General features: G+C 37.8%; 19 protein-coding genes, 5 long non-coding RNA genes and 5 pseudogenes across 35 annotated transcripts in view; 7 read left to right on the top strand and 22 right to left on the bottom strand.

Annotated features, from left to right (window-relative positions):
* Positions 1–36770: 36770 nt before the first annotated feature.
* On the bottom strand, positions 36771–37698 carry LOC103412468 (uncharacterized). The gene is made up of 2 exons (XM_008351022.4): positions 37235–37698; positions 36771–36963 (listed from the first exon to the last, which is right to left on the bottom strand). Exons 1-2 carry the CDS (start codon positions 37551–37553, stop codon positions 36935–36937), a joined length of 348 nt encoding a protein of 115 aa, XP_008349244.2. The 5' UTR covers positions 37554–37698; the 3' UTR covers positions 36771–36934.
* A 4081-nt stretch (positions 37699–41779) lies between these two features.
* Positions 41780–49869, top strand: LOC103412460 (crossover junction endonuclease MUS81). Of its 3 annotated transcripts, none has more exons than XM_029096300.2 (15): positions 41780–42125; positions 42571–42659; positions 42749–42827; positions 42932–43018; positions 43116–43241; positions 43875–44106; positions 44672–44876; positions 44973–45100; positions 45277–45425; positions 45964–46021; positions 46738–46896; positions 47452–47531; positions 48304–48541; positions 48962–49048; positions 49658–49869. In XM_029096300.2, the coding sequence occupies exons 1-15, from the start codon at positions 41926–41928 to the stop codon at positions 49760–49762; spliced, it is 2022 nt and encodes a 673-aa protein (XP_028952133.1). In that variant the 5' UTR covers positions 41780–41925; the 3' UTR covers positions 49763–49869. The 3 variants fall into 3 exon arrangements, with proteins under 3 accessions (XP_028952133.1, XP_028952137.1, XP_028952141.1); XM_029096304.2 differs by having other exon boundaries at positions 41792–42125; positions 44747–44876; XM_029096308.2 differs by having other exon boundaries at positions 41806–42125; positions 42566–42659.
* A 185-nt stretch (positions 49870–50054) lies between these two features.
* LOC139192081 (secreted RxLR effector protein 161-like) lies at positions 50055–52182 on the bottom strand. Its single transcript, XM_070813335.1, has 4 exons — positions 51619–52182; positions 50460–50544; positions 50199–50250; positions 50055–50124 (listed from the first exon to the last, which is right to left on the bottom strand). Exons 1-4 carry the CDS (start codon positions 52180–52182, stop codon positions 50055–50057), a joined length of 771 nt encoding a protein of 256 aa, XP_070669436.1.
* A 12719-nt stretch (positions 52183–64901) lies between these two features.
* Positions 64902–65503, bottom strand: LOC139193962 (uncharacterized). Its single transcript, XR_011578550.1, has 2 exons — positions 65414–65503; positions 64902–65238 (listed from the first exon to the last, which is right to left on the bottom strand). It is a non-coding gene; the product is annotated as an uncharacterized lncRNA (long non-coding RNA).
* Positions 65504–65601: 98 nt separating this feature from the next.
* On the bottom strand, positions 65602–66189 carry LOC139193961 (uncharacterized). The gene is made up of 3 exons (XR_011578549.1): positions 65957–66189; positions 65776–65849; positions 65602–65692 (listed from the first exon to the last, which is right to left on the bottom strand). It is a non-coding gene; the product is annotated as an uncharacterized lncRNA (long non-coding RNA).
* Positions 66190–71708: 5519 nt separating this feature from the next.
* LOC103451675 (cytochrome P450 86B1-like) lies at positions 71709–74409 on the bottom strand. Its single transcript, XM_008391089.4, has 2 exons — positions 72505–74409; positions 71709–72362 (listed from the first exon to the last, which is right to left on the bottom strand). The coding sequence occupies exons 1-2, from the start codon at positions 73753–73755 to the stop codon at positions 71979–71981; spliced, it is 1635 nt and encodes a 544-aa protein (XP_008389311.2). The 5' UTR covers positions 73756–74409; the 3' UTR covers positions 71709–71978.
* An 8590-nt stretch (positions 74410–82999) lies between these two features.
* Positions 83000–91176, bottom strand: LOC103413692 (cytochrome P450 86B1-like; annotated as a pseudogene).
* Positions 91177–116954: 25778 nt separating this feature from the next.
* LOC114819156 (GRAS family protein TF80-like) lies at positions 116955–119663 on the top strand. 2 transcript variants are annotated; one of them, XM_029096294.2, is made up of 2 exons: positions 116955–117353; positions 118062–119663. In XM_029096294.2, exon 2 carries the CDS (start codon positions 118117–118119, stop codon positions 119491–119493), a length of 1377 nt encoding a protein of 458 aa, XP_028952127.1. In that variant the 5' UTR covers positions 116955–117353; positions 118062–118116; the 3' UTR covers positions 119494–119663. The 2 variants fall into 2 exon arrangements, with proteins under 2 accessions (XP_028952127.1, XP_070673999.1); XM_070817898.1 differs by lacking the exon at positions 116955–117353 and adding an exon at positions 117429–117905.
* A 379-nt stretch (positions 119664–120042) lies between these two features.
* Positions 120043–120726, bottom strand: LOC114822143 (dirigent protein 22-like). The gene has a single exon (XM_029096298.2). It carries the CDS (start codon positions 120685–120687, stop codon positions 120130–120132), a length of 558 nt encoding a protein of 185 aa, XP_028952131.1. The 5' UTR covers positions 120688–120726; the 3' UTR covers positions 120043–120129.
* A 10573-nt stretch (positions 120727–131299) lies between these two features.
* On the bottom strand, positions 131300–131848 carry LOC103430651 (dirigent protein 22-like). Its single transcript, XM_008368801.4, has one exon. The coding sequence runs from the start codon at positions 131846–131848 to the stop codon at positions 131300–131302; it is 549 nt and encodes a 182-aa protein (XP_008367023.2).
* Positions 131849–139054: 7206 nt separating this feature from the next.
* LOC103430714 (cation/H(+) antiporter 3-like) lies at positions 139055–141840 on the bottom strand. The gene is made up of 3 exons (XM_029099168.1): positions 141619–141840; positions 140319–141329; positions 139055–140188 (listed from the first exon to the last, which is right to left on the bottom strand). Exons 1-3 carry the CDS (start codon positions 141838–141840, stop codon positions 139055–139057), a joined length of 2367 nt encoding a protein of 788 aa, XP_028955001.1.
* Positions 141841–144704: 2864 nt separating this feature from the next.
* On the bottom strand, positions 144705–156555 carry LOC103414414 (transcription termination factor MTERF4, chloroplastic-like; annotated as a pseudogene).
* A 323-nt stretch (positions 156556–156878) lies between these two features.
* Positions 156879–160274, bottom strand: LOC103414415 (uncharacterized). Its single transcript, XM_029096286.2, has 8 exons — positions 160058–160274; positions 159617–159842; positions 159414–159506; positions 159102–159246; positions 158864–158974; positions 158705–158787; positions 158553–158610; positions 156879–157206 (listed from the first exon to the last, which is right to left on the bottom strand). Exons 1-8 carry the CDS (start codon positions 160102–160104, stop codon positions 157127–157129), a joined length of 843 nt encoding a protein of 280 aa, XP_028952119.1. The 5' UTR covers positions 160105–160274; the 3' UTR covers positions 156879–157126.
* A 4079-nt stretch (positions 160275–164353) lies between these two features.
* LOC103414257 (uncharacterized) lies at positions 164354–167333 on the bottom strand. The gene is made up of 7 exons (XM_008352655.4): positions 166986–167333; positions 166768–166857; positions 166092–166236; positions 165863–165973; positions 165705–165787; positions 165540–165594; positions 164354–164611 (listed from the first exon to the last, which is right to left on the bottom strand). The coding sequence occupies exons 1-7, from the start codon at positions 167211–167213 to the stop codon at positions 164532–164534; spliced, it is 792 nt and encodes a 263-aa protein (XP_008350877.2). The 5' UTR covers positions 167214–167333; the 3' UTR covers positions 164354–164531.
* Positions 167334–169599: 2266 nt separating this feature from the next.
* LOC139192074 (uncharacterized) lies at positions 169600–170001 on the bottom strand. Its single transcript, XM_070813308.1, has one exon. It carries the CDS (start codon positions 169999–170001, stop codon positions 169600–169602), a length of 402 nt encoding a protein of 133 aa, XP_070669409.1.
* Positions 170002–172225: 2224 nt separating this feature from the next.
* Positions 172226–180745, top strand: LOC103431488 (pentatricopeptide repeat-containing protein At2g13600-like; annotated as a pseudogene).
* Positions 180746–182155: 1410 nt separating this feature from the next.
* Positions 182156–184656, top strand: LOC103431487 (uncharacterized). Its single transcript, XM_029096252.2, has 5 exons — positions 182156–182420; positions 183409–183514; positions 183683–183801; positions 183911–184032; positions 184168–184656. Exons 2-5 carry the CDS (start codon positions 183409–183411, stop codon positions 184469–184471), a joined length of 651 nt encoding a protein of 216 aa, XP_028952085.1. The 5' UTR covers positions 182156–182420; the 3' UTR covers positions 184472–184656.
* Positions 184657–184930: 274 nt separating this feature from the next.
* On the bottom strand, positions 184931–187961 carry LOC103412440 (calmodulin binding protein PICBP). The gene is given in 3 exon segments (XM_070810120.1): positions 184931–185245; positions 185361–186181; positions 186184–187961. Coding segments are annotated over 2 exon segments (2151 nt in total). The 5' UTR covers positions 187528–187961; the 3' UTR covers positions 184931–185245; positions 185361–185374.
* A 3090-nt stretch (positions 187962–191051) lies between these two features.
* Positions 191052–193799, bottom strand: LOC103412428 (pentatricopeptide repeat-containing protein At2g20710, mitochondrial-like). The gene is made up of 2 exons (XM_008350994.4): positions 193433–193799; positions 191052–192454 (listed from the first exon to the last, which is right to left on the bottom strand). The coding sequence occupies exons 1-2, from the start codon at positions 193721–193723 to the stop codon at positions 191216–191218; spliced, it is 1530 nt and encodes a 509-aa protein (XP_008349216.1). The 5' UTR covers positions 193724–193799; the 3' UTR covers positions 191052–191215.
* A 3668-nt stretch (positions 193800–197467) lies between these two features.
* On the top strand, positions 197468–199274 carry LOC103451691 (uncharacterized). Its single transcript, XR_003770277.2, has 3 exons — positions 197468–198110; positions 198676–198898; positions 199000–199274. It is a non-coding gene; the product is annotated as an uncharacterized lncRNA (long non-coding RNA).
* An 11949-nt stretch (positions 199275–211223) lies between these two features.
* LOC139193960 (uncharacterized) lies at positions 211224–211957 on the bottom strand. The gene is made up of 2 exons (XR_011578548.1): positions 211663–211957; positions 211224–211499 (listed from the first exon to the last, which is right to left on the bottom strand). It is a non-coding gene; the product is annotated as an uncharacterized lncRNA (long non-coding RNA).
* Positions 211958–213875: 1918 nt separating this feature from the next.
* Positions 213876–219328, bottom strand: LOC103415751 (uncharacterized). Of its 5 annotated transcripts, none has more exons than XM_029096236.2 (8): positions 218753–219328; positions 218261–218583; positions 217371–217523; positions 216568–216660; positions 216118–216176; positions 215296–215389; positions 214825–214948; positions 213876–214255 (listed from the first exon to the last, which is right to left on the bottom strand). In XM_029096236.2, exons 1-8 carry the CDS (start codon positions 219225–219227, stop codon positions 214185–214187), a joined length of 1392 nt encoding a protein of 463 aa, XP_028952069.1. In that variant the 5' UTR covers positions 219228–219328; the 3' UTR covers positions 213876–214184. The 5 variants fall into 5 exon arrangements, 4 of the variants coding, with proteins under 4 accessions (XP_028952069.1, XP_070666191.1, XP_008352267.2 ...); XM_070810090.1 differs by having other exon boundaries at positions 214829–214948; XR_003770234.2 differs by lacking the exon at positions 215296–215389.
* A 965-nt stretch (positions 219329–220293) lies between these two features.
* Positions 220294–221426, bottom strand: LOC114822132 (uncharacterized). The gene is made up of 3 exons (XR_003770266.2): positions 221275–221426; positions 220513–220634; positions 220294–220421 (listed from the first exon to the last, which is right to left on the bottom strand). It is a non-coding gene; the product is annotated as an uncharacterized lncRNA (long non-coding RNA).
* Positions 221427–221908: 482 nt separating this feature from the next.
* Positions 221909–225532, bottom strand: LOC103438353 (uncharacterized). 4 transcript variants are annotated; one of them, XR_003770239.2, is made up of 7 exons: positions 225271–225532; positions 225097–225159; positions 223966–224034; positions 223534–223589; positions 223366–223405; positions 223172–223219; positions 222164–222221 (listed from the first exon to the last, which is right to left on the bottom strand). XR_003770239.2 is itself a non-coding variant. In XM_029096246.2 (7 exons), the coding sequence occupies exons 1-6, from the start codon at positions 225395–225397 to the stop codon at positions 223201–223203; spliced, it is 396 nt and encodes a 131-aa protein (XP_028952079.2). In that variant the 5' UTR covers positions 225398–225532; the 3' UTR covers positions 222164–222221; positions 223172–223200. The 4 variants fall into 4 exon arrangements, 3 of the variants coding, with proteins under 3 accessions (XP_028952077.2, XP_028952079.2, XP_028952081.2); XM_029096246.2 differs by having other exon boundaries at positions 223366–223427; XM_029096244.2 differs by lacking the exon at positions 223366–223405 and having other exon boundaries at positions 221909–222221.
* A 5566-nt stretch (positions 225533–231098) lies between these two features.
* Positions 231099–233376, bottom strand: LOC103431475 ((+)-borneol dehydrogenase 2-like). The gene is made up of 2 exons (XM_008369629.4): positions 233246–233376; positions 231099–232265 (listed from the first exon to the last, which is right to left on the bottom strand). Exons 1-2 carry the CDS (start codon positions 233293–233295, stop codon positions 231467–231469), a joined length of 849 nt encoding a protein of 282 aa, XP_008367851.2. The 5' UTR covers positions 233296–233376; the 3' UTR covers positions 231099–231466.
* A 1623-nt stretch (positions 233377–234999) lies between these two features.
* On the top strand, positions 235000–245710 carry LOC103431486 (uncharacterized; annotated as a pseudogene).
* Positions 245711–256753: 11043 nt separating this feature from the next.
* Positions 256754–259221, bottom strand: LOC103418571 (putative disease resistance RPP13-like protein 1; annotated as a pseudogene).
* Positions 259222–260413: 1192 nt separating this feature from the next.
* On the bottom strand, positions 260414–264367 carry LOC103407430 (U-box domain-containing protein 44-like). 2 transcript variants are annotated; one of them, XM_008346369.4, is made up of 4 exons: positions 263970–264350; positions 263117–263875; positions 262719–263019; positions 260414–262210 (listed from the first exon to the last, which is right to left on the bottom strand). In XM_008346369.4, the coding sequence occupies exons 2-4, from the start codon at positions 263855–263857 to the stop codon at positions 260757–260759; spliced, it is 2496 nt and encodes an 831-aa protein (XP_008344591.2). In that variant the 5' UTR covers positions 263858–263875; positions 263970–264350; the 3' UTR covers positions 260414–260756. The 2 variants fall into 2 exon arrangements, with proteins under 2 accessions (XP_008344591.2, XP_070673998.1); XM_070817897.1 differs by having other exon boundaries at positions 263117–264367.
* Positions 264368–282691: 18324 nt separating this feature from the next.
* LOC114822115 (CSC1-like protein At3g54510) overlaps positions 282692–288358 on the top strand; it is an 11841-nt gene continuing 6174 nt past the window's right edge. The window contains exons 1-9 of the mRNA XM_029096214.2: positions 282692–283179; positions 284435–284575; positions 284654–284717; positions 284851–285063; positions 285511–285705; positions 286206–286504; positions 286790–287069; positions 287322–287600; positions 288276–288358. The exon at positions 288276–288358 is cut by the window's right edge and continues 151 nt beyond it. Coding sequence (XP_028952047.1) covers positions 282863–283179; positions 284435–284575; positions 284654–284717; positions 284851–285063; positions 285511–285705; positions 286206–286504; positions 286790–287069; positions 287322–287600; positions 288276–288358 — 1871 coding nt within the window. The 5' untranslated portion in view covers positions 282692–282862. The remainder of the gene's footprint in view (positions 283180–284434; positions 284576–284653; positions 284718–284850; positions 285064–285510; positions 285706–286205; positions 286505–286789; positions 287070–287321; positions 287601–288275) is intronic.

Genomic DNA, 288358 nt, shown 5'->3' with positions numbered 1-288358 from the left:
TGATATCACTCTGCAACATGCATTCCCCAGGAATGGCGGGCAAAGTCATATCTTAGCGACAAATACTCGAAACTTTTGAAATACGTATTGAGGAAGTGAGAAAGTGCTAGTTGTTACGACGTTTAGTAAGTGGTAGTTGGTGGGATCGAATCAAAGTTCTTGGACTCGTTCCCACTGAGGTTATTTGTGTGGATCCTTCGAACAATTCTCGACGATTATTCTATCGATAACCTTCTTGCTTATTTCAACGACGAAGTTAATTTCACTGACTTTTGACCGTCAACTTCACACCAAATCCTTCAAGCATTGACTTCGTCTAAAGATTATACTTTTCTTGGGAAACTCCTTGGTAGCAGACAATATTCTCATCAATTTCCCAAAATGGAGTTGCGATTACAATATTGACAATAGATCAACAATATTTATATTAATTATAAATAGGTCAATCTTGTATTATGATTCTTAATTGCATTTAAAATAAACAATAATTATAAAATTTGCCATTACAACTGTCACCCACTTGAACTGACACACAATTTCTCATATTTTTATATTTTGGAATAGGTCAATATGAATTCAGACATTGCAATGCAGTGTCTATTTCCTGATTCTGTTTTTCACATTTGGATTTAGACACTGTGTTGCAATGTCCATTTCCTAGTTTTTCTTTTTCCATCACTCATCGTGCGATTCTTGATTTTTACATTTGGATTCAGACACTGCAATGCAATGTTCGTTTCCTGGTTCATTTTTTACATTATTTTTACATTTGGATTCAGACACACTGCAATGCAGTGGCTATTTCTTGGGTTTTTATTTTATTTTATTTATTTTAATTTGGATTCAGTCATTGCAATGCAGTGTCAGTTTCCAGGTTCTATTTTTATTTTATTTTTTTGACATTTTGATTCAAACACTATAATGCAATGTTCTTTTCCTGACTTTTTTTTTTTACAGTTTGATTTAGACACAGCAATGCAGTGTTTGTTTTCTAGTTCTATTTTTTTTTATGCATTATCTGATTTGGGCTTCAATTAAAACATGTCGAAAACCAATATGTCTTTCATTCTTCATCCCAAACCGCTAACCCAACAAAAAAACCCAAAAAATCAACTTGCACGTTCCAAAAACAAGACCCAAATTGAAAATAAACAAATTTCAATTTTTTTTCATTCTTTCTCCTTCCTCCATCACTTATCTGTGTGTGAATTCTATCAACAACACTCTCCCTTCTTGATCTCTCGTTGTTATTATGAACTCGATTGACAACCGCTTGTCTAGCCAATAATCAATGAGATTAGCCATGGATTAATGAAATCAATGGCAAATCGATGGGATATAACAATTGAACGATAAATTTAGTGGCGGCAATGAGATTTTCGTGCCCATTGCAACAACCGAAGATATTTTAATTGATGGCCTTTAAAGTATAGATTCATGGCTTGTATTGATTCATATATCAATGAGAGAGAGAGAGAGAGAGAGAGAGAGATTTTTATTGTTGGGTTTTAGTTATGGATTCATGGCTTGTATTGAATCATCAACGAGATAGAGAGAGAGAGAAAGACATTTGGGTTATCTTCACGTACAGAAAAGAGAGGATTTTTGGGAGAGGTGATCATAAACCTTTATATGATTTAATTTGGGGCAAAAAAGTAATTTTATAACTATTTATATGGGCTTGAAACCCATGTAACATTCCTCATTGACCTATGTCTAATTAACAAAAATAGTTCATTGATTAAGTCCAAAATAAAAATTGACCATTATTGATATATGGTTCATTAGTAAAATTGACCATTTACTAAATATGTCACAACATTTTGGGTATTTGATAATTATTTTTTCTGTATTTTCAGTAAAATGCGTTTATGAGCAGAAGTATTTAATACTTTCTAAGTATTTGTAAACGGGCCCTTAAACGTAAGCATGAAGCAACAAGGCAATCTGGATGGCTGTAATTAGACCTGGCAGTTTTTGACACGACACGAAAACGACACGAAAATAACGGGTTTCGGATCAACACGATAACTTATCGGGTCACTATCGGGTGACCTGTTAAGAACCCGTTAATAACAGGTTCTTAACAGGTATACACGCAGGTAACACGTGGGTAACCCGTTTCGACCCGTTAAGAAAAAAATTATTTTAATAATTTTAAAGTTTAATTACTAAAAGATTTATTATAAAATACAATAGTCATATTAATATATACAATATATTCTATATTAAATATATAGTTTTGTATTATTGTTCTATATAAATTATAAAAAAATAAAAAAAAAGTTTTAGTCATTATTTATTTTTATTATGAGAGTTCCTTATTATCATTACTAGGATAAATTTTACATAACATATTCTTGTCCAAAATTAAAATATACTAGTATAGTATTTGTATATGCAAGAACTAAGAAGACATACATACAAGTATGAAAAATGTGAAACTCGTGATTTATCATTATTCCTTCACGAATAGATAATTGTTACACTTATATTATCGTTTAGTTTTTAAAATCCTTCAAACCCTCATGAATAATGTTTTTTATTTGAGGGCAAAATTAATAAAATTAATAATAATTATTGTAGAAGTGTAAAAAATGTAAAAAAAATATATATATACAATCACTAATATATAAAAAATGTATATACTTTAAATTAAAGATCAAATTTATTCATTACATTCTTATAGGGTCGAGGAGTGTATATGTACAAAATCATCAAAATCGGAGCTAAAATAACCGTTAAATTGTGATTTTTCGTTTATAACCGTCGAAAACTTTTGTTCCGTTACATAATCTCTGAATGTTTGTTTTTTACAATTTTTTACGTTTGCAATCTCGGAATGTGTACAAATAAGTTTGACGGTTGGATCGTTGAAAAAGGTTTCGTAGAATGCATATTGCATCAAAACGGTAGATTAAACAAACACTTAGAGTTAATATTATATTTCTATTAAGTATAAAATAAGTTTTGTGGTATCCACTAGTGTAAATACTTTAAATTAAAGATCAAATTTATTTATTACATTCTTATAGGGTCGACGAGTGTATTTGTAAAGAATCATCAAAATCGGAGCTAAAATAACCGTTAAATTGTGATTTTTCGTTTATAACCGTTGATAACTTTTGTTCCGTTACGTAATCTCTAAATGTTTGTTTTTTACGATTTTTTACGTATGCAATCTTGGAATGCGTGCAAATAAGTTTGACGGTTAGATCGTTAAAAAACGTTTCGTAGAATGCATATTGCGTCAAAATAGTAGATTAAACAAACACTTAAAGTTAATATTATACTTCTATTAAGTATAAAAAAAGATTTTGTGGTATCCACTAGTGTAAATACTTTAAATTAAAGATCAAATTTATTCATTACATTCTTATAGGGTCGAGGAGTGTATTTGTAAAAAATCATCAAAATCGGAGCTAAAATAACCGTTAAATTGTGATTTTTCGTTTATAACTGTCGAAAACTTTTGTTCCGTTACGTAATCTCTGAATGTTTGTTTTTTACAATTTTTTACGTATGCGATCTCGGAATGTGTATTAATAAGTTTGACAGTTGGATCGTTGAAAAAAGTTTCGTAGAATGCATATTGCGTCAAAACAGTAGATTAAACAAACACTTAGAGTTAATATTATACTTCTATCAAGTATAAAATAAGCTAGTGTAAATACTTTAAATTAAAGATCAAATTTATTCATTACATTCTTATAGGGTCGAGGAGTGTATTTGTAAAAAATCATCAAAATCGGAGCTAAAATAACCGTTAAATTGTGATTTTTCATTTATAACCGTCGAAAACTTTTGTTCCGTTACGTAATCTCTGAATCTTTATTTTTTATGATTTTTTACATATGCAATCTCGGAATGTGTACAAATAATTTTGACGGTTGGATTGTTGAAAAAAGTTTTGTAGAAGGCATTTTGCGTCAAAACGGTAGATTAAACAAACACTTAAGAGTTAATATTATACTTCTATTAAGTATCAAATAAGTTTTTGTGGTATCCACTAGTGTAAATACTTTAAATTAAAGATCAAATTTATTCATTACATTCATATAGGGTCGAGGAGTGTATCTGTAAAAAATCATCAAAATCGAAGCTAAAATAACCGTTAAATTGTGATTTTTTGTTTATAACCGTTGATAACTTTTGTTCCGTTACGTAATCTCTGAATGTTTGTTTTTTACGATTTTTTACGTATGAAATCTTGAAATGTGTACAAATAAGTTTGACGGTTGGATCGTTAAAAAACGTTTCGTAGAATGCATATTGCGTCAAAATAGTAGATTAAACAAATACTAAAAGTTAATATTATACTTCTATTAAGTATAAAAAAACGATTTTGTGGTATCCATTAGTGTAAATACTTTAAATTAAAGATCAAATTTATTCATTACATTCTTATAGGGTCAAGGAGTGTATCTGTAAAACATCATCAAAATTGGAGCTAAAATAACCGTTAAATTGTGATTTTTTGATTATAACCGTTGATAACTTTTGTTCCGTTACGTAATCTCTGAATGTTTGTTTTTTACGATTTTTTACGTATGAAATCTTGGAATGTGTACAAATAAGTTTGACGGTTGGATCGTTAAAAAACGTTTCGTAGAATGCATATTGCGTCAAAATAGTAGATTAAACAAACACTTAAAGTTAATATTATACTTCTATTAAGTATAAAAAAAACGATTTTGTGGTATCCATTAGTGTAAATATTTTAAATTAAAGATCAGATTTATTCATTACATTCTTATAGGGTCGAGGAGTGTATCTGTAAAAAATCATCAAAATCGGAGCTAAAATAACCGTTAAATTGTGATTTTTCGTTTATAACCGTCGAAAACTTTTGTTCCGTTACGTAATCTCTGAATGTTTGTTTTTTACGATTTTTTATGTATGCGATCTCAGAATGTGTACAAATACGTTTGACGGTTGGATCGTTGAAAAAAGTTTCGTAGAATGCATATTGCGTCAAAACAGTAGATTAAACAAACACTTAGAGTTAATATTATACTTCTTTTAAGTATAAAATAAGTTTTTGTGGTATCTACTAGTGTAAATACTTTAAATTAAAGATCAAATTTATTCATTACATTCTTATAGGGTCGAGGAGTGTATCTGTAAAAAATCATCAAAATCGGAGCTAAAATAACCGTTAAATTGTGATTTTTCGTTTATAACCGTCGAAAGTTTTTTGTTCCGTTACGTAATCTCTAAATGTTTGTTTTTTACGATTTTTTATGTATGCGATCTCGGAATGTGTACAAATAAGTTTGACGGTTGAATCGTTGAAAAAAGTTTCGTAGAATGCATATTGCGTCAAAACAGTAGATTAAACAAATACTTAGAGTTAATATTATACTTCTATTAAGTATAAAATAAGTTTTTGTGGTATCTACTAGTGTAAATACTTTAAATTAAAGATCAGATTTATTCATTACATTCTTATAGGGTCGAGGAGTGTATCTGTAAAAAATCATCAAAATCGGAGCTAAAATAACCGTTAAATTGTGATTTTTCGTTTATAACCGTCGAAAACTTTTGTTCCGTTACGTAATCTCTGAATGTTTGTTTTTTACGATTTTTTATGTATGCGATCTCGGAATGTTGACAAATAAGTTTGATGGTTGGATCGTTGAAAAAAGTTTCATAGAATGCATATTGCGTCAAAACAATAGATTAAACAAACACTTAAAGTTAATATTATACTTCTATTAAGTATAAAATAAGTTTTTGTGGTATCTACTAGTGTAAATACTTTAAATTAAAGATCAAATTTATTCATTACATTCTTATAGGGTCGAGGAGTGTATCTGTAAAAATATCATCAAAATCGGAGCTAAAATAACCGTTAAATTGTGATTTTTCGTTTATAACCGTCGATAACTTTTGTTCCGTTAAGTAATATTTGAATGTTTGTTTTTTTACAATTTTTTACGTATGCAATCTTGGAATGTGTACAAATAAGTTTGACGGTTGGATCGTTGAAAAAAGCTTGTCATTACGAGTGTTTATATATTTTTTCTATATTTTTTTACACTTCTACATTAATTAAAAAACTATTAAAGACTTTAGGTAAGCGAAAATATACTTAAAACAAAATTGCGTTTTTATGTTTTGGATGTGATAATATGGAATGTATATATTTATTTAGTATTATGTTTTTCATTTGATTATTTATTGGTTTAAAATATATTTTCCTTAACGGGTAACGGGTCGGGTCATATTACCTGTTAATATTATCGGGTCGGGTCATTTTACCCATTTATTTTAACGGGTGTTACACGACACGACCCGTTAAGATATCGGGTATGACACGAAAATGACACGAACACGGAAAACACGACACGAATGCCAGATCTAGCTGTAATCCCTTATTAGGAAAGCAGTCAAATATGGATGGCTGTAATCCCTTATTAGGAAAGCAGTCGAATATTTGTGCGATGCATTTTAAAACAAGCAAATCGAAATTCGAAAGCCAAATAAAATATTCAAATTCCAAATGCAGAATTCATCTGAAAGGTGCTTCTGCCAAATGTGCCCAACCCAGCCAGCCAGTTGCTTTGTTTCAACTTGAGCAGTGGTTCCTTTGCTCTAAAAGGTGCTTCTGCAGCTATCAGTAAAAGGTGCTTCGGCTGCTTTGATTAATTGATTTTTCCACTAATAGTTGTAGGATGGTCCAAATTAGAGAGCAGTTTATAATTAATTAATCTAAAAGACAAAATTGAAGTGATCAAAACATCACCTTAATTGTTTGGGTGAACATAATAAAGCTCTACTTCAAAAAAGATGTTTGTCGCTTTAGCTGGTAGTTTCCTTCCGCATAATTATCTTACTCACTTGAGGATTTTTCAATGTACTCAGAATAAAAGAATATCACATGTTACAACATAAGTGGAAGAACATTAGGAAATTAATATTACCCTAAAGTGGGATATATCAACTTTATTGTCTACTTATATTTATAACACACGATGTACCACCTTTTGTTCTGAGTACACATAATTTTTTTTATCCAAATGGTCGCTGTACTATTTTAGCGACGAACGAAGGCAACATATAATGTTGTAGTACTGTAGCAACGAAGGCAGGATATAATATGACGTGGTGTTCATGTTATGTACGTTTTGAGAGGCCCCCTCTAACTGGTGGTTTAACCAAGAAATTTGGTGGTTCTGGTTCGACAAGCGGAGTAGCTGCTATTCAGGGAAGCACTAAGCTGCATAAGCCTGTGCATTTTCCACTTGAATTGGGGTTGGGCCGTGAATTGCTTGTTTCTCCAAATACTGAGGTGATGCTCTATTATATCTAATCAAAATTTTTTTTTTTGTAAACTTTTATCTGTGACCCTTATTTCTTGGTGATGAACGACCTGTGCGTAGCTGTCATAGTGTGTGTATTCTTTACTTCACCTTCTGGCATTTTATGATCAGAGTTGGGGCGTCAGAAATCAGTCACATCTATAAGCAACTAAACATTATGGTAACTCTAAACCTCACCCGAGGAAAAGAAGATAAGAAATACTGAATTTTCCCTGTGGCCTAGTTGTAGCAAGTGTTGGTGCTTTCAATTGCGGATTGCAATGTCGTAGCCCGATTTCAAATATTACTTTTGGTGCTTATTTTTTGTCTTGTGCTTTGTTTATGTAGGGTCGAAAATACAAACTCGTTGCTACAATAACTCATCACGGGAGAGAGCCGTCAAGGGGGCATTATACAACTGATGCTCTCTATGCCAATGGTCAGTGGCTACGCTTTGATGAGACTGGTAAAGTATTGCATAACCAGGCATATGTCCTCATCTACAAACAAGTGTAAAACGACAGCTGGAACAAGTAAAATACTGCATGACCAGGCTTATGTCTTCGCTTACAAGCAATTGTGGAAGAAGGTAACCCTGGAGTACTTAGTTTATGAGGTGTCACCACTTCTCTTGCCGAGGGGTCGATGTTTTAAACTTCGGTCAAGTTCCCATCCGATTACCAACGCAAGTGAAAATGGCTGTAACAATTCTTCGTCTGATTGCAGCAGTTTTCAGTTTTGTTGTGATGTAATATATATATATATATAGAGAGAGAGAAAGAGATAGAGAGGCCGCTGCCCCTAATTATATCAAGTGAATGTTTTGATATTAATTATCAATTGTATCAAGCGAATGCTGCTTAACAGCATTTCTGAGCATAAGTACTTCTGTACTAAGCATTCCTAAACAGGCCCTTAAACGTAAGCATAAAGCAAAAAGGCAATCTGGATTTCTGAAATTACTTGTTCGGAAAGCAATCAAACATTTATGCAATGTTTTGGCACGTATTCTCACTTCTAACATTCTCCTTGTTAGGAAAGCAGTAAAACATTTTGTGCAATGTCGTTGAATACTGGCACGTGACTAACATGTGATTCACTCTTGAGAGTAAAGTTGTGTCAATGTTTGGCAGCAAAGTTGATGAAATGTATCGAATCTAACCGTGAAGGGTTAATTGGTTAAATTTCAAATAGTTCACGGGTTAATTTTTCAAAAATGTTAATTCTTGAGGTCAATTTAAAATGTGGTAATAGTTCATAGAGTTAAACAGTATTTTACCCTAATTGAAGACGAATAAATTCTCTTTAACATAACGTCAAGAGCGTGCTGATAACGTGTTGTGGCCTATATTTAACTGAGAGGTGCGGCAAACGGAGGGAGAGATGGATAATAGGCTTGAACATTGGCCTAACAAAATCACAGAGATAAAACACCTAACAACATTTGATAAAAAAAGCAAGAACACTGGCCTAAACCAGAATAACAGAGATGGCAAGGGACCTTCAACCCTAATAGAATCGCAAAGACAAAATTAAAAGGAAAAAAAATAAAAAAATAAAAAAATCATCCAACCACTGGACAATTAGATCCCAAACTAACTACACAAACATGACAAAAATTGAAACATGGAGACATGCTACACAAAACCTGTAAGTAGATCCCAATCAGAAAATGTGAAACCAAAATTCCTAATCTAATTATCCCTATACTAACAGCCCATCCAAGCAAACACAATTCTAATAGGGTTTAGAAAATAAACCAATCATCCAATTTGAAGGGCGCTTGGAACAAATACACCGACTACTCAGTTTTCTCAAGCTTTACATAAATGGACAGTTTCAGATACGTGCACAAAATAGAAAGAAGCCCAGTTCCATTCTTAAGCTCAAACCACCAAATACATGCTTAGTTACTCGACCTTGACATAAATGGACAGATAATAGATACGCACATAAAATAAAAAGAAACTCAGTTCCAATGTAAGCTAAAACGAACAAAAATGAATCATATATATAAAAATCCAAGCATGAAAACGTCAAGGAATCAACTTCTTCCTCCAACGATCCAAATTTCTGAAATTTGCAAAAAGTAAATCCATTAGCAACCCTAACACTTTCAAATTTAAAGACGAAATCTAATGAAATTTCAGCTAAATGATCAAAGACACACCAAAAAATAAAACAAAAAAAAATTAGGAATATTTTGAATCCAACACAACTAATTTGGTTCAGCGAAGAATACGAAAGCTCAAGGCCTAGGTGAAATGTTAAGTAAATTGCAAGGGCCCTCGACCAAAGCTATAATTGAACAGTAATGTCATGCAACCTACATCCACTACCCATAAAGTCGTCAAATGAGCAGGACAATAGTACCACATGGATATGAGTTAACATGGCAAGCATGTGAGCAACTTTCATTCATGTTAGTATAAATCTGGATTGACAGACCACACTGAAACAGTTTTAAAAACTTAAAGAGGCAATGTCTGAAAAAAAAAATACAGGGACTAATATGGAACATTCGACAAAGAAAAAGAAGTGAAGGGAGTACAATTAGGGCTGGTTTGGTATTGCTGTGCTTTGAAAAAAAGCTGATGTGAGAATAAGCGGCTATGCTGTGAGAATAAGCGGCTGTGAAAAAAATCAGCAGAGTGTTTGGTAAACTTTTTTGTAAAAGTGCTTTTGAAAAAAAAAAAAGCAATCTGATAGTCGGTCTTTTCATTAAAGGAGCATTGTAGCTCCATGTGCTTTGAAAAAAAACCAGTTTTCCAAAGCTACAAATAGCAGCTTCAGCTTTTTCCTTTGATTTCAGCTTATTCTCACAGCAGCTTCCAAAATAGGCCATTTTTTTTTTCAGTTTACCAAACACCTAAAACCCTCACAGCTTTTTTTCATAGGTGCTTTTTTTTTAAGCACCTCACTCCCAAACCACCCCTTAGACTACCCTTTAATTTATAATAACTATAAATTAATCACCCATTTGCAGTCAGACTGTATACTTCTATCTCTAGACAAATAGCAAGTACTCTAAACCCTAAACCCTTTAATCCTACAATTCAATGGCGAAAAACTAAATTAGCCAGAAACCAAAAGATCTTAGCGAGAACTTGTGTGGACGTTAGGACACAATACACATCAAAACTTTTAGAAACTCAAAGTTATCACTATTTGGTTATGAAGCCATATATATATATCACCCGGAAACAAAACAAAATTGGCAACATGAACCATAAACACAAAATTAATTCCCTAACCAAAAACCTCTCAAAAACCAAACTTGCAAGCATAAACAGAGTCTTCAATCTTTCTGGGCTAAATTAATATCATAATCAATTCGACCCCATTTCCACAAATAAAAATTTAAAACCATCGTACCAAAGATCACAGAAATTAGAGAAGCCTGAAAGAAATTGAGATCTAATTCACTTTTTCGCAGAGAAGAAAATGCTAAATTCAGACAGAAAGTAAATAATTCATAGCAAAAAGGAACCCCCAAAACCTGACCTAACAGCACAACAAAATCCGGAAATAATTCACAACAAAAGGGAAGAAATGATGACAATCTATGCTAACAGTGGAGAACCGAATTAAAAATTGAACTTAGCTCAAAAACACTTACCCTTCAACGTTTGGAGCCTCAGAAAAATTTATGAAGTTCACGCAAATATTTTTAGGTCTCAATGCACCTATCTTGCAAACCAACGACAATAGAAATGCATTAATACAAATGCCAGACAAAACCGATTTCTAAGGTTATTTTCATAATCTTTTCAATGAAGGACATGAAAGGAGTGCTTCTTTAGGGGAGTTGAGTAACTCAGAAGAGTGTAGAAACTACTCTTTTTATCGTAGAATCCGGAAGGAAGAAGTGGTTGTAACTTTGAAGAAGATGAAGCATAGAAAAGCAGTAAGCCCAGACGATATACCAATCGAAGTGTGGAAAGTTTTGGGAGAGACAGGTATAACATGGCTCACTGACCTTTTCAATAGGATTTTGAAAACGAAGAAGATGCCAAATGAGTGGCGAATGAGCACTTTGGTGCCTATCTACAAGAATAAGGGCGATGTACAAAATTGCATGAACTATAGGGGTATTAAGCTAATGAGTCATACAATGAAGCTCTGGGAGAGAGTTATTGAGCATAGATTGAGGCAAGAGACACGGGTTTCGGACAACCAATTCGGGTTCATGCCAGGGCGCTCAACCATGGAGGCAATCTATCTCTTACGAAGATTGATGGAAAGATATAGAGATGGGAAAAAGGATTTACACATGGTCTTTATAGATTTGGAAAAAGCGTATGATAGGATCCCAAGAGACATTCTTTGGAGGATTTTAGAGAAGAAAGGAGTACGAGTAGCATATATCCAAGCTATACAGGATATGTATGAAGGAGCAAAGACTGCCGTAAGAACTCATGAAGGACAAACCGAAAGCTTTCCCATAACTGTAGGATTACATCAAGGCTCATCCTTAAGTCCTTACCTTTTTGCGTTGGTAATGGATGAGTTAACATGACATATTCAAGATGATATTCCTTGGTGTATGCTTTTCGCAGACGATATAGTGTTGATAGATGAAACTCAGGAAGGGGTAAATGCAAAGCTTAACCTTTGGAGAGAAGTGTTGGAATCTAAAGGTCTTCGCCTAAGCCGATCAAAGACAGAATATATGGAGTGCAAGTTCAGTGCAAATGGAGGCCAAAACGAGTTAGGGGTGAGGATCGGAGATCAAGAAATACCAAAAAGCGACCGTTTTCGTTATCTAGGATCTATCTTGCAAAAGAACGGAGAATTAGATGGAGATCTCAACCATAGAATACAAGCTGGATGGATGAAGTGGAAGAGTGCATCCGGCGTGTTGTGTGACCGCCGTATGCCACTGAAGCTCAAGGGCAAATTTTATAGGACGGCAATAAGGCCAGCGATGCTGTATGGCACAGAATGTTGGGCGGTGAAGCATCAACACGTACACAAAATGGGTGTAGCGGAGATGAGGATGCTTCGTTAGATGTGTGGGCACACGAGAAAGGATAAGATTAGGAATGAGGATATCCGGGGTAAAGTAGGAGTAGCCGAAATTGAAGGAAAGATGAGAGAAAATCGGTTACGGTGGTTTGGACATGTGCAAAGAAGGCCTACTGACGTTCCGATTAGAAGATGCGACTATGGGACAGAGGTTCAGGGCCGAAGGGGTAGAGGAAGACCTAGGAAAACTTTGGAAGAGACCCTAAGAAAAGACTTAGAGTACTTGGATCTAACGGAGGACATGACACAGGACAGAACACAATGGCGTTCTAAGATTCATATAGCCGATCCACTCAGTGACTTGGATTTTCCAAGTCTCCAACCGAGAAGTTTTCCTCACTCGGGAAATTAAGGGAACATTACCTCAACCTACATGCTCCACTCACAAAGCTTCAACATACAAGCTTCAACAAAAGAAAATTCAAAGAACTTAGCGAAGAAGGCTTTGGTGTATTTAACACAATACGTTGAAATGAAGGAAAGCTTATTTATTGATATCCCCGATAAGTTACAAATATGTACATATACTTGAGTCAAAATAAACAAACAAGAGGGAGCCTTCACAAAGGTTGCTTAGGAGAAGTCTCAGCAGTCGGTAGAGCCCCAGAAAGAGAAGGCACCGGAGGGGGATCATTCGGAGCCTCAGTACTGGACAAAACCCTAGAAGGATGAGGCATCAGAGGTTGATCATTTGGAGCTTCATTATGCGGTACAGCCCCAGAAGACGAAGGCAATAAATGCCTTTGGAACAAACCCACAAATCTCTGATGATCAAGTAAAACCTGACCATCAGATTCCTTCATCTGGTCAAGCTTCCTCTTCATGTTTGTAGCATAGTCATGTGCGAGCCAGTGCAACTGTTTATTCTCATGCTTGAGCCCTCTAATCTCCTGTTTGAGACTCATCACTTCAGCCGCCAATGATTCAACTTGGCGGGTTCGAGCAAATAGGCGTTGGGCCATATTAGACACAGAACCTGCACACTGAACACTGAGAGCCAGAGAATCCTTAACAGCCAACTCATCAGACCGTTTGGAAAGTAGTCTGTTATCTTTGGGAGTGAGAAGGTTCCTGGCCACTACCGCAGCGGTCATATCATTCTTCATCACGGAATCCCTAACGGTAAGAGGACCAGTAGGGGAGACGAAGGATGGGCGCCATATGTTGTCTGGATAAGGCGGGGCTGCCTCTTCAACAAGGTTCAAGTCAAAACAACGGTCGGAGGGGCCAGACATTTTCAAAGGTGTTGAAGAGAGAAGAGGTCGGACAAATCAAGATCTTAGAAGTGCAAGAATGGAGCTTCTACTGGTGGATATTCAAGTGTGCTTTGGAACTTAATGTCAGCCCCTATAAAAATCTACACTCGACGAAGCTTCGGAAATCGAAGAGGCGCCTGCTCAGAAATCGAAGAGGCGTTTGCTTTCTCAAAAGCTGGGCTGCTCAGAGACCACGAGGGTCGATCTCAGAAATCGAAGAGGCGTTTGCTTTCTCAAAAGCTGGGCTGCTCAAAGATCACGAAGGCCGATCTCAGAAATCGAAGAGGCTTGCTTTCTCAAAAGCTGGGCTGCTCAGAGACCACGAGGGCCGATCTCAGATATCGAAGAGGCACCTACTTTTCCAGCCTTGTCAGCACCTGTCACACGCACACTCAGCTTTGCGGAAATTATGGGCATTCTGTCGAAGATTTCTGGCGAAGTAGAAAGCACATGAATCGTACTGTTCAATCACCCACTTCCCACACGCAACAGTAACTCATGGGTACCACAGATAACTTTGCCAAAGTTCTCTGACAAAGTTGAGACACGTGAAGCTTGCAGCTCCCGCTACATCGCTCTGACCAAGAAGGGTAAAAGAATTGCAAAGAAACAACACTAACAAAGTTTAGACACATAAATTTTGAAGGTTTAGCTACCATATTATTACCCACAAGGGTAAAGGAACAGTACCACTGCTGGATAATTGGAAAGTACCGGTGTGTCAACCTATGTGCTTCGTGGCAAGGTAGACTAGCAAACATGCCCAACCTTTACTCACATTCGAGAAAACACTCCCAACAGGATTGCTTGCTCCAAAATCGAAGAGGCACCGCCCTCCGAATCTCGAGAGCCAGACTCCTAACATGATTACTTTCTCAAAAATCGAAGAGAGGGTAAAGGAACAGTACCACTGCTGGATAATTGGAAAGTCCCTGTGTGTCAACTTTTGTGCTTCGTGGCAAGGTAGACTAGCAAACATGCCCAACCTTTACTCACATTCGAGAAAACACTCCCAACAAGATTGCTTGCTCCAAAATCGAAGAGGCACCGCCCTCCTAATCTCGAGAGCCAGACTCCCAACATGATTACTTTCTCAAAAATCGAAGAGAGGGTAAAGGAACAGTACCACTGCTGGATAATTGGAAAGTCCCTGTGTGTCAACCTCTGTGCTTCGTGGCAAGGTAGACTAGCAAACATGCCCAACCTTTACTTAAATTCGAGAAAACACTCCCAACAAGATTGCTTGCTCCAAAATCGAAGAGGCACCGCCCTCCGAATCTCGAGAGCCAGACTCCCAACATGATTACTTTCTCAAAAATTGAAGAGACACCGCTATCTGAATCTCGAGAGCCAGACCCCCAGCAGGATTGCTTTCTCAAAAATCGAAAAGGCATCGTTCTCCGAATCTCGAGAGCCAGATCCCCGACAGGATTGCTTGTTCGAAAACCGAAGAGGCACCACTTTCCCAACTTCAAGAGTTAGATCTCCTTGGATAAAGCTTGTCTGTAATCTTCACATGCAACATCAGCTTTCCAGATACCACAGACCATTTTTTCAAAGTGCTCTGACAGAGTTAAAACATGTGAAGCTGGCAGCTCCCACTACCGTGATATGACCATGTAGGGTAAAGGAATAGCATTATTACTTGATGTTAGGGAGACTCCTATATATGTCGACCTCCATCCCTAACGGACAGACAGACCTGCAAAAATGCTCAACCCTTTCTCTTATCTGAGAGGGCACTCCCAACGAAGCCTTTCGAAATATTCAGCTTTCTTTCCCCCTGATAATACCTCTGTAAACAAGCTATACTAGAGCAAGAATATCTCATATCATCAGGGTTAAAAGCAAGAGTATCCCATATCATGCTTTTTCCCTGTCTTTTCCTTTGGCCTTGTTCTTACCTGCAAGACAAGGAGAAAGAGAGCAATCAGTTAGGACTTGGAATCAAGCTTCCAGCCAGGAACTGACTGCCTGGAACCCCTTACCTGATTACTTACCTGGCATTGCTCTCGAGTACTCATCTTCAACATCTTATGCTTCCAGGGAAGATACCGCATCTGCCTGAGGAACAGATAGGGCAAGTGAGAAGGATACACGGAAGCATGTGGAGACAAGCGTAACAGCACACGTGCCGATACATCCAGTACTCTGTCAAAAGCAAAAGTATCCTATATCAGCAGAGTCGAACGTACTCTAGATTTGATGGACTTGTTTTGATCCTCAAATTCTTCAGTCGGCCTTATACTCCGGAGGAAACCAGAAAACCCTCCAGCCCGGTTCAAGAATAAGCCTGTGGAAAGTTACTTCTTCAAAAGCAAAAGTATCCCATATCATCTCTTCTCATTTTTCTTCTCTTTATCCTTCATGCTGCCTGCAAGATAGGGAGAATGTGAACAATCAGCCGGAGCTCTGATTGCTTACCTTGTCTGTCACCTCTTTCAGCAGATCCCCTAGCCCGGCGACTTGGGGGACTCCTACTACATGGTTTGTATCGCGCTTGACCAAGCCTGAAACTACAAGTAAGCTTCAAGTGAAATTGATACATTACCTTGTGCATCTCCACCAGTTACAGATACCACCCCTGGATGGAGGAAGAGTACTTCCAGAGAAGATGCCACATCTACCTATGAGACAGATAAAGCAAGTCAAGACGATACCATACTCCGGTACTTAGAAGTTTCGTGGTTACGAGATCATTCTCCCACAATATTTCCTAATGTCATTTGTACTAAATCATTCACTTGTACTCACTAAAGGAGAGCTTGAACCTATGTACTTGTGTAAACCCTTCACAATTAATGAGAACTCCCCTATTCCGTGGACGTGGCCAATCTGGGTGAACCACGTACATCTTGTGTTTGCTTTCCTATCTCTATCCATTTATATACTTATCCACACTAATGACCGGAGCAATCTAGCAAAGATCATAAAAAGTGACCGTTTTCGCTACCTAGGATCTATCTTGCAAGAGAACGAAGAATTAGATGGAGATCTCAACCATAGAATACAAGCTGGATGGATGAAGTGTAAGAGTGCATCCGGCGTGTTGTGTGACCGTCGTAGGCCACTGAAGCTCAAGGGAAAATTTTATAGGACGGCAATAAGGCCAGCGATGTTGTATGGCACAGAATGTTGGGCGGTGAAGCATCAACACGTACACAAAATGGGTGTAGCGGAGATGAGGATGCTTCGTGGGATGTATGGGCACACGAGAAAGGATAAGATTGGGAATGAGGATATCCGAGGTAAAGTAGGAGTAGCCAAAATTGAAGGAAATATGAGAGAAAATCGGTTCCGGTGGTTTGGACATGTGCAAAGAAGGCCTACTGACGCTCCGGTTCGAAAATGTGACTACGGGACAGAGGTTCAGGGCCGAAGGGGTAGAGGAAGACCTAGGAAAACTTTGGAAGAGACCCTAAGAAAAGACTTGAGTACTTGGATCTAACGGAGGACATGACACAAAACCGAGCGCAATGGCGTTCTAGGATTCATATAGCCGACCCCACTTAGTGGGAAAAGGCTTTGTTGTTGTTGTTGTTGGCAATGCAAGACGCACTTGGTTCAAGGGCAGCAGACAGACTTACATATGATGAGAGATGTTGTAAGCTAATTAATAGTGGAGGGAAAATGTGTTCTTTTCTTGGATAAGACTCTTAGACTAGAAAAGCTCAGCCTAAGTGGTTTCATTCTTCCCACTTGCAAACACTCTGCTCAAATTTCACAGAAATCAGGTATCCCTAATTTTATTCTTTCACGTTTTGGTCTTCTATTTAATCGCTTGTTTTCACATGAAGATTTCATTTGATTCTTTGATAATAAACTAAAACTCTACTGAATGAGTTCTAGTTTTACTCGAATGGCTAGAATTACATGTTCACTCATACACAAAAATGAAACAAAAATATAAAGGTCATAAGATAGAGACCTGAACTATGTACAGTATAACCAAATTTGAAAGTTCTTGCAGCAATTTACCAAAAGGAAAAAGAAAATCCAAATTATCATATTACATACGCATTACACGAAACGTGTCCAACAATTACAACATGAGCTCCTGCCCTTCTTGCTGCATTGACCTAAAATTAAAGGGGGAAACAATATGAAATAAAGGTCAATGGGAATCAATATAAAGGTTTTGCATTAGCTAAATCATATTAGAAACAGTAGCAAAGCATGAAGAAACACATAAATGAGCACAGTGCAACCTCAATTTGACTTGTTGAGAAGAAAACAGCAGCAAAGCAAGAATAAACACAGAAATTAGTACATCAACTATATCTCTTTTCAAACCTAAAGGAAAACAATTCAATAAGTCCAAAGCTATGAGCATTCCTCTCACTCCGGTTTGTGGTGAGCTTAACACGTACTGATGAATCAGTAACATCTTCCCTCAGCATCTATAACTGCCTTGACTGCCAAACCTATTAAATTTGATCTATTGTATGACGAACATCCTCTATAAATTGCATGATTGGATCATAAGAGCATAAGCTATTACTCATTCACATTTACATGTTAACCCGTCTTAACCACTAAGATTACTTCTTGAGTCAAAAGAGAATTACTCATTCAAACATAGGCAACTTATGAGTTCTTACTCAGATAAAATAATAAAAATAGAGAAACGGACAACTATATTACTGGGCAAAGAAATATTGCTTAGTAGAAATAAATAGAGTAGATAATTTATTTGTGCTGAATCCCCAAGTGCTATTAAATTATCAATGATCAGAAGATAGCAAATGGTGACAAAGAAAACCGAAGAACGAAAAACAATGATGCATTTGAACACACAGAGAAGAAACTTGTTTCAAAATTATACTACCCATAGGAGCAAAACAATAAATAAAACAGTCTTCTAACACCCTTATCACACAAATAGAGAAGCAACAAAACATGGAGAAACAACCTAGCAACAGAGGGATATTCAAAGGATGAAAAGTAGAAAAGGTGCCTGAATTCGACTTGTCGAGAAGGAAACAGTAGCAAAGCACGATGAAAACAGAAATGAGCACAGTGCAACACCCTAAGTTTAAAAGACACAAACCTGACTCTAACAGTGTACAAAACAGTGCACTAAACAGACCTATCCTCCTAACACCCAACTAAACAGGCTATAAACATCCATTACAATTCTACTGAAACAAAAAAAAATGTCAATCACAGTTTTATCAAAGCAAATGGGAAACAAACAATAAAAAATAATTTCTGAACAGTGTTTTACCTATTGAATCAGAGGACAAAAGCGAAAACCCTCTCCTCTCCCATACCTCCCTCAGACATCCTCTGCTCACCAACCCCGTGGGGTAACCTGTTAACCCCAAAAAACATACAGCATGCTCTCTGCCCTCCCTCTCTCTCTCTCTCCCTGTCCATCCGTCCCTCAAAAAGTGGGAAAAAAAATCTCCAAACATCTCTCTCACTCATGAAATCGAGGATCTGCAGCAATGGCGCTGAGATCCCCACTCCTCTCTCTCCCTCTCTCTGTCGCTCTATCTGTCTCTCTCTCTCTCTTTCTCTCTCTCTCACTCTCTCTATCGGAGGCAAGGCCTTCCATCCCGAAACCCTCACTGAATGACAGCAAACCCAAACTCACCTCAATCTGTCTCAAACGCACAGGAAAAAATTGCCCTTCCAACCCAGCCCCAATACCTGCCCAAACCTCACGGTTTTGTTGTAAATAGCGTGAAATCGAGTGGCTCCCTGATAAGCCATATGGACAAAATTACCCTCTGAAATTTTGAGAATTACTCTCCCAACCCATGCAATTCGGCCGGTATTGTTGTACATAGGGTGAAATTGAGTGGCAAAGAATGAGGCAGCTACAGTGTCGTCCCCCCTTCAATTTTAGAATAGATAATGTACCTCGACTGCCTAATTAGTTGGACCATGGTCAAATATAAGACAATGTTGGACCTATATCCTCCAATTGTTTGCATGTGATTCAACATTCTAGTGAATAGGGTATTAGGATTCTATCCATGCATCTCGGATTCGAAGATTATCATCTTCTAAATTATTGTAATAGTTGCGAACTTTTCTTCCTCTCCTCTCTCTCTTCTCCATAATAGTAATCGTTTAAAAAAAAAAATACATATGACTCATTGCACGTTAAATTTAGAAAATTGATAGCTTTGTTTCCACCATATGTAAAGTGCTTTGGTTAAGCTCTAAGCACCCAATTCACGTGAATCACGTTAATTCATACGCCAATTAACAACTTAATTTTGACTACTTAATTGTTTCTTCTCCGACTAAGTGGAAAATACACAAAAGAGAAAGACAAAGAAAGATTAGAGGCTAGATAGAAGCATGCATTTCAACCTAAAGCTTTTGGTCCAAGTATATTTAGTTAAGTATTGCAAAGCTTTACTAGCCTTTAGCTTTAATATATTCGACCACCAGCTCTGATTATTGACCCCAATATTCCCAAAATATTACTACTTTTTCTTCGCCACATATTAAACGCATTTCAGCAAAATTGTCGGTTCGAGCTCTTACCTTTTGAGTTATAATAACATGAACATGTCAATGTCATCTCCTCTCTCTGTGAGAGCTTAATTAACGTCGAAATTTTCCGCATGGAACAACGTGCTTTCCAAGAAATTGGGGGAGAAGTCACCAGGAAAACATGGGACTAAAAAGCATCAAAGATAGGAGACAGAGGCCTAAATTGTATATAATAATATGAACAAACAGAAGTAGTCTCATGATTATGTCGGGAAGGTTGTTTTGTTAAAGGTCATTTACATAATGAAATCTGATCTACACCAACGTGAACTAGTTTTAATTTGGGATGAATTACAATATGTCTTGTATAGTTTTATATTTATGTGATCTTATAGTCAGATCTAAGTTGAAATATGATCGATCCGATTTTATGTATTAACAAGGTTCAATCAGTATTCATAAACTATTCAAAAAGTTAGGCACTCTTAACATACACAATATTAAGCAAATAGAAGAAGGATAGTTGAACCTAACATGTAACATGTATTAAGGTGCAAACAAAGCAAAGAATAATAATAACTAAACATCTAACATGTACAGTAGTTTCTGAATTTTGAGGTCTACATTTACACTAGACATACTAACTAATGTGACATAAATAAATAAAATGACATAGTAACATTGTTAAATGAATATATATATATATATATATATATATATAACATGACATTCCTTGAACATAGATATATTCCTTATAAGCAAATGTAAGTGACCAACAGATTGCTGGAGAGAGTATTTGTTGTTTGCTTCTCTGTCCTTCTAAAGTAAATGTCAGTCAGTCACTTAGTGAGTGAGAGGTCTTAGGTTTGATTGTAGCCAAATGAGAATTTGAACCACATTATTGCTAGCCCATTGTGGGGTTTAACTTACTCCCCCACCCTTTTAGTGTAGATAAGATCATTTGTTAAAAAAAAAATGAATGTCAGTGTACTTCGAGTTAAAAATGTTGATCCGAAAGTCACACATTATACGAGCTATAACTTAGTATTGACTCACCATTTAAAAGAATCAGACCACAAACTTCCTATTAAAAGGAGAAAGAAAGTGGTTTGCTAATTGTTGATTTAGTTTCCAACAAGACATGCAAATTGAAGCTCATTGAAGTCCTAGTTTATACTAAGTTAAGTTTGGGACATCTAAGATAAGGTCAAACATGCAGGACTAAGAAACTTGTAACTGGCATCTTCGAACCCATTGTTTTCAGGTAAAATATTGCTAAATACACATCTTTTTTCTCCACTTACACACTCGTATTTAATTTTGTCTATAATTTTTATTTGATTTATTCAATTCATGTATTGGGAGGCATCTTATGATTAGGTACTCTCAACAAACCAATGTTTATTTATTTATCTTTGGATTGATCACCGAAACAAATGAAATAATTATGTTAATTTCTGAAAATGAAATATTCCAACAAGCAAGATGACACGAAAAAGTTTTGGTGTGCTGGACCCGAAGTTTGCTCCAATATATGGGCCTGCCCAAGACAAGGCCAGCAAGACAAGTCTTGGGCCTCCTCCTTTTCATCCTATTTGGTGAAGGATCATAGGATATAAAGCTTAAAATTTTAAATTTTTCATCCTATTACCGATCTCCTTTGAATTGGCAGAACTACATTACCAGTGAAACATTACTGTTTTGAATTTGCTCCGCTATATTTGCACCATAAGATTACTCTCTGTTTAGGTTGAAGGCTTTGGCAGTAGTACGTTAACACTAATTTTCATTGGCGACGCCACATTTTCACTAAACTATTACTCTTTTTTTAAAGACGGCACTGTATTTACACTAAAACACTAGTCTTCTTTAAATTTGTAGAGTTGGCGGCCTTTTACCACAATGGTGGAAATGTGTTTAGTCATTGCATAACGACGTAGGTTCAAACCCTATCATTGGCTAATCTAACATCAAATCTATAAAATTTATCGTATGACAATAAAAAAAAAAATCTACTAAAAAACCAACCGGGAATGGATAAATAGCTTGCTTACATACCTTATTGATTTTTATTTCCTAAGTTAAATAGTTTGCGTGGCTTAGAAATTATTGATTATTTCTTAAAGCATTTCATCCCTCACCATTTAAATTAACAACAACGAATTTCCCTGCATTATTGGAAAATCAAATTACCATAATTCCCAAGGTAGAATTGGAAAATTCAACAGTTTTTGTGAAAAATCGTTATGCATAAAAGTTAAAATATCTATACTAATTAGTAAGGCAATTTATTTTTGTATCTGGCTAATACGTGCAATTTATTATTATTAAAAGTGGCTAGTACTAAAAATCACCTAAATCTAAAATCATACTATTGGATTAAACAATAGTCATTTTAGTGTTTCTTTGTGTTGTCGTCCATTTTCTTCATCATAAATAAATGTCTTAGTGATTTTTTTTTGTCTAATTTTTTTCAAGGATAATCTATGAACAAGGAATTGAAATATCGTCGACTTAGATCTTTATAAAACGTTTTAGAGTGTACCTTAAGAAAGCATGTCAAAGAATGTGTGTCCACAATCTTGACCCACTTTATGTATGTTTAATCTAGTCACGTCAATACAACAGTCTCTCTAAGTTTTTTTTTTTAACAAATGATATGATCTACAGTAGGAGGGGGAGAGGTGAGCTGAACCTCACAATGAATTAACAATAATGTAGTTCAAATTCGTATTTGCCGAGAATTGAACCTAAGACCTCTCACTTACATGTAAAGAAGAATATCACTAAACCGTAGTACCAACCTAAAATGCATTTCAACGATCACAATTGTCTACCCTCTAGGACCTCATTTAAGGGTCATCTAGCAAGAATTCAACGAAATCTAGAGGTATTTGGTCATCTAAAACGTGTAAAATACTAAAATTTATTAGATAAAGTTGAATTGAAAATGCGGATAATTGAAGTGCTAAAGAACTGTCAACATAGCCAATTTTAATTTGGAATAGAATATTTTTATTAATTCATTCATCGAGATGACAATTGGGTTGCAACTATAAAGCAAGGTCGCTTCAACAACTTACTGGTAGAATTGTAAAACCTGCAGTAAATAGATAGTTAAACTTGTTAGAGAATAATTAGGCAGAAAAAAATATTTCTAGATCTTCTATCTTAGTAATATTGTACATTAAAATTTATTTCTTTTGCAAATATTCATTTTTTTTCATCAATAAAAGATGAGAATTGAATTTGAAACATATTTTAATTTTAAAAGAAAACGCATACCGTATACCACTACTAGGCCAAGAGAATCTAACTAAAAGTAACAAAATAAACATATACAACTCTTTTGCTAAAACAATAAAATCATGATATCTTGCACAAAAGTTTAAGTTTTCAATGAAAGCAATGGTAGGATGAATTTAAGCCAATTCATATCCGAATTATAAAGTTACAGCAAAAAAACTTAAACGACTTTGAATATAGGCGCAAAAGTATATATATTGGAAGGATTATATTTCTTGGAAAAATGTGTTAGGGTTCAATTAAATTCTCGTCATTGGAAAAATTTCTTTTAAAAAATGAGAAACCAGTAGCTCTTAGTTAAGTAGTAATTAATTTTTCTAGGTTCGGGTTTTTACTTCCACATTTGGTTCCCTTAGGAAGAGTTATACCGCAGTAGGAAACGACATGAAGCACCTTGTTCATGTCAACCACCTCCTCCACCTCTTTGGTGACGTGGTTGCAAGCACAGTGAATGTCCACCTTCTTTATCACATCGCAGCATCCTTTAGATGGATCTGTCGTGGGCGAACCCTTTTGCACATAAGCTGCGCATTGCGTTATAATGTCCACAAGGTCACCTTCACATGATTCCTGCCCAACAACCAACTTCATTTCGCCAGAGAGTACAACCCCGATCAACGCAACGACGGCCAAGACCACGAAATTACGAAGTTTAAGCATTTCTATCTCTAGGTCTACTCTCTCTCTCTCTCTCTCTCTCTCTCTCTCTGTGGTTGGGTGTGGGGGTGAGTATTGTTGATGCACAAAATCAGTGAGGACTTTGGTACAACAGAAAGTGTTAAGTTTGTAACATTCGCTAGATTGCTCCGATCACTAGTATGGATAATTATGTAAATGGATAGAGATAGGGAAGCAAATACAAGATATACATGGTTCACCCATATTGGCTACGTCCACGGAGTAGAGGAGTTCTCATTAATTGTGAAGAGTTTACACAAGTACATAGGTTCAAGCTCTCCTTTAGTGAGTACAAGTGAATGATTTAGTACAAATGACATTAGGAAATATTGTGAGAGAATGATCTCTATTTATAGAAGAGAGTTCCTAGTTTCATTCTGATATTGACACATGTCGTGTTGTGATTGACTTCTGATGTTAACACGCGTCGCGCTATGATTGGCTTCTGATGTCGATACATGTCGCATTGTGATTGGCCTCCTGGTTGGAGGGAAACTCTTCTGGGCCCTTGACGGTATAACGTTGACCAGTGCTCAGTAGTTTCGGAATTGGTCAAGTATGGTACAAACAGTGTTCCCCTAAGTTCCCGAGTGAGAAAAGCTCATTGGTTGGGGACTTGCAAGATCTAAGCCATTGAGTAATCACGAAACTTCTAAGTACCGAAGTGTGGTATCATTTTTACTTGCCTTATCTGTCTCATATGTAAATGTGGCATCTTCTCTGAAGTACTTTTCCTCCATCCAGGGGTGGTATCTTTAACCAATGAAGATGCACAAGGTAATGTATCAATTTCACTTGAAGCTTATTTGTAGTTTCGGGCTTGGTCAAGTGCGATACAAACCTTATAGTATGAGTCCCCCAAGTCGCCGAGTTAGGAGATTTGCTGAATGAGGTAACAGACAAGGTAAGCAATTAGACTTCTAAGCAAGCAACCTGGATCGAAGGGTCGACTTCGGCTTCCGGTTGATTGTTCTCCTTCTCCTTGTGTCGTAAATAGCACCAAGGATAAGGAGAAGCAAATGGAGAAGAGATGATATGAGATACTTTTGCTTTTGACGAAATAACTTTCCATAGGCTTATTCTTGAATTGGGCTGGAGGGTTTTCTGGTTTCCTTCAAAGTATAAGGCCGACTTAAGAATTTGAGGGTCAAAACAAGTCCATCAAATCTAGAGTACGTTCGACCTTGATGATATGGGATACTTTTGCTGTTGACAAAGTAGTGGATGTATCGGCACGTGTTCTGTTACGCTTGTCTCCACATGCTTCCTTGTATCCTTCTCACTTGCCCTATTTGTTCCTCAAGCAGATGTGGTATCTTCTTTCGAAGCATAAGATGTTGAAGATGAGTACTCGAGAGCAATGTCAGGTAAGTAATCAGGCAGGGGGTTCCAAGCAGTCAGTTCCTGACTGGAAGCTTGATTCCAAGTGCTGACTGATTGCTCTCTTTCTCCTTGTCTTGCAGGTAAGAACAAGGCCAAAGGAAAAGAAAGGAAAAAAGCATGATATGGGATACTCTTGCTTTTAACCCTGATAATATGAGATACTCTTGCTCTGGTGTGACTTGTTTGCAGAGGTATTATCGGGAGGAAAATAAGCTGAGTATTTCGAGAGACTTTGCTGAGAGTGCCCTCTTGGATGTGAAGAAAAGTTGAGCATTTTTTTATTTGCAGGTTTGCCTGGCTGTGGAGGATGGAGGTCGACATATATAGGAGTCTTCTTAACAACAAGTAGTAGTGCTATTTCTTTACCCTTCTTGTTCATAGCAATGTAGTGGGAACTGCAAGCTTCACGTGTTTTAACTTTGTCAGAGTACTTTGAAAAAAGTGGTCTGTGGTATTTGGAAAGCTGATGTTGCGTGTGAAGATTGCAGATAAGCTTTATCCAAGGAAATCTGGCTCTCGAAGTTCGAAGAGCGGTACCTCTTCGGTTTTCGAACAAGCAATCCTGTCGGAGATCTGGCTCTCGAGATTCAGAGAACTATGCCTCTTCGATTTTTGAGAAAGCAATCTTGTTGGGAGTCTAGCTCTCGAGGTTCGAGATTCGGAGAGCAGTGTCTCTTCGATTTTTGAGAAAGTAATCCTTTTGGGAGTTTGTCTCTCGAGAATCAGAGGGCGGTGCCTCTTCGATTTTTGAGCATGTAATCTTGTTGGGAGTCTGGCTCTCGAGAATCGGAGGGCGGTGCCTCTTCGATTTTTGAGCATGTAATCCTGTTGGGAGTCTGGCTTTCGAGATTTGGAGAGCGATGCCTCTTCGATTTTTGAGAAAGCAATCCTGTTGGGAGTCTGACTCTTGAGATTCAGAAAGCAATGTCTCTTCGATTTTTGAGAAAGTAATCCTGTTGGGAGTCTGGCTCTCGAGATTCGGAGGGCGGTGCCTCTTCAATTTTTGAGCAAGCAATCTTGTTGGGAGTGTTTTCTCGAATGTGAGTAAAAGTTGGGCATTTTTGCTAGTCTGCCTTGCCACGGAGCACAGAGGTTGACACATATTGGGACTTTCTAGTTATCAAGCAGTGGTGTTGTTCCTTTACCCTTGTGGGTAATAGTAGGGTAGCTAGACCTTCAAAATTTATGTGTCTAAACTTTATCAGAGATCTTTGGCAAAGTTATCTATGGTACCCGATGAGCTGATGTTGTGTATGGAAAGTAGTGCCTCTTCGGAATCCGGAGAGTGGTGCCTCTTCGATTTTTGAACCAACGGCCATGTTGCCCTTTCTTTTATAAGGGCACCAATTATATGCAAGAAGTACATTCAGAGAGTTATTGCTTATAGGAATTTTCCCCTTACTTCAGAGATTTATTGCACCTCATTTCTCCTTCATCATTTCTGAGAATGTCTGGCCCATCTGACCGTCGTTTTGACTTGAATTTTGGTGAAGAGACAGCCATGCCTTCTCAAGACAACATAAGGCGCACATCTTTCTTATCCCTTACTGGTCCTCTTACCGTTGGGGACTCTGTGATAAAGAATGATGTGATTGCTGCGGTGGTGGCCAGGAACCTTCTCACTCCTAAAGATAACAGACTATTTTCCAAACGGTCTAATGAGTTGGCTTTAAGGATTTTCTGGCTCTCAGTGTTCAGTGTGCAGGTTCTGTGTCTAATATGGCCCAACACCTATTTGCTTGAATCCGCCAAGTTGAATCATTGGCGGCTGAAGTGATAAGTCTCAAACAGGAGATCAGAGGGCTCAAGCATGAGAACAAACAGTTGCACAGGCTCGCACATGACTATGCTACAAACATGAAGAGGAAGCTTGACCAGATGTAGGAATCTGATGGTTAGATTTTGCTTGATCATCAGAGGTTTGTAGGTTTGTTCCAAATGCATTTATTGCCTTCGTCTTCTAGGGCTATACCGCGTAATGAAGCTCTGAATGATCAACCTTCGGTACCTCCTCCTTCTGGGGTTCTGCCCAGTACTGAGGCTCCGAATGATCACCCTCTGATGCTTACTCTTTCTGGGGCTCTGCCGACTGCTGAGACTTCTCATGAGCAACCTTTGTGAAGGCTCTCTCTTGTTTGTTTATTTTGATTCATGTATATGTACATATTTGTAACTTATCGGAGATATCAATAAACAAGCTCTGCTTCATTTCAACATATTGTGTTAAATACACCAATGCCTTCTTCACTAAGTTCTTTGAATTTTTTCTTTTGTTGAAGCTTGTATGTTGAAACTTTGAGAGTGAAGCATGTATGTTGAGGCAGTGCTACCTTAATTTCCCGAGTGAGGAAAACTTCTCGGTTAGAGACTTAAAAAATCCAAGTCACTGAGTGGTCGTGAGACTTATGAGTATCAAGGTGCAGTAGCATATGGTAAGTGCCTAGGCCTTTTTTTTTTCGAATTTTCGAATTTTTGAATTTTTGAATTTTCCAATTTTCGAAAAAAAAAAAAATATATATATATATATATATATATATATATTTTTAAGCTTTATAGGTGAATCTTTGTAGGTGAAGCTTTGAGGTTGAAGCTTTGTTGGGCACCATGAATTGATTTTGCTTCACACTATCTTGATCAAGATAGTGTGAAGCTTTTGTAGGTGAAGGTTTTGTGTTGAAGCTTTTGTGGGTGAAGCTTTTGTGGGTCAAGTTTTTGTAGGTCAAGCTTTTGTGGGTCAAGCTTTTGTAGGTCAAGCTTTTGTGGGTGAAGCTTTTGTGGGTCAAGCTTTTGTGGGTCAAGCTTTTGTGGGTCAAGCTTTTGTGCGTGATGCTTTTATATTGAAGCTTTTGTGGGTGATGCTTTTGTATTGAAGCTTTTGTGGGTGAAGCTTTTGTGTTGAAGCTTTGGAGTTGAAGCTTTAGAGTTTTGTGGGTGAAGCTTTTGTGGGTGAAGCTTTTGTGTGTCAAGCTTTTGTAGGTGAAGCTTTTGTGGGTGAAGCTTTTGTGTTGAAGCTTTTGTGGGTGAAGCTTTTGTGTTGAAGCTTTGGAGTTGAAGCTTTTGTTGGGTACCATGAATTGATTTTGCTTCACACTATCTTGATCAAGATAGTGTGAAGCTTTTGAGAATTTGTAGTTGTCCTCCATTGATGAAGCTTTTGTTGGTGAAACTTTGGAGTTGAAGCTTTTATGGGTGAAGCTTTTATGGGTGAAGCTTTTGTTAGGTATCATGAATTGATTTTGCTTCACACAATCTTGATCAACATAGTGTGAAGCTTTTAAGATTTTGTAGTTGTCCTCCATTGATGAAGCTTTGTTGAATTTCCCTTTTTTTTTTTTGGGAAACTAGAAATTTGAAAATGTGGGAGAGACAACATATACAAATTTTGCTTCCATACTGTTGAGCAAGAGATTGTGATACAAGCCACACTTTGTAGTAGTCGAAGGTTTGGATGAACCATATAAATTGAATTTGCTCCGAACAGTCTTGAATTTGCTTCGAATGTTTAAGAATTATAGTTGCCCTCCATTGATGAAGCTTTTGTTGGCACCATAAATTGGTTTTGCTTCACACTGTCTTGATTAAGAGTGTGTGAAGCTTTTGAGAATTGTGGTTGCCCTCAATTGATAAAGCTCTTGTTGGCACCATAAATTGGTTTTGCTTCACACTGTCTTGATCAAGAGTGTGTGAAGCTTTTTAGAATTGTGGTTGAACTCCTTTGATGAAGCTCTTGTTGGCACCATAAATTGGTTTTGCTTTACACTGTCTTGATTAAGAGTGTGTGAAGCTTTCTACGAGTTGTAGTGTTTGCATTGTTACAGAGGGGAAATGTTTGAAGCAGATGCAAGAGGGCTGAATAGCTTGATCTTCGTATGCCATGCACTGAAGTTGTTGTTGGCTTGCAATAAGACTTTGTTGATGACTATAACTCTTGTTAAGCATAAGTGATCCCCTAGTTGAGTTGTCAAGCTTGAGGGTTTTTTATTATTTGTGAATGCTAGGAGTTCATATGTACAAGTTGTACCACTCGTCTTCTGGTAGGTGGAATGAATGGTGAGTTGCTTTCATCACTTGGTTGGTGGTACGAAGGTGAGTTCCTTCATCACCTTTCATCACATTTCATCACCTGGTTGGTGGCACGAGGATGAGTTTCTTCTTCCCCTGGTTGGTGGCATGAATGGCAAGTTGCCAAATGATATTCGAGTACGGGTTATACATTTCATCACCTGGTTGGTGGCATGAAGGAGAGTACAGGTTGTACATTTCATCACCTGGTTGGTGACATGAAGATGAGTTCCTTCTTCACCTGGTTGGTGGCATGAGTGGCAAGTTGCCAAATGATATTAGAGTACGAGTTGTACATTTCATCACCTAGTTGGTGGCATGAAAGAGAGTACGGGTTGTACATTTTATCACCTGGTTGGTGGCATGAAGATGAGTTCCTTCTTCACCTGGTTGGTGGCATGAGTGGCAAATTGCCAAATGATATTAGAGTACGGGTTGTACATTTCATCACCTGGTTGGTGGCATGAAGGAGAGTACGAGTTGTACATTTCATCACCTGGTTAGTGGCATAAAGATGAGTTCCTTCTTCACATTTCATCACCTGGTTGGTGAGAATAAGGGCAAGGTGTCTAGGCACATTGTAGCAAGTGTCGAATGACACAAAGTATGTTGAACCCTTTCAAAGCACAGTTGGCTTATATATGAATGTGTTGGAATGTATGATTGAACGAATATACTGTGAAGCTGTTCGTTGATTTGTATAGTCTTGTTAACATATACTTAGACTTTGTTTCATGTTGGAAGCATTCATGTTGAAGCTTTGAACCCGAGTGTTTCATTCCTAGGAATGTAAGAGAATTAGGACCGAGTTGTCTAAATCACCTCTCTTTATTGAATTCATGCCAAATAGTCTTTGTTACATAGGATGCCAAACGACTGAAGTTTAACACTTGTACAATATGAGTTTACTTGTAATAGTACTTCAAGTGATCAACGTTCCATAGATGACCAAGGGTCTTGCCATCGGAGCTTCTAAGCTTGTAGGAGCCAGGGCAACTGATACTAATAACTTCAAACGGTCCCTTTCAGTTTGGACTAAGTGTTCATTCACTCGGGAATCTGTCGCAGAGTAATCTTTTCTTCAATACCCAGTCCCCCACTTTGAAAGAACGAGGTTTGACCCTTGAGTCATAGTAGTTGGAGATGCGCTGCTTGTAGGCGACATTCCTCAAGTGAGCCTGGTTTCTGTATTCCTTGACTAGATCTAAGTTGAGGGTAAGTTGTTTGTCATTTTCACTTTGCACGTAGTTCTAGACTCGAAACGTTGCTTGCTCAAGCTCAATTGGGACAACTGCCTCTGTACCAAAGGCAAGTAAGAATGAGGTTTCTCCTGTTGATGTCCGATATGAAGTGCGGTATGACCAAAGAACTTGGGGTACAAATTCTGGCCATAAACCTTTAGCCTTGTCCAAGCTAAGAATGAGGTTTCACCTGGCGTTGGTTACGGTTACCTCTTGGAGGGTGAATGAGGAATTGATCAATTTTTCCTTCATGTGCCAAAGCTTCAATATGATCACGAAAGGTGATACACTTCTCGCCGTCATGGCCGTTATACTCGTGGTAGCAACAAAACATGATCGTGTTCTTCATGGACTTGTAATCCGGGTGTCTCGGCTTTGGCTTCGGTATCAGGTGTGCTATGCTGGGGTAAATGGCCACACATGTGGCGTTTAAAGGTGTGTATGTCTCATACCTCGGGGTAGGGGCTGTCCTGACACGTGCTTGACTCACTGTGTTGACTGTCTGGGGTCGGGGATTATCGTGGTGATACCATTGGTTATTGCGGTAGTGTCCCTTACTCCTTTTACTAAAATGAGACTGGTGATGATGGAAATCTTTCCTTTTGCCCTGAGATTGATATGTCTGTTGACTTGGCAAAGTATTAAGTAAGGCAGGGGGAGGCACCGTTGCCATTTGGAAGGTCGAGATCTTCTCATTTGGTTGGATCTGGCTTTCACTCCCTACTTGCTGATAAGGGGTGGTTGTGGGGGGTTTCCCTTGATATGTTCTTGCTTCGGTGGAGGCATGGTTGTAAGCCTGTGCCATCACCTGAGAGTAAGTCTTCCAAGTGTTGGCTTTGATCATATACTTGAAGAAACAATCATGTAGGCCTGCCATGAAGGCCTTGAGGGCGGTCTTGTCATCTGCCTCAGCGCAGCGAGAATACTCATGGCTGAAGCGACCAGCATACTCTCGTAGTAACTCGTTCGGCTTCTGGAAAATAGTGTACAAGTCATCTGCAGAATGCAAGCGATCGGTCTGAAAAATGTGTTAAAAAACAAATAGTTTCCTCAATTCCTCAAATGAGTCTACCGTCTCAGGTGGAAGACGACAATACCAGTTTAGAGCTCCGCCAGAGAGGGTGGAGGGGAAGAGAAGACATCGCTCTTCGTTGGTATGCATCCGGTATGCCATGGTGAACTCAAAGAGGTTAAGGTGTTCAATCGGGTTCTCATTTCCAGTATAGAGTTGCAAGCCAAGCTTCTGCTTTGTCTTTGCTTGGAGAGGGTGTCGATGATCCTCTTTGTAAGAGAGTCAGGCCTAGGTTGGTTCCAATCAGGTATCTCAGCTTGTCGTTCGGCCTTCAACTTGTTTACTTCCTTAAGAAGCTGTAAGACAAGAAGGTCCTGAGTGGAGTCATGTACCACTGGAGCTTTCTTTCATAAATATCCATCTCCTCTTGGAAGTAGGAAGGTTTGATCAAGAGCATATGATTTTTCCCTGGACTCGCCGTACTAACTTTCAAGGTATGTCTGTCGAAACATTTCTGAGTCCCCTATACCTTCGTGTTTCTCTAGGACTTGTTGCCCCTTCCCCAAATTCGTAGCCGGCCTGGGACGTGGGAAGGGACCGAGTCTTTCAGAAACCCTTGGGTCATTGATCTTCGAGCTTATGTGGAGGGGATTCTCTCGATGTTGCTTTAGGAAGTCTCGGCAGTCACGATAAACGACTTTCATTCCTTCCAACCTTTCTGCATGGAGGTGTCTTCCTCCACTTCTCCTGCTTCGGGTCGAAGCAGCTGGGTTGAGAGAAGTCTCATGTTGATCAATGTTTTGATGATTAGCTCGCTCCTCATCAGGGATACTCATGTCGAAAGAAGGTGACCCTTCTTCTTGGAAGGCATCCAGATGATGGTTAATGTCCACAAGGGTAACGAGTTCGCGTGTTTGAGTACGCCTAGTTTCGTGGAGTATCTCAAAGAGCTTCTCATACTGCTCCTGGATGACCTCATTCTTCATTGTTATCTTGTTGTTTTGAGATTCTAGCTCATCGACTTTAGCTTGAAGAGCAACCATCTTTCCTTCCTTCTTTTGTTGTTTCGCACTAGGTGCAAGAAGGGTGTCATTTTGTGTGTTGTGGCTTCCTTCACTCCCCATGTTGGAGAGGGATGTCTGGTTAAAAGAGAGTGTACAAATGGTGGAAACAAGCTTAACAAAGCTAAAAAGAGTGAGAATAAGTGTTGTTCCCACAGACGGCGTCAAATGTTGATGCACAAAATCAGTGAGGACTTTGGTATAACAAAAAGTGTTTTGTGACCTTCGCTAGATTGCTCCGGTCACTAGTATGGATAAGTATGTAAATGGATAGAGATAGGGAAGCAAACACAAGATGAACGTGGTTCACCCATATTGGCTACGTCCACGGAGTAGAGAAGTTCTCATTAATTGTGAAGGGTTTACACAAGTACATAGGTTCAAGCTCTCCTTTAGTGAGTACAAGTGAATGATTTAGTACAAATGACATTAGGAAATATTGTGAGAGAATGGTCTTTATTTATAGAAGAGAGTTTATAGTTTCATTCTGACATTGACACGTGTCGTGTTGTGATTGGCTTATGATGTTAACACGTGTCGCGCTATGATTGGCTTCTGATATTGACACGTGTCGCACTGTGATTGGCCTCCTGGTTGGAAGGAAACTCTTCTGGGTCCTTGACGGTATAACGTTGACCGGTGCTCAGTAGTTTCAGGATTGGTCAAGTATGGTACAAACAAGTATGGTTGATAGGATTTTGGGACCTCGATTTTGATAGGGAAAAAATCCACTTTAAGAGATCCTCATTCACTACACAATTAATAACCCAATCTTACAAAATCAACTATTGGATTTTGTACTTAAAATGATTCAAATCAACTATTCGATTCTATATATTAAATGAGTTTAAATTACTGATATTTGAGAAAGAACAAACAAGTAAAAGAAAAAAAAATTGAGATGCTATCATAAAATCAATTCGCAATATGATGGGTAGTTCAATTTACAATGCAAAGTCCTTCTCTCATCAATGTGACTTTAGCTGAGGAAGGAGCATTCTCGGCCTTGGGTTCCAAAACTTGAAACAAGGTTATGCCTTATGCTACGAAATTCAATCTTCTTCACCGCGTTCGCTCGCTCAACTATATTTGTGAAAATATATGTGTGTTGAACAGGATATAGGATGTAAGGACAAAGATACTCAAAGGAAATGAGCGTGTTTACAGTGAAAGTGGTTTGGCCGTCTGAATGTTGAGCCCTAAAATGTACCTATGAGCAAGGTATAAAATATCGATGATATCGGAAATATCGGTAGTCCAAAAACACGGAAATATCGATGGAAATATCGGGTATTATCGATATCGATAAAAATAATATGGAAACCACGGAAATTGTAAGAAAAACTTGGAAATTTTTATTGAAACTTTGCATGATGTTTATTTAGTCAATTATCTATTAGTTTATCACAAAAAATTGGAAGGAAATGCATTGCATGATGGATTTAACTGATTTAAGTTGATTATATAGCGAGTTGGCAAACATTGTGAGTATAGAAAATATGTAGTAATTAATTAAAGAAGTTTAAACACACCATAATCATTTATATATAATGAATTAGTAAAAAAAGAATTCAAAACAAAACCATATATATAAATATTTTAGCATATTTTCACAAAAACATAAGTGATATTTTAGCATATTTTTCATAATAAAAGAATGATAAAATGCAAAAAAAGTATCCAACAAACAAGTCCAAAATTTAAAAACACATAATTTTGAGATAATTGATTTTACATCCTACTTTAATAAAAACAAACGCCTAAGACAAAGAAACTAAAAGAAAGGAAAAACATAAAAGAAACAAATAAATTAAAATAAACAAATAACAAAACAAAAAGAAAAAAAAAGAAAAAGGAAAGGGCTCACGTCGATTCGAAATCAAGACCTAGAGCCATGAGAAAAGCGCATCAAAAAGAAAGAAAAATTTGATTGGCGCAAGGGTTCGAACTGGAGAACTTGGGGATTGTGAGGACATGTTGACCAACACGTCAAAATCCACACTGGTGTTAATCTTTAGCAACAACTATAATATATGTGAATTTAGCAGCTTATGTTCATTTCAGAAAAAAAAACCCTAACACTTTATGTCTTGCCTCGAGCCCAGAGCCCCAAATGGCTCTTTGTCTTTCCGTGTTAGACTTTTCCCATTCAACAGACATAGCATGCACACATGTCATGCATCCATGTGGTGAACTTTTTAGGATTCCAAAATAAAGGCTAAGATGTGCCCCATTTTCCCATTTCTGATTACCTTTTAGAAATCCTAGGCCTCTCTTAGAGATATCTCTCAATAATTCAAGGACCTCCTTTCATTTCACTCGGCCTTCTCTTCCCATTTCTCTCAGACCTCTCTCTCTTTAAGATAAAAAAAAAAACAAATAGCTCTCATCGGCGCCGTCTCTCTCTTGAAACTCTCATCTCTCTCCTTTCTCTCTGCATCAAGACCCACATACACACACGCACACCATCGCACCTGCTTGAGGAAGACACCCATCGTCATCAGCAACCTCGTCTTTCTCCCTCTCCTTCTCGTCTTTGTAACTCGGCGACGCAGGAACCCTCCGGCGCAGAAAGAACAGACAGGGAGCGAGCGAGCGGAGGGGAGACACACCACACCCACCCCACTATGACCTCCACCACAGTGGCGCACACTCCGGCGAGCACCATCACCACCTGTGAGAGGCGCAGATCTTGGCAGATAGAGGCGCAGATCTTGGCAACTGCGACGACGGAGCTCGGCTGCCGTTCTGACGACAGAGAGAGAGCGATATTATCGATAATATTGATAATATCGCGATATTATTGATAATATTGCGATATTTTGACTAAAACTAATTGGATACCTATTAAAATATCGGTAACGCGAAAAACCGATAATATCGGCATTTAAGACCTTGCCTATGAGTAACCAATCATAGAACATCTTATTTCATTGGGGAAGCTGACGAAGAGACCTCTTTTGACGAAAGAATCGAAGACTCCTCGCCAATTGAGAGTTGGACAGATAACCAATCGAACTAGAAATATAATGGTGATGTTAATCCAAATTGAAATTACTCCTAGATCGACTAATTCTATAGCTCCAATGATGTTTATCCACACTAGCTCCAATGATATTTATCCACATTGAATATGTCACCGTTTGTCAACCCCGTGATGCTAATCCAAATTGAATGTGTTGACGATGAGGTTAGTGAAGCAGTTAGTAATTTCTTAGGGGTCTGAGAAGGTTTTCAGGTAGAGCATTGAGTTGAAACTCCTTTCTATGTTGCAATTCCTCATGTATTTATATGAACAAATTTCCTTGATGCCCAATCTGCTGAGTTGCAAAATTATGATAATATTCTAATTCCTTGGTATATTCCCTAAATGTGCTTAGAAATATTCTTGGCTGAAACTTTATCGCCGCAAAGTCTCGCCCTCTTCGACTAGAACTCTGAACTTAGACTTATTATGCGACCGATTCATTCTTTATCCAGTCAGCCTTAAGTTTCTTGGCCAAGCCACCAACATCTAGCTACTAAATCAAGAAATTCTCTATTAAGCCGAGGTTTGCAGCTACCTTTTTGGGCTGACTTCAATGGGGCGTAATGTGAAATTGCGAATTTAAGACCCAAACAATTTCTCCGTATAAATTAATGACACCCTGTGGTTTATGTTTGTTGTTTAGTCAAATTTCTTAATTCCTTGAATTGCACTTACAAAATGAGGAGTTACCAGTACAAACAAAGATTAATAAAACTAAATATGAAGTTGTTCCTAAGCAGTTCATAATTTTTTTTTAACAAATAATAGTATTTACACTAAGGAGAAAGGGGTATGTTAAGACTCATAATGAGTTAACAATAATGAGGTTCAAATTCACCTTTAGCGATAATCAAATATAAGACCTCTCACTTATAAATGAAAAGAAATATCACTACACCGTAATACTAAGTGGCTGAACAATCCCTAATCAACAATTCATAACAAAATAAAAAATAAATAAAGAAAAATTACCGTATATTGGACCCTTCGAATGAGTTCACATAAACGATAAAGTACATATTAATTGTTTCAAATATATCATTACATCATATGACTGAGTCTTTTTTTAGTTCTTCCATTGGATGGCACTTTGTCTACAACCACAAGCACATATCGATCGCTTCAACCACTAACAGGAGGAACTGTATAACCTGCAGTACATATTTAAACTTTGTTAGAACAATGATCTCCAATATACCAAATTCTGCAGAAAAACACACACACACACACACATATATATATATTATTGTTTAATTCCTCTGTTTTGTGTTAAGTCCAACCACTTATAAGTTCTCTTATACCAAATAATTTATATATTACATGTGTGGGTATATATTACTAAGATTATAAATTAATTGAATAAGAGAGAGAGAGAGAGAGAGAGAGAGAGAGAGAGAGAGAGAGCTATGTTAGGGTTCTTACTTCCACACTTCATTCCCTTGGGAACAGGTTTACCGCAGTAGGAAACGACATGAACAACCTTATTCATGTCAACCATCTGTTCCACCTCCTTGGTCACGTGCTTACATGCGCATGGAATGTCCACTTGCCTAATCAACTCGCAGCATGCCTCGGATGGATCCGTCATGGGCGTGCCCTTTTGCACATAGGCTGCACATTGTGTTACAAGTCCTCCAATGTCAGCTCCGCATAACTGCCCAACAACCCCGCCAATCTCACCGGAGAATACAACTCCGGTGATGAAAAGGACGGCCAAACCCGCGAAGTGAAAATTGAGCATTTCCGTTTGTCTTTCTTTTGTGTTTTGTTTGCTGTTCTGTGTGTGTTAGATGTGATGTTGTGGGGGGTGAGTTGCGTGGTTTATATCAGGATTTTAAGGAAGCCATTTGAGGACACTTTGCATTTAGGATCTGGGATTTTGTACATCTGTGCATAACTTACGTTACATTTTTGGTTTGCTTTTGAATGGAGGGTTGCATCTTACATGTGAACACTTTTTACTTTTTAGATTAATTGTACGAAACGGAAGCGGATATGTCTCTTTATTTTTTTTTTCCCCAAAATTCTTCTCTTCTATCTCACTTCTCAATTCTTTTATGCTCCACTAATTAGAATCCCATATTGAAAAAGAAAAAGCTACTTAGGAGATCCTCATCTCGTACGCAATAAATAAAACAATCGAAGAAAATAAACTATGAAATTCTTTTTTAATGATTTTAAATTGATAGATTATCAATTAGTACTATTATCTAGTGATATTCTCTTTACTTGTGAGGTGAGAGGTTTCAGGTGAATTCAATACCAATTTACTCCTCCACCTCTTATGGCTAGTTTGAGATTGTTGTTCTTCTTTAAAAAAAAAACTATCTGCTGTGTTTTAAGAATAATCAGTTGTAACATAAAGCGGTTGAGTGTTTAATAAATTGTATTTTTAAAAATGTTGTGAGTATGAAAAACTGTGTAAAAGCGTTTGGTAAATTTAATGTAAAGTAATATAATCATAAATAATGACAAAAGTAGACATAGTAGTGTGGGCGGTGACAACGACAGTGGTGGTGATTGCAGTGCTATTGGCGGTGACAATGATATAAGGCTGGTGTTGATGACGACAATGATATAAGGCTGGTGGTTGCAGTCGTAGGTGGTGGCAACAACTATGGTTGCAATGGCAATGACATTAGCAATGGCAGTGGTTGTGGGGTTGACGATGGTGATGATGATAACAAGAATAATTGTAAGGGTATAATGGTGATGCGAATAGTGGGGTGTGGTGGTTGAGGCACAAAGGTTATAATGGTGGCAGTGGCGGTGGTTGTTGTGGCGGTTGTGGTGAAGGTGGCGGCGATGATGATAATAAAAGTTGTGGTAATGGGAATTGTCGTGACGGTGGTGGTGACGGTGGTGGTGAAGTTAGTGCTAGTGACGATTGTGGTGAAAGTGGCAATGTAAAGTTAGTGGTTTTAGTGGTAGGTGGTGACATTTACTTTGTTCTTCAAGGGAAAAAAAATTATGTAGAACGATAAATAATGTCCTTATGTTATTTTTAAAAATTACTGAAGGCTCACCGCTAAATATTACCGAAGGCTCACCGCTAAATTATGTAGAACGATAAATAATGTCCTTATGTAGAACGATAAATAATGTTCTTATTACATGAATTAAAAATAGTTATTGAAGGCTCACCGCTTTTTATAAAAATAGTTTTTAAAAGTAATCCACAGATGTTGTTTAGATGTCATTGCTTTAAAAATAAAATATTTTAATTTTATCACACTTTTTATTGACTTTAAAATGAAGCAGCTTTTGGTAAAAAAAATAAAATTACCAAACGGGGCCTTAATGTAAATATATCTTTTGTTTTAGACCTTTTTTAACATATTTGAACGACTAATCTCACGCCATGCCTTTAATAAGCCTTTTTTTTTTTTTTTTCTGTATCTTTCCATTAGTCACAAAGTTTACTTGTAAGAACATATAAGGTCCATTCTTTCATCGATTTGAATTCATATTCCCATAAGCACATACATTGCTTAGTTAGGCTACTGGTCCTTCTCACATGTGAGATCAAAATGTTGTACAAATCTATAGGGGTGGTGGTTTGTATGGGGTCCCAAACCGAAATTTTTAGGGACAGGAATTTGAAGACCAATCTCGAATAGAAATTTTTGTATTCCCAATTTTTTAAATTCCCAAAATGTTTTCGGTATTTCGGGATGAATTAGGACTGGATTTTGAGTTTTGGGCTTTTGGCTTGAAATTTGAGATTTTTGGGCTGTGGGCTAAAATTTGGGCTTTTGATCTAAAATTTTGTTGCCCAATTTCATCTCAAGTCAAATTGACGTTTCAAAGTTCCAAATTTGTAACATAAAATAGTTTTTTTATGAACAAATTTTTGAATTAACAAACAAAATAATTATTATCATGTGATTTAAAACTTGTAGTAAATTGAGTATTTTACTAAATTACCCTTCTTCCTTATAATCTATTGATTTAATAAAGGGGTTAAAATGGGAAAATCGTTATAACTTTCTATTTTCTTGTGCTCGAAAATTTGGAAAATGGACATGCGACACGCCAACGCATGACGCAATTTTAATTTCACTTTGGAACTCCCTCCTTGAGTGAATTTTTTAATTGTGATCAGAATAAGACTGTTACACCATATATTTTTATATAAATGATGAAAATTTATATTTTAAAGGTTTTTTATATGGAAAACTAATGAAAAGGGCTTGAAAACTTTAAGTTTTAATGATCAGGACAAAATAAAGGGTAAAGTGAATAGTACCATGATTGACTTTTTAGTGCAAAAATGTGGTTTTTCGTTAAAGTGAACAGTACCGGGTGCTTTTCGTTAAAGTTCCCTTTTTTATATTAGCACCCTATAAAATATTGAATGCACCTCACATTAAAATTTAATATTAAATAATTTATTTACCCTACTATACAATGACAATTTTGACCTTATTAAGTTTAAAAAAAAAAATCGAAATACACCCCAAATCACTTTTAACGTATTATTTATCTTCTTCAACTATCAAAATCTCTCTGACCCTCCATTGTTAAACAAAACCATAACCAATGAAACTACAAACATGTTGATTGAGAAAAATTATTTTTGACAAATGAAACACGAAATTGATGTTTCGGAAGCTTTACATGAGGTAAGACTTATTCTTTATTGTTTTAGTGATTTTGACGACATCGATAATTATTTAATCTTGCTTTTGCTGCGTTATTCAAGCTTTTATGTTCGTATTCATCTTTTTGGGATCACAGAGATTACATGAAGAATTAAACACCTAAAATTACCACCAAATATTAAAAACAGATGACATGGGTTTTAATGGTGGAATTGAAAACAACCCACATATACTTTAAATCTCAGGTGGCATCTTTTGTCAAAATTCCAGTTGGCATTTTTTGTCCAAATTAAAAGCTTTAAAAGATTTGAGAAATGTGTGGTGTATAGAAAATGTGGAGTGCATGTTAAAATGTAAGGTGTATATTGAGAATGTGAGGTGTGATGGTATTATGGAGAAATAAGTGGGGTGTATTAAGATAATTTTTCATTGAAAAAACAAATATAAGGTGTATTAAGTAGAAAACTTCATTTTAATCCTTGGCAAAAATGATTTTTTGATTAAAACCATGAGTAAGATCAAAATCTAATTTTAGTCCCTTGATACATTAATAACCTCATTTATTAATTATATTTTGATTTTTTTAATTATTTATCTTTTTCTTTCTAATTTTTAATGTATTAATTTTATTTCATTATAATTTTTATTTTCATTTCATTCATCGTAATATATTTTGCTGTGAACATTTAGATAAACTAATTTTTGTCGTACAATATATTTTGATGTACTTTATCTTCTTCATTTAGGTATATTAAATTCATTATAATACATTTCGGTGCATACATTTAGGTACACACATTTTGGTACATACATTTCGATACAAACATTTCGGTACATACATTTCGATATAAACATTTAGGTACATTAATTCAATATAACACATTTTCGGTACTAACATTTCAGTGCATACATTTCGGTACATACATTTAGGTATATTAATTTAATATAAATACATTTTGGTGCATATATTTAGGTACATACATTTCGGTAATAACATTTAAATATATTAGTTCAATATAATATATTTCGGTACTAACATTTAGGTACATTAATTGAGTCTTTCAAGTTTGAAGAATGTTAAATAAGATTAATAAATTAAAAAAATCTTTTTTGGTCAAAAAAATAAATTAAAATTTGTGTATTAATAAATTTAAATATTTAATGGGAGACATTAAATAAAATGCACATTAATTATTTTGAATTAAGGGCACATTAGGGACTAAAATCAATATTTAATCTAACACCAGGTTTTTTTTTAATTTTAATCTTCTTGAGAGATTAAAGTTTAAAAATCCCGTGTATTAAGTATGTAAGGTTTACTCGACAATTTATGGGAAGCCCTTTTTTAAATTATTAACCTTTTAAGCTACGTATTCCACTATTTGCCGTGTTGCCATGAAATTGAAAAATCTCTCCCTCCCGATTCCCTTCTCCGTACTCGTTAATCTTCTTCGACGCCCACCCTTCTTCTCCTCACTGAAAATTGAAAATCCCTAGATCCCCAAATCCATGGAGCGGCAGAAGCGCACGGTGGTTTGCCCGGAGAACGAAGAGCTTGCGACGTACATGCTGAGCAAGTGGCAGGAAATGGCCGATCAAAGGCCCAAGGGCATTTCCGAGAACATCGAAATGACTCTTTCCAAGGCTTACGCCAACCTCTGCAAATCCAAGAACCCTATTAAAACCCTCAAAGATTTTTCCCAAATCAAGTGAGTTTTCGAGAAAGTATGCATTTTTTTCGGTAATTAGCGTTGAATTCTGATCATTCTTGGAGTGTAAGATTGTCACTTGTGAGGGTTTGAAAACTTAATTAATCGAAGCATTGTTTGTTATGTTTGTGGGCAATGTGGGACGTTAAAGTTTGAATTTTTCTTTGAGTTGTTTGAATAGTATAGTTTTTTCTAATTTTGTTCACTTTGCCATGTTATACTGGTTGCAGTCCAAGTTTAGTTTATTGTTTTCTTCTAGGAGTTTAGATGATTTTGTGGAATAAGAAGACACCTTCACACCGGAAGCTTAATGATGAATTCGGGCTATTACTGCTTCTCTTGACAGACAAAACAACGTCTTTATGATTTGAAAACCTGTTGAGGGGTTTGCCATTTCGTGTTTCGATTTATTGGCAAGATGTGAACTGTTCATATTTTAGTGCAGGGGCATAGGGAAGTGGATTTTGAAGCTTATGAAAGGATTTTTTGATACTGCTTCAGACAATTCTGAACCAGAAGACATAACTAAAAAGGGTACTTTTATAATTCATTCTTTACATTCTGGTTATATGATATACATGTTAAATTCATTGCTATTTTTCTCAAATGTGCGTGTATTTTAGGTAAGAGAACCAAAGGAAGCAGACGTTATGTTCCACAAAAGAATTCTGTATCGTATGCATTGTTGATCACACTTTACAGGTAAACTGGAATTGTGCTTAACTAAGTATGCACTTACAATATTTGTAATTGAATGTGTTTTATCAAATTTTGGAAGTAGGAGTTAATGATAAGTTTTTCGTCAGGGGAATTGAAAGTGGGAATGAATTTATGCGTAAACAGGAGCTTATTGATGCTGCTGAAGCAAGTGGACTTTCTCGTGTGCCAATTATGTATGATGTTGATTGATTATATTAGTTCTCTAAATTTTTTTGTCATTTTTGTTTAATACGGATGAATGTGATGTTCTTATACCTGGTTTGTTTTTAGGCCAGAGAAGGGAAAGGGAAAACCTGGACACTTTGCAACTTCTGCAAGGGAATGGTATAGTGGATGGTCCTGCATGACGACATTAATAAACAAGGGACTGGTTGTGAAATCAAGTAACCCAGCAAAGTATGGCTTTTGCTTCTTTTTTTTTATTTTTTTGGTTGATTTGCTGTGTTAGTTACTTTATGCTAAGAAGGATTTGTATAATTATCTTATACTTTTTTTCTGCCGCAGCGCTTATAAATTTGAATGGCAATTTAGCTAACCTTATTCCCTCTTATTTCTATATGAAAACATTTTACATAGCTTAGGAACAGGAATAAGTTATCACATTGTCTTTGTGAAAGTTGAATTACTGACAAAATCATTTCACCATTAAAAATAATATAGTAGGATATATCTACTTTGATGTGAAGGATGATTTACTATTAGACTATGATATGGGGTTATTAGAATAAATAATGAGTTGTGGTACTTAAGTCTTTTCTGTTTAACAGAAGCATGTATCTCAGCTGGAATATGGAAAAACATTTGGTTTTAGGTAAATTTCATCTGATAAGAGGCTTAAGAAAATGTACGATTCTTAGCCCTGGAACTTTTGTGTGATATGGCTTGTTTCAAAATGATTTAGTACTTGCCTGTACCAAAAATCATGTGTTATTGCGAGCAATTCTTGTAAAATTAGACCTATAAATTTCAAGTTGCACTTGTATTGCATCTGTACCTATTAGCAGATGTGTAATGCTGTAAAAACTGTAGGTACATGCTTACTCCAGAAGGTAAGGAAACTGCAAGTGAATGTCTCATGAGGTCTGGTATGGAAAAACCTGTAGGAAAGACTTCTCATGCCACAGGGCTTTCTGGAAATGGGGACAATATTTCACATCAGGAGCTTGCTCATTATGACTCAGCCACTTTGGCGACATTGGTCTCCACTAATTTGAGTACAAAGGAGAAATCCTTTGATATTCCACAGGAATACCTTGACAAGGTGTATATCCATGTAGCTTTTAATTTTTAAATTGAATTGTGGATTGGGAAAAATAGCCAGTTTACATCTTCATAATTTTGTTTTTATTTCAAAACATCATCCTTTCCAAGATTTATCTTTTAATTAAAGCGTGCATTGTTAGTGGCTCAAGTCAGATGAAACTTTTCCTATGATAGATTGTCTTTCTCCACACTATCCCCTCATGTCATGGATTGCGGTTTCCCTTGCTTATAAGCTGATATTGATATTATATTTGCAATACGAGATTTTGTTTTGGCTAACACCTATATCCTGAATGGAATTTAACTTTTATGTTCTTCACCTATCTTCCAAATTGTTAATGGAGATATTTTGGGGCAGAAAACCAAAGTTGATAAGGTCCAAGATCCATTGATGTTCTTGTACGCAAATAAATATGAGATTTCTTCAGTTGAACTATAAAAAAGCATATGAAATATTACATTCTTTTTGCATCCTCTGGTCATAGTACTTTGAAGTATAAGTTCTAATTACTTGCTTTGTCTAGGTCAAAATTCTATCTTCATTATTTGTCTTGTTTCTGTAGTATATGTGCATGGGGTATTCTAGAGAACAAATTGTTCAAGCTTTTACTGAAGTTTCGGAAACTTCCAATGACAAGGAAATGTCTTCACTATGGCCATCTGTTCTGTGTCGTCTTCGAGAAGATGAAGTTTATGGTTTGCATTTGAAGTCTCAAACTTTGAGGGAAGATCTTTGTCCAGCATCAGTCACTCATGTGGTTGCAAATGGTAAGCTTGCTTTATATGCTTCTAAGTGATAGAGAATGCTGAAATTCTCCTAAACTATCTAAACCCTGTCTTATAAAGCTTACTATAATTACTCAGGTCTTAGAGATTTTGTAGCGAGTGAGAATAGACTTGCCAAATTTTCTCTCGATGGTGGACATGTGCCAAAAATTAATTCGGATGAGTCATTACCAAAATCTTTTACGCTTAGAGCTTGTTCTTCCACGGTATGTGACATGTGAACTTAGTTAAATTAGGATGATAATGTTAATTCGTGGCTACATCTTGCATATCTGACTGATACATATGGAAAGTACTGAGTACTGTATAAAAGGGCAGAGTCATGGAATTTAAACCACCTGCCCTACCGTGTTTCCCCTCATTGACATGTTGACTTTATTAGAGTCATTCTGTGCCAAAGTCATGTTCGAATGGATTGGAAGCAAGTTCGAATGTTTTATCTATACCACCGCTAAGCTTTGGTGAGAGATTTGAGGAAGCATATGAAGTAATCTTGGTACTGGATGATCGGGAGCAATTTGCCACTCAGGGGTCAGTAACTTATGATTTTGACATCTGCCACATATGCAGTTTTCTTTTAAATGATGAAACTAGTTAAAGATACTTGTTATCCTGCCTTGAATCTTGATGAAAAGAGTTTTGAATAAATCACCATCTGGGATGTTCTATAGGAATCCTATTCTTCGTCCAATAGATACGGGAAGTTCTATAGTAATCCAATTATATAGGAATCCTATTGTTAGTCTGTCTTGAATCCTATCAAATTCTAGAATTAACTTTCAAAATATATTAGAATATATCCTTATCTGTTTGTATCCATGATTCCATGTCTGAATTTATATTTTATTTTACGTGTTTCCATGTCTCTGTCTTGATGTAACTTGTGTCTCTAGTACGTGCTCAATCCAATGGATTCTTGGTATATTTTTTTCCTCTATGTTCACTGGTAGTGTTCTTTTTTTTTTTTTGGTTGAACTGGTAGTGTTCAGTTGTTCACTTATATTCAGTGTCCATTGTCTTTGCTGGTGTTTGTAATTACTATGATTAATTTTATACATTGTGGCTTTAGATCGCGATCTAGGAGACTTATCGAGAACGTTCGTACTCAATTCAAAATAAAAATAGAGGTGAGTTCTTGTAGTCTTTATCTGTTAGTTCCTCTAATGGTATTTTTTGTACATTTTTTTGGAGTTTGCACTGTTCTGTATCATCTTTATTGGTTTCACATATCATTCTGTATCATTTATTTGTATAGTGCTTTACGTATTTTGCTGCTTCATGATTGCGGTCAGCTAGAACTTTAAATACAATCATGAATTCTTTGTTGTATAACTCTTATTTTACGAGCTGGTTTTCTAATTAACGGTCCATTGATTTTTGTCCTTTAGGAAAGTACTTACTTGTAGAGTTGTCAATAGACTCAATACTATTATCACCACTTAATTTTTACAGGAATTTATCTTCGTTTTGCTTAAAACCTTTCAGTTCACAGACTACCTGCATCAAGGCTATGCCACAACACAGTATCCCTGGAGTTAGAATTTACAGTATGTAGTTTTGGAAACTGTGCCAGTATTGCAGTTGGGGCATGGTTTGGTATTTTCCCCCAATCTGCTATTAAGAAAGCCACCGGTTTTGGATTTCCTTTCCCTATATATGTATCACTCAACTCAGTTTGTCTCTTCAGTAAGTCATCTAGAATAAAGCTGTGATTTATAATCGTTATTTGACAATTTAAATAATCTAGGCGTACTAACTTAAGAGGTACTTGTCTGTATTGTTTCTGCAGTATCTTCTCCTTCATTTGATGCAAACTGTAATTAAGTAAATGAGTCTTCTACAGGTTAGGAGGTTACCAGTTGGAGATGGAATCTGGATAGCTCGTCATAAACAACTCGAGAGTGAATATGTACTTGATTTTATTGTTGAGAGGAAGAATGTTGATGATTTGCGCTGTTCAATCAGAGATAACCGTTACAGGGATCAGAAATTGAGACTTTTGGTATTGATTCTTATTCAAAAGATTAGATGTTTTATCTTTATCGTTTTGTGTAATTTTGGTTTCTATTATACTGTGGATGCATTTTAGTTTGCAGTTGTTGCAAAATTATTCTTGTTATGTGATTATTTTATTGTGGAAACTTGGTGTTTTCTCCCAGTTTACCTTTAGCATTTATTATCAACTTAAGTGTTATAGGATGAATAGGAGACTTGAGTTGAAATACTGAATTAACTTTCCCGCAAAGAAAGATTGACAATTAAAAACATATTACTATTAGTTAATTCTTCTTATTGTTTTTCTCCCCTTACATATGGATATTATAAGTTCAACTTGACATGTTTGTCCCTTATTGGGGATTTTTCAACATTTATCCATGCTCAATGCAGTGATTTGGTGCCTCGCAATTTTAGTTCAGATGTTTTACATGCATTGGTTAAGTACATGAGAAATTTTCTGCTTCTTGTGTGACCTTTTACATGCAGTTTTGGATTTACTGTGAAACTATTTTTGTTTACGTTATTCTGACATGTTGGTCCTTTAATTGCATATTGTCAGAGGTGTGGACTCAAGAAACTGATATATCTTGTGGAAGGTGATCCAAATACTTCTGAAGCAGCAGAAAGCATTAAAACAGCGTAAGCATTCTTGTAAATGTTTTTAAAAGCTACATCTATCACCAGTACCACTTGACTATGAATAATTCTATTCAATTCAATCATTACCGTGATAAATAACTCTGGTAATGATTTGATATTAACCTTCTGTTTTACTATGACAGCATCACCAAGTATTTTCTTTGCTTTTAGGACAACAACCCATCCAGGTTTTTTCCTTGGGAATTGTTCAGCGGCACACAGCCTTTTAGCAGACCTAGAATTAAACATTTCCATCCCAAACGAGTACCTAAACCAAACCCCACGTGCTACACTTGTGAAACACTAATTTCCAACCTTAAGCCATCAACTAGGCTTCCAAAAGAATGTCGAACATCAAACTTCTGTTTTCTTATAAATCTGTAATCATATTGAAAATTTACTTGCATCATCCGTACAGTTTGAGTTGCCATCTTGTTGAAGTAGAATTATTATTGAAGGCTAAGTTAAATGCTAGCTGGTTGTTTAGAACATATGATTGCTTTTTACTGGTAAGGGTCATGTAAGGATTTAGTAATTCAATAGGTTTTACATGTCAAACTCTAAATAAGAATGCTGCATATCTTTGCTTCTTACTTGAAGATTGAACATCAACCCACATGTTCTAGGATCCTTTCTTTTCAGTTTCAATTTTGATTTCATGTTTTTTAAATTTAGTATCCATGATGTTCTATAGCTCAAATCCCTTTGTGATATAGTAATCCTAGTGATGTCAAAATGTATATATTATTCTCTGAATTCTCATCTTGTGCAGCTGTTTCACAACTGAGATTTTGGAGGGATTTGACGTCCAGAGAACCATTGGCTTGGCTGATACATTGAAGAAGTATGTTTATCTAACTCAAGCAATAGCTCAGTATTACAAATCAGAGTTCTCCGAGGAACAATGCAAACACGCTGGGGTTTGTCCTCCTTTTGATGAATTTATTAGAAGGTGCCAAGACTTGGATAAAATGACAGTCAGCGACGTTTTTGCCGTTCAGCTCATGCAGGTGTGCATGAATTTGAAAGATAGGATTACCATCCCTTGTTTGACAGTCACTGATGCCTTGTCTATCATCTCTCAGCGTAGCAAACTATGGTTCCTTTGATAAACATGGTTTGAGGAAATTAATTTCAACGCTTCACACTTTTTTTGTTTGTTTTAGATTAAACGTGTATATATAGGATTTATAGAAACTATTAAGTAAAAGATGTGTTTGTAGTTCTACAGAGGTATATGTAAAAAAATTCCAGTTCTAGTAGAGCATAAAAACGCCATGTCCATGGCTCATTCGATTAAAAATGGGAACATTGCTCTTAAGATGTTTCTGAGTCAGTATATGATACGGTTTGTTTATGCTTAGTTTTGAGGACTAAGATAGTGAGATTATGGTGAAAAACTCTACATAAATCATACCTCATACGTGCAGGTCCCACAGGTAACTGAGGAAGTCGCCATAGCTGTTCTGGATATGTACCCGACACTTTTATCTCTTGCTCGTGCCTACTCTTTACTTGTAAGTCCTCCATCCTTGGGTTGGAATTCAATGCATTAGTTTACCCTTGGAGAATTTGAAAATATCAAGCCTACTGTGTTATAAGAAGAGATGTCTACGTGTTATAATCCTCCATTCTAGCTCCACTAGTTTTAATTTTTCTGAGATCTCCTTTTTACTTAAATATTTTTTGGTTGGAAAAATAAAAAATATTCTTAGTGACGAATGTGCTTAAGAGTATAAATCAACTCTAATTTGCTCTTAACCATTTTAAATCCTTTGTGATGTAGTTGATGTTTGGCTGACTTCAATTTCAACTGCGTATCTCGATTGTTTTCTATGATATACCATTAGTACAGAAGAGTCGAGTGCATTCGTGTGAGAAATTTGCACCCTATTTTCTTTCTATGACATGAGTTCGTTCTTAGTACAGCTGTTCGACCAGTGCTATTGTGGTGGAAGTTCTATTTGATTAGCTTATCTAATTGCGTTGATCTATTTACCTACATAATCTTTTAAATTTTTAACTTATTTAATTAATTTCTGCTCTGTCATTGCATTGATCAAGCGAAGCTGTTTTTTGAACTTTGGTTGTACTCACTACAGTTTAACCAACATTTTGTTAACTAGGAGGGTGATTTACGTGCACAAGAGGGGATGCTTAGAACACAGAGTAACAATGCCGTCAATGCGAGCGCTAGTAAGAATATATTTCAATTGGTTTGGGGCGAATGATCGTTGTGTATCTTCAATTGTGAGAGGAAACAAAAATGATTGATTAGTGATATTGTATTCTACTACTCTTGCAGCGTAAATAAGACGGACAGTTTATCGTTATAAAATAGTTAGCTTGCTTGTATTATTTCCGAGTTGAATGTTGGTTTATTTCTGTTGCACTGATAGGAAAGGCAGTGTTCTGCTTGTTCTGCACAGTCCCTGCAACTGAGTCGTGGTAGTGTTTCGGGCTGTGTTTTTAAACTGCAACCGTGTAAGGCGAAGAAGTTTATGTCCCATAAAGCGTAACGTTTTAAGAACCGTTGTAATGCATATTATCGGGCAACAAAGCCACCTGCTCGACAAGATTAACAAATTCAAATCTGCACAGCAAACACCAAAAAATAACATAACAAAACAAATCGTACTTTGAGCAAGAGTTAGCGCTATATCGTACCCATCAACGCTAGTGTACGCTGTGTTCAAATACCTTACGGTATCTGGGAGTGCTGCGAAATGAATGCGGTATGAAATGAAAGAAAAAAAGGTTGGCTAATATCTGCACAAACTCTTACGGAAAAATATAAAGAGACAATCCTTAAACTCCTGTTTTTCTACGTTCGATCATCTGTACTGGCATATTCCGGTGATGCCTCTGGGGAGAAGCATTTGCATTCAAAACTTCCAATCACTTGAGTGTTGATGCAAATGCTCTAACTTGAATCGAGATCGAGAAACAAATGCCTGAACACTGATGCTTTTGCAGGCACCAGAGCAAAATAATCCATGAGCACAAGTAATTCCTGATCAGGGAACACCACAGTAAGAACAAGCTTGCAGCATTTATAAAGATACGTTTTGCAACGAAACAGAATACTTGGAAACAAAGATTTTTCGACGATGAATGCTGCGTATGGGAGACTTCCTCTAAGAAGTAGCGAGCAGAGAGGCACAAGGTAGACAACAAATATTTTGTTGTTCCGATGATAGATAACTGTACTAAGCATGTTCATGTTATAGTCATACAGTTTCAAGCAAGGGAACTAACAATTTTCAGATAACTTGTATTACACTCACAAAATATTCATAGATTTCAAATAACATATTGTGGAAGAAATACCTGAGAGGGATGTTGAAGAAAAATTAGAGTACACAACTCTAAGGAGAGACAAAATAAGTAAACAAATTACTTGTATTACACTCACGAAATATTACAACACACTCTCAAGGACGCACTTTAGAAACTATAACACTCTCTCACTTCTAAAGACAAACTCTAAACCACTCACACTCCTACAAGACTACTCTTGCTTCTCACTCTCACTTGGTTGCCTACTTTCTTGATTACCTTTTCGTTACAAACTTACAACACCACACATAGCACTACCTTATATTTATACATGGCATAATCGACCCTGCAAGTCGGCGGACTTGGCTTGTGCATTTCCAGCCACTAACTTATATTACTTTCCAGAATTTTCGCTAATATTCCATTACAACAATCTTAAGATATTTGTTTAGCTAATTCTAGATAGGTAACCGACTTTGGGGCTAGAATTGTCTAGCATTTTCAGTGCATGCATCGTCCACCTCCCATGTATATTTGAATCTTTAGAACCTTCTAGCTAGTACCACTGACATAGTATTTTGCTAGAGTTGTCTAGAATCCAAACACCAATTGGGTTGGTGTTGATTTTCAACACTTCCCCTCAACACCAGCTAATTCTTTGCTCCATGTTGAGTTGATGACGAAGCTTTTCGATCTTGTCGGTGCTCAAACCTTTTGTGAACAAGTCTACAATTTGATCATATGTATTGATCTGTCTCATCTCAATCTCTTCTTGCAAGACCTTCTCTCTAATGAAATGATAGTGTACCTCCACATGCTTAGTTCTCGCCTGAAAGGCTGGATTTTCTGTCAAGCAAATTCCCGATTGGTTATCACAGTACAATGGTATTGCATAATCTACTGGTTGATGTAAATCACTCATCAACTGTAGCAACCATGCATTCTCTTGAGCTGCCATTATTGTTGCTTTATACTCTGCTTCTGTGGTTGACAAAGACATTGTTGGTTGTCTCTTGCTGCACCACGAAACTACTCCAGAACGAATTCTAAAGACATACCCAATGGTCAACCTCTTGGTGTCATGATCTCCTGCAAAATTTGGGTCACAATAGCCAACCAACTTACCATCTTCACCTTTCTTGTACAAGAGACCATAGTCAATTGTACTCTTTACATATCTCAATATTCGTCGAACCACTTCTAGATAAGGCTTCTTTGGATTTTGCATGTACCGACTCATCACACCAACTGCATAAGAAATGTTAGGTTGAGTAAGAGTCAAGTAGATTAGACTACCTACCAATTGTCGATACATTATTGCATCTCCCAAGTCTCTGCCTTCATGTTCATACATCTTGACATTAGGTTCCATTGGTGTTGATATTGGCTTCCATTCAAGCATCCCAAACTTCTGCAACAAGTCTTTTGCATACTTTGTTGACACAAAAATATTCCTTCTTGTGTGCAGTCAACCTCTAATCCAAGAAAGTGCCTGAGTTTTCCAAGTTCTTTCATCTTAAATCAAATTACAAATTCTCCCTTGTTCGACGAATTTCTGCCTCATCATTGTTAGTGATGATTAGGTCATCCACGTACACTAGCATGATAGCTAGCTTTCCTCCATTAGCTTTAACTAATAAGCTGGAATTTGCATGCGCCACTGAGTAACCACTTTGTGTTAAAAATTCTGCAATCTTATTGTACCATGCCCTTGGTGCTTGTTTCAGACCGTAGAGTGCTTTCCTCAACTTGCACAAGTACTCGGGATGAGCTTTCCTTTCAAAGCCCATTGGTTGCATCATGTAGATCTCCCTATCTAACTCTTCATGCAAGAAAGCATTCTTCACATCCATCTGGTACAAGTTCCAATCTTTGTTAGCTGCAAGTGCAAGTAAGACTCGTACGATTGTAAGCTTTGCCACTGGACTAAATGTTTCATCATAGTCTAGTCCATACTGCTAACCAATCAAGCCTTGTACCTTTCAACTCAATCATCATGACGATGCTTTATCTTGTACACCCATTTGCAAGATATGAGTTTCACATTCCTTGGCTTTGGCACCAAATCCCAAGTCTGATTTTGCTTTAGTACATTGATTTCTTCTTCCATAACTCTTACCCATTCAGAACTCTATGATGCCTCTTCAAATGTCTTAGGTTCTTTTGCTACTTTATCAGTTATGACAACATTGGCATATTTAGGATTTGGCCTTCATATTCTTGTTGACTTCCTTAGTTGTGGTTGTTGATACACACCTATTTGCCAAAGATTCTTAGGTATTTCTTGCTTGAAATGATCACCATCAAGCAATTCCTCGAGCATATCTAGACTCGATTGGATTTGGGTAGCTTGGTCTCCCATTTTCTCTTACCACGTATCTTCAATCTCTTTCGAGTCGGGCAACGCCTCATTTTTTGAGCACCAACAAGATGATGTTTCTGCATCACATTCTTCCTCTATAGCTAGAAAAGCTAAGACATCCCAATCATCTTCACTTTTTTCCTTTGAGCTGGTGACATTACTCTCTTTGGGCTTTTTGAACCAACAATTCTTTGCCATGTGGCCATTCTTTCCATAATTGTAACATTTTTCCTCAAACCTTTTATTGTTTTGGGACTGACCACGATTGTTGTGATACTTCAGAGCTCTCCCTGGCCGAGAACTCCCTCCTCCTTGATGACCTTTTGCCTTGTCACCATTTCTTTTAGATCAACCACCAGCACGCTACTTAAAGCTACCTTTACTTTTGGTGTAGAGCGCTTCTTCCTCACCTTTTAATGAGACCCTTCCCACTTGCTTTGCCAAAGCTTCTTGATCGACAAGCAAATTCTCAAACTCAACAAGTGATGGTTGGGTTGGCCATCCTTTTACAGCGGCAATGAAGCCTCGATATTCAGGTTTCAAGCCATGGATAATTATTCTTTTTATCCTAGATTCTACAATGGCAGCACTAGGATCTAATTCAAAAATTTCACGACAAATAGACTTTACCATGTGGAAATATTCAACAATTGTCATGTTCCTTTGGGCTACTGATAATAGCTCATTCTCGAGAAGTTGTAGTCTTGTATTGTTCCTCTTTAAAAAGAGTGTGGCGAAGGTGTCCCACGCTTCTTTTGGTGTTTTGGCTTTCCTTATGTGCTCTAACATGTCCTCTTCAATTGTGGTTTTTAAGGGAAACATCATGCCTTGATCTTCCACTTCCGCAAAATGCTGTTAGTGTCTTCTTCCAGTTGCATAATTTCATTACCACCAACAACATCCCAAAGATCTTGGCCTTGTAGGTAAGACTCCATCACGTATCCCATTTGTTGTAATTTTTGTTGTTCAACTTCTTGATTGCTCTAACAACTTGAAGATTAGACATCGTGTCTGCATAACTTCAATAAGCCGAACAAGATTAACCAACAATCTTGCAAAGTACTAAACTTCTTACGATTCTCGAAAGCTTCACTAGAGACGGTCACTGATCGTATCGCTTTGATACCAATTGTTGAGGAAAAATTAGAGTACACAACTCTAACACAAGTGTTGGAGAGACAAAATAAGACATACCTAGTAGTCAATCTCTTGGTGTCATGATCTCCTGCAAAATTTGCGTCACATAGCCAACCAACTTACCATCTTCACCTTTCTTGTACAAGAGACCATAGGCAATTGTACTCTTTACATATCTCAATATTCGTTGAACCACTTCTAGATAAGGCTTCTTTGGATTTTGCATGTACCGACTCATCACACCAACTACATAAGAAATGTTAGGTTGAGTAAGAGTCAAGTAGATTAGACTACCTAACAATTGTCGATACATTATTGCATCTCCCAAGTCTCTGCCTTCATGTTCATACATCTTGACATTAGGTTCCATTGGTGTTGATATTGGCTTGCATTCAAGCATCCCAAACTTCTGCAACAAGTCTTTTGCATACTTTTATTGACACAGAAATATTCCTTCTTGTGTGCAATCAACCTCTAATCCAAGAGAGTGCCTGAGTTATCCAAGTTCTTTCATCTTAAATCGAGTTTACAAATTCTCCTTTGTTCGATGAATTTATGCCTCATCATCGTTAGTGATGATTAGGTCATCCACGTACACCAGCACAACAGCTAACTTTCCTCCATTAGCTTTAAAAAATAAGCTGGAATCTGCATGCGCCACTGAGTAACCACTTTGTGTTAGAAATTCTGCAATCTTATTGTACCATGACTGTCACGTCCCGATCCCAACATATGTCGAAAATCGACACTTGACAAGGAAAATAATGTTCGTTGAATATAGTATAAGTTACAGAATGAAATACTTTAACTAATAACCCAAAATAATGTGAAGGTGGCTAAGTTCTCCACAAAATATTTACATCTATGTACATCCCAAAAAGAAGCATAATCTTTGCTTTACTAAGAACAAGTATGAGGTGCTCAAAAGAAAGTCCCAAATGATGAAGTACAAGAGTGAAACAAGGGTAACCAAACGCTCCAAGTCTCTGATGACTGCACTGCTACCCCTACCTACAAACTTCTCAGAGTCTACTAAAACCTGTCACCTGATCAGTGCCTACACCATCGGAATGGTGCACCAGGCAAATAACAACCTGGATAAGTTGCGAAGCTTAGGAGAGTGACAATAATATCAAGTACATGAGAATAATGCTAATGCCAACCATCAAACACAGTTTACATAACTTGAATATAAATCATTCATAAGAAATCAAAACACTTTTGTAAACCCCGAAGGAGTCACCTAGACATCCAACGGTTCGTCTGAAACCAATCACAACATCTCACAACCATCTTCTCATACAACACAATGAAAAGTAGAGTTAGAGCGACATAGTTTGGCCGAAGCCTACACCTCATCACAATTCAAATTTAATAAATCCTAAGGTGAGTACGATCCCGGACCACCACTCAACGGAATCGCGAAATAGGAGGGATTCCGGACCATCTCTCAACAGAATCCAAGTGGATACGATTCTGGACCCTCACTCAACAGAATTGCTAAATACAATACGTAACAATAACTAAATGAAACTGGAACATCACTCAACGAAATCGCAGAATAGAAGGGATTCCAGACCATCACTCAATGGAATCCGAGTGGATATGATTCCGGATTATCACTCAACGGAATCCGAGTGGATATGATTCCGGATTATCACTCAACGGAATCCCAGAAGACCAATAATCAGAATGTACGGCGGCTCAAAGAAATGAGACAAGCATAGGCTACTTAATTTACAAAAACTCAACAAAGGGAGATTAAGCACAATTACTAAATCTAGAACCAATCACTGAAGTGGAAGGTGAAACAATATCAAAGCAACAAATCCCCATAATAATGGTTAACGGTCATTACTAGTCCTCAAATTAATCTCAAAATGCCAATCATACAAATCAAACCACATTTCCAATATACATGCCAGACCCCATTTCATAAACATAAATTGACGTCGAAGTATTGGAATAACAATTCAATAGAACATATTCATAAAACCAATTCATATCCACACAGGATCATAACTATGAAAACCTGGTAATTACCAATATCACATATATTAAAGTCACTCACCTGGAGTCCGTGCTAATGTACCCTAGCACGATAGTCAAGGCATCACGTTCTATCACCGCCTAAATAAGCACAAGTCTATATTTAGATTTCCTTCGATAATTCACATACTCGAAAATTCTCATATGTCTCCCACAACAACATTTAATGAGGAATTGAACCGTTGTTCTAATGTAGGGTTCATGATCTTACGTCATTTGCTTCATAAAATCCAATCACTAGATTTTCACTTATAAGTCCCTAAGGTCCTTAAACAATATCTACAATAGCATATTAAAATCTTGTCTCAATTCAATGATAGGATTGTCAATTGTTAGAATAATCAAGTGGCAGACCTTATCGATAAAATATACAATCAACAGCATTTTCATAAATCGAATGTCACATATCGGAAAATTCAACTTTTTCAAAAAATTCTCAAATTTTACAAGAATGAAAATTTCAACAAGTAGAGTAAACTTTATACCTGTGGCCGAGTCCAATTTGGCCAGGAAGGCCTTCAAATTGGCTCGCACCCAACGAAACCCTAAGGTGGGTGTTCTTCAATTCGGCTTCCTTGGTGTTCCAACGCCCCAACCACCAGTTGGGTCTTGTTCTTGGGTCCAAGAGAAGTTGATTAAGGTGATGGTGAATGGTAATACTCTCCGAAATGACAATTCGACGTCGAGAACCCCCGGGTTCTCCTATGGAGTTCTACATGAAATAGACCTTAAAACCCTTAATTTTTGGTAGAGAGGGAATGAGGAAGGTAGTTGAGCAAGTTGCAGGTGAAGGAGATAGGAAAAATCAGAAGAGAAATGGTAGGAATTGGCCTAAAATTGGCCGGTTTGAAAATAAAAAGGGTTGATGGTGTACACGGGTTGACCAAATGGGAAAAGAAAGTGTCAACCTCTCTTCCTTCCTATTGGTCCTTTATCATCCTTAAAAAAAAAAAAAAATCTGATGTGCCCCCTTTTTAGGCTGCTGACTAACCTTTTTCCACCACCTAAAATGCCCAATTCCACTTATAGTAGCCAGTCCATTATTCCAAAAAAGGGTTTGGGCCTTTTACCCATAAGTGGAAATTAAAATAATTCCCAAAATCTATATTTTCACCACTTCAAACGTCCGTAACTATACCGTTATAATTCGGACTCGCAAACGGCTTTTGCCTATGCATTCATGGGTTCAAGATTTATTTAAAAACACTAGTTGTAACTTTGAAATGTCAACGAAAGATAAAGATTGATTATAAAACTTCCAACTCGATAACTAATCGATTGCTAAACTTATAATTAGTGGAATTAAAATTAACTAATAAAGATAATGTAATCGCGAAATACGAATCTAAATTACGAAATACGTAATAAATGGTGAAATTTCGAGGATGGGATTTCATAATGACCTTGGTGCTTGTTTTAGACTGTAGAGTTCTTTCCTCAACTTGCACAAGTAATCGGGATGAGCTTTCCTTTCAAAGCCCATTGGTTGCATCATGTAGATCTCCCGAACTAACTCTCCATGCAAGAAAGCATTCTTCACATCCATCTGGTACAAGTTTCAATCTTTGTTAGCTGCAAGTGCAAGCAAGACTCATACGATTGTAAGCTTTGCCACTAGACTAAACGTTTCATCATAGTCTAGTCCATATTGCTGAAAGAAGCCTTAAGCCACCAACCGAGCCTTGTATCTTTCAACTGAATCATCATGACGATGCTTTATCTTGTACACCCATTTGCAAGATATGGGTTTCATATTCCTTAGCTTTGGCAACAAATCTCGAGTCTGATTCTGCTTTAATGCATTGATTTCTTCTTCCATAGCTCTTACCCATTCAGAACTCTATGATGCCTCTTCAAACGTCTTAGGTTCTTTTGCTGCTCCATCAACTATGGCAGCATTGGCATATTTAGGATTTGGCTTTCATATTCTTGTTGATTTCCTTAGTTGTGATTGTGGAGTTGATACTTCCACTTCATTAGTTCTAACTTCTCCTGGTTGTTGATACACACCAGTTTGCCAAAGACTCTTAGGTATTTCTTGCTTGACATCATCACCATCAAGCAATTCCTCGAGCTTATCTGGACTCGATTGGATTTGGGCAGCTTGGTCTCTCATTTTCTCCTACAACGTATCTTCAATCTCTTCCGAGTCAGGCAATGCCTCATTTTTTGAGCACCAACAAGATGATGTTTTTGCATCACATTCTTCCTCCATAGCTAGAAACGCTACGACGTCCTAATCATCTTCACTTTTTCCCTTTGAGCTAGTGACATTACTCTCTATGGGCTTTTTGAACCAACAATTCTTTGCCATGTGGCCTTTCTTTCCATAATTGTAACATTTTTCCTTAAACCTTTTATTGTTCTGGGACTGACCATGATTGTCGTGAAACTTCGAAGCTCCCCCTGGCCAAAAACTCCCTCCTCCTTGATGACCTTTTGCCTTGTCACCATTTCTTTTAGATCGACCACCAGCACGCTACTTAAAGCTACCTTTACTTTTGGTGTAGAGCATTTCCTCCTCACCTTTTAACGAGACCCTTCCCATTTGCTTTGCCAAAGCTTCTTGATCGGCAAGCAAATTCTCAAACTCAACAAGTGATGGTTGGGTTGCCATCCTTGTACAACGGTAATGAAGCCTCGATATTCAGGTCTCAACCCATGGGTAATTATTCTTTTTATCCTAGATTCTACAATAGTAGCACTAGGGTCTAATTCAGAAATTTCACGACAAATAGACTTTATCGTGTAGAGATATTCTGCAATCGTCATGTTTATTTGGGCTACTGATAATAGCTCATTCTCGAGAAGCTGCGGTCTTGTATTGTTCCTCTTTAAAAAGAGTGGCGAAGGTTTCCTATGCTTCTTTTGGTGTTTTGGCTTTCCTTATATGCTCTAACATGTCCTCTTCAACTATGGTTTTTAAGGCAAACATCCTGCCTTGATCTTCCACTTCCTCAAAGTGCAGCTAGTGTCTTCTTCCAGCTACATAATTTCATTACCACCGAAGACATCCCAAAGATCTTGGCCTTGTAGGTAAGACTCCATACACGTAGCCCATGTGTTGTAATTTTTGTTGTTCAACTTCTTGATTGCTCCAACAACTTAAAGATCAAACATCGTGTCGGCATAACTTCAATAAGTCGAACAAGATTAACCAACAATCTTGCGAAGTACTAAACTTCTTACGATTCTCGAAAGCTTCACTAGAGACGGTCCTTAATCGTATCGCTTTGATACCAATTGTTGAGGAAAAATTAGAGTACACATCTTTAACACAAGTGTTCGAGAGACAAAATAAGTAAACAAATTACTTGTATTACACTCACGAAATATTACAACACACTCTCAAGGACGCACTTTAGAAGCTATGACACTCTCTCACTTCTAGAGACAAACTCTAAACCACTCACACTCCTATAAGACTACTCTTGCCTCTCACTCTCACTTGGTTGCCTGCTTTCTTGATTACTTTTTCATTACAAACTTACAACACCACACATAGCACCACCTTATATTTCTACATGGCATAATCGACCTTGCCAAAGTCGGTGGACTTGGCTTGTGTATTTCCAGCCACTAACTTATATTACTTTCTAGAATTTTCACTAACATTCCATTACAACAATCTTAAGATATTTTTTTACATAATTCTAGATAGGTAACCGACTTTGGGGCTAGAATTGTCTAGTATTTTCACTGCATGCACTGTCCACCTCCCATGCATATTTGAATCTCCAAAACCTTCTATCTAGTACAACCAACATAGTATTTTGCTAGAGTTATCTAGCATCCAAACACTAATTGTGCTGGTGTTGATTTTAATTTTTAATTTGTACTCATGGACACTAGCCTTGTCAATTTCTTACACAATTCGTTAACATGACACTAAATGATACGAAAATAACGAGTTTCAGATCAACACGATAACTAATTGGGTCGTTATCAGGTCACACGATAAGAACCTATTAATAACGGGTCCTTAACAGGTTTACACGAAAGTGACACGCGGGTAACCCATTTCAACAAGTTAAGAAAAAAAGTTATTTTGATGATTTTAATTTTTTAAACTACTAAAAACAACTTACTATAAAATACAATAGCCATAGTCATATGTATATATTGTATATTAAAATATGTATTATTCTATATAAATTAATTTTTTTTAAAGTTTTATTTATTTTCATTGTATACTATAGGCAAACAGTGAGATTAAAAAAAAGTAAAACACATTAAAAATAAAAATATCAAATAATTTAAAAATATCAAACACATTAAAAATAGGAAAGTGTTATGGCATTCCAAAAATCTCATTTTACACTCCTCACAAGTGTATTTTTCTTTCAAAATATAGAAAGTTTGCAGTGTAGAATGAGGAATTTGGAGTGCCAATAACAATTCCCTAAAAATATAATAATTAATTTACAAGTGTGAAAAATGTGAAAAAATATGCAAACACTCATGATCTCATCCTCTACTCTTTGAGGATGGGTACATTGTCATTTGAATTATTAAAACCATACAAAGCCTCATGAATAGTATTTTTCTTGAATAGTATTTTTAAGGGAGTTCAAAATAAACCAATTGGAGAAAATCGAAGGTTTTTATTGTAAAAAATGTGCTAGGTTTTTATTAAAACCATACAAAGCCTCATGATTGAAGAAAATTAAAGGTTTTTATTGTTAAAAACGTGCAAGGTTTCCTCCTTGAAACGCAATTACTTTCATTTTGCATATCCCGAACATTTAGTATTTTGTAGTAATGTACTAATCTTTTTCATTAGACTCTTATTCTGGGGTTTGTAATACTTAAAAGACAAATGTTGTTTTTGTGTTTTGAAGTAATATTTATATGACAGTGTGATGTACATATACAAATTTAGTATTATGTTTTCAATTTTTTGGGGGTCAAATTATGTTTTTCATTTTCATTATTTATTGATTTAAAATATATTTTTCTTAATGAGTAACGAGTCGGGTCATATTACCTGATAATATTAACAGGTCGATTTAGATCTGGTCATATTACCCATTTGCTTTTACGGATGTTACACGATACGACCCGTTAAAATATTGTTTGTACCATACTTGACCAATCCCGAAACTACCGAGCACCGGCCAACGCTATACTGTCAAGGACCCAGAAGAGTTCCCCTCCGACCAGGAGGCCAATCACTACTCGACACGTGTCAAGATTAGAAGCCAATCAGAGCGCAGCACGTGTCGACATCAAGAACCAATCATAACATGACACATGTCAATGTGACAAAGCTACAAGTTTTTCTATAAATAGGGGTCATTCCCCCACAATATTGCCTAATGCCATTTTGTGTTAAATCATTCACAAGAACTCACTAAATTGAGAGCTTGATCCTTTGTACTTGTGTAAGCCCTTCACTACTAATAAGAACTCCTCTACTCCGTGGACGTAGCCAATCTGGGTGAACCACGTACATCCTGTGTTTGCTTCTCTGTCTCTATTCATTTACGTACTTATCCTCACTAGTGACCGAAGCAACCAGGCGAAGGTCACAAAACCTGACACTTTCTGTTGTACCAAAGTCTTCGCTGATTTTGTGCATCAACATTTGGCGCCGTCTGTGGGAAACGACACTTATTCCTACTCTCTTCAGCTGTGTCAAGCTGGTTTCTATCATTCGTACACTTTCTTTTGATCAGGCATCCCTCTCCAGCATGGGAAGCGAAGGAAGCCACAGCACACAGAATGACACCCCCCTTGCACATAGTGCGAAACAACGAAAGAAGGAAGGAAAACGAGTTATTCTTCAAGCTAAAGTCGATGAGTTGGAAGCTCAGAACAACAAGATAGCAATGAGGAATGAGGTCCTCCAGGAGCAATATGAGAAGCTCTTCGAGACACTTCACGAAGCTAGGCAAGCTCAGACACGCGAGCTTGTTGCCCCCGTGGAAGTTAACCATCAACTGGGTGCCCTCCAACATGGAGGGTCACATGCATTCGACATAGATATCCCTGATAGGGAACAAATTACCCCTCGATTTGATAATCAACATGAGGCTTCTCTTAACCCAGTTGCTTCGACCCGAACCATGAGAAGCGGAGGGAGACACCTCTTTGCTGAAGGGGCAGAAGGATCGAAAGCCGTCTTTCGCGATTGTCGGGATTTCCTGAAGCAACGTCGAGAGAATTCCATCCATATAAGCTCAAAGATCAATGACCCAAGGATTTCTGAGAGACTCGGTCCCCTGCCACGGCCCGAGCCGGCCACCAACTTGGGGAAGGTGCAACAAGTCCTAGAGAGACATGAGGGTACATGGGACTCAGAGGTGTTCCGACAGACATACCCTGGAAGCCAGTACAGCGAGTCCAGGGAAAAATCACATGCCCTTGATCAAACCTTCCTAATTCCAAGAGGAGATGGAGATTTACGAAAGAAAGCTCCAGTGGCACATAACTCCGCTCAGGACCCCCTTGTCCTACAACTTCTTGAGGAAGTAAACAAGTTGAAGGCTGAACGTCAGGCTGAAATACCTGACTGGAACCAACCCAGGCCTGGCCCTCTTACAAGGAGGATCCTCAACACCCCCCTTCAAGCAAAGACAAAGCAGAAGCTTGGCTTGCAACTTTATACTGGAAAAGAGGACCCGATTGAGCACCTTAACCTCTTTGAGTCCACCATGGCATACCGGATGCACACCGACGAAGAGCGATGTCTTCTCTTCCCCTCCACCCTCTCTGGCGGAGCTCTAAATTGGTATTGTCATCTTACACCTGAGACGGTAGACTCATTTGAGGAATTGAGGAAACTATTTGTTTCCCAACACATTTTCCAAACCGATCGCTTGCACTCTGCAGATGACCTGTACACTATCCGCCAGAGGCCAGACGAGTCATTACGTATGTATGCTGGCCGCTTCAGCCATGAATACTCCCTGTGTGCCGAGGCAGACGACAAGACTGCCCTCAAAGCCTTCACGGCAGGCCTATGTGATTGTTTCTTTAAATACATGATCAATGCCAATACTTGGAAGACTTACTCTGAGGTGATGGCGCAGGCTTATAACCATGCCTCCGCCGAGGCAAAGACATATCAGGAGAAACCCCCTCACCCAACGCCATGGAGGAAGAACTAGCAATAGCTAAAGTTTGACGGTTGGGAAGATCATCCAATGTTTCTCTAGTACAGGACTCTAACAAAGACCCTGAAGACTCCGACATTGCAGACTCAGACTTAGAGCTAAAGCTAGAAGAGCCCTCATCACTAGAACTTCCAGGCTCTGACATCTACAATAAGAAGAAACAAATTCTATCACTACATGCATGATCAAAACATAAGGAAGTTCCTATATTACCCACATGAAGATGGTGCAAAGCGATGCCGGAACCCTTCTCAATCAGAAAGCAATCCGTCTTCCACAGTCACTACAAAACAAGCAAATGAAGACCGTGTCAAGCGCCAAAAAAAAAAAAAAAAAAAAAAAAAAAAAACAGCTTCATCCAAAAAGCTTCACCCGAAAAGCTTCACCTCCAAAACTTCACCCAAAAAGCTTCATCCAAAAAGTTTCACCCAAAAAGCTTCACCTAAAAAAGCTTCACCCAAAAAAAAACTTCACCTCCAAAAAGCTTCACCCAAACAGCTTCACCTAAAAAAGCTTCACCCACAAAGCTTCACCTAAAAAGCTTCACCCACAAAGCTTCACCCAAAAAGCTTCACCTCCAAAACTTCACCCAAAAAGCTTCATCCAAAAAGTTTCACCCAAAAAGCTTCACCAAAAAAAAAAAAAAAAAAAAAAAAAAAAAAAAAAAAACTTCACCTCCAAAAAGCTTCACCCAAACAGCTTCACCTAAAAAAGCTTCACCCACAAAGCTTCACCTAAAAAGCTTCACCCACAAAGCTTCACCCAAAAAACTTCACCCGAAAAGCTTCACTTAAAAAAGCTTCACCTACACAACTTCACCTAAAAAAGCTTCACCTAGAAAGCTCCCTCTACATACTTTCACCTACAAAGCTTCACCATCAAAGCTTCACCTCGAAAGCTTCATCTACAAAGCTTCATCTACAAAGCTTCACCATCAAAGCTTCACCCAAAAAGCTTCACCTAAAAAAGCTTCACCCAAAAAAAACTTCACCTCCAAAAAGCTTCACCCAAACAGCTTCACCTAAAAAAGCTTCACCCACAAAGCTTCACCTAAAAAGCTTCACCCACAAAGCTTCACCCAAAAAACTTCACCCGAAAAGCTTCACTTAAAAAAGCTTCACCTACAAAGCTTCACCTAAAAAAGCTTCACCTAGAAAGCTTCACCTACATAGCTTCACCCAGAAAGTTTCACCATCAAAGCTTCACCTAGAAAGCTTCAACACCAAAGCTTCACCTACAAAGTTTCAACACAAAACCTTGCTCCAAATAAACAAATTTTGTTCACAAAACCCAAGATGCCCTTGAACTTGTACAAAAACACAGGTCAACACAAACATTTGTTTTGTTCTACACCCACAACATCCCTGTCATAACCAAACAAGCAATTATGTATATGTTTCCAAACATATTATAATAGATCCAACAACAAGCCAAAGTCCCAAGTTTCATAATGGACAAAAGTACAAGCAATTCATCAATAATGAAGGTGCTACAAAACTTGGAATCTGCCCCAAAATAGAAATCCAACCCAAGAGACTTTTTCTCTCTCTCCCTCTTCCGCCTCCTTTCATCTATCAAATTTCTGCAACCTCTGCTCTTCTCCAATGGAGCTGAATTTTGGACACCCTATAGTTTTTGAGCATATGAACAACTTTCAAGAAGGAACCATTTCTGTTTGAGCGACGGAAATTAAAGTGTTGAAGCTCCAAACATGACAGTCGGATTCTTGCAGATTTCGAAGCTGCTATGATGTTTCGAAGATCTGGAAATATTTAACCATTAGTTCATTCTAAATTTTTGATATGTTATGAAAGAGACGATGAGGCACAACTTCAATGAAGAAAGCATGCTGATCTGAACAATAGAAAATGGAGTTTCGAAGCTCACAACAAATCTGACGGGTTGACAGAAAAATAATAACCAGTCATTCATCATACCTGAATTTCTTGAGTTATATAGCTCCGAGGGATCTCACATTTGGATATGTTGTAGTTCACAAGCTGAGGAACAACTTCAATGAAGAAAGCATGCTGATCTGAGCAAGAGAAAATAGAGTTTCAAAGCTCACAACAAATCTGACGGGTTGACAGACAAATGATAAACAGTCACTCATCATACCTGAATGTCTGGAGTTATACTGCTCCGAGGGACCTCAAATTTGGATATGTTGTAGTTCACAAGTTAAGGAACAACTTCGATGAAGAAAGTATGTTGATCTGAACAAGAGAAAATGGAGTTTCGAAGCTCACAACAAGTCTGACAGGTTGACAGAAAAATGATGAACAGTCACTAATCATACCTGAATTTCTGGATTTGTACTGCTCCGATGGATCTCAAATTTGGATATGTTGTAGCTGACAAGGTGAGGAACAACTTCGATGAAGAAAGTATGTTGAGATGAACAAGAAAAAATGGAGTTTAGAAGCTCACAACAAGTCTGACGGGTTAACAGAAAATTGATGAACAGTTACTCATCATACCTGAATTTCTGGAGTTGTACTACTCCGATGGATCTCAAATTTGGAGATGTTGTAGTTCACAAGATAAGGAACAACTTTCATGAAGACGACTTTGCGATCTGAGTTATAGAGAATGGTGTTATCTTGCATCCACTCAGGCTGATTAGTGGAAACGAAAAGCAATTCCACCAAAGAAAAGATGAAAAAGAGAGAAAAGCTACTAATTGCACTTGATCTTGTCTAGTCAATAGCATGCAGCATCAAACACACAAAAGTTGGAAATATTTTTAGATAAGGCATATGCGAATGTGTGACATCGAAACAAGGATTCGTTACTTTGACAAATTAGTAACAAGCGAGACACCTCATTCGGCAACTCTCTTCGCCTGAAGACTTGGGGGACTCCCACCATATGCTACTGCACCTTAATACTCGGCAGTCTCACAACCACTCAGCGACTTGGATTTTTCAAGTCTCCAACCGAGAAGTTTTCCTCACTCGGGAAATTAAGGGAACACTACCTCAAACTACATGCTTCACTCACAAAGCTTCAACAATACAGGTTTCAACAAAAGCAAAAATTCAAAGAACTTTATGAAGAAGGCTTTGGTGTATTTAACACAATATATTGAAATGAAGCAAAGCTTATTTATTAATATTTTCGATAAGCCACAAATATGTACATATACATGAGTCAAAATAAACAAACAAAAGGGAGCCTTCACAAAGGTTGCTTAGGGGAAGTCTCAGCAGTCGGTAGAGCCCCAGAAAGAGAAAGCACCGGAGGGTGGTTATCCGGAGCCTCAGTACTTGAAAAAACCCCAGAAGGAGGAGGCATTGGAGGTTCATCATTTGAAGCTTCATTACCAGGTACAGCCCCAGAGGACGAAGGCAATAAATGTCTTTGGAACAAACCCACAAACCGCTGATGATCAAGTAAAACCTTACCATCAGATTCCTTCATCTGGTCAAGCTTCCTCTTCATGTTTGTAGCATAGTCATGGGCGAGCCGGTGCAACTGCTTATTCTCATGCTTGAGCCCTCTAATCTCCTGTTTGAGACTCATCACTTCAGCAGCCAATGATTCAACTTGGCGGGTTCTAGCAAATAGGCGTTGGGCCATATTAGACACAGAACCTGCACACTGAACACTAAGAGCCAGAGAGTCCTTAACAGCCAACTCATCAGACCGTTTGGAAAGTAGTCTGTTATCTTTGGGAGTGAGAAGGTTCCTGGCCACCACTGCAGCGGTCATATCATTCTTCATCACAGAATCCCCAACGGTAAAAGGACCAGTAGGGGATATGAAGGATGGGCGCCATATGTTGTCTGGAGAAGGCGTGGCTGTCTCTTCTCCAAGGTTCAGGTCAAAACGACGGTCGGAGGGTCCAGACATTTTCAAATGTGTTGAAGAAGGAAGAGGTCAGACAAATCAAGATCTTAGAAGTGCAAGAAATGAGCTTCTACTGGTAGAGATTCAGGTGTGCTGTGGAACTTAATGCCAGCCTCTATAAAAATCTGCATTCGACGGAGCTTCAGAAATCGAAGAGGCGTTTGCTTTCTCAAAAGCTGGGCTGCTCAGAGACCACGAGGGCCGATCTCAGAAATCGAAGAGGCGTTTGCTTTCTCAAAAGCTGGGCTGCTTAGAGACCACGAGGGCCGATCTCAGAAATCGAAGAAGCACCTGCTTTTTCAGCCTCGTCAGCACCTGTCACATGCACAATCAGCTTTGCGAAAATTACGGGCAATCTGTCGAAGATTTCTGGTGAAGTAAAAAGCACGTGAATCTTATTGTTCAATCACCGCTCTCCATATGCACCATCAACTCCTCGGGTACCACATATAACTTTGTCAAAGATCTCTGACAAAGTTTAGGCACGAGAATTTCGAAGTTCCAGCTACCCTACTATTACCCATAAGGGTAAAGGAACAGCACCACTGCTTGACAACTGGAAAGTCCCTATGTGTGTCGACCTCCGTGTTTTGCGGCAAGACAAGTTGGCAAGAACGTCCAACCTTTACTCACATTCGAGAAAAGACTCCTAACATAATTACTTTCTCAAAAACCGGAGTAGCACCGCTTTCCGAATCTCGAGAGTCAGATCCTCGACGGGATTGCTTGTTCGAAAACCGAAGAGGCACAACTCTCAGAACTTCGAGAGCCAGATTTCCTTAGATAAAGCTTGTCTGTAATCTTCACACGCAACATCAGCTTTCCAGATACCACATACCACTTTTTCAAAGTGCTCTGACAAAATTAAAACACGTGAAGCTGGCAGCTCCCACTACATTGCTGTGACCAAGAAGGGTAAAGGAATATCATTACTACTTGTTATTGGGAAATCCCTATATACATTGACCTCCCTCCTCAACGGACAGGCAAACCTGCAAAAATGCTCAACCCTTTCTCGCATTCGAAAAGGCACCCTCAACATAACCTCTCGAAATACTCAGCTTTATTTCCCCCCGATAATACCTCAGCAAATAAGCCACACCAAGAACAAGAGTATCTCATATCATCAGGGTCGAAAGCAAGAGTATCCCATATCATGCTTTCTCCCTATCTTTGTCTTTGTCCTTGTCCACACTTGCAGGACAAGGAGAAAGAGAGCAGTCAGTCGGAACCTGAAATCAAACCTCCAATTTGGAACTGACTGCCTGGAGCCTTTGCCTGGTTGCTTACTTAGCATTGCTCTCGAGTACTCATCCTCAACTGCTGTCAAGGTCACGAATTCCACCGGCAAATACCTCATGACAGTTGATCAGATATTGGCTCTTTACACTGAAGCTGCCAAGCATGGATGAGTCACTATGAAGGAATGTTCTGAAGGACCATTTAAATGCAAAGGTTGCACACCACTTCTGCCATGCAAAAGATTGAAGCAGAAGGTTCAACGGTGAGCTGAAACAGATCACTACAGCACGACACCTTTCCATACCACATTCATTATTCCGTCAACAGCAAAAGTATCCCATATCATCAAGGTCGAACGTACTCTAGATTTGATGGACTTGTTTTGACCCTCAAATTTTTGAGTCGGCCTTATACTCTGAAGGGCACCAGAAAACCCTCCAGCACAGTTCAAGAATAAGCCTGTGGAAAGTTACTTCTTCAAAAGCAAAAGTATCTCATATCATCTCTTATCCATTTGCTTCTCCTTATCCTGGCAGTTGAATGAGAGACAAGGAGAAGGAGAACAATCAACCGGAAGCCGAAGTCAAACCTCTGATCCTGGGTTGCTTACTTGGAAGTTTGACTGCTTACCTTGTCTGTCACCTCTTTCGGCAGATCTCCTAGCTCGGCGATTTGGGGGACTCCTACTATAGGGTTTGTATCACACTTGACTAAGCCCGAAACTACAACTAAGCTTCAAGTGAAATTGATACATTACCTTGTGCGTCAACATCAGCTAAATACACCATTCCCGGATGGATGAAAGGTACTTCCAGAGAAGGGCAGATGAAGATCAGACCACACTTCGGTACTTAGAAGTTTCGTGATTACTCAAGGGATTGGATCTTGCAAGTCCCCAACCGAGGAGTTTCCCTCACTCGGGAACTTAGGGGAGCACTGTTTGTACCATACTTGACCAATCCCGAAACTACCGAGCACCGGCCAACGCTATACTGTCAAGGACCCAGAAGAGTTCCCCTCCGACCAGGAGGCCAATCACTACTCGACACGTGTCAAGATTAGAAGCCAATCAGAGCGCAGCACGTGTCGACATCAAGAACCAATCATAACATGACACATGTCAATGTGACAAAGCTACAAGTTTTTCTATAAATAGGGGTCATTCCCCCACAATATTGCCTAATGCCATTTTGTGTTAAATCATTCACAAGAACTCACTAAATTGAGAGCTTGATCCTTTGTACTTGTGTAAGCCCTTCACTACTAATAAGAACTCCTCTACTCCGTGGACGTAGCCAATCTGGGTGAACCACGTACATCCTGTGTTTGCTTCTCTGTCTCTATTCATTTACGTACTTATCCTCACTAGTGACCGAAGCAACCAGGCGAAGGTCACAAAACCTGACACTTTCTGTTGTACCAAAGTCTTCGCTGATTTTGTGCATCAACAAATATCATGTATGTCATGAAAATGACACGAACACAAAAAATATGACACGAATATCAGGTCTAATGAACATAAAAAGAACTTCTTCGATTTTATTTTCTTTAATAATTGGTATTGCGCCACTCATCACACACACCCCGCCTCTCTCTCAAGTAACTTTGAGTTTGTAGTACCGAGATATCTTGATGGATCGAGGAAGCAAAAATATAGGTTATTTATTAACCAAGAACAACAATAGATGAGGGCGCGCAATTTGATAATAAGGATAGAGGATGAGTGGTGGGAAGGATCTGAAGAAATGCACATGGAATACACAATATGGAGAAATTTTTTAGTGTGATCATCATACGGAATGGTATACCACGTGTTGCTCTATAAATGATAGGATACGTGTGTTAAAAAGTTAATAACTTAAAAAATAAAATTTCCTATCACTTATATAAAAACACATGATGTACCACCGGTGTATCCGTCACAACTGAAAATTTCTCCATGAAAATAAAAACCAAAAAGTTAAAACAGTTTTGAGTAGGTTTTCTTTTCATTTTGTAAGTCATTGTATGTTTGTTTCTGCCTCTTCCCACACTCCCTCCGCATTCTTCAGTCATCCATCTACTTTCTCTCTAATTTAATAATAAAAACTATAAAATATTAAAAAAATAAAATAGTAATCGAACCGACACTAAAAAATCCAGAAAATCGAGCTGCATGCATGCAATAATGAAGGGACAAGATTTTGGAGATCACGAACTGCTCCACCAAAGATCTCTTTTGTAGCATCCGAGCTACGGAGCTAGTACTACGTTCAAATTGAATGGTAAAAGAGTGGATGCAGCTGATGCAGCTCGCGTGGAAGTCGTACAAAGTCTCGCACTTTTTATGCAGTCGTGGGGCAAACTATACAGAGCAAAGCATGTGCCTGGGTTCGTATCAATGATTGAAACAAATTCCGGCCAGCATATGGTTGAGGAAGAGGATGACATTAATGCTAACTCTTTCTTCGTTTGGAACTTAATAGTTATCTACGAATGATTAGATACCAGACTACTACTCATTTTCCAATATGCTTAGTTTAATGCTTAGCGGACTCTTTTTAATATCCACATAACCTCATATTGACACGTGGCATCCGATGATTGTTCATGTGGAAGCCATGTCACGGGTTAACGACCGTTTTAGTAGACAGCTTAACGGATATATAAAAGTGTTCTAAAATTTTGACTTTAATTACCATATTAACTTGATGCATGAAATGTTGAAAACCAATAAATTTCATGGTATTAAACTGAAATTAACCCAATAATTTTGTAGCGAAGAACAACCTATCCGACAAATATTTTGACAGCAATAATGCCGTTGCCGACAAGTTATTTGGCCGCAAAGTTATCTTGGTGACAGGCACAGTTTGACGCCCGAGATTTGTTGACTAAAAATTGAGCCAACGAAATAATAATATTCGTCCAAAAAACTCTTATCCAACATGCTTTGTGCGACGAAATGATCGACGAATTTTTTTTTGTCAGGAAAGATTCTTTGTTCACAAATTTTGACTTCTATCAAAACTAATATTGTTAGTAAAATCAAAATTTCTTAGTGGCTAGAAAGTGTTTGCTCAAGTGTCAAAATTAACAAAGGACACCAAGATATTTTAGAGTCTACGTGAAACAGACTGATAATTTAGACCGATGCCATAGCTCTTAATTAATCGCTGTTGAAATTTCTTACCAAACAATACACACCTTTGTCCAATATTTTGATCCATTCTGGACAAAACAAAAGATGAACGGTCTCACAATAATTCTGCTATATATAGAAATTCAGTTCCCTTACCACTCCTCCAGGCTACAAAACTCCAAGACACTATTTATCCATAAACAGCAACAACGTCGCAAACGACGAAAACGAAAGGGAAAACACATCTCCAATATTAATATAATATAATTTCTAGTAAAATTTGACGCTCAGCTAGCATGGTCACGTCTGTGGAGAGTGACCTGCAAGCCATGCTTCATGTACATGGTCAGTGCGAGCTTTGGCTCCACCCGATGATTTTCGACCACCTTCACATGGTATCGATAGATGATAAAGGCAGCAACAAACTTCATTTGATAATAAGCGAAATCTTTGCCCAAGCACAGGCGAGGACCGCCATTGAAAGCCGTAAATTTGTAGGCAGATTCACTCATGAAACGGCCATCTGAAGGTTGTAGCCATCTCTCAGGCCTGTACTCCCTACAGTCCTTTCCCCAAATCGCCTCCATTCTCCCCATGCTGTAAATTGAGTATATCACTCTTGTCCCCTTCTTCAGTATCGTTCCATCTGGAAATATGTCGTCTTCAACTGCCTACATACATATATAATTCATGAGTATATAATTAGTTGATGAATATGTGATAAAAAATATCCATTTAAGTACTCGTAAACTAATCTAATAAAAAAGAAAAAGAACTAAAGTGCAGATTGCGATGTAATTGCATTGAACTTACCTGCTTGTGATCGAGTGGAACCGAAGGGTACAACCTTAGAGCCTCTGATATAGCTGCATGAAGATACTCCATCTTCTTTATATCTTCCGGCTTGAATACTGTTATTTCATCATTATCGTGATCCGATGATGATCTCGTACCCACAATGTTGCGTACTTCTTGAAGAATCTTGTGTTCCACCTCCGGATTGTGATGAAGCAGCCAGAAGAACCAGCTCAATGCCACCGATGACGTGTCTCTCCCCGCCAGTATAAAGTTAACGCATATATCCCTCAAGAACTTTTCTGAAGACGCCTCTCCCTTCTCGTCTTTCAACCCCATAAACACCGTTAACAGATCTGGTTTGATTTGCTTCTTCTCTGAATAAATCTCATCATTACGATTAAGCAGTGAAGCTAGTTCTTTCTTTCTTGTCCGGATGACATCATCTGCGAATTCATCCACTTCTCTTATGGACATCTTAAGCTTCCTCTCTCCACCCAAGTTGAGGCACCTCATGGCCTTCCATACGCACGTAGGGATTACAAAGCGCATCAGCGTTCCTGTCGTTGCGTTCTCAAAAGCCTGAGCAAATGGTATGTTGGGTAAACCCCGCTGCAAGCAACCGGGATCGACCCCAAATGAGATCATGCAAATGTTGTCAAAAGTCAACCTCATAAGAATGTCTTGGAGGTCGATTTGGGTCGAATTTTTTATGGAGTCCTCCAAGACAGGTAACAACCGAGCGTAAACCAGCTCAAACAAGGAATCCACCGTCAGTTTCCGGAACTTGGCTGAGTGGAACTCAATGCTCGCCGTTTTCCTTTGGCACTGCCAATTCATACCATCCGCGCTGAATATTCCATCCCCAAGAAAATCTCCAACGGTGTCTAGGAAATAAGGGCCTTTGGGGTAATTGGAGAACTTGGTCTTGAGAAGGTGCTCCAAGTTACGAGGGTCACAAGTGATGACTCCAAAGAGGCAGCTAAACCAAGGGCCTTTGAATCGAAACGTTCCGTTTTTGCGGCAAAGAGCTTCGGAGAGCCACTCATATGTGTTGTTTTGGAGACCGAGTACCGCCAGAGACAGAGAGGGGAACATGCCAAGCACTGGCCAAACTGGTATGCCATGTTGCTTCTTTTGCCTCAAGGTTTTTATGACTACAAAAACACAAAGAGCCAGAAAGAGCCCCAATATTTGGACATGGTCGAGGAAAAAATGTTGCCGCGAAATTAAGTTTGCAGCAACAAAAGTCTCATCGTCGGAGGACATGAAAGAGCTGGGATTATTGGTAGGAGAGGAGGAGCAGTGATCGTATGGTTGGAATGATAGGATCAGGGGTGTGATTTTGTTGATTTCAGTAGTTCTGTTGGTGTTTTTGGAAATGGAAGGAAGAAGAAGATAAGTACAGCAATAGAGAGTACGTTACTGTCTTGTTTCACCTTGGATTCGATTGCATCAGCTCACACAAATGCACACAAAGCATGAGTGGTGAGAATAAAAACAAGTAACCGTCACAACCTCACACGCTCAACATGCTTGAGCTTACTCACGTGCAGTGTACTGGTACAACCTAAAAACACCAACATACCTTCTGCACTGCAATATCGATCTCAACTCTGCAATTCATCTTCTGCAACAATCCTTAAGTCTCAACAATGAAATGTTGTTGATGGTGAGTTGACAAACTAATAACAAACAAATATGGGTGATAAGCTTCTTACCTCTCTCATTTACACCCTCAAATTTGCAAGGGAAGGAGAAGGAGAAATTTTTATTTATTTTTTGATTGTTTTTCTAAAGGTAATGCTAGTTAGACCAAATTTTTAAGTCAAATTTTGTAAAGTAAATCATGTGGTTATTGATGATTGTATTATTACTTAACATCTTATTTTCTAAGAAAAACTAATGAAAAAGACTTGAAAACTTCGAGTTTTAACGATAACGACAAAATAAGAGGTAAAAATGTGGTTTTTAATTAAAGTGAACAATACTGAGAGTTTTTCATTAAAGTTCCTTATTTTCTATTGGTGATTCATTATTTAGCTTGTAAATTTGATTTATAGATTGGTCTACCTAGCATTATCTTTGGTTGAATGAGTGAGGGAGATAAGGTTGAGAGAGAAAGATAGATAGAGATACTGGAACTCTCATTTTTTTTCTTTTTTCAATGGAATAAATCCTAAAACGTTTTGTTTGTTGTGAATAATATGTGGATGGTCCACATGAATAGTTTGTTACTATTTATGCACAGTATTTTCACTATTCATTGTGGAAAATTTGTAAAGTGAATAGTGTTCTCTTTTGTTTATAAAATGAATAAGAGGTGAAGAAGGTTGAGAGACTCACGGAGAGATAGGAAGGAAGAAAGGATGAGAGAAAAAAGATAGGAAGAGAGAAAAGAGAGGAAGAAGAGAGGAGATAATAGAGAGAGTTATATTTGTGCTCCTATTATTCCAAATTATAATGAAAGCACCGCTGATGCCTCAAGGACGTACTCAAGTCACACTGACTGTAGAGGAACCTCGTAAATTTTGTGTTTTGTTTCATTTATTCCACTGCACCCACCGTCGATTTTACAACACGTTATCAGCACGAGAAGCTATCATGTCAGTAGAAAACACAACGCCATAAATCCGATGAAGCATTACCTACCTTTCACCTCTGCTAGCCAAAATATCACAGAATAAAAGGTATATCCATTTTCTGTCTCTCCTACTGCGCCTGAAACGCCCCACCAAATTCCAATGAGAATTGAAATTTACAACGACTTGAAGTCGTCATGAGATGAGAAAACTCGTACTTGACAACTGGTTTTCAGAGATCCAGAAGAATCTCATCAGATTTGGAAACCCAGATCGCGTCGTTTTTTATGGATCTCGAGAACTCCCATGAATACTCGGTTGTCTGAGATGGTGATGGCAGGGCTGACTCCACATAGGCCTTCCTCTCTTGTACCTCCATCAACCCTGTTGTCATCTATGTTCCTGCATGGAGGTTCTTGCTTCGCGATGCCATGTTCTCTGGGCCATGCAAGAAAATTGAAGAAAACATGGGGATGAGAAATGGTATTCCTTATCTGGCATCTCCCATGGAAAAAGTAACAATCTGTGGGTTTTTGTGGAAAGAAAAAGGGGCAAAACAATGGAATGATGCATCATCACATTTTGAAAAAGCATAAGATAAAATAATAAAATAAAAGGAAAAATGATGGTGCATCAAGCACCATGTGGAAACCAACGAAGAAAACAAATTAAATAAAATAAAATAAAAGCAAAAGTTTTTGGAATGATAGTATGTGAATGAATAAGAAGAAATAATAAAACAAAAATGGGACATAAAGGTTGTTGTGATGGCAACAAATTTCGAACACATTGGTAAGTGGAATTGTCAAACTCCACCAACCACAACATTACAAGCTCTTTACTGCAATTTATTTATGTGAATGGTGTTGGTTTAAAATCCTTTCACAAGTTCTATTTACTTTAAAGCAATTTATTTACCATGGACGGTTTTACTGCCTACTGCTTTAAGTTTTGATTTATGTGAATGGTGTTGGTTTAAAATCCTTTCACAAGTTCTATTTACTTTAAAGCAATTTATTTACCATGGACGGTTTTACCGCCTACTGTTTTAAGTTTTGATTTATGTGAATGGTGCTGAATTAAAGCCCTTGTCACAAGCTTTATTTACTTAAATGCAATTTATTTACTATGGTTGGAATTATCGTCTATTGCTTTAATTTATTTATTATACTTATTTTTGTTACGATAAGTACATACTGGACCTGAAGTTTCTTGATCAAATCAGAACATGTAGTTTCTTGATTCTCATCATATAAAATGATTGGACCCGAAGTTCCATCATACAAAAAGATCAGGCATGAAGTCCCTTGATCGTGAAGATCAGGACATGAAATTCCTTGATAAGTATCGTAAGTGTGAAGTGCTGCAGTGCCTCAACTTAATTGTAATAAAAGCTGTAAGAGTCTCAGTCCAGAAGTTCCTTATGTCCATACTCAAAATGGTTTAGCAGAAGCATTTATTAAGCGGATGAAATTGATTACCCGCGCTCTGCTCATGAAAACGAAATTGCCAGTTTTGACATGGGGACATGTCATTTTACATAATTCATTATTAAGTTTGGTTGAGGCCAGTTGCCAACCATCAATATTTCTCAGTACAACTCGTGTTTGGGCACCAGCCAAACATTAACATTTACGAGTTTTTGGTTGTGTTATCTATGTGCTTGTAAGATTGCCACAACGTACTAAAATAAGGCATCAATACAAATTGGGAATTTATGTTGAATTCGATCCACCATCTATCATTCAACATTTGGAACCCTTGACTGGGGATATATTTACCGCATGATTTGCGGACTATAATTTTGATAAGATAGTTTTCCCGCCATTAGAGGGAGAAAATAACATTGTTCCAAAAGAACGATGAGAAAATATCATTCCAGAAGAATGATAAGAAAAGACTGTTTCAGAAGAATGAAGAGAATTTGTCTTATTTTGATTCACGAAGCAATCAATATGAAAATGAAGTAAGAATAATTGAATGATGCAACGAAAGTGATGAAATCATATATACTTGCTGCAAATGTGCCTACAAGAATTGATGTCCCTGTTGGACAACATAATATGGTAGTAAATGATTTATTTGTTGCACGCCTGAAGCGTGGCAGACCCTTAGACTAAAAAAGTTCATTCATTCGAAAGAAGAAGAATATGGCACTACTAAACTATTGCATTCCCGAAGCATAACTGTTGCATGCCAGAAGCATGACAGTCGTCGCATGGATATACGTCCCAGAAAGGACAATCTGCGGACATGGGAATGTTGATGTCTCATGCATGGAGCATGATAGACATATAGGTTCCAATGACTCAACTCTCGGAAGTGAAGATTAAAATCCAAGTTCTATAACGCTCTAGAAGATGTTATGATCCGCATTCTCTAAATTACGACTATCCTGGAAGAGATAGTGTAATGCCCTTGAAGAGGCAATGGATATCCAAATAAATGAAAAGCTTTTATGCATGCACATGCACATGAGAATATGGGATCACAGATTGATGATAATCAATGGTAATTTTGGTTTTTATAAGTAGCTACTAAATTCATCAATGAGCTGTGTTGATATTGAGTCTCGTTCTTTTTCGTCAACAAAATTATTGGCAAAAAATGGAGAAAGGCAATTCCATTACAATTTTGTAAGAACGTAGAAAAATGGACCTATATATGTTTGAATAGCCAAAATATGTTGAACCAATGAGGTTACATATAGGCATTTGTAATACAATGAAATATACATACATGATATGACACAAGGTTACTAATTATACTCTTGTAAACGAGTTCATATGAATGGAGAATTATATATGAAGGGTTGTGAGTCATCCACATCATAGCTCCATAAGTAAATCCCTCAAGTATACATGGGAGCAAATTGCTTTGTATAAATTCCAAAGGAAAATGTGTCATAAAGTGTAGAAAATCCCTGAATGATTCAAATTGCTTGAAGTAAGTCCCCGAAGGGTAAAGCATAAATTATGTACTCAATACCAATGGATGGTATAAATTGCCTTAGTGAGTACTATCATTATGATATTGTTGCAACATACTAAAATATCTTGCAAGAGTCAATGACATTAAATTAGAACTCCTGAAGAGTTGATGATATTAAATTAGAACTCCTAAAGAGTCAAGAAAGATTATAAAGTGTTGAGAGAAATATTGTCTCGAGCTGCAGATCGAACAATCTACCAACACGAATCTTATCCATGATGTCTATGATATTCAAAGAACCATATGAATTGAAGATTATGAGTTGAATATTCAAATGATGTAGACATTAAGAAAGATCATTTATCTTCGAGAAGGTAAAGATAAATTAATGTTTGGTCAAGAAGTACCACATCTTAGTGAAGTATATGATTTATTGTATTTGGCACAATACACTGAATGAAATAAAGCTTATCTATTAATATCTTCGAGAAATTACAGATATGTGCATACACATGAGTTAAAACAAACAAATAGGATGGAGCTTTCACAAAGGTTGCTCATGTGAAACCTTAGTACTCGGAAGTACCCTATAATGAGGAGGCACTTGAGATTGATCATGTGGCACCCTAGTACTTAGCAAAACACCAGAAGGGGAAGGCATCAGTTGCTTTCGAAATCTAGCAACGAACATTTGGTGATCACTTTGAGTCCGACTTTTGGATTCCTGCAGCTGGTCGAGCTTTCTTTTCATGCTCGTAGAGTAATTATTTCCAAGCACGTGTAACACTCTATTCTCGTGCTTGAGCCCTCTAATATCTTGTTTAAGACTTGCCACCTCAACCATCAATGATTCAACTTGGTGAGTTTAAGCAAGTAGGCGTTGGCCCATATTGGAAATAGAGCCAGCACACTGAACACTGAGAGCCAAGGAGTCTTGAACGGCCAACTCGTCAGATCATTTTAAAAGGATTTTGTTATCCTTTGGAGTGAGAAGATTCCTAACTACCACAGTAGCGGTTATGTTATTCTTCATCGCAAAGTCCTCAACTGTAAGAGGACCATTAGAAGATAAGAATGACGGAAGCCATATCTTATCCTGACGCTGCTCGTCTGTATCACTCCTAAGACTCAAATCTAAGCAACTGTTAGATGGGCAAGTCATTTTCAGAAATGATGAAGGAAAAAAGAGGTCAAATAAAATCTCAGAAGTACCAGAAGGGGAAAATTTCTACAGGCAACAACTTTCTGAACATACTCTTGAACACAATTGATATCTCTATAAAAGAAGAGGCAACAGAGCTACTTGTTCAGAGATCGAAGATGCACCGTTCTCCGAATTTCAAAAACCAGATTTTCCAGAATAAAGTTCGTTGGCATTTTTCTGACGCAATCTCAGCTTTTTCTGATATCGAATGCAACTTTGTCAAAGATCTCTGACAAAGTTGAAAACGCGTAAATCTTACTGTTCTAATTACACCACAGTTGCTGACAAGAGTAAAGGCACAGCACTACCACTTGCTATTGAAAAATCTCTATATATGTCGACCTTCGTTCTCCATAACAAGGCAGACCTGCAAAACTCCTAACTCTTCCTCATCTCCGAAAATGCATCTTCAACAAAGCATCTTGAAATACTCAGTTTTCTTCCTCTCTGAGAATACATCTTCAAAAACATGTCATGCTAGAGCAAGAGTACCTCATATTATCAGGGACGAGAGTAAGAGTATCTTATATCATGCAATCTCCCTGTCTTTTCCTTTGTCCTTGTTCTTACCTGCAAAGACAAGGATAAAGAAAGAAATATGTCGGAACCTCCACTCCAACTCCCGGTAAGCAACCGACTGCCTGGAACCTTTCCTGATTGCTTACCTAGTATTGCTCTCGAGTAGCCATCTTCAACTGTTGTTGGAGCTGGGTCTCTATTCACCAAGAAGTGATGAACTATCCAAATGTAAGGGTTGCATTCCACTCCTACATCAGAAGGCAAATACTGCAGGAGAATATGCCACACATGCATGGGGGAAACTAGGGAAAATACTACTTAAGCAAGGGAAACAAGTAAGGCAAGTGAAAATGGTACATTGAAGTATGTGGAGACAAGCGCAACAAACACGTGTTGATTCATCCCCGACAAAGCCGAATATCACTTGCCACGTGAAGCTTCTCACGGTGCAACTTCATTCAAGATCAAGTTTCGAAGGTCCTTCAAGAAATCACAAGTTTGATTCAAGATCAAATGTCCACCACCCTTGAATTAAATTTAGCTCCAGATAAAAGAAGTAAATTCAGACCTTTGGAGGAAGTCTAGCAGAAGGCCCTCCATCCCAGTTCAAAAACAAGCCTGTGGAAAGTTAACAACAAGTAAAGCACCTCTTTCGGCAACTCTTCTTACTAAGAGACTGAAGCAGAATGATCAATGATCAGCCTAAATGATTTGAAATCAGGGGAAGATACTCATCAGGGGGAGCATTCAAAACAGATCAAGATTTTAAAGAGTTAATCGAAGACTTGTGGCTATCCAAGGGGGAGTGTTGTGAATAATATATGGATGGCCCACATGAATAGTTTGTTACTATTTATGCATGGTATTTTCACCATTCATTTGTGGAAAATTTGTAAAGTGAATAGTGTTCTCTTTTGTTTATAAAATGAATGAGAGGTGAAGAAGGTTGAGAGACTCACAGAGAGATAGGAAGGAAGAAAGGATGAGAGAAAAAAGATAGGAAGAGAGAAAAGAGAAGAAGATGAGAGGAGATAATAGAGAGAGTTATCTTTGTACTCCTATTATTCCAAATTATAATGAAATCACCACTACTGCCCCGAGGACGTACTCCAGTCACACTGACTATAGAGGAACCTCGTAAATTTTATGTCTTGTTTCATTTATTCCATTGCACCCATCGTCAATTTTACAACACTGTTACTATCTTTTAGTTCTTTTTGAACATTGATGGATGTATTATGTATGTCCTTGAAGCCAATAATGAGATCATATTCTTTAGTATTATACAGAAGGAAATTATATTTTCTCCTTCACACCCTTGTTTAATATTGTATTGTTTTATTTATTTATTCAATTTGATGAGCATAAATTAAAAAAGGTGTGTGAAGAGTTAAAAAATGTGTGAAGATCATGTATAATACATGCATCTTCCCATAGCGAAAATGTACGTATCTTCACCATATAAATTCTATAATCAGAACTGTTTAATTTCTTAATCTTCATTTGAATGTTATTTCTATACAAAAATATTCGAATCGAGGATCATTTATGCATCCACATTTATTGAAAAAAAAATCAACTGCATGAATACTATGATGAACACTCCATTTATTTGAAACATTTGGATGACTAAACATCTTAGACTTGAATTATATTTTTGTAAAGATGGTTTTCAAATCAAGAGTAAGAAATAATCGGATTTTATTACGAAATTTATACTGTGAAAATATATCCGTAAGGGGTTATATGTGCATTTCCCTGTAGAAATGCGAACATTATAAATCAGCTCCATCCTTAATTAATGGATAAAAGATAAGCCAACGACAGGTTGTCGCAATGATTAAGCTAGAATAATTAAACTAGCAGTAATAAAAGAAGCATAAAAATATAATTTTGAACTATTTATAGTTTAGTATCTCATTTATAAATCATCTTTGTAAAAAATTAGACAAATCAAAACCATTAAGACATTTATTTCTAATGAAGAAATTGGAGGAATACCGTTCTACAAAGAAACAATTTAATCCAACAGTCATATGATTTAGATTTGTATGATTTTGGTAGACAAGATATTTGATAGAAAACCTAAAAAATAGACGATTTAGGTTGTTAAAATACATTATATAATGAACCCCACAAGAACGTGTGTGAAAAATGTGTGTTCTCAATTCCTAACAACCCATATACATGTATATTTTCCCTTTCTTAATGCTAAGGTGAATTTAAATCACATGATTGCTAGTCCATTGTGAAGCTTAGCTTACTCTCTTTTTATTAATATAGATAATATCATTTGTTAAAAAAAAAGTTAAAAAAAAAAAACCTAAGAGACAAGATAACTAACAGCTTTTGACAAAAAAAAGGGATACCTAAAAGCTTCCAGTACCAGTCCCCTTCCAGTCAAACCCCGACAAAGACGCCCACCCCAACCTGCTAAATTATTAGCTTTGTTAGTTGTTAATTGGTTGGTTGATAATTTGAATGAGAGAAAAGAAAGTGGAACCACTTTCATTATTACTTGGACACAAATGACAAAATGTCTAGAGCTTATCCAGGCTAAATAAGCACTAATGCAATTTATACAATTTTTACTCATCACTCTACATCACCACTTGATGATAGTGAGTAAACATGCAATTTATACACTAGAATAAAGCTCTAAACTCTACACCCAAACTACCCTTCTAGATACTCATTGTTTGTACATAAAATACTATGACTTGTCAAGCACTCTATGTGTATTATCAACTGAATATGACCGTCCCAACCTGCTAAATTATTAGTTTTGTTAGTTGTTAATTAGTTGGTTGATAATTTGAATGAGAGAAAAGAAAGTGGAACCACTTTCATTATTGCTTGGACACAAATGACAAAATGTCTAGAGCTTATCCAGGCTAAATAAGCACTAATGCAATTTATACAACTTTTACTCATCACTCTACATCACCACTTGATGATAGTGAGTAAAAATGCAATTTATACACTAGAATAAAGCTCTAAACTCTATACCCAAACTACCCTTCTAGATACTCATTGTTTGTACATAAAATACTATGACTTGTCAAGCATGCCATGTGTATTATCAACTGAATATGACCGTCCTGCCCTTAACGGAACATGTAGACATTATCCATACCTTAATGAGCTCGCAAGCCCTTATTCCACAAAGCCCCCAATAAGTCTACAATCATCAAGCCCCGAGGCCCATCTACAATCCAAACATCTTTAATGCAACGACCTTGATATACTATCATCCCTCCTGTCAGCCCCTGCGCTTGGTGGGAATCATCGAAGTGTACTCGAGACGTCTGCGGGGGAGCATCCTATACAATGACCTTGCAGAATGCTTCCACAACGGTGTTGCAGATAAGGTACCACTGTATTTCAAAGTTCAACAAACTTGGAGGCTAGGGTTTACTCCTTTTTGCCTATAAATAGCCAAGCCTCCATCTTTTTCTTTTTTTTTTCTTTTTTTTTTTCCAGTTAGTTCCTCTCTAGCCACACTTATACAAGCTTAGAATTCTCTCTTGACTTAACCATTAGAGGCCTTTTGACAAACACCACACCGGTGTTAGTATGTCTCTTTAATTTTTTCTTGCAGGTTTCTGGATGATTCAACCACAATGGAAATTTGCACAAACAATTATCAACTTATATTTACTTGATACAACAAAACATCAACTTTAAGACAAACCTCCTTACCGCATTGGCAATCAAATCTCCTCGCCGCATGTCTCAAGATAATTAAGCTTCATAGAATTAGAGGTTCCTTGACGATTCCAATACCCCAAGCAAGGCATTATTTTCAGAAACAATCCAAGCGTACACAACTCGATCCAAATGCATATTTCCCTATTTCTGATCACTCTTCCAAATTTTCAATCATCTTCATGTATATGGCAATACCACCACTTACTAAAAAAAATTCAATCATCTTCATGTATATGGCAATACCACCACTTATTACAAAATTTTCAATCATCTTCAGGTATGAGGCAATACCACCACTCATTACCAAATTCACGTATATGGCAATACCACCACTTACATAGTAATTTTTGGTCAGCACCGTCACGACTGTGGAGAGTGACTTTCAACCTATGCTCCAGCTTCACATGGTATCCATAGATGGTAGAGACAGCAACGAACTTCATATGATAATAAGCAAAATCTTTGCCCAAGCACAGCGAGGACCACCATTGAAAGCCGTAGATTTGTAGGCAGACTCACCCTGCAGTCCTTTCCCCAAATCGCCTCCATTCGCCCCATGCTGTAAATTGAGCATATCACTCTTGTTCCCTTCTTCAGTATTGTTCCATCTCGAAATATGTCATCTTCAACTACCTACATATAACTTGTGATTATATAATTAGTTGATGAATATAAGTGATAAAATCAATATTTAAGTGCTAATAAACTCATTCAAGAAAAAAGAAAAGGAATCAAGGTGCAGATTGTGATGTAATTAAATTAAATTTAACTGCTTGTGATCAAGTGGAACCGAAGGGTACAATCTTAGAGCTTCTGATATAGCTGCATGAAGATACTTCATCTTCTTTATCTCTTCCAGCTTGAATACTATTCTTTCATCATCATCATCATCATGATCCGATGATGATCTTGCTCTCACAATGGTGCATACGTATTGAAGAATCTTGTGTTCCACCTCCGGATTGTAATGAAGTGGCCAGAAGAACCAACTCAATGCCACAGATGACGTGTCTCTCCCCGCCGGTATAAAATTGACGCATACTGATAGGATTTTTAACGTTTATGCAAATAGGGTCAAAATTACATGAAATACTTGCAAGAATACAAGGATCACTACTAAAAAAGGGGACATCACTGGCGCTTTAAAACTGACAAGAAACACCAGTTAATGTCGGATATTTGGCAAAAATCCGACATTAAATCGTGCAATGTCGGATATTTGGCAAAAATCCGACATTAAATCGTGCAATGTCGGATATAGTAACCAACATCAATACTACCATCACAAAGGGGTAATGATGTTTCTTAGACCCCCTTAATCCGCCACCAAGAAGACAGGTAATATAAAATAAAAATAAACAGCAGCGTCGCTTAAAAGTGACATAGAGTCTTACGTCGCTTTTAAGCGACATTAACATGGGACATTATGTTGGTTAAAACCGACATTATCTAATAAATAAATAATTAAAAATCACACTTAGTGTCGGTCTAAACCGACATCATGTAAGGTAAATAAATAAAATACTCTAGGTATTGTCGTCCATAAAGTGACACCACATATATTAAAAATAATAAAAATTAACGTTCTCCTCTAAGTACTGTCGTCCATAAAGCGACACCACATATATTAAAAATAATAAAAATTAACACTCTCCCTCAATTTTCAGTTATTAACAAATACACCAAACTATAGGAAAATAATTTCAACTATATTTCATTTATAAACCACAGAGGTACACATCTTCACTCGAATTGCGCATTGTGGTGATTTCCACGTCTCATGTAACTTCACCCTGCATGTGTATAATCTATGTGTCTCGTTTGTGTGCAAAGGTTCTCGAGCTGGAAGACTTGATTGATGTGTTGCAGGAATGACCCCAGATTAGCAAAGACATATTTGGCTGACCAGACTATCGGCCTACAAGGAAGAATGGCCGCGTAGCAAAATAGAGAGGTATAACATCTCATCCCTGCTTGTGTATTATAGATGGGGTTGATGTTGATGTAGACCTGCTACTGGATGCATGATTCCGTCTAAAATAATTTCTCTGTGCATTAATTCTTGTTTGCTGGCTGCATAAAAATCAAGAGTTGAAATCAGAGATAAAATGTAGAAGATACTTTCGGTAAACTAAAATAAAACTAGTAAACGCAATATAATTTTTTTTCTTTCTGTTTCTGTTTGTTTTGTTTTTGTTTTTTTGTTTTTAAATTAATTAACACTAAATGACAGCCTAGGAATTTAAATGCAGCTAGAAATTGAAAGTAATGAAACAAAGTAAAGAAAAAGTTAGAAAATTGGGTTGCCTCCCAATAAGCGCTTTATTTAAAGTCTGTAGCTAGACGTCGCAGAAGCCTGGTGGTCAGATGACCGATTCCTTGCGTGCACTAAACTTCCTTAGGAATGGCTTTAGTAGAGACTTCTTGACCTTGAGCACACAACCCCTGCCCTCTAGTTCAATGTCCACGTTACCGTTTTGAAAAACTTGCTTAACCATATAAGGTCCCTTCCACCGAGACTCTTGTGTCCCTGGAATTAACTTGAAACTGGAATTTAACAACCACAGCTTTCTACCAGGCTGTATTTTTTCACAACTTGGAATGCTTTGCAACTTTTATTCTTGCCCTTGACATTTGGATGTTTTTGGTCAATCTGGTGGCCTAGATAGTTGTCAAACAAAGTTGGTTTTGCTTTTGATTTTTGCACTTCAACCGGTTGAACTTTTTACTGCCGCACTTTACCATCACACTCACGAACCACATCTTGATTCTTTATGGGCAGATGGTCAGTTAATGATCTGGTCATAAATTTGGCCCTAGGCAAACCATCCAATGTATCAACACGCATGGATTCTTGCTTGTCACCTGGATGTGTGGTGACTTCAAACAAATTGAAAACAACTGTTTGATCTTTAACCCTTAGTGTTAACATTCCTGCTTCAACATCAATAAGAGTCTGGGCTGTTGCCATGAAGGGTCGTCCCAAAATGATGGATGTTGTCAAATCTTCATCCATGTCCAACACCATAAAATCAGTTGGTAAATATAAATTGTCAACCTTAACAATAACATCTTCGATGATTCTTCTAGGATAGGTAATTGAACGGTCAGCCAATTGAATAATGTTGGAGGTTGGCTTTAACTTGCCTTCACCTAAACGTTTAAAAACAAAATAAGGCATTAAGTTTACACTAGCACCTAAATCAATTAAAGCACTTCTAAAATCAGAATTGCCAATAGTACAAGAAATAATAAAAATCCCTAGATCTTTCTTCTTTGGAAGCAATTTGTGCAGTAAAAATGCACTGCATTGTTCTGTGAGCACAATTTTCTCTGTTTCCTCAAGCTTTTTCTTCTTACTGCAAACATCTTTAAAAAATTTGGCATAAGAAGGAATCTTTCTAATCGCTTCCAACAATGGTAAAATAATTTGAACTTTAGCCAATGTCTGTATGAAACCTGTTTTGGGACAGTTTCTACACTAGTCAGATTCTGTTTTGCTGCAAAATTGGCAGGTACTGCCGTTGTTTTTGCAGATTCTATTTAGCGCCATTTTCACGGTTGTAATAACTTTTACCACACCTTAAAGTCTGTATTGCACAACAATCCTTTGTACTTCTTGGATTAGGCACCGTTTGACTAGGAAACCTTCTCATTTCTCTGTTTGAAATCTATGCAGCTAGCTGCCCAAATTGTAACTCTAAACTTTTAATTGATGCCTCAATTCTGAAATCTTTTATTGCTGCCTTCCATGAATGTTTGTGTTGTTGCTGCCAGTTTAGCCATTTGATCCTCCAATGATGGTTTGGATGATACAAAAGGTTTTTGTGCATGTTGGTATGGTCTTGTATTATTTTGATTGTCACCCAATTTGAAATTATGATGATCCCTCCATCCTGGATTGTAATGAGTTGCATATGCATCATTCCTAGGCCTTTGATAGCCGTTCATCATATTAACATGTTGCTCAACTAGCTCTCGGTAAGATTTTTTATGCAGGCAGCCCAATATGTCAACTGTAGCCATGCTACAGATAGTGCAGATTGTTGATGTAGGTTGTTGCTGGTGATTAGAATTTGCTATCTGTTGTAAAATAATGTCAAACTTTGCATCAATTTTCTTCTCCATTTTTTCCATTTGTGCAGACATATTAGGAGAACCTGCTGATAATTCAAAAATACCCTTTTCTGTGAATGTTCTGTTGTCCACTGTTGAGATTTTGTAGCCATCGTATCAAATAATTCAAACGCTTCTCTTGCAGATTTATTTGACAATGAACCCCAGCTGATGCATTAACATGGCTTTTAGATATAGGATTAAGTCCATCAAAGAAAATATTCATTTGTGTATCTGGATCAACATTAGCATATGGACACTTTATATACATCTTTGTATATCTCTCCCACGCTTCATGAAATTCTTCGTTTGGCTTTTGAGTGAATGTCATAATCACCCACTTGTAATTCAATGTCTTGGATGCCGAATAATATTTGTTCAAGAATCTTGTATGCAATTGTTGCCAAGTAGTAATGCTATTAGCTGGTAGAGTGAATAACCAAGTTTCTGCCTTATCCTTCAAAGTAAAAGGAAAAAGACATAACTTAATAGCCTCGGCAGAAAAACCCCTGATCAAAATATTTTTGCAGCCCACGATGAATTTTGCAATATGTAAGTTCGCATCCTCGTTAGGCCGCCCACGAAAATTAGGTAGCATTTCAAGCATATGGTGCTTGATCTCAAATGAATCACCCTCTTGTTCAGGATACACAATACAATTAGGAACAACATTGGCTCGGGCAGCCAACGACTCTCTAAGTGGCTTGCCTTCTACAGGCAATTGCAACGCCATTGTAATTTTACTGTCCACAAAACCAGCAAACAATTCCTGCAAAAACGTGCCTAGCAGTGAACAGTCTGAAACCAAATTATCTTCTCGCCTCTGTTTGTGCAATGTGCGTACGGGTTCTGGATCAAACTGGGCAATCTGGGCAATTCCTGATCTAGTCTGGACCATGCAGTTTGCAGAATCTACAATAAAACGAAAACGTTAAAATAATTTGATTGTTTTTTGCCGAAAAATAATAAAAAATAAAATCAAAATAAAAAAAAAGTTTAAACGAAAATTATCTAAAATAGTCCCCGACAGTGGGGCCAATTTCTTGATAGGATTTTTAACGTCTATGCAAATAGGGTCAAAATCACATGAAATACTTGCAAGAATACAAGGATGTTGTAGTATAGATGCTCATGCAAAGTCGTTCTCCTCAATGACTATTTGGATCATTTATGTAGAAACAATTCCTAATTAAATACTTTGAATTAAAACTTGAGAAATGAGATTTTGAAATTGGGTAATATTAAAAACGAATTTTAATAAAAAAAAACTAATATGACAAAAAAAATGTTTTAAATGCCAATTTATAAAAGCACTAGGGTTCCACCATCACCTAGCAATTTTACGTATTTTTACCAATTACTTATGATCTACACATGTCACTTTGAAGGTTAGGTTTTCCTAATATATATTCTCCTCGTGATATTCAAGCAAGAACGTATATCTACTATGCAATCTGTCTGTGATATTCAGATCAAATATGAACATGCAAGACTCATTAAATTTTATGAAAACCTTTTGAAGAACCATGCAACCTCTAAGAACGTGATATTCACCTTAGATGAAATTACAATTATCAATCACAAGAAGCAATACTCAATCTTCTGGTGATATTACGACCGAATTGCATCCAATCACTTGTCTAAACATCCTAATGGTGGCTAGTCATCAAGACAATTAGATAGTTTAAAAAACAGTGATCAATAATTCAAAGTGTGCATGCAATCAATCATAAGCAATTAAATAAAAATTACATATTCATGCTAAGGCTCAAGGCTTCGCCCTAGCAAGAGGAATTAGTTACACATATTCATAGTTGAAATCATAGAAAATATTATTACAAATAAAAGGAATGAAAGCACCTTAAAGTAGAAAATCTCCAAGAACCCTAGCAAAGTTCTTTGTCTCTGAAGTTGAATAATAATAATCGTCTCCAAAAAACTGTAGACGGCCAAGCAATATATTTGCTAAGCCATCCACAAACCCTAAAACATAAGTCTCTTATTCCAATTAGGAAACTAAGAAAAATAATAAAATATCTTAGAAAATAAAACCCTAGTTAAACTAGGAGAATCTGCCAAGTACTTGTCCAGCCACGTTTTAGCCTCAGATCTCCTCTAAATCCGGCCCAAGATAGCTTGTTTTAAAGATCAGGACGTTCCGAACACATATCCAGAAGGCCACAAAACCATTCGAGATCATCTTGGGCTCAAAAAAAGCAATTTAAGCCCATAAATGTCATTTTCCAGCACCGCGCATTACTCATTTATTTTATCGCTAGAAAATAACCGCTTGGTCAAAAAATCCAAATTTTGAAAAATCCCAAATTTTGATATGATCAAGCTAAGTGACTCACGAATGTCTTTCAACTGGAATTACTCCAAAATTCGTCCATTTGACCACGTTTTGCTCTAGACGAAATCGAAAGTCCTATATTGAAAATACAATTCAAAGTATCAAAATTTTTCCAAAATATTAACCAAAATATAATAAGAATAGGGTAAATATATAATATAAAATCTACTCATCACATACATCCCTCAAGAACTTTTCTGAAGACGCCTCTCCCCTTCTCATCTTTCAATCCCATAAACACCGTTAACAAATCTGATTTAATTTGCTTCTTATCCAAATAAATCTCATCGTTACTATTAAGTAGTGAAGCTGGCTCTTTCTTTCTTGTCCGGATGACATCGTCTGCGAATTCATCCACTCCTTTTATGGACATATGAAGCTTCCTCTCTGCTCCCAAGTTACCTCATGGCCTTCCACACGCACATGGGGACAACAAAGCGTATCAACGTTCACGCACATGGGGACAACAAAGCACATCAACGTTCCTTCTGTCGCCTCCTCAATAGCCTGAGAAAATGGTATTTTGCGTAAACCTGGCTGCAAGCGATCGAGATCGACCCCAAATACGATCATGCAAACGTTGTCAAAAGTCAACCTCATAAGAACGTCTTGGAGGTTGATTGGGGCCGAGTGTTTGATCGAGTCCTCTAAAACAGGTAACAACCCACCGTGAACCAGCTCAAACAATGAATCCACGGTCAGTTTCCAGAACTTGGCCAACTGGAACTCAAAGCTCGCCATCTTTCTTTGGCACTGACACTTATCGCGGTCTGCGCTGAATATGCCATCACCGAGAAGATCCCGAACAGTGTCTTGGAAATAAGGGCCTTTGAGGAAATTGGAGAACTTAGCCTTGAGAAGGGACTCCAAGTTACGAGGGTCGCAAGTGATGACGCATACGAGGTTGCTAAACCAAGGGCCTTTGAATCTAATCGTTCCATTTTGGCAGCAAAGAACTTTGGAGAGCAACTCATATGGGTTGGGTTGGGTTGGAGTAGTGCCACAGAGAGAGAGGGGAACATGCCAAACACTGGTCAAACGGGAAAGCCATGGTGCTTTTTTTGCCTCAAGGAGTTTATGATTACAAAAACACACATAGCGAGAAAGAGCCCCAAAATTAGGACGCGGTGGAAGAAAAACCATTGCAGCAAAATTAAGTTTGCAGCAACAGAAGTCTCGCAGGAGGAGGAGGACATGAGAGATAATGAAACATTGAATTCCGGATGGTTAAGAACTCCCGGGGAACGAACGGCTTTGGCAAGATAATGAAACATTCAACCCAACGATTTATTTATGAGCCATCATAATTTTCTTGGATCATGGGGTCTAGGAAACCGGGACTCACAATTAAAATCCCCAATGAGTGAGACTGGTTTATCCCAAAGAACTTTACTAAGTAACAAGTTGCAAAATAATTATTTTCTTTATCTTCCTTTTTAGGAGCCAAATAGAGCAGCCAAACAAAACAAGAATTTCTAAAATTAGTAGTGCATCATAGAAGTTTAACAGAAAAGCACTTGTTCATGTACATATAAAGTACTTCAATATTACCAATGCTTGGTTGTTCAAGTGGTAAGGAGCTTGTTCCCATTAAGCAATGTCTCAAGTTCGAGCCTTGTGAATGAAGCAGCCATCATTGGGAGAGCTTGCCCCCTAAATGGGGCCCGACTTGGCTCAAGGGATTAGTCATCACCTACATGCGGGGATACCCTAGATTCATCCAAAAAGTACTACATTGCCATTTTCTGGGACAAGATAAGTCCACCAGCTAAACGCTTAAACCCTAAACCCGAAAACGATTAAAAGAAATGAGGCAAAATCCATACTTTGCTAGTTTACTCGAGTTCACATCCAGTCCCTTGGTTATCAATGTCGTCATGCAGAAGTTGCAAAGTGTCCAGGTTTCCCTTTTCCTTCTCTACCGTAAGAGCAAACTAGGTCTCAGAACATCACAAGCATACATATTAAACAGAAATGAGAAACAAATTTACGGAACTAATATAATGAATCAACATTATACATAATTGGCGCACGAGAAAGTCCACTTGCTTCAGCTGTGCATCAATAAGCTCCTGTTTACGCATAAATTCATTCCCATTTTCAGTTTCCTGACAAAAACTTCTTATTAACTCCGACTTCCAAAAGTTTGACAAAACACACTAAATTTCAAATATTCTGAGTCCATACTTTGATAAAGTTGATTTGTTTTGTGTTTTTGATTGATTGTTTGAACCGGTTTCTTTTTTGATTGGAATGACAAAGAATTGAGAGAACTTTGAGGTTGGATACTGGCTGTACAAAAATGCAGTAGCCCTGATTGATTAAGTAAGGTGAGATTTTACAAAAGTATGGTGCATTGCCATCACCCATACCTGTTAAAAAAATGATTGACAAGAAACTTTAACAACCATTTAAGCTTTACTACTCTGGATTACGTCATAACCCTTCATTTGAGGGTTAAGTGATTAATCTGGAGTGTACACTTGTCACTCACACACTTACACCCATATTTAAACAAAACTAGCCGTTGGAGACTAAAACCCTTCATTTTCTTTCTTCTTCTTCGATGTAGACAACACCCTTTGCTCGGGAGCCCCTTGCTACCTTCGACCCCTTGACTCCAGGAGCTGGTTAGCTTCCAACACTCCCTTCTAAACTGCTTCTGGGAGTCAATCCGAGCAAACCCCTTAGGTAATTGAACCTCTCATTCGGTAGTGCTTTTGTGAATATGTATGCGATCTGATCTTCTGTGCTGCAATAGATTAGCTTGATTGTGTTATCATGCAATGCTTCTCTGATGAAATGATATCTTTTCTTGATGTGTTTTGTTCTCTAATGAAATACTGGGTTTTTAGTCATGGCAATTGCAGAGGTGTTGTCACACAAAAGTGGTGTGGCTTCAACCTGCAATTCGCCAAAATCTTTAAGTATGAACCTTAGCCAAATAGCTTGAGCTGTAGCTTCTGATGCACTCACATACTTTGCCTCAACTATGGACAGTGCAACACTTTGTTGCTTCATAGAGGCCCATGAAAATACCCCTAATCTGAAAGTGAAAGCATAGCCAAATGTGCTTCTGCTATCATCTTCACTGCCACCCCAGTCACTGTCACAGAATCTAATTAGAATATATGACTTTCCCATCTCATATTTGATCCCATAATCAGGGGTTCCTTGTACATATCTTAGCACTCTCTTAGCTGTGCCCATATGTATCTTGCTAGGATTCTACATAAACCTAGAAAGTAGGCTTGCTGAGAACATTAGATCCGGCCTTGTTGCAGTTAGATACAATAGACTGCCAACAATGCTTTTATAAAGACTAGCATCTGCAGGTTTACTTCCATCCTCTTTCTTAAGCTACTCATTTGCAATTAGGGGTGTAGAGACTGGTTTGCAACCCTTCAAACCAAACTTCTCAAGCAAAGTTTCAACATACTTCTTTTGATGAAAAATGCTACTTGCTTCTTGAATTACCCCAATGCCAAGAAAATGATGTAAGAGGCTTAGGTCAGTCATTTCATACCTTTTCATCATCTCTTCCTTGAACTTTTCAATCATTGCAGCATCATTTCCAGTGTAGACAACATCATCCACATAAATTGAGACAATGAGCGTCTTGTTGTTGCTTTCTGTCTTGGTGTAAAGTGTAGCTTCACTAGGACTTTTCTGAAATCCTTTCTCAGTGAAATAGGAATCAATCTCACTGTACCAAGCTCTTGGAGCTTGTTTTAGGCCATAAAGAGCCTTCCTTAACTTGTACATTTTTTCTGGAAACTAACTCTTAACTTATGAACCCTTGAGGTTGTTCCACAAACACCTCATCCTCTAGCACTCCATTTAGAAATGCAGATTTAACATCCAATTGATGCAGCTTTTAACCCTTCTTGGCTACTAGGGCTATCAAGGTCCTTATGGTGTCTAACCTTGCTACTGGAGCAAAGGTTTCATTGAAGTCTACACCGATCTGGCCTTGTTCTTTTGCACATAACCATCTAGATTGAGCTTCACTTTGTACACCCATTTTACACCAATCACAAGCTTGTCACTTAGTCGATTTACAATTTCCCAAGTGTCATTCTTTTCAATCATCTCAAGCTCTTCCTTTATTGTTTTCTTCCAAGCTTTGTCCTTCTCAGCTTCTTCACATGTTTCTGGTTCCACTACACAGTAATTACATGTAGCACATATCTCATCCAAGTTTCTTAACCTCACTGGAGTTAAGCTTGGAGTTGTTATCTGTGATTGACTTTGTTATGGACTCATGTTTGCTTGCTGTGGCGTCTTTTGTATATCATCATTCTCTGTGACTTCTTCTTAAACTGAGGTCTCCAAAAACTCCCTTGTTTGTCTTTTATTGAGGTCAAGTTGTAGAGAGACACTGTCCTTCTCTTCTACCCTTATTTCCTAGTTCCATGTTGATTTTTCATAAAAAATAACATATCTTGATAAGATTATCTTTTGAGTGAACACATTATAAACTCTGTACCCTTTCTCACTGGTACCATAGCCTACAAAAACACCCTTGTTACTTGATTTCTCCAACTTGTGCCTTAGTTGGTGAGGGATGAGAGTGTAGCATACTGAGCCAAACACTCTCAGATGCTTCACAGAGGGCTTCCTTCCACTAAACACTTCAAATGGTGTCTTCTTGTCCAGTGCTTTAGTAGGACATTTATTCAATAGATACATTGAGGTGTTCACAGCTTCACCCCATAATTTTAAGGCATTTTCTTCTCATGCATCATAGACTTAGCCATTTCAACTATAGTCCTATTCTTCCTTTCTGCAATCCCATTCTTTTGTGTTGAATATGCCACAGTGAGTTACTTCTCCAACCCCACATCTTCACATAATACATTGAACTCATGTGAGGTGTACTCACCTCCCCCATCGCTTCTCAGTCTTCTGATTTGGTATCCACTTTGCAATTCCACCATTGCCTTGAACTTCTTGAATATTGTGAATACCTCAGACTTGAACCTCATGAAACACACCCAACACGTCGGTGAATAGTCATCAATGAAAGTTAGGAAATACCTGTTTCCACTGATTGTTGTTGTTTTCATTGGTCCACACACATCTGAGTGAATCAATTCGAGTGGCTTTGTTGCCTTCCAAGCCTTTCCAGCTTCAAATGAATCTATGTGATGCTTGCCAAACACACACCCTTCACAGATTTCATTGCATTGATCCATCTTTGGTATACCTTGCACCGTTTCATGCTTTTGCAGATTTTGTAAGCTTGTCATGTTTAAATGATCGAGTCTCTTGTGTCATATCTTCATAGAACTTGTCACACTTGCTTTCCTTGCCACTTCTTCTAAGTACTTCAGCACAAGTGGAAAGCTTCTATTTTTCACTTCCACTTTGGTCACCAAGTTTGATAGGGATTTGTCATCATAGATCTCAACCACAGTTCCCCCAAAGAGTAGGAAATAGCCATGCTCCATCATTTGACTTACACTAAGTAGATTCTTATCCAATCCAGGCACTAGCATCACCTTCCTTATGCATCTTCTTCCTTTCTTGGTGTTGATAACCAGAGCTCATCTTCCAGTGGCTTTGACAATGTTTTCATCTCCCATTTTCACTTTTCCAGTGAAGTTTGTGTCAATGTTAATGAGTAATGACTCATGTGCAGTTATGTGGTTGCTGCAGCCACTGTCAATGTACCACACTTCATTGTTTCCCTCCACTTTTGCATTGAAAGCATAGAACACATTTGCTTCTTCTTCCACTTGATTTGCACAGTTCACTTGTTGCACATTCTTTGATCTACAGTCCTTCATAATGTGCCTAAACCTGTTGCATTTGTGACATCTAGGCTTGTCCTTGAACCAACACTCCCCAAGATGGAATTTATCACAATGTTTGCATTGTTACTTGGTTCTTGGACCTGCATTGATGTTGCTGCCTTGGTTAGGTCTTAAGTTGTGATACCCTTTTCCTTCCTATTTCTTTTTCTTGCCCTTACATTGTGGTTTCTGATTGCTTGCACTGGCTTGATTACTAGATCCAACATTGAGTGATTGAAAGGCTTTCTCCGGTGCAGAGTCAGCATGCCTCTCGAGTCTTTGATCAAAAGCTCTTAAGGATGCCATCACATCTTGCACACTGAGAGTTTCAGTGTCTTTGGTTTCTTCTATAACACTCACTATTGAATCATAGGGTTTAGTCAAACTAATTAACAGTTTTTAGACAATTCTTTCATTAGGTAATTCCTCACCATATGTTTTCATCTTGTTTACAACATCAAACAACCTAGTGAAGTAGTCTTTTAATAGCTGATTTTCCCTCATTCTTGTATACTCAAAAGCTCTTCTAAGGGACTGAAGTTTTACCTTTCTAACTTTAGTGTCTCCTCTGTACTTTTGCTGTAAAACTTCCCAAGCTCCCTTTGCAGTCTCTTCATTTGCTATCCTCGGAAAAATGGTGTCTGACAGCACCTTGAATGATTCCAAGTGCTCTAGCATCCTCCATCCAATTCCGCTTCAGTGTTTTGAGTTGTGATTATGTGAGATCCTCCTCTAGAGCATCGATCTCCATCTCAAGCAATTCATACCCGTGTTGTACCATATCTCATAGATCATAGGATTTGAAAATGTTTGACATTCTTATTCTCCAAAAATCATAATTCTCCCCATCAAAGACTAGAGCTTTTAGCTCACTGCTACTGCTGGATCCCTTCATTTCAGGGTAGTTTGTTGATTGTTGTTGTAGAAGACACTACGTTGGTGCTCCCAAAAATCTCTATTTGCATAGATTACGCCCAGACTTTTTTTTTTTTTTTAAATCAGTAACAAAGCTCTGATGCCATGATAAAGTTTATTTGTTTTGTGTTTTTGATTGATTGTTTGAACCGGTTTCTTTTTTGATTGGAATGACAGAGAATGGAGAGAACTTGGAGGTTGGATACTGGCTGTACAAAAATGCAGTAGCCCTGATTGATTAAGTAAGGTGAGATTTTATAAAAGTATGGTGCATTGCCATCACCCATACCTGTTAAAAAAATGATTAACAAGAGACTTTAACAACCATTTAAGCCTTACTACTTCAGATTACATCCTAACCCTTTATTTGAGGGTTAAGTGATTAATCTGGAGTGTACATTTGTCACTCACACACTTACACCCACATTTAAACAAAACTAACCGTTGGAGACTAAAACCCTTCATCTTCTTTCTTCATCTTTGATGCAAACAACACCCTTTGCTCAGGAGCCCCCTTACTGCCTTAGACCCCTCGACTCCAGGAGCTGGTTAGCTTCCAACATACTTATAATTAAGCAAAATCCAGTTGACCTGTAAAGATTGACCAACAATGCTTGCCAGTCTTTTGTGGAACATTGCGTCTGCTTCCTTCAGTTCTCTTGCCTAAAAGACACCCATATTTGACTAAAACACCAAAGAATATAACATGTAGACCATATAAACAGAATGCAAAAAGCCAATGAATTATATCAAAATTGCCTGAAGCCGTTTAAAATAAACCCTTGCATAAGCCGCAAAATCCATTTCTCTACCCCCCCAACTGTTGGGGCTTAAAAAGACTTCACTACTTTGGAGATATTTATCTCACAAAGAAGAATGTAACGCAGCAGAATTGATAGGCAAGAGAAAGAAAGAATACTCAAAGTATTACACAAGATTTTTATTCACTCACAAACTTAGTACAAGAGGAAACACTCAAACACTTTTAGAAGCTTTGTTGCTTCTTCTCACTTCTCACTACTTGCTCTCTTGGTTGTTACAAATGGTGTGGATGCCTTCCCCTTTTATAGGCATGGATGGAACCTTGGAGAAACATGGAAGCATCATGCTAGAGATATCTAGATAATTCCACTACCTTCCTAAGCTAGAATTATCTACACTAATCTTGTATGTTGGTGGAATCCTCACCATTCTTCTAGACTCTTCCACCAACTTGAACTTTGCTAGAATTCTCTAGCATGTGCATGGATCTTTCTTTGTGCATGGGCTGGATCCATTATCTTTGGGCTAAAACAAGAATACAATTCAATATCCCCCCTTTAATCTTGTCTTGTGACGTCGATTGTGTTCCTCAATCTGACAAAGTCTTTTTGCTTGAGTGGTTTGGTGAATATGTCGGCGACTTGGTCTTATGACTTTACGTATTCCACTTGCACATCTTTTCTTGCAATACTCTCTTATGTAATGATAGCCGATATCTATGTATTTGCTCCTGTCATGGAATACTGGATTCTTTGCTAGGGCTATTGCAGACTTGTTGTCGACATAGATCTCTGTTGGCTTTTCTTGTGGCATGCTTAATTCTTTTAGCAAGTTTCTCAACCAGATTGCATGACAGACACATAAGGTAGCAGCTACGTATTCAGCTTTGCAAGTAGAAAGAGTGATAATCGGTTGCTTCTTCGACATCTATGTGAATGTAGTGTCTCCCATGAAGAACACAAATCCAGTAGTGTTTTTTCTATCGTCGAAATCTCCTGCCCAATCACTGTCACTATACCTAACAAGTTTGTAGTTATCAGAACTTGAATAGAACAAGCCAAAGTTAACAGTACCTTTAAGGTATCGAAGAATTCTTTTGGCGGTCTTCAAGTGTGTAGTTGTGGGATTCTCCATGTAGTGACTGACTAATCCGATGGCATAGAGAATGTCTGCTTTTGTGCATGTCAAGTACCGTAAGCTTCTAACTAAACTCTTGAAAAATGTTGGATCTACACTTTCTCCTTCATCATGCTTGGTTAGTGTGACTCCGCACTCCATTGGCATGCTTATGGGCTTTCATTCTTCCATTTTGAACTTTTTCAGTATCTCCTTTGTGTAGCTTTCTTGGAAAATGAAAATGCCTTATTTGTTCTGCTTGACTTCAATGCCTAAGTAGTATGCCATCAACCCAATGTCGGTCATCTCGAATTCTTTGGTCATCACTCTCTTGAACTCTTCAAACATGCTTGGATTACTTCCGGTGAAGATTAGATCATCCACATATAAGCACACAATTAGAATATCTCCATCTTTGACTTTGACGTAGAGAGCATGTTCATGAGGGCACTTGGTGAAGTTGTGTCAATGCAACTATTCCATGCTCGTGGCGCTTGTTTTAACCCATAGAGGGCGTTCTTCAACTTCAAAACTTTGTCTTCATGCCCTTTGATTTCATAGCCTGTCAGTTGCTGAATGTAAACTTCTTCTTCAAGGACTCAATTTAGGAAAGCGGACTTCACATCCATTTGTTGAATCTTCCATTTGTTTTGAGCTGCCAAAGAAATTAGTATTCGTATAGTTTCCAACCAAGCTACAAGTGCAAATACCTCATCATAGTCGATTCCGACTCTTTGACTATAGCCTTTCGCCACTAATCTCGCCTTGTATCTTTCGACCTCTTCGTTGGCATTTTTCTTTGTCTTGTACACCCACTTGACTCCGATGGCTTTGTGTCATTTCGAAAGAATAGCGAGTTCCCATGTATCATTCTTCTAGATTGCTTCAATTTCTTCATCTATTGCTTTCCTCCACTTAGTATCTTGCATTGCTTCTTTGAAGTCAATTAGTTCACAATCAGCAAAGAGACAGAAAAGTGTAGAATTATCAAGTCTTTCAACTACTTCATAGAGATCTCGTAGACCTTTTGTGCGTGGTACTTCTCTTTCATATACTCCCACTTGATGATGTTAATGCTGGTGAATTGCCATGATTGGTTGATGTTGGTGAAGCAGGTGGAGTAGTGGATTCTTATTGAACCTCTCTTGCTTGCTCCATCATCCTTTGTTCATTCTCTTTTTCAAACTGAGGAAAGAAGTGAAGATCACCTGCATGAGAGCCAAAATCCCATTCTCCTTCTTCATCGAATGTCACGTCTCAACTGATCACCGTCTTCCCATTGTTTGGATTATACAGCTTATAGCCTTTTGAATTTGAGTCATAGCCGATGAATATGAACTTTTCACTTTTATCGTCGAGTTTGGTTCTCCTCTCGTCTGGTACATGTACGTGGGCTATGCTTCCAAAAACTCTTAGATGATAGATACCTGGTTTTCTTCCACTTCATGCTTCTTACGGAGTCTTTCCCCACACACTTCTTGATGGAGATCGATTTGATAGATAGACAGCACATGTTACCGCTTCTGCCCACAACTCCTTAAGCAATCTCTTGCTTTTGAGCATGCTTCAAGCCATGTCGAGGATGGTTCGATTTTTTCTTTCTGCCACACCATTTTGTTGAGGGGATCTAGGAACTGTCAAAGGTCGACGAATTCCATTGGCTTCACGGAATTCTTGAAATTCCTTCGAAGTGATTTCTCCTCCTCGATCAGATCTCATGGCTTTGATCTTGCAACCACTTTCTTTTTCTACGACGACTTTGAACTTCTTGAATGCTCCAAATACCTCTTATTTCTGCTTCAAGAAATACACCCAGGTTTTCCTTGAAAAATCATCAATGAAGAGAATGAAATAATTATTTTTACCCAAAGAGCTTGGTTTTATTGGATCGCACACATCGATGTGAATGAGCTCGAGTGGCTTCTGGGCTCTTGTGGTCGACTTTTTTGGAAAGCTTTTCCTGAACTGTTTCCCGAGTAAAAATCCTTCGCAAACTTGATCAGGGTGGCTGATGCACGGTAAGCCTCTCACCATCTCCTTCTTGGATAATAACTCTAATCCCCCAAAGTTAAGATGCCCAAAATGAAGATGCCAAAGCCAGGATGTGTCTTTGTAACATGTTTTGAGGCACTTTGCAACATCATTTTGAATATTCATAGGAAACATCCTATTCTTTGAAATTTTTACCTTGGCAATTAATCTTCCTTTGTCATCTCTAAGAAAAAGCTCTAATTTTTCATGTGAATATCATAACCTTTTTCTAAGAGTTGACCCAAGCTTAAAATGTTGCTTTTCATATTGGGCACGTAGTAGACATTTGAAATTAATTGGTGACCGCCATTTTTTAGGGGAATAAGGATGTTACCTTTTCCTTATACGGGTATTTTGGATTCGTCTCCAAAAGAAACGTTGCCACTCACCGATTCATTGAGCTCTACGAACATGCTTCTTCTTCCGCACATGTGGTTGCTGGTGCCGATGTCAAGGTACCATGTATAGTCTTGGTCTCCATCATTGTTCTTGCATGCTAGTAGCACAATGCCATTATCTTTTTTCTTTTCTTTCACATAATTGACCTTCTCATCAGGCCTATTGCTTAGAGCTCTACATTCCCAAGCATAATGCCCAAACTTTTGACAATTGTAGCATTGAACTTAAGATTTTTCATACCTCAAGTTTGAGCGCTCTCTTTCATGACCTTTTGTTGAGCTTTGTCCTCTTTCGTATTTGCTATGGTTGTTGAAGTTCCAACCACGTCCATGTCCACATTCGCGTCCTTGATCACGACTTCTTTCGTACTGGCTTCTCTCATTGTCGAAGCTTTCTTCTTTCTTCTTTGGCTGGACATGCGTCTTGAGAAGCTGTTCATCACTCCCTTGCCTCTTCTTATGTTTCTCTTCATATGCTTGTAGTGAACCCATTAATTGCTCTATACTAACTTCTTCCAAGTTTTTAGTTTCTTCAATCGTCAAGACAATGTGCTTGTAGTATCTTCTCCATAATTCTAACATCTTCCAACTTTTCGCCGTTTCTTTTTAATTGATTAGAAACAACTAAGACTCTTGAGAAATAATCAGAGATTGATTCAAACCTTTTCATTTGTAGAGATTCAAACTCACCTCTTAATATTTGAAGATGAACATTTTTCACTTGTTCAGCTCCTTTGTAAGAGGTTTGAAGCTTTTCCCATGCTTGCCATAGCTCTGGTACCACTTTGTTAGGGCTTAAAAAGACTTCACTACTTTGGAGATATTTATCTCACAAAAATGAATGTAACGCAACGGAATTGATAGGCAAGAGAAAGAAAGAATACTCAAAGTATTACACAAGATTTTTATTCACTCACAAACTTAGTACAAGAAGAAACACTCAAACACCCTTAGAAGCTTTGTTGCTTCTTCTCACTTCTCACTACTTGCTCTCTTGGTTGTTACAAATGGTGTGGATGCCTTCCCCTTTTATAGGCATGGATGGAACCTTGGAGAAACATGGAAGCATCATGCTAGAGATATCTAGATAATTTCACTACCTTCCTAAGCTAGAATTATCTACACTAATCTTGTATGTTGGTGGAATCTTCACCATTCTTCTAGACTCTTCCACCAACTTGAACTTTGCTAGAATTCTCTAGCATGTGCATGGATTTTTCTTTGTGCATAGGCTGAATCCATTATCTTTGGACTAAGACAGGATTACAATTCAACACGCACCAAATATGAACAGTGCACTTCTTTCCATTAAAACAGACCATGAAATTACAAACCCCTCAGCAGCTTTTCAAATCATCAAGACGTTTCTTTATCCTTCAGGATAAGTAATAATAACTCGATTCATGTTTAAGCTTCCAGTGTGAAGAACATCTCCTTAAAAATGGCGTCTTCACATTGCCTTATAGTACAATTGTAAAAATATACAAAAACTTCCTTGGTTACAATGTTTCTGATATAATCAACATAAACTTTGAATAAAATATTAAAACAATAAAACGAAATTTTTTATTCCTTTTCAACTTCAAGCGTGGAGTTCATTCTCAGCTATCAAAACTTAACATTACGTTAGTACTTAGCGTTTCGTACTCCACACAATCATCTACAGTCCTAGAAAAATAAATTAAACTTCAACTGCAACCGCAACCAGCATAACATGGCAAAGTGAACACAATTAAACAAATTATACTACTAAAGAATGCAACAAAAATTCTAACTTCAACATCACACATTGCCCACAAACATAAAGAAAAATGCTTTGATTAATTAAGATTCTAACCCTCATAAGTGACATAGAATGATCAGAATCCAACGCTAATTAAAGAACAAATACAAGCTTTCTCGAAAACTCACTTGATTTGTGAAAACTCTGAGGGTTTTAATAGGGCTCTTGGTTTTGCAGAGGTTGGAGTAATCCTTGGAAAGAGCCAATTTGATGTTCTTGGAAATGCCTTTGGGCTTTTGATCGGCCATTTCCTGCCACTTGCTCAGCTGGAAATCTGAGCGAGTCATAATTGACGTGGAATGAACAGAACAACAGGTATCAATCAAAAGAATATGAATCAGTTAGTGCCTGTCGTACATTTGATCATGGCTTTTCTTGTAACCTGGCACCAAGTTGGCAATCATTACAAGAATTAAAAGAATATGAATCTCCTATCATTACATTAATTCATATTGCTTGTCACCAATAATCCCCACAAGAGCAAGTTCCATCCTTGAAATGATGAAAACCGTTAGAATCCCTCACAATGATCTCCCTCTCCGCAATTACCGATATGAACTTCGTTGCGTTGTGGCAATCCCCGCAAACCATCAAGTTCTTGAAGATCCGAATGCGACATTTCGGGGGCGTGCTGATGAGTCCGAATGCAATTGCTAATCTCTCGCTGTGACTGTTGAGGATGTGTTCTTTCTCGTCATCCTCAACATCCTGCAGCACAAAGCTAAAGTCGGGAACATAACCAAGGCTCTTCATTCTGGCGGCTAGATCCCTCAACTTCTCGTATATTTCCTCGCATTTTGGATGTGATTGGTTCGCAGTATAAAAGACATCAACGTTATTGTTATAAGAAATAACTCTGGTATTTTCATTTCTTAATGAATAAGGAATTTGTTCGTGGCGGGAATTTCCGTGGGGGATGCTTCCTGGCCGACGAGCACACAGCTCCCCAAGAGGTTGGCACCGGTTAATGCTTTCTGTCGGGCTTCTGCTTTACTGGCGGGCTTGTCGGGCAAGGTTTGTCAAGCAAGGCTGAAAGAGAAGGACATAGTTAACTTTGAAAGGTGCCTTTGTGAGGCCTTAGGCGTGCCACTGCCATCTTCGGCATGGCAGATGTAGAACGAATGTTTGAGTTTTATATATATTCGAGAGACTATGTTAGTTATTGACAGGTGCCTTTGTGGGGCCTTAGGTGTAGGCCTTGAGGCTTTCCATAAATAACTAACTTAGTACTCGAACACATAAGGTTCCTTTTCTTGGTTATATGAGTCTTATAACCATCATACTTCTGATTACCTGAGCCCAAAGAGCAAAATGAATCTAAATAGGTGCCTTTGTAGGGCCTTGAATAGGCCTTGAGGCTTCCTATCAGAACTCCTTCTATACTCAATGTTCTCGCCCGAGAAATAGGATGAATCCAAATAGGTGCCTTTGTGGGGCCTTGAATAGGCCTTGAGGCTTCCCATCAGAATTCATCCCGTACTCGAACGTTATATGGTAATCATAATATAACAGAAATAAAACTAAATGGCAGGTCGATTACTTGCGCCTCAAGTAACTTCGGACTTCTTATTTTCAAATCTTGTCGTGGATGGATTAAGTCCACATCAGGTTCTTTTTTATGCCTTGAGGCCAAGGACTTTTTAAAGTGATCAAATCTTATATGCCCGAGGGCTTAGAACTTAGATCTGGCTTGAACTGTGAAGACATATTCAAATCGGATTCAAGCGTTGAGAGAGTCTTTTAATAGCCATATTACTAGAAATAACTTGGATACAACTTGTAGTATACAACATATTGCTAGGCTAATGAATGAAAAGACAAAAACAAAGAGGGTCGGGCAAGGTTTAACCTTGTCGGGTAAGGCTGATCGTCTTGCAACTTCCTATCTTTGTGGTTTATCAGGAGATTTGAAAGCCTAGAAAAGGGGTTGGGAGGTGAGTTTACAGAAAGAAATCGATACTACAGCAAGAGTTGAACAGGGTAGCAGAGCTATTACAAAGGGTTTATCCCGAAATGGATGAAGGCTTGGGCTGACTACAGCTTCGTTTTAAAGGAAAATCTGGCTTTGAGCAGAGTTTGTGCTTATATTTGTTTGTTTGAGTGTCCTTGATTTTGATTTCTCTTTCTCCTTTTATAGACATTTTGGCTTGGCCTCCTGTAGCAATAATCTTGCCCGAATGCAGTTTTGAAGGATAATGACTCATCAGCTATTTACTTGTACTGCCACCATAAAGTACTTATGGGCTGATTAGCTGGCTGGTCTATACCACTTGGCCCTTGGGTAGGTGAGCAAGTGGTGCAAATGATCTGCACCTAGTCGGGAAAGGCCTTTTCTGCCTTATGGGCTTGGGCTGAGCTTCGGGCTTTTCTCCTCTTTTTAGGCCAACTCCCTTCTAAGCCCAAAGTTTAAGTTTTAACCCAAACAGAATTACAACTGGTTTATATACACTTGTGAGAAATAGCTTAGTAACTAATTACACTTGATTAACTGACTAATCTAGTAATTAGTTACATAGACAGTTGTAACAGACTTGTAACCAAAATACAACAAACTATATATGTGACTCTTTACACCCCCTCAAGCTGAACGGAGGAAAGCCGAGGGAAAGCTTGGATTGAAGGTATTGAAACCGAGCTTTAGAAAGAGATTTTGTGTGGATATCAGCAACTTGAAACTGAGTCTTAATATACTGCACTTGAAACAGCTTGGCAAGAACTAGTTCACAGATGTAATGATAATCAATTTCCACGTGCTTTGTACGAGCATGAAAAACTGGATTTGAGGCCAGATAAATAGCGGAAACATTATCACACTAAAGAGTGGGAATGGTAGTGAGTTGAAAAGCGACATCTCTGAAAATTTTACATATCCATGTAAGTTCAGCTGCCGTGTGCACAAGGGAACAATATTCAGCCTCGGTAGAGGAACGAGCAACTGTATGTTGCTTTTTAGCACTCCAACTAATCAAGTTTCTGCCCAAATATATACAATAGCCATTGGTGGACCTACGATCAAACACACAACCTGCCCAATCCGCATCAGAGTAGGCAGTAAGATGCAAGGGACTTTTCTTAAACCACATCCCCTGATCAAATGTACCTTTTAAGAACCTTAATATCCTTTTGACAGCTTGAAAATGTGAATCCCGTGGACAGTGAAGGAACTGGCATACTTGATTCACAACAAAGGAAATATCAGGTCTTGTCCAAGTGAAATACTGTAATGCCTCTACAATAGATCGATATTCTTTAGGATCGGCTAAAAAATCTTCAGTATGATCAAGCTTTTGAGTTCCCAGATAAGTAGTACAGGGCTTGCAACCTGCCATGGTTGTCTTGACTAAAAGATCTAATGCATATTTGCTTTGAGATAGGAAAATACCCTCATCGAATCGGTGAACTTCTAAGCCAAGGAAATAGTGTAATGGTCCCAAGTCCTTAACTGGAAATAAGGAACTTAGTTGCTGAATAAATTGTTGACAGAGAGAGGTATTAGGACCAGTCACCAAGATATCATCCACATAGACAAGGACTAGCACAGGGAATGGTTGAAGTTTCACAGACAGAGAACAATCAGATTGGGAGTTTATGAAACCAAGAGAGACCAAAGCTTGAAACAGCTTATCATACCAAGCTCGAGGAGCTTGCTTCAATCCATAGAGAGATTTCTTGAGTTTACAGACATAAGAAGGTTTGGAGGGATCAATGAAACCTGGGGGTTGTTGCATAAAAACATCTTCTTGGAGATTGCCATGGAGAAAAGCATTGCTGATGTCAAGTTGATGTAAAAACCAATCATATTGCACTGCCATTGTAAGAAGAATGCGAATGGTGACAAGTTTGGCAACCGGACTGAAAGTCTCTTTGAAATCAATACCCTCTTGTTAATGGAAACCCTTAGCAACAAGACGGGCTTTGTACCGATCAATAGAACCATCAGGTTTCCTTTTAATCCTAAAAACCCATTTGCAGCCGACCAAGTTTTGATAAGGAGATGAGGGTACAAGAGTCCAAGTGCCTGTGGATTGAAGAGCTTGAAATTCTTCAAGCATGGCTTTATTCCAGTGATCATATTTGGAGGCTTGCAAATAAGTAGTAACTACAAATGAACTGGAATCAATAGGATGCTTTATGGCTGTTAACACTTTAGGCTTGAAAATTCCTGCTTTAGATCTAGTGATCATTGGATGAGTGTTTGTGGGAACTGAGACTGTTGAAATTGAAGAAGTAGAATGCACCGGAGATGAAATAAAGTCTTGAGGTTGCTATGTAGGTTGAGGTTGCTGTGTAGATTGTGTAGGTTGAGGTTGTTGTGTAGAATGCACCCGAGAAGAGCTTGAGCGTTAGCCTTGAGAGAATACGAAGAAGGTTGTGTTGCAGGTGGACTTGATTGAGGAAATGGCAGAGAGAACTCAGGTGATGTAGTGGAGAGATAGAGCAAGAACACTGTGAAAAGCTACTGTGATGAAATGGATAATGATCTTCATTAAAGAGAACATGCCTTGAAATGTAGACTCTGTTAGAAGACACGTCTAAACACCGATAACCTTTGTGTTGAAGGCTATAATCGAGAAATACACATGGTTTGCTTTTACCATCTAATTTTGATTGCATATATGGCTTGAGCCAAGGATAACAACAACAACCAAATACCTTTAACTTGGAATAATTAGGAGGCTTTTTGAAAAGAATTTCCCATGGAGACTGAGAAGATCCAGAAATAGGCATTCGATTGATAAGATACATTGCAGTAGAAAAGGCTTCTACCCAAAACTTGTGAGGAACTTTGGAAGCAACAAGAAGTGTCCGAGCAGTCTCAGTAAGATATCTATGCTTGCGTTCCACACACCCATTTTGCTCAGGTGTGTGGGGACAACTATACTGATAAGAAATACCATGTTGAAACAAGAAGGAAACATAAGCAGAACCAATGAACTCACCCCCTGAATCTGTTCGAAGAATCTTGATTTTATGGCCAAGTAAGTTTTCAACATATGCTTTGAAAATAACAAAAGTAGAGAAGACTTCAAACTTGTTTTGTAAAGGAAACATCCAACTGTATTTGCTATACTCATCCACAAAGAGTACATAGTACTTATAGCCACTAACTGATGAAATTGGACAGGGACCCCAGACATCACAATAAATTAAATCCGAACTATTTGATACAGTGGTAGTACTAAAAGAAAATGGCAGCTTATGATTTTTGCCGATAACACAGTCTACACAAAAAAAAAACTGAACAAAAGCTGAAGTATGAGGAACAAGCTTATTTGTATGTAAAATCCTTCTGAGAATGGTTGTGGAAGGATGATCGAGTCGTTTGTGCCATTGTTGTAAGGATGCTTGAGTGCTAACAAGTGCAGAATATGAAGCTTGGAATGGCTGACCTTGCAGAGGATAGAAACCATCCCTAACTGGGCCGCGAAAAAGCATCTTCCCAGTGGAACGGTCCTTGATGACAAAGCCATCAGAATCAAGAGTTAAAGAGCAATAATTGTCTCTTAGAAACTAATACGCAAAGAGCAAATTGAATTGCATAATTGGCACATGAAGAACATTATTTAATCGAAAAGCAGTATGTGGTGTTTGGAGAATAGAAGAACCTGTAAGGTGGATTGGCATACCTTGGCCATCACCAGCATAAAACTTGTCTTCACTAGAGTAGGGGAAATGATAGCGGAGATATCATTGGTAACATGAGCAGTAGCACCAGAGTCCAGAAGCCAAGTAGGTTGAGAAGAAGAGGCTGTAGAGGCACACATAGCAGCAAGCTTGGCAGGTGGAATCTTTCCAGCAAAGGCATGATTCATGCGAGCATAGCAGTCAAGAGCCTCATGATCAAAAGAATTGCATATTTGACAGGGAGACCGAGGTCCAGAAGAGCGATTAAATCCACCAGAGTTGCGATTGTAATTACCAGTATTATGATGAAATGAACCATTACCAGGGCCAGAGTTGTTATAATTTCCACGATAGTTGCCTCGACCTCTGTTGTTCTTCTGAAAATTGCTTCGGCCACGATTATTGCGCTGGAAATTGGTGCGATTGCTGTAGTTAGAATGTTGAACAACATATGCCTGTGAAGGAGGAGGTGTAGGTAAGAGACCTTGCTGGAGAGGCGGAGGTTGAGCAGTAAATGCTTGAAATGGTTCAGTGAGAGACGATGAATGAGCTTTCTTCTTTCGATGCATAAATATCTCTTTGTTCATGAGTAATCCATGAAGTTCATCTAAGGAAGTAGATGAAATTCGAAGCATTATCGAATCAATGAAAGATTCGTAATCATCGGAGAGGCCATTTAAGGTAACAGCAATGAGATCTGGTTCCGACACCAGTGCTCCAGCAGCCATAAAAGCATCAGAGATGCCTTTGATACGCTGCAGATAATCATAAATTGACAAATCGCCTTTCTGAATCGCATGAAGACGCGATCGAAGCTGGTGAATGTGCGTCGCCGAGACTCCGCCAAACCGTTGTTCAAGAATCTGCCATAATTCTCGAGATGAGGTGATGCCAACGATGAACGGAATAAGATCTTCAGAGAGAGTGAAATTCAACCAGATCGGGATATTTTGATCCTTTTCAAACCAGATCTCGAAATCAGGATTAGGAACGGCAGTACTGATACCGAATTGATTGAGAAGAAAGGGCGATGGACATTTCTCCGATCCATCGATGATACCTGTAAGTTTGTAGCGTCGGAAAATTGGAGTGAAAAGAGCTTTCCAGGTGAGATAATTGTCCCTCTTAAGCTTTGTAGGAACCATACAACTGATGTTTTGGATTGAAATTGAGGAAATCGAAGAATTAGGGTTTATCGGAGCTGAATTTAAGGAAAGAGGAGTAGGATTCTGAGCGAAAACTTCTGGATTTGTAGGCGAAGAGGTAGAAGACGCCATTGTCGATCAAGGATTTGCAGAGAGAAAACGAAATTGGGAAGAAAAATCAAAGATTGCAGAGGAAGCTAGGATCGGTGCGTGAGCAGAGAGGCGAGTGATACCATATAAGAAATAACTCTGGTATTTTCATTTCTTAATGAATAAGGAATTACAACTGGTTTATATACACTTGTGAGAAATAGCTTAGTAACTAATTACACTTGATTAACTGATTAATCTAGTAATTAGTTACATAGAAAGTTGTAACAGACTTGTAACCAAAATACAACAAACTATATATGTGACTCTTTAATTGTTAACTTCTATTGAGCTCCATCCTGGAGTCTTCGTCAGTCCTCGATTTCTAGCTAGAGATCTCACTTTCTCCACAGCTTCCCATTTCCCGAAATTGTAGCCCTGTAAGCAGTTACATAAAACATCAGCCGGGCAGCGAATAAATCTTCGATTACACGAAATGAACTACGCCACCAGCAATTGTGAAACGAAATTGAATCCAATTCATAAGAAATTCGTACCGAGATAATATGCATAAAACCGAAAACATACCATTCTATCAGGAATTCATTTGGAAACATTACATATAATAACTGGGTAAAAAGATAGATAAATTTCAACTGTTTCAATCGTCCAATCTCTCAGTCATCCACTACTGAAAAATTGAAATTACAATTTTCAAGATTTTCTCAGCAACCAAACAAACTGTAGCCCTGTAGGGTAAAGAATAACAGAGGAAAAGGAGGTTTTCTACCTGAACATACATGAAGGTCTCAGAGAAAATCCGAACGGTCAATCAATGAGCTCGCGTAGCAGCAGATGATTACTCCATCATTGGGGTTTAGGGTTTATGATTAATTACTCCGGTCAGAACGACAGTACAGAAACCCTTTCGAGATTGAAATGGTATGGGCCGGGTTATAGTTGGCAACGTCCAACGGGCTTCGTACCCGCAAACTAAATGACCATTTGTCCCACCAGGGAGCAGACTCGGTGAAATAGACATTGTCTGTGAAGAAGCACATTACCTACACTTATGCAGAAAGATCTTATAAAACTTTACTGTTTTCTTTGATTGGCTTTGGGTATATAACCTGTCAACTGATATATTACGTTATCAAACTATTGATTCGATTGTTTAGGTGCGTGCTAATTGTAATTACGTATTCTTGCATTAATAAAATATTGGCCTATAGTCACTAGTTCATGTGGTTTATGAGACACTTCCGGAGAAACACCATGCTTCTAGTTGTTTCAGTTTTTTGTACTTCTTGAGGTTTTTGGGACATGTTTAGAGACAATATTTTGTCATTCCGAACCCAAATCAAGAGTAGGATTTTGATTGTATACTGTTGATTTGCAAAACCATTTCTAAATTATTTCGTATAGGGATATTTACTTTGTATGGGATTTTGAGGGTGGAGAGAAGGACAATGCCAACGACCGTTGCAGTTGATTTTGACGGAGTAAAGAAAAATGAAGAGGTATGTCCAAGTTCATCATTATGGCATCGATATATCATTGACTTGTCATTGTTCAACCATTGTTATGTCATGTTACAACAGCAGTTCTTATTGTTCATGTTGTTGTTAGTATTGTAATGAATTATTTCAACCCGCTTGTACCATAAGAAATTTTTCGAGTTTTAGCTATCCCATTTTTTTGAACTTTTTCTATAAAAAAAAAATCCGCACAAAGACCCCCTAGAACTCGACCTTAATCTAGACAAAGTGGTGCAAAAAAGGAATTTTAAGGGATTAAGTGTGGTAATTTAAATTTCGAAAAATAAGCCGGGTTAATTACACACTCACCCTCTGAGGTTTTTCGTGTTTTCACAAAAACTCCTCATGTTTGATAAATATCACTAATACCCCCTGAAGTTTTAATTCACTTTCCCATAACCCCTCAAAAGACATATATACCCTTGTAGTTAATTACTTAAATTAAAAATCTTTATAAATAAATAGAAAAAGAAATCAAATTAAAAAGAATCACATTAAACATTAAAAATGGCCAAATTGTAGAATTCTTCTTGGCTTTGAATTCTGGGATGCGTGTGTGTTGGGTTTTTGGTTTTGGTATTTGACTATTGGTGGCTTCCTTCAATATTTTGAAGTTTCATAATTATTCTCTCTATAATTTTTTGGTCTGATTCATACTCTCTTTGCGAGAATGGAAGTACAAGGAAGAAGAACATATACTACAACAATGAAAAAATCTCCTAATATTGTTTATAATTTACAGGAAACAAAGATTTCATTTGATCATTTTTAATTCCAGAAAAAAAAAATCCACTAAAATACAGAACAAAAAACAATCGAAATTGCAAAGACGGGTGTTTTCTACTTTGATATGATAGCAGTGGCCAAAGCGACGGTGTTGAAGAAGCAGTTGCAGAGGCTGGCAAGGGAAATCTTCCACGATAAACGAGGGTGATTCTGATCGAATCGTGGATAAGAAACAATGGATAATTTGGCTAATTGCAGTGCAAACATGTCAGGCTACGACTGGTCTGTGCGGCATCGTTGTTGGGTTTTTGGAATGTTCTTGCGATCCATTTGTGGTGATGACTTAAGGACGGGAACTAGATCCTTTGAAAAGAATGCCGATCTTGAAGCATCTCATAAGTAGACGGCTCATAGGGTTTCTTTTGTTTTATTTAATGTTGTTTCATGTAATTTTATTTAATTTAACATTTTTCTAGACTTATTTTATTTATTTATAAAGAATTTTTATTTTAAGTAATTAATTACAAGTGCATATTTATCCTTAAAAGGGTTACGTGAAAGTGGATTAAAACCTCAAGATATATTAGTGATATTTCTCAAACGTGAGAGATTTTTATGGAAACACGAAAAACCTGAAAAGATGTTAGTGTAATTAATCCAAAATAAGCCTATTAAATACTCCTATGGGCTAGCTGTAACCCAGCCAATATATTGTTTTGGGCCACATACCCATCCACATCCAGCCCAATTTCCAGTTCACTAACCCGTGATTCCGTACGGACCACACCCTTAAATGAATTTTGTTTAGATCATCCAAAAAGTTTTCATGGCTTTCCCCTGCTCGCATTTGAGATATAAAATTGGAATGTCCATTAGTATCTCTAGCGAAACTCCTGTATCATATTTACTAGCTACATTTCTCACAGACGAAAACCGCTTCGAATCTTGAGTAGGCCTCATATAAGTTGTGGTGAGTAAATGTGATCATGGTACCTATAATATTGTAACTTCTAAATTATCATATAACAGTCATTGTAATGATTTGATTGAAAAGAATTGAGTATGATTATTTTCAGACAAACTCAAGTAAATCATTTATTTTTTGGAAGATTCGGGACCAAGTGACATAAGTACACGACGGGACGTACAAAGTCTGTTTGTTGATTTGGATAAATGATTTAGATATATCGAGGGATCGAAAACATATGATGGGAGTCATAGTCCCCCCCCCCCCCCCCCACCAAAAAAAGGGCTTGGCATGAGACATGTTGCTTGTATAAATTGACAAGAATAACTATTGAGGATGTTTGCCATACATTCCTCCTTATCATAATTATTTTGCATGATACTTGGAATAATAATATATTTTTTTTCAAATAGAGAAAGATTAGGCGAGATTAGCTTTTCAGTAATAGTTGCATGCCTACCCTTCCTTGAAATAGTGAAAACCACCACACCTAAGAACTCCCCGCCCCGTCCGTCCCTTCTCCACCAGTTTTATATGTGATAACTCGCTAGAAGATATGTCACCTGCCATAATAAGCCTTAGTTTCTTATTTGGGATGCTAATTGTAACCAAATTGATAACCCAAATACATTCATGTGTTGCCACCTAGTAAATAGCTCCACTGAAATCTTGAAGACAATAAGTATTCGAGCATTAGGGCGTGACGTCACTCAAGCTCTCTTCCTGTAAGAAACAAATCAAGCCAAAGTTTTAACTTGAAAAAAAAAAAACAAGTCAAACTTACATAAGGAGAAACCAGAATTATAGGCCCTCTTGTTTTTGTTTTTACCCCAAATTCCATTCCTTTGCAAGTCTAACTGAGACTTAGAGGGTTTATATAGTCTTGGTACAATGTAATTATCTATGAAAATCCATTTTAATTAGCATTGGTTGGCCATAGGTCTATTTTTGGCCTTGGTAAACACCACCATTAGTCATTGTTAAGACCGATATATAGTGATGTTTAAGACATACACTCACGGCCTTATTCGAAAGGATAAAAACTAAAACAACATCAAATATTGCTTATCATTGAGCTTTCGATTTAATTTGGGTGATACCGCCTAGATGGCTGGCTAGATCTCTACAATATATCTTCTTTGTTTGTTTTTACTGAAGCTTTGAAGTATACTTCTTATGGATTTGCTTGACTCCCAAGAAAAATACAAAAATTAGAAAACAAAGAAAGAAAACCAAGATAAGAATAATTTGACAAGAAAAATACTTCTTATACATGCTAGCCTCTTGCCACGCACTAGCTAACGCATGTGGTAATTCTCTTTTTTTTTTTTTAATATTGATTTTATAGTTATTTTTGAAAATTCAAAGAAATAAAAATAGATTGTCCACTATGTGGGATTCCTTTTATTTTTCAGAATTTTTAATTAATTTCTTTTAATTTAAAATATTGCCATTTTACTACTTTATCCCAATTAATTAAAATTTTCTTTTAACATTCTAATTAGTGGAGGGCATTCTTGATATGCTAAAAGCTTCACTATTTTAGAGTGCTGATTTTATGTATAAAGATGACTTTATATATAAAGAAGAAGAATGGAGGCTTTGCTAGGGGCATTTTCATATTTTCACACCTTCAAGAAAATTAATTAATAAAATTAAGTACAGATCGTAACATTTAAATTATATATATATCATTGTAGAATTGAAATATGTAATATAAAATTCTATATATTTCATTATCCGGCATTCGGTACTTAAATCCTAGAAACTTAATTAGAAAATTATTAAATTGGATTCAATTGTATTTCGTGACTATTGCTCTATTCTGAGTTTGACTTCCCTATGCAGCCTGTAAATGCAAACAAATGATTTACAAACAACGATACAACGGAATTGGAATTTTTTGGGAAAGAAACAACTGACAGATGCTCGATTTTGTCTACTTATATTTGGCACAAGCCATGCAAGTGCTGGCTGACTCATATTTCATTAGCCTCCCACATCCACATATATAGTATATATCATGGAACATTGGTTGCAAATGGTACCGTATAGTTTTGCGTTGTATTGTATGAACCGGCTAAAGAAATTTAAACATAAATTTCCAATAAATTAATGGTAAGATATAGTGTCTTCAGTAGTTTGTCACATTTTCTTTTTGGTATGTAGTAAGTTTCACACGAGCAACATTTGAAACTTGGAGTTTAGTTATTTGAACAATAATTATGGTTTGCTATGCACCTATTAGAGATGGGTATGCCATACTAATTCAAGGGTTTGGGGCGTGCGTGATGTGACCTCAACATGAGATGATAATGAATATCTCGCCCTCTTGACTTAAATCTTCATACAACCAATCATTTTAATACTCTACTTAGTTACAAGCCACACTACAAGACACGATAGTTTAGATGTACTCTTATTTCAGTATTACTAGACCAAATAATTATTCTTTAGTCGCATTTCAATTTGATTTTGAGAGTTGAGAGTTAAATGGGTTGTATGATTGAAATAGAAATATTATGCAATAGTTGTTCCTAGTTTTGTATGAGATCTTTCTTGAATGAGAACATAAAAATACATTTTTAAGTCTATTTACGCACCGACTTGTTTGTTATATAGCCTTCTTGATGGGATCTCTCGTTTTGGATTGGGGATGGGTCACCATGGCTTTTGAGCTGGATCCGAGATGATCTCCTGTTGGCGTGGTAAATCCATGATGTTTTAGGACGCGTTTGGAACTGCTTTTAAAATGATTGAAAATTTTTTTTTTGAAAATGTTTTTGGAACTAATTTTTAGTAAAAATACAAGTGAATCCTTAAAATAATACTTGAAGTGCTTCTTGCAAGAAACGCCAGTCATTTTAAAAACACATCCAAATGAGCCCTTAGATAATGTAACTTTAGGTAATATGCCTTAAGGTTGATGTTATGTAACAATTTTGCTGGTTGTACGGATTGTGTAGATTCTCTTTTTCCTTTACCTGTGGCCCTTTTTTATGTAGTTATACCCGAAATAAGGTTTTTCAGAGGTGCTTCTTGCAACACATTTTTGTTTGTTTGATATACACCTTGTTCTATTTATTGAACGATAGGTTTTCTCTAGGAAAAAAAAAGAGTACATATAACACTAAGTTTCTTCAAATACTGAATACTGATCCTGAATTAGATATTCAAATTTTGATCAATTAAAATATGGTCAACAAACTGAATGGATATTGATGAACTATACATTCTTTTTTTACTTCACTAAAGTAACCTATATGAGTGTGTGTCTCTTATAATGTAATCGCAATAGTTCATTGTATAATTTGACACATATATTGTTGAGAAATGGTATCGGCACCATTTTTTTTTAATTATTCACATCTTTGTTTTATATTCATTGATTCTTTTTGGATTAATAAAATTCAAATGTTAGATATAAACAGACGTATGCATGCGGAAAAAAGAAATGTGTGAAAATCACTTCTCTATCCGTTTCTAAATGAAATTATTCATTTGTCAAGCCACTTTTCATAGGATGAACATAATAGAATTTTAAGTGAAATTGATTGCAGAAATAGGAAAGTTATTTTTTTTCAAACAACAATGTCAAGCATGGACGGGCCAGGTTGCAATGAGGTTGTATACCACTAATACATGATTAGGTGGCTTAAAGTAGGTTGCAATTTGATGTCACTTGATTAACTATACAAAGAAACGTTCATACATGGGATTGGGTTAGGGTAAAAAGTAAATATTGAAGCAATGGAGGTATATGATATTCTTCCAAGAACTCCCACCACCACCACCACCACCACCAAAAGTTAAATGCTCTATCTACTTTTGGCTTTTCCTATAATTTACTTGTCCCCTTGTCCTGATGTTAGAAGAAAGTACCAAGTGGATGGTGTATGTCTGTGGAAAGAATCCAAATACAAGTTTTGGATTTGGAGGCACTTGGGAGGCTCCTCCTTGCAATCCCCACTATTACCCACTAAGCAACAAGCAAGGGTGTTGTTTTGTTTTGTTAGGACATGTTTGGAAGGGCATTGTGTTGGAGAATAGTCCCAAACTTTGGCCAGCTCTTATTCCCATCCATTTCACTTGGTGACAAATCCCAAGTGAGAGTGAGAGAGAAACAAAGTAACACACCAAACATTTTAGATAGAGAAAATCTAGAGAGAGAGAGAGAGAGAGGGCACTGTATTTCAGAAATTCCATATTCCTCTGGACACCCTCCAAAGGACAAACAAAACAAATTAATGACGACAAAAGGCAGCCTCTAGTATTGTCGCCAACGTAACGCAGCCATGGAAAAGTCCTTCAAAACAAGAGCTTTTTGTGCTATTTCACTCACTTTGCAGCAAAACTTCACATCACAAACACAAAACCCTTCTGAGTTTTCTCGAACTCCACGCCTTTGATGCATTACTAGGAGGAGGCTCCAGCCAGCCACCACCATTTCAGGAAACTTTTCTGAGTTCTTTCCATTTGAAAACCCAGTTGGGAGTTTCCATGTCGTTTGAACTTGGTGGGTTGTTTATTGGAGGAACTAACTAGTTACTTTCTCTGGTAATTCCCTGGCTCTGTGTATCATTGTTTCTTGCGATGTGGAAATTTATATTTTTTTTACGTATGCAGTTGTGAATTTGTTGTGATTTTTTTTTTCTATTTTATGCTTTTTTGTGTGGCATGATGTTGTGTAGGGGTTTTTGGTTGATTTGTTGATGAAAAAAGTAGACATTTTAACCTGTAAAATTCCCAAGAACTTACATTGTTGAGTAGCAAAGGAAATATTTTAGGTCACTTGTTAATGTTTTTTTAGTTTTGTTAACTATGGAATCATTTCCGAGAACAAAAATCAATTTTCATACTTTTTTTTTCATTCTTTTGCTCTGTTTCTCAGAAACTATCTGTTCAGTTTACCAGATTCGTATCATATTTACAGGGATTCAAGATTAATTTTACTTGTGTGTTTTACTTAGATATACCAAAGTCAGGTCTGTGTGAAATTACAGGTATGGTACTTTGGACCTCATGAGCTAGGTCAGTTGGTCAAGGTAGACGAGTTCGAATCCTCAGCCCCATAGATAAGAGTAATTTAGACTATTGTTTGTATTATAGGTACTTTGAAATTTCAGGTCGAAAATTTCTGGTCGAATCTAAGTGATTCATTATTTGGAAAACAAACCTGTGGAATAAAACACTGAAATCAAATTCTAATTTATTTATTTCATCAGCTGCTTTCTTACTGGTCTAATTCTTGCTGTTTTGAAACAGTTCTGGCAATCTGATCTTCTTCATCCCCTCATTGTTTTCATCGTTAATTGAAAAAATGGCACAAGAGGACGGGTCACCGGTAACTTCATCAGCGCTGCAGTTCTTTCCCTGGCTATCTCCTGGGATAGGATCTCCATACTCACCATGGCTCAGGGAGCTAAAATCTGAGGAGAGAGGTTTATGCCTGATCCAGCTTCTGTACGCCTGTGCTAGCCATGTCGCATCAGGTAGCATCGAGAATGCAAATATTTGGCTTGACCAGACTTGTCAGCTCGCCTCTCCTGATGGTGATTCAATGCAGAGAATAGCTGCTTATTTCACCGAGGCACTTGCAGACCGGATGCTTAAAGGTTTGCCCGGTCTGCATAAAGCGCTTAATTCAACAAAAATATCATCAGTCTCGGAAGAAATTCTTGTTCAAAGGCTGTTCTTTGATCTCTGTCCTTTCCTCAAGGTTGCGTATGTGGTCACAAATCAGGCCATAGTGGAAGCCATGGAAGGGGAGAAGATGGTTCATATTATCGATCTTCATTCATGTGAGCCTGCCCAGTGGATTAATCTGATTCAGACATTAAATGCACGACCTGAAGGCCCCCCTCATTTGAGAATTACTGGCATTCATGAACAAAAAGAAGTATTAGACCAAATGTTTCTTCGGTTGACAGAAGAAGCTGAAAATCTGAACATCCCATTTCAGTTCAATGCTATAGTTAGCAAGCTAGAGAACCTTGATATCGAAAGTTTGCGTGTCAAGACTGGGGAGGCTCTGGCAGTCTGCTCCGTACTGCAGCTACATTCTCTCTTGGCAAGTGATGATGATCATAGGAGCAAAACACCATTAGCATCTAAGAACCTGCAGAAAGTCTTGCATATGAATAAACTCACTTTAGGAGAGTGGCTGGAGAAAGATCCAATTAACGGCAGTCCCGATTCTGCTTTGTCCCCGCTATCCAGTGCTTCACCAAAGATGGGGAGTTTTTTAACTTCTCTTTGGGGCCTTTCGCCAAAACTAATGGTAATAACAGAGCAAGAGGCAAACCACAATGGCCATACATTGATGGACAGGATCATGGAAGCATTGTACTTTTATGGAGCACTTTTTGATTGCTTAGAGTCTACAGTATCGAGATCACCAATGGAGCGACAGAAGGTTGAGAAGCTGCTTTTCGGAGAGGAAATAAAAAACATCATAGCATGTGAAGGAACTGAGCGAACGGAGAGGCATGAGAAGCTTGAGAAGTGGATTTTAAGGCTTGAGTTGGCTGGGTTTGGCAGGGTGCCTTTGAGCTACAACGGAATGTTGCAGGCTACGGAGCTGTTGCGTGGCTATGACGGGTACAAGATTAAAGAACATAATGGATGTGTGGTTATTTGCTGGCACGACAGACCTCTTTTTTCGATTTCAGGCTGGAGGTTTAGGAGATACCAATGATGTTGGTCGACCATCCGGGGATTGAGTGCTGTTTTCTTTTTCTTTCTTCTGTCCCTTTTCTTGTTTGTGTAAAGAATTTTAAGCATTTCTTCCTCGCCAACTGCATAGTGTCTTCCTCAGAAAGATTCGGAGAATTTATTATCTGTTCTAAATTTTTTGTTATCTGTTAATCTGTGTGCTTTTTTTCTTTTCTCTTTCTATACAAACACTGATGTTGCGCTTTTGGCATATTTTCTTTAGGTTGATTCTTGTTCTATTGATACTTCAAAGTTAAACATGTTTGGGGTTTGAAGTCAAACATATAGGTATTTCAAGAAGTGGAATATCACACCATTGCTATTCAAGATATTAATTCTAAATCAACTTGGCACTACAGTATAGCAGAATTCCTCTCCATTTGTAAGTTATAGACCTTAAGTTCAAATCACGTGAATGGCAAGTTCGTTAAGAATTTATGATCCCCACCTCTCACTGTAAATATATCGTTGCATATACATATATAAAATATTCTAAATCAGCACAACATAGATTCATGAAAGGCAACACAACTAATCAAGAAAAAGCAACAAAATTATTTGTATTACATTTACTGACCACATCTCTAATTGAGATGATCTGATACAATATCGTTACACTTCAGTAGTGCAACACAGACACATTGTACTCAACAACAGCATCTCCAGTTTTCATGCTCATCGAAAATGTCTTCGCCAATGCATAGCCCCGTGCATATTGGAAAACCCCAGTACCTCCAACAATAGGCATCTCTCGGATGGCTTCCATAAATGGATTCCTCCCTAGAATGCTTACGGTACTACCATTGTACATACCGTCTAGAAAAGCAAAGTTCAAGACCATAAGCAACCCTGAGTCATGCTGAGAAGCAACAGCATAAATCCCCTGAGCTCTCCCCACAAGCTTTGAACTAGGCTCTGGCCCTTCTGTCAATGGATTGTCTGCCATGAAAGTTGTTCCGAAACCACCAACTGAATCGTTTGGTGGTTCAACAATTTTCATGGCAGTTGGGTTCTCGCCGTCGTGGATGTCATGGAAATAGAAGTGAAGGCTGGTAGTTTTCTCCATTCGTTTTGCAGATAGGGATAAAAGAGATTGCTCTGAGAATATTCCATGAATGGTACTGAAGGAGGTTGATAAGATGATGGAGTAGCAGGCAAAAGTGGCAAAACAAACCATTTTGGTTCAGTTTTCAGATGTATTGTAAGTGTTGCAAATGGTTATTTATAGGATGGTAATGATATAGAAGTGGGGAATGATGTCTCTTCCTTAGTTAAGAGAGTGTGGATTCTTTGCATGCGTTCTTTGTTGAATAAATTATAACCCCGTGCTTGGTTTTCGATCAACAAGAGCGCAGCAGGGCAATGAATATAATTTTATGATATCTTCAACAGAAATTTTATGTTACTCAGAACACTTGTCACTTTAGTGTACTTTTCCACATGGTTGGTTAATATGTCTCTACTTTATGGTATATTAATAAATAAATAAAACGAAATACACATAATAATTTTAGTAGAGATAACATTACGTGGTAGTCTTGTTTCAGATATATCGATCTATCATGATTGACAGTGGAGAAAAATGGTATTTGTGTTAAAGTCATCTTTTATCATATGAGTTCCACTAGTGTTAGAGCTCAGTGAGCAATGTAAATCGGTTTTATGTGTCTGAACAATATTACCTTTTTTTTTTTTTTGACAAAAGAAATTTAAGTGTAACGACATATTAAAGTTTTTTTTGGCTCATTTTCTTGTTATCAATCAATTGTATTGTCCAGTACTTATTGCCAAATCATGAGCATTTCTTTTTTTGAAAGCATTCATAACTTGGATTAGCTAGCTTTATTTACTGCTAAGCAAAACTTTGACATTTTTAGCTTGTCAAAAACCTTGCTGCACGTATATTTCTGTGGTACCAAAAATAAAGGGTTTTAAAGTTTTGTAATTGTAAATTATATACGCTTACTAAATTGTAGTGAACTATGGCGACAAACAATTTTCTATGCTTAGTGGGAATTCGATTGATTCCAGACGAAGTGATAGTGTGCCAATTGCCATATGATGATATGATAACACCTCTCAGAGCATGCTTGCTTCACAAACAAGGCTTTCCAGTTGTATATAGTACTTTATATAGCAGGTCCTCGAAACCTTATGGATTCTACCCTGCCTATTCTCTTTTATATTTTTTTCTTTGTCTGAACTTGCTAATGTAGTTTCATTTTTCAAACCAAGTATTTTTGTCGGATAAATAAAGTTATTCTTGAGGTGTCATTCAACACATCTAAAGTGACAATTCTCGAGTAAGGGTGTCCAGTGCTATTGCTGAGGCCCTACAGGATGATTAAAATTTTTTGGGTTTTTATTAGAAAGTCTCTAAAATTTATCCTCACCATCAAGATAGTTTGTGAAATTGAAAATCAATCAATGTAGTCCCTGAAAATAGGTGTCGCAAATCAATTTTGTCATTCCATTACAATTATATTAAAAATTTCGTTAAGTGTTGATGTGGCACATAAATGGGCCCCAAAAGATTTATGGATTTTTTTCACAAATGATCCCTAAAATTGACTCACACCATCAAGATGGTCCCTAAAATTGATCCACACCATCAAGATGGTCCCTAAAATTGAAAATCAATGAATGTAGTCCTTAAAAATAGGTATCGCAAATCAATATGATCATTCCGCTACAATTCTGTATAATTTTTGTTATGTGCTAATATGAATTTAATAATTAATTAAAAAAGTTGTCTAAATATCTTTTTGCATTATAGAATTTTTTTTCTTATAGTAGGACCTACTCCGAATAGAGATCTTTTTCATAAATTCTCAAAAGCACAAGGCTTAACCAAGGCCTAAGATGGGGTTTGGAAATAGTTTTCAACCAACAATAGACGCATCTCGGTTATAACCTCATTATCTCAAGGCAAACCTCGTTGTTCTTTGAGTCACCAGACCACTAGGGAAGCGCCGAACAAGCTCTCCAAGGTTAAGGTTGTGAGGATGTTGATCACGTAAATGTTAACGGTGATGTCCTAGAAGTCGTTGCCAATCAGCCAAGTCGTCACCAAAGGTGATCTCGATCCAGGTTCATTTCAGTGAAGGGTGTCGAAGTGTGTAAAGATGAGTGTATTGAGATTTTTTTTTTGGAGAATAGACAATGAAGAAGGTAGAGGATTGTGGACTAGGATCGAAGGTGATTGCAAGACTGGGTTTTTGGGATCATAACTTGTCACATCCCGGCCCGAGGTGGATCATTTCCCGGATCCGCTCCACCACCGTAGCACGATATTGTTCGCTTTAGGCTTACCATTCCCTTTACGGTTTTGTTTTTGGGAACTCACGAGCAACTTCCTAGTAGGTCACCCATCCTGGGAGTGCTCTGGCCTCCTTCTCGCTTAACTTCAGAGTTCCTACGGAACCCGAAGCCAGTGAACTCCCAAAAGGCCTCGTGCTAGGTAAAGATGGGAATATACATTTACGGATCACTCCCCTGGGCGATGTGGGATGTTACAATCCACCCCCCTTAAGGGCCCGACATCCTCGTCGGCACACTTCCGGCCAGAGATTGGTTCTGATACCAATCTGACATGCCCCGATCCTGATATCCTCGGGACATTGCACTTAATAAATGGCTTTCGTCACCCTTAGGTGTCGGTCAGCACGTGCCTATCCTGGTATTCGGGGAAATATCAAGATCGTATTGTCACATCCCGACCCGGGGCGGACCACTTCTTGAGCACGCTCCACCACCGTAGCACGATATTGTCCGCTTTGGGCCCCGACCACGCCCTCACGGTTTTGTTTCTAGGAACTCACACGAGAAGTTCCCAGTGGGTCACCCATCATGGGAGTGCTCTCGCGCGCTACTCGCTTAACTTCGGAGTTCCGATGGAAACCAAAGCCAGTGAGCTCCCAAAAAGCCTCGTGCTAGGTAGGGATGAGAATATACATTTAAGGATCACTCCCCTGGGCGATGTGGGATGTCACAATCCACCCCCCTTAGGGGCCCGACGTCCTCGTCGGCACACACGCGGCTAGGGTTAGGCTCTGATATAACTTTATTAACTATTAAATTATTGGCATATTTGTCGATTTGCCCCCTAAACTTTAATTTTAGTCAATTACCCCATTGAACTTTTAAGAGGTCGCACTTGGTGCGATGGCAAGTGCCTTCGCCCATGAACGGTAGGTCTCGGGTTCGAGACTTGGGAGCAGCCTCTCCATAAATGGGGGTAAGGCTAGCCGACATTCACCTCTCCCAGACCCTGCGTAAAGCGGGAGCCTTGTGCACTGGGTACGACCTTTTTACCCCATTGAACTTTTATAGTTAGCCAATTCCCCCTTGAACTTTAATTGTAACCGATTATCCCCCTGAACTTTTATAAATAGCCAACTTCCCCCTTGGCGTTAGATTTTTAAAAGAATTCATCTAATTTTCCATCCATCTCGTTCACGGAAAAAACACATGACAACTATATGAGAGCAAAAAGGAAAAAAAAAATTGGATGGATGAAAAATTGAATGAAAGTTTTTAAAATCTAATGCTGAGGGGGGAATTGGCTATTTATAAAAGTTCATGAGGGAGATCGGCTAAAATTTATGTTTAAGAGAAAATTGGCAGCTTCATACAAGTTTAAGGGGCATATCAACAAATACCTCTAAATTATTAAACTTATTTGTAATTTTTTAATTTAATTAGACTTGTTTGATCCATTTATGTGTTACATCAGTACATAACAAATTTTTTTACAAAATTATGACGAAAATGCTACATTGATTTGGGACACTTGTGAGACTACATTGATTGATTTTCAATTTCATGAACCATTTTGATCTCGCAGGTCAATTTTAGGGACCATTTTGATGTCGCGGGTCAATTTCAAAGATCATTTGTGAGAAAAAAAAGACTTATTGGACCTATTTATGTGTCACATTAGCAATTAACGGAATTTTTAACAGAATTGTGATGGAATGACCACATTGATTAATGACACCTATTTTCAGGGACTACATTGATTGATTTTCAATTTCTGGGACCATCTTAATGGTGATGGTCAATTTCAAGAATCATTTGCGATAAAAACCCAAAAAAAATTTGAGGTCTATATATTTACGTATATAATTTTTTTTAAATAAAAAATAATTAAATATATACATTAGAGTTATGCAAAAATGATTTGTTAAACAAAACTACTACTTTTATTATATATTTATATCATCATTTGTACTATATTTCTAGTAAAAATTAGACCCACATGAGTTGGCAGGCCTTACCTGTATTAGAGAAATGATACAAATAGATAGTAAATGTAGCATTACTTTTTGTTAAAACAATTTTTTCTCCGTAAGATAGGCTCAATTATGCTTTTTGCTTTTTTCTATTCTCTCATTGACTTTGTATCTATTGCGGACCATTAAATCTTAGATCTTCGCCCTTTTTAATCCGCATTTAAAATTTGTTATTTATATATCCCCTTATTTTTATATGGGTAATGATAGGAAAAGACTAAATTTCTAAACTAAATCTTGTAAACTAAATGATATGGTTGTTGATGACTAAATTACTACTTAAATGTTAATTAACGTGCTTACTTACCATTGGTAACACATCACTTAAATAACAAATTTAAACTCTCTAGCATTATTCCTTTTTATTCTTTAATTTTGCTCATCATATTATGCATGTACCCTTATCTTTATTCCAATGAACCTACTATGTTTGAGCCCAAAAAATTATTAAATATGCACACAAAAAAGTTAAGAGGAAACAATGAGTGTGCCAAAAAGACCCCATTGTAACCTTTCGTCCTCGACAACCAAAAACTCAATAACCCTTACTAACTGATGAGTCAATATTATATTATATATTTTACCATATTCTTAGTATAATTTGGTAATTATTTTGGTAGTCTTTTGATACTTTTGATTATATTTTTAATGTAAGACATTTGACTTTCTTTAGAGCAAAAAGTATTTAAACGGATGAATTTTGAAATTCTAATTGGAGGACGTTCATGAGTCTTTCAAGATGATTGTATCAAAGTTCCAGATTTTTCTACCAAGTCGTTTGACCGTGGCAATGAAATAAAGGCCCAGCGCGCAGCTTTCCCAGATTGACGTTTCTGGACGTTTTGGGAATTTTGGAGGTCAAGATGACATATTTTAAAGAAGATTCCTTCTGATGATTTATAGAGGACGTCTCCAGCTTTCAAAAGAGACCTTTTAGGACCAAATCGGAGTTGATTTGATCGGTTAAAAGTCTGATTTTCTAAGAAGTCCAAATTTTAGTTCAAATAGAAAACCTTTTATTTTCTGTTTTATTATTTTATTATGTTTCCTAGTTTTATTCTAAGACCTCTTAGGGTTTTATTTTGTAGTAGTATAAATTAAGATATTTAGCCAATAGGGTTCTTTACGCAACATTAGGAGCGGAGAACGCACACACTATTTGGAGAATTGCTTTTGACAATTCAAGTTTATTTTCAAGATGTTTTCTATCCATGGTTTTAATAATATTTTGTTTTATGATTGTTAATAACAAGTTTCGCTTGCTAGGGCGAGGCCATGAGCCTTAACAAGATATGTAGTTTCGTTTCAATTTGCTTATGATATTATGCATGCAAGTTTTGAATTCACCGTGCTTGAAACTATCTAATTGTGTTGATGATTGGCCACCATTAGGATATTTAGAAAAATAATTTGATGCAATTTTGGCGGAGGGTTGTCCCTGAAATTGGCGCTGGCTTCTTATGGTTAATATGTGTAACTTCTTAGGATGGACGACACATCTTAAGGGTTATATGGTTTTTCAAAAGGTTTTCACAAAGCTTAATGAGTCTTGCATGTTCACATTCGATCTGAACGCCACAGACGGGTTGCATGTTGGATATACGTTCTATGCTGGAGATTCCAAGTAGGGCATACTTTAGGAAAACCTAACATTCAAATATGCATGTGTAATTTATACGTAATTGGAAGAACTACGTAGGATTGTTAAGGTGACGACAGAAACCGAGTGCTCAAATTTATTTTCAAAACTATTTTCTTTTGTTTCCTTTACTTTCTCAATTTATTTAATTGTTTTTAATTAAATTCGTTTTTAATATTTTAGGTCAGAAAATCAACTTCTTCCAAACTTTGTTTTCAAATAATTAATTAAGATTTGATATTTACATAAATTATTCATTCAATCCCTGTGGAGAACGACATTTCTTGAGTTGCTATACTACGACAACCTTGTACACTTGCAAGTATTTTTAAGTGTTTTTATCCCTACTTTTACAGTTGGTAAAATCCCTATCACTTACCCATTATTATTGACTTGTAATGCGATTTATTTTCAGCTAAAAAATTCATAGCAAAAAATTTAATGTCATTTTGAGCGATAAGGAAGTAATTAATCTTATCGTTACAACGCACCCAAGACATGATTCTTTCTCCTCACATCCTCTGATTTGATACCATTGATCATAACAGGAAAAAAATCCATCCATTGTTGTAGAAATACTTGGTTGAGAAGGTTCAGTAAGTCGATTTTCCTATAGCCGAACTTGATTCTGCAAGTATCATTTTCGTCACGATTCAATTTAGCGCTAGTTCCTCGCAGTAGGATCCTCAGAGACAGTTCAATGGTGAGGAATCTAATTCATTGTAGTTGCACCATTTTTGCGACAAATAATTCATCGCTAAAGTTCGTCATTTTTTCGCCAAAAGCTGTTTTCTCGATATAGAATTAACAACAGTTGAAATTTTTTTTATAGTTTCCACGAGGAAAAAAAAATTTCCTCACAAAAATGGCATGTTCAATGAGGAAAGGGCATTGCGAGGAAATTATTCTTTCCTCGCCGTAAAACAACTTAAGGGGTAGATATTGTAAGACAAATACTTAACACAGACCATAGATCATAGATATGCTATTAAATCACAAAGCACAAGAACAGTATTGCAGTGCAAGGACAAGAAGAAAACATACCTGCAGAATTCGATGCAGAAGAAGAAGCCATGACTGCTAGGGTATCAAGGAGGAACTGGGTTCAAGAATACAGCAGGACACGTGAAGCACCAAGTCGTGGCACTGCATGTACAATCCGACTTCTCCATCTTCTTTAATTGTCACATGGACGCATACCAAGACACCCTCTACACACAACCTTCTCCTCTCTGCAAAACTCAATGCTCTCCAAGTTATAGGTAATTGGAACAATAAGAGTGTGTTTTTGTGAGAGCAGGGGCTTGTGGTTTTTATACTACAAAATCTGGATTACCCTATAATAATCCTACAAGGAATACAAGACAAAATCCTTGTACAAGTATGAGTTCTATTCTCAAGCCAACAGTAGAGTTTTCAATCCAAACCAAAGTTGAATTAACTCTTATAAACACATTAAGACCTCTTTATACCAATCTGAAATAACAATGATTATTACTAAACTGTGAGAATCACACTCATACTCTAACATTCTCCCACTGGAGTATGATTCACAACAGTAAATAATCATCTCAAATTCAATATAAAGGTGATCACATAAGTGATTCATCAACACACTAGTACATAGATACAACCAGCTTACATAAACCAAAACAATGAATTTATAATTGCCTCTGCAACACAAAATACAGATTTAACTTATAAATCACAATGTCCAGTTCATGTTCATAGCAATGTATCTAAACTCAAGAGTAAACCAAGACGTCTACTCCCACTCATATAGCCCAAAATAAAAATATCAAACATTCTTGATAGTAAGCTCTTAAAATTATTCATGATTGTATGAATAGCACAGTTATATCAATCAATAGCTTTATCATATCACCAAATCTTTTGGATAACAAAAACTTAACCTCACATACAACTTACCTATGCATTTTAAACTATTGAACTTAAGAATCTTTTCTGTTACATAGCAGAATTAACTCAAAAGTTACAACATACTTAATTTGCACTTTGTAATTATGTGAACCATTATAGCAATACCAAACCAATTTGCTCCCACTTATCTAGGCCATACTCAACACAACCAAGTTAAGTACAAGTTAATAGCAGCTGTATTAACTAAAAATCATTCCAATACAATGAATGACTAATCAGAATCCATATGGAAACCAAATTCGTTTCCTTTTGAATGCTAACATAATAGGATCCTTCTCATTACTTAAACAAATTAAGTAACACAAATAATTCAACCAATTGCTTCAACAAAACCATAAACTGGTTTTTAAGCATCCATATGAATTATAATGGCCGGTCTAAATACTCTTGGCCTTATGCTTACATTCGAACATATGATTCTCCCACTTAAGCATAAGCAGAATATACTGCACAGCTGATAAAGAAACCGGAGATATGAACCAATTGGTTCCCGATTCCTTACCTATTGCATAATCTCAGTTTAGTCATATACACCTAAACCATTATGCAAAATAGTCTATGTATCAAAAGATAGTCACAATCCATTCAGAAAAACTTATCTCACATAAACCCAAAATCACCAGTTTCAACAATGATCAAAATCAGAATAGCAAACACAATATTTTTGCATTCAATTTGATCCTAACTAGTTCAATATATAGTTCAATATCCATCTAGCAAGATCAACCAAATTTTGATAATGTCTGGATATATATCACAACAATATGTCTTGATTAAGATGAGATAATCAAGACCACTATTTCTTCTGGAGAACTCAAAGTTCATCTTCCTCCCTATTTGTGATTTCAACCAAAACATAATGGCGAAAGCATGCATCATAAATGAAATCACAAATATTCATATACAATAAGCATGCATCTTAAACTCCATGATTTTCACAATACAATAAGCACAGGCTTCCTTATGAATTCATAAATATAGACAACAGCTCACATAAGCTAATTTGTTTATCATCCTTGTATATGGATGACACAAGCTAATTCTCAAAAATTTTAAACGTTTTAAATGGGTAACGACTCTTTTAGTGAAACGGTGTCGTTCGTATCTTTTCCTGGGTTTAGACAGTTCATGATGAACACCCATGTAATACTGATCAATTCTTGAACAAATCTTTCGAATTGAATAGCGATAATCAACTAAGTTCTGATACCACATGTAAGACAGATACTTAACACAGACCATAGATCATAGATATGCTATTAAATCACGAAGCACAAGAACAGTATTGCAGTGCAAGGACAAGAAGAAAACATACCTGCAGAATTCGATGCAGAAGAAGAAGCCATGACTGCTAGGGTATCAAGGAGGAACTGGGTTCAAGAATACAGCAGGACATGTGAAGCACCAAGCCGTGGCACTGCGTGTACAATCCGACTTCTCCATCTTCTTAAACTGTCACATGGACGCATACCAAGACACCCTCTACACACAACCTTCTCCTCTCTGCAAAACTCAATGCTCTCCAAGTTATAGGTAATTGGAACAATAAGAGCGTGTTTTTGTGAGAGCAGGGGCTCGTGGTTTTTATACTACAAAATCTGGATTACCCTATAATAATCCTACAAGGAATACAAGACCAAATCCTTGTACAAGTATGAGTTCTATTCTCAAGCCAACAGTAGAGTTTCAATCCAAACCAAAGTTGAATTAACTCTTATAAACACATTAAGACCTCTTTATACCAATCTGAAATAACAATGATTATTACTAAACTGTGAGAATCACACTCATACTCTTAACAGATATTCCCTAGTCCGTAAAACAGCTTAGCTCTATAAATGCCCCCATTAGGTGCGAGCGTTAAGGGCAATGGCCAACAGAACACGCTCTGCAGTGATGTTGACATGAAAGAGAGAAAGAGAGCTGAGAGAGAGTGTAATTGAGTGGGAAGAGCGTGGATGGAGGGGGAATGGTGGTTGCGAAGAGTGGCAGAGTGGAATTGGGGAAAAAGAGAAAATAGGTTTCGAAAGCTAAGGGGAAAACTGGGAGCAGCTTTGTGTGGGATTTGAGATGTGGGGAATATTGGACACTGGAAGAATAAGGATGCGAAGGGAACGGAGAGAGAAAGACTGGGAGTCTGAATCCTGTTATGGTTAGCTCTTTAACTTTTAGTCGCTACAAGCCTACAACTAGGAAAGAGAGATTTCCTTGCTAAGAGTCCATCGACATCGAGAAAACACATTTTCTCGCAAAATATTTTGTATTCTTGCTATTGTAAGGACAAGTTTAGTGATGACAATCGGCTTTGTTTTTGCGATGAATGGATAATATCCTCACCATATAAGTGCTCTATAGGCGACTTTGTTTTAGTGAGCCGAGCTAGATTTAATTTACAAAAGCTCTTTCATAAAGAAAAAGAAAATGGTTGGCCTAGCTGCGTTTAGTAAAAATATATGAAAAATCTCAAACAAAATTGTATTTATTATAGGACCGTTTCAGTTCTCTAAAATTTGAAAACTCAAGAAGTTAACTGACTTTTTGGTTTTTAGTTTTCAAAACTTGAAAACTGATGTAGTTACAAAATGATTTTTTAGTTTCAAGTTTTCATAAAAAGTAAAAATTGAAAATGAAATTGTTATCAAACGGTCCCTACACTTTTTTATTTTTTGAGGTCATCAATCTTTTAAGCAGAAATAAAATCACATTCACTACAAAATTTTGCCAAATTCCACCTCATTTTAAAATCCATCATATGAGAATAGTATTATTTCAAATCCAATTATTTCTAGTTATAAGATTGACTTCGCCATTCCCTAATTAAGTCCAATAGATGTCTCTATAAGGGATTAAGGAAAAACAAAATATAAAAAAGTAAAAAGATATTTTTTTCAACAATGGCTAGCCTAAGACAAAATTCAGGAGTCTGACACATAAACATTGTACTCAACAATGGCATCTACAGCATCAAACCAAACCGTATGGGCTAAGGCATAACCTCGAGCAAACCTCAACTGTCCCGTGCCTCCAACAACCGGCATCTCTCTCACATTGTTCATGACCGGATTCCTCCCGAGAATGCTAATGCTACTCCCCTTATACTTGCCCTCCACAAAAACACAATTCATGACCATAAGGAATGCAAATTCATCTGCTTGTTGTGAAGCCACTGAGTAAAATCCTTGTGCTCTTCCGATGAGCTTGGAGGCGCGGTCTTGCTCTTCAGTCAGTGCATTATCAATCATCATAGTGCTTCCAAAGCCGCCAGCAGTACCATTTGACGGCCCAATAATTCTAACAGAGGTAGGGTTTTTGCCACCAAGGATGTCATGGAAGAAAAAGTGGAGGTGGGTTAAGTTTTCTGTTTTCCCACCGGATCTAACGAATTGCCTAATTAGAACTCCATCAATGGAATAGAGAGAGGTTGCGTAGAGGATGAAGATAGAGTAGTACAGAAACGAAGACATATTAGTCTCTCTAGTGTGTCACCCTGTGTGTGTGTGTGTGTGAAATATAGACTTCTGGTAAGATTTGTGGTCACTATAATAGAGGAGGAAGAGGGCAAGTTTTAGAAGTTGGTAACACATTACTCAAGTGTGTACCGTTTACCGAAATTCTATGGTGATCCAGAGTATCTTATATTTTTGGCTTTTTAACTGTTAGATGTTTGTTTTTGAGTTTTTAAGTAAAGATAACGGTTTAAATTCCTGAGTAACCGATACTCCAAAATACCGTAAAAATTCCCATCTTACTTAATTAAAGGATGGTTGGTATGTTTGGTGCATTTTCAAGCAACCACTGCTTTTTGTTGGGTCTACAAGCCTATAAGAGTGTTTGGCTTTTAATTGCTTTACCACAACATGGAAAGTTTGAATCCTTTTGAAGCAAAGAAAGATTGAAATCCAGTGATGGGTAACCAAATGTCAAACATTACATAAACTTTGAAGTTTTGTTTTAGGAATCGACAGACATGAGTTTGGTGTTCTGTTACAAGGTTATGTGAGACTTAAGTTATGGCACTTATATGATGATGACAACGAAAACAATGATAACAATCGGCTTTCTATTTGGGCCTGATTTTACATTAAGTACTGAGATGGACATTTAGGGTTGGTTTATTATTCAGTTTAAATTTTGTTTACATCGAAGTGGTCTCTTGGACAAATGAGGATTCTCTCCGGATCTTTTTTGTAAATTATGTCTATTTATTGTATATCGTGTGATCAAAGATTATTTTAAAATTTTTATTTAAAATTGAACACAAATAATACCTGATGGAAACTGGTCGCACAATTTACAATGAACGAATACAATTAAAGGATCATCTAGATCCTCACAAAGAGCATCCAGAGATGATCCTCATTCCTCTTGGACAACCTTTAAATTTATTTTAAGGTAAAATGACACTTATAATTGTATGTAAAGTTTGATGAGAGAATGGACCTTACATAAGTTTGGCTACTCTCCATATTGTTAATTGGTTTTATAGTGAAATCACAACATTTTCATGATATCCTGCGTGTGAAGCCCTACAGCCACACATATACTTTTCGGGTTACCAAATTTGTATTATTGTAAAGGATTTATTAGACTTTTTAATAATAAAAAATTAATTAACTGTACAACCTTTTTGGACACCCACTAGGATTTTGATACAAAGGAATGTGATCATCAAGTACTATATCTCACACCTTCACTTACTTTTTTCTCTAACTCTCCAACGTCAACATACATTCTTCTATCCTAAAAGTCAGATACTTGTTTTCCAAATATGGATATGCGTATTCATCAAGTCAAATTCATATTTGTTGACCATGATATGTATTCGACGAGTATCCGAGAGTATCCTATGAGTATCGTATCCGATGAAATATCGGATACAAAATATGTGACCAAATTGTATTTGTGCTTCATAGTGTGTCACAGACTGACAGATTTGAGCCCACTTTGCACTCAAATTCAAGTACCTATTCATAGTTGAGATTCATATAATGTAGAATATTACTTGTATCAAAAACAAAAAATCTGTCACAAAGTGAAGGATGATAATTGATAAGACAAGACAATGTTGAAAAGTAAATTGCTTACTAATCTCTTGTTAGTAAATGATTTACTTGTTCAATTTACCTTTGTCCTATTGTATAATTGTTTTCTGTTGCGATGACTTGTGCTCATATGCCAAGTGTAGGGTCTTAGATCAGTTTTCATTTTCAATGGCTCGCATGCCTTGTAAGTTCCGTGTGTCATAATCACAACGGCTCATGTATTTGAATGGCTGTGATGATTGATGTAAGAAAATGGTCTATATGAATGAAATGTATCATTTTGCAATAGAAAGGATGTTGCATTGATTATTCCATTTTTCTTACTCTAGCTTTTCACTCTCTCTTTGCATTCTCTTGCTCCCTTCGTAATCCAAGAGTTCATCAATGAAAGACTACTCAAATCTTAACATGGTATCAAGAGCCTAGGTTCTATCTAGAATCGGGGCATCGAATCTATGAGTGTTGTGCTCAGAAATCCAACGTGAAATTTCTGACTCAGTTCGTCGATTCATGTCTCAAATGGTTAGGTCAGGTGGTAGTGATCTTCGGGCTCCAATATTCAATGGTGAAAACTATGAATTTTGGAAGATCCGAATGAGAACTATTTTCAAATCACATGGAATCTGGGATCTAGTTAGAAGGGTCTTGAAATCTCAGAATCGAAAGGGAAGAAGGTCGATGCGGAAGGGTCATCGGAATCAAAGAAAGGATCTCTGAACGAAAAGCTAATGAATGATGCTAAGGCACTAGGTATTATCCAAGGAGCTGTCTCGGATGACATTTTTCCCAGAATCTCAAACGAGAAGACCTCAAAGGGTGCTTGGGATATCCTACATCAGGAATTTCATGGCGATAAGCAAGTGAGATCCATCAAGTTGCAGGGTCTAAGCCGTGATTTCAAGTACACAAGGATAAGGGATGATGAAACCTTGTCTCTGTATCTCACTCGTCTTCTCGAGTTGGTGAATCAAATGAAAAGTTATGGGGAAGATTTACCCAGAGAGCGTTTTGTTTAGAAATTGCTCATAAGCTTGACCAAAGAATTTGACCAGCTATGTGATTGAGCAAACTAAGGACATTGAAACTATTAAGGTGCAAAAGGTAATTGCTACATTGAGGGGATTTGCACAGCGCCTTGATAGGTATGCTGAGAGTATCACTAAGAGAGTTTTCAGTAGTATGAGTGTAAATCCAAAGGGAACTCAGTCAAATCCTTCCTTTGGTAACTCTAAGCCAAAGAAGAACTGGAAATCGAAAGGTAAGAAATGGGATCCTAAACCTCAGAATTCTGTCAATTAAGGTGGCAAATACGATCAAGGAGGAAAACCAAATCAGGCTAAGGGAAAATGCAAACATTGTGATAAGCTACACTATGGTGAGTGTTGGTTTAAAGGGAAGCCAAAATGCCATGGTTGCAATCGATTTGGTCACTTCATCAAAGACTGTGATCAACCAAACAAGGCTGGAAAGCTTGTAAACTTTGCCAATCAGGTAACAGAACCTGCAACCATGGTTTATGCCTGCCATTCTGCTAGAAATATGAACATATGGTATGTTGATAGTGCATGTAGTAATCATATGACCTCTCATGAATCTTTGCTTATTGATGTTGATAAGAATGTGAAATGTAGAGTTAAAATGGGCATTGGAGATTTAGTGCAGTCAATAGGCAAAAGTACCTTGGTTATAGAAATGAAGGGTGTAACTAGATATATTAAAGAGGTTATGATTGTACCTGGATTGGATGAAAATTTGTTGAGTGTAGGACAAATGGTAGAACATGGATATTGGCTTGTGTTTGGTGATTATATGGTTGATATTTATGGAGATAGACAGATGGAAGATTTGATTGTAAGTGTCCAAATGAAAGGAAACAGATGATTTCCCTTAAGTCTAGAATATGTCAATCCTCTTATGGCTAATAGAGCAACTGTTGAAGAGTCATCTTGGTTGTGGCATAGAAGATATGGTCATCGAAACTACATCAGTTTAATGCTCCTGTAAGAGAAGGAAATGGTGCAGGGTTTACCTAGACTACAAGTCACTGAGCATGTTTGTTCTAGATGTGCTACAGAGAATGGTCACAGAGAACCATTCGATAAGGAAAAGGCTTGGAGAGCATCACAACCTCTAGAACTGATACACTCTGATATCTGTGGTCCAATGCAGATCACTACTCTTGGAGGAAACAAATTGTTTCTTACCTTTATTGATGATCACACTAGAATGTGTTGGGTGTTCTTTCTGCAGCACAAATCACAAGTCTTCAACATTTTTAAACGATTTAAATCCATGGTTGAACTTCAGAGTGGCTATCAAATTAAGAAACTCAGAAGTGATATGGGTGAAGAATACACATCCCTAGAGTTTTCAACGTTCTGTGAAGATATGAGACTAGAAAGGCAATTGACTGTTGCCTACTCTCCACAACAAAATGGTGTTGCAGAGAGAAAGAATCATACTGTGATTGAAATGGCTAGGACAATGATGTTTGAAAAGAAGATTCCCTTGAAGTTTTGGGCTGAAGCTATGAACACAACTGTGTATTTGCAAAATCATTGTCCAACAAGTGCTTTGAACAACATAACTCCAATTGAGGCATTTAGTGGAAGGAAACCAGGTGTCAAACACTTAAAGATATTTGGTTCTATGTGTTACATTCACATTCCTTCACAGAAAAGACACAAATTGGAGGAAACTAGTGAGAATGGAGTATTTGTTGGATATGGGAATTATGAAAAAGGATATAGAGTTTCCAACTTGAGACCTCAAAAGGTTGAACTATTAAGAAGTGTAATCTTTGATGAGAAAGCAATGTGGGACTGGGAAACTAATGAGTCAGTGCAAGTCTCTATTCCTTGGAATGATGAAAGAAGCTTAAGGATATCTGAATTTGATCTAGAGTCAAGTGATTCACCTCAGTCTATGCAATCTCTTATGAGATCACAAACAACTAAAGACATGTAAGCATCTCAGGAACCGGATTCACTTGGTTCTCCATTTTCAATCTCTGGAACTTACAATCATACTCCACAAATGGAAGAGTTTGAGTGATGTATATGCTCAATGCAACATGAGTATCATTGAACCTAAAGATTTTAGTGAGGCAGTCAAAGATGAAGCTTGGAAAAAGGCTATGACAGAAGAGATGTTGATGATTGAAAAGAATTCCACTTGGGAATTAGTTGACAGACCAAGTAGCAAAACCAATTGTGGGAGTGAAGTGGATATATAAAACTAAGCTGAACCTTGGTGGCTCCATTCAAAAGCACAAGGCAAGGCTTGTAGCCAAAGGCTACACACAGAAACTAGGGATTGATTTCAATGAAACCTTTGCTCCAGAGGCAAGGTTAGATACTATTAGGACACTCGTTGCTCTAGCTGGACAGAAAGGTTGGAAACTGTGGCAATTGGATGTTAAATTAGCCTTTCTGAATGGTGTTCTTGAGGATGAGGTATATGTGGATCAACCTGATGGTTTTGTGATTAAAAGGGATGAAGACAAAATGTATAGGTTAAGAAAAGCACTCTATGGTCTAAAACAGGCACCAAGGGCCTGGTATGGTGAAATTGACACATATTTGATTCATTGTGGTTTCAACAGAAGCTCAAGTAAAGCAACCCTTTATGTGAGAACCAAAGAAGGTGTTGGGACTCTAATTGTGTCAATCTATGTAGATGACATAGTGTATATAGGTAGCAGTGATGAAATGATGCAAGAATTCAAGACTGAAATGATGAACAAGTATGAGATGTCAGATTTGGGTTTACTCCATCATTTTCTTGGGATGAGAGTAACTCAAACTGAAGGGCGTATATTCATACATCAGAAAAAATATGCTCTAACTTTCTTAGATAAATTTGGGCTCAAAGACTGGAAACCAGTGAGCACTTCATTGGTTGCAATTGAAAAACTGAGAAGAGAAGATGGAAGTGAACCTGCAAATGAGTGTAAGTACAGAAAAATTATTGGGAGCCTTCTGTATTTAACAGCAATTAGGCCAGATATTATGTTCTCTACTAGTTTACTTGCACGATTTATGCACAAGCCTACCAAGAAACATTATGGAGCTGCTAAAAGAGTCCTAAGGTACATTCAAGGAACAATTGACTTTGGGATTGAATATGTGATTGGAAAATCTGCCTTGTTGATTGGTTACTATGATAGTGACTGGAGTGGATCTGAGGAGGATATGAAAAGCACCTTAGGGTATGCTTTTTCATTTGGGAGTAGAGCACTCTCATGGGCTTCAGCTAAGCAGCATAATGTAGCACTTTCAACTGCATAAGCATAGTATGTTAGTGCAACTGAAGCAACCTCTCAGGCCATTTGGCTTAGGTTTGTGCTCGAGGACTTTGGAGAAGAGCAAGCTGCTACAACTTCCCTATTCTGTGACAACACTTCAGCTATAGCCATGTCTAAGAATCCGGTGTTTCACCAAAGAACCAAGCACATTGGCAGTAAGTTTCATTTCATTTGAGATGCAATTCAAGAAGGTGTGGTCGATGTGTTTTACTACAAGAGTGAAGAACAGATTGCAGACATCTTTACCAAGGCTCTTCCCAAAGACAGATTCAACTACTTGAGAAGCTTAATTGGTGTGAAATCAGTTAGCAATTTAGAAGGGAGTGTTGAAAAGTGAATTGCTTACTAATCTCTTGTTAGTAAATGATTTACTTATTCAATTTACCTTTGTCCTGTTGTATAACTATTTTCTGTTGTGATAACTTGTGCTCATATGCCAAGTGTAGGGTCTTATATCAGTTTTCATTTTCAATGGCTCACATGCCTTGTAAGTGCCATGTGTCATAATCACAACGGCTCATGTATTTGAATGGCTGTGATGACTAATGTAAGAGAATGATTTATATGAATGAAATGCATCATTCTGCAATAGAAAGGATGTTGCAGTGATTATTCCATTTTTCTCACTCTAGCCTTTCACCCTCTCTCTGCATTCTCTTGCTCCCTTCGTAATCCAAGAGTTCATCAATGAAAGACTACTCAAATCTCAATAGACAAATGGTTAAGGAGTGGAAATCTAAAAAAAAAAAAGTCTTTAACTACACTAAGGGAAGGGGGTCATGAAAGTTTGATGCAGTGTGCTGAAAAGTAAAGCCCTAACTACCAAGGATCTTCTCATTGCTTTTATAGAAGCTGGATAGAAATTGTTGAGTATTTTACTTCTTGGAAAAATAGTCTCCAATACATGTTGTGGCGTGTAGGATATGAATAGAGTATGACAACCTAAGACTGTGAACTGATGACAATGCCCTTGAAAAGCGGTCCTCATGCAAGTTCTGTTCTGATATTTGATGGAATTGAGGACGGAAACTAACCAATCCGATGTGGTGGTGAATGCACAAAAGTGGACGAGTCTAGACTCCATTTGTGTAAAATTTCCGGTGCCTGTGTAAGTAGTTTGCACCAGTAATCCGTCACCAACTGAAGGATCATTAGGGCATTACATCACAAGGAAATACAATGTAATATTACAGGAGATTTGTCAAAATGTCTAATGATTCGAAATATACAAGAAACATGTGTTAAAACAAATATATGCTACAAATCAATGTAAAGAATCAAAAAACATGAAAAGGAACAAGAAAACCGAAACTTTTCCTATATCATAGCTTGAAAGTATTGCCATTGCTTATATTTATCCTTCCCTTCAATTTCTTTTGCTGTTGTACCACAAAAATCGAAGCTTTGCTGTTGAAATCTGACGAAACAAGCAGGTCCCCAATGATCCCCAATTCCGGGAATTCAGTCCACTCTGAGAGACCTAATGTCTGAGGGGATTGTAAGCCATTCCTTCTCCCAACTATGATAAGCTCATACTCATTCATCAGAGACCGAAGTATTCCTGTTGTTCGAACAGAATCATTTGATGTCTTTTCTATGTATGTAATATTCTCGTTTCCTACATTATGCTTAAAATCCTTCAACAGCTCATTATCAAGAATTGTATCCCAATCAGGCATTGTGTGATCATCCTCGGCATTTAATCGTACCACTGTTAGGCTGAAGCTCCCAGGGTCTTTGCTGACCCGTTTTGCAAATGTCAAGGCCTCCCTATCATCCCTACCCCCTAAGAAGATCATGGCAATGCGATACAATGCTGATGGACGTCTCAAATAGCCACGGTGAACAATGATTCCTATTGAACATGGAGCCCTATCAAGGACACTACAATTGAGTGCCCTTGTATTATTGTCCTCAGACTCTATGCTTCCATCGAAGGAGAATTTTCGATGAAATGGAAGTAGTATAATGGATGTAAGTTTGTCAAGTCCAAGTGTGCATATATCCTCATGCATTATGTTGGGTGGAGAGATGGCTGTAAATATGTTCACGAACACAGCACCTTGATTGTTCAGTTGATACTGGTCGAAGGGGATGATAACATTTTCACTATAGGCAATGTCAAATGCAACCTTTTCATGAATATGGTGGTTAATAAAGAGAGGGGCGGCTCTACCAACTAGCTCAATAAGGTGAAGGGCATTCACAAAAATTGGACTCCCTCCTGTTGGACATGAAACATCAAGAAGGTTGATGATAGGAGCGACATCATAGTGCGAGTAAATGCATGCAAGTATTCGGAGCTCAGAATTTGGTTTCAAATCCATGATGTTCCTTTTCTGGTAGCCTGCGTATTTCCTTGAAGGATCATACAAGTAATTCACCATGCTTGGCACAAGTATTGCTACAGTCAGAACACTAACGATCAACACAGCGAATGTTTGGTCATCAATGGTCTGCAATATTCGAGGCCCAAAAAAACCAAGCAAAAAAATCAGTTAAATACATTTTTTATTGCATATCTAGGGTTAGGGTTTAGATAGAACGATATAAAAGTTAAAATGATTGGAGTGCTCAAGTGAATACCTTGAAGTCATGGAATAAGGAATAGGAGGCCAGCTCAACTATGCCTTTGGCACTCATAATGAAACCAATTGCAAGAGCATCATTGAAGGGCATCTTGCAAATCAAAGCTGGCACAAAACACGCTATTACTTTGGACACAAAAGTTACCACCAGAAGGATTACGTCCAGCATTAACAATTTACCATCATATGTTGCGAATGAAAGATCAGCCTTCATTGAACATACAGTTACAAAGAGTGGCACCAAAACTCCACTGGCGACACAATCCAGCATTTTCACTAGAGCTGAGCCTAATGGTGGTCCGGCTGGAACAGCTAATCCCAAAATAAATGCACCGAAAAGTGCGGTTTGGTCAAAAGCATGAGAAAGAAAAGCAGAAAGCATAAGCAGTACAAAGATGGTGTAAAGGTATACATCCTTAACAGGTTTGCCTGCAGGTGTATGTCTCACAATCCAAAAGAAGGCAGGACGAATGATGAACACAACCGTGAGAAGAAAGCCAATAAGTGATGCAATGTCAGTGAAGATTTTGTATTTTGGTTGGCCAGTTCCCATGAAAACTCTGAAAAAAGTAGCAGTACTTGTTATAATCACGTTTAGCATGTCGCTGATTAGCGCAGTAGACAATCCCAACCGACCTAGTTCTGAATTTAGGAGTTTGAGGTCTTCAAGAAGGCTAGAAACGACAGCAAATGAAGTCAAAGAATGTGTGCCGGCTACAAAAAAAACCGTCTCCAGGTCTTGTTCTCTGTGGGTAAAATATACACAAGCAGCTGCTATTGAAAAGCCGAATGCGAAGGGCACTACGAGTGACAAAACACCAATCGCTAAAGCTTTGTTTCCTGTTCTCCTTATCAATCCCACATCCATTTTCACACCGATTAGAAACATAAACAGACAGTAACCAAACACAGATGCCGTGCCAATTACATCTTGACTGATGAGTGGAAACAAGGACTCTTTGAATGTTCCCAACTTGCTTTTGATTGAAGGTCCAAGCAGTATGCCAGTCTAGAATTTATTCCATCAAACAGTCCTTTAGAAAACCAAAAACAAAACAACGAAAAAGCTTTCTGATTTCTAATGAAATTGCATGGAACTACTTGTGTTATGAATTACTTCACATCCATAAAATTTAAAGATTAAGAAAAAAAAAAAGAATCATTTCATATTTCATCACCATGAGATCATTTAAAAAAAAAAATTAAGAGATTAAGAGTATAGTATAGAAAGCACATACCACAATTTGTGAGATGAACCTGGGGAGCCTATAATGTTTGAACAGAAGGTGATGGGTGGCTTGAGTGATGATGAAAATCACAACCATCTGAAACTCCAAAAGAGGCACTAATTGATCAGTACGTGCTCGTGGTGGCACGGAAGTTTTTGAGAGATCGTCCTCCCAGACACCATGAAAGTTCATATTTGGTGGTAAGTTGAAGCAAACATTGAAGAACTTTTCATTGATATTCTGCAGCACAATGTCATCATCTTCCTCCAAACTTGAAATATTTTTCGACATCTCCTCAATAATTAAGTTTTTGCAGAAATAGATATTTATATATCTAAATGTGCTACTTGATTTTTTTTATTCTTCAAGGGAAGGAAACCAAATGCTTTACGAGGACAATGCAGGAATATAAGGTGGGATCGTGATAAAGGTTTTTTTACAGTTTTAACTGCATTTGAGATGACATAGAAATTAAGTCCTGCACCGCTCTTTTGACCACCTAATTTACTACTTACCGCGTTGATTACTGACACTCATGTAACCACATTAACCATTGGATGATTCTCAGGTCGTTGCAACGTAAAACGATTGTTCTATATTATGATTTTAGAAGTGTGATTGAACTTAAGATATTGTAATATGAATAACAAGTTAATTACAACTCAATGATGCTGCGTTGGACCTTGGGAATATCAATGCCATATCTAGATTCACAATTTTTTTAAACAACCAATTCCAAATAAATTATGAAAGAACGAGAGAGGTCGTACCCAGTGCACAAGGCTCCCGCTTTACGCAGGGTCTGAAAGAGGTGAATGTCGGCTAGCCTTACCCCCATTTATGGAGAGGCTGGAACCTGGGGACAAAAAAAAGAACCAAGTATAATTTGTTGTAATGTTATTAGCACATTTGTGATTGTGTAAATTCTAGGTAGATTGAGTTTAGGTTTTCCGATTATTCTAGAGATTCTTTCCTATTATCCTTTTGTATTTACTTAGGGAACAAGATACCATTTCCTCATGATTTACTATTAATAAAGGCATTGGTATAGGAAAAATCACAGTGTGTAAACATTCTACAATTTTATGCTTAATCACTCTGCACTCTGTCTCTTGCGCGCCCTCTCTCTCATATAGAAAATCTCTCCTATAAAATTGGTCACAACATGTTATCAGCATGCTCATTCGGTGCACTAAGGAATCTGAAGTGAATTTTCTACTATAACCATTGCCAATTATAATTACGCAATTTAGGTTCTTCTAAAATATAGTCTTAATTGTCAATATTTTTTCAATCTTGATTGCATGAACCTTCACCATGATCCATAAATTCAAATTTTTCGCATTCCAAATTATAGATTATGCATAAATTGTGATCGCATTATTTTTCAAGATATAATATCTAAACTACCAATTAATAGAACTATCTTTGTCAACTAAAAGCGGGTGAAAAGACTATTTAGTCTTCTATTACATAAAAAATGATGGGTAATCATATAATTTCATAATCTAAATTTTACTATTTTTTATTGAACCCTCACCTAAGCGATGTTAAGATATATTTAATATTAAAAAAAACGAAAACCTCCCACTCTCACCCACCTTTTCTCTCTTTCCCTCTCCCCTTCCTATTTTTTTTCAGAAAAAAATGTTTTTATACACAAAGTATGTAGGCAAATGCTAAGTATATATTATGTGAATTGATTATGGTGAAGAATCAAAAGAAACAAAAATTAAGGTTTGAATAATAAACCCCATGCGAGCAACGGCTTCGAGCCGCACCACCGAGCTACGCCAGCACCAGACTTGCAGTCTATGCACGCTGAGCTGTGAGCCGCGAGCCACACTGCTCCAAACGCAAAAACTACAAGAAGGAAAAAACGACGCCGTTTTGGAGTCGTCCTTGTCCCTCCAACGCAGACAACCACGGGTCTCGCCTGCAGTCGAGCCCAACCATCGTGGTTCACCAAGTTTTAGTGAAAAATAATCGTCTCCGATAAACTGCAGTTATCCCCGAAGAGTTTTGGTTGAGATTCCTGTTAAAATCTAGTTGAATTCGAAATCCCAAGGTTTTTTGGATTTTGGACGTTGAGGATACCTAATCCATCGAGATCAGTGGTTCCCCGTCGAACCACGGCTCACCAGCAGAACACGGTCGCCATAACGCGGCGGCACTGGTTTTCTCCGGCGAGTGTTGAATTGTGGCCAAGTGGCCATCACCTTTACTATTAAACAAATAAAAAGAAAAAAAAAAGGGAGACATCATGATGTTGTTCCTTACTTTGTGATGATGACAAATGATGATGTTGGAGAAAATTTTTTTCTTTGGTCCACGTGGGAAGTCACGGGGTGACTTATGGTTTTATTTAGCAGCAATTGCTGCTTTTGTTGTTATGAGAAGAATAGAGGGCTCATTTTTTCTGAAGAGAGAAGTTAGAGCTACCGAGAGCAAGGAGAGTTGTAGAGAGCCCAAAAGAAAGAAGAAGTTGCTGCTTCATTTGGTTAGTAATTATCCACCAAAGTAGTTGTTGTTGTAATAGCTTTGAGCTATATGTATAGAGAAGAAATTATTCATTATATTTCTTTCTCTATTTGTATCTGTGGTGTGTGTAGGGGTGGGCGCGGTGCGGTTTGGTGCGGTTTCGAGTGAAACCACAACCGAAATCGAAACTTTTTGCGGTGCGGTGCGGTGCGGTTTTGAAGCCAAAACCGAAATGAAACCAAACCGTTTGGTTCGGTTCGGTGCGGTTTCAAACGGTTTCGGTTTGGTTTTTGAGAAAAAAATGTACAATTTAAAATATACACATATTTATGCATAAAATGGTCTTATTTTCCTTGTATATTAATTAATGAATATGCACCAAAATTGCACCAAAAACAGCAACAACACCAAAAACTGCACCAAACTTGCAGCAAAACAACACCAAGAACTGTACCAAACCTGCAGCAAAAATATGTCAGTAGAAACACAACATATCCTTCTTTTGCTCAACAAGTCAAACAGAACATTTATCCTCCCTCTCTCCCTCTCTTCTCGTTTTTCCGAATTTAAGTTGCAATAGAATTCCATGTACATTTAGCATTGAGTTTTTACCCTAACTAGAAATCAATACCAGACATTTCTATCAAATTACAAGCTTTTGGAGTTGACATGAGCTATCTGCATAATCAAACAGCAACAAAACAGTAATTCATGAAACCGAAATTGTTTTCGATCATGCATTATGTTAATAAACCCCATTTACCATCTCCCACCACACATGATCAAAACATGTTAAAATCCAAAAATTCTCACTACCCAATTGAGCAAAACTCATAGGAAATCACAATGCCATCAAAAACCAACCTTGAATCCTTTATAAACCAGCCCCTTTTTGAACAATTACGCAAAAACCCACCACACAGATTCCATAAACTTCAAGTCCATCGTCTTGTAACGTTCTGGAAATCAATCCACCGCCCCGTCCGAGTGATAACCTTCTCCCACTCGCTGACGTACCGCGTCACAATGCTTCTACAGGCCTCATTGTACTTATCGATTCCCATGTTCAGCACGTCGTCCCGGCGCTTGATACCGTGAGTCTGATCGATCTCGTTCTCCACAGGCAGGCCGTGGCAGTCCCACCCGAATCGGCGGATGACGTGGTGGCCGGTCATGGAGAAGAATTGGGTGATGATGTCTTTGATGGTTCCGGCCAAGATGTGGCCGTAGTGATTCAGTGTGAAATGCACATTTTCCCCTTTAATCTAACAGCATATATGAAATTGAAGACAAAGGATGAGAAATTTTTACCTCTGCGTGTGTCGACTCCAAGATTGGAGGCAAGGCAGAGATGAAAGCAAGCCGCAGAAGCAGAAGCAGTCGCAGAAGCAGAAGCAACCCGCAGAAGCAGAAGCAACCCGCAGAAGCAGAGATGCAAGGAGGCGCAAACCCAGAACCGCAAAGGCCAGATGCGGAGATGCAAGGAGGCGCAAACCCAGAACCGCAAACCAAATGTATAATAAGTATAACCTAAACCTAGTTGAATGAACTAAATAAAAAAAAAGTGCGGTTTCGATTTCGGTTTCGGTTTCGGTGCGGTTTTGAAAACCCAAAACCGAAACCAAACCGTTTTGTGTGCCGCGGTTCGGTTTTGAAACCGAAACCGTTTCAAAACCGTAAAACCAAACCGTTTGGTGCGGTTTGATTCGATTCGTGTTTCGGTTTCGGTTCCAAGTGCCCACCCCTAGGTGTGTGAGAGCTATTGGGTGTATTGGGTTATTTGGGTTGTGAGATTGCCAACACTTTGTAAACTCCCATTTGGTTGATAGTGGATTCTTGGACGAGCTCCTACTGCTCCGAGGACGTACTCTAGTTACACTGACTGTTGAGGAACCTCGTTAAAATCTTGGTGTCTTTAATATTTTGGTCTTGCATTTTCATTTAATAAATTTCCTGTGGGTTAGCTTGAGTTGGTTCCAACGAGTTTGGTGTTATCCTAGCACAACAATTGGTATCAGAGCACTGGTTGCTCTTGGGTACTGTTTAGTTGCCAAAGATGTCAGACGGGCAAGATGAGAATCCTTTTGGAAGCAGCTCCGGGTTTGCAAGAACTACGGTGCAAAATGCAAAGTTCGAAGTGGAAAAATTTGATGGCACAAACAACTTCGGGATGTGGCAATGTGAGGTCAAAGATGTGTTGGCTCAACAAGATCTACTTGCCACTTTGGGAGAGAAGCCGGAAGCTATGTCGAAGCCGGAATGGGAAAAATTAAATTTATGGGCTTGCTCTTCAATTCAGTTGTGCCTTGCAAAAACTCAGAAGTATTTTGTGATGCGGGAGACATTAGCAAGTGTGTTGTGGCAAAAATTGGAAGACAAGTATATAACAAAGAGTGCAGAGAACCGGCTACACTTGAAGAAAAAGCTCTACCGCTTTCAATACAAAGAAGGTACAAAAATGATTAGACACCTTGATGCTTTTAATAAGTTGATTGCCGACTTGTTAAATTTAGATGAGGATATTAAGGATGAAGATAAGGCCTTAATATTGTTGAATTCCTTGCCGGACTCTTATGAGCATTTTGTTACCACTATTATGCATGGTAAAGAAACTGTGAAATTTGAAGATGTGTCAAATGCCTTGATGAATTATGAAATGAGGCATAGAGATAAAAATCATGATAGTACATCTGAAGCTTTATTTGTTAGAGGTAGATCATCGGAGAGAAGATCATCTTCTAGTAGGAAAAAATCACAATCTCGACCTAGAGGAAACTCTAAAGGTAGAAAACCTTTGGAAATGGATGAATGTGCCTTTTGTTATAATAAGGGCCATTGGAAGAAAGATTGTCCTAGGTTGAAGACCAAAGGCAAAGAAAGTTCTGAAGCTAATGTTGCTAAGGTTGAAACAGATTTTTCTGATTTTGCTTTAACCACTTCCTCATCATTTGATTGTGCTACTAAGTGGGGGTTGGATACGGGTTGTACTCATCATATGACTCCTCACAAGGATTGGTTTTCAAGCTTGAAAGAGTTTGATGGTGGAGTTGTGTTCATGGGAGATGACAATCCTTGCACAACAAAAGGGATTGGTACAGTTCGTTTGAAGTTGCATGATGGCATGGTTAAAGAGTTGACAGGTGTTCGGTATGTACCGAATTTGAAGAAAAATCTTATTTCTTTGGGTACTTTGGAATCCAAGGGTTTTAGGTTTCATTCAGATGGACAGACATTGAAAGTTACTTATGGTGCACTTGTTGTGATGAAAGCTCCTCGATGTGGCCATTTGTATTTATTGCAGGGAAGCACTGTGACAGGTGAAGCATCTGTAGTCTCTGAAAATATGGGCACATCTGATTCAGATACTACTAGACTGTGGCATATGAGATTAGGCCATGCCGGTGAGAAAGCTCTACAAGGGCTTGTGAAAAAAGGTCTTTTAAAAGGTGCCACGACTTGTAAGCTTGATTTCTGCGAGCATTGTGTCTTGGGGAAGCAAACTAGAGTGAAGTTTGGTACTGCTGTACATCAGACGAAGGGCATTCTTGATTATGTGCATTCAGATGTTTGGGGTCCCACAAAGACTCCCTCTTTGAGTGGTAGACATTGGTTCGTGACCTTTGTTGATGATTATTCAAGAAGGTCGTGGGTCTACACTATGAAGCACAAGAGTGAGATGTTAATCATTTTCTTGGATTGGAAGAAAATGGTTGAGAACCAGACTGGGAGAAAGATTAAGATTTTAAGATCGGATAATGGTGGTGAATACACATCCGATCCTTTCTTTAAAGTTTGCAAAGAGGAAGGAATTGTGAGACATTTCAGTGTTCGGGGAACTCCACAACAAAATGGAGTTGCAGAAAGATTGAATCGAACCTTGCTTGAGAAGGTTAGATGTATGTTGTCTCAGTCGGGTTTAAGCAAGTCATTTTGGGCAGAAGCAGTTAATTATGCATGTCACATCATCAACCGGTTACCCTCAGCTGCTGTTTAGGGTAAGACACCAATGGAGGTATGGACTGGAAAACCTTCTTCTGATTATGACTATATCCGTATTTTTGGTTCACCTGCTTATTTTCATGTGACTGAAAATAAACTTGATCCTAGAGCCAAAAAGGCTATCTTTCTTGGTTTTAGTAGTGGTGTCAAAGGTTACAGGTTGTGGTGCCCAGAGATGAAAAAACTTGTAATCAGCAGAGATGTGACATTTGATGAAGAAAGTATGTTCAAAGACTCTGAGAAGAATGTGAAAGATGTCCAACAGGTGGAGCTTGAGAAAGTTGCCTCTGGTACTTCAAATCCTATTTCCGCTGATGTCGAAGCCACTACACGTGAAGAAGTTGGAGACCATGAGGATGTTGAAGAAGTTGAACTTGAAGATTCTATTCAAGTTGAAGAGCAAGTTTCACCTCAAGAGTCTATTGCCAAAAACAGAGGAAAAAGACAAATTACCAAGCCAGCTCGGTATAGTGACTATGTTTCTTTTGCTCTTCCTATTATCACTGATGAAATTCCATCTAATTTCGAGGAAGCCATTGAGAGTGAGGAGAAGGAGAAGTGGTGCAATGCCATGGGTGATGAGATGAATTCTCTCTTGAAGAACAAGACTTGGGAGTTAGCTAAATTCCCTAAGGGTAAGAAAGCTATTGGTTGCAAATGGGTGTATGCCAAGAAAGAAGATGCTGATGAGAAAAGCAATGTGAGATTCAAAGCAAGATTAGTTGCTAAAGGGTATGCACAAAAGGAGGGCATTGACTACAATGAAATCTTTTCTCCGGTTGTGAAGCACTCCTCAATTCGCATTATGTTAGCTCTTGTTGCACAGTATGATCTTGAGCTTGTACAACTTGATGTGAAGACGACTTTCCTACATGGTGATTTGAATGAAGAGATTTATATGTGTCAACCGGATGGGTATATAGTGAAAGGGAAGGAGAACTTGTTTTGCAAATTGAAGAAATCACTATATGGCTTGAAGCAATCTCCAAGGCAATGGTATTTGAGGTTTGATAAATTTATGAGAGGCCAAAATTATTCTAGAAGTCAATATGATAATTGTGTGTACTTCAAGAAGTTGCAAGATGGGTCTTTCATTTATTTGTTGATATATGTTGATTGCCTCAAAGAATGTTAAAGAGATTGAGAAATTGAAGAAGCAAATGAAGAATGAGTTTGAGATGAAGGATCTTGGTGAAGCGAAGAAGATCCTTGGCATGGAGATCACTAGATATAGAGAGAAAGGTTTGGTCAGCTTGAATCAAAGACAATACCTTGAGAAGTTGATTCGGACGTTTGGAGTTCATGATTCAAACAAACCGGTTAGTACCCCTTTGGCTCCTTATTTTAAATTGAGTTCTCTACAGTGTCCTAAAACTGATAAAGAGAAGTTGCAAATGAAAAATATACCATATGCAAATTTGGTTGGTAGTTTGATGTATGCAATGGTATGCTTTAGACCGGATATTGCTCATGCAGTTGGCATGGTGAGTCGATATATGCATAATTCAGGTAAAGAACATTCGCAAGCAGCTAAGTGGATATTGAGGTATCTCCATGGTACTCGAGATGTTGGTTTATGCTTTGAGAGAGATGACTCTGGTATTGGTCATTTTGCAATTGGTTATGTTGATTCAGATTATGCAGGTGATCTGGATGGAATGAAGTCTACTACAGGCTATGTGTTTACTATGGCTAAAGGACCAGTTTGTTGGAGGTCCATTTTGCAGTCGTCTGTTGCCTTGTCTACTACAGAGGCTGAATATATGGCAGTTGCTAAAGTTATAAAAGAGGCCATTTGGATACATGGGCTGATTAAAGATTTGGGGGTTGATCAGAAATAGGTGGAGGTACATTGTGATAGTCAGAGTGCCATTTATTTGGCTAAGTATCAGGTTCATCATGCTAAGACCAAGCACATAGATGTGCGTTATCACTTTGTTCGTGAAATCGTTGGTGAAGGGGAAATCATTCTCCAAAAGATTCCAACTAAAGACAACCCCGCTGATATGTTGACTAAGGTTGTTGGTGTAGTCAAGTTTGTTCACTGTTTGAACTTGGCTCACATTATGCCTATATAAAGAAGGCGTTGAGCAGTAGGAGTTTTGGAGCATTTGGCTCGGCATGAATTGTTCTCTTGCTAGTGTTTGGGAGTGATTTTTTGGGTCAATTGTGTTGGTTGGCTTATCATGGCGTTTTCGGAACTTGGCCAAGGTGGAGATTGTTGAATTGTGGCCAAGTGGTCATCACCTTTACTATTAAACAAATAAAAAGAAAAAAAAAGGGAGACATCATGATGTTGTTCCTTACTTTGTGATGATGACAAATGATGATGTTGGAGAAATTTTTTTTCTTTGGTCCACGTGGGAAGTCACGGGGTGACTTATGGTTTTATTTAGCAGCAATTGCTGCTTTTGTTGTTATGAGAAGAATAGAGGGCTCATTTTTTCTAAAGAGAGAAGTTAGAGCTACCGAGAGCAAGGAGAGTTGTAGAGAGCCCAAAAGAAAGAAGAAGTTGTTGCTTCATTTGGTTAGTGATCATCCACCAAAGTAGTTGTTGTTGTAATAGCTTTGAGCTATATGTATAGAGAAGAAATTATTCATTATATTTCTTTCTCTATTTGTATCTGTGGTGTGTGAGAGCTATTGGGTGTATTGGGTTATTTGGGTTGTGAGATTGCCAACACTTTGTAAACTCCCATTTGGTTGATAGTGGATTCTTGGGTGAGCTCCTACTGCTCCGAGGACGTACTCCAGTCGTTAAAATCTTGGTGTCTTTAATATTTTGGTCTTGCATTTTCATTTGATAAATTTCCTGTGGGTTAGCTTGAGTTGGTTCCAACGGGTTTGGTGCTATCCTAGCACAACAGCGAGATTCCCACCCAGCCTCGCTGGGGTATTCCTGGACCCAACCCGCAGAGCCACTGGGCGTACCTGCAGACCTCCAAAAAGAGAAGTATCCCTGTGCTTTGACACTCCAAGCTGTAAGTAAGGTATTCCGGAAATTCCACAAGCTCTGTCAATGGCCGCCCCATTTCACTCTTAAACAAGTACAAACTATTCTTCATGAGCTCAACACGCGACGCAATCAACGGGGGACATTTTACAACCGTCTTAGGCTCTTAGCTACGTCCTCAGAAGCTATTCCTCGTCCAAGAAGGAATTCCACCGGCTTCATTATCAAATGTTGATGAAGGCTGACTATCTGCGGCATCTTCTCAATCACTCGTGCAAACCCTTCAGGATCCATCTTAAGCTTCAAACTAAACAAGTACAGCTGTGAAGACGTTTTAGCTTTCAAAGGCAGCCTAAGAATTTGGGGGTACTGAGCAACAACCGAAGCAAGCGCTTCTCTCCTGATCCCGACACTAACTAAACAATCAACATTTGGTTTAACAGTCTCCTCTAGGCCATAACCAAGTAAATACGTCCGCTTCTCCAACATCCTAGCCAATATCTTTTTCGGCAAGCCTAACGATACCAAATAATCAACAAACGGCTTAATGACAGTCCCAATTCTCATTCCCAAAACGAAGGGATACTGCATGACCATCGGTCCTATATCCCTAGGACTAACACCAATACTAACAAGATATGCAACTGAAGTACTCATCGTCCCTCGGGATACTTCTGCAACACATAACCAATGTCCTGCTTTTCGACACCAAGCCCACGAAGGAACTTAACGACCGGCACAAGCTCAACCATCACACTAGCATTCAATACTTGCGATTAACTCTTAACAAACTCACCAAGTTTCGGCCTCAGAATCCCAATTTTCTCCAAGTAAGCCAACACAGGTATCATATTTTTCCTGACACTACATCCGATCATCAACAGGTACTCGTTAATGTCGTCGATGGACAATCCGAGCTTCTGAAGGAACTCAGCTCTCTCCCTCATGACATCAACAGCATAGGGCAACTCTAAGTTCTCCAAATTCATCAGGAACTATGCCTAAACTGTTCAAATAGTCAGAGATTATGACCCTGGAGACAAACTTCTCTTTCCGGCCTTGGACAACACTGTTGGGATTTAAAAGACTTCTATACTTTGGAGATGTCTATCTCACAAATAAGAATGTAACACAGCGGAAATTGATAGGCAAGAGAAAAAGAATATTCAAGGTAACACTCAAAACTTTTCTTATTCTCACACAAACTAATACAAGAGAAATCACTCAAACACTCTTGGAAGCTATGAATACTTCTTCTACTTATTCTCACTTTAGAGAGCCTTCTTGTCTCTCTTACTTCTTCTTCTTCTTTCTCACTTCTCTTTTCTTCTTCTTATATCTTACATTACAACATACTCACCTATATTTATAGGCAAGCATAACCAACCATACCAAGTGTGAATACCAAGTGTGAAATCATCCTAGCCATTATTCTTGATTTCTTAAAGTAGCCCACCAACATAGACTTTGCTTATGAACATAATGAACACATGCCATATTCATGCTAGAATTGTCTAGCATTTTCAATGCATGCACCCACCATTCTAGAAGCAAGATTACCTTTCAACATCCCCCCTTAATCTTGCTTGTGACGCCGATGTCCGTCATCTCAAATTCTTTGGTCATCACTTTCTTGAACTCTTCAAACATGCTTGGATTACTCTCAGTGAAGATTAGATCATCCACATATAAGCACAGAATCAAAATATCTTCATCTTTGACTTTGACGTAAAGAGCATGTTCATGAGGGCACTTGGTGAAGTTGTTTTCTTGGAAGTACTTGTCGATGCGACTATTCCATGCTCTTGGCGCTTGTTTTAACCCATAGAGGGCTTTCTTCAGCTTCAGAATCTTGTCTTCATGCCCTTTGATTTCATAGCCTGATGGTTGTTGAATGTAGACTTCTTCTTCAAGGACTCCATTTAGGAAGGCGGACTTCACATCCATTTGTTGAATCTTCCATTTGTTTTGAGCTGCCAAAGAAATTAGCAATCGTATCGTTTCCAAACGAGCAACAGGTGCAAATACCTCATCATAGTCGATTCCGGCTCTTTGACTATAGCCTTTCGCCACTAGTCTCGCCTTGTATCTTTCGACCTCTCCGTTGGCATTTTTCTTTGTCTTGTACACCCACTTGACTCCGATGGCTTTGTGTCCTTTTGGAAGAACAGTGAGTTCCCATGTTTCATTTTTCTCGATTGCTTCGATTTCTTCATCCATTGCTTTCCTCCACTTAGTATCTTGTACTGCTTCTTGGAAGTCGACTGGTTCACAATCAGCAAAGAGACAGAAAAGTGTAGGATTATCAAGTCTTTCAGCTACCTCATAGAGATCTCGTATACTTCTTGTGCGTGGTACTTCTCTTTCATTTAGGCTCCCACTTGATGATGTTGATGCTGGTGAATTGCCATGATTGGTTGATATTGGTGAAGCAGGTGGAGTAGTGGATTCTTGTTGAACCTCTCTTGCTTGCTCCATCGTCCCTTGTTCATTCTCTTCTTCAAATTGAGGAAAGAAATGAAGATCTCCTGCATGCGGGCCAAAATCCCATTCTTCTTCTTCGTCGAACGTCACGTCTCGACTGATCACCGTCTTCCCATTGTTTGGATTATACAACTTGTAGCCTTTTGAATTTGAGTCATAGCCGATGAATATGAACTTCTCACTTTTGTCGTCGAGTTTGGCTCTCCTCTCGTCTGGTACATGTACATGGGCTATGCTTCCAAAAACTCTTAGATGAGAGATACCTGGTTTTCTTCCACTCCATGTTTCTTGCGGAGTCTTTCCCCACACACTTCTTGTTGGAGATCGATTGGATAGGTAGACAGCACATGCTACAACTTCTGCCCATAACTCCTTAGGCAATCTCTTGCTTTTGAGCATACTTCGAGCCATGTCGAGGATAGTTCGATTTTTTCTTTCCGCCACACCATTTTGTTGAGGGGATCTTGGAACTGTCAAAGGTCGACGAATTCCATTTGCTTCACAAAATTCTTGAAATTCCTTTGAAGTGAATTCTCCTCCTCGATCAGATCTCATGGCTTTGATCTTGCAACCACTCTCTTTTTCTACGACGGCTTTGAACTTCTTGAATGCTCCAAAGACTTCTGATTTCTGCTTCAGGAAATAAACCCAGGTTTTTCTTGAAAAATCATCAATGAAGAGAAGGAAATAATTATTTTTACCCAAAGAGCTTGGTTTTATAGGACCGCACACATCGGTGTGAATGAGCTCAAGTGGCTTCTGGGCTCTTGTGGTCGACTCCTTTGGAAAGCTTTTCCTGAATTGTTTTCCAAGTAAACATCCTTCACAAACTTGATCAAGGTGGCTGATGCACGGTAATCCTCTCACCATCTCCTTCTTAGATAATAACTCCAATCCTTCAAAGTTAAGATGCCCAAAACGAAGATGCCAAAGCCAAGATATGTCTTTGTAACATATCTTAAGACACTTTGCAACATCGTTTTGAATGTTCATGGGAAACATCCTATTCTTTGACATTTTCGCCTTGGCAATTAATCTTCCTTTGTCATCTCTAAGAAAAAGGATATAATTTTTTGTATGAAAATCATAACCTTTTTCTAAGAGTTGACCCAAACTCAAAATGTTGCTTTTCATATTGGGCACGTAGTAGACATTTGAAATTAATTGGTGACCGCCATTTTCAAGGGGAATAAGGATGTTACCTTTTCCTTTTACGGGTATTTTGGATTCGTCTCCAAAAGAAACGTTGCCACTCACTGATTCATTGAGCTCTACGAACACGCTTCTTTTTCCACACATGTGGTTGCTGGCGCCGGTGTCAAGATACCATGTATAGTCTTGATCTCCATCATTGTTCTTGCATGCTAGTAGCACAACGCCATTCTCTTCTTTATCTTCTTTCACATAATTGACCTTCTCATCAAGTCTGTTGTTTGGAGCTCTACATTCCCAAGCATAATGCCCGAACTTTTGACAATTATAGCATTGAACTTGAGATTTTTCATACCTCAAGTTTGAGCGTCCTCTCCCACGACTTTTTGTTGAGCTTTCTCCTCTTTCGTAGTTGCTATGGTTGTTGAAGTTCCAACTGCGTCCACGTCCATGTCCACGCCCACGTCCGCGACCTCGGCCACGACTTCTTTCGTTTTGGCTTCTCTCGTTGTTGAAGCTTTCTTCTTTCTTCTTTGGCTGAACATGCGTCTTGAGAAGCTGCTCATCATTCCCTTGCCTCTTCTTATGTTTCTCTTCATATGCTTGTAGCGAGCCCATTAAATGCTCTATACTGATTTCTTCCAAGTCTTTTGTCTCTTCAATCGTCACAACAATGTGCTCGAATTTGGGGTCCAACGAGCGTAGTATCTTCTCCATAATTCTAACATCTTCTAATTTTTCACCGTTTCTTTTTAATTGATTGGAAACGGCTAAAACTCTTGAGAAGTAATCGGAGATTGATTCAGACCCTTTCATTTGTAAAGATTCGAACTCACCTCTTAATACTTGAAGACGAACCTTTTTCACTTGTTCGGCTCCTTTGTAAGAGGTTTGAAGCTTCTCCCATGCTTGCTTGGCGGAGGTTGCACTTGAGACCTTCTCAAAACCATTGTCATTTAATGCTTGGTAGATGAGGTAGAGAGCCTTCTTGTCTCTCTTTCTTGAATCTTTCAAACCCTCCTTCTGGGGTTGGGACAGAGTAGCTTCATCTTCTGGCTCAGTGTAGCCTTTCTCCACGACTTCCCATACATCATGTGCTCCCAAAAGGGCCTTCATTTTGATACTCCAATTATCGAAGTTGTTGTTGTTGAGCACTGGAACTTGGAAAGCTGCCATAGCGTTGTTAGCCATGGCTCTGATACCACTTTGTTGGGATTTAAAAGACTTCTCTACTTTGGAGATGTCTATCTCACAAATAAGAATGTAACACAGCGGAAATTGATAGGCAAGAGAAAAAGAATATTCAAGGTAACACTCAAAACTTTTCTTATTCTCACACAAACTAATACAAGAGAAATCACTCAAACACTCTTGGAAGCTATGAATGCTTCTTCTACTTATTCTCACTTTAGAGAGCCTTCTTGTCTCTCTTACTTCTTCTTCTTCTTTCTCACTTCTCTTTTCTTCTTCTTATATCTTACATTACAACATACTCACCTATACTTATAGGCAAGCATAACCAACCATACCAAGTGTGAATACCAAGTGTGAAATCATCCTAGCCATTATTCTTGATTTCTTAAAGTAGCCCACCAACATAGACTTTGCTTATGAACATAATGAACACATGCCATATTCATGCTAGAATTGTCTAGCATTTTCAATGCATGCACCCACCATTCTAGAAGCAAGATTACCTTTCAACAAACACCCCAAGTGATCGAGTGCATTTCGTATTCAGGAAACTTGGAGGACTGGGTTGAAAAAGAAGAATTCTGCAAAACCCTTGACGGGTTTTGGGCATGAGGCGGTTGGGGACATGGGTTTTGGTGGGATTGGATTGGGGGTGAGTTTGGAGTGAGAATTTGTGGATTTGGGGGGAAGATTTTGGGGATTTTGGGGATGGAATTTCTTGCTCTGAGCAGTGAGCTAACCATTTCGAGGGACAGAAATTAAACTTTTTCTGGTTGCTCCAATGAGAAGAAATTTGAAGAGAAAATGTAAGTTTTTTAAATCTCAGCTCATGATCTCACACCCCACATACACATTCACGCCAAAGATAGGGTCTTTGCTACAAAAAAACACTTCGGTGGTCCACCGTCAATCAAAGTACCACTCACGTCGAAGAAACATGAGGTCGTATTGGGTAATTGGAGGTGGCTACAACAGTCGCTGGAGATGATGGTTCGAAAGATGGAATGTGTCACAACATGATAACTTACGCCAACATGATACAAGGTACATACAACGCAACTTCAAATGCTCAAAAAGTGAAGGAAGGTTTCCAACTAGCACTTGACTTATCTTCTCCAATAGTTAAGTACCGCGCTCTTATTAACAAGAATCTACTGCCATTAAACTTGTCAACTTGCAGAGCGTCCGTGATACAGACCATAAATTAAACAAAAACTACGCAAAAAAGCTCCATAATTCTTCTATCGATCCTCCGCAACCAAGATAGCACGCTCACAAGAGTTTCTAATCCATACCATACTAATGACAGTTGTTTCACAAAATATTCCACTTTCTCTCCAATGCTATACATATACTTCTCAGGCACACCCCAGCGCTCAGCGGATATCCAGAAACTGCAACATCACATACACATTTATTAACAGATCATATCAGAAACCAAATCAAAATTATTTCTTAGTGCATGAGGAGGAACCACCAGACTCCAAGACTGTTTACAGTCTTGCAGAACAATAATATTAATAAAAAAAAAAAACTTCAAAGGATGGAATCTTGTACCGCAACTTCTCACTCAAGGCAAAGAATATTACCAAGGGAGAGCCATCGGGTCCATAACCACCCATGTGGCTAATCCATTCAAGTTATAACACGAGATTGAATTATGTATTTGGCTTTGTTTTAGGTCGTTCCCAAAAATCTCAGTCAAAATTTTTGGCATTGGTTTATAATTTTTTTATGTTAATGCCTATTAAGACCTTTTTTAATCTAGCGTAAGTTTGCCTTCAGATCTTCTGTACCCAAATAGCCCATACCCCTTGTAACACCTCGAGTTTTTTTACACATGTACATTTTCAGGCTTATTGATTAGCTTTGCTGCTTGGAAATCTGATGGGCAGTAGTGATAATCTGTTGTCCAGCGAGTAGAATAGGGCCAAATCACAGTAGAAGTGAATTCCAAACGATGAACAAGAGAACAATACAGATAAAACAGCAATAAAACCGAAGCTGGAATGAGACAACTGAGTTCTAGAGCAAGAAATCCAAAGGGAAACTCTGAAATCAGAAATTATATAACTGATAAAAGCAAACTGAATAGAAGAGCCTAATAATAGTCTATTCATACCAGAGTACAGCATCCTATAAACCCTAATCCTTGTTTATCAAGATATCCCAATCCGACCAGACTTACCGAATTACTCCCTGAGCATTCCCATTGGACTCCCTAAATGAGCTAAAAATTTAGAAAAACTTGCAAAAGATCAACTCCAATGATGCTTCCTATCTATCTAACTCCTAAAATTGGTTTTAACTATTATTTCAACGAAATACTTTTTAGTTAGTGGCTAAAAATAATTATGACTACCTAAACTAGAGAGCATGGTAGGTGTGGAAATATGTGGAAGTAATATCGAGAACTTCTCAAATAACTTTTTCTGTTTTAGCTAAAGTTTAACTTGATAATACAGAGCATGATTTGATGCCCTAGACTACTTAATAAATGTCAATCCTATTAGGACTACATGACACATAAAACAACAAAAATCCTTAACCAGCCAGAGGACCCAATTAGCTTTGGAACCATCATGTTCGCGAGACTAGTATTCCTTAACTTTAGCATCCATGAATCAGTCTTCGATATTCATTTTAGTAGTATCATCACTTTCATGAAAACATGCCGGGTAGCTTAGAACAATAACATTTTTTTGGGAATAGTAAAAGTAAAGAGAAAAAAAAAAGTTACCTGATATGAAATCATCCGCATACTCGCTATCAATTTTCCCGTGAGCCATGGCACCAACCTGAACATCAAGTTAGTTAATGAACTAACGAACAAAACCGCCAGATAGTACATGTGTAATGCGAACAGATGATAGGAAAGTATAATGCTTATACCACAAATACAAGGTTGGCATTATTGCTGACAGCATTTACATACTCCCGTAACTGAACTTCCTTTTGCGAACTGACGGAAAGGCCTGAAGTGACAGCGCGTTTGGTGTTATGGAAAGCATTTTAATGGAAATAGAACCGTGCACATTATCGGAGGCTTACCTATTTTGACGGAGTTAGAAGGTAAATGCTGAGATAAAGGGTTCTGAACCACACGCAAGAGTGTATCACGTCGACCCTTGGCTTTAATGCGGAGCTTTTGCAATAATTGTGCTGCAAACCATAGATTAGGACAGGTTTTGGGAAGTTAAAAGATGAATTTTGAAAAGAAAACAACGACCTGGATGAAAAATGGCTAGGAATAAATAATGTTTGAGTCTGTTATCAAAGAAGGACTAACACATCATAGCACAAAACTTGTCCAATGATTCTGGTATACGAGCATGTGGTTCGACTTTGATGAGAACCCCTTGGTCAGTTTTAACATACACCGGCTGCAGTCTGCCGGCCATGCAAAGTCGGGTATCCATAATTTGAAGGAGGGCCTGAACGTACAAAAGAATTTGCAAAAATAAAAAGAACTTCTGAGACAAAAGTAAAGTGATTTTGCCAATGGAGAGCAATGACATGCAATTTCTGATGCTATTTGAGGGAAATGCAATGAGTCCAATCAATCATTCTCAATCTTAAAAAGAGTCCCTAGGCACCTCACCTCGTGAACAATGTCAGGTCTGTATTTATAAGGATCCATATTCTTTTTCCGAAGGAAGTCCCCGTGTATTTCTGGATTTAAAATCTGGTAATTCTGAAAAAAGGAAATATAAATACAAGGTAAAAGAACAGTAACGAACAAAGTAGCACAGAAGCAGAAAAATAAAGGATGCAGGTAGAATTATAAATGAAAAATGGGGTTACCTTGCCGACATAAGCAGGCACCAAGGAGGCCTTTTCGAGAACAAAAGTAACTCCAGGGTTCATATTCTGGCTGGAAGGAGCTAGAGGAATGCCGGGAAGTTGGAGCATAGAATCTTCATTACTATCCTGTTCAATAATTCCTTTGACTTCCAAGAAGTCCTTGGAAGACTTAAGCCTTGAGCATCGCTCCAAGGCCTTTCTCTTCATTCCCCTCTTTTCGATCCTCCTGGAATACCGTTGAAGAATTCATGCTAATGTAATTACCAAAAGAATGGAAGGCAATCCATTTCCTTTCAACAATGTGTGCATTACCAAGAGATTAAAACAAAATATGGCACACAAGGTAATAATAAATAATTGCTAGTGAAGCTGCAAATAATGACTAATCCGAATCCCAAAAGTTAAACCAAATGTGAGAGTAAAAAGCTTAGTAGTTAGTACCTTCCATTAGAGGACTTGTTCGAATTCGAAGCTTTGTGGGTCTTCATGGCATGCAAAACTTGTTTCAGTCTTCAGTTTGGGTCACAAATTGGGGCTTCTGAGAGTTTGTATACCGGAACAAATTGGGGGCTTGGAAAGTAGAGGCCTTTTGCTTTTGAACCAAGGTGAAGGTTTCGTCCGTTGAGAGAGTCCGAGACTCGAGAGAAGAATCGAGTATAAAATTGTATGAGGAGTGAGGACTGTGGTTAAATAAAATAAAATAAAATCGAGACGAGAGGAGGAGGGCAGCTGGGGCTAGGGTTTCCGAATTCTCTTCCTAATTTTGTTCGAATGAGGATCCTCAGAAAATTTTTAATCATATCCGTTCATTGTATATCGTGCAATCTGAATCATTGTAAATTATTTTATTTAAAATTAAATATAAACAGTACTTAACAAAAACTGATCACACGATGAACGAATGTAATTGAAAAATCTCCGAAATCCTCACAAAGAAGATCAGGAGAGAATCCTCATTTATTTTTTTCTTCTTCTTCTTTCTATATTTTATTTATCTTTTATTTGCTTTCTCTTTTCAGTTTTTTCCTACGTGCCTCCCGACCAAAAATAATTATAAATAGAATAGTTAAAGGATGTTACTGTTCACACAACTATTTTTACAATGATCATGTTCTTTTGAATTTTTAACTTTTTGATCGAACGAATTAAAAAACAAATAGAGTTTGTATGGGAGGATAAAAAAATGATGTGTATTACAACGTCCTTAAATAAATTTATTGTATGAGTATGTTTATAAAGAGTGAGACAGAAGGGGTTGATTACTTGATATGTGTATTCTCCTTCGTAGGATTTGAGAATCCTACAAGGAAGGAATTTTAACGAAACACTCTTGGTACTGTTCACTTTTAATGAAAATGATATTTTCTCTAAAAAGTCACTCCTGGTACTATTTACTTACAACACATTTTTGTCATTTTAATTAAAACTTAAAGTTTTCAAATTTTTTTCATTAGTTTTCCTTTATGATAAGTACATGGATTGGTCTAAGAGATCTTATTTAATCATACTTTTAGTGTAACAAGCGTCACAATCATATTTACATTGTTAATGAATAATGTAATATTGTGATATTTCAGTGTCCTGATATTGGAGCTATCCGCGCCCCACAAGTATTTGTGTGTCTCAGGCGGGGGGTTTATTTTTTCTTTATATTTTTCTCTTGGTTTTTATACACTTACGATTGGTTTGGGATTGTGGTGCTTTAAAAAAACAGCTTATTAAAAAATTTGAAACATTAAATGTGTTTGATAAAAAAAATTGATGTCAATAAAAGTAGGAAAAACATAGAAAAGCAGAAGCAGATCTACCGTGCTTCTAAAAAAATGCTTTTTTATATATATAAATAAAATATATTGATGAGAAAAAGAGAATTAAAGCAACAAAGAGTAGTTGAAAATACAAACACGCAACAAAGAGCTGCAGCTAAAAGAAAAACAGACAGCAAAGCTAACAATGCTGCATCAAAGCAGCAAAAATAAGCACTAACGATTCATAGTTATATTCCATTCCTGTAAAGTAGAGTCAATAGCAACGAAATGGGCGATTTTCAAATAACTCAATCGAACTCTAATGGTGGACTTAATTGAGTTGAGAACCACCGCAACGGGTTGACATGAGTTCTTGAATCTACAGCTGTTCTGCTCCCTCCAAACATAATACACAATAGCAACAAGACTTCACTTCAAAACTATTGATGATAGAGATTTTCCCTTGAAACGGCTGGTAGCCCACATGACAAAAAGAGGCCAACGGAGCCTTAGCCAAAGGACACTGCACTTTAATAGCACTGAAGACCAAATACCATCAATAAAGGGACACTCAAAGATGAGGTGGCAATGGGACTCCGTAGCAATAGAGCAGAGTACGCAAGTAACAAGAACTGACAGAGCAAAAGTCAAAATTCTATCCATAGTAGAAAGCTTGCATTTAATAGCCAACCAAAGAATGAAGCTCATCTTGGGAATATTTTGATTATACCAAACAAGCTTAGACCAATCTAGCGTAGGCTTGGATTGCCGAAATTTATCCCAAGCAGAAGTAGCAAGGTAGATGCCAGACGATGAAGGAGTCCATCGAATCATATCACCCAAGCTAGGATTTGGCACAATATTAGACATATAAATTTGAATTTCCAGCAACTCATGAGAAGAATTATTAGGCCAGCACCAATTAGAACCATTCCAACTATTGCAAATCAAAGCAGTTTTTAAAGTATAGTAACAAATGCTCATTTAATGAAATTTTCAAATAGCAAGTATACCCCACATGCTTTACAAAATTACAATCTTTGTCCTTACATTATTGTCTTTAACAATTATTATATCACATTAAATACTATATCATTTTTAGTCATTTAACATATTCAAAGCAACTTCTATAAAAGTTTACCAAATACTTAGACACTGCTTTTTTTTTATAAAAACACTTTTACAAAAAAAAGGTTTACCAAAAACTTAACAATTTTATTTTATAGATATTTATTCTTACATCACAGCAGAATCAGTTTTATTAAAAAGCACAACAATACCAAACTAGCCCTTATCACCGAGCATGTTGCCACGCCAAAGTTTTTATTCTATCATGAGCTACAAGAGCATTGGACCCTTGAAGTCAAACAAATTTGTTCCTAAGAAAACTTAGACGACCTTTTCGCCTCCTTTAGTCTTTTGATTATACTAAGGGTCGCGAGAGAGTAGAGTGTATCGCTATGCCATAGTCCCAAACTGAGAAGTGTTGCACCCTTTTGAAATGGGTGAAGGGGGACATGGAGAGTAGTTTCCGCGGCAGCTGCATTCAAGATAGGGGTAGAAGTTGAAACAGGATCAGAAGCAGCTACGGGAATATTCGCAGTCAAAACTCTCCTCGCTAGTGGGACCAGCTGGGCTGGAAAGCCTTGTTTCCTTCAACTAAAAAAAGTGATTCGGTCAGTAGGAAAGTCATCTCACTGAACATTGGATTATATACAAAACCTTGTGAAAGCTCTTGGTGTTAAGACTATCACCGGTAAGTTGCGTCAGATTAACACCAGGGCCAGGTCAGCCATAGCATCTTTGATCATGCCCGAATTATCTATTTCTAAGTAAAGAAATCCAGCAGAAAAGCCGCTCTGATCACTTTAGATTTCCTAATTATTGATGAGGCTACTGCAGGCAAAGAGGTTTTATTGAAGGCTGCTGCTCTTGCGTTGGCTGCTAAGTCACTGTTTTCTTCTATGGACAAGCTTAAGAGTAAGCACTTCATGTTGGAAGGCATTCTTGTTGCCCATGACCGAGGAGGAACTTAAACTATCATCTTTTATAGACAAATTACAATGGTTAGTTGGCTAGTATATTGTGCTCGGTTCTACTTCTCAGTGTCGAACTATTTTTTTGACTTCATCAAGTCGAATAATCATACTTGTTTTTTTTTTTTTTGAAGTAATAACTTAGCAGTGCATTAAAGTGATTTGTTGCGTGAGCTTGTAACTTAGCAGTGCATTAAAGTGATTTGTTGCCTGCATGAAGCCTAACCATGTGAGATGATGGTGGTCTTAGTCTGTTCACCTTGGGTGAAATCGCACAAAGTGCGCCCTTAAGCCCTCGGGTTAGTAGGGTTTCCCCATCCACCATAGTTGGGTAGCTAATATAAAATTGATGTTCAGATTGGGATTGGGTCTAACCCCAGCCCTGCAGACCAAGATATGCCTAACCTCAGCGTGCTGCCTGGTGTGGCATCTCACTCCACATTCACTTTAGACTTAGAGTACTTGGATCTAACGGAGGACATGACACAAAACCGAGCGCAATGGCGTTCTAGGATTCATATAGCCGACCCCACTTAGTGAGAAAAGGCTTTGTTGTTGTTGTTGTTGTTGTTATTGTTTTGAAGTAATAACTTAATAATCATCCTTTGATCTTTGAAATTTTCCTTTTCAAAAACAAATTCAAATGCAAAAGAAAAAAAAAACTGTTTCAGAAACATAGTCCAAAAAACCACCTCTACACAAGTGCAGAGATTCTCTCGCAACCAATTCATAGACACAATGACATCACCCGGCAAATCAGTGCTTGCCACATGTTGAAAAATCCCTCCAATAAGGGCTTGCCACATGGTCAAATGGTTGCACCAGGACATTAAAGGGGATTTTAACCACCCCATTCTGACTAAAATGGGTGTTTGGAGCTAATAGCAAACTTATTGTAAAGGTTTCATACAAGAGAACATTCAATTTTCAAATCCAATACTTAAATAACTAAGTTATCGTCTACTCAAGCGATATTCAATTAAAAGATGAAAACAAATGTTTCACAAGTAATTCAGTTTTGTCCAATAACTTTCATCTTTTAAATCACGATAAATTATAGGAATACTCATGTTATGAATATCTTCAACGCTTGTACAAAACTTCGTACTTAATAACCTAGATATAAATGATTCAGAAGATCTTCCATTTATGCTCCAACGACTCGCAAATCAACCCTATGCAGCCTTTTGCACTCAACGGATAATTTGAAACTGCAGAGCCAAACAAATGCAACATTAAAATATTAATAGCTTCCAGCATAACATAGAGGAGTCAAGTGAAAACGAAACTGGAAGAAAAAAAAAAAACCAGCCGACCAAAACAGACAACACTAAAAATTTATACAAACACACAGACGCAAAAGGCAAGCTGTTTTGCCTATGCCAATTCAACAAGGATGTTAAGGAATAAATGCCTTTTTGACAAACATACAAACAACCCAGTGAACGAGCTACTTTTGTTCGTCATACACAATATACATACTGACACAATAAGCTAGACAACCTTAAAAAGTGTGAGAACCGGGGCAGGCTCCTCGTATATCTAAGGGGAACAGGATAAATAAACAAAAGCAATCACAACCCTTCTAGTACAAACGGTCTCAATCATAATGATAATAATAATGAAAATGACTGATACTAGTAGAAAATGAGCACTTCAAACCAATAATAACCGAAATTCAAAGCCTGCATCCGCTTATCGTAAAGAGATCAATTTTTTGTAAGTTGTTAAATATAGGAAGGATCAAGTTAAGCCATTGGAGTTATTTACCATTTCAGTTCTTATTTGTACTACTACAGGAGCTTTTCACATGCACATTGTTTCTCATCAATGAATTCAAGTACAGAGATACAAAAAATCATCATCGCAGTAAATCCTAAACCCTAAAAAATTAAGCCTATCCGATATCTACTTCCGTCAACCATCCGCTCCCCAGTTTTGATAAGATTCGAGTTTCCTATATTGCACAAAATCCTTTGATCGCTGTTCTGTTTACTCAAGAATTCAAACTCAACCACCAAAAATTACCTTTTCAAGCTCAAAAGTTCAGATACACCATCTTAGTTTCTTAACATCTGTTCACATTTCTCATCGACATTTATAAAAGCCACAATATCACATAGCTCAAGTATAAATTACCCGATATAAAATCATCTGTATACTCATTGATCTTCCCATGGGCCAGTTCACCCACCTGAACAAGTATAAAAAGCCGTTATGCGGATTAAGGGATTTCAAATTTCACATACAAAAAAGAGCACGAAGTAGAGACTTATGAACTGAAATTTAGAATCTCAAACATACCACAAAAACAAGATTCAATTCATCGCTGGCAGAATTAACATAGTCATCAATATCAACCACTTTTTCTGAACTATAAGAGAGTCCTGTAAACCCAGTACAGCAGGCATTAGTCATAGTCAGTAAGGTCAGAATACTAAATAGAGGTAGGGAATGCTCACCTACTACACGAGAGTTGACCGGTAAATATCGAGTTACAGGTTCCGCAATGACACGCATAAGAATTTCATTTGTATCTTTGGTCCGTATGCATTTTTTATCTAGTAACTCCACTTTAAAAATTGCAAAAGTCAAAACACAAAGCAATCTGTAAGATTCCATGGATATATTTTGAAGAGGCTGAATGATGCAGAGTGAATATAAGACAACTAGGAATAGAAGCTAACTTACGCATGACTCCACAAAAGCGCCTACACGTTCTTGGTATACGAACGTGGGGTTTAATCTCAAATAACACTCCATTATCTGTTTTCACATACACAGCTCCTACCATACCAGCTTTATTAAGTTTGCTATCAAAAATCGCACGAAGAGCCTGGATGGGTAAAACACTTAATAAATGTATAAATTAAAAACAGCAAAAGAAACACAACATAGACTACATATTAGTGAGACATGATCCAATGCTAAAATCTGAGTGCAGTAACCCTTATGCTAACCTCAGTTCCTATGAATGAACTTATGGGTCTGTAACAATGGTATGATACAGTGTAAATTGTTTAATTCGACTTTACTGACAATGAGGGTTTGGAAATAACTTTTCTATCTCATATAAACAAACGGATGGATTTATCCTCATCTTTCTAGGACCCTTCTTTTATGCATCCAAAAATTCTCGGTGCGAGTTGTTGTCGGAATTTGTATCAATAACTCAGTAAGTTTTGTCACTGATAATGTGATACATTATCATCCATGATATCAACACCTTATCAAAAACCTTTAGTTTGTTCACTTATAAGTATTTTCATTAACCTAAGATTACAACTCCACTATATAGAAACCTAACCAAACTCATATAAGAAGAATGTAATCAATGTAACTTGTAAGTTGTAGCTCAAGAGCAAACCTGGTAGACAACTCCAGGCCGATAATTATTCTCATCTTTCTTTTGTTTCAGGGCATCAGCGTCTTCCTCTGAATCCAGAATCTTCCACCTCTGAGAAGAAAAAAAGTTAAAAATTGAGGAAATAAAATTCTAGACAAGTAAATAAACAAAATAATTAAAAAAGCCTCAAAAAAAATTTTACTCGAATATCAAATTTTTGCATGAAGAGTTTCCCGTACCTTTCGAACGATGCCCATTCTCAGAGAAGCATTTTCTACAACAAAGGTTGCCCGACGGACCTCAACATTCGGCGGCGGGGAATGTGTAATGGCATCATGCGTGACGTCATTATCTGTTAACTTTTCAGTTGTTGTCGATTTTTCTTCCAACTTCCGCTTCACTGTCTTATTAGATAAATCTTGCGCCTCCGACTCCGACTCCGACTGCCTCCTCTTCCGCCTCGCCATGTTGTACAAGTAGTGTTCCTCCAGTAACTAGGGTTCGTGGTAAGCGAGAGAAGGAGAGAGTTTTCTATCCCGAATAGCCCTGTACTATTCCAAACTCATTATTTTAGCCTTTATTATTTCAATCCTATCAATACTCTTTTTTTTTTTTTTTGAAAGCTATCCTATCAATACTAGGCTTGTAAGTACAGCCTAGGCCCGATGGGTCGGTCTGAGTTTGGTTTGCCCAATGACCCGGCCTTTAGAGCAAGTCTAGCATGCTCTTTAGCCTGATGGACCGGCGATTCCAATCACCCAATTGCCCCAGCAATTGGCTCCAGCCTATGCGGGCAATGGGGCTCGGGTGAGGCCCGATAGACATGCCAGGCAGGAATCCATCGTCCGAAAGCCTGAGGCCCAAGTGATGAATGGCTGACGTCAGGGTGACATCAGCCATAATATAAAATTAATAAAAATATAAAATATTAATAAAAATGTAAAAAAATTGATTTAATTTTTCTATAAATATGTTATCATTATCTTCCGACTTACACCATAATTTTATATTTTCTCAAATAATTTGGGTTGTAATTTCTTATTTAATGACACGTGGTACAACGAGACCGATTAAAAATCATATCTGAAATTACAAATAAAATTATTTTTTATTATTTTATTACCTATTGTCATGGCTTTTCAGTTTAGAGATGGAGATGCAAAAGATAGTTATTGTTCATTGGAGGCTATTCAATAGTGAGTTGCCCTAGGAGGCCTTTGCAACGCTGGAGTTGCTCTTAATAGGGCTAGCCCAATCTAGTTCTATGATTATTTTTTCAAATACAAGTGATATCCTTACTCTAGACTAGAAGGAGAGGAGGAGAGTTCAAACCTAAGACGCAGTGGGTTAAAAAGAAAACCCCAACCGGGTGATCCACTACTTACATAAAATCAAAACTTATTAATGTAGTATTGACTTATTTATCTATAGTTATACAATTTGATTGATTCATTAAACTTATTAAATCATTTGGTTCAAATGACAACTAGTAATATGTGAGTAAGAGATCATGGGTTCAAATATAAACATCAATAAGATAAGCACCACTGACGACGAAGAAACATGAGTTTTAGGTGGTTAGTCGCAAGAGATGATGGTGTGTTATTAGGAACAACGCACCAGGCCCAAAGGTGAGGGTCAATGAGAACAATGGTATGTTACTGGAGATGATGGTGTTTTATTGGAGAAGACACAGTCCCAAAGGTGAGGATGAATGTGAATGCTAAGGTGAGGGCAAACAAATATGAAAGATCAAATGCATCGCAACACAATAACTTATGCCAGGGATGTTGGCCGGAAATGTGACTTGCAAAGAATTACCCATTTGTGTTTGTGCCCAATTGGGTATGTTTGCCTCAACGAATTACTCGTTTGGTTGTAAATTGGTGCTTGGAATAATTGACGATGTAGACAAGTAGGCTAATTAAAATGCGACTCCAAATGCTCAAAAATGAATGAAGGTTTCCAACTAGCACTTGACTTATCTTTTCCAATAGCTCCAATCTTCACTAGCCAAGGTCGGCCCAATATCTTGTTATGGGGAGATGAGTCGCTGACGATCATGAAGGTCTGTGATGAGATAATTGGAGGGCTGGTTACGTCGAGTGTGATTGTGCTAATGGCAATTGAGGTAAGTTCATTGAATCTAGTCAAGATCTCTGTTTTGCGTCTCATCGTACTTTCCAGGTCCATCTTTTGGATGACTGATAGTTGTAAGATATTGAATGAGCTGTCGTCGTCCACCATCATCTTGTCAACGATGAGAAATCACTAAGGCATCGTCGTGGGGAAAGTCTACTCCTTCAGCATCCTACTCATTGAAGTCGACGATTGGTCCAGGTACAACATCTATAGCTTGAACCTGAAAGATCGATCTTGCCTGTTGGATCTTCTTCTTTTTTGAATTGTTGGTGGCCCTGATATTGTTAATTCAGATCGTCTTGGCTGGGAGTTCGACATCGGCCAGACAGCTGGTCTATCGACATATTGGTTGCATTTGCCTTCTTTTACGAACTTCTTAAGATACCTTATCCATGTAATGCAGTTATTGGTTGCGTGCCCCTGAATCTCTGTGAAATGCACAGTATTTTGTCTGTCCATCTTGGAGGTATCTCCCTTCATGGGCTATGGCATCTTGAACTATGGTTTGTCCTTGAAGTTGCGAAGGATCTGGTTAATCGAGACTAAAAACTTGGTGTACACCTTGGGTGCATAGCCTTCTTTCACTAAGGATCGATCTTTGTGTCTGCTTCCTGGCTTGTTCTTATCATTAAGTAGTTTATCACCCACCTTCTTCTGAGCTAGCTCCTTGTCTTTATGCTCAAGCGGCTTCTAGGAACCCTTAGCCTCATCCTAGAGGGAGTGCATTTCTACCAAAGCGTAAGAATCTGCATGGGTCAAGTTCTCGCCCATGATCAGCTCTTCGAAAAATAGGTGATCTGCTGGGAGTTCCTTCCGGAAAGCTGAGCTTGTAATGTTGTTATCGCATTCGACGATCTTCGCCTTCTCCACCTTGAACCTCTTGATGTATGCGCACAGTGACTCCTCTGGATCATTCTTCATGTTAAAGAGGTAATCAGACTTCTTCTTGATCGAGCAATAGGACAAATATTCCTTAGTGAAAACCAAGGAAAGTTCACTAAAGTTCCGGATTGAATATGGCTGCATGAAGTGGAACCAATCTTGCACCTCGCCTTGGAGTATCGTGGCAAAGATCTTGTACATGAGAGCATCCTTGTTGCCATGGAGGGTCATGGCACTTCAGTAGTGCATCAGGTGCATGTTCGGATCTTCATCTCCTTTGAACAAGGTGAAATGTGGCGGGCTAAACTTCCGCAATGGCTTTGTCTGCGTGCTAGGCTGGGGCTTGCTCCTTGCGAGCTTAGGCTCGGCTTGCCATGGACTGGGCTTGGCTGGCAGCGAGCTAGGTGTAACAACCCATCCCCACAATATTATGGCTTTTATAATTTTAAAATGTAAAATTATGAAAATGCCCTTCGAGGCAAATACATTGACTTTTGTTGATCATCTTGTTGTGTCATGTAAAATTCATTCCCTTGACGTAGCCTCATAGTACTCATCATTACGAATGCAGGGAGGCAAGCGGAAGTGAATTTGGAGCTAAATCGAAGATTTTACAAGACTCAAAGCAATAAGGGTATTTTTGGTAATTTTGTCATGAAAGATATTTTCACCTTGAACCAACCCCGAGTTGACACGTGGCAATTTCTTCCCTCATTTTTGGGAGTTTCTCCTGTGATCCCTCTCTTTCTGTAGAACTTTCATTCTCTATTTTTTTTCCCCTTCTTGTTTCTCCCTAGGGAACATTTTCCCTCATCTCTCTTCTCTGCACCCTCTAGACTGTTGACCTTGACCCGACCGTTGACTTCCGGTCAGCGTTGACCATTGACTTTGATTGTTGATTGTCAACATTGACTTTTTCTGGTTTCGATAGGGACCTTTCCTAGGCTAATTTCGACGCCCTGATCTGTTTTCCCCAAATTCGACTATTTTGATAGAGTTTTACTAATGACCTCTATTTGTGCTTAGGTACGTCGATAAGAAGTGGCACAATCCTTGCTAGTTCGAGCAGCTCTCGGGCAATAAAATACGTGAGTGGACCCCTTCTAAACTTTTATATTTTTATAAGATATTAGCCTAGCATGCATTGCATGTTTTATGAATGGAGCATGATTTATATTATGTTATACGGATTTTCATACTTAAGATTTATTTAAATTGCTTTTACGGAATAATTACGATTTATTGGATTTTTATATTACTAAAGGTTATGAATCATTGGATTTTCGTTTATGAAATTCTATGGATTCACGTATTTGTTTATTATGGATTTATGAATATGATTTTCCATGGATTTATGAGACGAGGTTTGAGCTTTTGAGCTCCGATGTTTGATACGAGTTTTGAGATATGTTTTTGGCACTTATCTAGTGGGTTATCATACGACACATCCACACAACACGGGTATAGATGTCTATGGCCGAATGACACAATTGATGAGGAGGAGTGAGATATGATATATGATATACCCTCAGTTTCATTGCTGAAAGTAGTGTCGGACAGCTTCACTAGCCCGGCTAGTGTCGGTGTGGATGGATGCTATTTTATACAGCTTCACCTTCGAGTAATGAGGCCTACCATGTTTCTTCATTGGCGTAACCCAGTGTTGTACAGTTTCACCTTCAGGTGATGGACAGGTACTGCCTTCAGGCAACTATGATACCCCTAAAGAGTACAGTATTGAGGAGATTTACGGATTTTCCTTCGGGCAACGTTTTCAGCATTATTGAGCATGGTTTTACACGTACATGTTTCACAAATATTTTTCATGGCATGCTAGGGTTTTTCATAAAACTTATATGTAGTATTATATATGTGTTTTCAAAATAAGGGGTTAGTATGTTCTAAAATAAACTGGTTTTTGTATTATTAGTATTATTATAAATTATGGTCCACTCACCTTTTCTGTTTTTGCGCACCCCTCAAGAGTTAGGATCGAGGCATATGATCCCGGCATTAGGGCACTTCAGCGTAGTAATCCTCGAGTCTTCTCAGTATAGGTATCATTTCCTGGTTCATATATTTTTATAGTCATTCTTTCATATTATTTTTAGTTGGTTGTATGCTTTGAACACGTTCCTACTTTGGTATAATCGTTCTAATTGCATATATTTTATTAGTATCCGTGTTTAAAATGGCTTCGTCACCCTCAAGTGTTGGCCAGCATGTGCCTACCCTGTTATGTGGGGATATCGGGGTTAGGGCGTGTCAGTGGGGTTGGGCTACCTCCTGGTAGGTTGCTCCTGCTAACTAAGCCAGCTTTGTTGGGCTACCGTGAGACTGGGCTTGCTGTTGTAATGGGCTAAGCCTCCTGCATTCGGCTTGCTGTGGTAGCTGCCAAGCTCTGGGCCTCCTGCCCAGGGTTTTGAGGATTGGGCTGTTGCAAAGGCAATGATGCATGCATCAGGGTCGTGGCCTGGTGGCCTTGCAGTGGCTGCTGGGTCACGGTGACGGTGCTGGCGTTGCTCTTCCTGCTGTTGCATTGAGCCTTCAGGATCGCCGTCTCGGGGCTATCTCATCGTCTCTACTCTCTGGTCCAAATCCTTATACGTATAGGGTTCCGTTCGTCGCGGTTTCAGAATTTCCTACCATTGTATCCTTTCTCTGGGATTGATCAAGAAACTTTTCTAGGAAAAATTAATTGATATGACGTGTGAGAAATTCAACATAACAGAAAATTCTAGAAACTAAATGCAAGAGGCTTATTCGACTATTTGAATCAGCTCTCAATGAAAGAACCAATTTGTCAATGCAAATTTTCGCTGTCTCTAACTTTTGACGAAAATGGCGAAAATGCACCTGCAAAATAATCAATACCTTTGATCAAAGACCTAAGCCTCATGCACCCACGAGGTAGATGGGAGGCCAATGGATCTCTAATGCCTAAGTTAATTTTTCTGAGAAGAGTAAAGTGTTTAGGACTTTTAGAGGTAACAAAAGCTTACCGAAATTTGATAGAATATGAGGTATACAGGGGAGTGGCCCGCCATGGTGTTAGGGTTTTTACCCTACACATGGAAGCATCCTATTGGTAAAAGTTTATGGAGAAATATTCTCAAGATATTAAATAGGAAATAAATATCTTGAGATAATGGAGTAATCATCCCTAATTGATTTAAATAGGGATTGCTTACTTGAATGGAGTCAATCGAGAATGTATTACATAAAGGATTTGGGTAATTAACCATCATCTTTAATGCTTTGACTTTTTCTTGCCAAAGGCAGGTGAGTTTTGGGCAGTCGTATTCAGTTGCAGTGAACTTCATGGGTGTGAGCTGCTCGTGAGAGTATCTAAGGAATATGCCCATTTAATGAGGGCAATCTTGTCTTTCTTAAGCAAAAGTCCATGTGTAGCCTCTAGAATTTTTGGGATTATTTTAGACTATATAGTGGACAATTGTAACTTTTATTGTTTTTGTTCTATAAGTTATGAATAATGAAACTACAGTTTGATTTTTAAGGTTATTATACGTTTAAGAAATGTTTGTCAACTTTTACATATGACCCCCTAAATAATTTTTCCTAGCAAGATTTTAACGAGGCAACAAAAGTGCACCCAACATTGTATTAATAATCCAATAATCTAAACAAAGTTGTACTTTTTTTTTTTCAACAAGAGTTTTTCTATTGGTTTTTTCCTAGCAAGGTTTTTATGAGGCAACTGATCGATGGTGCATAGGCATCCAAGGAAGAGTGTTGTAAGTAAAGTATGGATACCCATGTGGGTAAAATGGTTCATTGCATAAGGGTGGAATAGTACTTACAATTTTGCTACAATATCTATGAGACGGTGATATTTGCCTGTATAAAGGAGCCATGTTTAGACTCTGAAAAATAAATTGAAAAAAACTTAGCTTCAGTCCTTTCTTGTGAACAACAAAAAGCGCAAACAACTGTAGAAAAAAACCATATAAATTTTTTTCACTCGTTTTCTTTTGTATCCATCTCTCATACCCAAAACAAGTAAAAATAACAAAAAATTATGATACTCTGATTTTGTTCCACTTCACATCCGGCAATGTTTTCTCCCTCTTCCGCCAATTTATAACAAGAAACAATTAATAATCTAACATCATATTTTAATAAAATTTCAATCATTTACGATGATTAAAGTTCAAAAACCCCGAAATCGGAACTAGACATGGATTGTTCATACATCTTGTGGGTGATCTCTATTTCCTCGACTCCACACCCTTTGTGAAGCTTTTGGATTCGTGCATCCGATCGAACCAAGTTTGCACGTGATGCACGTCGCATCCATGCATGTATTATCAAGATCCAATTTTCCTCAAAGATTTTTATCCATAATAGGTTCATTGATGCTTATGGAAAATGTGGCCGCTTGGATGATGCACGCAAACTGTTTGATACAATGCCTGAAAGGAACATTTTCACCTGGAACTCTATTAGAAGCGTATTAACAAAGTTGGGTCTAATTGATGTGGCTGTGCAGATTTTCAGGTTAATGCATGTGCCTGACCAGTGCTCATGGACTTCGGTGGTATCAGGGTTTGCCCAGCATCACCGCTTTGAAAAGGCTTTGGACTAGTTTGCTAGATTGCATAGGGAGGATTTTGTGCCAAATGAATACTCTTTTGGTAATGCTCTTAGTGCTTGTGTAGGTTTAAGAGAGTTGAAAATGGTGTACAAATTCATGCTTTAATTGCAAAATCCTCGTACTCATCAGATGTATACATGGGGTCTGCACTTATCGGTATGTACTTGTTAGAATACCTAATATCTAAGTATGGGTTAGCATGTGTTATAGCAGTTAGGGTCATGACGTAAAGAAGCTAGGACTTCGACTGTACAAAACATGGGTCTAAGTATGGTGTGTGATGTCTTTCATGTGACTCATATCAACTTTTCTCATGTATATATTTCATGCCCTTGTAATTTCTTATACACAATCAATATACAAATCTTCCAAATATCACATGGTATTAGAGCAAGCTTCCTAAAGAACCTGTTCTTTGAAATCCTTTGAAATGGAAGAAGAAAATATTCTTGATGCTTGATCCGAGAACATCCTTGTTCCTTCATCAGCCTCCTCAAGTGAAGCTGATGGAAATCCCAATCAACGCCTTTGCTCTATACTTCTAACTGAGTTTAATTATCTTCCTTGGTCAAGAGCTGTTACTTTAGCTCTTAGAGGAAGATCTAAGCTTGGTTTCATCAATAGAACTGTCGTAGCTCCCGAGGTTGGTGATCCTAAGTATGAAGAGTGGTTGTGCAAAGATCAGCTCGTCATGACCTGGTTGCTCAACTCGATGGGCTCAAAGGTATCATAAATCTTCAATTTCTCAGAATCAGCCTTTGATTTATGGAAGGCTGTCAAGGAGATGTATGGAAATCAAAACTATGCAGCCAAGATAATTCAGCTGCAAAAGAGTCTTTCTCTTCTGAATCAAGATGGAAAGTATTTTATTGAGCACTTAAGAAGACTGAAGTCTCTATGGAATGAGTTGAATCTTTATCATCCTCACACCACAGATCCAGCAGTCCTCCTTAAGCGAGCTGAATAAGACAAGATCTTTCAGCTCCTGTCCAGTCTTGCTCTGCTTATGAAGACATGCGAAGCCACATATTGATGAGTGTTGAATTGCCATCTCTCAATATTGTATGCACTATTATCCAGCGAGAAGAAGTAAGAACAAAAGTTATGAGTACTAAAGTTAGTAACCCTGAGTCCAGAGCCTTCGCTGCAAGTGACAGAAGGTTCGAAGGGAAAAACTTTAAAGGAAAGAAATGAAAGATGCAATGCAACCATTGTGGGCAGAAGAATCATCTCAGAGACACTTGTTGGTTTTGTATCCACATCTTAAACCTAACTTTGTCAAGCAAACCAAGTCTGGTCGTAGTGCAAGTCAGGTCTCTTGCTCACAGACTACCTCAACTACTGAGACCTTCATATCTAATCCCTCGGCTATCTTAAGTGAGTTGACTTCCTTCGTTCATGAGAATGATGGAAACAATCCTCATAAAGGAAATAGTGAAGTCAGCACTGCTGTTTTATTTGGACAGTTCACAAAATTTCTTCAGACAAAGGCATCATCTTCCACTGATAGGTCAGGTATTCTAAATTCATTTAGTACTGCACTTACATCCAAAAATCTTGCAAATTGGATAATAAACTCTGGAGCAATTGACCACATGACAAATATAAAAAGAGATATGCATGAGTTTAAAGATGCAATTATTCCACTGTTTGTTTCTATTGCTAATAGAATTGGTGTATCAGTCTTGGGTAAAGGAAAAGTTAAGATATTTGATACAAATGTTGAATCGACTACTCTATATGTGCCCTTTTTTCCATTCCAACTTCTGTCAGTTGGAAAGTTGACCAATTCTTTAAACTGTGATGTTATATTCTCGCCATTCAATGTGGTTTTCTAGGATCGTATAACAAAGAAGAAGATTGGTGAGGGCATTTATAAAGATGGCCTATATATGCTTTCCTTGCAACCTGTTGAAGCTAGAGGTCTTCAAGTTGGATTTTTGCAGAATCATCTATATGGCATAAACGATTAAGGCATCCTTATAATCTTGTGCAATCACATCTCTTCGGAACTTCAGGGAATGTGATGACTCAAGATTGTGAAGTTTGCCATTTTTCAAAACAAGCGAGGTTGCCATTTGATTCCTCATTAACCAAGTCATGTAAACCTTTTGAGATTGTGCACTCTGATGTTTGGGGCCCTGCAGCCTTGGATTCCTTTGATGGTTTTAAATATTTTGTCACTTTTGTTGATGATTTCTCAAGATGTACTTGGTTGTATTTGTTGAAATCCAAAAATGAAGTTATTTTTGTGTTCTAAGAATTTCATAGTCTTGTTACAAATCAATTCTCAACTCAACTTAAAGTTCTAAGGTTAGACAATGGTACTGAGTATATGTCCAATGCCTTTACTCAATATCTAACTTGCCATGGAATAATTCATCAAACAAGTTGTGTTGGTTCTCCACAACAAAACGGAGTGGCAGAAAGGAAGAACTGTGATCTTCTAGAAGAAAAAAAACTCGATCACTTATGCTTCAAATGAGTGTACCCAAGAAATTTTGGTCACATGGGATTCTTCTGCTATATATGTGATTAATAGAATTCCAAGCAAAGTTCTCAAATTCAAGTCACCTCTTGAAACACTTAAGGGCAGGAAAATCAACTTGTCTCATCTTCGAGTGTTTGGATGTGTTTGTTTTGTTCATATTCAAAGCTTGCATCAAGACAAATTGGATCCTATAGCTGCAAAGTGTGTATTCCTAGGATACTCATCTGTTCAAAAGGGATACAAGTGTTATGATACAAAACGCAATAAACTCATTGTGTCTAGAGATGTGAGTTTTGATGAGAAAGTTCCTTTCTTTGCAAGTACCAGGGATGAAGATCTTTTAGGGGAGGATTTTCTTGGCCAAATTCCCATGCCAATTATAGAAACCAACTTGCAACCTCATCACCATTCGGTTTCAAACCTACCAAGCAACAAAGAAATCTCAATTGCTCTAGTTGAGTGTGATCAACCATTTGATATACTCGTTGATAATGAATCAGCTGAAGGCACTGACCAGAATCACATTTTGTCCAAAGAGAATCTTGCTACTACTCCTGAAGTGAACATTCCTAGGAGAAACCCTAGTAGAAATCGAGGTAAGCCAACCTGGTTTAAAGATTATGTAAGCTACACTTCAAGATATCCTATAGAAAAGTATCTTGAATACTCAAAGGTATCTCCCTCTCATGCTACTTTCCTAAGCAAAATCTCAGCTTCATCTGAACTAAGCTTATTCCAAGAAGTTAATTCCCAATTGATCTGGCAAACAGCGATGGATGAGGAGCTTAAGGCTTTAAATGAAAGCAAAACTTAGAGCATCACTAAGCTACCTAAGGGGATGAAAGCTGTTGGGTGTAGATGGGTGTACAAGACCAAATTCAAGAGTGATGGTTCAGTGAAGAGACACAAAGCTAGATTGGTGGCTAGAGGTTTTACTCAAACCTATGGTGTAAATTACAAGGAAACCTTTACTCATGTGGCAAAGATAAACTCAGTGAGAGTGCTTCTCTCAGTTGATGTCAACCATGATTGGCCTTTATTTCAAATGGATGTTAAGAATGCCTTCCTGCATGGAGAACTTAAAGAAGATGTCTACATGCATTTGCCTCCGGGACATCCACAAGAAGGAAATGGCATGGTTTTGCAAATTACACAAGGTTATTTATGGTCTTAAGCAATCATCTCAAGCTTGGTATGCCAAGCTAAGTTCTGTGTTAGAGGGCATTAGGTTTAAAAAGAGCAATGTAGATTCCTCATTGTTTGTGAAAGATAGTTCAGCAGGTAAACTTGTCGCTCTCATCTATGTTGATGATCTCATTGTGACTTGTGACAATTTGACAGAAATTCAGAGGCTTAAGGGTATTCTCCACGGAAAGTTTGCAATCAAGGATCTAGGAACTCTGAAGTACTTTATAGGAATTGAAATTGCTTCATCTAGTAAAGGCTTGCTCTTGAATCAACGCAAGTACATATTAGATTTACTCCAAGAATAAAAAATGCTTGAAGCAAAACCAATGGCAACTCCAATTGCTTGCAAAAAGAAACTGGGATTGGATGTAGATTTGTTGACAGATGTTGGCTTATACCAGAGATTGGTAGGGAAACTTATTCACCTTACCATTACTCATCCTGATATTATGCATGTTGTGAGCCTAGTTAGTCAATTCATGCATTCTTCTCGATCAGTTCATTTACAAGCTGTTCGAATGATCTTGCGTTACTTGAAGGGTACCATTGGGACTGGGATTATGATGAAAAAGGTTGGAAATGCTCACATTGTTAGGGGAAATTTGGTGCATGGAAAAACAAAAAAACAAAATGTGATAGCTCGATCAAGTGCAGAAGCTGAATATCATGCCATGGCCTTTACTACCTATAAGTTGATTTGGCTGCAAGGTTTGCTCAATAGCTTAGGGTTCAAGACAACACAACTTATGCCTTTTTTCTGTGATAATCAAGCTGTTATTTACATTGCATCAAATCCTGTTTTCCATGAAAGAACCACACACATTGAAATGGACTATCATTTTGTTCGAGAAAAAACCCAATCCAATGTCATTCAACCTATGTTTGTTCAAAGCAAAGATCAACTAGAAAATATATTCACCAAAGGATTGTCTCGTGTTCAGTTTAACACTCTTTTGGTCCAGCTAGCCTTCGCTTAATGGGGAGTGTTAGAATACCTAATATCTAAGTATGGGTTAGCATGTGTTATAACATTTAGGGTCATGATGTAAAGTAGCTAAGACTTAGATTGTACAAAGCATGGGTCTAAGTATGGTGTGTGATGTCTTCCGTGTGACTCACAACACCTCTTTTCTTGTATATATTTCATGCCCTTGTAATTTCTTATACACAATCAATATACAAATCTTCCAAATATCACAGCACTCTAAATGTAGGAGTGTTTCTTGTGCAAACTGAGTTTTTTATGGGATGAATGACCAGAATACTGTTTCTTGGAACAATTTAATTACTTGTTATCAGCAAAATGGCCTAGCAAGTGAAGCCCTAGAAGTTTTTGTGCTGATGATGGAGTGTGGGTTCAAACCGGATAAACTAACTTTAGTCAGTGTGGTGAATGCATGCGCAAACTTGTCAGCAATAAAGGAAGGGCAGCAAATTCATGCTTGTGTTGTAAAATGTGCTAAATACAGGGATGATCTTGTTTTAGGCAATGCATTAGTTGATATGTATGCAAAAGAGTAAAAGAAGCCAGATGGATTTTTGATGGGATGCATGTTAGAAATGTTGTCTCAGAAACTTCCATGGTAAGTGGATATGCAAAATCAGCAAGGGTAAAAGCTGCAAGATTGATGTTTTCAAGGATAATGGAAAGAAATATAGTCTCCTGGAACACACTTATTACAGGTTACACACCGAATGGGGAATATGAAGAAGCCTTTGGACTTTTTCTCCTCATGAAAAATGAGTCTGTTTTGCCAACCCACTATATATTTGGGAATCTACTCAATGCTTGTGCATATCTTGTTGATATGCAGCTTGGCAGGCTGGTTCATGTACACGTATTGAAGCACGGATTTCATTCAAGGCCGGTGAAGAGCCTGATATTTTTGTCGAAAATTCTCTAATAGACATATATATGAAATGCGGATCTGTTGAAGATGGCTATCGAGTTTTTATAAACATGTTGGAAGGGGATTATGTCTCTTGGAATGCCATGATTATGGGGTATGCACAAAATGGTTACGGGACTGAAGCTCTTGAAATATTTAGAAAAATGGTTAGCATCAGATCGAGGAAAGGGACATATCAATGAAGGAAAAAAGTATTTTTACTTTATGAGTGAGGAACATGGTTTGGTACCATTGACTGACCATTATACATGTATGGTTGATCTGCTCGGTCAAGCTGGTTGCCTTAATGATGCCAAAAATTTGATAGAGGACATGCCAATTGAACCTAATGCTGTTATATGGGGGTCTTTGCTTGCTGCTTGTAAAGTTCATCGTAACATTACCTTAGGGGAGTATGTGGCGGAGAAACTCTTAGATATTGAACCTAAGAACTCTAGACCATATGTTCTTCTCTCAAATATGTATGCTGAGCTCGGGATATGGGCTGATGTTGTACGAGTAAGGAAGCTGACGAGGCAACGAGGAGTTATCAAGCAACCAAGTTGTAGGTGGATTGAAATACAGGGCCATGTGCATGTTTTCCTAGTGAAAGACAAACGGCATCCTCAAAGGAAAGAAATACATTATGTTTTGAAGTTGCTCCTTGAACAGATGAGGCGATCTGGATATGTTGAAGATGCTTGTGATCTTGAGTCCAATGAAGAACATGGCGAATCCCAACTAACCTCATTGTACCACATCGATATGTTGGAAGATGCAACAGTCGGGTGATTTTCCTCGATAAAACTTGGTAAATACTCATCTTCATTTTTGGAAACAAAAAAGAAAAGAAAGCCCACAAAGTAATGCAATCTTTATTGTTATCATACCTATGTTTCTTCATTTCAATTTATGGTGGACGATTATGCATTGGGTGCAAAGAGAGATTCTCTCCTGGTTTTACCAGCCTGTTACGGGTCTACTTTGCGATTGGTTTGCAATATAATTCCTCAAAACATTCGACTTTTTGTGGTTGGTAAGTATGGAATGCAATTGCTCCTAATGATTGACTTTCTTGTTCTGGCATCCAACGCTTGATTGAGAAAGCATGGTAGATAGGGGCTTTCCAAGTTTAGGCAAAGAAGAGAAAGCGTGGTCAGAATGTTAAAGTAACACAATTCTGCAAAGGGAAATTTTATTCAAATTCATTTATCATCTTTTTACACCCAACTTATAGTTTTTAATCTTGAAATTTTGAATCTGCCCAACAATTTTCTATCTACACCCATAATGAAAAAGAACAAAAATATAAAATATAAAATTTCAACAGTAGATATCCCGGGCCATGCCATTACTCCAAACTCTAACCACCCCCAATTTCTACCCCTCCCCAATCCCCCCCCTCCACCGCCATCTTCTTATCACCCACAATGAAACCCCCAAAGATCTTAGCCATCAATGTCCCTTTGCCGACCTTTTGCCGGCCACACAATATCTCTCTCTTCCATGCAGTCCTTCTAACATGTCCAAATTATGCTGAAATTGTTGACGTGTCAAATCTAATTGTGTTGGACCATATGCTAATAATACCATTAATTTTTCCAAAAAACAAAAGAAAAAAAATATTGACATGTTTCTTTTGGGTTTTTTAATCGTGGGTTGTTAGGAATAATGTTCTAATTTCCAAATTTTTGTGGGTGGTAAGGGAGGTGGCGTTGGGGAGGTTAGAAACTAGGTGGTTGAGGTTTGAAGAAATAAGGTGGCTGGAGTTACCTATTGCTAAATTATTATTATTATCTTTTTCTTTTTGTTGGAGGTAGAAAGAGAATTATTTGGCACATTTGGAATTTCAAAATAATAAATAATAAATTAGGTATAGAAATAGGATAAATGGGTCTAAATAAAATTTCCCTTCTACAAAGTGAGCATAATAAAATGTGTCAAATCTAAGATCGCCAAACCATGGGGGGATCTTTGTGTTGATGGACCAACTTGGGTTGTAAAATGCAATTTTTCCCTTTTCTTCTTTGCATTTTAGTGCCAACATCAATTTTCCTACCGTTACATTTACAATTTAATCCTCTAACATTATCGTTTATCGAAAAAAAATCTTGTATTAGAAGCGACAGGAGATGCACCAAGAGGCCGGGCGAAAAATAAATAGCACGTCATAAGCCCATAAAGGGCCCAACAACCATTACACAAATCTTCTCCGGCTCCTCAGAGGGTGGAGAAATATTTCGGGGTTCCGGGAACTCCACGTAAGTTGGTGTTCCAGCCAGTGGCTATTTGACATCTGGATTTTTTCTTTTTATCTTATTGGAGCACACTCTTAAAGGCTGAAACGGTGCGTTCAAGTCATCTTCTTCTACGAGCCGAAGGCGCATGGTCCAAAACCTGTTGGCGTTAACAAAGTGTTGTAACCTCTGCAGCTTCTCCTCCTCTCCATTTTTTTATTTTTCTCCAGGTCAGTTTCACTCTCTTTCTCCCATCTCCCCTCTCTCTCTTTGTGTAACTTTATGGTGGTGTGATTTATTTTGATATAATCTTGACGATTGTTTAGAACTGTTTGAATTGTTTTACGATTAATCTTAATTTTAATCGTTAATTGAGATGTTTAGAGTTGAATTTCTCAAGTGTTTTATATGATTTGAGTTCAATTACTACAACCTTTTGGAAATTGAAAGTTTTATCTCAATGGAATCATTTGAATGGAATGTTGGATTTTATGTTTCTTTTTCTGCTTGGCATGCGATTGCGGATTGATCAAATGGAATTTGATGAAGTTGTATTCAAGTATGGCAACGAGAGTGCACCGTGTGTCGCTCCAACGGAGTGGTATTTTTTCCTTTGTGGTTGTGTGTATGGCATTTGTCCCTTTGGAGTGATGGATATTAATCGTACGGCTTTAGTAATGGGGATTGAGGACCAGTATGTTCTATGTGATATGATTATAGTATCTGTGATGGGGAAATGCATTTGGAGGGAAGGGGAGGTTCGGTTGTAGCCGAGGATATGAACATGGTTACTTGAATTGTTTTAGGTTCTGTAAATTTAGGAATCAAAGGAAAACTAAAACGACGGGACACTACTAAAAGTATTAATAGATGCCATTTTCCTGTAACATAATCCACAACCAAGTCATGTCCTAGGTTTCGGGACCGGACATAATATGTATCAGGTTGAACTTGTAGTGTTCTTGAGCTTTTGGTGAATATACTATGCTCTTATTAGCTTTGTGCTTGAGGCTATGTAGTTTGCATTGGTTTTTTCCGGTGGTCATGGTCTTTACGTCTTCTGGATTTTATGTTCTAGGATTGTATCATTAAAACACATTCCTCTTCTAATTTTCTTGTACATTTTCCTGTTAAAGTTAGTGTTTAGAAGCTCGATGTTACATCAGTCTTTGCTCTTATAGTAATTTTGATTTTGGTGTTTGCTTTATGCTGTAACAGATGGAGGGAAGTTTTGCTCATGAGCTCTACTCAGAAAGTTTAAGCCTAGAAAAAATACAATTGGATCCTACACCCAGTGCGAACAGTATAGAAAGTGATCTACACGGTATTTTAATTGTTTAAAGCACCATTTTTTCCGTATAACGGTGATCCACATATGATATTTGTTAATTTCATCTTATAGTCAGCCGTAGATAAGTAAATGCGTTAGTGTATAACTGCTGTGGTTTTGCTGTTCTCTGTAGTAAGTAATCTTTTTAATGTTTTCTTGCAGACCATGATAGAGTTGAGCCATGTGATGAAGATGCATCTTGGTGTGCTTCTGACGATGAATTGCATGAACAATCTGCTTTGGGCAGGGAATGGCAGAGGAGACATAACCAATACCATACGGTTGTTTGACAGTTCAGACATACTTTCGTCATTACGTGGGTTTAGTTAGTTGTTTTACGGGCATAATTCAGGTAGTTCTCTAATATGTGCTTAATTTGTTGATATGTAGACTGGTTACCGTGATGGTGTAATAGCGGGAAAAGAAGCTTCTTCACAAGAGGGATTTAATATTGGCTTTAAGAAATCGGTCCTTGTTGGGTACAACTGGGGTCTTGTCAGAGGTGTTACTAGGTAATATAAAGAAGCAAATATTATTTTGTAGTAATATCTCGCTTGCATAAATCTTTGTACTGTTTGGAATTTCTATATATCTTACTTTAGTTTTGTTTTCTTCTCTATCCATTCTGGGGTATCTTCCATCCATAGTGCGCTGGCTTGCCTTCCAGATGGTTTAAGGGAGAAGTTGATTGAAACAGAAGAACAAAGAAATGGATTTCAAAGATTGTTTGAATCTGTGCATTCTATTTCAACGAAAGATGCCCTCGGGTATTTGTACGATGATATGATTGCGAAAAAAGATAGAGAACAGAGTGAAATCTCTGATACTACTAGTTCTCTTGAAGTTGGTTCGCCAGAGAAAATATCACATGTTAGTGGCCTAGGCAATCACCTTGCAGAACTCCGGTCACTTCTTGTCAAGTGTCCTGCAGTCAACGTACATCTACCATAGACGAGATTGTTGTTGTAATTTTGTGAGTAATTATTTGACATTTGTGAATCGAGTTCTGAGAATTATTTGCTAGAGTCCCATGTTATAGGAATTATACATTTTGAGAAGTGTTTCCAGTTGGGTTCATTATGTTTATATATGATATTCTTGGAAATCTTAATTATAATTGTTTTCGTTTGTTACAATGCGATGGTAAGACGTTGTAGATATAAGTATCATGTGAATAACTGTAAGTTATTGTAGCATGCATGAGCAACTTTTGTTTTCCCTGATACAAGTGATATTGGGAGAGTAGGAATTGAATACAGGAACTCGAGTGTGGAGCTAAATGCTCCTAACCGCTTGAGCTAGAAGCCCCGTATGCATGCACGAGCTGCTTTAAATTAGTTGTACCTTTAGTGTTGCTAGAATGACGTTTTGAATGTGAGTATGGCAGTCAGTTGGCAGTTGACATGCATATTAAGCAAACAACCATATATATTGTTTTGGAGACCAGTGCCTCGTACAACAGCAAAGGAAAGATGGTAGCAACTCACAACATATAACATTAATCTGCCATTACATATTATTATTAATCAAAGTACACTAGCACTACATCCACTGAGCTAGGAGAAACTACTCAAGAATCGTCACTGCATGAAGCTGCCTCCTTCCTCTTCAGAAGTTCTGACAGGATCCAAGAAACGGTGAGTCGTGTTCTGCTGGAAATGTAGCTCTTCTATGTTCTTGTGCTTTTGCTTCAGTAACTTAATATCAATATTGCAGACTTTTCACCTGCACAACAATATGTGAATGGGTTCCCTTTGTTATTTGATACTAACAATATGAGCTCACGAACAGCTATTAGAATTAATATCTGAAGGTTTGGAGATAGCGATCATATATTCACCTCAATAACTATCATCAACTACAAGCTTGCATAGGTCTTGCATGACTGAAGGCTGCGGAGGTATGCCTGAGATGTTTTTCCACTTTGGGAGCTGGCATGACCGTTTCAAAAGCTGCAACAAGCAGTGCAACCTTCTTCTTCCTTGCTGGAGCAAGTTTCGTGACAGCCTGCTGGAGTGCAAAGTCAAGCATCCATTCATCTGCATTTTTCTTTTCATCAATAATCTGATGCCTGAGGTCAACCTTTTCTGCTTCGGGGTCAGGAACCAAAGGTAGGTAATTTGGTTCTCTTGGATTGAACTTCCTTTGCTCCTCCTCATCCATGCTAAGTCTCTTGCATTTGATTCTTTTCCAGTAGTTGTAGGTGTTGGGAAGCTCTTGGTCGAAGTTGCTTGCTGCCTCGGAAATTTTTCTCTTCATCCCAGGGCTAATGCTATTATTGGCCGTGTTGAATTTTTTTGTGGCTTCTGGCTCTGAATTGTTTTTCACTTCCACATTGTCAGGTTGTCCTGTGTTGCTATTGGAGATACCTGATTTTTTCAGCCTTAAATCACTCTGATCCTCAGATTCATTGGAACTTGAAGTTATAGGCTTCTTGTACTTCCCATTGGACAGGTTACCATCTTCAGCAATGTCATTAAGCTGGAGAGGTTCAGTCTTCATGTAATTTTCATAATCGTCAACCTTGACAGCATCTTCATCAGCTTCAGAAGCATCGTGCACCAAATCAGAAAGCTGAATCTCCGGTGATGGTTTCACATCACCAATTTGCTCTATTGCTTCCATTTGATTTTCAGACACCACAGTAGGGAGTTTGGGTTCTAAGCCAAAGTCACCACTTGGAACGTTTTGATCTGTTTCTGAATTCCCTTTATCAGGGCTCCCGTTGCATCCTCCATTTCAGTGCTTGAAAGGTCTTCAGAGTTGCTCTCGTTCGAGCAGCTTCCAGTGGAATTTTCCTCTTGATCGGACTGTGATCCGTAGTCTTCATTTGCTTCTTCTTTTCGATCTTCAGGAAATTCGCGAAAGCTTTCTGCCTCAGATTCACTCTCAGAATGCTGTGATCTATCCGACAGGTTCTCCACAACTAGGTTGTTGGCATAATCTACTGTTTCTGTTTCATCACTTGCAGAATTTGGAAACACAGGACCCTCGTAACCATCTTGTTCTCCTACAAAATCAGCTCCGGCTTTCCTTCCAATTGCCTCGGTGTCATCTTCCTTGTTTGTAGCATAGATTTCAACAAAGAAATCCAAATCAGCTTCTTTCTCAGCTGTTTTGTCATTCTCATCAAACATCTGCTGGAAATCAATTTCTTTTACTCCATCATTACATCGCTTTGCTCCACGTGGACTTTGAGCTTGCAATTTCATCATCTTCTGGGTCTTCAATGAACGTCTTCTCGCAGACAAGAAACTCTTCAATGGTGGCACAGGTGAATGACGATGTCCATTAAGGGAACAGTACGTATACGGGCAAACCTCCATGACTGAAGTTCCCTCAGCTTCAGTTCCCCCAGGACTAATCATCAGATAATCCGGAAACTTTGTATCCTTCAGTGTTGAAGAACAAGTTGCTCTCTGAACATTAACATCTGCACAAAGAGCAACCCTGGAAGATTTTCTCGCCGGAGCTCTTGCCGGCTTAAAACTAGGGGACCTTATTAAAGTTCTCGCAAGCTTCAAACTAGATGTCCTTGCTAAACTTCTTTCAGGTTTACTAGAAGCAGAGCTAAGCTTTGAACTGCCCGAATTTTTTTGGTTCTGGTTCTTACTATCTGAAAATATTGGCGGAGAACTTCGAAGACTAACCTGTGACTGCTCCTTCCTTGCATGAGAACAGCTGGTGGGCTTCATGTAGTTTGGCGAGCCATAAGTTGTTTTGGCCAGGGGCTGCTTCTGAGGGGAAGCCGCAGTGTTTGGAACATTGAGAGCCGGCGGTGGCGGCTTTCCTGGCTGAGATGAGTTCTTCCCCAAAGGTGATGATCTCAAGCTCTCAACATCTGAAAGCTTGATTGATCTAGATTTCTTCATCATCTTCTTCAAATCAGCTCCTCTGTGTTTCCCATCTTGGAACTGAGAAGAAGTCTTCAGGTTCGATAACCGCTTCTCGAATTTATCATGATCAGCTTGGATTCCAAGCTTGTTTGGCACCTTTCTTTGGACCATATTGAAAGGAAAACCAGAAGCAAAGACAATATCCAAGTTGGACTATGTCCTCCCCTTGAGGTGGGGAATTCAAAGCTCATAGAGGAAAGCAATTCCCTCTTGTCCCATGCTTTGTTTTTGGATGGAAAGATTGCATCGGATTGGAAAGGAAAGGAAAGGAGAGGAATGGGATTCTTGGAAGCCAAAGAAGCAGAGATTCTTTGGGAGTTCTTAGTTTTGGTTTTCTGCTTGTTTGGCAGATGATTAATATTTCGAATAAGGCTGAGACAATAGTCTGACGCTGACATGCACTCACAGGTACGGTTTGGGTCCTATTTTCCTTCCTTTTTTATTTTTTATTTCTTTTTATGAATTATTTTCTTTTGTTTTTGTGTGCTAAGTTATTGGCCTTTTTTTAATTGAATTATGAAGCTTGTGACATGAGAAGTCTACATATGGCACTCACTTGTTTATTTAGATCACATATTTTGCTTTTCTGACAGAAATACCCTCCATTCTTGTAATTTATTTGGATGGGAAGAACAACAAGATTCATGATCATCGGCTATTGGATTTGATATCAATAGTTGAGATTAATGCATTAAAAATATTTTTATTTATTCTCCACTCTAGATATTAGATTCAATACTGAAAATCATATATTCATTGATCGCCGGTTGATTAAGAGAACGTTTGTGACACTAGACGTGCTATATACCTACTTTCTCTTTCACGTATTGCATGGGCGTGACGGGTGAGCAACTATCTTTTCAATTAGTTGGATAGATGGTTAGTAGGATCGAATATTTATTGTACCTTTCCCATTTTAATGAGGTAGAAGAGCCACCTACCAAATGATAAATTTTTCAGTATACTGAGAACACGGCTCGACTCCAAGTGTTATAATATAAATGGTTAGATATGTAAAAAATATTCGTTTAATTTGAAACTAAATGGTAGATTACCTTGACAATTAAGACTTTCTTTTTTAACTCACTGTGTTTCAGGTCCAAATCTTCCCCTCTTCTCCTTGTTATAAATTAAACTAGTTACATCACTTGTATTAAACGAAGAGAATACACCCCCACAAAGGAGTAGGAAAAACTGAAAGGTGGAGAAGGGTATAACGGTAGTTTCACGCTGAGCACAATTTTCTTGTATTTTGGTTTTGGTCGGAAACTGTTGACTTGAAATGCAGAAAACGGGGTGGTTGGACGGCCGCTTTGCAAAAAGATAAGAGCCACTGTCGGCGGTAGTGGGCCCCACTAGTATGCCTTAAAATGCCCGTTTACAAAACAGACGCTCCTCCTCCGTCTGAACTCCCAACGAGAAAAGCGTTGTGACGTACAGAATGTGGGATGGGCCCACTTGAGTGGGCACTTGATAATTTATGTTGATTTTTCAGAAGCCCATGAATGTGTCTTTTCTTCTTTTTCTTTTTCTTTCACGATTTTTATCTGCCGAGTTGTGAATAAAAAGTCACCTTTGCGAAAGGTGCCGTGATTAGAAAGCAAAGGCCAAAACTATTTTGTGCCCATTTCATTTTTGCGATTTTAAGTAATTAGTTTATAAAAATAGGATTTTTGTTTTTTTTTTGAAAAATTGTTTTAAGAAATCATGAGTACATAATGAATAGAAAAAATTGTAATAATAGCCCTTCAACTCTCCTAATTGGAGATTTGGCATGTTGACTAAAAATCTAGTCATTTTCGTCAATCTCGTTAGAACTTTCGACAAAATGGTTATGGTTGAGGGATCTTGCTTTAATTGAGTTAAAGTTGAAGGACTATTTTTCTAATTAGATTAAGTTGATGGACCATTTCTCTAATTAGATTAAAATTGGTGTTTAAGAAGCCCATGAATGTGTCTTTTCTTCTTTGATGACTTTATGTGCTTAATTGTGAATAAAAGGTCAATTTTTGTGATGTAACAAGGCTATTTGGTATTTACACCATCGGACTAGGAAAGGTGCCGTGAATAGGAAGCAAAGGGAAAAATTATTATTCATTTCTGCAATCCTAAGTAATTAGTTTATAAAAATAGGATTTTTTTTTTAAATTGCTTAAGAATCAAGAGTATATAAGGCTATCTCCAACTTGATAGGCTAAAATTCCAGAATTTAACCCTATATTTTTCTCTATTCACTATACGAATGAGGTTAGGCAATTTTTTTCTCCAACGGGAAGGGACCTAGAATTTCCACTGCCAATTTTATAATTTATTGAACTTTTTTATGTCTCGTTGATTTTATATTTGCCAATAATTTTGGAATTAGATTTTGCATAATCTATCTTGCTTTATTTTTACGAACATTTTGGTGTATAAAATTCAAATTCCAAACAAACAAAAAATCTTGGTGAGAAAAATGAATTTTTTTTTAATGGATTTGTAAACAAATGGATGTGTATTTATAGAGGTTCGGTGTCGGATCTAATTTGAATTAATTAATATTATTATTTTGACTGTTGGATTTAAATTTGAGCCATTGGATATTTTATATTATCATTAAAGTAGATTAAATCAAATTTGAGTCATTGGATTTAAAAATGATGTAACTAGGCGCACCACACTAGATCAAAACCCAAAAAGCGCAACAACCATTGGATGTCAATGACACGTCAATCTAGGCAATAGAAACCGTGTTGCTAGTGCACTCGCCTGCAGTCAATACCACACCCCCCCCAAGTCAGCTGATTAGTGCCAGCCCGCATGGAATTGTCTCCACATGGGCTGCCCTGCTGTTCCTGATCTCACGTGGGTCCCTCAGCCCACTGCAATCTTATTTATTTGGGGGTGGGAAGCAATCCCAAATTCCCACTTTCAAACCTAAAATCCCAAAATTCCCACATCCAAAATATCACACCGACGTTTTGGCCAAAAAAAAAGGATACGTTGAAGGGACTGCTTGCCTTCTCATTCAACACCCACCCACCCCCACCCCCCAAAAAAAAAAAAAAAAAAAAACAACTGCTTACCGTCTCATTTAACATTTTCACTTTACTCATGCTACGTGCATTCACACAAACTAAAAATTTAATTAGTTTTTGTTGAAAAAAATAAAATTATACCAACAAAGGACAAAATGTAGCGAGATTTTAATATAAATTAAAATTTTAGTTTTTGAGTGTTGGGGAAAAGATTTTGCCCGCTAAGGAACATTATGTTGTTTGAACTCAATTACTTTGTTAGATCGGGATCGATAGTTGTAGAAGTCAATGAAGCAGTTGGCCCTACACTAATACCCTCTCTGTAGTGTATAACAGCACTTTGTCAGATAAAAAAAATCTTCATCAGCAGTCAATTTTCAATATGAATTGGGTTTGAGTTGTCTGCTTTTTAATCCTTATCAGTTCATCAAATCTTTTCTAAGCAGCTCTACTTTATTTTGTAAAATAAGATACATTAGAGAGGGATTCAAACAAAAACCCTCGACCTCGTAAACGCTCTTACCCATTTGAGCTACAAGCTCCTCACACTGATAGTTCCTACTTTCTAAAACCAATGCAGATGATAAAAATTGGCAACCGTCTTAAAAGGACAAACAATTTAGGAATGAAGAAAAAGTTCATTCAAATTGCAGCAAACTTAATGTTCAGAACAAAAGTAATACCTTAAATCGGTAGAGAATCTTTACAACTCCCTGAAGTTGACTTGCATTCGCTACCCACAATTTCAGGAGTTTTTTGAAATACGTATCTGACAGATTCGGTTAGTTGGAACCTAAATCCGCTTCTTTCAGAACTCCATTCCGACGATCCCATTCGAGGTCACCTATTTCTACAGTGACTGAATCCTCATTATTAATGTAATCTAACAATTTCTCCTGAATACTTATGGGGAAACTACACTTCTCCCCGAGTAGTCTTATAAATTCTTCAGCTCCTTCCACATCCGCTTTCTGTTTCATATATTCCATACAGGCGGCGACAACATGCCCATCTGGTGTCCACCGTGACCCCTCAACTGAAAGTGCTTTCCTCGTCAACTCAACTGTCTTCTCAATTTGATCATGATCAAGATATCCCCTTGCCAAATAATGCCAAGACCTTGCATCCGGTTTCTCTCCCTTTTGTATTACCCTGTTAACAATGGATTCGGCCTTGTCAACTAGAGCCTTGTCAACTAGGCCCTTTCTGGTATAAGCACCAATCAAGAAATTTGGGATACAAATGTCGAAAGATAAATTGCTGGATTCCCATTCGTCATAGATCTTCTCGGCACTTTCAATATCGCCAATCTTCAACACAGAGGTCATTATACTTATGTAACCCCTATTGTATATTTTCATGTGCTTCTTGTATAGTTCCCAGAGTCTCATAACCCTATCTTTCTGCCCTAGTGCTGCATATTGTGTCATAAGGTACTCATATGCTCCCCTCTTTCTTTTAGAACTTGACATCAGTTTCTCAGACCTCTCTAGCATTGCCAAAGCCTTTTCCACATTTCCTGCTTTCTTATAAGAAATTGCCACGTTGGAATAACTATCCCAATCCATAAGAACCTTGGGATCGGACTCCCACTCTGCCATAACCTTGTCAATTCCCTCAAGATCGGAAGCAGCTGCATATGCAGAGATCTGGATACAATATGTGAACTTGTCATGAAGAATGCCCTTCTCTTTCATGTCACTCATTAGAACATTGAATTTATCAGTGTTTCCAGTCTGATGATACAAATTGAGCAAATTGTTGTAGGACAACGATGTCCTAGCAAACCCCAATTCCCTCATCTTCTGCATGATGTCCTCAGCCTTTTCCACAAGTTTTGCACGAGCATAGCTGTTCAGGAGAGCACAGTAAACCTCAAGAACTTTCAAATTTTTAGGAATGTTGTTAAAGTAATCCTCAGCTTGTTCTATTCCGTGAACTTTTGCAATCAAATCAAGTCGGATGGCAACATCAGCAATTGTAAGCTCAAAGTACCTTTTGTCAGACAACCACATTGATATCTGAGAATAAATAAACGAGATCAAATTTCCGAAGATGGGTTGATACTTGCTAACTCACTAGACTAGACACTTCTTTTGAATATTAAAGCATTGTTATCAGAATTGGGATCTAAACTAATATTAAGAAGATGGGTTGATGCTAACTCACTAAGCTAGACAATCTTTCTCCAGAAATCCAAATATCAAGTAGATGCAACAGATGAAAGATTTGCTACTTGGGTGACTTATTTGAATATTAAAGCATCGTGATCAGAATTGGCATCTAAACTACTGTTAAACCACTCCCATTTATTGAGTTCAGAAGCTATGACTCCAATACACATGCGCACACGCACATAGAATTTTTTTACGTTGCAGTTAACTGCATTTTCTTTAAATGCAGACATGCCATCGATATTATTGAAATTGTCAATACTGCAAGCTTAAAATTGTTGGTATGTTGTTGATATTCCGTAGAAAGACTGAACATCGGATCCCCTTCTTAAGGAGATGCAACTTCACTGTTGGAGAGATATATGACAGTGCCCTCGTATTGACTGTTTCATAACTATGTATTGTCCATATAGCACCCCTATATTGTGGGGGCAAAAACACGAAACTATGAACAGTCATACATGGTCATGACATGTTCATTATGAGGGCACTATCCTATTCCGCTCCATGGAGCGGGATCCTCTTATAAAGCTTCTCCTACATATATCTATATATATACACACACACACACATATACATACACACACACACATATAAATACAATATAAACACACAAAAATGAAGCAATGAAGCTCTATATGCATTCAAATGCTGATAGGAACACAATTAAGCTACTCAATTAGCATAATTTCAAGCCATTGACAGTTCAATTTCACTGATTTCAATATAATCTCAGTATATTGAGTAAAAAAAAAATTACGGAATAAGAAACCCTAAATTAATTTCATTTCCACATTTCCCAGAGAACCAAACAGAACATAGTACCTCGAGAGCGTGCTTGTATTGCTTGTACTGCCTGAGCTCCTTGATGATGGTGACGAATGCACCTTTGGGTGCTGTTCGGCCTTCTTCGATCCACTGGTCGAGAATCGGGGAAATGGGGGCTGTATGATCTCCGGCGCGGGAAATCCGACGGTAGAGGTCGTTGAGTGTGCCTCTCGAGGGCTCTCTGTGAGGGCGATACGTCGTCGTCGAGTAAAGCGAAACGCCCGGTGAGTTTCGGAAACCGAAACGAGATGAGAAATTGAACAGCGAGCTCAACCGAGAATGCTTCATTCGGAGAGGGGGAGAGAGAGAAGGGTTTAACCTGGGGCTTAAGCGACTGAAATATGATGATATGTGGTCGCTTGAAACGACGCGTTTCGACTTGAACAATGACGATGTATTTTCCTGCAAAAGTTGGTGAAATTGATATAATTCTTTACTTTTATTAACGCTTGTTAACGTGGTATTTTCTTTAGGATTTTATAAAAATTCTATTACATTATGTTTCGATGAGGAACGTAAACTTGAAATTTGGTTAAAGTTCAATTTATAAATTAACATGTATCAAGTTCTTTTTTTTTTTTAAGCATAAACATAGAAATCTAGAATTTTCGAGTGGAAAAAAAAATTAGAATTGGAAACCTTTCATTCACAAGTTTATATTCTATGTTAATTTACAAATTAACATGCAACAAGTCATTTCTTTGAATTCATAAGTATAGAAATCTAGAATTTTCGAGTGGAAAAAAAATGGAATTCGAAACCTTCCATTCACAAGTTTAAATTCTATGTTAATTTATAAATTAACATGCAAATGCAACAAGTCCTTTCTTTGGATTAATAAATATAGAAATCTAGAAAATTCACAATTTTAAAAATTAAATCTCAATATTTCATTTTTTTGTTATTTTAAATTTTTTTAAGTAATCTTAAACTCTATTCCTCCGTATTCCACTTTTACTTTATTCTGTCATGTAAGTTAAAAGGACTGTTACATGATATAGTTAACACAAGCAATTTGAAACCTTTCCTTTCACCGACACGCAGATCGGATTGAAGAGGTCAATCAAATGATAGGTTTATTACATGTGGGCTGGCTATTGCCAAACTTTCACCCTCAACAGTGAGCACGTACTCAGATTTGTTGGACTGAAAGCTTCAAAATAATTCTGGAAGCCAGTGTTCTTCAACGGTGGATTCTTTAAGAAGTTGGGTGTCACATCCCGACCCTGACTCCACCACATTCAGGGCTCGATTTCGCCGTAACATAATATTGTCCGTTTTGGACATCGACCACACCCTCGCAGTTTTGTTTTTGGAAACTCACACGAGAACTTCTCAATGAGTCACCCATCTTGGGATTACTCTCGCTTAACTTCCGAAGTCAGTAAGCTCCCAAAAAACCTCATGCTATATGGAGGTGAGCATGTACATATAAGGCATAGAGGATCCACTCCCTTGGGCGATGTGGGATCTAACAATCCACCCCTCTTAGGGGCCCGACGTCCTCGTCGGCACATTTCCGTCAAGGGATTGGCTCTGATACCAAATTGTCACATCCCGACCCGAACTCGATTCCGTCGTTTCCGTCCAGGGATTGGCTCTGATACCAAATTGTCACATCCCGACCCGAACTCAATTCCGTCGTAACACGATATTGTCTGCTTTGGGCCCCGACTATGCTCTCACGGTTTTGTTTATGGGAACTCACACAAGAACTTCCCAGTGGGGTCACCCATCCTGGGATTGCTCTCGTTGCGATCTCACTTAACTTCGGAGTTCCTAAGGAATCCTAAACCAGTGAGCTCCCAAAAAGCCTCGTGCTATATGGAGATGAGCATGTACATATAAAGCATAGAGGATCCACTCTCTGGGCGATGTGGGATCTAACATTGGGGTTCTATCATAATCTTAAATATAAAAAGCAATTCAACTACTTATAAGAATGTGAAAGGTCCCACCTCTCATAATTGTGAAATTCATTATCAACACGCTTCTTCAAGTGTGACTAAATTTCAAGTTTAACACATAGACAACATAACTCGGGTGACGTATAGCACATGTGGCCGTTGGCTTCATACGTGGAACAACATATTCTGATATCATAAAGAAAGTTGAGTTTCCACCATAAAACCAATTGGCTATATAACAAGTATCCAAATACTTATAAGCACATTCAAGATTCATTCTCTCATCAAAGTGAAATTTATTATTAACCATTCATTTGAGGTGGGAATTAAGGAACAATACTCAAGCAATATTGTACAAAGTCAGTTTGTAGAACGAAAAGCTAGGAATCACAGAATCACCCCCTCTCCATTAATTTTAATTTAGGATGTAACAAATTCAAACAAAAGTAGATTTTTTTTTTTTTTTTGAAAAACAAACAAAAGTAGATTAGTCCTATTTGTTTCTTAGATTAAACATTTATGTGTGTTAGAATCTGATTAAAATGCTTCCTATGGCGCCAAACAGATCCTGTATTGGATATGAAATTACACCAAATGCCATTAATTTTTAATACACCCATATTTGTCCAGCTACAACTAATTTCCTATAATATCTAGGAAATTAATTTTGTGAAATGCATAATTAATCTTTTCCTTCAATAAACGGCATGTCAAGAAAAAAAAATAGATACTCTATTAAAGGCAACTTTAGTTTTGTTTTGATACAGTCCAAAAAATTAATCCTTTCAACACAATTACACAATTAAAAATGCCGTGAATTAATACACAATTACATAATTAATCTTTTTCATTTTCATGTCTTCTATTACTGCATTGTTCAAGCATGCATACAATATTAAAATTCAATCAAGCATGGCTTCAATTACAACCACATCATATGGTTTATGAACTTAAGTCTAAATAGTTGGTATTCCTAGCATAATTCAACGAACTGACAAAAAACATTATAATGCATGTCTACCAAAACTCATGTACCCGGTTATATTGGATTATACCAATCTATAATATTAAGCCCAGATTAGATAATTGGACTACAAATACTATTAAACCCACATTAATTTGAAGTAAATTGAGCATGAGGTGAACTAATGGTGCATAATAGTTACGGGTTTTCTGTGTAACTGGAGTTAATATTGTAACAGATGCATATCAATGGAAATAGGCAGTCGGATAATACCTTTGGCAGTGAGATATGCCGTCGTTGATGTGCTTGATCCGTGTTCAAATGCGCAGGCAGTAAAGCGAAAAATAAAACAGCACAAAAGTAAACCAAACCATTTGATGCGGTTCAATTTGATTCGTGTTTCGGTTTTGATTTTCGAATTCAGGTGCCCACCCTAGCTCTAAGTAATGTCGCAAACACGTCTCGACGTCAAGAGACATTTGATAGACACCTTCCCAAAATTTTTTATTTTTATTTTAGCACCCTTTTTTTTCCCCTATTAGACCATCTCCAACCCTGGGCTAAAAGCCAAATTACCCCCCCAAACACTCTCCAACCCATGCTAAAATTTTAGGCTAAATGCCAAATGCTATTTCTGGGCCAAATACCCCCCAGCTTTCCCCCAGGGCTAAATGCGAAATGTTTATCGGAATTTAAATTTTTTTAGATAAAAATGTTCATAAAATTAATTTACAATAATCTACATATTTTTTTTTTTAAATTGATTTAAGAAAAAAATTTAGACTAATTTCATTCTTTAATAATTCCAGGCTAAAATTTTAGGGTAGAAAGGTTGGAGTAGAAAAGATGTTTCTGGGCTAAAAAATTTGGTTTTTAGCCCAAGGATTGAAGATGGTCTTAAGCGCCTTAATTTCAAATGAACAATTCCACCATTTTCAATTTTTTTAGTAAAGTTCGTGACTGCCTCTCAAATTCTCTCTCTCTCTCTCTCTCTCTCCCTCTCCCTCCCCCACCCCCCCCCCCCAAAACAAAACTCTATCTCTCCGTCTCTTTGCCTATATTCTCACGATCTCTCAAACTATCAGCCTTCTTACACACTCTCTCTCTCAGCGAGCTTGATTTGGATTGGTCTCTCTCAGGTTGGAATCTCGATTTCTAGCTTTGTAATCTCGATTTCAAGTTCTATAGTCCCGATTCTGGTGTGCCTTTTAGTTTCCTGGAGTTTCTTTCTACGAATTTTGTTCAATTAATTATTTATTGATTTTTTGTGCCTCTTGATTTTTTATTTCATTCGTGTGTCCTGCTGTTTGATTGGTCTTGGTAGCTATTTTAGTTGTCGGGCTTTGTTCATATTTGAGCTTTGTTTCTGGGTTCTCTGCATCTGCCTACGACGAGCCTCACACTCACCACCACGGTTGCGGTTATGGCATTGGACACGACCATGGCCACGAAGAGGAGAAATCTGGTCCTTGACATAGCCATCAGAGACTTTGTTTTCATCTTCCTTGCTACTTCTTTTACAACTGCTACTCCAACATAACCTTATTGTGATTTTATGTATTTGTTATTGGATAATGTAGCTTAACTGTTGGATTGATTTTAGAGGAAAAGAAAAGAACAATTTATGCATGCTTAAAAGTTAATTCCTTCTTTGTTACTTAATGTTGATGATGATTGTATTTAACTGGAAGGCTTATGTTAAATTGGATATAGAATTTCACCAACAGGTTCGGGTTCCCGGTGTTGGTTTAAGGTATTGGTTGACTTAAAGAAATCAAAGGACGACAATTCAAAACTGTTGAAGGTATAGAGCCTCCAAATTCTTTTACATTGTTTAGCTCTTGTTAACAAAATGAATCTGAAGCTGTAAAGTGACCAGTAATTGAAATCAAGTTAGGAAATTGGGTTAGAATTTGGAAATCTTAGATGAAATGTATGAAGGTTTAGAATTATAATTTATGCCATAACTATCTTGCAATTAGCTTCTCTTATAAAAACTTGGAAGGCATCACAATCCATGCTGCAGTCATAACATACATGAGTTGTATTAGCATTTTTACTTAACAAGCAAATACTTTTGACCGGTGATCCTGTGGAATTTTGTTTATATCTCTGGTTTTGCATTCTTCTTATTAAGTGAATGGTATTTAGTTTGAATATTGATAAGAACGAAGATTTGGTAATAAAGTTGAATGATGTTATTACATAGCAGTTTTTCCCTTTTTTGATTCAAATGAAAACTCAAAACTGTTCTAAATATAATGGCCATTTCGTGCCAGATGAGGACCAATGTAGACATTTATGCATGAAGGAGCACTTGTTGTTATGCTGTTTTTTGTGTTCCTAAGACTTTCTTTCACCCATTGCAGGCTAGAAAATTTACGGCGTTTGAAGGGGATTGTAAGATTGCAAATAATGGCCCAAGCTTATCATGTTACAAAGCAAGCTACAACCATATTGAGCTATCTTTACTCATGGAGCAAAGTACGGCTGATGTTAAAGCTCGCCAACTCTGTATGGTAACAGGAGACGGATCAAGCGGAACAAATAGAGAGTCGACAAATACTTGAGGCAAAGTGTCATTATATAAAGGTGAGACCAGCAGCTTCCACATCAGTCAACTTGCTAGACTTCAACTTATTTATATAGGATTCTACAAGTTTCTTCATAATCTTGGTGTGCTCATGCTACAGAATCATCACAAAACTAGGAGTGTCAAAACTTTGATTCATGTATAATCTTGGTGTGCTCGTGCTACAGAACCATCACGAAACTAGCTTGTAGTTTGCTATTTCTTCTTGTCATTTTGTTGATTCTGATGTCAAATATGTTTCACTATGGCAAGAAAATGGATTGTTAACTATTCCTAAGGTTCAGGCACAGAATCACGACCACGAGCCTCACACTTATTGGTGTATAATGTATACGACCATTCAGCTAACTTTAAGTAAAATTATAGTGTTGCTTTCGTAGTTTTGTCGTACTTGTATATGATAATACAATGCAAAATTTTCAATAATAATATGTTTCTAGTTTGTAAAATTAATTAGAATAATTTGTAAATGGCATCAAATATGACGCCAGAATTTTTTTTACACCTGGATCTATTATTAACGATGCTTTAGGTAGCGTCGTAAATAGTTGTTAAAACATTGCGACCTAGATTTGTTGCGACGCATCCATTACTGTCGCAAGGCCGTCGCCAAAAGCTTTTTACAACACTTTAATTACTTTTTGAGACATGTCCGTTCTGTCACAAAAGGCCCCTTGTTTTTTGTAGTTCCACAAAATTCATAGCATTAAAACAACAAATTGATTAATAACCAAAATTAAGTGAGAAATAAAATAAAATACTGGCATGTAATATGATTACAACAACAACAACAACAACAAAGCCTTTTCCCACTAAGTGGGGTCGGCTATATGAATCCTAGAACGCCATTGCGCTCGGTTTTGTGTCATGTCCTCCGTTAGATCCAAGTACTCTAAGCCTTTTCTTAGAGTCTCTTCCAAAGTTTTCCTAGGTCTTCATCTACCCCTTCGGCCCTGAACCTCTGTCCCGTAGTCACATCTTCGAACCAGAACGTCAGTCGGCCTTCTTTGCACATGTCCAAAACACCGGAACCGATTTTCTCTCATCTTTCCTTCAATTTCGGCTACTCCTACTTTACCTCGGATATCCTCATTCTCAATCTTATCCTTTCTCGTGTGCCCACACATCCCACGAAGCATCCTCATCTCCGCTACACCCATTTTGTATACGTGTTGATGTTTCACCGCCCAACATTCTGTGTCATACAACATCGCTGGCCTTATTGCCGTCCTATAAAATTTTCCCTTGAGCTTCAGTGGCCTACGACGGTCACACAACACGCCGGATGCACTCTTACACTTCATCCATCCAGCTCGTATTCTATGGTTGAGATCTCCATCTAATTCTCCGTTCTCTTGCAAGATAGATCCTAGGTAGCGAAAACGGTCGCTTTTTGTGATCTTCGCTAGATTGCTCCGGTCATTAGTGTGGATAAGTATATAAATGGATAGAGATAGGAAAGCAAACACAAGATGTATGTGGTTCACCCAGATTGGCTACGTCCACGGAATAGAAGAGTTCTCATTAATTGTGAAGGGTTTACACAAGTACATAGGTTCAAGCTCTCCTTTAGTGAGTACAAGTGAATGATTTAGTACAAATGACATTAGAGTACAAATGACATTAGGAAATATTGTGGGAGAATAATCTCGTAATCACGAAACTTCTAAGTATCGGAGTGTGGTATCATCTTGACTTGCCTTATCTGTCTCATAGGTAGATGTGGCAGCTTCTCTGGAAGTACTCTTCCTCCATCCAGGGGTGGTATCTTTAACTGGTGGAGATGCACAAGGTAATGTATCAATTTCACTTGAAGCTTACTTGTAGTTTCAGGCTTGGTCAAGCGCGATACAAACCATGTAGTAGGAGTCCCCCAAGTCGCCGAGCTAGGGGATCTGCTGAAAGAGGTGACATACAAGGTAAGCAATCAGAGCTCCGGCTGATTGTTCACCTTCTCCCCATCTTGCAGCAGCATGAAGGATAAAGAGAAGAAAAATGAGAAGAGATGATATGGGATACTTTTGCTTTTGAAGAAGTAACTTTCCACAGGCTTATTCTTGAACTGAGCTGGAGGGTTTTCTGGTTTCCTCCAGAGTATAAGGCCGACTGAAGAATTTGAGGGTCAAAACAAGTCCATCAAATCTAGAGTACGTTCGACCCTGCTGATATGGGATACTTTTGCTTTTGACAGAGTAATGGAAGTATCGGCACGTGTGCTGTTCCGCTTGTCTCCACATGCTTCCTTGTATCCTTCGCACTTGCCCTATCTGTTCCTCAAGCAGATGCGGTATCTTCCATGGAAACATAAGCTGTTGAAGATGAGTACTCGAGAGCAATGCCAGGTAAGTAATCAGGTAAGGGGTTCCAGGCAGTCAGTTCCTGGCTGGGAGCTTGATTTCAAGTGCTGACTGATTGCTCTCTTTCTCCTTGTCTTGCAGGTAAAAACAAGGCCAAAGGAAAAGACAGGGAAAAAGCATGATATGGGATACTCTTGCTTTTAACCCTGATGATATGAGATATTCTTGCTCTAGTATAGCTTGTTTGCAGAGGTATTATCGGGGGGAAAGAAAGCTGAATATTTCGAAAGGCTTCGTTGGGAGTGCCCTCTCAGATATGAGGAAGGGTTGAGCATTTTTGCAGGTCTGCCTGTCCGTTGGGGATGGAGGTCGACATATATAGGAGTCTCCCTAACAACAAGTAGTAATGTTATTCCTTTACCCTGCTTGGTCATAGCACGGTAGTGGGAGCTGCCAGCTTCACATGTTTTAACTCTGTCAGAGCACTTTGAAAAAGTGGTATGTGGTATCTGGCTCTCGAGATTCGAAGAACGATGCTTCTTCGATTTTTGAGAAAGCAATCATGCTGGGGGTCTGGCTCTCGAGATTCGGGGAGCAGTGTCTCTTCGATTTTTGAGAAAGTAATCATGTTGGGAGTCTGGCTCTCGAGATTCGGAGGGCGGTGCCTCTTCGATTTTGGAGTAAGCAATCTTGTTGGGAGTATTTTCTCGGATGTGAGTAAAGGTTAGGCATGTTTGCTAGTCTACCTTGCCACGAAGCACGGAGGTTGACACACAGGGACTTTCCAATTATCCAGCAGTGGTACTGTGCCGTTACCCTTGTGGGTAATAATATGGTAGCTAGACCTTCAAAATTTATGTGTCTAAACTTTGTTAGTGCTGTTTCTTTGCTATTCTTTTACCTTTCTTGGTCAGAGCGATGTAGTGGGAGCTGCAAGCTTCACGTGCTCAACTTTGGCAGAGACTTTGGCAAAGTTATCTGTGGTACCCATGAGCTATTGTTGCGTGTGGGAAGTGGGTGATTGAACAGTAAGATTCATGTGCTTTCTACTTCACCAGAAGTCTTCGACAGAATGCCCATAATTTCCGCAAAGCTGAGTGTGCGTGTGACAGGTGCTGACAAGGCTAGAAAAGTAGGTGCCTCTTCGATTTCTGAGATCGGCCCTCGTGGTCTCTGAGCAGCCCAACTTTTGAGAAAGCGAGCGCCTCTTCGATTGATTCGGAGAACGATGCCTCTTCGATTTTGAGAAAGCAATCATGCTGGGGGTCTGGCTCTCGAGATTCGGGGAGCAGTGTCTCTTCGATTTTTTAGAAAGTAATCATGTTGGGAGTCTGGCTCTCGAGATTCGGAGGGCGGTGCCTCTTCGATTTTGGAGCAAGCAATCTTGTTGGGAGTGTTTTCTCGAATGTGAGTAAAGGTTGGGCATGTTTGCTAGTCTACCTTGCCACGAAGCACAGAGGTTGACACACAGGGACTTTCCAATTATCCAGCAATGGTACTGTTCCTTTACCCTCTCTTCGATTTTTGAGAAAGTAGTCATGTTGGGAGTCTGGCTCTCGAAATTCGGAGGACGGTGCCTCTTCGATTTTGGAGCAAGCAATCTTATTGGGAGTGTTTTCTCGAATGTGAGTAAAGGTTGGGCATGTTTGCTAGTCTACCTTGCCACGAGGCACAGAGGTTGACACACAGGGACTTTCCAATTATCTAGCAGTGGTACTGTTCCTTTACCTTTGTGGGTAATAATATGGTAGCTAGACCTTCAAAATTTATGGGTCTAAACTTTGTTAGTGCTGTTTCTTTGCTATTCTTTTACCCTTCTTGGTCAGAGCGATGTAGTGGGAGCTGCAAGCTTCACGTGCTCAACTTTGGCAGAGAACTTTGGCAAAGTTATCTGTGGTACCCATGAGCTATTGTTGCGTGTGGGAAGTGGGTGATTGGACAGTAAGATTCATGTGTTTTCTACTTCCCCAGAAATCTTCGACAGAATACCCATAATTTCCGCAAAGCTGAGTGTGCGTGTGACAGGTGCTGACATGGCTGGAAAAGTAGGTGCCTCTTCGATTTCTGAGATCAGCCCTCGTGGTCTCTAAGGAGCATAGCTTTTGAGAAAGCGAGCGCCTCTTCGATTTCTGAGATCGGCTTTCGTGGTCTTTGAGCAGCCCAACTTTTGAGAAAGCAAACACCTCTTCGATTTATGCGATCAACCCTCGTGGTCTCTAAGCAGCCCAGCTTTTGAGAAAGCAAACGCCTCTTCGATTTCTGAGCAGGCGCCTCTTCGATGTCTGAAGCTCCGTCGAGTGCAGCTTTTTATAGGGGCTGGCATTAAGTTCCAAGCACACTTGAATCTCCACCAGTAGAAGCTCAATTCTTGCACTTCTAAGATCTTGATTTGTCCGACCTCTTCTCTCTTCAACACCTTTGAAAATGTCTGGCCCCTCCGACCGTCGTTTTGACTTGAACCTTGTTGAAGAGGCAGCCCCGCCTTCTCCAGACAACATATGGCGCCCATCCTTCGTCTCCCCTACTGGTTCTCTTACCGTTGGGGATTCCGTGATGAAGAATGATATGACCGCTGCGGTGGTGGCCAGGAACCTTCTCACTCCCAAAGATAACAGACTACTTTCCAAACGGTCTGATGAGTTAGCTGTTAAGGATTCGCTGGCTCTCAGTGTTCAGTGTGCAGGTTCTGTGTCTAATATGGCCCAACGCCTATTTGCTCGAACCCGCCAAGTTGAATCATTGGCGGCCGAAGTGATGAGTCTCAAACAGGAGATTAGAGGGCTCAAGCATGAGAATAAACAGTTGCACCGGCTCGCACATGACTATGCTACAAACATGAAGAGGAAGCTTGACCAGATGAAGGAAACTGATGGTCAGGTTTTACTTGATCATCAGAGATTTGTGGGTTTGTTCCAAAGGCATTTATTGCCTTCGTCTTCTGGGGCTGTACCGCGTAATGAAGCTCCAAATGATCAACCTCTGATGCCTCATCCTTTTAGGGTTCTGTCCAGTACTGAGGCTCCGAATGATCCCCCTCCGATGCCTTCTCTTTCTGAGGCTCTACCGACTGCTGAGACTTCTCCTAAGCAACCTTTGTGAAGGCTCCATCATGTTTGTTTATTTTGGCATGTAATATGATTAGCGATAAAAAATATATAATGCTTAATCAATTTGCTTTCGACTTCATTTGTATGGTGGTCTGGCACATTTGGCAGGAGAAGGAATGATCGCATTTGGAAGAGGAAGCAAGAGGCCCCGGGAGTTGTGGCGCAAAGAGTCGTGGCATGGTTGTAGGAGTTCCAGGCGGTGGCAGACCTTGCACTCGTGGCACAGTAGCGGACGCCTAGGATTAGGTAAGGGGATGAAAGTGGTTCGATGGCTGGGGAGGTGGCGGAGGACTGGGTGAGAGTGAATGTGGATGAAGCTACTAAAATGCAGGCTCAGGTTGGTGGAGCTGGTACGGTGATTCGTGACTCGCAGGGCGCTTTTGTGGCTGCAACGACATGCTTTCTTTCCAATGTTTCTTTGGCTCTTCATGCTGAATTGTTAGCAATTAAGAATGGAATGGAGTTGGCTCAACAGCTTGGCTATCAAAAGGTTTAAGTCGAAAGTGATTCTTCTCAAGCAATTTTTGTTAGAATTCCTTTGTCCCACATCGGCCAGAAGGCTTGAGAACAAGTCATTTATATAGAATTACCCCACTCTAACTAACACCGAGACCTTTGTATTAAAACCCCACACCTGACAGATTGAGCAGGTGGCCAAGTGAGGACAGTATTGGTGTTCTTCTGATAGTGGAAATGACGGCAACCCGACCACTGCTCCATCAACCACATTCAGATCCTCCCTTGAATTCTCTATCCCTCATTCCCTAAGCAAATCATTCACTGCCTACATCAGTTTATATATGTTATCTATATCAGGGATCATGTTACAAATCACAAAATCCAAAATCTTACAAACATTATGATTCCTCCATACGTATTCTTATACTAATTAAACCCTAAATACCCCTAGAAGCAAAAAGGAAACAACAACATTTGAATTAGAACTTACATAATCAAACTTTGGAATAATGGTCTTCTTGACGCACGCAGAATGAATAGCAATATCATCCTTGACGAGTACAAACACAAGGGATCTCTTTATGGTAAATCATGGATTCGATTCGACGTAAATCGTCGTGATCTGAAAGAAAAATTAGGGTTTGCATTTAAGTCTCTTCTTTTCGAGGAACTGAAGGGTGCTTCGACCACGCACCATCTGTACTAAACATCTGAGAACAAGGACAGTCAAAAGGACTTGGATTCTCTGCCCTTCCAATTCGGTGCCCTTCCCGTGCCCTCCTGTTTGTGTGGTCACGGTTAAGCCACGTCAATATTTTATATTATTATTATTTTTTGTCTTATTATTTTTATAAAAAACAATATAAAATGTTAACATGAATTAACCGTGACCACACAAAACAGGAGGGCACGGGAAGGGTACCGAAATGGGAGGGCACGGGAAGGGTACCGAAATGGGAAGGCAGAGAATCCAAGTCCCAGTCAAAAGATAAAAGAAACCCTACTGATGTGTACGAGGTACGGCATCAACACCACTAACAGTGTTATTTATAGTGCTTGTGTAGACTGAAATTACCCAGCTGTGCACAAAGCCAAAATATATGCCACATGGCATCCCCTGGTTTGCCATCTCCACGTCTCGAAGGTAAAATGATTGGTTGTGCTTATCTTAGTTGACTTGGAAAATGATAGATATATAGACGACAATGTACGTAAATGAGGATTTAAGCTGACGGTATAGTAGTACTGCTGTAGGAAAAAAGATTAATATTGGGAAGTTGAGAATTTTGTAAACCTAAAGTAGAAAATGAAAAATGTTTATTGCCAGGTAAAATGGTACATCGATCACGATTTGGTCTGAAAACATGGTTTCTTTAACATTTTCTTTAGTCATATAGTTGTTCAAGCAAAGATTTCTCTGGAAAAGGTTCATCGGACCTCAGCACAACTCCCTAAGGGATTAGCACTTTGGATGTGTAGTCGAGGCTCTTGCTTGTTGATAAGCTACAAGAAAATAACAAAGTTAGTTCTGAAATGTGCCTTTGTGGGGCCTTAGGTGTAGGCCTTGAGGCTCGCAATCAAAACTAACTAAGTGCTAGGCGTGCCATTGCTATCTCAATATAGCAGATGTAGAACAAATGTGTTTTAAGTCGATTACTTGCGCTCCAAGTTACTTCAAACTTCTTGTTATCAAAGGATTGTTGTGGATGAGTTAAGTCCACATTAAGTTCTTTTTCTTGCCTTGTAAACAAGGACTTTTAGTTCATGATCTTGTATGTTCGAGTGAAGGGAGTCCAAATCCCCTTAAGCCATTTACTTAGTTCTTGATTGGTTTTAATGATAACATACCCATTAAACTAACCAGATCCAAATGTAAATGGGACTCTTAAAATAGGAAAACTGATGGAAATAACTTGAATACATACTGGAGAATGCATTAAGTAATAGATCTACAAATTCAAAAGGCAAACAAAGAGCTTTGGGCAAGATTTCACCTTGTCTGGAAAGGTTGAACCTCTTGCAGTCACTTCTCTTTGAATTTACAGGGGTTTATATGCTAAAAAGGGATGGATGGTAAATAAGTTTACACAAGGGAATCGATACTACGCCACTAAGGGAAATAGCAGAGCTTTTATACTTAGACAAGAGATAGCTTATCGCTAAAAATGACTGAATCCGAGTTGATTTCAACTTTTGGATGCAAATCTGGCTTGAGAGCAGAATTTGTATGTTTATTTGTTTCATTGGTTGAGTGCCCTTGTCCTTGGGGCCTCTTCTTCTTTTTATAGGCAAATTAGCCCGACTGCTGTGACTTTTGCTCTTGCCCGAAAGCACCTGGAAGGTAATGAGTCATCAGCTTTTTACTTGTAATACCACTAAAAAGTGTTCTTTGGCTAGTAGTAGATTAGTCTCCATCACTTGTCACTTCAATGGTAAGCACGTGGCTTGTAACTTGGCTGAGAAGGCTTCAATTTTCCATTGGGCTCGGTGCTGGGCTTCGGGCAAGTCCCCTTTAATTTGGTACCCTTGGGCTCTCCTTCATTTAAGTCCAATGTTCAAATATTAACCCAAACAATAGTTGATCACAATGGTACAATGAAATACAATTGTATCTCTATTGAGAAAGTATAATACCATTGTGAGTTGTCTATGTTTTTACAGTCTCGCTTTATGTGAATTTTTATCATCTTCTAGTCTCCCTATATGCGATAGGTGGGTTTGGTCGTTTGTGTGGTTGATATAGTACTTTCAGTTGAAAATTAAAGTACCAAAACGGACGAACAAACAAAAACTATTAAATATTTTTAACTGAAAACAAACAAACAAGAATACTGAAATGATTACAAACTGAGCGCTTCATTTTAATTAACTTAATTCTTAAACTAATAGTTGGCATGGACCTAAAAAAACCCTAATGCATAAAATATATTTAAAAAATATATAAAATAAAATTAAAAAAACCTAACACAAAATCAAATATCTAATTAATTTCCTAAATAAACTAATAGATTCCAACACTTTCCAAATCCAAGTACTGCAGGTACGTTCTTTGAGTTTGTTGGATCCAACGTTGAACTGTGGTTTTGAATCACGAGGTGATTTGGAGCCCCGATGTCCTTTACAGTGTCTATATAAAAAAGCAAGGCGTTTTTCATATTCCACGATTAATTGTTTTGAGAGCTTTTACATGATCTCCCATTATTTTCACATTTCACATTATTGCAGCATTTGTGATTATTATTTTGTATTTTCAGATTTTTGTGGTCATATTTTTCATTTATGATTATTATGCTTTGTCTATTTATCGAGACCCATGTATGCATCGCTATCCTCTTATTTTGTACACTTCAATCTATTTAATTAATATTGTACTTTTTTTCTCAGAAAAAATCACGGGAACTATTTTTTTCTTTAATTGTTCAAGTTCGACAAAAAAAAGAAAGGTGTATAGAAATAAAATGATGTGCGAGATCATTTTCTTGAAGAATATGTAGTTTATCATTAAGTGACTTGTTTTATTTGTAGCCGTCTTGACAATATATATATTTTTTCATCATGTAGTCTCTTCTATCCTTTTTAGTTAATTAAATATGAATAACTGTTAATGAGGACGGATAGTGCTATGATGAAATCACACATATTGTGACCCTCCTCAGCCGAATTACTAAGCAGATGAAAGTTATAACAGTATAAGATTAGTTTATTTAAATCTGACTCATTCGTATTATGTTGCATTAAATTCAATCATTTTTATAATCTAATGACTTAAAACATGACACGTCAAACTTAATAGTTAACTCTGATTTAATGACATTAAGTCTATAAATTTAAAAATAATCAAAACAGAAAATCAAAAACTTATCAGCCGTAAAGGTCAGCTGGCATCAAGGCGTTTATAAGTTTTGGACCTTTTGTTTATTGTTTCGTTTTTATTCAGACTTGAGGATGTTAACTTGGAGTTAATATTAAATTTGATGTGTCATGTCTTGAGTTGTAAGATATCCTAAAATCAAAAGTTTTTTTTTTGCTACATACGTATTGTATGCAAAAGTTTAAGTTTAACTTCTAGTATACTTAAAATTTGTTAGGCATAAACTCAATAACCTTCGCGATTGCAAACTGCAAAAATTACAATGAATCAACAAATATCACATGTATTTAGATGAAAACACAAGAAGAAGATGGAAAACTTACAAAAAAAAAAAAAATTAAAGTAGAAGTAAAGGCAATCTTAATAAAAATTGATTGAAACTAATATAAAGTCGATTGAATCATGAACAAAATAACATCACAATTTCCATGGTAATTTTTATATTTTTAATTGTGCTAAATACTCATTGTGCTAGTTTCATTAAAAATAATTATTCTTGCACTTCTTTTTGTCTATTATATTAGACAATACACAAAAATATATATATATTGCCACAAACCCTCCTTGGGCTACAGCCCACCGTAGCCTTTGGTATGGCTACGCAAGTGATTATTATAAAGGTTGAGATGTAACGAAATGCATGTTATAAATGCACGAAAGCTAAATGTAGGGACTATATATAACAAGTAAAAAGTATTTAAGCTTCCAATGTGAGATTTATTCTCAATAGTTCCTTAGTATTGTAGAACGAAAATTAGGAATTACAGAATCTCCCCCTCTCCATAATTCTAATTTAGGATGTAACAAATTCAAAAAAAATAAAAAATAAAAAATAAGTAAATTTAAACATTTATGTGTTTTAGAATTTTGATTAAAATGCTTCCTATTAATGTGGCACCAAATAGATTTTACTAAACCTTTTTTGGATATGAAATTACACCAAATGCCAATAATTTTAATACACCCATATTTGTCCAGCTACAACTAATTTCCTATAATATCTAGGAAATTAATTTTGTGAAATTCATATTTAATCTTGTCCTACCGTAAACGGCATGTCAAGAAAAAAAATTAATACTTAAGTTTCAATTAAGGGCGACTTTATTTTTGTTTTGATACAGTAATAAAAATAATCCCTTCAACACAATTAAATGTCATGAATCAAAACTCAAATTTATCATAAACGTATCAATTTTGTAGTATGTTTAAAATTCAAATGTACCATAAACATACTAGAAATGTATGCTACTAAAATCCAAATGTACTCATGTTATACAAAACTAAACGTACCATATAACCAAATAACTATACAGGCAAAAGTACCTCAAAGCATGTCCATAAAATTACAAAACTATAAAAATAAGTGAAAAAATAAAAGTATAATTGTGTGAATTTATTAATTGAAAACTTATTCATAGTATATTTTTTGACAAAACTTAATGGAATTCCTTATATATAGGGAGGATGAGATCCACAAAATTCATAGCATTAAAAGAAAAAAAATTAATTAATAACCCAAATCTAATGAGAAAAAAATAAAATACTAACATGTAATATGATTAGTGATAAATAACTACTGACCTGAAAACAAGTCAAGGTACTTAACACAAAAAATATATAAAATCAAAAGTAGAAAAGCTACAAATGCGAGAAAATGGAGCAGTTAACTCTAATTATCTAAAGTACATATTAATAGACCCTTCATTGTCAACCAAATCCCATAAAATTACCATTATAACCCTTCAATTAAAACTGAACATAAATAAGAAATATAAGCAATAATGTAATTTTACACAACTAAAATTTTGTTGTTTTTTAAAACCTCACGTACATGTGATTTTAACAAACCTCTAATTAAAAATTAAAAATAAAGTTCCCTCCCTTCTCTCCTCAATCCCACATTCTCTCTTACTCTCTTCCTTTCTCCTCCCATTTTAAAAACAGAAATAAAAAACTTTCACACATATTTTCTGCGTGCCCATATGCTAGTTCCAAATGAAAAACTGATATGTTATTACATAATTGAAAGGTTACAATCATTTGGTAAATCATTGATTCGATAATTAAAAGGGTATTACACATTATGAACTTTTACAAATCTCACTTAATTAACCCTCTTAATTCTTTGTCAGTACCCTCACTAAGTGGGACTGGACTGGACTAGCTGTTAGTCAAATACTGTGTTTGTTCCATACTGGGACTAACATTAATGAGACTAAAGGGGACTAGCATGGACAAAACCCTTCACTAAGAGGTCTTAGCGAGACCCCCCAATAACCATAGGACTAGCTAAGACTATCATCTCTCGTCATCGTCATGCTCAACAACCACTCCCGATAGACTCCTCGTCATCTCCGGTCACCTAGATCATAATAAAATATTAATAATTTATATATTAAATAATATAATATTAGAATTTGTTATTATCCAGCTTCTTAGTCCAACACTGCACCAAACGCTTCATTAAGTTAGTCCAGCTTAGTCTAGTCTAAGCCAGTCCAGCTTAGTCCTTGAAGCTAGTCCAGTCCGAGATAATCTGGCGCAACAAACGCCCCCTTAATCTTGATCAGCTACTTCCCCTTCCTCTCCCTCCACATTCCCAAATCTCACTTCTTGTTGTGCATCCAAACCCTAGCTAAGCTCCTGCTTCTTAATTCCAAACCTCCACCCAAATCACTCCACTTTTTTCTCAGCCAGCTTCTGAATCCTCCACCCTCATCCTCTCTTTCTGCTCCACAGTAAACTTCCTCCGATACCGCTTCTTCGACGGCGGAAACGGTAGCAGCCCCACCACTCCTCCTTCAAACACATGCAGATCCTCGCTTGAACTCGAGGTCCCTCCTCCCCTGAGCAAACCATTCACTGCCTGCATCAGTTTATATAAGTTATCTATATTAGGGATCATGTTACAAATCACATAACCAAAAATCTGACATATTTTGATTCCTCCAAATGAATTCTTATACTAGTTAATACCCTAATACTCCCAAAAGCAAAATGGAAACAACAGCATCTGAATTAGAACTTACATGATCAAACTTCGGAATCACGGTCTCCTTGATGCACGCAGAATGAATAGTTGCAATATTATTCTCGACGAGTACAAACACAAGGGATCTTTTTCTGGTAAATCATGGATTCGATTCGACGTAAAGCGTCGTGATCTGAAAGGGAAATTAGGGTTTGCATTTGACTCTCTTCTTTTCGAGGAACAGAAGGGTTCTTGGAATACCCACCATCTGTTCTAAACATTTGAGAACAAGGATGATCAAAAGATAAAAAGAAACCCTACTGCTCTATACGAGGTACGGCGCACTCTGAGCCTTGACGGCAGCAATACCAGTGTTATTTATAGTGCTTGTGTCTAGGTTAGACTGAAATTACCCAGCCGTGCACAGAGCCAACAAATCTTTGCCACATGGCACCCTCTGGTTTGTCATCTCCACGTCTCTAAGGCAAAATGATTGGCTGTGAGGTCGTCCTTATCCTAGCTGACTTGGAAATGATAGACATTTAGACGACAGTGTGCTGTAAATGGGGATATATACGGGGAAGTTGAGAATTTTGTAAACCTAAAGTAGAGAGTGAAAAATGTTTATTCTCACATAAAATGGTACAACGATCACGATTTGGCATAAAAATATGGTTTCTTTTACATTTTCTTTAGTAATATAGTTGATCACAACGGTACGATAACGAAATACAATACGTGTATCTTTATTGAGAAAGTATAGTACTGTTGTGACTTTGTGAGTTGACTGTGTTTTTACACCTCGCTTCATATGAATTTTTATAATCTTCTAGTCTCTTATATGGTTCAAGTGAGTTTGGTCGTTGTGTGGTTGATGTAGTATTTCAATTGAAAATTAGAGTATCAGAACGGACGATCAAACAAATTATTATACCGAATATTTTTAAATGGAAATCAAACAAATAAGAATATCAAAACGATTACAAACTGAGAAGTGCATATGAGTAACTTAATTCTCAAACTAAATTGCAAATTATAGTTGACATAAACTTGAAAAATCCTAATGCATAAAATATAAAAAAGAAACCCTAGTACAAAATCAATTCGAATCTCTAATTTACTTCCTAAATAAACTAATAAATTCCAACACTTTCCATGCCAAAGTAAGGAAAGGGATCCTCTCTTCCACATAATCCTCCTTATCAAACAATTCGGATCCTTGAAATTTGATGCAACAGCTAAAGTTATTTTAACTTTTGGAGTAGGACCCTGTTTGTAGCCGTTGAATCAAATTTCAAGAATCCGAATTATTTGATGAGGAGGATTAAGTGGAATGGATCTAGAGATGATCCCTTTCCCCAAAGTAATGCAGCCATGCAGGTACGTTATTTGAGTTTGTTGGATCCAATGTTGAAGCAGATACGTACGTGGTTTTGGATCGCGAGGCGATTTGAAGCCCCGATGTCCTTTACAGTGTCTAATAAAAAGCATGGCAATTTTAATATACCACAATTAATTGTTTTGAGAGCTTTTTTCTCTCACATGATCTCCCACTATCTTCACATTTCAGATTCCTGGCCATATTTTTCATCTGATTGTAATACTTTGCCTCGTTAATAAATGAAATATGTTGTTTTCTTTAAAAAATGATAAGCTCACTATTTTCTCTTTTAGTTTATTCAATCTAAATGCTACGGAAATAAAAAGGTGTCAGAAAGAAAATGATGTGCGAAAATCATTTTCAGAAGAATATGTAGATTATACATTAAGTGACTTGTTATATTTGCAGCTGTCTTGAGAATATGTAGTTTTTTTCAGTATGCAGTCCCTCGGTATCTTTTTTAGTAAATTAAATATGAATAATTGTTGCCACTTAATACTAGGTCTAGTGGTATTCATTTTCACTTGTAAGTGAAATGTCTTAAGTTTGGTTCTTGCCAAATGCGAATTTAAACCACATTATTGCTAACTATTGTGAGGCTAAGTCCACCCCTCACTAAAACCCCTCCCCCTTAGTGTAGATAATATAATTTGTTAAAAAACTGAATAATTGTAAATGAGGAGGGATAGTGCCATAATGAAATCATTCTTGTGACCTCCTCACCCGGATTACTGGAGTAGATGAAGGTTATAATGGTATAAGATTAGTTTATGTAAATTTTACTCATTTATATTATGTTGCATTGAATACAACGTAATATTGTAGAATTTTCCGAAATCATGATACCACTTATTGAATTATTTGGACAAGAACAAAATAAGAACAATTGGTTTTGTCGGCAGAGCTTTACATGTCACTATATATACAGCTAAGACATGTCATTATTCGTTTCGAGGTAGAATTATGCCATAATCAAAGATTAGGGTTGAATGGAGATGCAAGAAATCGACCTACATGTCTTGCGAATCTCGAGTCCCTACATTTAGCTTTTATGAATTTACACACATTTCGCTAAAATTCAATTATTTTGATAATCTAAATACTTAAAACATGACTCGTCAAACTTAATAGTTAATTCCGATTTAACACCATTAAGTCTATATCAATTAAAAATAATTAAAAACAGAAGAAAAAGCTTATCAGCCATAAAACCAACTAAGCTTATTCACCATCTGCATAAAAATCTTGCATCTCTGCAGTCTGAAATTATCTGCAATTCAGTGAGCGAAAACTCTACCGTAAATTAACTTGAACGAGCCCTACCTTAACAAAGTATGTAAACTATTAACAAGTAGAAGGTGGGGTTGTCGCCGGTCGGGGAGGAGTGGCTGTTAACTTGTTAACTAACTATTAAAAGGTTGAGATGCGCAATGCATGTAAATGCACGAAAGCTAAATGCAGAGACCATAACAAGTAGACGGTATTTTAAGCTTTCATATTATTGATAAGGAGGGAAGACGGAATGAACAAAGTACGTCACGTACACGAACAAATATTCATACTCACTCAGCTACAAAGTCGCATTTTACAAATAAAAGCAATGGGCCATAAGCTAAATACGAAGCCGACATTTATGGAATATACTCCTCAGTAACTGTAATGCCAAATAATATCTTTGGATATATACAATTACAATGACAAGTTGTTGATTTTGTCCCGCTAGTAATAAGACTGTATATGGTAACCTACTTTATATTCTCTTTTGTATAGCAATGAGTAGCACCAAAAGGATGGGGGAAACAAGAAAAATGATATATGGTAGAGTTTGATTCAGTGTACCTACTTCTACTTCATCCTCTTTTAGCACGTAGTCCGATTTGTTTTCTATGAAAGCTTCAAAATAATTCTGGAAGCCAGTGTTCTTCAAAGGTGAGTTCTTCGTAAGCCTCAACATTTCCATGGCCTGGAAGATGAACAAGTTCCATATAGCTTATGATGGAAATGAAAGCAACAATCCAGCAATATGCACACGAAATGGTCACTTTGAAATGTGAAAAAACTATTTGTAAGAATCCCCATCAGATATAGGCTACTATTTCAAACTGGCATTCGAATCTTAGGACATGGAATAACCCTAACATGTTATGACAGAAAACGCATGCCTACAATATAGGTATCATATCAGGTGTCAAAGTCATAGTTGCTCAACTTTTTTTTTAAGGATTGAATGCTTAGTTTGAAGAATAGAGCTCTTTGGAGCTGTCTTGTAATTACAGGTGCTAGATGAATGACAGATCCAATTATAGTTACCTGAAAGCTGAACACAAATTGCCTCGCCTTCTTACTTACTCTAGGAGTTGGGTGGGACTGAAGCTTCTCGTACATAACTTGAGCTTCCTTTGACCTATCAACCACAACTACTGTTTAAAACCCTTGGGTATTGTGGTACGAAAAGCTAACAATAGTCAGAAACTCCCCATCTTTACTTAGGATGTGCCAAGTTCATACCCAAATGAATAATTATAACCAAATCATGGTCTATGTTATACAGGAAGGCCTTGTTTACCAATAATATGACACAGAATAAGGTAGTAATGAACGGTCAAGAAGTCATGTACCCACTCCAAATAGCTGCATTGTTTACCTCTATCTGGTAAATGATACTCTCCTTTTATTAATTTCTCTTTTCTTCTTATGCTTTTGATTCATTTCTAAACAACTACTTAATTCTCACCACTGTTAATTTGAGAACCTTGGCGGCAGTAATATTCATGGTTACTAGAGCAAAGAAATTTACAAATTTCCAAATCAAGCAAGTAAATTCCTGACAAACACCAAATTGTTAGCGTTTGAAGAATTATTACTCCCAAACAAGTTGAATAAACATAGAAATGATACATCATCATACTTCATAGAGCATTTAAACATCCAAAAATGGAAACAAGGACGAAGACACAAGAATAATTCCATACTGAGATGCAAGCTTATGATTTTGATACCAAAAATGTCTTGAAACTTTATAAAAGCTGACCGAAAATACAAAATTTTCAACTTTTATAGAAAGAACTTAATGCGTAGTAAACTCTCCCATGAGATGATTAGACAGAGCAACTTCTCAAAATAGAAATATACCTGCTGAGGGAGTCTAGACAAATGGACCATTGTAAAGCAGCCAACCCATGAAGCTCACTCTGTGAAAACAATTTTTGCATGAAAAATGCACTGATATAAGGAACAATCAGTTATTCATTGTCCAGAAACAACGAAAGGAAAGAGAAAATTGGAGAAAGGGGTGGGATGGGTATAAAAATGTGTACGCATACTGCCAAAGTTTTATGGAAGTGATGAAAACTGATTTATTATCCTTGATTATTAACTGCATCAATGGCTAAAAGTTAGCGATTTTGGATAGAAGATTTAGGATCATTGTTGGTTGTTATGAAGGAACGTGGTTTTTTTAACGCAAGTAGCGTATCATTTATGCATGGTACAAAATACTCATTGTCCAAATATGTTTGCAGCAAAATTATTAATTTATTTTTTATATATGCAATCAGCTCAGATAATTTACAGCAGCATTACCTTAAATGGTAACTTATCCATAACCTTCTGATAATAGATTAATGCTTCCTTAAGCTCTCCAACATTCATCAATGAGTCGCCATCCTTTAACGCCTGCATGTAAAATTATTAATTTGAGGAAATGACAATGTAGTATTGGATTCATTAATATGAGATGAATTAAAGATTGTGAAGAGCAAGATGTCAATATTTGGCATAAATGAACAGTTTTGGACCAACTTGGGACCTTGGGTGGTCAATAATGGGATGTATGCAGCTGCACTAGCCCAAGAGTCTGTTTTGTTTCTAATGGAAAACCTATAAGTCATAAATTCTTAATGTATTCTACTACTAAGGTGTCCATAAATCACGGAATCCTAAGATCATTAGAAGAATGTATGTACAGGCTTGGAATCAACTAATCATTTATTATTTCACAGAAATTTAATGATAGATATATCCCTTAATTTCCTACATCGGTCAGTACCAATTGAAATCTGGAGGTATTTGAACCTGAAACCCAGTATCTATGCTCCTTTTATAGAGACTAGAGAGCCATCACTTTATTTTTTATTCTTTACAAATAGTTTTACTGGACTCATGAACAATTCCAACATCTAGTTTAGTTCAGCTCTAGACCAGTGGCATTACATACAACACCAAACCTATCATCACTAGAATGGGACTTTTAACTTAATTCTAAACCCACTTCTAACACCCAGAGGGTATGTTTGGATGAGGGTTTTACAAGACCATTGATGTCAAGCTATGAAGAAATGGAAATATATACATGTAGAAAAGGAAATATATCAATAGAAGCAAACCTTCTCGCATTCAGCTCTTAGCTTTGGATCAATGTTCAACCCCATTGTACTCTTGTAAGCAGCTACTAATTGTCTTGTGCGTGCTTCTTTAGCTGCTTTTTCTTCAGCTGTTTCCAGCACTTGCCCTGGGCGTATAACTCTTCCACCTCCAAACTGAACAGAGAAGAAAACCCTATTAGAGAAAGTATATTCTCAAGCTGATCCCCCAAATACTGAAATACAGTAACAGCAGCTGTATCACTACTACAGTAAAAGCATCTCCAATGGGATATGCAAAATGCCTTGAAATGGACACTTCACATCATTTCTTTGCTGCAAAATTCTCCAATGGAGGAATGTAAATTATCCATCTTCGACAGAAGATGTAAATAAAAACATAAATTTACATTCTTTTTTACATCTTTTGGTGATGGGTCCTACTAATCAAAGAGAGAAAATTACATGGGACCTCAAATTTACATCTCACCCATTGAAGTAGAACCTTCATTTACATCTGCCGGAAATACGGTTTTTGCATCTCAAATTTGCATTTTCCCATTGGAGATGCCCTAATACTTCCAATTTGAAAACTACACTATAAATGGACATCTCACCGTGCAGAAGTTTATCATAGTGAATGCATTGACGGTGATAGCATTTAAAAATGCAGAGTTTCAGGAAAGAAACCATTTGGCTTGGTTCAAATAAATAATTTCAATTCATGGTCAAATTAATACCAAAAAATCCTCCAAAATCATATAATCGAAAAACCTAACAACAAGCACCCAGCATGTGGCAGTGGAGACCAAATTAAGCCCCAAAAAACAACTATACATACAAGAAATGCCATATGCCAACAATGTATCAAGCAGACTTGTGTAACACCATTTCTGAGATCAACTGTCATATACCGTTTTGGAAATGTCGTTCGGTCTAGGAAATACTCCCCACGAAGAAACTTTTGGCTTGTACAGGTCTGGATTATCTCCTTGAGTCTGCTCTGTCTGCCGTGGCCCTGCATCGAAATTTCTAGTGTCCCCCACTATAAACTCGACATCAGGAGAGCCCCCTTCTGGAATATAGTCCGATATTGGAACTAACCCAGCGGGCAGTCCTCTGCCCTCCTTCTTATCCGCAAAGCCGAGTCCCACAAAATCAATGCTTGAAACTGACAATTTCGCCTTCTTTTCCACTACCTCTTTCCCCGAATTTCCACCAGCACTTGTCTTCAAACCTAAAAAACAATTCAAACACTAATTCTTACCCCACCTTATAAACTGCATATGTCATTCTTCAGCAGAACCTTCAATGGCATTTCATATTTGGTACCGCCTTCGAAAACTCCAGCGGATTGCTCAGAAAAAAGACAGAAAAGCAAAAAACTTGAAATTTGAAAAGATTACCTGAAATTGTGCCTTTGTTCTCCCCAGCATTGATGTCACCACCACCCACAGTGCCTTTACTCTTCTTATACTCTTTAGCTTTCTCCATTGCAATCTTAACCGAAGCAGGCAGTTCTTTCGCCCCACCATCCGAACCCGAACTCCCACCATTTCCAGCAATTCCACCACTATCCTCAGCAGGGTTTTTCTCAATTTTCAAATTCTTGTTCATCTGCACCGACTTCTTGTACGCCTTGGCGTTCGCCAATGCGAGCTTGACAGGGTCGACGGGACCCGGCTCGGCTTCAGGCGTCGTTTCGGGTGAATTTGGCGAGGTGGGTTGTGAAGATTCAGCGTTGGGTGGGTTCAGGGAGAAGGAGAGTTTGAATGGTTTTGAAGGGTGGGGTTTGTTAGGGTTTATGGAGAGGAAGAGAGTGGGTTTGGTGGAAGGGATGGTGCTGAGGGAAGAGAAGAATGAAGGTTGAAGGGAAGCCATGGAGGATATTTTCTCAAGTTTCTGAGGTTGGAATGGTTAAGTGGCCATGGAGGACAAAGAGAAAGAGGTTCTGGTTTTTCAGTTATAATATCTTAACATTATGTTTAGCGAAAGAAATTTAAGATTATTAATAAATTTTAAAATGACGGAAATCAAAATAATAAAATTTTATTCTATAAAATTTGTGAATTTTTTTGTTCGATTAAAATAAAAGAACAATGGAATTGAATATGTAATTTATTGTTTTTAAACTTTTAATCGTAGAACTTAGGAAATGACACCTATTTACATGGAATTTAAACTTAGGAATTGAAGGTCTCGAATTCCAAGTTTTTTTTTTCTACGCGAAGATTCTAAATTTCTATGTTTATGAATCCAAACAAGGAAATTTGTGCATGTCAATTTATAAATTCTGACTTTAATTCAAATTTCAAGTTTATTTTCATCATCCAAACATAGTGTAAGGGTTTCTATAATCCACGTGACACCGATTAGAGTTGTGGGCTCAGGTCCTTTCCTCATAATCCATCTAATCTGGGATCCAAGCGTTGAAATTTGATTCAACCGCTACAGTTATTATCATTTTTAAAATGACCCCTGAGTTTGTAGCTGTTGAATCAAATTTCAACGATTCGAATCTTGAATTAGGTGGAAAGAGATCCGGATCCTCTCTGTGGGCTCAACTTATGCACCACGTTTGACAGAAGTTATGGCGAAATTAATGTGCCGATACGAGTTTTGACAAAATTAAACAACAAAGACGACATGATACGTGAAGCACAACGCGAAGGACCGTATTGATCATCATATATTAACATAAATTATTGAAATAAGGACTTTTGAAATATTAAGACTATTTGGGGTAAAAACAAAATAATAATATTACAAAATTAACACAATCGCTTACACACTCAAAAATTATATTTGGAATCCATTTATATTAGTGAGTGTATCAGTTAACGGCAATTTTGTACATCCAAATGTCGTTGCTAATGTTCAAATTAATGATTAATTACATGGTTGCTTAAAAGAATTATATGTTGCCCTCAATATGTAGAACCATGCCTTACGATACCAATTCAATTTCAATAGCACGATGGACGATTCAACTTTAGTTTACACTAGCAAAAATGCCCGCGCGTTGCTGCGGGACTTGAATGCACCAGCCTTAACCACATGAATAAGACAGTGAACCTGAAAAAAGAATTCAACATAATCATGAATGAACAAAAGGGATAAATGAGTGAAGGGTGTCGGTAAGATGAGCAGTTCGGCTTTTATATACATTCAACCGAGCTGATTACAAAAGATACAGTTGCAAAAAAATGCTCTGTTTCCTGAGAAACAGAAGCAACATGCATTTAACACTTATATCGCCCTTCAAGTTAAGATGGCAAAATATATGACCTGCAGGTAAGGCACGTGGTTTAACAGCTAAACAAAAAAGCAAAAAAAGAGAGATTAAGGCATTTAAATAATTAGACGAAGTAGATGGAGATTAGTAAAAAGTTGGGGAGGGAAGTGATAATCTCTACAGTGGCGTTGGGCTGGCAGCCAGCCTCAGAAGTACCCCAAGAGGAAACAAATCAAACACACTGCATTAGCAATTTGATTTACGAAGCAGAATGACATATAATTCATATACTATTAAATCATTATACCGTGAGTTATTTACTACTGGTTCTCCGCAATTAAACTTTTATATGCAACTTCAGAATATATTGACCCAAAAAATCCCCACGAACCCCAAACAAAACAACTAAACATGCCAATCCTAAGAACACAAACCATATCAAACAGTTAACCACACACATAAACACAATTGTGTCTACACAGTGGCCCTTAATTAATTTATAATACGCATGAGTAAACCCTAAAAAACAAAAATCAAAGTTACAAACTTTGAGTACAAATCAATCCAGCATGAATTTATACCACACATTCTGGCATAAAAGAAAAGAAAAATCACAACTAATATTTGAAATTAAATTCATGAAAAGCACACAAATTCAGTGAGAAGAGAATGAGAGAGAGAGAGAGAGATTACTCGGATAGTTCTTTTAAGCAAGGGACGCGTGACTGCATAGCACTCTTAATCTGGGACTGGATATCGTGCGCCTCCTTCAGAGGGCTCTCGCTATCTTGCGCATCCTCCACCATTACCATGAACTCCCTCTCTCTGTCTCACTCCCCCTCCCTAAATCAGAGACTCTTTGTCAGCAAATCCCATAGATTTAGAAATCTAACCCCGAAAACTGTTATCCAGAACCTTCATGAATCACTTCCACAGAAACACACTGATCATAGTACTTTATTGATCAATTATACCAGTGCATTCATCAAATAAGCATTTCCAAAATACAGACTTAGCAGATAAACATAACCTAAGGCACAAATTCACACGGATAGAGAAAATCAAGTTGCACAACCTACGAAAACAAAGTGGCAACTAAGAGATTGTTTGAGGGATTTGAGACTGAGCTTCTTCCATAAACAACATACCTACAACTCCCCAAGTTTTCAAATGGAAATTAAACATTTAAATAGTTTATAGTAAAATCTAAACACAGAGTCATAGATTAACGAACTGAAAACCCAAAAAAAATAAAGGAAACGGACCTTACTTAAGAACAATACACAGAACAGAGAGATGCATCCACAAAATGAGAGAAAACGAAACAAATAAAGGAACTCCCAAAACCAAATAAAGGAACCCTCAAAACCTGACCTAACAGTGCAACAAAATCCGGAAATAATTCACAGCAAAAGGCAGAAAGGATGACAATCTATGCTAACAGTAAAGAATCGAATTAAAAATTGAACTTAGTTTTCGAAATCCAGCCACTCATTTGACATGCAAAAGGGAACGGACGATCGAGAATGAATCATAGATTGAGGGACCTTACTCGACCCATCATTGGAGCTACTTTTGTAGCTTTTGGGAGAATAAAATTGAATGTGAAAGCTGCTTTTGATGTGGCCATTAAGGTGGTGCTTCAGCCACCGAAGCAAAAGAAGAAGCGGAAGAAAAATGTGAGTATTCCATTAAGAAAAAAAAAAGAGTAAAAAAATCACTAAAAAGAAAAGGCAGAAAAATGCAGGGTATTCCATGAAGAAAAATTCAACAATTAAATAATATAGTTGTAAACCTTAGACTCCAATCAGGTCAAGTGTGAGATTTCAAACACAGATTTACTTCATGTTTAAAAACTGCTAAATACATTGCTAACTGTTAAGAGCATGAACTACAAATCTGTAAAGTAAAAAGCCTTGCAGATAAGTTTAAACGATCAACTGTCAACTTATTATTGTTGCTGGTTTTGAGTTGGACGTTCGCATTCTAACATGGTATTAAAAGAGATTATAAGTGTGTGCGCTCTTAAATCAGCCAACAGCATGTATTAATCAAATAATTTATATCTAAAGATTGAGACATACAACACGAAACCTGCAATTAGATCCCAATCACAAAATGTAATAAAAAAATTCCTAATCTAATCCATATACTAACAACCTATTCAAGCAGCTATTAGCACAATTTACCTCCCTCTCTATTCTTCCCCACCCCCTCTTTAACCAAAAAAAAATTCATTTGTCTCACTAAATAAAAACCTCAAATTTGTTTTTTCAAAGCTGCAACAACATCACTAAAAGCACCATGTAATAAAATTTTAAAAAAACCAATCCAATTTAAGTCGAGAAGCAAATGACCAAACTTTCTTAATTTCTTCTTAAGCTATAACAATACACCACATCCACAACCACAAAAAACCAAAAATAGGTTCAATTTAAATTTATTTTTCTACCAAAAATGAAAAATCCTGTGTTTATAGCCATGTCATCAACAATACCACCACATCTTAAATAAATGAATGACAATATACTGACTGATGCTTAACTAAGAAACCCAAGCTTGAACACAAACCAAGACATAAGATACTCACCAAACTTTTTAAATGGCTCAATTGTTTGCTTAACATGACAACTTTTTCCTGCAATTCGTAAATAAGATCATTAGATGTAGTAAATAAAAATTATAAAAGCAAAATTCTCACCTCAGGTATGCAACAGAGGTTACCAAGCATAATATTCTTTTCATTAAATTTAAGTAACAATATGTCAAATTCATAGATTTCACCTCAAGGGCAATGTTACTTGAGTACAAAGAGCTTCGAAGCCTGCAAATAAAAGCCCCAAAATCTGAAGAAAAAAAAAAACAGAGACTCCACAAAAGCAAGGATTTTAAAACGCCACAATATTTAACAACTACCATGCACAGTTTTTTAAAAATGAGTATAAGACTAACCTTTACAGAGCACCTATGAATCACTTCCAAAATGAGCACAAAATGTGAAACAGCACCTATCCAAAGTTAAAAATCAAAACTAATTAAATCACAATTAGGCAAGAACAACAAAATGCGACAAACAAAATGAAAACACCAAAATGCCTAATTTCCCCCAATCGTCATGTTCAACAACATTCCATCTAATTTTCGGTCCATACGTGCATGCCAATAATTTATTAGCTTACTAAAATGTGACAATTTTTAACAAAACGTTATACGACATTTAGTTAAAGTGGCCATTTATAAAAGTTTTGGTCTAAAGTTTAGTCACTGGGAAATTATAGGTAATGCGCTACATGTTCAAGGGTGAAAACTGGCAGAATAGCCTAAAAAGATAAGTTGAAACAGTATATTAGCAGTTTTGAGAACAATAATAAGGGCAACACAAACCTTGATTGACATCAAACAACAACCTCCTACTTTGAGGAAATATTTTGCATTCAAACCTAAAATCCTTGCCTGCAAAGAAGGATTAAATAGCAAAGCGGACTTTTGGGGGAAATAAAAAAAACAGACTATTTATAATACAATAAAAATAAAGTAATTCATCCTCCCCACCATCTCTGTGAGCTTTAACAGAACAGAGGAATCAAATTAAGCAATATATAAATTTAAGTTGACATTCCAGTGTTCTACCTCTAACCTTGGAAGCATGCATGCACTGTAAGTTATAAAGTGAATTAAGCCAAGATCTTCTAACTTCATGATTTTCACATATGCATTAGATGGAGAAATACAATAAACAATCAAATATGTAAGACTCTGAGATTCAAAACCAAAACAAACCCAATTACACTTTTAGGTCACTAACCCCATTGAATAAAATCCAATTCAATAAAATAACAGAAAATTAAACAACCCAAAAATCAAAACAACCCCACTCGTAGTTTTAGCTCACTAATCCGTTGGATAAATAGATGCCAAATTCAAACATACAATTAACAACAACCCAGAAGAGCCATCCAAAAACCCAACCAATTAACCAAAAAATACCACTTGTTCTTTTAGCTTAGTAACCAACCTCTACTTGTTTTCTGGCAAATTTGGGGTCCTTTGATTTCTAGACTTTGAGTAGAAACTGATTATACCATGGGCTAATATTCAAGTACCACCAAATATAATTTTACCGTAGTAAGCTTTTTTATTCACTCCAAACGAAGATATTATATGTTCACATATATATATTCACAACCATAAGAAAGAAGAAACTAATCTCTGGCGTTTTAACAAAAATAAAAAAAATTATTCACCCACAGTAAAAACTGAAACAGCTAAATTAAACCCAAAAATTAATCATGATCATACATATGTATTCCTGACAAATGTTTAGCCCTTTAATTAAAACACTAAAATAAAAAATTGCTCACCTACAGTAAAAAACCCAAACATGCAAACCAAAGGCCAAAATTTAATCATCACTATTACTTTTCTTTTTTTTTAAGTTTCAGGGAAAAATCGAAGCACAAACAATCAAAAAACCCAAACAAAAAGAAATTAACACCAAAGAGATAAATTATATACCTGACCCAGAAAAAGCTTGGAAGCTCACATAATGAAACCCTAAAACTCGAAGAAGGATGCTTCCTGCAAACAAAATACAAAATCAGACTCTCTCTCTTAGAAAGAGAGAAGTTATCAAGTCCTGTACTTGGTCATATTTGTTCAAGTTGGGGAAAATCGAGTAAGGGTTGGTACCTGGAGCTTGAGAAATCAAAGAGCTTGCCTGTTTGAGAAAAGATGATAACAGCAGCTTCAGATTCACACAGAAAACGCAAACGCACAGCATGCTCTCTGCCCTCTCTCTCTCTCTCTCCCTGTCCATCCGTCCCTCAAAAAGTGGGAAAAAAATCCCTAAACATCTCTCCCACTCATGAAATTGAGGATCTGCAGCAATGGCGCTGAGATCCCCACTTTTCCCTCTCGCTCTCTCTCTCGTTCTCTCTCTCTCTCTCTCTCTCTCTCTCTCTCTCTCGGAGGCATGGCCTCCCATCCCCGAAACCCTCATTGAATGACAGCAAACCTAAACCCACCCCAATCCGTCTCAAACGCACATGACAAAATTGCCCTTCCAACCGAGGCCCAATATCAGCCCAAACCTGATGGCTTTGTTGTAAATAGCGTGAAATCGAGTGGCTCCCTGATAAGCCATATGGACAAAATTACCCTCTGAAATTTTGAGAATTACCCTCCCAACCCATGCAATTCGGCCAGTATTGTTGTAAATAGCGTGAAATCAAGTGGCAAAGGTTTCACTGTAGATAAGCTACAGTCACATCCCTCCTCAATTTTAGAATAGATAATATTGAAGTTTTATATATTTATTTCATGACTAAAATTGTTACAAGTTGCAGCATATAAGGAAGAAGAAACGTGAAGAAGAGAGCAGGGAAGATGGCAGCTAAGCCAACATCATGATGACATGCAATCCCTCTAAAACTTAATCTAATATCCTGCTTTTGCTTTACAGCATGAAGAGCCGAAAGCAAAGAATAAAAAACAGTAAGTGAGGGGGGAACCGAAAGTAACAACACCACTAGACAAAAACTTTCTAATATTTTAACCCTACTTTCAATGATGACTGATGACATCCAATACTCCCCCTCAAGCTGGATCCAGTAGGTTGATGGATCCAAGCTTGGAGATGAGCCTTTGAAACTGATGGGAAGCCAGAGGTTTAGTGAATATATCAGCCAGCTGATCGAAGCTTTTTACGTAATGCGTCTGAATCATCTGCGACTGTACTTGTTCACGGATATAGTGACAGTCGACTTCAATATGCTTCGTCCTCTCGTGAAAGACGGGGTTTGATGCTATGTGCATGGCAGCCTGGTTGTCACAAAATAATGTCATTGGTTGAGCTGTGAACACTCCTAAGTCACATAAAAGTCCTTTTAGCCATATCAGCTCACACGCGGTTGAGGCCATTGCACGATATTCAGCTTCAGCACTTGATCTTGCGATGACAGTTTGTTTCTTGCTCTTCCACGTGACCAAGTTTCCACCAACAAAGGTACAGTAACCCGTGGTGGACTTGCGATCGATTGCGTTTCCTGCCCAATCAGCATCACAGTACCCCATGATTTGAGTGTTGTCATTCTTTGCCATGAGGATGCCACGACCAACAGACCCTTTTAAGTAACGTAAGATCCTTTTGACAAGGTTCAGATGCTCGATGGTGGGAGAGTGCATGAACTGACTGGCGATACTTACTGAATGTGAGATGTCTGGTCTAGTGATCGTTAGGTAGATCAGTTTGCCGACAAGCCTCTGATATAAGCTGATATCTGAGAGTGACGTGCCTCCCAAGTCAAGCTTGAGCTTGCTATCAAGAGGGGTAAGTGCAGGCTTAGCATCACTCATATTAGCATCTTTAAGTAGGTCCATGACGTATTTTCGTTGATTAAGAAATAGTCCCTTGTAAGAAGATGCCATTTCGATTCCAAGGAAATACTTCAACACCCCAAGATCTTTGACTGCAAATTTTTGTTGAAGTGACTGTTTGAGTGTGGTGATTTCAGCAGCATTATCACCTGTAATTATTAAGTCATCCACATATATTAACACAACTAATTTGCTCGCAGCTCTTGTGCGAACAAATAATGATGAATCTGCATTACTCCTTTTGAAACCAATGCTATGAAGAACGGTACTTAGTTTTGCATACCAAGCACGTGGCGATTGCTTCAATCCATAAATTGACTTATGTAACTTACACACCAAATTAGGCTCTTGGCTTTGAGGGTGTCCTGGTGGCAATCTCATATAGACTTCTTCTTCAAGATCACCATGTAGAAAGGCGTTCTTCACGTCCATTTGGTACATAGACCAACCTTTATTGACCGCAACAGACAATAGAACCCTTACTGAGTTCATTTTTGCAACAGGAGCAAATGTTTCCTTGTAATCCACCTCAAATGTTTGAGTGAATCCTCGAGCCACCAGCCTGGCTTTATGCCTCTCAATCGAACCATCAGAATTAAACTTGATCTTATAGATCCACTTGCAGCCCACTGCCTTTTTTCCTTGTGGAAGTTTGGTGATGTTCCAGGTTTTGTGTTGGTCTAGTGCTTTGAGTTCATCTCTCATTGCTTCTTTCCACACAACTTGGTTATTAGCCTCATAAAAGTTTTGAGGCTCACTGTGACTTGAAATATTGTTAAGAAAGGCAGCATGAGATAGAGTTACCTTTTGATACGACACGCAATTTGAAATTGGATGCCTCGGTTTATATGTGACAAAATCTTGAAACCTTGTGGGAGGTTGTCTATCACGCCGAGGATTGCGTCGAGGTTCTAGGAGGTTTATCTCATCCTCGTTCAAATTTTCATCCACACCTTGAGGATTTTCTTGGTTGCCGTTGTCATCATCATGCACAGAACTATCAGGATGAGTACCTTCATTATTGACTTCAATGAGAGGTGTAGAAGATTCATCAATGTGGTCATGGTTAGCACCTCTGTCATTTAAAACATCTTGAGTACAGATTCTTGGTAGAGGAATTAGGTCTAAGATGCACTCCCCCTGACTTGTGGCTTCATGTGATTTGCTGAAAAAAGGGTTAGCTTCATGAAATCGAACATCTTTAGATACAATTATTTTTCTTAGTTGAGGATCATAGCACTTATATCCTTTTTGTGTTGATGAATAACCAAGAAAAATACATTTGAGAGCTCTAGGGTCCAATTTATCTCGATGGTGTGACTGTATATGAACAAAACAGACACAACCAAAGACTCTAAGATGTGAAAGGTCGATTTTTCTTCCTTTCATGACTTCAAGTGGAGATTTAAACCCCAAGACTCGGCTAGGAAGTCTATTGATGATGTACACAGCCGCCATGACTCCTTGTGACCAAAATCTCTTTGGTACGTTCATTTGTAACATTAATGCTCTCGTTTTTTCCAGTATGTCACGATTTTTTCTTTCAGCTACACCATTTTGTTGAGGTGTGCCGACACAACTTGTTTGATGCATGATACCGTGCTTGCTCAAATATAATGACATGATATGGGACATATATTCGGTGCCATTGTCAGATCTTAAGGTTTGAATTTGAGAGGAAAAATGATTCTTAACAAGATTGTGAAAATCCTTAAAAACTTCAATCACTTCACTCTTAGACTTTAAAAGGTATAACCAGGTGGCTCTAGAGAAATCATCAACAAACGTTACATAATACTTATAACCATCAAAAGATTCAAACGTTGGTCCCCATACATCTGAGTGAACTAGTTCGAAAACTTTACTAGTCCTAGATAAGGATGAGGTAAAAGGTAATCTGGTGGCTTTAGACAAATGACATGTTTCACACAAAATTAAATCATTTCCTAAGTTTGGAAACAAGGATGACAAAACAGGTTGGGCAGGATGAGCTAAACGTTGATGCCACAATTGACTATCTTGGGATGGACTGGACTTGGCTTGAAATCCTCTGGGACTGCTTTTTGATATGTAATAGAGGCCATCAAGGTAAAACCCTTCACCAATCGTCTTCTTGGTGAGGCAATCCTGAAAAATGACATTGTGAGGGGAGAAAATGGCTAAACAATTTAAGGTATTAGTGATTTTTCCCACAGATAGAAGTTGAAATGGAAAAGAAGGAACAAATAAGGCTACTGACTCAATTTTGTCCGACATTAAGTTGATATTTCCCTTCCCTAAAACCTTAGAACTCTTACCATTGGCAGTTGAGACTTGAGAAGGTTTTGAAAAATTTTCAAACTTGTGAAACTTAGAAACATGGTTGGTCATATGATCTGTGGCACCCGAATCAACAATCCACAAATCATGCATCATATTTACATTAAGAGCAGTTTTGAAAGCAGTCATGATACCTTGCATGTCATCTCGGGTCATGTGTTGTGTGTCTGTCAGAAATCCAGCGAACTTGCCTAGCAAAGCTATTGAATTTCCATCTTCAAAGCCAACCTCTTTCTTGTTTTGAAGATACACTGCAAACTCATTTATGAGTGCAGCTGGATTTGCAGTGAAATTCTTGAGTGCATCAGAACCATGAGATGTTGAGGCAGTTGCATTGTTGGCTCTGTGTGGTGCACGGTTCAGTCTTTGTGAGCCCTTGTTATCCTTCATGAACTCTGGCTTTAATTCTGGATGTAAAATCCAGCATGTCTCCTTAACGTGACCAGTATAGTTGCAGTGTTGACACTTTAAGTGTGGATTCTTCACTTTGTATTTTCTTTCGTTGGCTAGATAAGCCCTTGCTTCAGTTACACCGGTCTTTGTGCCAATGTTCATGACTTTCCTTCGTACTTCTTCACGTTGGATTGTTGCACATACGCTGGTGAAGGAAGGTAGATCGGGGTTCATGAGTATGTGGCTTCGTAGGTCTTCGTATCCTGAATCGAGGCTTGACAAGAGTTGGAATATCTTGTCTTCTTCTGCCCTTTTTAGTAGCAAAGACGCCTCAGTTGTATGAGGCCGATACATTTCCAGCTCATTCCACATGCTCTTCATGCTGCCCAGAAGTTGAACAAAGGGCTTTCCTTCTTGTTGTAGGTTGGAAATGTCCTTCTTCAATTGAAACACACGTGCAGCATTGTTCTGGCTGCCATACATCTCCTTGACTGTCTCCCATAGCTTGAATGATGATTCAGAATAACTGAATATTTCAGCTAGTTTACGTTCCATGGAATTTAGGAGCCATGACATAACTAGCTGATCCTTGCAAAGCCAGATTTCATAAGTTGGTGAGGAAACATCTGGGACTTCGATGCTTCCATTTATGAACCCTAGCTTGGATCTTCCACCTAGGGCAAGACTCACTGCTCTCGACCAAGGTAAGTAATTAAACTCATTTAACAAGACCGAGCTTAATCTTTGATTTGGATTTACATCCACCTCAGACACGGTTGAGGAGGAAGGCTGGGGATTTTCATCTCCAAACGAATAAGAATGTTCTTCCGCCATGTCGGAGATGGAATACGATCAGCTAGAAGAAATGCAGAAGCAGGTTATTTTTCCTGCTCTGATACCATATTGAAGTTTTATATATTTATTTCATGACTAAAATTGTTACAAGTTGCAGCATATAAGGAAGAAGAAACGTGAAGAAGAGAGCAGGGAAGATGGCAGCTAAGCCAACATCATGATGACATGCAATCCCTCTAAAACTTAATCTAATATCCTGCTTTTGCTTTACAGCATGAAGAGCCGAAAGCAAAGAATAAAAAACAGTAAGTGAGGGGGGAACCGAAAGTAACAACACCACTAGACAAAAACTTTCTAATATTTTAACCCTACTTTCAATGATGACTGATGACATCCAATATTACAGATAAGAGTAAAAGATGATAACGGATTAGGTGAGTCGAACTACACATAAGGCTTGATCGTCGTACTACAATAGTAGTCTTACTCTTTAAACCCACACAATGCGGTTAGAAACAACCAAGATCCAAAGATGAGACATCAACTACAAAGTAGACTACTTTCTGCCCACTCAAAGCGATTAGAAAAGGCAAAGTCCCCAATAGAACGACCCCATTCCCTATCTCTGAAATCGATTAAATAATGAAAAGCAATAATTGATTAACTTCTAAATGTTCAGAATGAAAGTATATATGTTTTTCCAGATTCCGGCAATCTGGATCCATGTCCAATCTTTTCCAATCTTCTTATTCACCAAATACAACTGAAAGTCCCGGCAGGCCAAGAATGACGAAAGGGAAATGATTTCCGCGCTCCTTTTTTCTTCCCTTGCACTCCTTATTTATTTTTCTCCCAGCCACTTGATTGAATAATCAAAGGGGTGTCAATGGACAAAAACAAAAGAAGCGCATGGGAGGAAATGGAAGTGCGGAAATCATTTTCCATGACAAATGCTCCAAAGATGCTAGTGGTAATAAAGCATCAACCCAGTCAACTCTACTCATCATCTAAAGACTCTCAATGAGTGATTCACAGCAGTGAAGCCCCCATCAAGCATGAGATTATCGCCACTTATATACTTGGACTCATCACTTGCCAAGAACAGCACAGCATTGGCTACATCATCAACTGTCAATTCCACTCCTTGCAAGTTGGCGTTATTCGCTACAAAAGTACGGAAACCTGTCCAGGCATCTTCTGTTCTTTCTTCCTCGGGCAAGTGAGCCAATGCCAAATTCGTCGCAACTGCATAAGGAGAAACGCAGTTAACGCGTATCCCATGATTCCCAAGCTCAGCTGCAACGTTTTTGGTAAGCCCCAATACAGCATGCTTGGACCCTGTGTATGCATGTGGTCCAAGGCCTGCCACAGCACTTGCAACACTGGAAAGAGAAACTATACTGCCCTTTTTCCGGGGGATCATTGCCCTGGCTGCGTGCTTCATTCCGAGGAAGACTCCCTTTACATTAATATCAAACACCTTCTGAAACTCAGATAAGTCCGCATCACGGATGTCGGGACAAGGTGAACCTGACACCCCAGCATTGTTGACCATGATATCCAGTGAGCCATATTTATTGACCGTGAAATCAACTGCACGGCTAATATCATCCTCCACCGTGACATCACAATGGAGATAGCAAATGTTTGGATCCCCGTGGAGGGATTCACACACTTGCAAGCCCAGGTTGTCCTGCACATCGACTAAACAAACTTTTGCACCGTGTTTGTGGAACAGGCGCACAATGCTTTCTCCAATACCAATGGCTCCGCCGGTCACCAATGCCACTTTCCCTACTAACCTGAGGAGAAGGGAAAAAACCGAGCATCCATAAGGGAAACAGGAATTAAAACACGCACTTCTCTAGAACGTTTCACAATTCCACGCTACAAGAGCACACGCACAAGATCATTTCGGAGATGACAATCAAGTAATCTACTGTTTGATTTCGTAACACCAATTTGGATTTATTGAGAAAAAAAATAGTCCGAATGGGCAAGTCACTTTTAAGACATCCATGAAAAGTGGCAACAACACATCTAATTTTGAGATTCAAATGAATAAAGATTCCGATATTTTTTTTCTTCGTCAAACTATAGATTTGTTAGATTAGAGAGCCGACAGGTTCGAACTCACGCTGTGGCGCAAGGGCAACTCCACCACTGTGGTAGAGGGCCACTCTCTAAAGATTCCGATATTTTAGTTGAACACAAAATCTTGATCATTTTCAAGGGATTTTCAAGCATGTGATTAAACTGGAATGTTTGGTCGTTAAATCTTTAATCAAGTATCAATGACCAAGATCTAACGGCCAAAAATCCGGATGCACACGATACATTAGTATAAATTTCTCATTTGTAGTTATCATTGTGGGAAAGGGCAAACAAAAAAAAAAATTATATAAGGGGTTCATGAAACTCACACGTTTAAAAACTCCAGATTAGTTCAACTTCAACATGAACACAATCTGCCAACCCAGAAAATAAAACCCACTAATTAATTGAAATAACCAACACAATTTACTACTAAAAAATCTGAAGGCATGCCAAAAGAGTAGAGCAAACTGTAACATCCACAAGGAAAACCAACACAAATGATTTTCCGCCGTTAGATTCAATACCCAGTTCACAGATTCACATGCACGATGAAAGTAAAGCTAAACCATGCACTTGCAGATTTAACACAACCCAGAAAAGCGGTGAACAAAAAAGCAGAAAAAAATAAATAAAAGGGTGGTGAGGAACGTAGAAGAGAAAGAGAGGTGAGAGTTTTTTTTTTCACCTCTGGAAGCTTGGAAGCGAACCCACTTGTTCAGTCATGGTGGTGGACATTCCTCGCCTCTTCTGATTTGCTCTTTGTGTTTGACTCTGTCTGATTTTATTGTTTTTGCTTCTCTGTCTGTTTTGGATTTGGATTCCATCCGAATCCAACATTGTACGGTAATGAATTTTTTAAATTTATTTATTTAAAATTAAACACAAATAGTATTTAATAAAATTTGACCGCATGGCGTATTATGAACGGTAATGATATGAAGATCCTTAAGATTATCATAAAGAGGATATGGAAAGAATCTTCATCGTCTATTTTGTTTCTACCTAGTACACTTTTTCCTAAATTACAAGTAACCCCTTCAACTTTTGTCATGATTACATTCATTTTCTTGGGTTCACAATTTCAATTCCCCTTTAGAGCAACTCCACCGGAGCTGATAGCTCGATGGACTGGCTATCAAACAATGTCAAAATGCCCGAGCAAGAAGGTCTAGCCCAAGCTGGCGATTGAGCCCAAGGGGGCCCGAGCGAGAGGCCCGTGGGTCGTTGCTGGCCCGAGAGCCCGGAGTGGATATGATGCAAGGCTGACGTCAGGGCGACGTCAGCTCATCCCCAACAACTTTCTGCTTCTTCTTCCTCCTCACTTTCGATTTGTAGATGTCCCAGGCGTCCACTTTACCATCCTCAGCTTTCAAACCCATTTCTCACAAAACCTAAAACAAACAAATCCAGATACCATCAAACACCCAAACCCACCACCTTCCCCACCCTTGCAAAACCACCCAGAACCGCCTCTATCCGCCGTCGACACAACCCATATGAAAAACCCACCAAAATCCCTGAAATTTCCGAACTTTACAAAAATCCAACTGAATTTAGAAGAAAAAAGGAAGACCTAGCTGAGAAAACAATTAGATCACGCGGAAAACAGATCAAATTCAACAAACCCTTGAAGAGAAATCAATCAGCTCGATGAACCCTTTTGCTATTTCATTTGTTAGGATTGTTGCCCTTTTTGATTTTTTTTCTTTTTCTGAAAATTTAGACTAACTGGTTTTTCTTGGTTGACTTAATGGATTAATGTTAAAGCTTCAAACTTTCACACTTCCCATTTGAATTAATGTAAGAATTGGTAAATGATATATTATTTTATTAAAAAAAATACTAATATTTTATTGCCTATTGCCAGGGCTATTCAGTGTAGGAGTGGAGATGCCAAAGACAATTGCTATTCATTATGAGCAATTACTGTTCACTGGGTGAATTCAATAGTGAATAGCCCTAGGAGGCCTACGTTGGAGTTGATCTTATTGCCCTATTTTTCTAGAGCAACTCCATTGCCACAAATTGTCTTATCTATTGAATGACTGAATCTCTCAGTCCCTTCAAAACTGCCCGAGCCCATGCCAATTACCCCACCTATTGGGCGGGCCCAACTCCCATGAACCAAGCAGTGAGGCTAAAATGGCATGAGGTTTTGTTTGAAGTGATCTGACGTCAGCATTGTTTTTATGGATGTCTAAATTATTCTTTCGTGTTCTTTGTCTATTTTGTACCTAGTACATTTTTGTCCTAAATTACAAGTTACCCCTTCAACTTTTGTCATGCTTACATTTTCTTTGGGTTAACTATGTAATTGTCCTTAGAAGAACTTTTTAAACACTGAATGCATGTAAATGCAAATATTGTTGACAGATTTTTTCTTTTTTAATTTTATATTTTTAATGCTGAATATTGAGAAGTTAGACTTAGAATCGACCACATGGCCAACGAGAGCTCTCTCTAAAACTAAAAACAGAGCCAAGATTCAAAAACCCCGAATTTTCCCCAGAAACCTCAGCTCTTCTTAAAACCCCAATCCCAAAAACCCTAATCTGGGTTCCAGACAAGTGAGCGAGTGGCAATGACGAAGGTGTACGGAACAGGGCCGTACGATTTCAAGCGCCACCATGTCGCCGAGTACCCGTTCGAGTACCCGGTCGAGGCCAAGCCCGGTTCGGCGCTTCCTAGCTCGATAACGCTGTTGGATATTCAGCGGGACCGGCTCACGATGATTGCCGCCGATAATTGGTCCAAAACCCTTGACGCCTCGCAGCCCAAGAAGCCCTTCGACCCGGAGCTAGTGAATGAGATTTATCGGACGGAGTTGTCAGTTGGAGAGGGTCAGAGAAGGGCCGTCCCGTCACAGAGGGTGATGATTTTGGAGGTCAGTCAGTACTTGGAGAACTATCTATGGCCAAATTTCGACCCCGAAACCGCAACCTTCGAGCACGTTATGTCCATGATTCTCATTGTCAATGAGAAGGTATTGTGTTTTCGAATTGTAATTTGATGTTTCTGTTCTGGATTAGGGTATCTTTGGTTGCTAAAATACTGGTGGGCTAGATACTAATCCAAGTAGTTATTTTTTGGGGTTAGATAGTGGAACGATTCTTTCAATTTTCTGGTAGTCAGTCCCCAAAAGTTGGTGCTGAACTTTGAAATTATTGGTATGTAGCATTGATGAACTGGTTTAATGGTTCTGCATTTCTTGGTTATATTGCAATTAACAATTATGATTGAACTTGTGTATCCGAACTTTGGAATTGCAGTTTCGAGAGAATGTGGCAGCTTGGACGTGCTTTTATGACCGGAAAGATGTGTTCAAAGGATTCCTTGAGAGGGTTCTTCGGCTTAAATCGGTTTGTGCTCGTTTTATCGGATTGCCATATTTCCTCATGCATGAATAATGGTCAAAATGATTTTATTTTAACTCTAATTTCATTATAAAAAAAAACTCAGTATTACTGATGTGTATTTGGTGCTGTGAAACTTAAATGACAATCATAGTTTGCATTATAGTATTCGTATTTCAATAACAGTTGCAGTGGTTTGTGGGATTCCTTCTTCATGATGACGGAACAATATCAAGGACAAAATATTCTCTAGGGGAAAAACGAAAACAAACTATCATCTACCTACACCAATTATACTACAATACACATTTAAGACATATTAAGAAACAACGTCATGCCAATTTGAAAATATAACAGAATATGAGCTCTCCATTAAACTCTGATGACACTGATTCCCAAAGGGAAGCCCACAAGTGAACCCTCTTGAACAAATAAGCCACCTTCTCACCCAATAGTGCTTTTGGATTTTCGCTTGGGCGACATCTTCTCATAGTAGTGTCCCACTTTCTGTTCTCCTATCTATTTTTCATGTAATTTTGTCCCAAAACTTGTTCCTGGTAAGTATTGAAAAAGTGGAATGAAAAGTTTACAAAATCTCTATTGTTTTTCTAATTCAATACCTTTTCATTATCTGGTCTTTCTCTTCATAAGTTTTTCACGTTCATGCATAGCAATCACACCTTGTTAGACTTTTATATGTTGATGTCCTTTGTTAAGAAGAGTTATGTATGCTTACATGCTGGTGCACGATTCATATGTTCTGTATATTATTGCAAACATGGTTGCCATGCTCATTATTTTAATCAACTGTGGTCTACTTCGTAGTTGTTTCATTTCGTGCTTGCTTTGAGATAGACACAGGAAGCTTACTTAAATATAAACAGTAGCAAATTTGTATGATGTATTATGGACCATCTGGTCAGATGGTCAACGAGGATTCAGAAACTGATAGATGCTAATATTTTGACATATGGTCAACAAAGTTGCTTTTTGCTTGATTTTTATTTTATTCTTTTGTGTTTTTAGGTGGGGAGGGGAGGTTATTAAGGAGATACATTTATTTTCGAATGACTTCTTCAGGTGTTTTATGTTTCAGACTTATATTGATGCTTTTATGTTTGCAGGGAAGAGAGTTAAGCATAGCTGAAAAGACAAATTATTTAGTTTTCATGATTAATGCCTTTCAGGTATGGTAGCATGTTAAATGTTTGAATTTTTGTACACTTTATCTGATATATCCAGTTCTAGAAAGATTTGTGGGCAGGTTGCTCCCTGTAGAGGGGTTTATTAGTTTTTACACCCAAAAGCATCAGGGTAATTGTCCTTTCTCTAGCTTGTTTAGTCTGGACAGACTCTTTCGTAAGTCCAGAAAACATTCATAATTTGCTTTTATCAACTGTAGGTTGTTATTCTTGACTGCTTGTTTTATATCTTCAAAATATTCGTCATAAAAATTTATATGTGCATAATTGAGTTATTATGAAATATTGAATTATTTAAGCTCTGGTTGGCTTCGATGCTAGTGCATTGTATTTTTCTATATAAAGAGATGAGATTTATTTTGTGCACATCATCTACTGCTATAGTATATGATTCTGCCTTGGTAGAAGTTTAGCCCGCACACATAGTTCAGTTGCTTGGCGTAGCATCCATTTTGTATATCAGTCACATGTGTATTGAGCTTAATGGATGAATGTAGTTAAAAACATACAATTAAGTCTTGATGCACTTATTTCTATTGAAGGATATGAATATTGTGGTGAAGTACTCATTTGATTTGGGTATTGTGGCAAAGTACTTATATATTACAATACTGATGTTTTGTGACAGAGTTTGGAAGATGAGATCGTGAGCGATACTGTCCTTAGTTTAGCGAGTTTGCAATCTTGGCACAGTTTGTCGTACGGTCGTTTTCAGGTAACACATATGTTGTCTATTTTGAAAATCTGTTTCTGTTATCATCCGAATATATGTGACCTGTATTTTATTGTGCTTGATTTGCTTCTTTCATTTGCAGATGGAACTTTGTTTTAACCCTGATTTGATCAGGAAATGGAAAAGGATGATAAAGAGGGAGGCCAAAGAGGCTGCAAAACGCGGAGATCCCTTTAATCCCTCAACTACACTCGAAGTTCAGTTCTTGAGAAACCTCATTGAAGAGTTCCTTGAGGTTGTATTTCACACTTTTAAATTCTGAGCAGTACTTTGTGGTCTTTGATTATCAATACCCAGGAATTTATGAAACTTTTATTTTTATTTTTGTGCCTGTTCTAGATACTTGATTCGAAGGTTTTACCCCCCGATCCTAGTATGAATGAAGATGATCAACTTGCTGGTGCTATGCGTGTTGATGATGCTTGTGTTTTGTACTGTGAGAGGTTTATGGAATTTCTTATTGACCTCTTGAGCCAACTACCAACAAGGAGGTACGTTTTGCAAATGTGCTCATTTCCTCTTTCCTCTGTTTGAACAGACGTCAGTTTTAACCTATTGGCATTATATGCTTTTATCATGAGTTAGAGCTGTCAATTCTTCACGCCCTATTAGTTTTACTTATTTATTTATTACATTGTTTCTATCTTGTTGTGATTGCAGGTACTTGAGGCCACTTGTTGCTGATGTTGCTGTAGTTGCCAAATGCCACTTGAGTGCTCTGTATAGACACGAGAAGGGGAAACTCTTTGCACAGTTGGTCGACTTACTGCAGTTTTATGAAGGATTTGAGATTAATGATCATGTTGGGACACAACTGACGGATGATGAGGTGCTTCAATCTCATTATGAATGCGTCCAATCTTTCCAGCTACTTGCATTTAAAAAGGTTCCTAAGGTATGCATTTAAAAAGGTTCATATTATGTGTTTTCCTCTATAGATTGGTGCTAGCGTTCTGAATATTTTTCTCCCCTTTGTGCTTGTAGTTGCAAGAGCTTGCATTGGCTAACATTGGTTCGATTGATAAGCGCAATGATCTGTCAAAGAAATTGTCCTTCTTCCTCCTGGGGAATTGAAGAATTTGGTTTGTTCAAAGGTATGCATGACATTTATAGCCACGTTAGTTAAGATTGTGCAGTTTGAAATTTTTTCCCTAAATTGGTATTTATTCTGCTAGTGAGTATGGGGCTTGAATATCTTCTTTGTAGTGTTTTGTGCGGAAACAGTTAGTGAAAAGTTAATGACTAGGTAAAAGAAAATCATGGGTGCTACATTCCTGGCCTGACCTTAGGGCCACATCAAGCCACAGCCTAGCCCTAGAGGCCACGGTCAAGCTCTAGTGTGGGCATATTGGTCATTTTCTCTTTCCATTTTTTCTTAATGTTTTGCAAGTGATTATAAATCTCCCCTTCGGTCGTCTGGCAAAGTAAAAGAGGCTTGTACCAGGAGGGGGAAATCTTGGCCTTCATATACTTGATCTGGAAAAATGCATTGAAGAAAATCAAAAAACTTTTACCCAAAAAGAAGCTTAAAAAGAGAGATTACGGAGAGGTAGAAGGTGAAGGTGAAAGCGATATGCTGGATGATGACTCAAGGGAGAGGGAGAGAGAGACAGAAACAAGGATAGGAAGAGGCAGGGTAAATGGTTAACTGCTATAGTTTTGGTGAGATGAGTAGCAAGGGTAGCATGAAATATTTTGTTTTATTTTAAAGCCGTTATACATAGTAAGTGTTTAGTTGTGGTTAGTCAGCTTTTGGACATTGGACTATTAATTCTAGGTTGAATTTGACGTTATAGGAAGTTTTGTAGGCCTTAGCCCTGTGGGCTTCTAGAAAGTCCAACTCTTTCTCTGGGTTTATTTTTATTTTTAGTGTCTACTTTTAAGCTATGAAGCATCGATTCTTCAGATCGGTTCCGATTCACACTCTGGGAGTGAGATCGGCGGGATTCGGCTTGGGTACGGCAGGAGTGGCTTGGTGCTGCTACGAATCGGAAAGAAAAAAGGGCCGCTCTCTTTGCAGTAAAAAGCCCAAAGGTGTTCTCTTTTGCCGTAAAAAGCCCAACAGTGTTCTCTTTTGCTGGAAAAAGCACAAGGCTTTCACTTGCTGCAGTTATGGCTGCGTTTGCAGTGATTATGGCGTGAAAGGAACTGATGAAGAAGATGATAGAAACTGTTGTGGGCCATCACCACACCAAAAGAGCAAAACTGCTCGTTTCATTTAAAGTCCACCTTTCTTCTCTTTTAACATGTGGTAGGCAGTGTATCACATCTCTTTCATCAGGCAGTAGGCACTAAACTTCAAATAAAGAGTCAGATATATAATGCCAAAACTAAAAACATAGGCCACTAAAATGAAACCTACCTGAAATTAAGAAATTTAAATAATCATTTAAAATAAGCCCATCTACCAATGCTATATTTATACTTTTGAATATTTATTTATATGTAATATATTTTAAATATTTTTAATTGGCGAATCCCTGCCGCTCCTAAATCGGGATTCTTTGAGTTTTCATGCTCCCGAATTCCCCCGCTCCTGAATCCCTGCTCCAGCTTGCGTATCCATGCTTCATAGCTGTTAAATGGAGGGAAAAAATGGTGACTGAAAGTAGTTCAGTTAAAAATAGGGAGAGAGATTGCTCGTATAGACTTTTACTCTACATTAAAGGCTTAGTCAAGCTGACTTGATATCATGAATTTAGCATTAGGATTATAATTGTAATTGTTTTCTTTTTGATAGGATAATTATGTTTGATTTTTTGAGCTTTAATTTGTTGGGAGTTAGAAATGAAGTAAATGATTTCATTTTAATTTTGTTGTGTATTTGAGTGAAGATTGTCTGCCCGTGCCTTTTCTGTTTCAGGAATCAGGACAAACATGTTGCAATCTTTATTTCATTTGTCTCTGAGTTAGCTAATTACTTGCTTTTGGAATGTCAGCTTTCCAATGTATTTTTCTCCATTCTCTCACTATCTTCTCTTTTCGGTTGTACACTATGGATATTGTAAATTTTGTTTAGCTAATATTTTTTTCTGTTTTGCAGCTGAAGCTGGTTTCAGGGGATGACCCTTGGTCCAATAGGGTTGATTTCCTTATTGAAGTCATGGTTTCATTTTTTGAAAAGCAACAGTCTCAAAAGGAAAAAATAAATGCCCTTCCTCTGTACCCAAATGAACTTATTATGTGGGACGAAAGCCTTGTGCCAAGTATCAATTACTCTGGAGAAGGTTGTCTGGCCCTTCCAAAACTGAACTTGCAATTTTTAACATTAATAAAGAAGGATATTCAGGAAGTTGTTCCACATCTTCATGCGTACATTAATAAAGAAGGAGAAACAGCTTTTCGTGGTTGGTCAAGGATGGCAGTGCCGATCAAAGAGTTTAAGATCAGTGAGGTAAAACAGCCAAATATTGGAGAAGTCAAGCCAGCTGCTGTTACAGCAGAAGTTACTTTTAGCATTTCTAGTTATAGAGGACAAATGAGATCAGAATGGAATGCTCTTAAAGAGCATGATGTCCTGTTTTTAGTTTCTATTCGCCCATCCTTTGAGCCTCTAAGTACAGAAGAGGATGGCAAGGCGAGTGTGCCACAGAGGCTTGGTCTTCAATATGTACGAGGTTGTGAAATCATCGAGATTCGTGATGAAGAGGGAACTCTAATGAACGATTATACTGGAAGAATTAAACGTGATGAGTGGAAGCCTCCAAAAGGAGAACTGAGAACTGTGACTGTTGCTTTAGATACAGCACAATACCACATGGATGTCAGCAACATTGCCGCAAAAGGCGCAGAAGATGTTTATGGGACATTCAATATACTGATGAGGAGAAAGCCTAAGGAAAATAACTTTAAAGCAATTTTGGAATCCATTAGAGATCTTATGAATGAATATTGTATTGTTCCTGACTGGTTGCACAACATTTTTCTGGGGTATGGTAATCCTTCTGCTGCACAATGGACTAATATGCCGGATCTTTTGGAAACTGTAGATTTTAAAGATACTTTCCTGGATGCAGACCATTTGAAAGAATGTTTTCCAGATGATCAGGTTTGCCTGTATAATGTCTTTATTACTGATGTCTGGAAATTTTTGTTTGTCTGTTTGTTAGCATCTTGGAGGGTGATCTGACTAATGACTTTCTTGTTTACATGTTCATTGTTTAGGTTTGTTTTACTAGTCCAGATGGCACAGAAAACTTGGATCCAAGGCCCCCTTTTCGAATAAAGCTTCCCAAGATGATCAGAAGCAGCACCAATGCTCTTCCAGGGAATAAGAAATCTAGTATTGTTTCTATGAGTGATGTCCCCATGGAGAATTCCGATAGTGAGAAAGAAAAAATTGCTGTTGAAGCATACACACCTCCTGACCCAGGTCCGTATCCCCAAGATCAACCAAGGAAGAACACCGTTAAATTTACACCCACTCAGGTAGTTATTCCTTCATTTGCCTGTTTGTGAGATGTGACTTTTTTGCTTATGTATTGTGAGGCTAAATTTTTATAATCATGTACTGTCTGTTTTCTTTTATTGCAATATACCAACTTATAAAATTGACTTAAGACCCTTGGATGAATTAAAAACCAATAATAAGAAACTACGTTATTAAGGTATAGGTGATTAAGCTTTTCTACAGTTTTTTTTGATTCTCTATAAATCATGTAATAGTACCATATTAGTAATACAAAATAGGAATTTGTAGGTTGTTCTACTTTTAGATATTTTTAACATCTTTTAGTTACTTGTGAAGTTATGATGGATAGTTAAAGTAACAAACTTTGAATTAGGAATCATTGTTTGTGCCATTTAGACTCTGTTTTAATAATTTCTAATCTTCCTTCTTGTGTAGGTTGGAGCAATCATCTCAGGTATTCAGCCAGGACTAACAATGGTCGTGGGTCCACCTGGTACTGGAAAAACTGATACAGCTGTCCAAATTCTGAACGTTCTCTATCATAATTGTTCGTCTCAGAGAACATTGATAATTACTCATTCGAACCAGGCTCTAAATGACCTTTTTGAGAAGATTATGCAGGTTCAGTTCTCTATCAGTTAGGGTGTTAAATCCTGTGTATAGCTATTTTCTATGTTGTCATAAATTTTTAATATTTCCCTTTTTGCGATTTTAGAGGGATGTTCCTGCACGCTATCTTCTTCGACTTGGGCAAGGAGAGCAAGAGCTAGCAACTGATCTGGACTTCAGCCGACAAGGCCGTGTCAATGCCATGCTTGTGCGGCGCTTAGAGTTGCTAAGTGAAGTGGAGAGGCTGGCTAGATCACTCCAGTTGCCTGAGGATGTAGGTTATACATGTGAAACTGCTTGGTACTTTTGGTTGCTTCATGTATATTCGCATTGGGAGCAATTCCTCGCTGCTTGTAAGGAGAATAAAGATAAAACATCATTTGTTAAAGATTGTTTTCCCTTCAAGGAGTTCTTCTCCAACGCACCGAAACCAGTCTTTACTGGTGAGTCATTTGAGAAAGATATGCGGGCAGCTAAGGGTTGCTTCCGTCATCTGAAGACCATGTTTCAAGAGCTTGAAGAGTGTAGGGCATTTGAGTTACTGAAGTCTACTGCTGATCGTGCAAATTACCTGATGACCAAGCAGGCAAAGATAGTTGCCATGACATGCACTCATGCAGCTCTAAAGAGAAAGGACTTCCTTGAGTTAGGTTTCAAGTATGACAACTTGCTCATGGAAGAAAGTGCTCAAATTTTGGAGATTGAAACTTTCATACCAATGTTGGTCCAAAGGCAGGAAGATGGTTATGCTCGGCTAAAACGCTGCATCCTGATTGGTGATCATCACCAGTTGCCTCCTGTTGTTAAGAATATAGCATTCCAAAAATACAGCCACATGGATCAGAGTCTCTTTACGAGGTTTGTCCGTTTGGGCATTCCTTATATTGAACTCAATGCCCAGGGTAGAGCCAGGCCAAGTATAGCCAAACTGTACAACTGGAGGTACAGAGATCTGGGTGACCTTCCATATGTAAAGGAGGGTGCCATATTCCATAGAGCAAATTCTGGATTCTCCTATGAATATCAGTTGGTGGATGTGCCAGATTACCATGGCAGAGGTGAGTCTACACCTTCACCTTATTTCTTCCAAAATGTGGGGGAAGCAGAATATGTGGTCAGTGTCTATATCTATATGCGTCTACTTGGGTACCCTGCAAGCAAAATCTCCATATTGACCACTTACAATGGCCAGAAGCTTTTAATCCGCGATGTTATCAACAGACGATGTGCTCCTTATGACTTCATAGGCCCTCCCAGCAAGGTAAGAATAAGATCACCACTTTCACTTTACAATTTGCAGATGTCACTGACCTTTAAAATGGGTTAGAATGCGAATGCATCAAATTAAACATCAGGCACAGTAATGAAATACAAACGTAATAGATGTTAAACAAATAAGAATCGAACTGTCCATTTGTGAAATCTAAAGGCCTGTCAGCAAGTTGGTGGCTCTGTAGGCTAGTTTAGTTCTTGTTAATCCCTCAGAACAAATGGCCAGGAACCTGGAAGGTGCCTTTATACGGTATTGTTAAGGCATTTTGGCCTCTCTGACAGTTCTTCGTCAGAGATAAGTTTCATTCATCCTTACCCATTAGCTCTGCTAACTTTGCAATTTTACGCTTTGTGATTGCTTTAGTAAACTACTGTTTCTGTTGACCTTTGTGATCCCATTGGTAAAATAATGTTTTAACTGTGCACTGTTATCAGGTTACAACAGTTGATAAATTTCAAGGCCAGCAAAATGATTTTATACTGCTATCTCTTGTGCGTACTCGCATTGTGGGTCACCTTCGTGATGTTAGAAGATTGATTGTTGCAATGTCTCGTGCCCGACTGGGTCTTTATGTGTTTTGCCGTCGTTCTTTGTTTGAACAATGCTACGAACTTCAGCCTACATTTCAACGTCTACTTCAGAGACCTGACCACCTTGCTCTTAATTTGAATGAAATTACATCAAACACTAAGCGTCACGTTGATGAAACTGGTCCTATTCATCTTGTCAGCAGTGTTGATGAGATGATTGGTATCTACCAGCAGCTTTATGAGGTATGCTTTCCTGTCGTGCATTCAGTTTTCCTTTTTGTCATATTTTGATATGAGGAGTTAGATGGTGAGCGTGTAAATATTAAAAATATCTTGATCAGTGGAGTGCCCTTTGGACCTGCATAAGTATATCATCCATAATTATGAATTTCCGATCCCATGCAATTAAAATCAAGTTTCTACAGTACAAACCTCAATTTGACTGAGTTGGTCTCCTAATAGGAGAATACTAGTGAGATCTAAAGGTTTTTAAGCCTTCACTTTCGTGTGTAATCATTATTTTGGGGGGTCATCTTCCTGTATCTGATGCCCTTAAATTACTTACCCTCCACAATTTAAAATATATTTATTTAAACGTTTCTAAGCCTTCAATTTTGGTATGTAGTCATTATAATTTTAAATTTCAACAAATTGACTGCCATAACCATGCTATTTCTGATTTGTGTAACCATGATATTTCTGATCTGTGTTCAGCAGATTTAACCCAAAATGGAATTTTGTTACTTTTTGTCAGGTAAAGTTCCATCAGTACATGCCTTATTCAGGTCGAGTCGATGAAATCCTTCCGATGGATACAGATGGGCACCATCCCATGAATACCGATATAGCTGTAACTTCTGATGGGGCACCAGCAGATAATGGCCAGCATGGAAGCAATATGGAAGAAGACACTAAAGGTGATGTCGTTGCCAATGGGCAGAACAAAGAATTTTTTTTTTTGAGAAGAAACAATTTTATTAAAGAATAGTGAAAAACATAGAAGTGGATAAGAAGTCCACCAACAAATTAGAAAGGAAAATCCCAATAGGATTTGGCTACAGTAGCCAATTCTAGACTTAGCTCACTTAACTGCTGCTAACAAATCCCACAGTATTTGAGATAGAGAGCAATTATTAAACTCTTTAGTAACCGAAGCCCAAAAAGATGCCCAATATTTTACTCTCCCCCAAAGTACTTTTGCCCCCACTCCAGTATAGTCTTCAAAAATCCTTCTGTTGCGTTCCAGCCATATATTCCAAAAAATTGCCGATACCAGGCAACCCCACAAAGCTTTGGATTTTTTCCATTTTCCAAGTGCCTTAAAATTGGTGCTTAGTAGCTCAAAACACCTTTTAGGAATGACCCAACTTACTTTAACCTCCTGAAATAGTTTCCACCATAGTTGGATCGAGTAGGAGCAATGAAGAAAGATGTGATTTACACTCTCCTCCTTAGCTTTACATAAACTACACCAATGTGGGGATAAACACATCAGAGGGTTTCTCCTTTGAATTTTGTCGCAAGTGTTGAGGCTCCCAGTGGCCACAAGCCATACAAGTATTTTAACCTTCGGAGGAGCTTTTGATTTCCAAATCTGAGAGTAGGGTGGATAATAGTGCACAATCCCATTGTTGCTCAGTAATGAACGATAGGATTTGCATGTGAACAAACCTGAAGCTTCTAGGTTCCACCTTCTGTTATCCATTTTTGATGGAGACAAGCGAACCACTTCCACTTTCTGTAATAAGCTGGCTGCCTCTTCTATCTCCATCTCATTCAAATTTCTCCTAAAATCAAAGTTCCAACTCAAGGAACTTGACGAAGCTTCCACAAAGCTAGAAATGTTATGATTATGCTTCCTCGATAATAAGAATAATCTGGGGAATTGCTCCTTCAACGGTCCTCCTGCTAACCACCCATCCTCCCAAAACCTCACCCTCTCTCCATTGCCCACCTCAAACTTGCAGCATCCAAGAAACTGATGAGCACCACTCGAAATGTCTTTCCATGGGCTACGACTTGAAACCCTCCTTGGAGGAAGTGCATTCCATCCATTCACTTGTAGCCCATACTTGCTTCTTATCACCTTGTGCCATAGGGAATGAGACTCCCTTGGGAATCTCCACAACCACTTAGCCAATAGTGCTTCGTTCTGATTCCTCAAATTCCCCACCCCTAGACCTCCTTCCTCCTTGTTTTTAGTAACTAACTCCCATTTGACCAAATGGGATTTCTTACCTTCCTCCACGCCTTCCCAGAGAAACCCTTTCATTAATTTTTCTAGACGTCTTCTTACCCCGCCAGGAATTTTGAACAATGACATATAGTAAATCGGCAAGCTTCCCAAGACTGATTGAATTAGAGTTAATCTACCTCCTCTGGATAGGAAATGCTAGCTATTCGAAAACCATTCAAATGGGGAGACAGATGTTAATGCTAGCTCGAATGACATAAATGTGCCACCTGAAAGCAATTCTGATGAAACAGAAACGGAAGAGTAGTGCTCAACAGTGGTTCGATTTGGATTTTCTTTGTGTAATTTTCAAATCTGCGATTCGTTGTATGTTTTCTGTACAGTGCGAAATGTACGCAGAAACCATTTGGAACTTTACATGTTTTTGGCTGACCCTTTTTGAAGTAGGTGAAATCCTTCTGTAGCACCGTCACACCTGTAACCTCGATGAACTTACAATCTATTAGCATGCAAATGAATGAAGATGTAATGTTCCGAGATGAACGTCGTTAGTTGCTTGATTAACGGTTTGCGTTTTAGTCGCTTGATTAACGGTTTGCGTTTTCCGGTGGCTGATTTCAGTCATGCCGGTGCCATATGTTCGTTATGGTTAAAAAATTCTGTGATGCAATAATTTGGACCACAAACCAAACGCAGGAAACATAAGCCGAAGCACAAACGAAAATATACAAAACACCATACGTTCGACATGGTTCGCTCCGGACTGGGATATGTCAACCCAGTTCTACCAAATGGAAGTACGTAGCTGTTCTTATAAGCGGACACTCGTTGTATATGTTAAGTTGCGTGAGTGAAAGGGGCAGACGCTTTGGAATGGATGCTAGCTTTGGACGGCGGACGAGTGGTATTTCTCGAATCATCGGATGTGCACGTCTTATATCGTTTTTCGTAATGTTGAAATGTTTCTGGATGCAATATATCTTCAAAATTCAAAACAATTACTTACTAGAAAAATCATATGAATCTGAAAGAAGTAAGAAATATCGACCTGCTGATAATGAAGCTAGCGGTGATATGTAGTCCAGGAAAGAGGAGGCATTTGACAATCTGACTGTGATTTGACTCATATATGTGATGATGAGCCTGATGATGACGATGCATCACCACCTTGATCATTTGCCCTCTCGAAATGGTGAAGGCCAACAGACTCACGCGTCCAGTTGAATGTGGGTTGAGAAAGTAGATGAATGAGCATGAGACAAAGGAAGACATGCAAAGGATCTGCACCGCACAAGGTTGGCAGTGAGTACCAATCGGGTTTCCCGTGCCATTTCGGTTTCCAAGATGACTGCACCGCACAAGGTGGGCCGTGGGCGGGGCAGAGCGTTATATCAGGCTATGGCCATCGGCGGTCGACCGTCGTGGCGTGGGAGGAGAAGCTGGTGGCTCTGAGAGAGTAGTATTCTGTCGTCTGGAGGTGGCGGGGGTTTTGAAATTTTGTTTGTTTGTTTGTTTGTTGATGGATAATCACTTACAGCACCAGTTAAACGGCATAAAAAGTTATTAACCACCCAATTTCTTACCTCTGCATTTCTCCCTCACCAAAACGCAAATGTGTTAAGCAAATGAGTATTGATATTTCATATGAATTACTGTAACAAACAAAAATACATTGAACGTTTGCAACAAGACTCCAAGAAACCGTAAACATTAAGAAACAAGATGAAGCAATGTAATTCCAATCTGACTTCATATATAATAATACATAAATGTGTTAAGCTGAGTCCGGCATAACTTAAAAATCAACGGAAAAAGAAGATAGAAAAGAAGTAGATGATTTCAAATTACGATCGGTGAACACTTTGAATATCGAACATTTCGAGCAAACTTGGATGCATGAAGTAGCTGGACTGCAATGTTTGTGCAGACGAAACCTTATTAGTTTGAACCGCTCCTCTAATCGCCCAGTTTTGAGCTTCTCTGCACTCTTGCGTTGCGTCCCACAACCAAAGCTTTCAGTCTTTCTTCTAGCTTCCTACAGCAGCTCCTGGCTAGCGTGAGGTCAACTTTTAGCCACAATGTCAAGACTTCCTTTTCTTTGTAAATGTTCTTTGAAGTTTGTCGAAGGTGGGTTTCTGAAAAAATGTTACTTGTGTGAGAAAAAACATGTACACGGGCGACCTGTAATTGAATAAGTAATGCAAAACGAAATAATCATCTGGCACATCAATATTCAAACGGAATCAGTTTGAATTTGTTAAAGAATATATGTCAGATTAATTATAGTAAATATTGTAAATCTGTAATTAGTTATTTGCTTACCTGTTATGGTTTGATTTCCTTGATTGTAGGCATTAGTTTAGGATCAGGAATGTATCTGTTTCCTATATATCTTGTAACCCTAGCTTTCGGTATAAACAAGAAAAACCATTATGCTATATTACGTTTCTTAGATGGTACCAGAGTGATCGATCTGGGAAAACCACGACATAAATTTAAACCCTAGCAACCATAGCCATGGGTGACAAACCAGAAAAGTCAACCCCTTCAGGCATGACTTTGCATCAGAAGTGGGAAAACCCTAATAATCCACTTTACCTTCATCACTCGGATCAGCCTGGCACCATCCTTGTGCCGTAGCCACTTGTGGAAGACAACTATGGCACATGGGCGCAATCCATGACCATGGCCTTGATGGTCAAAAACAAGTTAGGGTTGGTTGATGGAACAATCACGAAGCCAACTGATGCACAGGTTGAAGAATTACAGCAATGGAACCGGTGCAATAATCTGGTAAAAACATGGCTGCTCGGTTCTATGTGAAAAGAAATCTCAGGAAGTGTCATACACTGCAAGGATGCACGGTAGATGTGGCTTGACCTGCAAGAAAGGTTTTCTCATGTGAACATCGTTCAACTGTTTCACATAGAAAACAAAATTCATAATTGTGTGCAAAGCAACATGACGGTGAGTTCTTATTTCACCAAACTCAAAAGCCTTTGGGATGAACGTGATGCCTTATGTTCAATCCTACATGCCATTGTGAAGCAAGGAATGAGATAACATCATATGTTGAGACTCAGAAAACAATGAAGTTCCTTATGGGTTTAAGTGACTCATATGCTACGGTTCGTAGCAACACCCTCTTGCTGGATCCATTGCCAACTATTAACAAAGCTTATGCGCTTGTTCTTCATCATGAGAAACAAGTCGAAGTGTCAAATGGAAAGAGCAGCACCATGTAACCTGAAGCTGCCGTGTTTACAGTGAAAGGTGCTGGTCGAGAACTCGAGACAGAAGATGGTGGTCAACGATGCACCAAATGCAACAAGACCAACCATAGCACCAAGAATTGTCGTGCTCATCTTCAGTGCACATTTTGTGGTTGGAAGGGACACACTTTCGACTTTTGCTGCAAACGAAAAGTAGAGGCTGAAACTGACCAAAGTTGGCCTTCCAAGGGCAACCAAGTCACGGCAAGTGACAAGAATGACACAATGCCCAACTTCCCTTTTTCTCCGGAGGACTGCAAGCAAATTCTTCAACTTTTGAACAAGAGCAAATCCTCCTTTGCTAATCAAGTGGGTAATTCTTCGAAACATGAAGAACTTTCAGGTAAAGCATTTTCTTTTGTGCATAATGGAAAGAAAATCATTTGGATTTTGGACAGTGGCGCCACGGACCACATCGTATGCAGTCCTGAGTTTCTCACGTCCTCAAAACGTGTTGAAAATCATAGTGTTGAATTACCAAATGGTTCCCTTGCTACCGTAACCCATGTCGGCAAAGTGGTTTTCTCTCCCAACCTTATCCTTGACAATGTTTTATGTGTACCATTGTTTAGGTTAAATTTAATATCTATTAGCAAGTTAGCCTATGATTCCCTCTACATCGCCATTTTTCTCAAACAATTTTGTGTCATACAGGACCTATGTTCGGGGAAGATGATTGGGACGGGAATTGAACGGGAGGGACTCTACTATCTCGAACCACCAAAGAAGAGATCCTGCAACACCATAACCACCATGAGCTCTCCTTTTTGGCACCACCACCTTGGGCACCCATCACCTAAAGTGTCCTCGTTACTTCCCTTTGTGCACAATAAATCGTGTGATTCAAATAAATGTTTAATTTGCCCATTGGCTAAACAAACCAGATTGTCTTTTCCCTTGAGTTCTATATCTACTCGTTCATGTTTTGAATTAATACATATTGACATTTGGGGTGGTTATCAAGTTCCTTCCCTCTTAGGTGCAAAATATTTTCTCACCATTGTTGATGATTACACAAGGTGCACCTGGGTTTATTCGATGAAACACAAATCTGACACACAAGACCTTTTTGTTCAATTTATTCACATGATTGAGAATCAATTCAACACAACAGTTAAGGTGATTCGAAGTGATAATGGTCTCGAGTTCACACTTGCCACATTTTACAAACTCAAAGGGATCCTTTACCAAACCAGTTGTGTCAACACACCACAACAAAATGGTGTTCTTGAACGCAAACACAGACACCTGTTAAATGTTGCTCGAGCCCTTCTTTTCCAAGCCAATCTTCTTAAACATTTTTGGGGGGATGCCATTCTCACTTCGGCCTATCTTATCAATCGTACACCCACACCTCTTCTTCAAGGGCAAACACCATATCACAAATTGTTTCACAAGGCACCAAATTACATGCATTTACGTGTTTTTGGATGCTTATGTTTTGCATTAACCCATGCACAAAAACCCTCTAAATTTGATCCTAGTGCACGACGATGTCTTTTCCTTGGGTACCCTTATGGTCAAAAGGGTTACCGCTTGTTTGATCTCACACTTAAAAAGATTTTTGTGTCACGAGATGTCACCTTTTTCGAAGACCACTTTCCCTATCAATTATCCCATACTTCCGCTGCTCCCACTACCAGTCCTACTCCACTTCCCATAGAATCCTATTTGCCATCGTTTGATCCGTCCCCTACTCTCCTTCATTCACCTACCATAGAACCCTATCTTGAAGTAGGCTCTGCCCTTGTCACCATTCCACCTCCTTTACCCGTTGAGACCCCTTCACCTTCCTTACCTTCTCCATCACCATCACCATCACCATCACCTCCGCCTTCCCCTCCTGCCCAATCTCCTACTGCACCACTGCCACCCCGTCGTGGCACACGCCCTACCAAACCCTCATCTTTCTTGCAGGATTTCCACGTCGAGACCTCTTTCCTGTCCCGACCTGCTTCTTCCTCGAATTTGGTTCAGTCCTCAAGTACTTCTCACCCTCTGTCTCATTACCTATCTTACCATTGCCTTTCTCCCATGCATAAACATTTTGTCACTAACGTCACCACCATCTGAGAGCCCACCACTTTTCTGCAGGCTGTCAAACATCCACAATGGCGTGCTGCCATGCAACACGAAATTGCTGCTCTTCAGGCTAACAATACTTGGTCTCTCGTTCCACTTCCCCATAAAAAAAAGCCGATTGGCTGCAAATGGGTGTACAAGGTCAAGCTTAAACCTAATGGGACCATCGAGCGTTACAAAGCCCGATTGGTTTCCAAGGGCTATAGCCAAATCGAAAGGGGTTGACTATCATGAAACCTTTGCTCTGGTTGCCAAGTTCATTGTTCGTGTGCTCCTTAGTGTTGCTGCTGTGCGTCAGTGGCATTTGCACCAACTCGATGTCAACAACGCCTTCTGGCATGGTGATCTTGACGAGGAAGTGTACATGCAATTACCTCCTGGCTTCGGACGAAAGGGGGAGACTCGTGTATGTAAGCTACACAAATCCTTATATGGTTTAAAGCAAGCCTCAAGACAATGGTTCATCAAACTTTCCACCGCTCTCAAGGCTGCGAAATTTCATCAATCATGGTTAGATTATTCCTTGTTCGTCCGAAGTCAGCAAGGTAACTTCATTGCGTTGTTGGTATACGTTGATGATGCGATTCTAGCAGGAAATGATCTGCAAGAAATTGAAGCAACGAAGCAGATCTTCTCGCAACAATTCAAATTGAAAGACTTAGGCCAACTTAAATATTTCTTGGGGATAGAGGTTGCACGGTCCAAAAATGGCATCACCTTGTGCCAACGAAAATATGCATTGGATATATTAGATGATGCAGGATTTTTGGTGCCAAACCTTCACGATTCCATGTGGAGCAAAATGTTTCTCTTACACAGGCAGAAGGAGAACTTCTGGTTGATGCTTCATCATATAGGAGACTTGTGGGTAGGTTGATCTACCTGACCATAACAAGGCCGGACTTAGCCTATGCTGTGCACATGTTAAGTCAGTTTATGGAAAAGCCTCGATAACCACACCTTGAGGCGGCACACAAAGTTCTCAAATACATCAAGAGTGCACTGGGACAAGGCATATTTTTTCCATCCAAGGGATCCTTGCAGTTAAGGGCATTTTGTGACGCTGACTGGGCTAGATGCAAAGACACAAGAAGATCGATAACAGGTTACTGTATTCAACTTGGTCAAGCATCGATATCCTGGAAAACAAATAAGCAAACCACTGTCTCTCGTTCCAGTGCAGAAGCCGAGTGTCGTTCCATGGCAGCCACATGTTGTGAGATCACATGGTTAAAGAACATTTTAAGAGATTTAAAGGTGATTTATTCACAACCAGTCACGTTGTTTTGTGACAACCAAGCAGCCATATACATTGCTTCGAACCCGGTATTTCATGAAAGGACAAAACATATAGAGATTGATTGTCATTTGGTAAGAGAGAAGATTCAAGGAGGATTGATTTGTACGACATACATACGAACAACTGACCAACCAGCAGACATCTTCACCAAACTTTTGAGTTCTACACAGTTTGAAACATTGCTCAGCAAGTTGGGTGTATTAACATACACTCCAACTTGAGGGGGAGTGTTAAAGAAGATATCTCAAATTAATTATAGTAAATATTGTAAATCTGTAATTAGTTATTTGCTTACCTGTTATGGTTTGATTTCCTTGATCGTAGGCATTAGTTTAGGATCAGGAATGTATCTGTTTCCTATATATCTTGTAACCCTAGCTTTCGGTATAAACAAGAAAAACCATTCTGCTATATTACGTTTCTTAGAGAATTTACAATATTCTTCATGAATTTAGTAGACATTGTTATGACCGGCAGACGGAATTTATTTACTTTTTATTCCAAAAACGATATATTTTAAAAGACATCTTATAATCAACTTGGGGACATCAGACCACCTATGAGTACCAGGATTTCACATTGCAAATTGAGTTTACAATTATAGGAAACAAATAGAGGTTTAGTTGTTCTCTGAATCTGGAAGTACCTGGAAGGTGTGGGCTATGAAGGTGATCTTGTGCTGTTCCAGTCTCCAATATGCATGAAAGGGATGCGGGCTATGGAGGGCCAGTATCGCCCTTTAATACCTGGTTTGCATCTCTCTTTAGCATTGGAGATCTGTCGATACTAAGATGCGTAACAGATAGGGGCAGGCCCTCCTTCTCCATGGATGGTAGCTTAGGACATCCCCATATGTCAAGACACACAAGAGAGGTCAGTAATTGAATGCCAGCGCCGAGTTTCATGAGATTTGGCAAGTTTGAGATGTGGAGTTCAATGAGAGATTTGGGGAGCAGCATCTCCGGGAATTTCTCTAGTGGAAAGGACACCACATCTGGATCTTCACCATCAATGGACAACACTCTAAGAGAGGTAAGTCTGTGCAACCCCCACTCCACGAGTAGCTTACAACTCTTGAGATTATGAATATGAAGTGATATTAGGTTGGGGGGAAAACCCTCTAGAGAGGACGCGAAACTTTAAAAGTAAAAAATTATCAATGACTGCAGAGAGACGAGGTTGTGCATGCCTTTGGGTACGGCCTCCAATTTATTGCAGAGGCCAATCACGATCTCTTTCAAGTTAGAGGTTGGAAACCCACCTCTTGCCACATAATTAAGATTTATACAGTCTTGAATCCATAACCTTTAAAGATTAGTAAGGTGGCACAAGCAAAGCCATCTGGTAAGGATTTAAGATTTGAGCAACCCTTGAGATTAATATCTTCAAGACAAGTGTTATCGTTGAATGTATCAGCTATTGACTCTACTTGTTTACTTCCTTTTATGAGAAGTCGTTTAAGGGACCTAGGTAGATGGCCTCTGAACGATAAGGATGCCACAGATGGACAATTAATCATGACCAAGTCCTGAAGACAAGATGTCTCCTCATGCATAAATGAAGGAGAAGAAAATGAGGAACCTTCTACCTCTTCCTCCTCAATTAATGATTTCAAATTTTTGCAGCTGGTTATTGATATTCTTCTTAGCTTCGGGGGTATTTGGTGTATTGCAAAATATACAAAAGAACTGCACTGCCCAACTGATATCTGTAAGCGAAGGTGATAAACCAAGCTCTTGGAAAGAAATTAGACTTGGACAGTCACATATGTGAAGCTGTTGAAGAGACGTTAGATCATGACAAACTGAGAGTGTGACTTGCCGCGAATAATCAACTTGTCAAGAGAAGTCAGGTATTTCAGTACTATTTTCTCATTTTTCCATGAAAATGTCAGTTCCTCACAATCTCTAAAATCCAGAGATTTCACATTTGCTAATCCTTGAGATTAATTCGCAAAATTCTTGATAACTGGCAATTGAAGCCACCAATTGCTCACATCCATAAATCACAAGCTTTGATAATAAATCAAGGTTCTTAGGTAAACTACCTTCCAATTTGGGGCAGCTAGTGATGCAAAGCCTATTCAAGCAAGGGAATGCTTTAGTTTGATCATGCTTGCAAGGAGACCATTCTTTCCAATTAAGCATAGCTGAAAAGGTAAGGCTTTCCAACAGTGGAAAAGGCAAGTTACTCTCTCCATAGAACTCAATTCCCACATTCTCCACTGCAGACATTCCACTTATAGATAGCTCTTTCAGTGACGGATTGCCCGAGGGGTGGCAAGAATTGACACTGATGCCAACCTTCTAACCTTACAACAACCATATTGGTGAACATAGGATCTCCCACCTAGGGTGAGAATTTCAAACCGCCATAACGCCTGATGTTGAGCACTTGAAGGTTTTGATGAGGTTGTAGACTGTCAAGAACATCTATTTTCATTTCCTTTTTGTTACTCCATTCCAGTACAAGTTCATCAAGCCCATCCTTATTAACAAAGTTGGCTTTCATTGCATCTTGAACATCAAGCACATTCTCCAATCTTAAGAGATGTAATGTCCCTCGAAGATGCAATAGGCCCATGATCTCGCTTATTCCCAACCCGCTTTCTTTGCCCACCACAAATGTTTGCAATGTTTGTAGATTAGTCAAACGACCTAGTTCTGCAGGCATTACTTCCAATGCAGGCACATTTGAATTGTTTAGATGACGCAAATTACTTAGATTCCTTAAGTTTGTAGGTAGAGCCTTCAAACGAGAACAATGATCTAAAATCAGTGTTTGTAAGCTGTGAAGAGTGCTTATTGATTCAGGTAAACTTGTTATCTCTGTGTTAGTAAGATCAAGGTACTGTAGATGCTTCACTTTACCAATTGAATCTGGAAGCTGCATTATCCGATAGCCATTTAGAGAAAGCACCCATAGGTATTCCATTCTTGGCAACAAATCAAGAGTAACCTTACAAGTCAGAAAGTTAAACAAGTCTTTTGAAAGTGTCAGTGGTAGGAAAGTCCGCAAATGTGTGGCTTCTTTGAAGGCCTCAAATTTAATAACCCCATCATGCTTACCAAGAATGTATGATGAATGACAAGTCTTCAGAGAACATCTATGATCCAGCTTATCCTCCAATCTGAAACATATTTCTCCCAATACCAAACTTGCCAAATCACCAACAAGGTCATGCATTACATATGTTGAATTGTCCTTGCTTGATTTTTGGAATAAAGATTGAGATCATAACTCCCCAAAATAGTCAGCCCCTATATCTTCCATTTCTTTTCTTTCTCCTGGTACCTGAAGCAAACCCTCTGCCATCCATAGAAGGATTAGTTGCATCTCCCCAAATTCAAGGTCTTTTGGCAGTATTGAGCAATAGGCAAAGCACCTCTTCAAATTTCAAGGGAGATAGTGATAGCTCAATTTTAGTACTGGGGGTATGTCACCCTCTTCACCTGATGGATTCCATATGCTGTTGTTTAGTATTTCTTCCCATTCATCAATTTCTTTGCAACCTAAAAGACCACCAAGCGTCCTTGCAACCAAGGGCAATCCGCCGCATCTTGCAACAATTTTCTCCTGAAGAAACCTGAAATCTGGTGCTACAACATTGTTAAAGCTCAATGATCCATGTTGCACAAATACTTTCCAACAATCATCATTTGATATACATTGCAAATCATGAACTTCAGTAGCTCCCACTGTTCTTGCAACTTTTGCATCATGTGTTGTTACAATTATCTTACTTCCAAGTGCTTCAGCACGAAAGGGGGACTGTAGTCTTTCCCATAGTTCATAGTCACAAGTGTTCCAAACATCATCCAAGATAAGTAAAAGCTTTTTATTTACTAGTACCTTACTAAGCCTTTCTAGAATGCTATTGAATTCCTACAATTGACAAGGTTCTGCTGTGACAGATTCAAGAATAGCCTTTGTAATTCTTAAAAGATCAAACTCGTCAGAGACGGATACCCATACTTTAGGGTTGAACTCTTTCTGGGCATCCGTATTTTTGTTGAGTACAAGTTGAGCAAGTGTTGTCTTCACGACTCCAGGCATACCAACAATGGCAATTACATCAAAATTGACACTACTAGGTTCATCTTTGGATAGGAATTCAATAATCTTGGCTTTGTCATCATCTCTTCCAATAACTGGCACTCAAAGCATATGAACTTGGGGGCCTTTTCCTTGCCTTGACACTTGGTGTCCCAATATACTTTAAACCAAGCATGTCTTTTCGCTTAGAAATTTCTTGCAATCGATGAGTAGTCTCCTCAACTTCTACTCTCACATTAAACTTGAATTTAAATTTAGGAATTAGGCCCCGTACCATACTTCTTGTTCTAGACCGAGTTTGCTCCTTTGCTTTCCATTGTAGCATCTCAGTTGAAAACTTGTCCAACACGTCATCCACATCATAAGCCAAGTCTTCGAGATCATCCAGCCACTGCACCATGTCATTGTTTGTTAGTTGCTTCTCCTCCGCGTCATTCAGTACAGATGCAATTCCATACAGCATTCCCCTCCATTTCCCCAACTTTTTTCCAGCACCCCGTAGGTGTCCAAAGTTTGTGAGGATCTCACGAGGCACCAACCTGTGAAGAAGCACCTCGAGGAATGCCGCAAGAAAAATCTCTCCAACTGCCATAGTTTCTCAAGTGTTCAACAAAATACAGCAGGGAAGAGCAATCCTGTCAGAACTTGCACTAGCATCGCAATTGCAGAAAATCAACGTTTGTCGAAATGTACAAGTTGAGCAAGTGGCCTAAAACAAACAGAATTGACAGAGCCAAATCAACTGTGTGCGGTCTTAAAAAATAAATAGAAAGAAAATTGCAAAAATGAAAATTAAAACATTAAAAGGAAAATGAAGAAAGAACCCCACTCCAGACAATACCACCCCCACCCTTCCTCACCCTCCCTCATCGTCAACTTTGGTCCCAACTACAGAATAAATGCATATATAGAGTAGTATTGTCTGTTGTGTCACGTGGGGTGGTGGGGGTTTTGAAAGTTTCTTTTTTGTTTGTTTAGGGATAATCATTCTAGTGTCCCTCAGTCAAGAGCAACTTAATTACATGGAAAAGTTTACCGTCATGTGGTCCCCATCTAATAGTACATTGCCATGCGGAGAAAAACTTGCACATGGCAATTCATATTGGACAAAGAACGCCACGTAACGGTGAACTCATTCCATGTAAGTCTAATTCTCCCCTCAGTTGCCTGTTTAAACAGCATAACAAGTAAGAACCATCCAATTTCTTACCTATTTACAATACTGCCGTTCTCCCTTACCAAAACACGAATGTGTTAAGCAAATGAGTATTCATATGAATTACAGTAACAAACAAAAACACAATGAAAATTGCAACAAGACTCCAAGATAGCGTACACAAGAACTAGATGAAGCAATGGAATTCCAATCTGAATTCATATAATGCACAAATGTGTTAAGCTGAGTCCTACAGAGCTTTTAAAACATTGGAAGGAAAAGAAAGAAAAGAAGTTGATGATTTCAAATTACGATCAGTTAACACTTTGAATGGCGGAAGATTTGAGCAATTTGAATGCTGGAAATAGCTGGACTGCAATGTCGCGCACTCAAAACCTTATTGGTTTGATCCACTCTTCTAGTCAACCAGTTTTTGCGCTCTCTACAATCTTTCGTCCCACAGCCAAAGCTTTCAGTATTTTCTTCTAGCTTCTATGGCAGCTCCTGACTAGCGTGAGGTCGACTTTTAGCCACAATCTCAAGACTGCCGTTTCTCTGTAAATGTCATTTGTGATTTATTGGAGGTGGTTCTCCGAAAAAAGAAGTTAATTGTATGGGAAGAAAAAACAGGTAGACATGGCCAACCTGTAATTGAATAAGTAATGCAAAATTAAATGATCATCTGGTGCATCAATATTCAATAACTTGAATCAGTTCGAATTTACAATATTCTCCGTGAATTTAGTAAACTTTGTTATGACTGGCAGACGAGATTTATTTACGTTTTATTCCAAGAACGACACATTTTTATTTCAAAAGACAACTTCTAATCAACTTGGGGACATCAGACCACCTATGAGTACAAGAATTCCACATTGCAAATTTAGATATCAGATGATTAGCCTCATAAATACCAAATTGAGCTACTTGTAGTCGCATTGCTTCATGATGAAGAAACAACGCTTCTGAGTTTGGATTTATCATTCCTTCTGAACCATACAAGCTTAACCAATATCTTTTTAAGGATATGGTTTGGTTTCTAGTCTTCTGCGAATTTGAAAAGAGAAGAGCAGGTGGTCAAATGTATCTGATAACTGACAAGTTAGAAATTTACTGTTTCTTCACTACGATTGAAAATAAACAGTTTCCCTAGAAATTTATACATGAAAAGGTAATGGAACTAGTTGTTCACCTTATCAAGAAGAACGAAATGGAGGTGTTTGACTTCTCGCTGTAAATTAGCTCAACCACTTATCAAATTCGATAAAACCTAACGTTTCTTATCTTTTTCCTTCCTGGCTTTATTCGTCAAATATCACTCCATGTTACTACCAATAGAAAATGTGCTTATTAGTTTTTTGGAAAGAGTACAGCTGGTAGAAAATAATCTGATAAGCAGTGTTCGTCGGTGACTAATCTAATATCTAATTTAACATCTAATTTAACAAAATTTATCATTTGGCAAAAAAAGAAAAAGAAAAAATGGTATGTACTTTTTTTTTCCTTCCACTAGGACCCATTACACCCATCTCTTAACATGCTGGATATGTGCATATCCATGGCCCCAACACTCAAGGACCAGCCTTGGATCTATTGACCACAACTCACCAAATCCTAAATTTGAAAAATTCACCAAAACATGCTACTAACTCTTTTCAACAGTTACAAAAAAGGGGAGAGAATTTCTATCAAGAGATGAAGGCATGATTGCTTGCATTTTCACATTCATTTCATGTTATTATTTCAGTATGTACGTGCACAAGGAAAATGTATACCAATTAAGAAGTATTTGATTGATTTTTCTTAAGTACCTATAGATATTTAGCCCCGATACATATTTGACCATTTAACCATTAAATTTGATCTAATGGCTTCAATTGAGTGACAGACGACCATTGAATCAAATCTAACAATCAAATTTGTGTCGCTGCTGATTATCTGTAGATACTTGAGAAAAATTGGTGTATGACGACAGTAAGTGAAATCACAAGCACTACTTCGCTACATCAACATGGCACTATTGCCTTAAAAGTAACTAGATTGAACTTGCAATAGCTCTAGTTGCGCCAGTAATTTTGCAGTGGTTGATTTCAATCTGGAGTCACCCTGCTGGGCTAGATCAATCAGCACTGCTTGAGCAGATTCCCCGTATGTTACTCGGTGTTCCTCAACTCCAAATATCTTCTCCAATATCCATAGTGCTTTCTCTTGAGCCTTGATGCTCCCGGATTCGAGGACTTTGATGATGGCCGGAATTCCTGACTTTTTGGCTATGTACTTGCTTCCGTTTTCCCAAATGTCATCGTGCAAGAGGGTTGCAAGGACACTCAGTGCTGCTTCATCCGCTTCCCTCTCCTTACCTTCCAATATTTGGATTATAGGAGAGATAGCACCTGCCTTGACCATACAAAATGTGCTTTTCACAAAGCATTTTCCATCATGAACTTCACAAACAGCATCTTGAGAAGGAGGAACGCATGACCACCTTGGTTTTATCGACTTCTTTAGAGATGATGAATTCTGCGAAAACTGAGCTAGTGACGTTGCAGCCCTGCATTTAGCAACAGGTGATCCACTCGAGAGTAACTTGACAAGTAAAGGAATTACCCCTTGTTCTGCTGAATAAAGTTGTAGTTTCTTATCAGCAGGATTTGTGAACCGAATTAATAGACCTGTAATGCTTTCTGCTAAACAGCACATCTTCTCTGCTGGAATTTCAGATCTTGAATTCATTATGGATACCATTATCGGTACCAAATTTGCTCTCTTTAATATATCCGTCACCTTTTTGTCACTTATGGGAAGATGGCTAAGTATGCCAACTCCAGCGGCTTTTTCGCAGTCAGATGTTGATGTTGAGATGATAATGATGATTGTTCTGATATTGGTTTCTCCAAGTTGGTCTGTCAACTCTTCCAATAAATCTTTAGAAAGAGTGTAAAGCAAACTCAAGGCACTGCTCCTGATTTTAATGTTAGTTTCCAAGAGGAAGGGTAGGAGAAGCTGAAAGGCGCCATTTTCTTTCATCCTTCTTCTAACTTTGCCTGCTCTGGAATGGGAGGCAATACTATTAAGTGCTTGCAATAGGTGATTTTGAATTACCGGACTGGTGAGATTTAAAAGGGAGAGCATCTGCTGAGCAACATCTGAATTCACAAGAATAGATTCCGATTGAGCAATCCTTGCAAGAATTGCTGATACAGGCTCCCGAAGAGCCATAAGTACTGATGTTACAGAGAAGAGGAGCTGAAGCAGAGATGCTACAATGCCTGAACTGATCAACCGTTGGACATTTTCTGTCAGGTTTGATAGATTTTGCAAGGCACTTAAAGCAGATAACTTGGCTTCAAGCTTCCCTACTCTAAACATTCTGACAAGGGGTTCAATTGCACCATTTTCCCCGAGGGAAGCTCGACTTTGATCAGTGAGCTCTATCCTTGAGAGTGCTGTTGCCATCAGGATTTTACTCATGTCCGAACCTGCAAAGACATGGTATGGATAGTTTGTTAAGTGCCCCGGAATTTGCAGGACTGACGAAGGTTAAACCTTACCATCAGGGAAAGGGAGGTTAAAAGAGCATGATCTTCATATTCAGTAATTTCATTGACAAACAAATTTGATCCATATAAACACAAACTTACGTGCTAAATTGCTCGGTCGTATAAGTATATGATGTAATACAGAATCTAAGGAAACGTTATCCTACTAATCTGTTGGTTCAGCTTGGATGCTAATCGAAGTTAGAGGTGAATTGGGATCATCATTTAGCTAATAACCTGATTGAAATTATGCATACAAACCACAGGTTCAACCAAATTACACAAAATAATCAGTTTTTCTAATGTTATCGTTTTAGATTCAACTGTCCCCCAGACATTTTTATGGAAATTTAGCAATTTACATTGATAAGTACTGTGGTTATATGACGAAAACACATAATCATCAAATAGAAGAGACGAAAAATTGAGAGGAAGCAGTTTGCATCACCTTCTTCGAGGTACTGCACTAGGGGCTTAAAGTAACCAGCCTCTGCCATATGAAGCGCATTCTGCGTGTTGCTAGATAATGCATTCAACAACTTCCCTGCATTACGTGAAGCGACAAGGTCATCCTCATTTAGCAAGGCAACCAACATAACTATACACCCTTGAATCCGCCCAAGTCGGCGCCTTACTGACTGAAGATCTGAGAGATACAGCAAAAACCCCACAGCTTCTTTCCTTTCTTCTTCATCCCGTACCAATGATTTCACAGCCGCAGACAAATAACCAACATCTGCCATTTTCTCCTGCACACTACTTTACAATGTGAGATAACAAATTCACACGGAAATCATAAAATTAATTCAAGGCTGATACGAACGCAAAAAATAAAGAGAAAATTACCTTGTTATCAGCATTATCTGAAGCAAGGCTTCTCAACAATCGAAGTATACAAAGCCGATTCTCCGAATTACTTGAACTCAACCGATTAAACAGAATCGGAATAATACCTTCATCATTAATCCATTCATATCCAACCCTTTTGTTTCCAATCAACTCATTTAATTCCAAAAGAGCAAATTTAAGTTGTTCATCATCACCATACTTAATTTGCGAAGAAACATCATCGATACCAAAACAAACCGTTTTCTCCTCTTGTATTTCCTCTTCCACTTCCACTTCCAACTCACTAACAACACCAGAACCATAACTAGTACTCGCAAACGAACTCACATCAAACCGCGTACTCATCAAATCCTTGTGTAAGCCCCCAACCTTGTCTTTCAAATCTGTGGACACTTCTAAACTTGCCAAGAGCACTAACCCTAATGACCTCCCAAGATCATGAACCACATCCTCTATTTGTCTAACAAATGATTTTGTCTCTTGGGTTTTCAGCAAAGCCTTGGCTCTCTTAAGTTCCAACCCAAGAGACTCAACAGGTTTTCTCAATGGTTGGTGATCAAGAAACTTAGTATTCTCCATTAATCCATCAAGAATTGGAGCTAATTTCCCAACCAAGATTACAAATTCAGTCACTACTTCTCTTTGAATTTCTGAGTTTTGAGCCAAAGAACTCACCTCAATCACCAAAGCTTTTAATTCCATCACGACTTCTGCAAAACCCCTCTTCTCCTCCTCCATATTTTCCCTTTCTCCTCACTGCAAAGAAACAGAGCAGACTAAGAAAGATAAACCCAAAAGAGATAAGGATGATATGTACTGTAGAGACGGTTCAGATCCTTAAAATACATACCAAATGGCAACAAAGATGAAGATACAAGGAAAATAATAAGAAATTAAGTATTGAAATCCACTTGCAAAGCAAGAAAGAGTTAAAACGTTGATTTCTTGGCCGTCTTGGAGGGGAAAATAGTGAAAGATAAATAAGGGTTGGAGTCTTGCGGTTCGGATTTATGTGAAGAGGTATCAAAAGGGTCAGCGTCAGTCTGTTGACTCGGCTGATTATTATTTAGTCATGTAATGATGATATCTCCTCCTGGTTGTTGTTGTTGTTGTTGGTGTTCCTCCATTGAAAGAAAACGGTGGAATGCAGGAGAAGCAGTCAAAAGTCGGCAATAAATTCTCCGCCTCCTGTTGGTTTTCTCTCATTCTTTTTCCGTTTGCTTGCTTTGTTGGTTTTGTTATATTATATATGTTTGCATCAAACTGCCGGAGCTTTTTATATTTTAACGTGGCTTTGAATGTGCAAAGGGGAATTTTCGAGGTTTGTGGGTCAACTGCTGCGTGTGTGGGTGTGGCTGCTTTACAAAGTAGTACACTGGAAAGAATCTAAATATCTGGTCGGTAAAATATTCTATGGGAACTTTTGAGTTACTTTCCACTTTTGACAAGTATTGTCGTTTCTAGACGGTATCTTGCTTTACTTTTGTTTTGAGTTACCTTGATTTAGGAAAAATGGAAGACTCGGTATATTTTCTCTACTACTTTGATTTGGGTGTTTAGTTTTCATAATTTCATAATTGCATGAATTTTGAATTGTTTTTTCATAGCATTCACACGTGTCTCTTGTGAATAGGATGATTTTTTTTGTTTTTGACAATACAATATTTTAAGATAGAAGTGGATCCTCTCCTGATCCACTTTATTGGAATCCTAGGAATCCCTACATCCTAGCCGTTCATCATACATAATGTGGTCAGTTTTCGTCAGAAATCATTTGTATTTAAATTTAAATAAAAAAAAGTCAAATAATTTTTAACTACACGATCCCCACAAAGTAAATCTGGATGAGATTCAATTCCCTTTAATATTTACTTTTTAAAGAATTTTTAACTGTAAAAATGAGAGTTTATTGAATCAAGAAACAACATTGTTTTCTGAAAAAAAAAAAAGCAAAATAATTTGAACGGCATCGACTATGAAGAGCAATTTGTTGATTGACCACCATGCCAATTAACAAGTTACATGTTTTATAATTGCATGAATTTTGAATTGTTTTTTCATAGCATTCACACGTGTCACTTGTGAATAGGATGATTTTTTTATTTTTGACAATACAATATTTTAATATGGAAGTGGATCCTCTCCGGATCCACTTTGTGGGGATCCTAGGAATCCCATATTCTAGCCGTTTATCATACATAGTGCGGTCAACTTTCGTCAGAAACTATTTGTGTTTAAATTTAAATAAAAAAAAGTTAAATGATTTCTGACTACACGATACACGATAAATGACTAAGATGTGGGGATCCTCCTTTTTAAGAAATTTTAACTGTAAAAATGAGAGTTTATTGAATCAAGAAACAACATGCAAGTGGCTCTTTACCACAGTGGTGGAAAGACGTTGAGCCATTGCATGATGACGTGAGTTCAAACCCCGTCGGTGACTAATCTAACATCTAATCTAACAAAATTTATCGTTTGACAAAAAAAAATCAAGAAACAACATAATTTTCTGAAGAAAAAAATAATAATTTGAACGGCATCGACCATGAAGAGCAATTTGTTGATTTACCACCATGCCAATTAACAAGTTACATGTTTTATACTATTTTAATTTACAAAGAGAATGATTTGGACTTGGGCGAGGGCATTGCATTGACCAACGTGTCTAACGGTTGCATGTACTTTTATATGACTATATTCATGTTCAAAAGTAATAAATTCTCTTTACAAATTTTTTCGTACTTTTATTTTTAACGTAGAGAACATTCTAAGTTGAAATCTCCCTCCGCATTAAACTATACATGCAATAAAGCATACGCACAATATAACAAGCAACAATACTCTTGAGGTTTGACAAATTGTTTTTTATGGCGATCGCTCAATTTCTAGAAGATATACTTTAAAAAAGACTGAATACATATTCAAGATAGTATTGTGATTTGGGTGCTTCATTTTCGAACTTATATGAATCTCATATTGCTTGCACAACATTCGCGTGTATCACTCGTGAATATGACAAGTTTCGTATTAGACTTTCTTCACATTATTATTCTACGAAACATGAAGGTTTGAACGGAAAATATGAAGGTTTGGATTAGACCAAAGGGTAAGGTAAGGGATTAGAATTCAAAAAGATTTCGTGTTCAATTTATTTCAAAACTAGATGAGTCTACCATAAACCCCAGATTGTTCTGAAAGTCTAGACTAAATTTGCCAATAAGTTACTTCCATGCATACATGTTCCAAATAACATTCATATTAACGAATTTGTAGGCTTCAGGTTTCTTCAAAGTCATCGAGACTTTGATCTTGGAGAAAACGAGACTCTGTATGCATGAAATATGACATTTGATATGCAACACTATGTTGGAAAATAATAATGATTAGGTGCATTGTTTGGCTTTGGGCCTAGCCCATTCGCATTTGAGTTTCTTTATTAGGTTTTGCTCTCTATGAATATAGTTTGTAGTTTAATTTAATTTAAATTAAATTTTTTTATTAAATTCTTCCTAAATTCTTTTTACTATTATTAGGGGAGGTGAAGAGTCCTTACAACAATTTAAGGGAGGGGAAGTTTCCTTGGAAAGCATGGGTAGATCCTATCCTTTAGAAAATTGGACCACATGCTAGTTTGTAGTTTAGTGTGAAAAATAAGTTAGCCACAATGTAACCTTCGGTTTTTTAGCCGTTTCAACATTTTCCTTTATTAATAATATTCTGTTGTAGGCATAATTTACAGAATGATTATGGAGGCCATATAGAGAGAGAAATGTGCGGCAATAGTAGAGAGAATAGAGATATGTGTAATTGTGGGTGTGTTCTATTCCACCCCATTGTGCCTTTATTTATAGTAGTAGGATATGTAACCTTTTCCTTTAGGATTACAACATTTAATACGTAATCAACTCCTAATAGGAATATAAGAGATATCCCTAGATCTACTAGGATTTACACAATCACATTCCTAATCTAATAGGACTGCAACACTCCCTTTTGAGTGTGTAAATACTCAAGTAAATGGCGCATCAGGTCTTCAGTGATGAAGCAAGTATAGTTGATAAAGTCATCAGCACAATGAACGAATGCGAGTCTCAAATCAACAGAAGAATGCATAAAAAGTAAAACTCACAAAACCTCGCTATGGTAAAACCCATAGGCTGAGGAGAAAAGTGAGAAGTTGCATTAAGTCAAAACTATACGTTTTTTAGACGTAAGTAGAAGATCTCATAAGGGTATGACCATCCCATGATGTGTGCCTCGTTAAAACCTAGTTAGGTAGCAAAAACCCAGTGGGAAAAATGCTCCTAATAGTAGGGAAAAATAGTACATTAAGATCAAGTGAGTATACTTCTGGATACTCCCCCTGAGTTTGACATAACTTCCAAATGAGAACTACAAGCATTGCATTTGAATAGTTAGGCATACCAATGCCTCGGACAAGCTTCTGGAAGGTTGACTTCGGCAGTGATGTCGTGTAGAGGTTGGCAAGGTTGTCTGAGATTGGCTTGCATGACTTCAATCTCCTAATGTTTTGCTGATGTAGATGTGGACGCAATATGTCTTGGTGTTGACTTTGTTGATGTATCATGGCTTGGTCGGGTTGATACATGCGGCATAGTATTCATGGATCGTCGTTGGGGCTCAACGATGGATGAAAAACACATCAAGTACTTCGAATGTGCTCAACAAGAACTCCTAACCATATCTCACTTGTGGCGTAATGAAGTAAGGTGAGTTTTGGAACGATTCAAAGATTTCGCAACTAAGGTCATATCGTGGACCTCCAAGATATTGCGATATCTCTTAACGGTAAAGACATAACTATTCAGGGATTTTGCCTTGTGCGTGTTTGATAAGTAACCGGCATCAACATAACAAAAAGGCAATCATCATTCCAAGGATCATGGAGGTTGGATCCGCACGAGATGCATTGGGATTTGCCCTCGTAATACCTTAAGGGTACGTCTTTAATACTAATTAAGTGGATGCGTGTAGGCACGATGCTACATCTTTACCAAGATCAACATTGAATGAGATGTCCTGTTTAAATACAATGAGCTTAGTACAACGAAGCGCAAAGTTGAACTTTAGATATGGAATTTCGGATTCCATAACCTATTTAAGGGTCTCATTTGCATATAACGTATGAATGATCAAATGTATACTCAAAGGTGACACCTTCAGGGCGCAGTTCAACTGGTAGACCAAAATATCGTTAGAACAATGCTTCAACTTCAAGTCAAGGCATAAATGAGTTTTCTCAAGATCCTCCATCTCAAATTCCATCTTCAGGTGCAAGGCAGTTTTCTCAAGCTCTTCCAGAGTCTTAGTGAGATTCATGTCAACGACATAAACTGTAACTCTCGCAATTCGGAATAAGACTTCATAGTTTAACACGCAATGCATAATTCATATCCCTGACTGAACAAATAATCACTTAGACGGGTATACCACATTCGTCAGATTGTAAGTGAACACCTCAAACAAGTTAATAGGGTGTTCCATGGTTTTGGAACTATTTGAACCAATCCATGTAACTCTTCGGGAACTTATATGTAACTCATCGTATTTATATCCCCATGGAGAATACACTAACCACATTTCATAATGTTGCTGTTAATCACATGACGTTTGAGAGAAACCTTGCACCGTAAGGCGTGCATCATATCGCACTATTTCATTCATCTCATAATGCTTTCTTTCCCACTTGTAACACAATAGGGTTACCTTAAGCAGTGTAGGAACAACAGGTCCAATACATACTTTGGTAAGGAATTTGACCTAGATTGTAATTTTGGTTGTCCAATCAATTCTACGTTGTCACTTAATAAACGGAACACGGTTTGATATCGTCGCTTTTCATTTATGTCGGTAACTACTATATAAGTGAAAACATCATCAATGGTAATCTCATTTCAATTCCATTTAGCTCACCCAAACTAGTATACTGGACCAAGAACTTTAAGTCTCGGGAGTAATCCGGATTAATCTCATGAGATGGAAATGATTTGAGACAGTGATCGAGTTTAGATTCATTGTTGTGTCGTGTCTTCCTATTCCATGGAAGTAAATTCTACGAGCCGAGTGATCTGTCATGCTCCAGGCCAAGACAGATTGATTGGCTATCCACCGGTGTACTGGACCGTCCAACAGGGGTGTTCAAATCGTCCAATAGGGGCGGCACACCCTCTAGGGATGTTGGCTCGACGACCGTTAAGTACCTCTATCCTTGCATGCATGTTTACAGCTGGTATATGATCTCATCACTTTATCTAAATCAGATGAAAGCGTCTGGAGCAACATTCTGAAATCTAGATTTCATCGCACTTGCTTATCATACTTGTGCGGTACGGGGATCGAGATGAGACATAGTGGACAATGTCCACGCAAATTTGCACTGTTCTCCAGGAAAGTTGAGGTTCTTATCTCCCCCTAACGCGGGAAGACTGTCTCATTAAAGTGACAACCCAGAAATGAGTGGTAAAGAGATTGTGTGCAAGGGCTCGAAGAGAGCTAGTGTGAAGGAGAATCATGATCGACAAAAGATACACATCCTTCTTTGAGGACCAATATTGGTACGTTGCAACGGCGCAACTTGGCACATGGAATGCACACCCAAATACGTAAATACGAAAATCGTCAGGTTCGTACCTAGTAACCAACTGTAACGTCATATAGGTTGGGTGGCAATGGGCCTCAAGGCGGACCAACATAACTGCGTACAAGATTGCATAGCCATAGGCAAAAACAGAAAACTTGGTACGTGTACCAAAATTCGGGCGATCATTTAATTTGCGCTTTATGATCACTAGGCGAGGCTATTTGGGGTGAACATGGGAATTTAATGTTCAATTATAAACCCAAAATACATGCAATACTTTATTGAAAACCGTCGATATAAACTCTCTGACATTATCCAGTCTTTTGGACCTTAAAGGATAAGTAGGGTGGTGAACCCTTAATCGGCCAGAAGGTTTAGCAGCAATGTGTGTGGACAAACATGTCACCAGTTTGTCGATTCATCAACCAAAACCATAAGTATTTATATGGTCCGCATTTTGGTTGGATTAGTCCACATATATTCCCTTGAATCTATTGTGAAAAGAGGGTCAATTCGTATCTTTGCAAGGGATGATTTAGAAATCAAGTTTCCCAAAATGAGCGGGTTTAGGAGATGCGTCAAAACATCATTGTTGAAATGAACGGGTTTTGTGCTTGTAGGCACAAGATCCTTACTTCGGGTAAGGAGATGCGTCATAGCATCATTGTTTGACCTAAGTGTCCCAAAAGGTCGTGCCAAAACAAGTAAACTGCTCGAATCACCCGGCTCCATGCCAGCCATATATGGCTTGTTCCTAGTTGGGAGATAACCCATTGGCTCCAAATCAAAGCTTCAGGCTCATTTTTGGAAGTGGTGCAAAGATATTTCACTCTATTTTCTTCAATGATTTCATTTATGATCATTGTCATCTCGAATATCCTTAACAACTCAACTCAACGACAGGGAGAGTTTAAGGTCATTTAAACAGAAATTCGGTACCATTCATACAACGAGGAGCGTGCCAACAATCATAATGACAACAATATCATTCCACAATTACGTCAATCAATAACGTATACCATACACCGAAATGCAAGGCTAGAGCAACACAGTTCGGCTGAAGCCTACATCTTTGAAGCTGAAATCGAATCCAAGGAACCAACAAGTCAAATGATGCAATTTTGGACCACTCAACGAAATCCATTAAGGCTCAGATTTAAGTCCTTACCTTTTTGCATTGGTGATGGACGAGTTAACGTGTCATATTCAAGATGATATCTCTTGCTGTTTGCTTTTCGTTGATATAGTAATAGATGAAATGCAGGACGGAGTAAATGCAAAGCTTGACCTTTGGCGGGAAATGTTGAAATCTAAAGGTCTTCACTTAAGTAGGTCAAAGACAAAGTACGTAGAGTGCAAGTTCAGTAGGAATGGGGTTCTAAAGGGTGAAGATTGGAGATCAAAAAGTACCAAAGAGTGAAGACTTTCACTATTTTGAATCTATATTGCAAAAGAACGAAGAATTGGATGAAGATCTAATCATAGAATACAAGCTGGATGGATGAAGTGGGAGAGGGCATCCGGTGTGTTGTTCAACCGTCGTATACCACTAAAGCTCAAAGAATTTTTTTTTATTTTTTTTTAAGATTACTACAATAAGGCCATTAATTAATGCTTTACAGCATGAAATGTCAGGCAGTCAAGCATGGGTATGTGCCGAAAATGAGTTTAATGAAGATGAAAATGCATCGTTGGATGTGTGGGCATACGAGAATGGGCATGATTAAAAATAAGGATATCCAAGATAAAGTAGGAGTGACCGCAATTAAAGATAAGATGAGAGAAAATCAGTTAAGGTGGTTTGGACATGTGAAACAAAGACCTACAGATGCTCCGGTTAGAAAATGTGATTATGAGACAAAGGCTCAGGGGAAAAAAAAGATACAGAAAGACCTAGGAAAGCGTGGATAGGAGCTTCAAGGAAAGAGACATAGAGTATTTGGAGCTAATGGAAGACTTGGTGTAAAATTGAGTGCAGTAGCGTTTTAAGATTCATACAGCCGAACCCACTTAATGAGATAAGACTTTGTTGTTGTTATTTTTTGGGTGCTTTAGATTTTGGCCCTTACAATTCATGATTCCTAGATAAAAATCCATCTACATATAAACGTCCAATAAAAGCCCAAATTTAAAATCTGTAGCCACATCGGAACACTATTGATGTCACACCCCGACTCGCGAATAAAGACTATTCACGAGTTAGGGTGTGAGCCATATCAAAGCTTAGGGATTAGGTTCCCTAGGATAGTACCTGTGGTGGTTACTAGATTTGTGGAATAGACTTGAAAATTAGAATTCTATTGAATTTCAAATATTACTTTCTTATATAATGTTGAGATTTGATTATCTTGATTGCCGGTAATTTCTTGGTGACCTAGAATGCGTGTGTAGACTTGTACTATAAATTATAAGAATTCCAGGTCACTGGAAGAGCTACAAATCGTAGAAAGTAAAGTTATATATGTATGGGTGTGTCTGCATATTTATGTATGTATGATGATCCATATAGTTTGGAAATTGAGTTTTGTTTTAGGAAAACGTTGGAAGTATTTTAATGATGTTCCTTTATTTCAATATACTTATTTGTGTACTGGTTTTATAAAATAGTAATTTAACAACTTATTGTTATTTAACACTTGAAATTGGTTCACAGGAATATATTTTTTCTTGAGTAAACGTTTGTAAATCTTGATGGTGAAACAAATTCAGATGTAATTCATTCCTACTCACAAAGGAAAAAGAAAGAAAAAGGGCCATTGCGAAGTGAAATTCTCATTCCTACACGAGTTGGTAATGTCAATAATAAATCTCATTCCTACATAGTTTTGGACTATGTGATGAGTTATAAAATTGTAAATGATGTGTGGTGAGAATATAGGAATCCAATTAGTAAGGTGATTGGTGAGTTACATTTTTTATTTGTATAACCATCAATTTTCCTACACTGATTTCATTATTAAATGATTTTTAGTTAAAAAGACTAATTTTGATTTCCTATCAGGTTCACTATATAGGTGTTATGCTAGAGTTGGAAGGCCTAAATTGGAGAATTGCAATCCACTTGAAATGGAAGGGTAGTCTCCATGCAACCACTCTAAGTAACGACTTTACTAATGCTTTTATGATATATTTAACTATGTTTTGGAGATTTGTTTATCCTACTTATACAAGGATTATGGTCTTGCAAAATCTCGAGGATGAGATTTATTTTAAGGAGGGTAGATTGTAATACCCTGTATTTAAAAAAAATGGTTATATACGTATAATATTATTTTGTTAGGCCTTAAACTTATTGATGGAAAATCACCATTTCTAGCTTCATTGATCATTAATTTGAAGCATAATCAGGAACAAAGAGCTGAGAGCTTGAAGTGGAGATTATCTAACTAGAATTGGTGTGATAATTTTTTTTTTTTAACAAATGGTGAGGTGGCAAATTGAGTTAATGTAGTGTGATTATTCACCCCTAAACATTGGAGAGGTGTGAGTCTATTTAGGGCCATAGACTAGGTACATGTGTCTAAGTGCATGAGTTGGCAATATTTTGTGGTTTTGGAGTGTTGTTTCACAAGGCTAAGAGGAATCTTAATCATTTGGCTACAATATTCTCTATTCAATTTTATTCCATATCTTCCAATGAGGTGAGAACAGGTGGGATTCATGTTCCTTAGAGTTTGGACGTGGCTTTTGAGCATTTGTCCACATGCATGGTAATGATTATAACATGATTAGATATTATTGGTTCCAATTACAAGATTTCCAGGAGTTAGCAAAGAATTTGGGCATGTCATTGAAGGCTTAATTGTGGATTCCGTTTCTTCATCCATAAAAGCAGAGGGAGAAGAGAAACAGGAGGAAGAACAACAACAACACCACATCAGCAAGAAGAATGTCTTCTTCCTCAGACCACTCCCTCCTTCACTATCCATTTCTTTCATATTATGTAAAGGCTCAAAGCCATCTCCATTGTAATTTGTAAATCTTCTTACATAGGGAAAACAAAAATGCATATGCAACTCTAGTGGACGTAGCCAATTTGGTGAACCACTTAAATCTATGTGTTCATTATTACAAGTTGTAAGAAGAAATGAAAGAAAAGAAAACGAGAGCGAAACAAAAGCAAGAGTGAAAAAGAAGGAGAGAATGAGTAAGGAGAGCTGGGGGTCGGTTTATAGAAAAGAGAGGAGAAGAATTTCAAAGGAAAAAAGTTAAGCTAACAGTGGTTATTGAGGGAAATGAAAAGAAGGAGCAAAAAGACAATAAAAATACATTAAAAGGGTAAAGTGTTGTGTGGAAGGAAAAGGAGAGTCAGGTGAAAGAAAGCGATCAAGTTTATGAGTGAGAACATAAGGGAAGTAAGATGAGAAGAAGTAGAAGTGGTGGACTAATATAAAAATAAAATTTGATGTTTGGAAAGGGAAAAGCTAGAGACATGATTTAATGCTTTTTGGCCTTTGAGACATATATTCTCACTCTAACGATTCTCTTCTCTAACATGGATGTCTATTCCTTTCTAATAAAAACAGGTTGCTCGACCAAGATGAACGAGACGATGGAAAAATATATAAACTGGTCAATGAGCAACACTTTATATGATGGATTATAAATTATTACCTTGCTTGTTAACTAGTTTGAATTATATGTTGATTTAATGGGCACATGATTTTTATATCTACATTGCATATATATGTATATGCATTGTAAAACAAGAAAAAGAGTTGTGTTGTGTCAAGTGCTCACTTGTGTAAAGTGTTTAAGCTGTGAGGATATTCAAGGGCTAAAGTTTTCCTTGAATATAAAATAATGAACCTTGTATATGTCAGGCATCAGGTGCAGGGCTTGAGTATACAAATTGGTTGATGATAAAATAATGAAATCTTGTATATGTCAGGCGTCGGGAGAAGGGCTTGAATATACAATTAGGCGTCGGGAGAAGTGCCTATGTAATAAAGTGAAAACTGAGAGTTTACAAAAATTGGGTTTAAGGGATGAACAAGAGTTAACTCATATTCTAAGGTATTCAGAGCCAAGTAGTATAAGCATGATATGGGATGTGTAGGCTTGGGTGCCTTAGGTATGTGTTAGCGGGATTAGAAGAGGGTGAGTTCATTCATGCATCTCATTGCATATATTTTATGTTTTTGCAAGAGATACTCATTTCTATTATTATTTTAGTTGGTACTTTTGTTATGAATTAAGGTTGTATACTAATATTTTATTTCCCCTGCGTATTCAATAAATTATATGTGGTAAACTCAAGCTTTTATTATGTAAGATTTGTTATATGTTGTACGGTGTAATCGTTGTCATTTAATTTTATTTTCCACCATGTCATGGTTGTAGAATTTATTTCTATAACTAAGATATGGCTCACATCCTAACTTGTGAATAGTCTTTATTTGCGGGTTGGAGCGTGACAATTGACCTACTAATACAATTTATTTATACACATGCCACTTTCCCAAATCCCTAAATTTATTCCAAATTAAAAGTTGTAGAAAAAGTGAAATAAAATATACAAATTGTTGTATTGCATTAATTGTATCCATATCATACCAAAAATTTACCTTTTTGTGATATATATATATATATATATATATATTATTTTTTGCATTAATTGGGAAGTAAATTAATTTGTTCCAATTATTAAAAAAAAATTATACTAAATCCATATTATATATTTTGAATCAAATAACACTTCTCTAACTTGTAGGTAAATTATTTTTCATATATTGTTACATATATTAGGCATGTTTTATTGTTTTATAAATATAGGTATGACATAGTATTTTTCAATACAATAAATCACATTACATTTCTTATTGTTATGGGTAAATTATTCTCCATGTATTAGTGAAAAAAAGATATTATATTACACGCAGGGTATAATTTTTTGTAGGTAAATTATTGGAAATTAATTTGTTCCAATTATATAAAAAATATATATACTACACCTAGATCATATATATATATATATATTTTTTTTTTTTTTGAGAAAACCTAGATTATATATTTTGAATCAAATAACATTTTTGTATACATAGTAGGTAAATTATTTTTCATGTATTATTACATATATGTATATGATTGTTTGTAGGTAAAAAGATAAAATCAAAAGCATGATCCAATCCCTAAGTTTGTTGTTGGTATACTATCACACCCCAATCCCGACAGACGTCCAGGTTCGACATATGACACCACCAAAAACCCATATATCTAACTTACCTCGCCTCCGGGCTATGAACAAAGCACAACTCAAGTCCCAATTTCATAGTAATTTTTCGTATGCTTTATGGCTGCATTTAACTTCCTCGTTAGACTGCCTACGTACCCTAAATAGGGATCAAGCCATTCGTAATTCACCGTTTCAATAAACTCCTATCACCACTGCAAGTCATTACTACATACATGTAAACATATATAGTAACCCTTATGAGATGTATAGGCACATAGCTTCAGAACGTGAATCGTCAAATTGGTTTTGGTTTCAGTGTAGTAATGCATATAGATATGTATACTTATTAAGACACCCATTTTAACATTCAAACAAAGAAAGTGATGTATAAACATGAAGCACTTAATCAAAATAGTAATCACACCAAATTGGATTTGTCAAACTATTGATATCTATACCAGCCCAAACCTTACCAACCAATATAATTTAAATACAATCACAATCAATTTCTATATGCATACCCCTTTCAAATTCTATATCAAAACATAGAGCCAATAGTACATATAAAAGCAATAATCTAACTATAGTTTGATAATAATTAGCTGGACTAATTGTAGCAAATAAAATAGCTTGTTTTCTTCAAAACCAATCCGATTGGATTCTACAAATTGAGTGAGGAAGATATGCACGTACTTTGATACACATGTAGATAAACCACCTGCGTATATTTTCTCATTATAAGTAATTATGTATTCAGTATACAATCGTTTGGAAAACAACCAGCTTCCTGAAGTGGACTAGTTGAAATACTTTGCCAAGCGTCGTAATACAACAATATAGCTTTCTACATAATACAAGTCTTCAGAAACAGGGCTAACAAACAAAACATCCCTTTCGGCTTTTATACCATTCTAGGGTTTAGGCATTTGCATATATATATATATATATAAAATACTAGTTTTACAAACAATAGCTAATCCACGACAGATTAACCGAAAGAAATATTAATAAGAATTAGCCAAACGGAAAGGATAAAGAGAGTTGAGAATATGAACCCATACTGCAGGTTGACATCCCAAGCAAGGAGGATACGAATATCTTCAACTCCTTTCTCTCTTCTCCTAATTAATTTCTAATCCCTTCCTTCCATTTGTCCTTTCTTCTCTTTATTTTTGGGTCGACTAATGGGGGAAAAACCAATAAGCTCGTAAGGCTACTCGTCAGGACTATCTGCACATCATCTCCCAGTTCTTTCTCTCTTCCCTGGTAGTGTTTTGGTGATCAGACTCGTAGGACTCGTTCCCCATGGGTGTCCCCTCAAATCGCCCCCCAAAAAATCAAGAGAATAAGGAGTCCTCCCCTCCCCATTTTTTTTTTCTTTCCTTCTTTCCTTTTTCTCGATCCTTCTCAACCTCTCATTTTTTCTTCTTTCTTTATTATTTTATTCTATCATTAATATTTTATAGGAAAAATTAGTATCCGGTCCCTAGTTTTTACTGTTCATTGACTAAGACCTTATTAGTTCTCAAATTTTAATTCAAGTCCCTAGCATTAATGTGATAATGAATTTACATGTTTATTATATAATTTTTTAGTATAAAAATTAGTAATTAATTTAGGGTTTAATACTCACACCTCTATTAAACTTCTAATTAATTTTCAATTCAAACATTTCCAAAATAATAAAAAATTAAATTAAATTAAGTTTGTACCTATTAGTTTTTTTTTTATATATATAAAAAGATTCTCAATGTTTTAATCTTAAATGTACCCATTCATATAATTTTTCAATTTTTTTAATCTTAAATGTACCCATTCTCAAATATATCAATTTGTTATATGTAAAATGTACCCTTTTTTTAATATAAAATCCATTCAAATTTTTTAATCCATGTTTAAACTTATATGGGTACATTCTTTTTCGTTGATTTGAGAATGTATCCATGTTTTGGTACAATAACTTTTTTTGTTAATTTTGGTTAATGTACCCATACATATATGTATACACACACACACACACACAATATAATAGAGAATATAATTTATTTTAATACGTGTTATTATCTTTTCCACTACTTTACATAAAATGATTAATACGTGTTCTGTAAAATTATTTTATTTTAATTTTCGCTACGCTTATGATCAGTCGTTCATAATAACGAGTGCTGTCAGAATATACTAATTAATATGTGACATGTGTCCTGACTAGTAAGTCAATGAAAGTCGACACGTACCCTCTAAGGTCATTTTGATCGTTTCACATTTAAAAAATAAAATAAAATTATGGACGGATTGTAACATATACAATATTTTGCATCATTGGAAATGAACATTTCAAATAGTAGGTAGGTAAATTAATATGGTCTAATTACACACACACACACATACACACATATATACACACATTTTGAATCAAATAACATGTAAACACACACACACACACACACACACACACACACACACACATATATATATATATACACATTTTGAATCAAATTACATTTTTGTACATGGTAGGTAAATTAATTTGTTCCAATTATATAAAAAATATATATAATATGTTACATCCCATATCGGCCAGGGTAGTGGATCCTGTAAGCCTTATATGTATATTCCCATCTCTACCTAGCATGAGGCTTTTTGGAAGCTCACTGGCTTCGGGTTCCGTAGGAACTCGGACGTTAAGCGAGTTCGCACGAGAGCAATCTTAGGATGGGTGACCCATTAGGAAGTTCTCATGTGAGTTCCTAGAAACAAAACCATGAGGGCGTGGTCGGGGCCCAAAGCGGACAATATCGTGCTAAGGTGGAGTCAAGCCTGGGATGTGGTGAGGTCCCGGGTCGGATGTGACAATTTGGTATCAGAGCTAATCCCTAGCCGGAAGTGTGCCGAAGAGGATGTCGGGCCCCTAAGGGGGTGGATTGTTACATCCCACATCGCCCATGGGAGTGGATCCTGTAAGCCTTATATGTATATTCCCATCTCTACCTAGCACGAGGCCTTTTGGGAGCACACTGGCTTTGGGTTTTGTAGGAACTCCGAAGTTAAGCAAGTTCGCGCGAGAGCAATTCCAGGATGGGTGACCCACTAGGAAGTTCTCGTGTGAATTCCCAGAAACAAAACCGTGAGGGCGTGGTCGGGGCCCAAAGTGGACAATATCGTGCTACGGTGGAGTCGAGTTCGGGATGTGGTGGGGGCCCGGGCCGAGATGTGACATACTACGCCTAGATCATATATATATATACTTTTTTTTTTTAGTAAACCTAGATTATATATTTTGAACCAAATACCATTTTTGTATACATGGTAGGTAAATTATTTTTCATGTATTATTACATATATTAGCCTACCAGGGACGTTTTTTGGTAAAAATATATAAAGTAATATGTATATGATTGTTTGTAGGTAAAAAGATAAAATCAAAAGCATGATCCAATTCCTAAGTTTATGCAATATTTTGTTGTTGGTATACAATATTTTGCATCATTGGAAATGAACATTTCAAATAGTAGGTAGGTAAATTAATATGGTCTAATTATATAAATACAAACACACACACACACACACACATATACACATTTTGAATCAAAAAACATTTTTGTACATGGTAGGTAAATTAGTTTTTGTTTATTTATGTATTATTACATATATTAGGTTTTATTTATTTATTTATTTATTTATTTTTTTGGTAAAAAAAAATATATGAACTCATAATGCCAAATACATAGAATTAAGCCAATAATTCTCATATTTGATATTAATATGCAATGAATTTTTTAACATTAATGTCTTATTTTTCTTTTTGCAAAATCATTAACTCTCTCCTTACAATCTGCATAGAATTAATTGTGCACATCAAATATGCAATAGGGGTATTTTAGGCATCTAAACAATGTAAATATGTAATTAATGAATTCACTTAATGGATCCTAGTCATTGGATTTTTGACACACCCCGACCCGAAATGTCCACCATCATAATGCCAAATACATAGAATTAAGCCAACAATTATCATATTTGATATTAATATGCAATGAATTTTTTTAACATTAATGTCTTATTTTTCTTATTTTTCTTTTTGCAAAATCATTAACTCTCTCCTTACAATCTGCATAGAATTAATTGTGCACATCAAATATGCAATAGGGGTATTTTAGGCATCTAAAAATGTAAAATGTGTAAAGTAATATGTAATTAATGAATTCACTTAGTGGATCCTAGTCATTGGATTTTTGACATACCCGACCCCAGAATGTCCACTAGGACTCCAAATCGAGCTGTGTTGGCCGACACCTGGAAGGTGACGAAGCCATAAAGTGTGATGATGTGTAAAATATGAATAAATTTAAACCTAAACGTGCCTAAGTACACGAGTGTGCGGTGAACGGGTATGGACCCATTTCACACGTGATTACAGAGCATAAGTAAAGTACAGTAAAGTAAAATAAAGATTATACCATCATAGGAAGTCACATGTACTGGGATATGCCAATAATCCTCATCGACACAGAAACTTTGCTACTAGAACCTAGAAGGGCGCAAAACAGAAAACGTGAGTGGGCAAAAACAAAGCTTTTTAAAACCATTTCTCTTTCCAAAAATAATAACCCCTTACCGTAAAACCCGTATAATTTCTCAGAAACTAGCATATGTACATATACAGAAACCATACTCAAAATAGTGATATCCAAATATATACCATGTCAAATACCTCAGCATAATAATTAAGAAAACCAGGTGAAGTAAATCAATGTAAAGTGATATGTCAGCCGGATCCACCTAATGTGGCTTGTACAGCTAAACCTATAGCTCATCAAGCATGCATGCACATGAGTCGGAACCACCTAGTGTGGTCTGTACGACAGGGCTAGGTGTAATAAGTACGATCAAGTGCTACGATCACGTGAAGGATGTGCGATAAATTGTGGGTCACTTATGAGTCAGAACCACCTATTGTGGTTTGTACGACATGGCTGTGCACTAAACTTGGATCCAAGGTGAGCGTGCGGTGCGGTAGGTGAACATCACGTGAATGACTGTGCCCTGGCCATGGGCGGGAGCACTAACACCCGGGTGAAGGTTAATGAGCTCTAAATGCATATATGTATAACCATCATAACGCAACTCACAATCATCAACACATATACTTATACTTGGAACTTACCCGAACGTCCGCAGCGTCAAATACTAACATATATAACTACTAAAGCATATTCTAAATTATAAAGCATTTGACATGGCATCTAAAACGCAAAATCATTTAAATCAATTTTTCTAGGAAAAAACGTAACGTGTATATATATTGAAAACCAAAAGCCCACTCACCTTGAGTCCGCACTATAACTCCCTAGCACAAATATCAAGGCGTCACGAACGATCAGCGCCTAATTGCAGATTCAAGTGTCGGTCAACGTTTAATTTTACGAACTTACATTCCAATTCGGGAAAATCCGTATATATTGTAACATCCCACATCACCCAGGGGAGTGGATCCTGTAAGCTTTATATGTATATTCCTATCTCTACCTAGCACGAGGCATTTTGGAAGCTCACTGGTTTCATGTTCCATCGGAACTCCGAAGTTAAGTGAGTTCGCGCGAGAGCATTCCCATGATGGGTGACCCATTGGGAAGTTCTCGTGTGAGTTCCCAGAAACAAAATTGTGAAGGCATGGTTGGGGCCCAAAACTGACAATATCGTACTACGGCGGAGTTGAGCTGGGGATGTGGTGGGGGATCGGGTTGGGCTGTGACAATTTGGTATCAAGGCCAATCCTTGGCCGGAAGTGTGCCGACGAGGATGTCGGGCCCTAAGGGGGGTGGATTGTAACATCCTACATCACCCAAGGGAGTGGATCATGTAAGCTTTATATGTATATTCTTATCTCTACCTAGCACGAGGCATTTTGGGAGCTCATTGGTTTCAGGTTCTATCAGAACTCCGAAGTTAAGTGAGTTTGCGCGAAAGCATTCCCATGATGGGTGACCCACTGGGAAGTTCTCGTGTGAGTTCCCAGAAACAAAACTGTGAAGGCGTGGTTGAGGCCCAAAACTGACAATATCGTGCTACGGCGGAGTTGAGCCGGGGATGTGGTGGGGGATCGGGCTGGGCTGTGACAATTTGGTATCAGGGCCAATCCTTGGCCGAAAGTGTGCCGACGAGGATGTCGGGCCCCTAAAGGGGGTGGATTGTAACATCCCACATCGCCCAAGGGAGTGGATCATGTAAACCTTATATGTATATTCTCATCTCTACCTAGCACGAGGTTTTTTGGGAGCTCACTGATTTCGGGTTCCATCGGAACTCCGAAATTAAGCGAGTTCGCACGAGAGCATTCCCATGATGGGTGACCCATTGGGAAGTTCTCGTGTGAGTTCTCAGAAACAAAATTGTGAGGGCGTGGTCGAGGCCCAAAGCAGACAATATCGTGCTACGGTGGAGTTGAGCCCGGGATGTGGTGGGGGCTCGGACTAGGCTGTGACAATTTTTTTGAGTAAAAAAATTATGTCGGATTTTATATGAAAAAAAATTAAATTTAAGGGGTTAAAGTCATATTTTAAATTTATTTTTTCTTGCTTTAGAGTTCTCTTGCAAAATTGGTTTGTTGAAGGTTTTGTTCTTAAACTTATATGGATGAGCATATTGTAATTTTTTTTTCGAATCAATAATATCAACTAATTTTATTATCCCAAAAAGAAAAAAGTAATTTAGAAAATTTTCATTTACAAAGGTTCAAACTTCAACCCCTCAAAAGCAGCAAACAAACTCGATACACAACATGTCCAACCAGTTATATCGTCATCTTTCAAATGAAACTCCGCCACGTACCCACCAGACCTGCCAACTTCTGCATCTCTCTTTCATTTGCATGCACATCACCCCCTCTCTCTCCTCCCTCATAGTTCTTCTCACTCTTCTTCCAACCTCCAAAACAAAATCAATCTATAACTAAGAGAGCGAGATCATGAACCCTGAAAGCCTGATAGCTTCAGCGGCCATAAACATAGGGTTGGCTATTTTCATCCTCACCCTTTTCTCCGTCCTCAAGAAACAACCGTCAAATGCCCCTATTTACTATCCTCGCCGCCTCTCTGAATCCAACTGCCAGAGCCACCGCCGCATTCCCGACTTCGATGATAATTACGCCTCGTCACCCGTCGGTTTCCGCCGGTTCCTCCCTTCTGTCACATGGATTTTCCGCGCGTTTCGCGTCTCCGAGGATGAAATCCTCCAATCCAATGGCCTCGACGCTCTTATCATCATTAGGCTCTTCAAATTCGGGTTCGTTAATTATTAAAGTTAAATCTTATATAGAATTGGAATGTATAGCAGATTTGTTTTTCCACTAATAACGTCTAATCTTGTTCACTCATATTGTTCATTGGTTTTTAACAGATAGGTGGCTTTTTTTTCTTCTTGTTTTCAATGCATTTATCTTACAAACGTCTTAACTAAGTTGGCTAAAACGATGTGATTTCTTTCTGCAATCAAATTCGGATCCCTTTCTTTAGTTCAGATAAATTTAGTGTAGGACAAATAAACAATAATTAAATACATAAATTAAGTGAACTCTCAGTTCTGCTTAATTATTCTCACTAGCATTTTCTGCATGTGTAAATGTGAATAAAAAAAGCATTATTTTATAATATTGTGAAAACATAAGTTATTGAAACAAGAGTCAAGGCATTAGTTAACAGAATATGATTCTCTCCCCTCTTGTTTTCCCTCTCCTTCCCTCCCCTTCTATTTGAAAGGTCACGGTTAAGCAACGTTAATATTTTATAACAAGAGAAAGACAAAATAAGAGAATGTGAGAGGAGGGGATTCTCTCCCCTCCTATTCCCATCTCCTTCCCTCCTCTCCCCTAACATATTACTTTTTATCTTATTGTCTCTAAAAAAAAAATCAATGTAAGATGTTGACATGGTTAAACCGTAATCATTCAAATAGGTGGGAAGAGAAGGGGGGAGGGATTAGGAGGGGAGAGATACCAAGAAAAATGCGAAAGAAACTTTCTAAAATTAGTACTCTCCATGGACTTTCGGTTACCTCACAGTTTAACGTCAATTTCCATGCCAAGATTATAAAATATTGTGCAAAAAGTAAGAGGTGTCCCACTTTTAAGAGTCTCCTTCGCATTTCTCATAGTACCAATACATTGAACTATATTGGTGAGTATATAATAGAGTTTGGGGTAGGAGAACTAGAGAAATCAAACCCCTGATAATTTGAGAGTGATTAGGTCCAATATCTCAGATTCTTCTCTGGCATATTTGCATGCGGTTTATTAGGATGTTAGGTTTTTATTCATGCATTCCAGTTCAAAACTCCCTCTTTCATAAATTATTGTAATAGTTTCGAATTCTGCCCTTCTCTTAATAATAGTAAAATTTTTGCAGGAAAAAAAAAAAAATGCTTAGAGCCTCCCTCATTTATTCAATGACTTGGGCCCCGGGGAGGGGGGGGGGGGTTTGCTTTTTGTGGCTTTCATAGGTTTGGTAGAGAAGTTGATGTTGATATATTTCTTTCTTTGCAGTATCAGATTCTTTGTGGTATGCTCCCTTATTGGATTGGTGGTACTTGTTCCAGTAAATTATAATGGCGATGGTCTTGCAGCTAGGAGCGACCATTCCTTGGATTTTTTCTCAATATCTAACATTAGTCCAGGTTCCAACAGGTAAGACTGTCTTAGTTTTGCAGTGGATCAGATTCTTTTATAATTACTTAGGTTACCAAAGTTTTCCAACTTCCACAGGCTTTGGGTGCATTGTTCATGCCTATGGTTTATATCTCTCTATGGCGTATACCTATTGCACAAGGTGAATGTTACACTCTCACAATCCATATTTTCAAGAATTATTAGTTATTGGAATAAAAAATGTTTGCTTCTTGAACTGTAACACTTAGATGAGTCTACATAACAGGTGACTTCCTGCATCGTTTCTTCTTCAGGAATATAAGGAGATTTTGGCTAAAAGGATTCAGCAACTTCTGAACGTTAGGCATCAGCCTAATCAGTTTAATGTTCTGGTTCGGGAAATTCCTTTTTGCAGCGAACACAAGTCTCGTGGGTGTTGTGTTGATGAGTTCTTCTCTAAACATCACCCGTATGCCTATCATTCTTATCAGATATTGTATGATGGGAAAGAATTTAAGGAGTTGTTGGTAAGCCTTGAACATTTTCACATTAGCTCCCTGCCTCAGTCCACTATATTTTTATGTCTTGCAGTCTGTTCCATATATTGAGAATGTGAGATTAGAAATTAAAGAATTATCTTTTTGATAAAAATATTGATACTCTGAATTGTATCATGGGATTGTTTGCGATCTGGTTAAACACATACTAATAAGGATAATGGTTCATATTTTTGATGAGGGTTAATGGTTCTGTGTTTTTATGGTGAAATGTTGAGAGTATAAAAAGGTCGTACCCAGTGCACAAGGCTCCCGCTTTACGCAGGGTCTGAGAGAGGTGAATGTCGGCTAGCCTTACCCCCATTTATGGAGAGGGAATATGATAACACATTTATAGTTATTATGGTTAATTATTCTTCTTTTTCTTACTCTATTATATATTTGATCGTCATTTAATCAAGATAATCTTATGTGTAGAACCAATCAAAATCCATCGAAAAAAAGATAGAGGACTTGAGAAAGCGGTCTGTGGTCAAGAAACATAACCAAACCCCTTTGCTCTTGAATCCATCTCATGAAGATTCTGAGAAATTATCGGTCTATGAGGAAAAGCTTGAAGAACTTCATCACAAGATACACCAGTTACAGTGTGAAGATATGCTCCACGAAAAGGTGATTATGTTAGTGATAGTAGCCTTAATAATACATCGCATAAGGCAGATTCGGAATATGTATGTTCTTTATGCATAGTAATAATTCTTTATCGTTTCATTGCGACTCCATCTTTAGCAAATTCTCTATTTAGTCATTTGTATACCTATCAAATGCACACGCCAATGGCCATTTGGTCTACTGACATGTGTCTCCACTTTGTCTGAAACAAATACTTTTATTTATTTTAATAAACCTACCTGCTTTAAGAAATATGTTCCTTTTGTCTCCACTTTGTCTGAAACACATTGTTATTCCATTAGAAAAAGCGTAGTGTTATTGATTGTCTGTAGATCTTCCCAAACTCATAGTTTATTTTCGCTTAATCATTCACAGTCCATAACCATTTTCTCCCCTACTTTACATAATTGTATACATTTAAATTCTAACTATCAAATAACTTAGCAAACTATACTCCATAAGTATGCAAATAACCTTCCCGAGTCCTTTCATATTTGTAGGAGTTGCCTGTGGCTTTTGTTACATTCAAGTCTCGGTTGGGTGCAGCCCTAGTTGTCCACTCCCAGCAGCACTCAAATCCACTTCTTTGGATCACTGACGATGCTCCAGAACCCAGGGATGTATCATGGAGAAATTTGGCGATCCCAGTCCGACTTTTGCCACTCTGCAATTTTGGAGTTATTGTTGCAGCCTCCCTTCTTACAATTTTCTTTGCTATCCCAGTCACTGCTGTCCAGGGAATTGCCAAATTTGAAAAGTTAAAGAAATGGTTTCCCCCAGCTATGGCTTTACAGTTGATGTAAGATTTTCTTGCCATTCTGTTTGCTTGAATATCATGTTGAATCTTTGACTTGTGGAATATAGGCCTCAATTAGTGCAGCAATCTGACTACTAATTCATAACTTTTGGAACATTAAATTAAACATTGAAAGGACCGGTATAAAGATTCAAATGACAAACAGTTTCAGAAATTAGTGAATTGAATATTCATGGTTCTGAATTCAGAGCTTCTATAAGCAAACTTTGTACTGCTTTGGTTATAGTTTTTATGATTTGACATCTTAGATAATGTTAATATGTACAGACCAGGGTTAAGCTCTGTCATAACAGGGTATATTCCGAGTGCCGTTCTGAATTTGTTTATCTACATTGTTCCATTTGCAATGCTCGGAATGGCTAAACTATCAGGCTGTATCTCAAAGAGCAGGGAGGAGATAAAAGCGTGCAACATGGTTTTTTATTTCCTAGTTGGAAACGTCTTCTTTTGGAGCTTGCTATCGGGCTCTTTAATAGATGAAATTGGCGAATCTTTTACTCATCCAAAAGATATCCCCAGTCACCTTGCTAGAGCTGTCTCTGCTCAAGTGAGTTGGTCTTAATACTTTTGTAATATTCTGTTTACATTTCGTTTTAATTCACGCTCTTCATAATTTCCAAAGCTATTTCAGTGTTGCTTTTTTCTTTTCCTTGTATAAGTTTTAAATAGTTGTGGACTCTTGGATAATTTTCTGTTGTGTTGCATACTTTCTTTTTCTTTATTGTTTTCACCTTATCGTTTTTTAAATAATTCTGAAAATACTGATTTGGTCAATAAAGCTTGATTTCTAATGTTTCAGGCAGATTTCTTCGTGACATATATTTTGACAGATGGGCTGTCGGGGTTTTCTTTGGAGATCCTTCAACCAGGATTACTTTGCTGGGATGCTATAAGGTCCTGTACATATGGCCGTGGAAAAGAGAAGACTCCTTATCTTTATTCATTACCTTACTTCAGAATCATTCCTGTGGTCTCGCTGTCCGTGCTGATTGGTACAGTATATGCAGTTGTGGCACCACTTATGCTCCCATTTTTTATTGGTTACTTCTTGCTCGGCTATGCGGTGTATATAAACCAGGTTAACTTTGCATTTCTTATTCAAGTCATTGTTATTGTTCCTATGAATGTCTGTTCAAGTAAATTCACGGCTTCCACATTCTTTTGGTCCCTTTTGTGGTTGTGCTTTTGTTCTTTCTTCTCCCAATTAACATTCATAAGCTAAACAAAATTAAGGAGAAGCATAGAGATCAAGATTTTCATTTTTTCAAAAAGCGGTTGAGAATAATACGTATATAGGGTGTCAAGTACTTAATATTTTAGAAACATTTTTGCATTTAGATGCAACTTAAAGTTCAGATCCCAGAATGTCCATTGGCTTCGAACTTTTATACACTTCATTTAGTAGCTGCTGAAACCGTTATTTGTTGTAGCTCATAGAAATCAACCAGCGGCAAAAGTTTAAGTTGTTAGGGTATGGGCCAACAATAACCTATCAACCTTAAAGTAGACTTTCTCTGGAATCTGAGGCGAGAAGGGGAACATGGGTCATCAAAACAGGCAGTCCGTCTTGCGCCTTTGGGTTGAGGTCTGCCCCGGGGGTTAGATGCTTGTGTTCAATTATAAAATGTTATAAATTACTAATCAGTATCTCTATCTTTAAAGACAATTGCTAAAATTTATTTTGCACCAGAGCTGAGCATTTTATGCACTTTGATATCAACTGCTTGTGTTATAAACTTCGGCTCTGTTGCAGATTGAAGATGTTTATGAGACTTTTTATGATACGTGTGGACAGTATTGGCCTTACATCAATCATTATATTCTCGTTGCAATCAT

The sequence above is a fragment of the Malus domestica genome, chromosome 02 (assembly GCF_042453785.1).
Source record: "Malus domestica chromosome 02, GDT2T_hap1".
NCBI classification, from domain to species: Eukaryota; Viridiplantae; Streptophyta; class Magnoliopsida; order Rosales; family Rosaceae; genus Malus; species Malus domestica.
This window is presented reverse-complemented; position numbering and strand designations above follow the sequence as displayed.

What these genes read in the sequence shown, in the direction of transcription:
- LOC103431475 (XM_008369629.4), bottom strand. Translation starts at nt 233,295, where the DNA reads ATGTCCACCACCATGACTGAACAAGTGGGTTCGCTTCCAAGCTTCCAG. An exon ending in TCGCTTCCAAGCTTCCAGAG is followed by an intron (nt 232,266 to 233,245) that starts GTGAAAAAAAAA and finishes CCTTCTCCTCAG; the next exon opens with GTTAGTAGGGAAAGTGGCAT.
- LOC103412468 (XM_008351022.4), bottom strand. Translation starts at nt 37,553, where the DNA reads ATGCTCAATTTTCACTTCGCGGGTTTGGCCGTCCTTTTCATCACCGGA. An exon ending in CAAGGGAATGAAGTGTGGAA is followed by an intron (nt 36,964 to 37,234) that starts GTAAGAACCCTA and finishes TATGTACTGCAG; the next exon opens with GTTATACAGTTCCTCCTGTT.
- LOC103430714 (XM_029099168.1), bottom strand. Translation starts at nt 141,840, where the DNA reads ATGTCGAAAAATATTTCAAGTTTGGAGGAAGATGATGACATTGTGCTG. An exon ending in TGATTTTCATCATCACTCAA is followed by an intron (nt 141,330 to 141,618) that starts GCCACCCATCAC and finishes AATAAATTCTAG; the next exon opens with ACTGGCATACTGCTTGGACC. An exon ending in CCTTATTCCATGACTTCAAG is followed by an intron (nt 140,189 to 140,318) that starts GTATTCACTTGA and finishes CGAATATTGCAG; the next exon opens with ACCATTGATGACCAAACATT.
- LOC114819156 (XM_029096294.2), top strand. Translation starts at nt 118,117, where the DNA reads ATGGCACAAGAGGACGGGTCACCGGTAACTTCATCAGCGCTGCAGTTC.
- LOC103451675 (XM_008391089.4), bottom strand. Translation starts at nt 73,755, where the DNA reads ATGTCCTCCGACGATGAGACTTTTGTTGCTGCAAACTTAATTTCGCGG. An exon ending in TTCCACTCGATCACAAGCAG is followed by an intron (nt 72,363 to 72,504) that starts GTAAGTTCAATG and finishes ATATGTATGTAG; the next exon opens with GCAGTTGAAGACGACATATT.
- LOC103430651 (XM_008368801.4), bottom strand. Translation starts at nt 131,848, where the DNA reads ATGTCTTCGTTTCTGTACTACTCTATCTTCATCCTCTACGCAACCTCT.
- LOC103431487 (XM_029096252.2), top strand. Translation starts at nt 183,409, where the DNA reads ATGGAGGGAAGTTTTGCTCATGAGCTCTACTCAGAAAGTTTAAGCCTA. An exon ending in TATAGAAAGTGATCTACACG is followed by an intron (nt 183,515 to 183,682) that starts GTATTTTAATTG and finishes GTTTTCTTGCAG; the next exon opens with ACCATGATAGAGTTGAGCCA. An exon ending in CTTGTCAGAGGTGTTACTAG is followed by an intron (nt 184,033 to 184,167) that starts GTAATATAAAGA and finishes TTCCATCCATAG; the next exon opens with TGCGCTGGCTTGCCTTCCAG.
- LOC103415751 (XM_008354045.4), bottom strand. Translation starts at nt 219,227, where the DNA reads ATGGCTTCCCTTCAACCTTCATTCTTCTCTTCCCTCAGCACCATCCCT. An exon ending in TAAGAGCTGAATGCGAGAAG is followed by an intron (nt 216,661 to 217,370) that starts GTTTGCTTCTAT and finishes TTTTACATGCAG; the next exon opens with GCGTTAAAGGATGGCGACTC. An exon ending in TGGATAAGTTACCATTTAAG is followed by an intron (nt 216,177 to 216,567) that starts GTAATGCTGCTG and finishes TTGTTTTCACAG; the next exon opens with AGTGAGCTTCATGGGTTGGC.
- LOC139192074 (XM_070813308.1), bottom strand. Translation starts at nt 170,001, where the DNA reads ATGACCCTCCATGGCAACAAGGATGCTCTCATGTACAAGATCTTTGCC.
- LOC114822143 (XM_029096298.2), bottom strand. Translation starts at nt 120,687, where the DNA reads ATGGTTTGTTTTGCCACTTTTGCCTGCTACTCCATCATCTTATCAACC.
- LOC103412428 (XM_008350994.4), bottom strand. Translation starts at nt 193,723, where the DNA reads ATGAAGCATTCTCGGTTGAGCTCGCTGTTCAATTTCTCATCTCGTTTC. An exon ending in AATACAAGCACGCTCTCGAG is followed by an intron (nt 192,455 to 193,432) that starts GTACTATGTTCT and finishes ATTTATTCTCAG; the next exon opens with ATATCAATGTGGTTGTCTGA.
- LOC103412460 (XM_029096300.2), top strand. Translation starts at nt 41,926, where the DNA reads ATGGAGCGGCAGAAGCGCACGGTGGTTTGCCCGGAGAACGAAGAGCTT. An exon ending in AAATCAAGTAACCCAGCAAA is followed by an intron (nt 43,242 to 43,874) that starts GTATGGCTTTTG and finishes TAAAAACTGTAG; the next exon opens with GTACATGCTTACTCCAGAAG. An exon ending in TTGCCGTTCAGCTCATGCAG is followed by an intron (nt 48,542 to 48,961) that starts GTGTGCATGAAT and finishes TCATACGTGCAG; the next exon opens with GTCCCACAGGTAACTGAGGA.
- LOC103414257 (XM_008352655.4), bottom strand. Translation starts at nt 167,213, where the DNA reads ATGGCGAGGCGGAAGAGGAGGCAGTCGGAGTCGGAGTCGGAGGCGCAA. An exon ending in GAATGGGCATCGTTCGAAAG is followed by an intron (nt 166,858 to 166,985) that starts GTACGGGAAACT and finishes TTTTCTTCTCAG; the next exon opens with AGGTGGAAGATTCTGGATTC. An exon ending in AATTGAATCTTGTTTTTGTG is followed by an intron (nt 165,595 to 165,704) that starts GTATGTTTGAGA and finishes ATACTTGTTCAG; the next exon opens with GTGGGTGAACTGGCCCATGG.
- LOC103414415 (XM_029096286.2), bottom strand. Translation starts at nt 160,104, where the DNA reads ATGAAGACCCACAAAGCTTCGAATTCGAACAAGTCCTCTAATGGAAG. An exon ending in TGCCTGCTTATGTCGGCAAG is followed by an intron (nt 159,507 to 159,616) that starts GTAACCCCATTT and finishes TCCTTTTTTCAG; the next exon opens with AATTACCAGATTTTAAATCC. An exon ending in TTCTAACTCCGTCAAAATAG is followed by an intron (nt 158,788 to 158,863) that starts GTAAGCCTCCGA and finishes CTGTCACTTCAG; the next exon opens with GCCTTTCCGTCAGTTCGCAA.
- LOC103407430 (XM_070817897.1), bottom strand. Translation starts at nt 263,857, where the DNA reads ATGGAGGAGGAGAAGAGGGGTTTTGCAGAAGTCGTGATGGAATTAAAA. An exon ending in CAGATAATGCTGATAACAAG is followed by an intron (nt 263,020 to 263,116) that starts GTAATTTTCTCT and finishes AGTAGTGTGCAG; the next exon opens with GAGAAAATGGCAGATGTTGG. An exon ending in AGTGCAGTACCTCGAAGAAG is followed by an intron (nt 262,211 to 262,718) that starts GTGATGCAAACT and finishes ATGTCTTTGCAG; the next exon opens with GTTCGGACATGAGTAAAATC.
- LOC139192081 (XM_070813335.1), bottom strand. Translation starts at nt 52,182, where the DNA reads ATGGAACCTAATGTCAAGATGTATGAACATGAAGGCAGAGACTTGGGA. An exon ending in GTTTCTCGATCTCGATTCAA is followed by an intron (nt 50,251 to 50,459) that starts GTTAGAGCATTT and finishes TTCATTTCGCAG; the next exon opens with CACTCCCAGATACCGTAAGG. An exon ending in GCGTACACTAGCGTTGATGG is followed by an intron (nt 50,125 to 50,198) that starts GTACGATATAGC and finishes TTTGCTGTGCAG; the next exon opens with ATTTGAATTTGTTAATCTTG.
- LOC103438353 (XM_029096244.2), bottom strand. Translation starts at nt 225,397, where the DNA reads ATGGACAGGGAGAGAGAGAGAGAGAGGGCAGAGAGCATGCTGTGCGTT. An exon ending in CCAAGCTTTTTCTGGGTCAG is followed by an intron (nt 224,035 to 225,096) that starts GTATATAATTTA and finishes CCTTCTTTGCAG; the next exon opens with GCAAGGATTTTAGGTTTGAA. An exon ending in TTCATAGGTGCTCTGTAAAG is followed by an intron (nt 223,220 to 223,533) that starts GTTAGTCTTATA and finishes TACGAATTGCAG; the next exon opens with GAAAAAGTTGTCATGTTAAG.